At 39.8% G+C, this 287,780-nt stretch overlaps 11 protein-coding genes across 30 annotated transcripts; 5 read left to right on the forward strand and 6 right to left on the reverse strand.

Annotated features, from left to right (window-relative positions):
- Positions 1-220: 220 nt before the first annotated feature.
- Positions 221-8,870, reverse strand: NFKBIZ (NFKB inhibitor zeta). Of its 2 annotated transcripts, none has more exons than XM_067300899.1 (12): positions 8,609-8,870; positions 7,321-7,463; positions 6,399-6,435; positions 6,198-6,301; positions 5,331-6,094; positions 4,781-4,886; positions 4,312-4,458; positions 3,904-3,967; positions 3,107-3,276; positions 2,642-2,752; positions 2,361-2,528; positions 221-1,659 (listed from the first exon to the last, which is right to left on the reverse strand). In XM_067300899.1, exons 1-12 carry the CDS (start codon positions 8,841-8,843, stop codon positions 1,606-1,608), a joined length of 2,103 nt encoding a protein of 700 aa, XP_067157000.1. In that variant the 5' UTR covers positions 8,844-8,870; the 3' UTR covers positions 221-1,605. The 2 variants fall into 2 exon arrangements, with proteins under 2 accessions (XP_067157000.1, XP_067157007.1); XM_067300906.1 differs by having other exon boundaries at positions 6,198-6,304; positions 8,673-8,741.
- Positions 8,871-24,307: 15,437 nt separating this feature from the next.
- NXPE3 (neurexophilin and PC-esterase domain family member 3) lies at positions 24,308-42,847 on the reverse strand. The gene is made up of 5 exons (XM_013950195.2): positions 42,561-42,847; positions 35,056-35,816; positions 32,931-33,004; positions 29,757-29,963; positions 24,308-28,801 (listed from the first exon to the last, which is right to left on the reverse strand). The coding sequence occupies exons 1-5, from the start codon at positions 42,651-42,653 to the stop codon at positions 28,251-28,253; spliced, it is 1,686 nt and encodes a 561-aa protein (XP_013805649.1). The 5' UTR covers positions 42,654-42,847; the 3' UTR covers positions 24,308-28,250.
- A 15,311-nt stretch (positions 42,848-58,158) lies between these two features.
- CEP97 (centrosomal protein 97) lies at positions 58,159-74,340 on the reverse strand. 5 transcript variants are annotated; one of them, XR_010884885.1, is made up of 13 exons: positions 74,123-74,340; positions 71,300-71,442; positions 68,966-69,124; positions 68,414-68,515; positions 67,756-67,869; positions 66,728-66,894; positions 65,246-65,410; positions 63,398-63,531; positions 62,118-62,877; positions 61,340-61,415; positions 60,010-60,592; positions 58,937-59,163; positions 58,288-58,314 (listed from the first exon to the last, which is right to left on the reverse strand). XR_010884885.1 is itself a non-coding variant. In XM_067300943.1 (12 exons), exons 1-12 carry the CDS (start codon positions 74,178-74,180, stop codon positions 59,122-59,124), a joined length of 2,064 nt encoding a protein of 687 aa, XP_067157044.1. In that variant the 5' UTR covers positions 74,181-74,340; the 3' UTR covers positions 58,159-59,121. The 5 variants fall into 5 exon arrangements, 4 of the variants coding, with proteins under 4 accessions (XP_067157044.1, XP_067157029.1, XP_013805615.2 ...); XM_067300943.1 differs by having other exon boundaries at positions 58,159-59,163; positions 60,449-60,592; XM_067300928.1 differs by having other exon boundaries at positions 58,159-59,163.
- A 105-nt stretch (positions 74,341-74,445) lies between these two features.
- RPL24 (ribosomal protein L24) lies at positions 74,446-78,322 on the forward strand. The gene is made up of 6 exons (XM_013950160.2): positions 74,446-74,529; positions 74,663-74,738; positions 75,917-76,027; positions 77,077-77,213; positions 77,600-77,663; positions 78,192-78,322. Exons 1-6 carry the CDS (start codon positions 74,525-74,527, stop codon positions 78,270-78,272), a joined length of 474 nt encoding a protein of 157 aa, XP_013805614.1. The 5' UTR covers positions 74,446-74,524; the 3' UTR covers positions 78,273-78,322.
- Positions 78,323-81,441: 3,119 nt separating this feature from the next.
- Positions 81,442-105,194, forward strand: ZBTB11 (zinc finger and BTB domain containing 11). 6 transcript variants are annotated; one of them, XR_010884888.1, is made up of 12 exons: positions 81,568-81,928; positions 84,403-84,638; positions 85,304-85,535; positions 86,683-87,509; positions 89,531-89,710; positions 90,197-90,433; positions 90,850-90,994; positions 92,406-92,523; positions 94,954-95,112; positions 95,634-95,809; positions 97,120-98,744; positions 102,714-105,194. XR_010884888.1 is itself a non-coding variant. In XM_067300978.1 (11 exons), the coding sequence occupies exons 1-11, from the start codon at positions 81,619-81,621 to the stop codon at positions 97,644-97,646; spliced, it is 3,147 nt and encodes a 1,048-aa protein (XP_067157079.1). In that variant the 5' UTR covers positions 81,442-81,618; the 3' UTR covers positions 97,647-100,453. The 6 variants fall into 6 exon arrangements, 3 of the variants coding, with proteins under 3 accessions (XP_067157079.1, XP_067157088.1, XP_067157071.1); XR_010884896.1 differs by having other exon boundaries at positions 97,120-97,922; positions 102,714-102,752; XR_010884890.1 differs by lacking the exon at positions 102,714-105,194 and adding an exon at positions 99,422-100,453 and having other exon boundaries at positions 97,120-97,922.
- Positions 105,195-105,276: 82 nt separating this feature from the next.
- On the reverse strand, positions 105,277-114,851 carry PCNP (PEST proteolytic signal containing nuclear protein). The gene is made up of 5 exons (XM_067300999.1): positions 114,772-114,851; positions 110,905-111,125; positions 108,753-108,827; positions 108,046-108,101; positions 105,277-107,228 (listed from the first exon to the last, which is right to left on the reverse strand). The coding sequence occupies exons 1-5, from the start codon at positions 114,824-114,826 to the stop codon at positions 107,099-107,101; spliced, it is 537 nt and encodes a 178-aa protein (XP_067157100.1). The 5' UTR covers positions 114,827-114,851; the 3' UTR covers positions 105,277-107,098.
- A 2,121-nt stretch (positions 114,852-116,972) lies between these two features.
- On the reverse strand, positions 116,973-120,525 carry TRMT10C (tRNA methyltransferase 10C, mitochondrial RNase P subunit). Of its 2 annotated transcripts, none has more exons than XM_067301004.1 (2): positions 120,473-120,525; positions 116,973-118,535 (listed from the first exon to the last, which is right to left on the reverse strand). In XM_067301004.1, the coding sequence occupies exon 2, from the start codon at positions 118,502-118,504 to the stop codon at positions 117,260-117,262; it is 1,245 nt and encodes a 414-aa protein (XP_067157105.1). In that variant the 5' UTR covers positions 118,505-118,535; positions 120,473-120,525; the 3' UTR covers positions 116,973-117,259. The 2 variants fall into 2 exon arrangements, with proteins under 2 accessions (XP_067157105.1, XP_013805495.1); XM_013950041.2 differs by lacking the exon at positions 120,473-120,525 and adding an exon at positions 120,083-120,434.
- Positions 120,526-120,595: 70 nt separating this feature from the next.
- TXNL4B (thioredoxin like 4B) lies at positions 120,596-122,933 on the forward strand. Of its 3 annotated transcripts, none has more exons than XM_067301069.1 (4): positions 120,596-120,732; positions 121,086-121,251; positions 121,598-121,749; positions 122,235-122,933. In XM_067301069.1, exons 2-4 carry the CDS (start codon positions 121,120-121,122, stop codon positions 122,398-122,400), a joined length of 450 nt encoding a protein of 149 aa, XP_067157170.1. In that variant the 5' UTR covers positions 120,596-120,732; positions 121,086-121,119; the 3' UTR covers positions 122,401-122,933. The 3 variants fall into 3 exon arrangements, with proteins under 3 accessions (XP_067157170.1, XP_067157180.1, XP_067157189.1); XM_067301079.1 differs by having other exon boundaries at positions 121,102-121,251; XM_067301088.1 differs by lacking the exon at positions 120,596-120,732 and adding an exon at positions 120,759-120,778 and having other exon boundaries at positions 121,102-121,251.
- An 804-nt stretch (positions 122,934-123,737) lies between these two features.
- On the reverse strand, positions 123,738-127,312 carry LOC106490560 (ARB2 cotranscriptional regulator A). Its single transcript, XM_067291038.1, has 3 exons — positions 127,274-127,312; positions 126,660-126,740; positions 123,738-125,006 (listed from the first exon to the last, which is right to left on the reverse strand). The coding sequence occupies exons 1-3, from the start codon at positions 127,310-127,312 to the stop codon at positions 123,945-123,947; spliced, it is 1,182 nt and encodes a 393-aa protein (XP_067147139.1). The 3' UTR covers positions 123,738-123,944.
- SENP7 (SUMO specific peptidase 7) lies at positions 126,430-170,251 on the forward strand. 7 transcript variants are annotated; one of them, XM_067301013.1, is made up of 24 exons: positions 126,430-126,476; positions 127,919-127,968; positions 130,637-130,744; positions 133,191-133,282; positions 141,280-141,477; positions 143,146-143,343; positions 147,506-147,624; positions 148,433-148,590; positions 149,541-149,895; positions 150,472-150,629; positions 151,607-151,753; positions 152,527-152,560; positions 153,399-153,572; positions 154,704-154,966; positions 156,119-156,252; positions 157,502-157,618; positions 159,364-159,483; positions 161,703-161,795; positions 162,630-162,844; positions 163,202-163,245; positions 163,585-163,622; positions 163,872-163,940; positions 166,129-166,279; positions 167,899-170,250. In XM_067301013.1, exons 2-24 carry the CDS (start codon positions 127,930-127,932, stop codon positions 168,034-168,036), a joined length of 3,162 nt encoding a protein of 1,053 aa, XP_067157114.1. In that variant the 5' UTR covers positions 126,430-126,476; positions 127,919-127,929; the 3' UTR covers positions 168,037-170,250. The 7 variants fall into 7 exon arrangements, with proteins under 7 accessions (XP_067157114.1, XP_067157121.1, XP_067157144.1 ...); XM_067301020.1 differs by having other exon boundaries at positions 149,541-149,865; XM_067301026.1 differs by lacking the exon at positions 126,430-126,476 and adding an exon at positions 130,238-130,344 and having other exon boundaries at positions 127,943-127,968.
- A 3,541-nt stretch (positions 170,252-173,792) lies between these two features.
- IMPG2 (interphotoreceptor matrix proteoglycan 2) lies at positions 173,793-235,131 on the forward strand. The gene is made up of 20 exons (XM_013949995.2): positions 173,793-173,870; positions 175,160-175,417; positions 185,982-186,148; positions 198,307-198,338; positions 198,452-198,475; positions 208,101-208,150; positions 208,625-208,716; positions 211,602-211,763; positions 214,695-214,753; positions 216,671-216,688; positions 218,749-218,993; positions 219,629-219,711; positions 223,457-223,781; positions 224,356-226,112; positions 227,001-227,220; positions 228,440-228,650; positions 230,415-230,603; positions 230,787-230,988; positions 231,791-231,870; positions 234,546-235,131. Exons 1-20 carry the CDS (start codon positions 173,795-173,797, stop codon positions 234,700-234,702), a joined length of 4,407 nt encoding a protein of 1,468 aa, XP_013805449.2. The 5' UTR covers positions 173,793-173,794; the 3' UTR covers positions 234,703-235,131.
- Positions 235,132-287,780: the final 52,649 nt, after the last annotated feature.

Raw genomic sequence — 287,780 nt, forward strand, 5'->3', positions numbered from 1 at the left:
AAAGGAGGCATCAGACAGGAATAAGCACCAACACTGGGAAGGAAAGATCACCTCATTTCATCCTTCGCAAATGAACCTTCAGCCTCAAAACAACTGCTTTCCACACAATTCTTCAGTGCTGGTAGTAACTGGTTGTTATAGGACAAAGCAACAGGCTAAAGCAGTTTATTTCAAACCTGATTTCATCAATATTTATAACACAGACAGTAACCACAAAAAATTTTAATTAACATGTTTATTCAAACAAGTTACATGAGACCTTCCAAGAAATACATCATAACTAGGCCTTGGCATATCAAATTTTTCCACTTAGCTTGTCTACAAGACATACTTCTTCAAAACAGCACAGACTAATTAAATGGTTACAGAAGAAAACTGCATGGGATGCACAAATAGTTTAAGAGCAAAGATACCATACCGAGAACATCACTGGATTACAGCTCACCATGGAAGTCTTCCTGACAGAACAGAACACAACTGTACAGCATCACTAGTAAACATCTTGCATTAACAGCCATAGTTAATAAAAAATAGAAAAAAGTTAACTTCAAATATTACTTGGCTATCCACTATACCTATAAGGTAAAACCATAAATGGACTAACTGCTTAGGAGGTGAAGAAACACTAAGCCTCTAGAATTAACTAGAGCCCAATTCAGCAAATTACTTATGCATGTGCTGAAGTCCTACTGACACTAGTGGGCTTACACATTTAAGTATTATAATGAACAAGAGATTTCAGCATGCATCTAAAGTTAAGTACATGCTAAATACTTTCACTGAATCAGGACCATACTCTTCAAAGCATGACAGTTTACACTATTTAAGTCATATTTCTCCCTCAATCTATTGCCCTGTCAACAGAAAAACCCTGTACTGCATACAATAAAAACTGATATTGTCCCCTGAAGAAACAAGGCTTTGTTATATTAACTCCAAAAGCAGATGCAAATCACCGCCAGGGAAAAATTGACCTTGACTGTATTTTTGGTCTTCAGTCTTTCAAAATCAAAATTCACACGATTTGCACCAGTATAAAGTTCCATACACAACAAGTTCAAGATCAACACTTGTTTTTTTCAGTTCATTCTCCAAGCTCTCAGTAAATTCTATACAGCTGTACAATAATGCCAATGACTATAATCCTGCACAAGATATTGGAAGAAAGCTACAAAGTATATAAATAAATTTTCAGCTTCAAAAATATTTGATTTCTCCTACACTTACTATTTAAGTGTGATTAAAAACAAAAAGCTACACAATGTTGTCATCTAATAGCTCTCCAAAAAGGTTTCCTGTAGCATTGTCTTTGTCCAGAAGTCATTCATCTTGCTGTTTAAATAAATCAGTCCTGCCGTAGCTACGAAATCCAGGTATCCAGGCAAAGGTTCCACATACTTGGGAATGAAACATTCCCATTTGCTCGGAGGAATTAGGGTTTTTTTTTTCTTATATAACCCACTATATGATAGTGAACAAAATACTTTTGTTTCACAGAAACAACTAACATTTGCCCACACCAGGCAAATGGTCTATTTACAGATATATTAGGACTGCCTAACTGACAGTGAGTGTAAGTTAGCTGAACTCCAAGAAACACGGAGTTTAAAACGGCGACACTCTCTGCTGAATCGCCTTCCCTTTTAGGATACGTCTTATCTAGAGAAGAGAAAGAGACAAAAGATTAATTATTCATCACCCTAAAGTGTGTCATATCTGAAAAGACATGAAATACCTAGAGGCCCAATTCTGCATTCCTCATTTATCTAAGGCCAGATTCTGAGTTCAGCTGCACCAGAATTGATCTAATTTTTCATGATTAGAATCAATTAAAGGAATCAGAATTACTCAGTTACTTAGCTTATTAGCTTCTTCGGTCAAGAGCCATCTTTGTTATATATTTATATAGCTTCTAGGAAACAGGGATTTTAGGCTGTGATTCAGGCCTAAGAACTGCTGTTAATTATCACAAAAACAGCAAGAACATGATCATAGGCCGTACTGAGACAAACTAGAGAAGGTCGGTCAGCTCCTACATGCTGCAAGGTTACATACTAGTTTGACATTAAAAAGCTTCCGGGATTGAAAAAATAAGAGCTGTAAATGAATTCTGTAATTTCAGGTCTTTATTTTTAATGCCAAGATCAGATCAGACAAGATGCAAAAAATCCTGAAGAAAATAGCATTTTCCAAATCTTCTCTCTAAAAGCTATGACTCAAAACCTAGAAGAACTCTGAGGGCAGTAAGACTTGTTTATTATTTGGAGGATAGAAGTGGAGGATTTGTTTTGCTGCTTTGGGGTTTGGGGTTTTTTTTGGGGGGGGGGGGGGAGAGAAGGGGGGTTGCTTTTGGTTTTTACCTGTTCTCCCACAGGGCCATCAGGAACCAGATGAACTGGCTGCTCATTCTCCAAGTTTCTGGCACTCGGATCAGCTCCCTTTCGCATTAGCAGGCGAACAGCATCCAACTGACTCATCCGATATTGCAGGCTGGCAGCCACATGTAGTGCTGTGTTGCCATTGTAAGCCTAGAGAAGACAAATACCATGAAGGAGAGGTAGAGGCATGAGTCTCAGGACACTTGCAGTGCCATACATATACACATCCTGGATTATTTCTGCAGCCCAGAGAATCACCATACCTTTGCATTAACAAAGGAGAGACAGTTGGGCAGCTCCACAAAGAGACGAATGAGCTCCAGGTTCGCTTCTTCTGCTGCCAGATGTAAAGCTGTACGACCACTTTTACGATCCTATCAAAAAAGAAATTTGGTGTTTTCTGCAGGTGCTTCACCTACCCAGGGTGAACATGCAGACAAATAAAACAGAAGGCAAAGTAACCATAAAGAGCTCTTGTGTGTAATACATCTATTGAACACATCTGCACTGTAGTTCACTGAAAGTCAATCTGACTATATATTTTAATACTCAGAGCTAATGAACAATGGACATGAATAATTAAGCTATAAGGCACTTAGAAAGCTTTCAAATCAGTCCGTTTCCTTCGTAATAAATAGGTTGAGACATGGGGCAGGAGAAAGGGACACGGTCAGCTTCCATATTCTCTCAGGAGCTGGCTCTTTACACAAAGCTGTGTTCTTACTTACTTTTGCTTCAACAGAGGCTCCCATTTGTATTAGAGTCTTGATGGTTTCTACCAGGCTTTTGTTTCTCAGCAGAAGATCCTGAACCTCTGGAGAGTGAGGTGGTTGACTGTTTTGCAGTTCATGAAGCACAGCATTATGTGCCAGAACAGCACAATGTAATGCTGTCAAACCTAAACATTAAAAGCAATCATTAATGAACAGTGCAGAACTAATTGACTGGCTGCTTGTTTTAAAAGGACTGTTAAAGGAGCTTCTCCCACTGCCAAGACCAGAGATGGTTCCACATTTCTAAGTGATAGTGACTGCTCCTGAATGCCTCAGTATTTGGGTTGTCAGTCACTGGAGAAGTTTAGTAAAGTACCATGAGATCTCAGCCAGCAGATAATGAAATAACAAAGTTTGATTCTAAGATGTACTTTAGAAAGAGCCATTACATGGAAAAGAGGTTCAATTCAAACAGCTCTGTTGCCAGAGATTCTGTATCCACTGATATCTCTTTGGTACTCAGACTTTTTAAACAGGGGCCCATTATGACCTATACTCCCCATTACAAACATGACAATTACTCTCTAACAGAAGCAGGGAGGAGGAAAAAGGCCCTGACAGGCAGAGACTACCTTTTTTTTTTTTTAATCTGATATGCCATTTGTAATGTAATTTCAATTGTAACTGCAAATTGCAACTTGGCAAAGATATATTCCATTTTATTGCTTCTCACCAAGGATAACATTCATGAGCAGCTATAAAATATTATAACATCCAGTAATTCTGTAAGTTATAAACTCATAGCTACTCACCATCATAGTTTGTTGCCTCAAGGTCCACATACTGATTGCTTCCCACAGCTCCCTTTTGGATTGCCTGCAAAAGTGGAAACAGATATGCATTTAGATCTATGCAAAACACATTTCCTCAAGCCTGTATAGAGTCTTGCTGCAATGAAGTTGCAATAGGTAATAGCATTAAGAGACTTATTGTTTTAGTATACTGCAGGATTCCACCAAATTAATCCAAAATGTTAGCAAGAATCTTCAGAAATTCAGCATCACTTTAAGCCGTTACTGTGGAGCCCTGGAACATATTTACAAGGCCACACAGAGTGAGAGATAGGGGGAGGTGTTGCATTTTCAGAATTTTCCAAGACAACTAATATAAGTTTAAGCATCACGGGTAGGGAACAGCTACATCATCCGTCTGATCCTTACCTGAAGGACCTGGGCATGCCCCTTCTCAGCACAAACATGCAATGGTGTTCTACCCCAGCAGTCTGTGGTGTTGACTTGAGCCCCCAAGCTAACCAAGTCCTGCACAATGAGATGCTGATTAGCAGCCACAGCCACCTGGAAGGCACTCTGCAAACATTGAGAAGAAAACAAGCTATTAGTCATCTGATCTCTAACAGGAAACAGCAACTAAAACAAAAATCCTAGCCGCCTGGTCTTATTTAAGCAGTGATTACAAATACCAGGAAGCCAGGACAAATAAAAGTCGAGCATATAGTTTTACCAGCTTAAAGTGATTTCAAAAAAGTATTAATAGCTCAAGGATAATACTAGTATGTAGGCTAAATCTCAGGGTTGACATTAAATAATCATTTGGCCACACCTTCCTCAAAGTCCAGACATGCAGAACTCGGGTGCACAAAGCAGGTGCAAAAAACTTTGAGAACCTCACCTGGCCATTGTGCTCTTTAATATCCAGCATGTGCAGGGCAGCCATCTTCCTTGCAAGAACATAGGAGAGAGCTCGTCGGCCCTGGGCAACAGCAATGTGAAGGAAGCTGCAGGGAAAAAGGGAAGCAGTTACACATCCATATAAGCAGGGGCTCAAGTCAGTAGAGATCCAAGTGTGCATTATGCAAGGGGTGTTATACTGCCAGCTTCAGATACCTCATTTAGGTGACTAAGATGGGAAAACAGGCAAATTCTTCCCAGGGCAATTCAAAGCATCTAAATTAGAATCTTTTTCTCTCCTTTCACTAGATAAAAATCTAACAGTAAGCGCCTGAAATTAAATGGTACAAATACCTTACCTAAGTGTGCTGCAACTCTATGCTTCGCAGCTTGTCAGCAGCGCTGTGCGTTTCATTTGATTACAGAAACTATTGCACTCAAGACAAGTAATGTTAATGAACAGCTTCCAGTACAACCCAATGGTCCACCAAAAGCTGTACAGAAATACTCCGACCTTCTACTTCAGAAACACTGAGATAAACAGTACTCACGTGTCTCCATCCGCATCTTTTGTGAGGAACTGATCTTGAGAGATATTAGCCAGTTTGTTTTCCTCCTGCTCCACTTGCCATTGAAAAAATGACTTGCCCAGCTGTGCTGTGCTTCTGGCAGTGTTTTGGTGTGATAAAGAGACATTCAAAGTAGCCAAAGAGACACTGCGTTCAAGGCTACCACAGATGTTATTGGGAATCAAGCTGAAGTTCACAGTATGGGTGCTGGCATCAGCCTGCAGGTGAGCACTGGTCAGGGGCTGCAAGGGAGTGGATATATTCTCTGAGCCTTCAGAATCATTCAAGAGAGAGGAGAAACTTTGTGATGGACAATATTGCAGTTCATGGCTCTCAAAGGTATTCTGCTGGTAGCTGGGAGACTGGTCATTGGCAGAAAAGGGCCTGCACTCCAGGGATGGATCCAAAGTGTAATTCTGTGATAAATCCTGGTTCTGCGATGCAGGAAACTGGTAATGCTGAGGAGGATCAAGCATATGCTGGGAGGTGTGTTCTTGGAATGCTTGGTACTTCTGGGATGGGGAGAAAGCCTGCGTTCCCGGGCTGTCTTGGTATTGCTCCCTGGGTGAGTTATGGTTAGAGACAGGGTGCAACCAGCTAACCTGCACTGTATTCAGAGAGACAGGGCTTGACTCGTTCTTAATGTTTATGATGTTCTGAAGCAGATCAGAACTGCTATCGTGCTTTGGTTCATTTTTATGAGTCTCCTCCATGTTGTCCATAGAAGTTGGTGTCTGGGGTGGTGTCTGCCAGAAAAAAAAAAAAACAAAATTTAGGTATTATTTAGTTGGCAATTTCTGGTTATACAAAGCCAACAAAAATAAAGCACAGTAAAATTAGTAAGTTTACCAGGAGGTGTGGGTGAACAGTAGCTTGGCGTTTGTAAGAAGGTCCATCAGAAAGGTGCTCAGGAGCCTTTCTTTTGCCACTGTGGCCGAGTATGCTCTTGAGCTCTGCTGAAAAGAAAATGAATTTAGTATCCATTTTGAGGTTACTCTTACAATCTACTTTTAAAATATTATTGTGGGGTGTTTAAAAAAGGTTTTATACCTGTGTACTGTTCGTAGTTCACCAGTCCTCCTTGTGTCTATTGAAAAAAATAGAAATTATTCCATTATTATAATGTTACTTCAGGGATAAGAAAACAAAAGCAGAGCTTTACTTCTATAAACATAGCATATACCTTAGAATAATTCTAATACATGATTTTTTTAGCCTTAATTAAAAGCAATTACATTAAAGTTGGAAAAGAGGAAGTTTTATGAAACTTGAATGAAAACCAGCCTTTTTCTTAAGGCTTTGAGCTATTTCTTACAACACCACAGAACTAAAAATCTAGAGAAAAGACACTGCTCCTTAGTAAGGTCTAAGGATTTGATGTAAATAAGCCTGCAAATTTTTTCCTGCTTCAGTACCATGAACTTTTCTGTATGGAAAATCCCCCCCCCCCCCAACAACACATGTCTAGGAAATCCAAACTCACTCAAAACAACTACTCTAAAGAATCTCCCTCCTGGATCTTCCCAGCTTTTCCTCATATCTTCTGCTTTTATCTTTCCAAACTAGGCTCTGCCATCACACTACATGCCCTGTACAGCATGGAAGAGTGCAATAGCATGACAAGCTAGTAAGTGGTTCTCTTCTGAGAAAGTTCCCTACTCTTGTAATGAATGACCTCACAGGAGTTAACAGGGAGTTTTCATTGTTTCACAATACCAACACATCTATCTGAACTCCCTTTGGAAAATAAAGCTTAGCAAGTGCATTGCTAAGTATCTCCTTCTCCCATAGCAAACCCTCTTACTAATTTCTTCCTGGCTCTTTTTCCATTATGCATTGGAAAGGAAAAATACTGACTCCATCCACATCAGATAAAGCCAGTAAACTTGTTTTTAGTCTTATCACATGCCTTTTTTGCCAACTTCAGGAACCATTAAACCCAATTATGTCAGTGCTGAAAAATGTTCATTACCTTGCATTCATCAGTAGCAGAGCCTGAGGACATCTGTTTGCTGCTTCTGAAGTGCAACAGCAGTTCTTTCACCGAGTTCTTCACACGGACCCCCTGGAAAGGTCCTCTGTGTTGCTTTCCTCCCCCCATGTGTTGATCAACTGCTGAAACATGAAACAAAACCAACACTTAAGCCATCAACTCAATTTTCATTAGAAGAAAAAAACACGCTTACAAAAAATAACCTAGAACTTTGCTTTCAAATGAGAGAGAACCCCTTCAAAACAAGATGTTTCAAAGAACTCTCATCCATTTTAGAAGTGTGCAACTTCCTCCAGTTTAAGGAGTCTGGAATCTCCCCCACCCTGGCTTTTGTTGGTAAAGAGGTGGAAATAGCTAAACACAGGCACTACATTCACATTAATGCTTAAAGAATATTGAATTAGTGAAGTGCTTTTGCCTAACATGGAACTAATTTTTAATTACTCGTGGTTTTGATGTCCATACTGGATGGTCCTGTCCTTTCAGATCCCGTTTGTTTCAAAGCTCAAGCATAACACTCCCCCAAGTCACCTCTCCTGTTTCATAACTTCTCTAAAATTAGATCCGTTTTGAGGCTTTAAAAACAGAAGTGAAAGACCGGAAATCATGATTTCATGGACTCAACTTGAGTCAGGAAATAATATGACTCAAGAAGGAAAGCACAAGGTTTAGCAGATAAGTATTATACACACAACCACACACAACATATGTACTATATGCATATCTAAATATATGTATATACACACACATTCAAACCTGAAAAGAAAAAAAACAGACTAACAAACCTCAGAAAATTTCAAAACATGCAAGGTTAGAGATCAAGTTCCAAATTACAGAAGCTTCTGATAAAAAAAGGAAGTAAATAATCTCTCTAGGGGTTTCCTTGCACCTCACCATAACTACCTCACCACAGGGCCTACGAAGACGCTAAATGTGAAAATAAAGATCACCCGTTCATAGAAAGCCTTTTCTGGCTTTTTTTTTTAAGATGGGGGGGGGGGGGGGGGTTGGCAAACAAAAATCTCACAGCAAACCGAGCCACTAAAAGCAGCCCGAAAGTCAGGCGAGGGGGGAGAAGCCCCTCCCGGGAAGGAGCGCGGGGTCAGCAGCAAGACCAACGGCCGAACCAATGGCCGCCCACCCCAGCGCGCCGCCCCCGCGCAACGGCCACGACGCCGCCGCCACAGGCGGGAGCCCCCGGCGCGGGGGGCGGGCGGCTGTCAGCGCAGAGCGGGCGGCCCCAGCGGGGCGGCCGGGCACGCCGTACCTTGCAGCGCGGGGCGGGCGCCGCCCCGGGGGTCCCTCCGGCCGCCGCCGCCGCGGCTGCTCACCGAGAGGTCCGAGTCGGAGCCCGGCGAGCCCGGGGCCGAGTGAGCGGGCGAGCAGCTGCCCTCGCTGGAGCGGGGCGAGGCCCCGTAGAAGTAGGCGAGGTTGATGGGGCTGCTCAGGGCGCCGCCGTCGCCGCCGTCGGGCGCCGCGTCCCGGCTGCTGTCCACGATCATGGCGCCGCGGGGCGGCGGGCGGCGGCGGAGGAGGGTGGCGGGCGGCGCGGGCAGGGGCGCGGGCACAGCCAGGGCTGAGCGGCGGACTAGCGGCAGCGGCAACGAGTGGGGGCGGTGGTGGCCGCCGCGGCCCCTTATAGCGGCTCCGCCCCGCCAGCAAGGGGCGGGGCCGCGGCCGCGGGGGGCGGGGCCGGATGGGCGGCGGGGCGGGGTCGCGCTTCCCGTAAAGGCGGTGGTTGGGGGCGGGCGACGCCCGTTGGGCTGCGGCGGGCGGGGGGGAGGGGGGAACCGGGGCGCATTTATACGCACACTTATATACGCGCACACATACACGCCCTGCACCTCTTCCCTGGTTTGGGGGGAGCCCCTCGAGCCCGTGTGGCCCCTGCAGCCTTTGGGGGTGGCCGGCCTGGCCCGGGGCCCTCAGGCGGTGCGTGCAGGCCCCGTGGCACTTCAGGCTAGGCCCCATGGGCCCCCTTCCTCCGGGGCACAGCCAGGGCCCGGGGTCTGCGGATGCGGGCCGGTGCCCGCCGCCGGCCTGGGGGAGGCGTCGAGGTGCTGCTGCGCCCCGAGCACCAAGCGGCCCCGCTGCAGCCTTGCAGGGAAGGGGAACGGGACGGGGACGGGAGGAAATCCTGCCGCCTCCCCTGCGGGGCTGCACGTGGAGGTCTCCCCCGCTCCTGTGGCCGCGTTTGAAGTGAACAAAAACCTCCATCTTCCCCCGCCTTGGCCATGGCAGCTGCGGAGATGGAAAGAACGGGCTTCGCTGTCCCCGTCGCGCACGAGGCGCACCAACGCCCCTGTCCCCGCGCGCAGGCGCAGCACTCTCCGCAGAGGAGGCTGCACCGAGTCCTCGCTCCTGCTCCTTTGGGGCCTCGGTTAAGGCAGCGCTGACTTGCCGGGCTGGGGTTTTCCTGGTCGTGTGCGTGAGGTGACAAGTGGGCAGCATCCAGAGAGAAGGGAAACGTGAGCGGTTACTCATGACACATATGAGTCACCTCTCTTCATGTCTTATCTGAGTGTGTAGTAGGCAGGGGGCAGATACGAAAGCTACTGTGTTTTTAGGTTGCACCCTGCTCTGGTGGTAGCGTCCCTCCTCAGAGACTAGCAGAGAAAAGTGAGTAAGTAATACCATGCCAAAACTGAAAGCGGGAGAAACTATATGCCTGTGATTACTATTAACAACATTACTGATTTATTAGCAATATTCACAGGGGAGATTCCTCAGATTTCTGCTTTTTAAAAAATGTTTTTGCTTTCTTGGTTTCCGCTGACATCTCCATCTTCTAAAATACAAACATTAAAAGTATGGGTTGGTCCACATAACGATGTGATTAGGATGTTTTCAGCACTCTGGCTGCCTCAAAAAGTATGTAGTTAAACACCACAGTATTTCCAAAGTATATTATGTAAATTGGAGGTCTATAATTTAGGTTATTATACATGTTTTAATGGTATTAAAAAACAACTGAGAGGTGCAACATAAAATTATATTAATCAATTGCGAGGATGCAGGAGGGAATTACTTTGTATTTTTCAAATATTTTTTTTCCTGACAGGTGAAGGAAGAGTTTCATTTGGAATTATACACACAGTTTTCTTTTCCAAAGACTGTTGTTTTAAGCTTTAGGTTGAATTTATGCAAGCACAGTAAAATTTGCAATGTAATCTATAAAAATGAAAGCAGACACTAAGTAGTGCCAGAAATAGCACAGTCTAATAAATTTAAAAATTCATTTGCTCCCTAATCAGGAGCTGCCTCCCAGGTGAGCATTCTCACTGATTTCAGTGAACCTCTTTATGCAAGGAAGAATCTGTGAAATCAGGCCATGTGTTTTAAACATGCAAAAAGATCCTTCTCTGTTGTTCTCAAAACCCTAGATCTCAATTAAGATATCTTAGCCTTAGGTAGCTATTTTAATCATTTCTTTGTTAAAAAGCATTTGCTGATCAGAGATCCTTTAGCTCTGGAATGCTCTTTGCACACTTGGTAACTGATGGAGGGATCCATAACAGCTTTTGGGGAAACAGATCTGACTGATCAAACTTTACATTTACATCATTGCCACATAACCAAGAAAGCAAGCAGTTTTAAATATAATGGCAGCTTAATCTAGTTGTTAGGGTCTCCCACTACTACGGCAAATGGATCTTGTCTTTTAACAAGCAAACAATAATGTGAATCTCAGAAATATATCATTCAAAGAATTAGATTCAGCATTATAGTGGTCTGTAATTATCTTTAACATTTCATGATTAAAAGTGGATTTCAAACCAAAAGTGGATTTCACTTATAAAACACATGCAGGGAGAGGCAGACAGTGTCCTGATCATTGCCATTCAGTAATGATCTTGGAATTTACTTAATTAAAGATTAGTCTCCACAGATGAATGAAAATTATTCTATAAAATATGATTTTAATGAGGTTTTTATTTTAGTTTAAAGAAGAGGGTTTGGGATTTTTTTTCTATTCTGTTCTGACATTCCTACTCTACTGGGGGCTGAATTGCTGACTTGCTCTCATTTTACCAAGTAAAATCTACTTCAGGCAACACTGATACCTTAATTCATAATTCTTTCAACAGTGACATCTTATTTATCAGGTCTTTTGACACAAAACTACTCCCAGTCAAAGCAGATTAGGACAAGTCTAATTCCAGTGAGCTCTGTAACAAAAGGCTCTTTCAAAAATACACACACCCATCTGTTGCACAAGATGAGTTGGCTCTTGACAGCCCTGTACTCTCAAAGTGCTTCAATGTAAGTTACTGGCAAATTATTGCTACATTTATACATTGAAATTACTAATGCTGCAGACCTTGAGTATTTGGGGGGGTCCAAATGCTACGTAACATCTGTGGCGACCAAAACCCTAGCAGACAACTTCAGCGTAAGAAAGTTCCTCCTGGGCAGGGTAGCAACAAAAAGTGGCTGTCACCTCCTCTCCTCACAGGAAGCCTGACAGAGGCTGTATTGGCAACAAGAAACCAAAAAAAATGGGGGTTGGCTGGGAAGGAGCTGCAGGGGCACAGCGACTAGGCAGCTCCAGCTTCCTTTGGCTGTGCTGTAATGCAACATAATCCATCGGCGTCCAGAGCCGGAGAAGGTGAGCGTGGAGGAGACTGCCTCAGGTCTCTGACTGCTGGCATCACAAGTTTTTATTGCACCACCTTCATCTACAACAATGTATCAATAATGCCAACTAGCGGCCAGTATTAGCAACATTTTCCCAGATACCTTTCTTAAACACATCTACAAATAGTGAGATGTGCTTATATTGGTACCTCAGGTCACTGCAAAAATAAGAAACAAAATGCATTTGTTGCCAAATCAAAAATCCTTCTTCCTTCTCTTCAAAATATAGCCTGGATAAGTTTCGTAGAATTAAAGCTTATCAGTCTTGTTCTAGGTTATACCTACCTATATACTTGATCACTGAAACAGCTTTGATCACTGGTTTTGAGTGGGCAGCCTGTGCACACCCATGAGCTACTTGTAAGGGATGTGAAAATTCAGATAAGAAAAAAAAATGCAACTGTCTCAAAGTTTACACTCAGTGGTTAAGGGTCTCTGCCTCCATTGGAAAAATCGGAAAGGTTGAAAGATGAGATCTTTGACTTCCACTACCAACTCAACAGCTAGGTTAGTCACAGTTATAGGTCTCCATTTTGCTCTCCTATTTAGAGCCAGCACTGAGGAAGGATGCACTGAATATGCTGTACCGGGCTTTCTCATCATGAGGCCTCAAATAATTGTTTTCTTGTTATGAGGAAACAGCTGCCCTAATTTGAAGCAAAATCATGAAGCCTATTCAATTTGTTGTTAAAATACATTTCCATTGTTTTCAACACCCTTTTTAATTATAAGATTTTTTTCTCATATTGAGAACAGTATTTTAATAATAATAGCAAAAATTCAGATCGAGGGAGAAATTTTGTTTTGAACCGACTCTGGTTTATCCTTTCTGATGTAAGCTTTGTGGTCTGAGCTACGCCACCACAGGAGAAGGGGAGATCTAGTCCATACTGCAAAATGGCAGTGAGGAAGCTTAATGGAAATGTCCAGGAAAACTACATTAACACAGAATTGATGCACAAGTGGTGTAATTAGTCTTGCAAAGCCCATAACATAAGGTGATAGAGGAAGTGCTAGATGGAGACCGCCTGAGCACTCCCTGCTGTGAAGAGTAGAGAGCTGTTTCGCTCACTGTGACTGCAGAGCACAGGCAGAGATTTGTGCATGGCTGGAAGCACATCCTCCCAATACCCAATACCATCTTCTATAGTTTAGTATGGAAGTGATCACTGCCAATCTAATCCTACATGTAATTAGTTTCTCCCTCTGTTTTGTCAAATAACTTGGCCCCACGGTTTACCCTCATGTTCTGGTCCCCGACTGGTAACAGGGCGCTTACATGAGCTTAATTCTGGATCTCTTTTGAAGAAAGCAAACTAGTCGCTTTGGAAGAAACCTGGGCACAGTTTACTCCAGGACCACTCCCCAGAGGCAGGATGGGCAAAACTGTGCCAGAGTTGTCTTCCTCTATGTAATATTACCCTCCAAAAGGGTATCCTACCTGGTCTCCCCCCTCAAAAAGTCCCCTTACAGCTTCAAGTCACTCTCCAACATATGCAACATCTTCTTGTTTTAAAAGCAGCACAGTGTGAGCTGTGACACACTATTTTAGGCATGTGAAGTTGAAAAAAAACATAAAAAATGTGTCCTAGGGAGACCACATGGGGTTCAGAGGAGACCAAGTTAAGCTGTACAGACATGGCCAGTCTGCTGTAGGGAGCAGGCTAGCCTTTACAGGGCCAGAGTGCCTGCACTGCTTGGTCCCTGAGTCACATAGTGGGGTGAATGCTCTAAGGGCTGTAGACTTTAAAAAAAAAGAAAAAAAACTAGAAAGTGGGACTTTCCTTTTTCTGTAAAGCAGCGTGTGGATGTCTCTGGAGGGCACGTGGTCTCCCCTGAAAGTGAGAAGTGTGCTGGCTCTCAGAGCACCAGCAGGTCAGAAGGCATCAGAGTGGAATAAACATCTCTCTTTGGCCTCTCCTGAGCCATGAGCCTCAGTGCACCCCACTTCAGCTAAAGTGGCAGAGCACAAACTACTAGTAACGAGGATTTGGTTTTGCAGTGCATTTCTTCTTGTATAACCTTTCTGGTATTTCTTAAACTGGAAATAAAAATGTTACAGCTAACAAACCAGTTGCTTCATGTAGGTGAATATTTGCTGTAAGGATGTCAGATGTTCCTTATTCTCAAATAGGTGTAATTAGCCTCCTGCTGCAGACTTTGAGTCAAGGTGCGTGAATACATCTGCCACACCTCTGTATGCTAGAAGCATTTCCACACAGCACACAAATTCCACACAATCCAACATAACATTGAATTTGCTTTTAAAATAGCATCAAGACAACTGGAGATAAGAGCGTAGTAACTATTTCACTTTTAGAGCCCGTTTAGTATCAATAGGTGGATTTGCTTTACCAATTTAGGAGACCACATGTCAGCATACTGGAAGCAGTCAGTGACATATTTTTGCTCTAAAAGGTAGTGCAGAGGAGTCTTCCCCCTTTGCTATACTTGTATTGCTACATTATTCCTAGTTGTTGGTCTCCAAGACTGTCATTCTAGGATTAACCTAAACTTCAAAAGCGAGCATGTACAATTCTTCATATTAAAGGAAAACTCAGACTATTTATTTCTGTATATCTTTTGGGGCTTGCTCCTTTGATCTGAAAAGAGCCATCGGTTCTGTTTTTTTTTTTTCCCCCCCCTCAGGGTGTTTGATATTTAAAAAACAAAAAAAAAAGAAAGAAAGCTGGTTGCTCCTAAGTAGATTCTTTCATACTGTGGCTATATAGCAGCTAAAATCAGTACGGAGAAAAAGAAACACCAAACCCAGCAAGTGTTACAAAGCTGCCTATGTTGATCTGAGTTCTTTGTAAGTAAACAGTTTCCCCACACACCTTATATTTGTGGACATTCCTCTCAGCATACTCAATGCCGTGGTTAGTCATGATTTCTCATAAGCTTCTCTATCTCATTAGTTCAGAAGCACTTTGCAGTAGGCACTCATCACTAAGGAAATGCACGCACCACTGATGTCACGGCATATAAATAAGGAGCAGAACTCTCTTTCCCCATACCAAAGGGCAACGTCAGATGTCAACTATGTACCTAGATGAGGTAAATACTGCATGTTCTTGCCTAGAAATATTTTGCTTACTATTTTTACTATTTTTTTATTCTGGTTTAGAAAGGGAGTTAGGATTCCCAATAGCAATGCCCTACTAGCAAGCATTAACTTGTCACATTTGTGCAGTTCCTCAGTGCTGTTAGAGAGTCTCATTGTAGGTCTAAAGGTTTAAGCGTGAACTTTGCTCACGTCTCATGCTGAAGGACTTTTTCCCCCAACTCGGGCAACCCAGCTGGGCCATAACCCGTTATTCTGAGCCCACAGTAATTTTTCTTGTGTGCTGTCAGCTGCAGGAACCTGTGCTGTAACCACAGCAGGTGAGTTAGGCTCAAGCAGACTTTGATTTCAGTCTTCTTACGTTCCACAAACAAGAACCATTTTAACCACCTGTAAAACAAAATCTGGTAGGGAATGCAGAGCTGTCCTCTGCAATGCAGCATCACTGTTCAACTGTTTAGTACAGGAAGAGGAAAAAGCGCTTTATCTCACTGAGAATTTAACCAAGAAAAATATAATTTTTCAAACTGTAATCTGCCCAGGACCCCGCTTTTCCACTCTCTCAGCTCATATGTACAGTACTGGGTAGACTGTCTAAGGTTAAGGTTGCCATATATTCAGGCTTCTCAGACATGTCTCTTCTTCCACTCAAAAATGTTGTCCAGGCAGATTTTGACATGTCCCCCAATTCTTGGACATGGCAAACCAGTCACATCTACTGCACAATACTTCGAACTGGGTTGACATCTTTCCAGAAATCCTAGACGTACTGGCAGCATGTGCGCAGATCAACTGTACGGTACTTGTATGGCAGGCTCAACACCTGCAGGAAGCCTCAGCACTGATTTGCACAAGCCTACACAGATTATGAGCATATACTCGACCCAAGTGTGCATATCTGTGTGCAGGAAACCCCAGAGAGAAATAAGACAACCACAGTAAAAGAAGGACACTTGTACCATGTAAACTTGATGCAAAGCTTATTGAAGTGAATGCGCTGGCTGTTCACGTCTTATGTCTTGACCTTATTTCAGTATGATTTTCATTTTATTGATTTTAAATGCCCTTAGTTCAGACTTCCATTTACTAGAGAAATCCCAGTTTTCAAATCACACGGCTATCTGACCTCGGGAAAGTCCTGAAACTCAGCTGTAGAGTTGTCCTCCATTAGTCAGACCAGAATTCAAGAAACAGGAAATTTTCTCATTTAAAAAGCACCTAAACCAGGGCCACCAAATAAAATTTTACTATGATAAGGAAAATGTTTGGTGCTTCCAAGCAGTGGTGTAAAAAGTTTTCTGGTGCTTGTCATGAACTGTGCATACCAGGGCAGGTTTTGCCTTCAGTTGAATGTGTGCAATCATCTTCAACTGGGACAACGTCACCCATCTGTGCATCAGAATTTGCTGCCACAAATGTCTCAACAATAAGTATCATATTTCAGCATAAAGGACATTATATGACGTTTGTTCTTGCTTCTACAACCTTAACAAGCAATTGCTACACATTTAAAAAGGAATCCATGACAATGGACAGTAATGGCAAATTACAGCAATATATAAATTGCTTATCAGTTAGCATAAAGTATCAAGAAACATGGAAACAAAGCCTTTGATTTAGTGGGACATCATGCAAAACTCAGTTCCCACACATTGGCTTTCTCCTTCAGCTCTCAGCTGGGAAAACACACCGACTACAGCCAGACACATCCTGTCTTACAGACTTTTGCTTTTCACAGACACTAGGCCGTGGATTTTTAATTTCCTGGCAATCGCTTAAAAAGAGATCAGGACTAAAGGCAGCTCTAGTCCCTGCCTCATCCATTCAGTCTCAGGAGACTGTGAGCAGGAACACAAAAAGCACACACAGGGTTTTGCAGCGGCAGAAGCAGAGTTGAGCTGTGCTGCCCCCAAAAGCACAGGGCCAAGCCGGGCTGGCTGTGCCAGCGGCAGAGCAGGGAGGAGGGCTGGAGCCGGGCTTGCTGCCCGCTGCTCTGGGATTCCCGGGGATGGGGAGGACACGCCAAGTAAAACTGCTGGAAGCCAGTTCACCCTACCAGCCCTAGTCACAGCAGGGCTCTGGCATAGGCAAAAGAGGTTGCCGGGCCAGGGCTGCTCTGCCACCCCAGGTGCCCCGAGCTTTGCCCGTGCTCAGCCCCAGCCCCAGGCTCCCACGGCAGAGGGCATTCCCCTCACCTCCTGTCAGCTCCACTAAACGCAAAGGGAAAAACATGGCTTTCCATGCCAATGAAAGGTTTAACTAACCAGAAAGAAGTCACTTGCCTCAAGAACATAACTGGTAGAGGAGTTTCAGCAGGAGCAGAAATATGGCTTCGTTCCCCATGCCCTAGGGGCCATCTGTCCCTCAGCAGCTGGTCACCTGGACCAGCGGATGGAGAGCCCAGGGCATCACGCGTCCTCAACTTGGTTCATGCCTCCAGTCAAGGCAAGATGTCCAAGCTGAAAATACAGTGCTGCAATCTAAGGTATTTGTAAGCTACCCTGCCCATGCGGTATGCAAGTCTCAAACAACTGTTCTGTGGTGGTACAGCCATGCCCCCAAAATACAGTAGTCTAAAATCCAGACCACATTTTGTCCTCTGCAAGAAGCTTAGTGCTGAGCTCCCTTCCCTCCCTGTCACATATGGGAGGCTGGTAATGAACTGGAATGCTGCACAGCCAACCTCACGTGGTAAGCCAGAGAAACCCTCAGCAGATGAGGAAAAGAAGTTTATTCCTTGGTTTATTAAGTTTCATAGTGTAGTTTAAGTTTGTTAAACTTACGTCTTTCCATTCCTCCAAAATTTCTCTAAATTGCAAGAAAGTAGGCATAGATCCCTATTTTTACATGTGTTTTGCCACGCTGAATGCACCATGACCTCATACTCCTGACCTGTAGAAGCTGCCAGGCTTGCATGTTACTGATGCTCTGCTATTCCCAAATTGCTGATGAGCTGCCCAAAAAGAAACTGTAATCAAGATTATACAAAACACACACTCCCACTAACCATATTTCTTCTGCTCAGCGCTCTAAGAGCTTAGCTTCCCATCCATCCCAAATCTTGAGGGCTATATATATAGTATGATATATATATCACACTATATCCTTCCCTGAAAAAAAAGATTATTTGAGACAGAATTGCCTGAAACAGCTAGGTGATGTAGGGGTAAAAACTCCAGCGATTTCCACTGGTACTTTGCCCCTAAATCACCTGGGGCCTTTCAAAAATCCCGCTGTTCAATGTGTTTTTTTTCACACTTGATCGTTGTCCATTATCCTTCCCAAAAGCCAACTGCTACTCTGTATCCAACCCCAAGACACATCTCACTGGATAATTAGAGCACAAGCCACTTCCAAGGCTATTAGAAGCAAAAAGTAATAATAATAACAAACTTAACAAATTAATATTGTTCCAATCAATCACAGTTTTTAAACAATAGAGCAAATAAAATAATAGTGTACCTTCATGTCGGAAGAGTGAAGCGAGAATTAGCTCTGCGGAGAGCAAGCCGCTACTTTGCGCCCCACTGGCACCCAACCGTCCCTTATGGCCACATCTGTGTGAATGAGTGAAAAGTTCCTCTGAGGTTTAACGGTATGAAACAGAGAAGCAGCAGCAGGGAAACTTTTTTTTTTTTTCTCCCTCCCAAACGTCCTGCTTACTCTGGCTTTCTGGTTAAAAAAAAAAAGAAAGAAAGAAAAAACAGAAAAAAAAAAACTAACCCCCCCCCCCCCCCCAGTTTCTTACACCTCCAGCCTGCGTACTCACATGGCTCTTTTTATTGGGGTGGTTCGGCTGCAACCTATCTCCGAGCCCCACGGGGAGGGCTGGGGAGGGGGAGGAAGGCTGCGACAGGCGTGCGGAAGCTGTCAGAGGGGCTCCTTGGACTTTTTCAGCGCGGAGGAATTTCCCAGGCAGGGTGAGCCCTTTTGGGGACATTCCCCTGCCACTGAGGCTGGTAGGAAACCCCGGGCTGGTGTAACGCTGCCAGAAAGGAGCTCGAACATGCTGAGTTGTCGCCGTTAGAGTTTCACAGGAAGAACAGCGAGAAGGAGCTTCGCAGCCCCGGGGTAGGCAGAAACATGCAGCATAACTCAGCAGGATTTTTGTCCTGATGCCAAGCTCGTCTCTCTTCCTCGACCACCCTGTACTTTTAGTATGGCGGGTATATCCACAAGTCACCAGGAAGCGTTTCATAGCCCTTTCCTGCCTTGCCACGAGCATGTAGTCCACACAAGCGGGTGCCTGTGTAGCACTTACGTAGGATGTAAGGGAGATGCTGATGCACCTTGCTGATGGAAGGTGGCAAGCAAGGAGAGGACACCTTCAAACACCCTCAAACATCTCCTGGCTTTGGTGCCTTCCATCAACCCAAGCACAGTTATAACACGGCTCCTGGTGGCTGCCGCACCAGGTAAAAGCACAGAGCAGCTTATCCCACTGTCCATCGCATCCCTGGTGCCTCCTGCACTGGGACGTGGATGTAAAGCCAGGCAAACCGTCAGCCCTGGTCCCCCCCACCCTGCCTCAGCAAGCTCAGAGATGTAGGAGAGCGCTTCTCCTTCCCAAAGGTGATCATTTTGAAACCATCCCCCTGCAGGCAGGAAACGCTGTGTGGGGTCCCTCTTCCTGCTCTCAGCTGCATTATAGCGCTGGAACATATTCAACCGATAATCTTGATGGGCTGGATGCTTTTCTTCGAAATAAGGGCATTTTGTTCCAGCTGGATTTGATATCTGATGGTTTGCTAGGCTGAACGGCCACGGTGCCCTCAGCCCTGCCCAAGGTGCCCAAAGGGCAGTGCCACGGACAACCTCCCAGCCTTGCTCTCTCTTGTGGCAACTCCTGAGCAGGGCATGACACAGTCGGGGACCCCAGCGGCCACCCAGCACCTTCAGGAGGCACCGAGGGCTCCCCAAAGCCCAAGAGGGGCACAGGTGGGCCTGGCATCAGGGACAGCAGCAGTCGGAGTGCTGCTCAGCTCGCCCAGCCCCTTCCTGCAGGTGCCCACCTCTCCTCCCCCTCTTCTAGTAGCTCCCTCCATAATTAGGATAGCTCAAATGCTCAGTCTCCTCAAGCCATCGAGGAAACTCACTATCAGCCACAGTCGGCACCCTCCCAGGAGCCGCTTGCCTGTACAGGCAGAGGTGGTTCCCTTGCAAAAGGCTCAGTGGACAGGAGAAACCCAAACAGGACGAGAAAGAGAAACTGAGGCACAGAAGGGCAAAGCAACAGAACCAAGGTCAAACAGCAGACACATGGCAGGGCAGGAAAGAAAAGGCATCGCTTCAGTCAGAAAGCACAAATGTCTACGTCATGTTTGTCAGGCAGGAGAGGGATGGGGACAACAGGACAGGGAGGGTGTAAATCTGTTGACACGGACAACTCTACTACCTCTCCAATGGTTGATAAAGAAATTGTTGGGAGTGGGAGAGAGTCATGTATTGGACTCATTTTATGACAATGTAAAGTAATTGCAATATTTGCTTGTTTCTGGAACTCTTGAATTTTTTCATTAGATTTTTGAGCCAGTATCTTCTTTTTTTAAAGTAACTTTTTATTTCTATTTTTACAAAACAAGTAAAAGAATGAGGCACGGCAGAAGCAAAAATAATAATAATGCAAGCACAAAGGACACAAATGATTAAGGTGAAGAAGAAACAGAAGAAAAGATTAGAAGGAAAGAAACAGCCGGGCTCAAAATAGCTGCCTTGCCAGTGTCAAGGGACAATTCCCTTCAAGAAGCTGATTCAGGCAGAGAGAAAGGTCAGGTGGCACTGGAAAGTGTGACTCACCCGACCCCGGGAAAATGAGAGGGCGGGAAGGAGCGAAAAGAGCTGAATGTAGGATGGCAAGGAAAAAAAAAAAAGGTGAATTCTGTGGGGTTCTTCTACTCTTTAGTTCGGGTACTTTTGTCCTGCCTCTCACACATTGAGCTCCAAAGGGCATGTCCCATTTTGAAGCTCTTTTGCGAGAGCCGTGCTGGGGGAGAGCACTCGTGCTGGTCATGTAACTAGTCCCGGTTGTTGCAAACAACCTGCAGTGGAAATTCAGACAAAATGAAAAGGACAGCCTGGTACTGAGCTGAAGCAAAAATAGCAGGTTCATACAGAAGTGCAGAGGGCCCAAGCCTGAGGGCAGCGGATGAAAAGCGCTTGTGTATTTTCAGGGCCGGAAAGGGAAGAGAGAGGATAACAAGTGGAGGGGAGGGGCAAGACAAAATTCTTAATGGGTGGCTGAACCAGGGGATACCGACTCCCATACCGTGGATTTGCTGTCAGATCACACAGCCTGCTACATTTTCCCCATTCCAAGGAGAAATGACTTGAGGTGGGTTTTTCTGTCCTGATAAAGTCTAGCCCTCTGGAGCCTTTGTGATTTCGGAAAAAAATAATCAGGTGTAACAGAACACGTATGGCAAAGTAATCATCCTTAGGAGGACAGTACTAAGCCTACTTGAAGTTATAACATCTATTTTATCAACTAAATTTCATTCTAAAAAGAGTTCCCAATAAGAGATGTTCACCCAGTGGTGTTCATGCCATTCATTTCTAAAACACACCACCCAGGAGTGAGAAAACAAACCATCAGTGGCAGCTATGAGAATATTATACATCGTGGCATATATTTTCCGTTTGAGAGTCATCCCAGACTCTTTTTTCAGTGCCTCCAAACTCTCTTCTGGCCACATTCATTAACTTTTCCCTGAGGTTAACTAGTCTGTTAAGCCTATGCCAGCTGGCACAGTTGGGATGTGGGGCGAGGGGATCCAGCTTCTACCTTCACTTGGGTTTAGTTATGTGCTTACTCTACAACAGGGGCTCATGCAAAATAACTCAAATACTCATAATTCTTTAGCACCTTCCAACAATACCCCTCTGTTCTGTCCCAAGCAGAGAAGTTCCTATACAATTGATGGCAAGAAAATCACAAAACAGATCAACTTATTTCACCCCCAAGGACTATGGAATATTTCCACAAGAAATTAGTGACACCAACAGTGGAAGAGGATAGAGTAATTTGAACAGGATTTTGGACAGTCGCTGCCCAGGTATCAGCTAGGTTAACATCAGAGTTCAGATCTGTGTGACAAGCACCTGAACTAACATTTCAGGAAAGACTCAAAGATCCAGACTCAGGAAGATTAAAAAAAAAAAAAAAAGTTGCCTTAAGTTTAAATACATTGGTCCTGTATTGTTAATAGGACAGCAAATACGTTAGAAGCTATATAATACCTTGGGAACTGGGGATGCAGTGCTAAACCCTGGGATTAACGCAAGAAGACCCATTTCAACTGGATCAGAAACCCTGCAGTCTCGGCTCTTTGCCAGCTCAGGTGAGCCCCCTATCTACCTGGCCTTACTAGCCTTGCTTTCAGGAATGCAGGTTCAAGTTCCTTCTCTGCTAAATACCTTTGTCAGTTAGGTGAGATACACACCACAAGCTTCAAACAGCACATGGCACACACTGAAAGGCTGCCGGTACGCAGCTCCTTATTCTCATTGTAAGCATGTTGGGTTGGTTTTAAAAAGTTCCCCACCTGTTTTATCCGTCACGTCTACATGAATGAAGTTCAAGCATGCAGAACACACCTGAAATCCCAATACACAAGGATTCAAACAGACTGCAAGCGCTATGTTTTGCTGCGGTACCTAACCAAATCTTTGCTATGGCATTACTGGCAGGGAGGGAGTAGAGAATGAGGTGCATGAGCAGCCAGGGGGGTGGGGGGAAGAACTGTTCCTTTTGGACACATTTGGAGAAATGTATGTGGGCATATATATACATACATATATATATATATATTTTGGGGGGAGTGCTATATCCCAGAAGTGACTCTGTCCCACACAGCCATTGCCACCTTTGGAAACCTGCATATGACTGAATACCCAACCCTATGCCCAAAGGGCCCAAGACCTTTGCACCCACTCCATCCTTCCTTGCATCTCCATCCCGTCCTCCTTCCTTCCCTTCCCACACTCCCATTTCCCCCTCTAAGCATGCCTGGGGCCTCATCTCACACCACACAGCAAAGGATCTCTTGCTCAGTAGCCCTTCTCCCCCCTTTTTTTTTTTGCTAGAGTGAATGCTGACACAGCTGTGACACAATGGTACTACTACTGCACTTTCAGCTTCCAGGGCAAAAGACAGGGAAAAATAGGAGAGAGGCTGTACATCCCCTTGGCCCTGTTTCCTCGCAGCTACCAGGTGGCATCGCTGAGAGCAGGCTGAGGGTTGAACAGGACCCTTTTGTGCTAGCAGAAGGGGTAAAAACAGCCTCCTGAGTCACACAGCTGCCCAAGCCCCATACTCTCTCTCCTTCAGCAGTCAGCATCAAATAAGAGGGGGGAACTGAGTAAGAGAAAACCCTTCGTGTTACTTGCTCAGTACCCTCTCCGCTAGTCTCCAGAAACTTGTGGTTCAGGAATTTTCTGAGTCAAACAGGGTATTACTGGGTGCTTCCGTCTGAGGAAACCAGTGCACTTGGCAATGCAGCCTGCTTACCTGTTTCCCAGCTGTGAATCCCGGCTGTAGCGCAACTCTGGGACAGCCCTGTAGCGGCCACCTCCCTCCTCCATCCCAGTCCTCAAACCACCCAAGAGGCTCCCTGGCTGTGCTGCGCAGCTGCTCCCTCCCTCCCTCCCCACAACCCCACAAATGCAGCTCGGGGCCTCATGCAGCAGTGGGGACGAGGAACACAGGACACCCCACAGCCCTTCAACACAGCAACTTACTTACAGAACGGAGATCTCACGTTTAATAGCCCACCCGTGATTTTTCTTCTATTACTTGAAGTAAAAACCGTTTGGTTATAAGCTAGAGAAGCAATGCCTGCACTGCCTCAGCTCCATGTTCTTCACACTGCTTTTTTAAAATGAAGTGGCTTAAGGATTTTCCATTGGCCAGCTGGGTTTCTAAAGCCCTTAACAAAGGCGGCTGTATTATGTACAGGGTTTTCTTATGCGTCAGGCCTGATACATGGACAACAGGAAACATAGTGCCTTTCAGCGCTAGGTCTCCTGCCAAGCTTGTGCTGCTTGCAAGGATTGCTCCCCTCCAAACATACATCATCGGGAGGGGGGGAAGGAAGGATTTCAGAGTGATTTTAATCTATGAGCCATTGTGTAAAACTTCTACCCAACAGACAGCACAAGATCTAACAGTTAGGTAAAACTAAGGGAAATATGACACACTTCTAAGCAACTGTAAAAAAAGAAAGGAAAGTAGGTGGGGTTAGATAAACAAGATACACAGAGACTAAATCAGAGGAAACAGTTTTAATAAGAGAGCACAAACTTGCCCAATTCATTAGGAACTTTTTATTTTTTGAGCATTTTGGTGATTTAAATTTTTTTTGATCACGCATCAGGAAAGAAAATACATTAGAGCCCTCTTTGTATTGTAAGCACTTCCATAACATATAGATATATACTAGGAAAAAAAAAACCCTTTGAAAATAAGTTATTTTTCTAATATACAGATATAGAGTGTTTCACTGCTACTAACAGATGACAGAGTCTTCCAAACAGTTTAAATATACATAAGAGTGCAAAACTAAGCATGAAGTGATCTGGACTTAGCAAGTAAGGGCTTTATAAATTAAATATGCATTTGTGATTTAACTTTTTTGCTGTTACTTAAACTATCATGAGTGAAAAGACATTTTAAGAAACCCTTCTGCAACAAAAAGCAAAAACCCCAATACCTTCACCCTTCCCAGGAGACAAGTTCAAATCTTCAGTTTTGTCACACATACAGATAAGTGTGTCATCTGTAGTACATAAGAAGGCATACAGACCCTTCTAGTAAGTTAAAGTTCCCATTTTTGAAACACTTACCTTTAACAAATAAAAACATTGAAAAATGGTAATTTGAATCTCATAAAGCAAAGGTGCAATAGTGCCTAATGGATGAAATTAGAAACAGTTGAAAACTTGGAAAAAAAATAATGGCAACTTCTGATTTTTAGCCTCTCTTTTTACCAACAATTAAACAAACGTTTTCACTAATAAACCTGCCCAACACAATACAAAGATTCTCAAAATGATCAGGAGCAGAAAAATCACTCTGCAGTCTCATCTGTAAAACAGAGATTACGCTTCATATCAACCATTTTATAAATTGCTCTGAAATCTTCTGATGAACACCATAAAAACACAAAGTCTTTTCACTGGGATTTAAATGAGCTGGGTATTGAATAATAATAAAAAAAGGCAGGGAGGATTTCGCTCCTGAAAGGTTAATAATCAAAAGGCTCAGGGTGGGAATGCAAGTACCTAATACAATTTCTTCCCTTCAACTGAAGAAAATGGAAAGAAATAGAAAACAAGGCATTAAAAGTCTCATGACAGAGATGAATTTTTACATGTGAAGGAAGACACCTGACAACCCAGAAATTCCCTTTCAGTCCTGTTTCATATTAATAAACTTGAAAAACAACCAACAGCTTAACCTAAGTCCCCATTAAAATCCATTTAGAAGCTTAAAACCTTAAAGACAGAAAATGATTTTAAAATATATTATTGCTTGTAATTATATTTCTACACATGGTACAACTGGTACAACTTGTAACATGAGAAGAACAGAAACAAAAACATGTTTATAGTTCAACTGACTGACATATAAAAGCATAGTGTCTCCAGTCTTCATCTTGTTTTAACATTAATAACTCTTCAGTTTCCCCCCTTCTCCTTCCTATTTCTAGGCCCAAAAGAAATTAAATATTGGTCCTCATTCCAAATTAACTGGCAATTTCCTTCAAGTTCATGACCTAAAAGTTAATCTGTTATTAAAAAGAATTAACCTAGTTAATCTAAAAGAGAGATTCTACCAGAAGGTGATTAGACATTGTTGCGAATAACAATCCTATTCTTTCTCCCACAATTATCAAAACGTTCAGAGATTTGTTCCTACCTATTTACTCTTGATAGCTAATAGCTATAAAAAGTTGCTGTTGAGGAACAGTAGTGAACACTACAACATTCAGCCCACAGCACATTCACACATGATATGGCTTTATGAGGAAAACCAAAGGGCTAGTCCACAAATTAAGTAGTTTCCTTCAAAGTCTAAGCTTGAAGTGTCTTCTGTTTATTAACATTATTTGGATAGATTTGTTATTCAGGATGAAAGCCTTATACTCCACCTATTATAAAAAACACACTTGGAAAACATGAAAGGTCATTTTGCATTGTGGTGGTTTACCTTCCCAGACCTGAATTGGTGTGGTCTCTTTTTAGCAGAGGATAAGTTTCCATTAACATATTAAAGTAAGAAAAACTTACCTACAGCTAATATATGGACAGACACTTTGTGAGGCAGTTGTCAGTGACAACTGGCAAATTCAACTTCCTTAATTGTGATCTGGAAAGGTAAGAGTCAATGCTATCTGCATGTACGCACCTCCTCTTGTCATTTTTAAACTTTTTAAACTTAGTAAGTTTATAAGCAGATGCTACTGACTTTGAGATGCTAAAAGCATTTACGTTTTTAGAACAGTTCTCAGTTGTCCTTTAAAATGAACAGCATAAGACACTGTCCCTGTAGCTGGTAGCATTAGTTCTCTTCAGGTTCCAGCAATAAGAGCACAACCTTCCTAAACATAGCACAAAATCTGTCAGAGTAAAACATTTCTAACATGATGAAATTTCAATTACTCCACTCTGTGCAGCCTACTAATTTATCTTATTAATTTTCATCTTCTTAGTTTGCTCCCAAAAGAATCAATTTTCATATTCTCTTTAAGCATGATGAGCTGCTTCAGAAGCACTCCATTACTGTCTTGACACATTTCTTAGTAAAACCACTGGCAAAGACTACCTTTGGCTTGAGCAGGATCAGAAACAAGACAACACTGAATGCTTCTCTGTTGGTTTTTTTGGTGGGCTAAATTTAATCAAATCACTAAAACAAAGTGCAATGAGTTAAAACTATAGACACCTTCAATCAAATTAGCAGCAGAAAACACCACTCCAAGAGTCCCAAAAGCCTCCAACTTTAACACTAGTAAAATAGCAGTTACCAAGCATCCAAATGGGGGATGACACTGGACGTGTCTGGTTTTTGGGTGTGGTTTTTTTTTTTCCACCCTCTATATTGGCAGCAGTGAAGCTGATGAATAAATGATAAAAAAATTGCCAAACACAGTGGGAGGGAGGGAGAAAGCTGTCATATGACCTTGACGCTAGTGTGTGACAGACTCATACTGTTACTCATTCACCAAACATTGTCAAGTGCATTCAAGTCAGTTGGCTCCTCCACACCAAACGTTAAAGCCCGGCTTTGCCAGAACATAACGGAGTAGGTTCATCTAACAGAGAAAGTAAACATTTTCATTAGGAAGTACCTTAAGCTTTGAGGAGGCATACCTGCCATTTTAATTTTAACTTCCGGAAACTACCTGAGATGGTGTCTTCACTAAAATAATCATATACACATTTCTCCATTACAGATAAAGCAAGAAGTAGACAGTGTACCAAAGCTCAGATGAGACACAGTAATACAGGAACCCAAACTAAAGTGCTGGCTATTTGCATTATTTAGCAGCTATCTGAAAACACCAAGGGTGCCCAATTAGTGTGCTCTATTAAATTCCAACAAACACTCTTGATGACTTGATAAACATTATAGATATTTTAATTGTGCTTCCTTGATTGATATTAGTAGTTTTAGGACACCCCTTTCAGATTTCTAATCAGGGCTTTGAAACAAGAACAGGCATTGCACACTGTGCTCCTCTGACTGACGTATGACTGGAGGGGATGTTCCTCCAACCCCAGAATGTTGAGAGGAAAACTGCTCCCAAAAATCTCTTTCCCAGGTTCCACACAGCTCTGGGCAGTGAGCCTCTGGCAACAGAATCAGTGTTGTACGGATTAAGCATGCAGCGCAGGCAACCAGTGAAGCTAATAACCCACATACTTTCCTATCAAATCTTGTTCATTTAATTTAAGGAGCTGTCTAATAATCTGAGTTATGAATGATAAGGTTGAAAGGAACCAACCTTGCAGGAAGATATGGCCTGAACAGTCAACTCCTCTTCACTGTCCTTCAGATCTACCCAAAGCTAAGGCCAGCCAACTGACACTGCACACAACTGCAATAACCAGAGTTCCTCCACACCATCCAGCATAGTTCCCTAGCTCTAACAAGGAGCAACTTTACCTCGGCTACAGTAAAATGTGATAATAGGGATACCTAATTGTGCTAAGTTTGTAGAGGGCATACATAAGATAGAAATGTGTTTATCTGATTCTTAACAATAACTTCTTTTGGGTGCAAGTTATGTGGCAAGTAATGAGCCAGAGACATCTCCCAGGCATCCACAAAGTGCACAGCAATTCCTGAGAACATTTTCCTCATGACAGAGTCAAGCTGAAAGGAATACCAGTCACTGTTGAAGAGACTCACTTCTGGCCCAAGCTCCTGAACATTGGCAGTTCTGATGACAATTACAGTCTTGGGGCTGCGATCCAGCAGTTGAATAACTGATCTGCGAATGTTCCTCAGCCGCCGGATATACACTTCCACAGGAAAAGTGCTGAAGTGGGACCATACAGTTATGGCTATCACAGTGTTTCTGCCACCCACAATGCCATTCAGCTCATTAGCAATATAGCGCAGCTCGCTACTGAAGACTGTTGTAAAGCGAATGGGCGGCCCATGACAGCGGAACTTCAGTAGGATATTGTGCTTCAGGTCCACAGACATAAACGGGCCCACGTTCTTAGGACTCCCCAGGTTAAATTCCACTAGATCTGAAAAACCAAGAACAAGCATTAGTTTTCTCTCTTATGCCACCCTGCACTATGCTACGGCTACAGCCATAGGGCAACAGTAACAACAGACAAGGGAATCTGAACATAACACTCAGCACCCTAAAATGAAAAAGGTGAGCATCATACATGTGCTAGCTACATATTTCAGAGTGGAGCAGATGGGTGTTGAAGTTTGCAAGACAGCACACTTCAGCTTCACCAGGATGCCAGTGCCTTTTTCTAGCTTCCTAGACTGCTTTTTTTTCTTCTCTCTTGTAAAAAAAGAACTTTCAAAATAAGCACCTTCAGTCGGAGGTGCCCTCTGAATCCAGTGTTAATGGGAAGCCTTCTGGCAACTTTGGAACTTCATTAAATTTGAAGTATACTTAACCTGTAGGCATTAATGATTCTCAAAGTCTGAATTTCAACAAAACTTAATTGCTGGGGGGGGGGGGGGGGAGTGCAGGGAACGACAGAGTAATGTCTAATTGGCTACTGAAGCTCTGTTATTTAAGGAAAAGCTGAAAATAAGGGAAATGGAAGAAAGAGTCCAAAACCAGCCAACTGTGACAGAAGTCAATTACTACTTTGTTTCAAAGTTACTGTGTTTTGGGGCTCCTGCAAGGCCTTTCACAGGTACCATGTGCCACCTGGTGGCCATATGCTAACTCACAGTGCTAACAGCAGGGTCCTTCACTGACGGAACTTATTATAATTACAACTTTGCAGGTATGTTGTGGCCCTCTTTCCAATGCAGTTGAGCAGACATTTATAAATGTCAGCTCAAAAATATGACTGACTGTCTTTCTGCCAGTACCCGTGATGATGTTTTGCCTTTCCTCTCCTTTTATTTTGCCATTAGCATTCAAAAAGACCAACTCTGTATCTGAGATGTGAGAAATAAAGCTTTGCAAAGGCCTTACAAGGACAAAACCAAATAAATAAAAAAAATAACCTGGAACAAATGCTGTCAGATATTCAAACCACTGCCTTACTGTAGAGTCTCCAAACAAGTGGATTACTTTTCCTTGTAAGCACTTGGTAATATCATCTGACTCATTAAAATGATGGATCCTGTGTGTTCTGGGCCTCCACTGGTCTTGATAATAATAACCAGAAGGGGAAACATTGGGATCTTCAGCTTTGCCCATACCACTTGAATCTGGAGGAGAAAAATTCTTTTAAATTAACATATAACAACAAAAACAGCCTCCATAACCTTCATGGGCACATAGCCAGTGATGTATGAACATCTTCCCTAACTTAAAGCAAATCAATATAGTATACCATACCTATTAAAAAGCTCAAAGTATCACATTTCTATACAGCCCAAGTACTTTTTCCCCCCTATTTCTGCAACAAAATTCAATTACTGACAGAGTCGGTTGACCACTTACAGTTTAAGTTAACTGCTATCTCTGATGACAGAAAGGTAAAAATAAACACCTGCCATTTTTTTCACTTTAGAGAGAAGCGCTCAGTCTTGGGTGCAAAAGGTACAGGGGAACACAGGCTGGAAGATCAGCAGAGAACATAACACTCTCAGTCTGGACAGGGCCCCAGAATCCCCAAGCCTCACTATTCCTCTGTTGTCAACAAGTACCTGCAGTCCTCTCTGCCAAAGTGCACTTCTTCCCTCTAGCGGCCGAAAAAAAGAAAAACAAAATCCACCTGTGGAATAACACACATACTGACACTCCTCTTCCACCCACACATGTGGAAAGAATGAAGTCTGAATCGTGAGGACTCCAAAACTAGGAAATGCCAGAGCTAAAGCTATCACCAAGAATTGTATATGTGCCCCCTGCATGTATGAATTATGGTAGTCTCTAATTCCATAGATTTCAGACTTTCTCTCTGCTACAGACCCCTTTCCCCCTTCACTGCCTGGGATGGGCAATCTGAACATAAGAGTTCTCAATGGCGACATCTATAGCAGCAAATGGAACAAGTGTGGAGCTGTTCCCCAGCCCCAAATCCAGCTGCACAGTACAGCCATGTCCATCCATTTAAACTTTTAGCTACCTTAGCGTGGCAACTACCTATTAAGAACAGCCCCTGGCACGTCCTACCTTGCAACTGTTTGGAAAGGTATGGATTGCCATAGCCAAAAAATCAAGCCAGGGACCATTTTAACTATGTAAGCATACAGGCAGCAGAGTTCCAGTGCTTAGAAGCATCCTCTAGTAGATGCTTAAATTATAGCATAGATGTAGCCAAAAATCTCTAACCACTCAAAAAATAAAAATAAAAAAAAAAAATCAGACCTTAAGCATCTTTAAACACTCATCAGTAAATGGCATTTTTGGACTTAATGTTTCTGTGCAATCTTCCGTTGTGTCCTACATCAGTAGATCTTAGCCTTCTTACATCTCACGGGGACACTGTAAAAGCATACTAATGCTGTGTGTGCATTGCTCAAAGAGAATAGTCATGAGTGCCACAGAAAAAGCCTTTAGAAAATGAGTAATTTTATTTCCAGATAGTTATTTAAATAGTATGAAGTAAATAAGGCACCAGGCCAAATGAAGGAAAATTAAAAAAAAAAAAAAACAATTAGTGAAGTTCAGTCATCCAATCTGAGTGAAACAGGAATCCTATAAGGGAAAGGAAAAACCCCAGGATATAATTAAAGACTAATTCATAATGTGAATTCACAGCTTCAGTTCTTTTGTTTTTTAAGTTGTGACGTAAAAAGTGTGCATTTTTAAAAAAAAAATTATTTGATTCTTAGATTAGATGTATATGCATATAAAATTAGAACAGTTTGTTGGTGCCTTACAGTAAACCTAACACCAACATCTCAGTTCTGTTTTCAGTATCTTATCAGTTCTGCTCCAGAAGTTAGAGAGTCGTTACTTTCAGATTTTAGGTAAAAGCTCCAATCTGAATAATTGCAATCCAAAAATAAAAGCAGAAGCTTGTATTTCAGAAAAGGTACTGGTTAAAAAGCAGGCTATGATATAGCAGGAGGGAGGAAGAAAAGATAATTTTGACTCTCTTTTAAAAATAAGCTTTATTACATTTCCCCCGAAACAGAAATGTATTTGCAACAAATCAAATGGCAAAGCAATTAATTTAACTGCGCATCAATCCTAAGAAATCCAGACATTCGTGATCATTATTCCATGGTATTACGTTTATTGTATGTAGGCTGTTCTGTTGGAAGGAATTTCTCTGAGGAATACTGTGCCTCCCTTATCAAGGCTTTCTAATCCATCATTAATCCTCAGGAAATGCAGGCAGGCATCACCCTTGGTAACTGTGCACCAGAACAGAAGGGTGATACCATTAAATCTCAAATTTGCATTAGTTTCTGAGAGGAAATAAAGAAAAACTAAGCAATTTTGCAAAAACAAAAAAATCTCATCTAAAGGGCCTGGAGAAAGAAGAGGGAAAAATGCTGCTGGCCTAATAACAGCACTCTATCTTTTAGCGTCTGCAATAGCAGAACTAAAAGCAAGAGACGCTGTAGGCTGTTTTCTGTTAAGACTTCACTGCTCAGGTCAGGAACTATACCTTTAACATTTCCTGCAGCCTTACAGAAAAACAGTTTGAAAAGCTTTCAATTAAGTAGGAATTCTCTGTGTATCACATTTTTTGCAGTCTTTTAGGGGTATAAAACAACTAGATTCTGGTCCACAACTGTAGGTTCCTAGACCCTGTGGTAACACCAATGATAATAATACTTATAAGGAAATTATCAAAATCTATTACACAGAATTCTTAGCAAGAGAAAATGATGAAACAAAACCTCAAAGCTGGTTTTCGTAGATTAACTTGAGAGTATGGTTAGCAGTTATTATAAGCCATTTTACATCTCTGAGTAAATGCTAGAAAAAAAAAAAAAGACACCTCTGGCAAGAAAATAGCAAATTCAGTTTTGTTTTGTTTTTTTGCCAAAAATCCTGTTTAGCTACATAATTTTAGATGCACTCTGTTAATAGTCCTGAGCTTACATTACAGTAACACTGAAATACCTCTGTTTTCTCAATATGAATTTAAACATTTATTTCTATTCTATCCTATGAAAAACAAACAAATCAACTGATTATTAACTCATGCCTGTTGGTTGTTTTATGATTTCAAATATGAATTACAAACAAGAATCTTATAAAGTTTACTTTACCTGTAAATGCCTTGGGCTTTACAATCACTGAATCAGGTCCACTGGGGAATATTGGCCTTTTGATATTCACATCACTTGAACAAAAATTGAAATAATAATAATGTAGTAAGGCTGTAAAATTTCAAGGTAGTACTAACCTCATTTTTTCTTAACTGACTTCAAATAGGCACACAGGACTCACAATAAGGTTTTTTTTTTTTTTAAGTTTACTCTACTTCCTATAACTGAATTCACTATGTATTAATTTCCTTCTGACCACTATCACTGTTCTCAGACAGAATTCAACATTTAGTAGCACTAGGTCATGAGTCTCACGCACATTTTTACTAACACAAACCTAGATAAAGCAGTATATCAAGCTATCAGAAGTCTGCTCTATGCTTTGGGGGACTTACCACGAAGACGGGAAATTCCCAGCTTGTGGTACGCGTACCACTGCCAGGAGGCAAACCACTTGAAAAGGCTACACTGCAGCAGCAGCTCCCAGCTCTGCCAGATCTCTGAAGGTGCTTACCACAGTAAACACCTTTTTTCGAGGCAGTTACCGCTTTCAGCCTCCGTAACCCCACAGCTCACTCAGCAGCACAACACAGAGCTTGCAGCAGTCCAGCACCAACATGATCTGCAATTCTAGCTCTAGGCTATGCTACTGGTGGTGCGACCTGCCTCTGTGGGCAACCGTAGCACCAGTCAGTGTCCAGCCAACTTCAGAGATCTCCAGCAGGAAGATCATCCAGAAATACAGCAATTTAATGCATACAAAAACAAAGTTCAGCCCCCTAACACTAAGTGGCCCAGGAAGTGTTTAAGAACATCCGACGATTTTGTGTTGGATACATGTCAGTTCTGTGAAGCTGTGACAGACAGAGGTTTAATACTAAATTCTCTCTTTTTTTTTTTTCTTTTTTCCTAAAGATAACCCCCTTCTGACTTTTTTTCCTTTTAAGAAATAAACAGTTTGGAATATCTATAAACCACTTCATTCGAGGATCTTAAAGTTGAACAAACAAAAAAAACTTCCCACTCCCATTTGGGAACACCACCAATATCAGCCATATTTTACAGGTGAAATCACCTGAGGCACAGGAAGTTGAAACACCTGCTTACAAAATTTGTAGTAAGAGCCAAAAAAACCAATTCCATTGAGCTTTATTTTTGATTTCTGGTTTTCAGCTACAAACATGCACACACACTTTTCTAATTAAATTATTTGGAGCAGCTACTCTAAAATCTTTCCTAGTCAAATGTACACACTGCTGAAAGTCAAAACTCTCCTACGGTCCCTTTTTTGGAGGGCAAGGCAGTAGCCCATGGCTACATTTCTGACACTACATGGTAGCTAACTCAGTTTAATTTCAGCTGAGGGTATTGACAAAAAGCAGTCCTGTCATATCTACCTACACACTTAAGATTAAAAAGAAAAAAAGAAAAAAGCAGAATCCAGAAGAAAAGACTGTGAAACTACTTTAGTTCGATACTTTGTATAGCATTCACATACCATTTCCTCTTATGCATCTACTGCTCAGTAGTTTGTTCTACTAAGTATTTTTTTCATGACTGACGCAAAGTGATGCCTAAGATTTGAAGGTCGTACTGAGCAGCAAGGAACACACTGCATTACGTTTAAAATAGCCTTTGCCGAGGACAAGAGTCATTAACAGTTTGCATAAAAATAAGCTTAAGAACTAAATTTTTTTTAAATAGGTAGTTCAGACTGTTAAAAAAAAAAAATCTCAAAGTATAGTTGTTGGTAAGCATAGATATAGAAACAAAACAAAACAAAAACAAACAAGCAAAAAAAAGGAAACGGTCCCCACCAAAACCACCACCAGATTTAGACAGCATGCTCCTGTAAAATTTAGCAGGTGCACCCAGGGCTGAATTCAAAGCCTAGGGATAGAACTACACTCAAGTTTCTTTAATTTAAGATTACTGTGTTCTTGCACAGCTGTATGGAGGGGAAGGGGATATTTGACAACTGGCATCAAACAACTAGACAGAATTCAATTACGCCTCCTCTAAGGCTGACAATTTATCATGTTTCACCAACAACCTTAAGTTTGTTTGTTTTTTAGAAAGGATAGATTACTTGACTGAGCGCGTATAAATTCAAGAACAGACATACCTTTGGAAAAAGAGACTTTCCTCTTGCGTCAGAAGACCTTTTTGATATCCACCCTTGGCATGGCTGATTCGACTGGCACATGACAGTTTCCGCGGCTTGTAACAGAACCACGGCTCACCCGTGTAGAGATCTGTGAAGTTACAGACTGGGAGATCTCCAGGCAAACACACATTGCACTCAGTGGTTTCCGAAAACCTCCCAGACTTGAACGAGCTTTTAAAATAGACTCTGTCTGGCCTTTCTTCTCGTAAGCGCAGGAGGACTTGGATTGCTTCACTCGGGTGGACAAGCGACACAGATACTTTGACCTCTCCCGGCCAAAGTAAAGTAAAAAAGACCTTGTAAAAGCCATTATGGCAATCTACAACCCTTCCCACTGCTCCAGCTTTCAGCAGAGGAGAGTGAATTCGTGCCTGTAGATAGTCTCCACCATACCGCTTGGGTTTTCCTTGGAAATCCTTCATCCGAACCAGCACCTCTAACTGATCGCCCACCTTGAAGAGCGCACTGGGTTTCACAATCACAAAATCACTATGTGCAGGATCAGTGCTTTGTGCAAAAGTGATTTTGTCATCAGGAGGTTTAGGCCACTGTATAGCAGCAAGCAACGATTCCTCTTCTGCTTGTTCTCTCTTGGACAAAGTCTGCTGCTCATAACCACAGTAAAGCTTCCTGGCAATTTTAGTTGTCTGTGACAGAGTATGCCGGTCATTGTTTTCTGTTATCCAATTTGACCCTGAAACCGTGACATCATCTAGGTGCTGGGAAGGAAAAAAATTACCTGAAACAGTGCTATTATATGAAACATTATGAATAAAAGGAAACGATCTTAAGAACTGTGTTTTGCTTTACATAGATTTGAAGCTGACCAAATGCAGCAACCACACTAAAACACACAAATTCATTACCTTGTCCATGGGTTTTCTAAGAAAACAGGTATGCAACTGGTGGTTACCCAAAGGCCATTTTACCCTGCTGTGGCAAAGAGGCTTTTATATGAAGAAGGCCCAATATTTTCTGTGGTAATATTTCGGACACCAGTGTATTCTGTAACTGCCAGTAATGTGAAAATGGCAGCAAGATCCTACGATTAAATAGTGAAGGGTAATTAACATTTAACTTCCTTACTATAGTAACACTTTAGTCTTAAAGCACAGTAAGGCCAAATATCTCCCCAATACCATACAAGGAAATAGGGTTCCTTTGAGACATGAGACTGCAGATAAATCTGATGCAGCCTTCACACGTCCTGCTAGAAGAGCCTGCTGCACGTAGCAGCTGTGGTCACTTATCCAGTCACTCTCACATTGCTTCTTATTAACTAGGTGGAGCATGGGCTTCCTTGTCAAGCACAGATTGAAAGAAAGGGATGAAAAAAAGGAACATTTCAGGGGCAATGAATTCATGATCTGGAGGGTGAGTAAAATAATCTAGGACAAACTAGGACTATAAAGGCCAAAAAAAGGAGGGGGAAAAAAATTAAATCTGTATACATCCACTTCTAGAGCTAAATGAAACACAGGCAAAGCAGCATCCCACAGCGCACAGAAGCGTTTAAAAATTAAAAAAGTTAAATACTACATTAGGCTAAGAGAAGGGTACTTTTGCTGTGACTTCAGAAAACAGTGTCCAAAGCCATTTTTATGCAAAAAATAGATACCATCCTCTTCATGACCTCGCACAATTTTGTGGGTTTGCCTTAGGAAAAAAGTATAACAGTGCAGTCACTAAGACGCCAGAGTTACCTGTGAGATTTCTAATCAGCACATCCAACCTTACACCCAAATATGCACAAAATCATCAGATAACGAGCACTTAATTATCAGCTGTATATAACAACTTATCTATACTCACATTTCATACGGAAGCAAACTACGTCAACTCTTTTTTCAAGCAAAGATTAAGTTACACAACATAGCATTTATAGGGCAGAGATTATACTACAATAGATTTGAAAAACTGCTAAAAAATACAGTATTTAGGGCTTTTTAAAGTTTAATTTATGTATAACCTAGTGTTTTCTGTTCACTGTCTCCATAATTTACTGTTCAGTAATGTACTAAAATTCCCAGTTCTAACATTAAAACTTCATTTATTGTTTTAAACTTTACTTAGTCCATATTTAATGCCACATAGCATACATGTATGTATTAAGTAGCTTTCCCCCTTCTGATATATTTTATTTGAATTTGCCAGTATATTAAAGTCATTTGAACAACAAGAGATTCAAAATATTTTCTAGAAAAAAAAAAGGTAAATCTAACAAAGTATTAATAACTTGCAGGCTTTTGAAGCCTGTTACATACGAAGTCGGTTCTGATCAGCTTAAGAGAAGATTCTGTAAATCCATCCAACATCCCAATGTGGCGATTATCCTCTTACTTTTTATAGTTAACACGGATATCAAACAATGTAAATTGTAACTTGTTACATTTTAACTATAAAATGCAAATTGATAGGTATTCACAGATACACAAAATTTTATTATTATAATAGAACCTTCTGCCTCTATTTTACACTTCCGCCTAGGATTTAACAAATTTTCCCTGAAGTCTATTGAGGTTAATCATAAGTATTTCCATTTTCCATCACAGCAGGCAAAAATGCAGTCGTATGACTGTACATTACCTCCATTAATCCAGTAAATTTCAGGCAAAGCTGAGAATGAAACACTGGTATGGTTCAACCCTAAATTTTGCCTCCATGTGTTCTCAAATTAAGCCATGTGTCTATTTTTGGATACAAAGTTTTCAACACAATCTTCACAACCTCTTCCTTTCACTAGCGCATGCATATAAAAAGCACAGATAATATTTGTTTATCAGATGGGCAAGAAGACCTTACAACAGACCTATCACTATTTAAACCTTCTCTACATTTCCTTAGGGTTTTTAAGTTAGTCTTTCCATCAAAGATTTACAAGATGTTGTTCATGAGCTAGCTAGCCTTTGTGAAGTCTCTCCAAGGTCATATCTGTATCTTCCAGTGGAAAAGGGTGCAGACAACAATGAGCCAATAAACCATTGTTCACAAAACAGCAGAGAATATAGTTCAGAGTCTCTAAAGCAGTCCCCCTACACAGCGTAGGCCCAGTGCCATGCTAAAAAGGCTATGCAGCTGAAGTCCCAGACCAGCACTGTCACTTCAGCTCCAACATCTCCAGGTTATGCTCCATTATGCAGAATAGACCATACCACAAGTATTACCTAAGCCAATCTTCAAGGGAAAAAAAAAAAAATCTCTATGAAGGTAAGACCAAAGTTTCTTCAGCAACCTGAAGGACAATTCTTCTTATAACATGCTTGTTCATCTTCACATCCCTCTTCCAAGCCCAAACAAGACTAATTTTTACTGCAGCATTATAAGCTAACCTGTAAAAGTAAACTACATTATGCATACCATTCACAGGAGAAAACATTACAGAGATTCTCTTTTCCAGTTAAGGCAGGGAAAGCTTCAGAGTAAATTACAACACCAAAGATCCACGACTGGGGCAGGAAAGCTTTCCCAACTGTCTTCCTTTCTGAGGTGCTTCCCAGGGTCATCTCCAAACAAGTGCTCGAGCTCTCCTATCCCTAAGATATACATGGCTTGCTCCGGGGCAGATTAGTACCCCACTCCATTCCCTGTCCCCTCTTTAACTGGCACCTCCAAATCTCTCTTGCTTCTTTATGTTAAGAAGTCACATGAAATGCATTCAGAAGCCCGCCATGCAGAAATGTGGACTCTCTACTCTGGACAGCAGCAAAAACAAAGCCAAAGTTCTTACAGTAGGGCAGATAAATAGCATTTCTCATGATTAGAGCCCTCTATCTTATGATAAATGTTCTTTTAGTTTTTAATACAAGCTCTATGCTGGCTAACATATGCTCTACTTTATTTCCAGATATATTCCATTCAAGATGTCTTGATTTTGAGTGTAATTCCTAATATTTATTTGCTGCATTCAGCAGCTAACCAGAACCCAAATGTGACCACAAAGTAATGTAATAGATGTTTGCTGAGCAGAGTAGGCTGAACAGAATGGATTACAGGTCAATAAAGCATAAACAAGTCAGCAAGTTGTTACCCGTTCATGAGAGACAGGGAATGAGCAGGAGAAAAGGAAGATGTATTTTCAGGAGGGCTAATGAAAACTTCAGCTCAGTTATTCTGGTTTTAGCTGCATACTCACTGCCAACTACACAAAAATAAGATATAACATGTAATCCCACATAAACAATCATACTGTCAAAGATTTTCTAGGACCACAGGGGACTTGGATTAGACATGCAATGAAGACCCATCCTCAGTTAAATACAAGAAAGTAGGTGGCTGATAAACAGAAAATGCTGAATATTTCAATTACATCTGCAAAGGTAGAATTCCATCTATATCACAAAGTACAACATCATCCATCAGCTATAACTCTTACCTTGGCCTAGTACATTCAGAACAATTGCTGTAAACTTGTATATGTCACTGGAACATTACAGCACAGGAGATATCCAGATGACAGATGCAGAAAAGAACAAATACTCAGGTTCCTCCAATAGCAATTCTTAATTTATGTAGCAGATAATATATGAAACTGGGTAAACACCAATTACTGAAAGATCAGTCATCTTATTTTCAGTAATTTTACACTCTAGGTACTTTATCCCAATTTGTTGCCTAAGACAGATATGAAATCAATTCACTGTCTTTACTGTCTCACAGCACTAAGAGGGTCCTAAGTTATTCTAAAAGTCAAAGACAGCCTAACAAACCATCACCTGACAGACTAATGTTCCATCAATGAACTGAATAGATGATGCCATTATCCTTGGCGGGCACCTGCAATTTAGCAGGAACAATGAAAAAACAGAACTTTGTTATCTTGTTCTTTTGTTCAGTTTCAGCTGTTTGATTTCACGTATATCATTCTTCTTTCATCCTTGCAATAGCCTTTCCCTCTCCCCACAAACTCTCTCTTTTCAAAGTGCTTTTAAATCAAAGGATGCTCACAACCAATCCTGAAGTGGTTCTGCTGCTCCAAAGACACATACAAACTCTTGTATCCTAAAATCATGACATTACTCCTTAGCAACAACCTGGCACTTTGTAGAAAGTGATTAAACATTTTTATCTGTGCTGTTCTATTTGCAAAAAACAATGACAAAAAACAATGGTACTGTAAGGCATTGGCCAGCCTTGGACCTCAAGGGTGAAGTGACTCCATACTAAAAAGCAAATTACACAATAAGCAGCCTATCAAACGTTTTGTGGTTAGCTTGATTTTTTTTTTGTTTTTAAACAAGATAGCCAGCTAAAGAGAACTTGGACTAGATGGTTTGGTGACCAGAGAAGCGTCTGATGTGTTTACAAATACATTTTCAACAATAAGACTTCTTCCAGAGCCTCAATGGATTTGATTACAGTTATTCTGTGAAAGCTTTCTAAACCTTTTTCTGGCTGTGATCTCTGTCTGAAAATTAGCCAAGAATCTATACTAGACTGCCTGGAAAGCTACGCCTAAGACAGAGACCCATACCAGAGCAGACCCATTCAGAAAAATCAACACAACAAGAGGGGTTAGAGTTGCATGCTACAGCACATGACAACATGAAGTTTTACAAAATTTTTAGGATTTTGTCCCTTTTCATGCTGGCATTTTCCCTCTTGAATGCTTGAGCTACTGACAATCCCCTCTCAACAGTCCAACATCAGTCTGTAATTCTACTTTTCTTATCTTTTTACAGACTTTTTCCACAGCTCTTCCTCACAACTTAGCAATTTTTTTAGAAGTCCAAACCAAGATTACACAGCTGGGCCATATCAGAGCTGGGCTTTGGATCTTTGGTACACACCTGCTCTAGCTGACTGCTCTGAGCACAAGGGTTGGACTTAGATGATCTCCAAAGGTCCCTTACAACCTCAAGCATTCTATGTGAGTCTGTGTGAGCCCTTCCAATATTTGATGCCATAGGACAGTGGCTTCTAAACTGTGATCTGTGAGAGTGCAGCAAGTATTCCACAGATAGTCTGCAAAAACACCACCATGGAGTTAGAAGTTTGATAATAAGAGTACGTGTTAAGTGACAATTTAACATACCAGCTAGTCCTGCCACACATGTACTCATATCATACAGTTCATCTTACTGATGAGTATGGAATATTGGAGGCTGAACTGAACTTACTGGATGCAACTTGTGAGCTGCAAAAAACAGTGATGTGAAGATACAGTATGTTAACAGAAAAGTATGCCAAACCACTATTTTACTTGTCTTTCTCCACTGACTTTAAGAGTAAAGTCTTAAAACAAGAAGAAGAAAAAAAAAAAAGGAAATGTTGGTAAAATCATCTTAATATAATTTGCATAGGACCTTTTTGGAAAAGACAGATGATAGCTAATTAGAAAACAAAAAACAAAACAAAAACAGAAAACATGTACATACAAACCCCAAATGAGATTTACAAAAAAATAAGCAGTGTACCTTTTAGATACCACCTAAAAAGGAAGGCAAACAGCTCTGCATTAAAAATACAGAAAGTTTCTATTAAATTGGTCAAATCCAGGAGAGCTGGCACAACACCATAGCAAGGTTTGACAACACATAAGATTATTTCAGTTTGGCCTGGTAAGTTAAATAAAAGAAACAGTTATTTAAGGGTATATTGACTAATACAGTTTGAAACCACGTCTAAATTAAAGTGACAAGCAAAATGCATAAATATGCAAGTCAGACACAGTAGAGGAAAAAAGGAAAAGGCAAAAAAAGTTTGCATCAGTTCAGGCTGTAGACCAACTAGCTAGCTAACAGCTCTGCAGAACAGGACCTAGGGATTCTGGTGGCAGCAAATCGAATACGTGTCAGGAGCTTATGGCAATGAATTAAAACCAGAATAACCAGTAAATCAAGTGAAGTGGTAATTCCCCTCTAGTCAGCACTGGTAAGGCCATATCTAGAAGGCTGTGTCCATATTTGGGCCAACTACTACCAGAGAGAGTCAAACCAGAGAGACTAGCTGAGGACCACTACAGTGATTTGGGGGCTGGATTACATCACATAACAGGAGATGCTAAGGCAACCAGACTCCTTTAGCCTGGAGAGGGCTGAGAGGGGATCTAATTTCAGTTTTTCATGATAGAGAAATTGGAACCAGACTTTTCACAGAAGCATGCAGCAAAAGGACAAGAGGCAATGACCACAAGTCTCATCAAGGGAAATTTCCAGCTGCACATAAGAAAAATACTGTTCCCTATGAGAGTGGTGCAGCCAGTTGCCCAGACAGGTTGTGGAATCTCCCATCCTCGGAGACTGTCAAAACTCAACTGTGCAAGACCCTGAGCAACCCTAGCCAACTCTGAAGTTTGCTCTTTGAAGAGGGTGTTGGACTAGAGACCACCAGACATCCCTTCCAGCCTGAATTTTTCCTGTGATTCCAAGCTGTAGATAAAAACTGTTAACCACAATCCTATCCTTACAGTCAAACAGGAATAACATTGCTCAAGCCCATTTGCAGAAGAAAGAGGCTTCACCTACCTCTAACTGAAGAAAGTTATGGACCAGCACCACAATAGCCAGTACTGCCAGAAGCAGGCAGAAAATTTGCAATCTGATTGAGTCCCGCCACATTGTCCACTCATGTCTTTCCCTCCCATGTTAGACATTGCCATTTCCATTCACCACAAACATGAATGTCATTGTGTCTCTGTAGCACACCACAGAGTTCAGTTGACTTCCGCTTCATGCCTGCAAATGCATTTTCAAAGATTATATGAAGTCCTCAAAACACATTAGAAAGAAAGTTGAGTTTGACACTAAAAGTATGTAAGCTGCTGAACTTTGCAGTGCAGCAAAAATGATACAATAGACTTGTTAAGTCAAAATAAAATTTTATGGCATTAAGCACTAAGTACTATCAGTTATGTTACTTAATTTTCTTGGGTAGATCATGGCAAAAGCTTATCATAAAGCCAGTGACGCCCATATTTTATATAAAAAAAGCCAAAGAAACGTACAAGATTTCTTTCTGACAACTATGAAAAAACATCCCATTTATCCTTTAGTTGGGCCACACTATCACCACCTAGCCATCACAAACCCAAGAGTTTTAACAAGAACTAATAGTGCTGGGCATCTCTATATTTATCTGATTGGAGATTCCAAGAAGTTGCTAGTAAGGAATAAGGTGTGAAGCAAGTCTGGATAACTGAGATAAAAGGTGCTTTCTCCAGCTTTCTGCTGGGGAGAGGGAAGGAAATATCTATAATACCTACCAGTTAACCAGGAGATGTATACCAGAGTTGGATGCACTGTAAGAACAAAAACCTCAGAAATCTTCTCTAATATTAAACTATATCCTCTCTGATTTTCTATCACTCTTTTCACATCACTTATTCTTACACAGCTCTAATGGTTAGAAAAAACTGCTGGGAAAGATGCAAGGTTGCCTAATAAAAAAAGAATAGTCACATTTTATAAAACTTAACTTTCATGAAATATAGTGTCTCCTTGATGTTGTTTGATAGATGATCTGCTACAGAACCATGGATTCGAAAACTGTTGAAAAACTGTTCTCACTGCTTGATGTTTCTTCAGTTTGACTCTTATATCTTCCCTCTTCTTTAAGGGACTATTTCGAGGCAGTCATTTTTGCAAGCAATAGGGGTACCATTCTTGCAGAAGGAGACGTTCTAAACTTGGAAATAGACAACAGACAGAGAGTCAGAAGACAGCAGTCTCTTCAAACTTCATATGCTCAATGAAGCATTACTCATACAAACATCTACCAAGTACATCAACATAATCAAATTTAGAGATCAACTTTGACTGAGAAGTTATACAATTTATTAAGACTGTATGAGGAATACTGTGTAAATTTAAACTAGACATGATATGTTAAATATCAACAGTAAAATTATCTAGTAAGAGTCAGGCATTAGATGTGCATAGAATAGAAAACTGAAAATTACTACAGATATAACCAGAACAGTCTCAAAATAGACCGCACATGGAATTGCTTTATAAGGATTACATGGATTAGAACTTCAACTGCTTTGCAGAGAATTGCAGAAATTGTATTTCTGACTGATGAACACGCGTTGTAAGAGCAAGACACCCATTAAAATTAGTATTAAAATGACAGAATGCAACAAAAATGTGACTGTTGGAACAGTTCTGCATTAATTAAAAATATTAAATTCATAAAAAATACCAACTAGAGTTTGAAACAATAACTGATGGTGAGTATACCTAAATATATTAAAATGCTAACTTAGGGCAATATATGACTATTTGAGTAACAGAAAAAACAACACATTCTAGAAAAAGCAAATTTCTTTTTTTTAATCCTCTCTGAGCTGAGAATTCCCTTCAAAGCACTGAAAAGCCCAAGACGTTGAAAATTAATATAAAGCCACTCTGTACACCTAGAAAAGCCATTTACACTATTTCCACATATTTTCATTACTTCCTCCAAATGCTGTCCAGATCAATTATAACCACCAAACCTCATAAGCAGAGTTTCATGTATGGGAGAACACAGCTCTGTTACTGAAAAATAGTTTCTGTTCAATATTCTCTGTATTTCTGTAAACATCTCATGTATTTTAGAACACACAATTGCTTTTTCTTTTCTTTTTTTTTTTTTTAAACACTAAAGGCCTTAACACACTTCAGTTTCATCATCCATGAATAATAGGTCTAGTTCATTTTTCATATGATGGTAGCACATAAGTATATCAAAAAGCCTTAAATTCTTATCCCATCCTTGGAGCATTCTCTGAAGCCATCCACATAAAAGGCAGAAAACAACCTTGGTAACAATACAGCAAAAGAATTTATTACACCGCATATGTTGGTGGTTTGTTTGCAGTGCCACAAAATAATATGGCAGTTAAAATTTCTTAACTGTAAAGTTAGTTTTATGGTTCTATAATAATACAGGGTTGGAGGGGGGGAAGGAACCACATAACAACTTTTCACCTCAATCGTAAACAGTACATAGCAGAAAATTCAGAAGTGAAGTAATACTCCTCTCAGCTTTGTTTCACTTCAAGTTATTATCCATCTTGTCCAAGGTTAAAGCTAAAAAAACAGCTCAGTGGCATTTTTATGAGCAGTCTTCAAGTTCTCTGATGTCCAGTTACAGGATTGCTATTTTTAAACCATTAAATATGGTCAGCTTTCTATCCTAACACTTCTCTAAGCCAGTAATATTACAAAAGCACGTATTAGTGTAACTGCTTCAGAGAGCTGTCGTGAATTCCCTAAGGCAGACGGGCCACTAACTCTTGTGATTTACTGGGGCAAAACCACTTCGCAGAGGCACAACGCGCCCATGCTAGACGTCTGCGTGGCTCTAGTTACACAACAGCATATTTGCTACGGTTTCTTCTAACCCAGCGTCGCCTCCCGCATAGCGGAGATAACAACTCCCCCCCGCCCCCAGTATGCTGGGACCCAGAGGTCACCGCAGAGCCTTTGCTGCAGCTTCTTGCACCAGTTTTAGTCTGGGCAAACGCGCCTGCTTTCGCCACATGATGTGAAAGCGGTCCAAGCCCGCGTTTAAAGAGCCTACGCCCGCAAGTTAGGCACGGGGAGAAAAGCAAGCAGGAAGCACAGCTGCTGGTAATTTACTCTGCGATGCAAACGTACTTGTTACGCCCCTCTTCCCACCTGGCGCATAGCTCCGCTGGCGGCCGGGAAGCCCCACGGGGCTGGCGGCGCGCGCGCCGCGGGGAAACGGCTGCACCGCCAGGAAGCGCCTTCAGCCGACGCTGAGATAAAAACTGAGCGACGCACAAAACGCGCCGGCGACGCCCGCCATCCCCGGCCCACACGCCCGAGGCCGTCGGGCCTCCCCGCAGCGGCCCCGGCCCCGCTGCCGTCTCCTCCCCAGCGCGGCTCCGGCTCCACCCGCGGCCGGAGCCCGCGCCCCCGCCGGCTCCCGTCGCACAAGCCCCGCCGCCGCCCCCTCACCGCGGCCCCGGCCCCGGCCGCTCCCCGGGGCCAGGCGGAGGCGGGCTCGCCCCCGGCCCGCCGGCGGCTCGCCGTTTATCCCTCGGCCCGCCTTCCCCCCCGCCCTCGGCACCAACCGCCGCTGCCATTGCACCACCTCCCGGCCTCGCCCCGCCCCAACGGCCGCCCCCGCGGCCGCGCCGCCTCGCGCGGGGCGCCACAGCGCTCGGAAGGCGAGCCTTGCCCGCCGCTGAGGGCTCCGGACACGATCGTAAAACCATACACACGTATCTGGGCATCTCTTTCGCCAAGAAAGGCCTGAGAACGAGTTGTTTTTTGTTTGTTTTTTTTTTTTTTTAAAGAAAGTAATCTTTGAGGCACGCTAGGCGAAGCCAAGCAAACCAGTGGACCGCCCGCACGGTCCATGGCGCCGAGGTTTATAGCCCACGCTGCATGACCGGGCTGGCATCCAGCCTCCCGGGGCCACGCCGCAGCCAGGCGCAAGGCTCCAAGGCGAAGATGAGGCTTGAGCACAACGCAGGCTGCAGCCATAGCCAGCCTGGGCCTGAAGGCGGATCTGGGAGGCAGCTGGAAAAGCCACATCTCAAACATAAACAATATGAAGGAAAGAGGAAGAATACAAAGCAATATGATGCAAAAAGCCGAGCAGGCCAGCTGCAGGGGTTGAATTAGACACACAGATACAGAACAGCATAATGGGCAAAAATCAATCGGATTAGAGGCAGGACTCCAAAATGCCTGAGGAGAGGCAAGCAGTTAGTGTGAACTTAGTATTGTGCATCAGAGCTACATGGCATTTTTTGATCTGCTAACAGGCCACCGGCAATTAGATTTGCCATCTCTTGTAATCATTGCATAACTTTGGGAATAACCCTTTCCAAAATATTAAAATACTAGCAATTATTTATGTGAGTACATGTTAAAAACCCGTGCTTCTTAATCTTTTATTCTTACTAAGGAATACTCAGCTCACTTAGCTTCTTCACAGGTTAAAAACAGGCACGCACAGGGCTGCTAAGCATTCCTCTAAATATAACATTTTATCTTTTATAAGTATTAAATGCTTATTTTTGTCTCCTTTTTTTTCCCAATCAGCCACAGCTATTTAGAATGAGTTAAATGATTCCACTTCTACTTTTCTTTTCCCCACGTTACAATGGTGATTATGTGGTAGAGAGATGGAAAGCAATAGTTTCAACAGGCACAGGCTTTTATTATTCTATTAATTCTATTTTTATTTTTACTATATATATTATATATATTATATATGTGTGTGCAAATATATATAATATATATTATATAATTATTATTCTATTAATATTCTATTAGTCAAGAAATTAAAAGCATCTGGCTGTATAAGCAAAACACTAAAAAAAAGTGCTGTATATTGAAAGATACTCTGTATTGATTTTTGTCTCTCTCTAGATTATCAATTTTAGAGCAGACCCACTTCTTGTCCACCCTTCCTTCCTTCGCGAGTGTGTCAAATTCTCCTACAGACTCTTTGGTTCAAATTCAGACCCAAGGCAAAACTAACAATCTGATGTGTTAAATGCTAGGCAGAAATCCATTTCTGTAACAGAACTGGATTTATGTTGGGAGGAGTGGGTGAGGAAAGATAACATTAATGACAAAACTAGTGCTTTTTTCAGAGGAAATGGGTACTGCTGTGCTATTCTCTGCCACGTTTTACATTCCACCATCCTTCAGTGATGAGAAGGGAATCATATTCCCCACACTCACTTCCTCCATAAATTCTCAGGAAATTATCATAGTCTTGATGAAGACCTACTAACACATCAAACACATTTTTGTAATCTCTAAAGTGGCAAGTTCCTGTGTATAAAGAATCCATAAATTGAGCATTGAACATCTGTCCCCCACATTCTGTGAAGGGACCTTGGGAAAGGCTGTTTTTAAGTTATTTGAACATCAATGGCTCTGGTGAGGTCCACATGACATGCCACTCCTAGACGACACTCCAATTCAAAAAATGGCAACTTCAGCAACTGTCACTGTGCTTTGCTTCAGCATACATCTCTTCTGGTTTATCACACCAGAAATACCTGGTAGCAATTTTTAGATGAATGCAGAAAGACAGATACTGACCAAGAATCAATCTTTCCTTATTTCTGTTTCCAGAACTACATGTAGTAAAGTGAAATTATTCTGGGCCACTGGCCATATTGTCCTTCTGTCCTCCACTTGCAAATGAACATCAATAATACATAGTACCTTAGAAAATGCATCAGGAATTATTGAACTGATCCTTAATTATGGGCAAGGAAGTAAAATCACTCCCTTGGCAGTTCCTAGAATAGCAGTTTCACACTGACGTTGCACACAAAATTCAGTGCATCTCCAGGTTTTAGGCACAGCAACAACTAGGGTATATTTGACTCAGAGGCATTTGGCTCAGATGGAGAAGTTCTTTTGCTGATCCAGTGCTGCCTGGATCCTTTTCACATCATCCAATACCTGTAAAGGGATGGAGCTCTTACCAGGAGAATCAGCTTCCAGCTTCCTCAAGTCCTTCCACAAAAGACTACAGAGAAGCTACCTATTGGCACCAAGCAACCTTTGCACTTCCCTTCTGCACCAGCAAATCTACTGCAGACCCTCCCTCAGTCAACCACTCCCTATTTCCTATTCCAGAGACATGCGGAAACACAGCTTCCCATTGCCCCAGGCAGTTTTGCTCCCCCTTGGGACTAACATAAGCCCTTCTCAGCCCTACTCCACCAGCCAAGGGTTTGGCCAAAGCCATTTCAGCCAAAGGCTGCCCAAAGCACATACACTGAACTTAGCATCAACACTACTAAACCAAAGAAGGGAGACCATCAGGCAACTATGAATCTTAAACAGCAAGCGAGAAAGATATCTTATGTCCTGCTAGCAAAAGAATAGCTACTTCAGGTGCTTAAGACTGTCAGTGCCTGTGAGTAAAGCCAGAGAATCAAGGACCAAAGGGACAGCCAATGTGCCATAAAAAGTGTGGAAATCAGGAACAAGCAGGCTGCAATGATGAGAAGACAAGTGAATAAACTCTTACCCTGCAGCACTCAGCACTACAAGACAGCTGTGAAGTGGATCTTGAAAATACTGTGTGCTTTGATAGCACACAACATTTGCATTAACTTCAAACTAAAGAGGTTGTAGGAACTAGTGATGGAAGAAGAGACAGTTCAGGCTGTAGAAGGTTCTCAGTATCTCCTGTTTTCCTTAGGTCTCTCAGTCTCTTCACACTCCAGAAGCAGTTAACATCCTCAGCTCTTTTTCCACACCAGAAAATACAGTGTATTTTCTCAAGGGACTGGGGAACTTCAGCTAGTATAACAAAACTGGACAGGAGGAAACATCAGAAGGACCACTACTTGAATGCAGTTAGCACAATACTAATAAAACATCCCTCACAGACTGCCATTCCCCACAACCCTACATTGTATCAGAATTGTTCATCTGTAAATAGCTTTAAGTTCTTGTAATGGTTTATTGATTTCAATCCAATTTGAGAAGAATTTCAACACAACACACAGAGATTTTAGTTTTTCCAGGGCATCTTTCATCATTTGGACTTCCCAACTTTCACAGACAAATTAAGGAGTTGTGAAAGTCTAAGGCTGTGACCCTGGTTTCACTTGGGCATCCTGTACACAGTTTTTTGCCATTTCTTTCTTTGGTCATTGTCATCTTGCATGTTAAAAAAAGAGCTGGCAAACAGGATCTTGGCAAGGCAAAAGGGGATAGACTTGAGCAGTGCCAAAGCCCTCATACTCACACATTCTGCCAGCAGTGACTCAGGCTGTACCTGAAAAGGTCCTAGCAACATTCGAGGAGTGCCCAGCTGGAACACTAAGCACAGTCACACAGGGTGGCATGTTAACTCTGTTGGTCTTGATGCTACTAGACCAAGGAACATGCGAGATATTGCTTGCGAGAGTTACAGGAGTCATCCACCTTGCCAGACCAGCAGGAAGTGATGACAAAGTATCACCAGGGTCATGACTGAAAATACCTTGCATATAGGCAAAAACCGTGCCTAGCTAAGGATAGAGGATAGAGAATGAGAATAAGACTTCCATCACTGACACTGATAAAGTTGAGGAAGCCCATATAGCACAGTCTGTTAAGATCTTTATGTGCTGTCCTACACAGGCCAAAGTAATACTTCTTTCTACTCATTCACCCAAAGTGAATGCATTGTATCACTGCAGATCCTTCATAAATGCAGTACTACGGCTTGAAATGTACTGAAGCAAGATAATAGTTAGACATAGTGTTTTTCACTTTTAGAGCCATATCAATAGAGAAATTAGTTCTCACACCATAAGACCTGAGTTAAGGGGGGAAAAAAATACCTACTATCTGGTCATAAGTTTATACAGAATTAATAGGAATTTTTCAAACCACACTGTCATAAACAATGAAGAAAATTCAGCCCCTAGCAAGCATAAGGAATTTAGCCCATAAAGTTCAGAGTAACTATATCCATTTGATCATAATTGGGTCTGCTCACTAGAGATATTTAACCTTATATTTTCCAACTCTAGCTGAAGATTTAAATGTCAGATCTTATTCCAAACATGAATCTAAAAGCAAGGACAAGAGTGACCTTTAGCTTGAGCACTTTAAGCATTAAGGATACTCTCTCCCTGCTACACACGGCATTTAAATTCAATAGTGCAGCTTTAAGGTGTTAACTCTACTCCCAGAGAAAGCAGCAATGCTCTTAAATCTTGAAGTGAAGTGACTGTCCATTGCCATCTTTCAAAATATTTTAGTAGAAGAGCTTTTGGCATAATCTTTCTTGAAACTCCCAGCTAATTTCTTTGTTGCCATGAAGTGGAAAAACAAAGTAAAGGATTAAAATGTCTACTAATCTCTATGTGTGAAGTAAGAGTTGAGTGAAAAAGATTATTTTTGGTTCTTACCTTTGGGATGACTGTCTTGCAGTAAAACATGACTTTGATACCTGACTGAGCTCCTGGACTGTGAGCTGTGGACTGTGTCTATCTGGTAAAACCTGAAAGATCAGGTAGTCTTTATTTATTTAAGCACACAGCAGGTATCTGACCACACCTAAATACTAGAAAAGGGAAAAACATAGTTTGCAATTTTATTTCTCCTGATAATCCCATAGCCTTAATTATCTTTCTACAAGGCTTTGTATGGAGTCAGGAGAGCATTCGGGAGGAAAGGAGGGGAGTCACCAAGGAGAAAGGGTACCTGGCAGACAAAGCACACCACCCTGTTACAACATGAGTAACAAGCTAGCTGGTGAAGGTCAGAAAGTTTCATCCAGCTGCACGGCAGAGAAGGGAGTGATATGAAGGTATTGTGGTCTGCCCAGATGGCCAAGGGTTGCATACCAAAAATGTGCTGATCACAGACTAAGTGTTGACCTATAGTGCCCCTAACCTTGTTATCCCCGATTACCATATAAAAAACACACCGTTCACTGCATAACAATACGTAAATAAGGGGGGCATATCCCACCACAACTGCGCAAATGGCAACCTAGCCAATGAAGTATGACTGCCGCTCTTCCACATCCCACCTTCAGCAACTATAAAGGAGAGGACAGCCCACTAAAGTTTTTGGAAGGGAAGAAAACTGAACCTCCAGCTGTTCACCGGAGACTGCTGACGAGTGAGCCTCCTTCTCCCTTCCTCCTTTTGCAAAGAAAGGAAATTTGCAGCAGCAAGGGCATTTATCAATGGCAATTCTGAACCTGTTGTATCTGTCGCTTTAATAAATTGCTTATTCTTTTCTACTTTGTGAAACTGTCTCAGGGAAGATCCTTGAACAAGGAGCTCTGGCAGGCAAACCTAAATTACCAAGATAAGGAAGGGCCTTTCTTCCCTCCCTTCAGGCGACAGTAAATTGGCGTAGTCGGCTGGATTGCCATGGATAAACTGCTGCATAAATATAAGTGTGCACCATCCCTAGCAGGGAAAGAATGGGCCCAGAAATTTTGGAAAGATGAAGATAAAGTGATAGAGCAAATAGAGCAATGTAGAAGCCAGCAAAAGATCAGGAAGGGTAAAGGAAAAGGAATTGTTTGTGCGGTATTGGCTTGCTTATCTTGTGCGTGGAAAGAATATAGAGTCCCCTCCCCCTGAAAAGGTTGCAGACGTTGAATATGCTGCTTTAAGATCAGCTAATGAGGTGCTGGAAACCTCACTAGCCTTCGAAAAGGAGAATCGAGAAAAGTTGGGGACACAAGTAAAGAGTCTCACGATTGAAAACCAGAACTTAAAGGCAGAAAATAGGGAGCTGAAAATGCTGCTAGCTGCAGCGGAAAGGTGAGAGAAGCAGCTGCAGGCAAAATTAGACTTACTCCTAAACCAAATGCCATCCACAGTCTCGGCCCAGCAAATTCGTAAACTAGTATGCTTCACTGACCCTGAGACCTGGGATGGAGATATCTGGTATGACAATGATGATAATGACGATTTGCTGGAAAGCTCTGATTGCTGTACTCCTCGAGAACCTGCACCAGTACGACCACTGATTAAAACTGAAACTGAGGATGAGGGAGAGGATAACGTTTGTACTACTGTACGATAAATCCCTTGGTCCCTGGCAGAATTGGCCAAACTGCAAGAAGAGTACTCCAGATGGCCAGAAGAATCTGAGACCGAATATGTATGGCGAGTCTCCCTCACGGGGGGAGATCGTATCTTGCTGAGTGAAGGAGAGGCAGAGGGCTACTGGGGCCCCGGAGTATTTCTAACCACCCCTCTGGGCAACCACAACTATTTATTAACCGCCCAAGACTCCTATTGGGCCAGTGGCATAGACCCACAGGAGCGAGGAGACCCCCTCGTTATTAAAACTACAGGCTTCTCAGACCTTGCTGCGTCTGTGCAGAAGGCGGCCTGCGTACAAGCAATGTCTGAGAGGGAGGCGTTAAGGAGATCCCCCATGCTAGCTCCAATCGATCCAGCAAGGTTAACCCCCCCTTATTTGTGGTCTCCCTGACAGTCTGAAAACTTATGTGGCCAATGCTCAGGATCGCATACAAACCGCTCATGCCATGAATGCCAGCACAGCTGCCATACAGCCCCCACGAGATCAGGCTCATGTGACCACCTGGAATGAATTTGTGCAAAAAATAATAAATTATTGACACCGTATGGGCTGGATTGGAACTAGGCCCAGAGAACCGACTGAACCTCCCTGGCAGGTCCGCCAGGTATGGGCTCAGCCCGAACCTAACCCAAAATTCGACAAGGACCTTTGGCGCAGAGCACTGGACTCAGCCCCTGGTAGGTCCAAGCCCTCAGCCCCATCACAGGACTTGATTGACTTAACAGACGCCTCATAAAAACAACAAAAAACCCCCACACACCTTGCTTCCCTGGGGAGGGCAGTGAGCCACCCTGCCCGGCGAGTGCTAGCTCTGCAACAGGTCCTTGATGCTTTCTGCAGCCGCACAGGTGGGAATTGACGGGGTGGTACACGCACTCCCCCTACAATTCTCCTGCTTGTGGCTGGTGAGGACATTCCTGTTCTCTCAGGAATCACAATATATCAATATATTGATGACATACTGGTAGGTGGGGAAAAAAACCATCGGATTAGCACTAGATGGATAGTACCCACCTTCTAAGGTAAGTTTTGCCAGTTGGGCGACCACTGAGTATTTTTTTTCCCTTTATGCCTCCACAGGTATTTCACATGAAAATTGCACCTGGGATCAAGGACTCCCTTACACGGAGTTGGAGTGCCCCCAAGGATTACTTATTTTTTGTTGCTGGATAATTGTATTTTTAACGCTTATGATTGTCTTTAGGCCAAAATTGTGATCAAAGCCTCACTTGCACTGTCGCTTGTAAAATACTGCCAACATGAACCTGATGTTATACATAGGCCATGTCGGGAAAATATGCTTGGGCTTAACGTGTGTATGCTTATCAATATCGCCACATGCAATATTACCTGTAATGGCTCCAACGCATCCCCTCCCAGAAATAAATGTTCAGCTTTGCGAAACTGACTCAGAGAAAGTTCTTGAACAAGGGGCTCTGGCAGGCAAACGTAAACTACCAAGATAAGGAAGGGCCTTTCTTCCTTCCCTTCACCGCAACATACTGCCACATCTATTTTAAACGTAGTAGGGAAGTAACAATGTGAAAGAGAGGGCCGGTGCCTGAAACAAAGGGCTATGAGTCAAGAATCCCAATTCCAAGGGGCTCTACTAATAAGTTGGTGCATAAATTTAGAGTATCCTACTCTTAACTGTCTCCAGCACTGAAAGAATGGGCCACCAGGTGCCTCAGCTCTACCAAGTCACAAATGTTAATCCTCACCTTTCGTCACCGTTTTGTATTTATAAACTGCACGTCTCCAAAAGAGCCTTCCAATTGTAAGACAATGACTATTAGCTAAGAGTTGGGATCAAGTACAAATTAACATTTGCAATAAATGTACAAATAATTTATTTAAAATTCAAAACTCAGAGGTACAAACAAAATATTTAAGAAACAATAAATTCAGAAGTGTAAACAATCATAATACATATATGAACTGTACCAGTTTAACCACTTACTGTTCTTCAAATAAAACAGAAGTAGAAAGACAAGTCAAGGCCTAATTGTTCTTTTTTCAGATTTTAGTTTAGAGGTAGAATACTATTGTGAAAGACTCAACAAAATTTAGTTCAGCAGAATTACACAAGTGAATTTGGCCCATGTATTTATAAACGCAATGAAGCTGTGAAAGAAGTTTCTTATCTAGAGCTCTTAGTTTATACAATAAAACCTGACATGGCACTTTCCAAGAACTAAAGCACCTTTCCTGATAAATACTGTTTTATGGTTTTCCAAGTAAAGGATCCTGTGCTTTTCTATTATCAGAACAAAGAGAGCATTTAAAAATAGACACAAGAAGTCCTGACTATCAAGGCAGGTTCTAGAAAACAAGTGCTTTTTTTACAATAACTTGTCCTGGAAAGCCACACTGGGAAAGTAAACTGTAGCTACAAAAGAAGACTTTTTGAAAGATTTCACCAGAACTTGATGTTCATTTATTTGGGTGGCACAGTCCTCAAGAAAAAAAAAGAAAAAAAAAAGGAACGTTAATATAACAAGAAAAAGGAGTCTCTTTTCCACTAGTTAAAAGCAGGAAAACTGACCAACTTTATATTTTATTATCATTCAGCGAGTCTCCACTAAATGCTACAATTCTGTCCTCTCAGGAAAAAGGGTCATCTGTGTGAGACACACTATAACTTCAAGTCCAGTAAAATATACCCAAGTAGTGTCAGAGGAATGTATCTTCCATTTTTGCTCCTCATACAACCTGCTATAATTAGAAATAAAACTTGGAGTCCTTCAGACAGTATATACAAATGCATAAAAATCAGGAACAACTTGCAAGCTCAATGACATACAACATTATTCAGAAAAAAGAAACAACAAAAAACACAAACTGATTTTTTACATACAGACAGACTGGTTCCTAAGTGCATTAAGTTGTTGCATGCATGCAGTAGGGTTTGGGGTTGTTTATTGAAGGAACTTAACTATAAATAAAACTGTTAGACTTCTACAATTTAGTTTAGCAAGGACTTTCACAAGTATTTGCTGAAAGCTATTTGATTTTAGAAGTAACAAAATCAAATTTGCAGTCTTAATGCCTTCTTGCTCTGTGATAAGAACACTTTTGAAGATGTAAATATGATAAAATTCCAATTTAGATAGTCAGTTCATAAGCACTCAACCAGGGCTCTACTTCCTTTAAGGAAATGAAAGCAGACTTAGGCCAATGTTCTATACCTTTTATAAATCCCATCCTTGCAACACGTGCTTACTTTGTTCATAGAACAGCACCACACAGCATGGTCACCATGGTAATATGTTAAGATTGCTGCATTCATTGAGCAGCTAAATCTCCCAATCATTTAAATGACAGTTTTAGGTATGAAGAACAGAGAGTTGTGACCATTAAACACATTTCACGGAAGAAGGCAGAAAAAGAAATTTACCTATTCTCATTAATGAGGCATTTTCTTGTGTTTTTTTTCTTTTGAAAGGAAGAAGTTATCTAACATATGGAGGACTCATTACCCTCCTACTACCTTAAAAAAAACAACAACTTTGAAATATAAAATGCTAACAGGCTTTCTTTCATGATATTCTTCTATTTTTTTCAAACTATTATCTGAACAGTGTCTATCAAATATTACATACAGTAGAAAAACTGCATGCTTGAATACATGGAAGAGTGAGACATCTGTAAACCATAACACAACTGTGGAAAAAAAAACAAAATAGCAATCATAACAGAGTTGCTACTATCATTAATAAAGACTAAACCTACCCCCCCCCCCCAAAAAAAAATCATAAATGCATTTCTCCCTTCCCCTTTGTCCCCAACTTCAGACCAGGTCAAGGAGTCATTTCTGCCACAAACTAGCTCACAAAGCTGCGTGTGTGCCAACTACTCCACTCTGGACAGAAAACAGTTGTGCTGGCATATCAGCTTAGATAGTCTGAGCTATCTGTGTAAATTTGGCTAGTTTTACTGAAGCAAATAAGGAAGCACTTAAACTGTGCTAGTGGCAGAGCTGCCAACATTGCCTGACAAATAACCGTTAACAGTAAGCACGTTCTTCTGTTGAATATAAAGCTTTACAAAAGGGAAGTACTGAAGACATAACAGGAAAATTACAGACATAGATTTTCATACGTTAGGCCTTCTGATTTCTTTATGAAATTTCCATGAACTCCGAAAGAAGTTGTGTATGCATATCCAAGGAAAAATATTACCTACCTAAAGAAAAGCCTTATTCAGACAAACAAGAATAAATATTAAACCACAAATTTAACTATGATACTTCCTTAAAAGTGATTCTTTGAGAGCTCAGTGTGGACAGAAAGAAGCCATATTTTAAGTACACATCAAATTTAATTCCTTGTTTTTCTAATACATAACTTCATTATCTCTTTCCCTGTATATATTTCTAATGGTTGAGACAAAAATATTTTGTGTATGTACAAGCTAATTACTTTAATCCTGTAAAAACTAATCCAAAACTTTACCTTTCTATATGATTTCTATATGCTATATTTAGACAACTGATCTTCTACACATGCAAAATACATTTTACAACATTAGAAAAATGATCTTTCATATTTCAAAGCTTCCCAAAAAAGTGATAAGATAAAGCTGAGTATATGTTGGCACACTTTTTTCCGTATCTTCACAAAATCAATTTTGGATATACCAGGTTACAAGTTAGAAAAGCCAACAGCTGATCCATGCATTATTTAAAATAAGTCTTCATGCGTTTGTGTTTGTAAGCCCTATGAACAGAGAAAATGTCAAGAAACTTCTCGGGCCTCCATAAAAAGTTATTTTTATCAAATTATCACCCTTTGACATCTCCAGAATTGAAATTGTTTCTCCTCTATCTAATTTTGCAGCAAAAGAGGCACTAATGTAAAATAACAAAATATTTGTAGTGCCTCAGTGTCTTCAGTGATATTTTTATCCAGACAGCAGTCTAATTTTTCCTGGTCTTACACATGCTAATCCAGCACTCTGCCACTGGAGTGGAAGCACTCTGCCATTGACCCTTCTACCCAACCACTGCCTCCAGAGTCTGATCCAACAACTGTTTCACAGACAGGAATAATTTCTCTCTCAATTAACCAAAGAAAGGCTCTTTAAGGAGTTACATGAGATTATTGTAACAGATCGACAGTCAAAGAGCCAAATCCTGTAAATTGCAGAGATCTCCAAGAGTGGCAAATTTAAATGAAAGTTGAGAACTTTAATCTCCTTCAGAGGACAAGGGCACATCCATGAAGCCTACACACGTCTCTGCACAGCTAATTACATGGTGTGATACCTTAATGCAACCATACCACTTCCAATACCCAGGCTTATTTGGGTATCTACAGAGCACTTCACAACCATGCCCTAAGATCTAATTAGGAATACTATTACGCCACAAATATGCTGTAAACTAGGCTGGGTTGAAAAGACAGCACATTAAAAAATCTACCACCTCAGTTTTTTTAAATGCTCTCATCTGCACTAACCACAGTCAAATGCCAGCTTGACTGTGGTAACAACTCTCCTGAGAAGCTAATCTCCTTGAACTTTCAGAAAAAAAAAAAAAAAAAAAAAAAAAAAGGATGGCAAATGTATCTACAAAGGTAAGCTTTGTTCTTTCAAGGTGAACTTCACCGCTGGGCAGACAGCTGGTAAAACTTATGTTCTCAATGAAGGCTATTTCTGAGGACTCATTACGCTGGCCTCATGCCAAACTCTTGAGTAGGGGTGAATTTCAGCTCACAACCTAAAACAGACATGTAACCAAGGCTTTTACAAAAATTAAACAATTTTATATGGTAACATGGTCAGAAGAGTTGCTTTAAAAAAGCACTAGTTGACTTCAATGACACAGTAGCACCGAAAGTTAAAATCTGTGGATTCAGAGAGTTATGATATGATCCTTCATATCTGCATTTCTATGATTGACACTATTGACCTCAGAGGAATTAACACAAGAAAACTGTTGAGGTACTGGTCTTTCACATTGCAAAATGCAGTATTAGCAGACTTGAGGTTGTGACTTCTGTGGGTCAGTTAATTTTTATTTTGCTAATGTCCATTACCAATTACATGGCAAAACAGATTTCCCTTGCCACTTTTGTGGTATACTAATATAACTGATCATTTTTAATTAAAAGAATATAGCAATGACTAAGCAAAATACAAACCCTATTACTTGCCTAGAGTTTAAGTGGAAAGCATAGCCTGGTTAACTTAGCACATTCACCAACGGACAAGAAACACAGCTTTTTATCTACATCTAATGAGAATGTCAAATAGTGAACATAAGGAGAAAAACAAAAAAAAACCAACAGAGGTGGCAAGGAATAGTTTTAACTCATGACATTTTCTTTTAATGTTTATACCTGAAGATAGAAGGAGTTGTGACCCATCAAACACACTGATGTCTTAGAAGTCATGTAGATCCCAGTCCCAAGATGACAGTGGCATCCTCCTTGAGGCCAAACACATGTCACCAAGTCTGCTACTACAACCCAGCAGTGCAGTCTTGAAAACTATGTTCCCAGCTCACATGCCCTTTTGAAACCGTTTATTTAATAAAGTCTGCTACTGGTTCCACTTTGAGTCTTACCTGAGAAAGAACAGGAAAATTAAATCCCAGGGAAACAAAGGCCAAAATTTGTTTGAAGTTCTTTAGAGTTTGACTCCCTTAAGTCCCTGTTTCAGTGCCTCTGTAACTAACCTAATTCCTTACCAGCAACTTCAGCTAAAGAACAAAAGAGTCACTTATTTGGAACACTGCCTTGAGGAAACCCATCTTTGAAACACTGACAAAATTACTCTTGTTAAAGTCAACAAAAAGTCTAAAAGGCAACTGCTTTCATCCTTCTCCTCAGGTTGTATCCATATATGCACAGACTGTCTATATTGGCTCAGTTTCTTCACATATTGTTTCCTTCTTTTCGCAGAGTAAGAACTCAAGTCTGCTTTTTAGAAAAAAAAATATCAAAGATTTACTAAAACTGTTACTGAACTTAGTTTACAGCAAATATCCCCACGATCTTCAGAATTTATTTCATGGAACCCAGTTATTAATATATCATTTAGATATGCAAAAATAAAGTGCATCATGACCACCACTAAGAACTTTGCTGATTCGAGGTTAGCATAGTTAGTGCCAGTCTTCAGCAAGATTAGTAAAATGCTAATTAAAACATAAATTGGTAACAAAAGTCTAAAATCCACAACAGCACACACGAGAAATGCAAGTTTTGTATAAAGGGGGAAACGAAAAAGAAAGTAAAATGAAATGGAATCCCCTGTCCTTTATGGAACTGAGTTTACTATGCAACTATGCCAACATGCAGCATCTGAAACGAAGAATCACAGTCTGCTTGCTTCCCTTCTACCATTCCCGAATTCAGTTTGCAGCTTTCTGGTGTCTGACTGATTTCACCTCGTGCAGGGGAAGATGTACCTTGAGGGACATCTACAGAGATAGCATCAGATGAAAAATCTTGTTTTTCTGCTGAAATAGCAATCTGTGGGTCACTACCCTCTGTTCCATCATCACAATTTGTCCCGTCATCAGCCTCTTCCAGCTGCTGAACAGATTTCAAATATTGTTGTAGAAGACTGTTGTCCTGTTCACTATTAGAGCTCTCCTTACTTTCCCCATGTTTCCCCTGGCCATCCTCTGCATCGGAAGGATACTCTGAAACAGAATTGCCACACTGTTTGACTGTTTCCATAGAAAGAGGGCTTTCAGCTCCTTCTGTAAAACTCTTTTCAGAGCTACACAAGTCACTAGCATGAGTCTGATCAGCCATGGATGAATGAAAACCAGAATCTGGGAACTGCAGTAAAGATTTTTCCTGAGGAGCATCACTAACTGGAATTAACCAAGCAGAACTAACCTCTGGTGAGGTTTCTTGCTGAAGTGTGGATGATCGAATAGATGGTTCAGAGGAACAAAAAGTATTGGCTGAAGGGAACCCAGGTTGCCAAGTAGTACCTAAATTTTGGGTCACTGAAAGCTGCCATTGTTGAAGGGATTTAACCTGTAAAGGATAGAGAGGATATCATTATGAAACACAATATGAGAAGTGCTTTGATTTCTGGAGGATTTCTTTTAATCAGCAACAAAGCTCTAGTATAAAATTTAAGATTAACTGAACTAACAAAAAGTTCATAATACCTTAAAGAAAGGAAAATATACTCTTCCCACTGTTAAATAATGGGTTTTAAAACAATTTAGGTGCCCAACAATGACAGAGCACACAAATCTCCCAGTTCAAGTACTGGAAAAAAAAGGAATCTGCTCTAAAAAAAGAAAAGATGCAGCATGTTTATGGAATAATCCATGTTTAAGAAACCAATCTGCCTAGGGTTTTGGAAGAACAGCTCATTAAAAGATGTATTAATAACTTTTCTGCTTTAGAACTGAGTTGTCCACAGGCAACGTAGCTTGGCACTTTGTTTCATTCATCCTGGGCATCTAGCAGTCACATTATTCCTCACACTTCTACTAAGCTTATTTAGATTTCCTTGCATTTTGTCCTTCTCATTCCAAGCTATATTTTAGCATTTAGCAACACAAACAAGTTTATTGTGTTAACACTTCTAAATGCTCTTTTCCCCCAGAATACTAGTAAAGCAAACAATATGGCTGTTACATCCTAATAAGCTACCCAGGTCATCACTGAAAGGACAAACCATATTCATTATCACCTCAATATCTGCAGTATGAAATAATGTTTTCTGAATTCATCTGTAAGTACAAAAATAAGAGGACTAAAGCCACTTACCTGGTTCCAAAGAAATCTGACTGCCTCCTCCTGTACAAGTCTTTGAATCTTATCTTCCTCTCTTTCTTTTCTTAGTCTACAAGAACACACATCCAAAGATAGGCAGCTTAAGTGAGCAACATTTGGGAAACAAGATCAACAAGTCTACATTAAAAAATACCTGCTCACATAACAGCTCTCTTGAAAGATAGTGCAGAGCCAAACATTTAGCCACTATTGCAATTTTCTCGTCATCAACATCCAATATTAACCAACTCCTCAATTTATATCTTATAAATTGAAAAACTTTGATAATGACCTCCAAATATGGATACATACGATCAAAAAAAAGAACCAAGAACAGAATCACATTTTAAAATTGTATCATGCAAGACGGAGAGAATGCCTCTCATCAGTGACAGTGGAATGACTCTCAAGACTGAAATTTAATTTAGAAGCTTTCTAATTTCCAGAAGACAAGTCAAAAAAATAAATTAAAAAGTCACACTTTACAATTGTTATTTTGATTATGCACTGAAATATCCAAGTCCTGGTCCTAGAAGGATAGAAATATTTCTTCTAACTCAACCCATTCATAGCGGGCACTCTGAGAAGATGAGAAGTTATGTGCATATCCGTGCTTATCTTATAGGAAGTGACCCTCTACTGTAATCACACTTTTATATTCCTGGTACTAGGAGCTACTGCGTGCAGTTATATCAAGATCAGTTTATATCTATTCTGAAACACTGGTTGTACTCATTCAGATTTGAAAATGCACAGCAAGACCTCAACTTACTTTTGTATTTCATCAGTTAAGGAAATGATGTGCTCCTGCATTCTGCTTAGTCGAATTTCATACCGCACTTCCTTGGCTCGGGGATGGTAGTTTCTTGTGTAGCATCCTCTCCAGCAGGCTTGAAGCTTTGTAGCTGCTTTAGTCATTCGTTGCAGTTCAGCTGCACCTTGATTAACAGCAGCTAACAAATCAGAATTTTCTCCTGCCATCTGGTCAGGACAAAGAGTTGTATCTACTGATTCAGCAGGTAGTGATGTGCTGGGGTGGCTATGCAGAATGTGATCTTCAGAGGATGCCGAATTGTTGCTGCTATTAGCAGTCGGGTTAGCTGTTACCGGATCAGGAGATGGCAACAACTTACTCTCTTTAATAGTCTCTTGAGTTTCCACACTTTCCGCTGCTTTGTTGGAGTGCTCTTGTGTAACCCAAGAAGTTTCTTCTTGCTTGTTAGCTTGTTCTTCCCTATTAACATCTTTCACAGATTCAATCACTGTATCACCTTCTTCTTCTAGGTCCAAACTGATTCCATGTAGCCTCAGGTCTGTAGTAGGAGACACTGGAGGCAGTCCTGAAGCAACCGGCATAAAAGTAGACTCTGAGGAAAGAAGGCTGCTGTTTAGTTTGTCCTCATCAGTCTGTATATCTTCAAGGTATAGCTCCTTGCGACAACTTCTTTCGAGAGAAAAAGTGTTCTTTACTGCATAGGAATGATCATCATTTGCACTTGGTCCAACCCAAGAATTCTTCTGGATGACAGGTTCTAGACAGGCAGAAAGCCATATTCAAAAATCGCATGGTATTTCAATAACGTATCCTATTTTAATCCATAGAGATTCATACTTTGTTTTAAATAAGCACTCAGGTTCTTACTAAGTAGTAGGATTTAAAATGCTAATAATTATAGTCATTACTATGTAGCAATAGGGGTAATTATTACTTATCACAGTAATATCCAGAAACCTTACAAATACTGGGTACAGTAAACTGCACAAATTGCCTTCCCCATAGAAATTACACTTTAATCAGATGCAACAAAGTAGCAACATTTTAGCTTACTGGCTTTCGTTTATTGCCTAATGAATAATCTTGTTAGCATTTCAAGATATGAATAAGCGCAGAATATATTGTTAGAAAACAAAGTATTCCTTCAGTTCAAAATCTCCCCAAATTAATAAATAACAGGGCCTTGTTTTGCAATTCTCTCCACAAGGTTAACTATGTTCAAAAAATATTTAGTTTATTTCCACAAGTTAGAAAACAGGTGAATATTTGCATCTTACCACTTTCAAGAACTGCCTGTGGTGGCTGGGCTGGACTGCTGTGTTCATACATAACTGGCAGTGCTTTGTTGGGAGTGGAAGATGTAGGCTCTCCTTCGTTTTGGCTTTGATGCATCAGCTGCCTCTGGTGGAGCCTAAGCACAGAGTTCCAACAGATTTTGTATTTCTTTTAAACTTTTTTGGCACAGAAGGCATCTAAAAGATACTGCTTTAGAGGAAAACATTTGATCAAACTATTCTAAGAGGCTAGTTATAGAGATCCCTACACCTATGACATACTAACAGGACCACTCACAAAGTAGGGACTTGCACAACCTGGCTTCTTGCCACAGTTCTCAGGCATTTTAGGTTGTTCCTGTTCCCCTTCTTCCTGCTCCTTTCTGCTTCTTACAAGTACATGCATCAGAAAAGAAAAAAAAAAATCCAGCATGCAATTCTGACTATAGACTGATAACCATAAAGTAGCTGTATGCATGAGCAAGGTATGCAGATATTTTAAGTGCCTGCTGCAGGATACACTATGCTTGTATGTATAGAGGAGTCTGAGTAATGGAGGGAGAGTCTTCTATATTTGAAAATAACTGAATCAAGAAAAGGGTGTCCCTGTTACTAGGGGGACAAAATCCTAATACTGATTGACAAACAGAATATTACTGCAAGCATGCAATCATCCTCTACAATCTGACAAAACACAGAGGCTGTTTCAACCCAGCTAAATTGAAAAGTCATGAGGTAGATGTCAGAAAATCCAACTGCCTTAAAAATGGTAATTTTTTTAAGAAGTCGCATCTTGCAAGCCAACTTTCTGAATTCTTTCCAGGAGCATGATGTGATGGTCAGAGCACTTAGTACAATAAGAACATAATCACACAATGGAATTCCCAGCTTTGTCCTTGAAATCCTTCCAACAGTTTCTCTAACTTCCCCCCAGATATCCACCCACACTGACAATGCACACAGCAACTTCCTCTTTTAGACACTCCCAAGGCCAGTCCTCCTGGATGAGATGCCACTCTGCCCCTAACCCCAACACTTCTGTTGCCCAGCTTTCTACCCAAACTATGCCACCTATCTAGCCTGCTCCCTTGAGCCGAGTCTCCTGCCCTGATTTTTCTGCAGAAAAGGTTGTCAGTAGTGCTCCTGGAGAATAGGGGTGCCTGTATGCTTAAGTACCTGTTTTTTAATCCTAGTTAGTTCACCTTTTCATGGGAAGAAAGTGCAGCACTATAACTCTCCTAATTTACTTGTGCAGATCTTAGCCAAACAGCCACTGCTGCCAGAACCAGTAGGCTCCATAATGGCCTCTGCTGACAGAAGCCAGACCTTTGGTGCTTGCATAGAGCCTGCCAAGCGCATCATCAGGAACAGTGTCCCTCAAAGGACAATCTTAACCTTAAAACAAACAAAAGAACTCACTAACAACAAAAAAGTGGCTATTCATGCAGCATACCACAATGGTCTTAATTTACAGTAAGAACATAAGTTAATCCAAGCTATTTTTTTCAAGTTTTCCTCACTTTTTTGTGTGGTATAAATCTCAGGATGTTATGTATTTTATTTTAATCACAGCCCTACCACAAATCCCTTTCCAATGTCTTACAGAGCACAGATTGAAAAATAAAGAATTTGCCTCTAGATGGCCCAGCAAGCAGCAAAATGCTTCCTGCTGCTGTCTTGCTTCTCAGTCCCCCCTAGGATACATCTTGTGACCCTGTTGTTCTTCCCATCTCCAGCCCTCACTGTTGCTTTAAATACATAACAGGAAATGCTATTTTATCCAACACAAAATGAGACATAATTATGCTCCCAAGTAAGCTTTCTAACAGTTGAGAAACAAAAAGTTCTCACCTTTGCTTACTCAGTATTTTTTCCAGTTTGGCATCCTCTTCAGTCTGAAGACCATATGTAGATATAAGAGGACAAACAGTAGCCAAGTACTGGACTAACTGAACATGCTGTCCAGGTCGATATGATCTTCCTTTACCTTGACTGTAGAGCCATTCTGCCTTCAAACTGGCAAGGGGAAAAATGATCATCATTAATGCGTGTCACAAAAATCCTGACCTTCCTTTGATGACTCTTCTTCTTGTTGGCACCTAAGAGCTAATCTACAAATCTAACCTAAACTTGGAACATGAACAGTACCAAAAGGTCTGTGATTTTCATCACCAGCACAGTGAGTAAAGGATTCTTCACACAAAGACGCTCCATACAAAAAAAGACCTCTGAGAAACACTGAGCAGTCTCTGCTTTATCTACATGTGTCGTCTCTGAGCACTGAACACACGTTTCTGTGAATGAATGTATCAGCAAAAACGTTCACAGAAATGGAAAAGTTCATATATAAATGCAGAATAGCCACAGAGAGCAAATCTTATACTGAGAGTATTCAATAATTAAAACCTGATTCTAAGTGAAATGTTCTTCAGTCTGGGAACATTTAATATAATCTATCCATAGCCTAAGTGTTCAAAATGTGACCTAATACAGAAAATCCCAGAAAGATAGCTATTTTTATATCTTCTTATTGAATTAATCAGAGAACATTGGTCATAAAAGTTTTTTGTAGAATTCTTACAGGCAGGTGGCTGGGAACTTTGTTAGATGGTGAAATAGAAACAGGAATGGTTTGTTTTTAACCAAGAAGTTAAGTCTTTAATTAAACTTCTATTAATTGGGAAAATAGGGCAGTATGTCTTGGACTCTGTTCATGTATCGGACTAGAATGTGTTTATGCCGGATAATGAGGATATTTTCTGGGAAAATTTATACAGTTGGACTGTTTTGATGTCAAGAATTTTAAGAAGACATCTGTACTGCCATACATATACTGTAGTGACATAATGATATAGTAAAGAGTGATGTAAGCCAAATGAAATTTAACTAACTGATAAAAGATACCCCAGATCTAAAAATAGGCATGAAAGTTGTAAAAGAGCATGTTTGAGCTTTCCCCAAGTACTTTTAATATCTGCTGATTTTCCTCAATCTGCAAAGTCAAAGAGGTTGTAAGCTTGGAAGGGAAAACAGACTGCTGATAATTTGATACCAATTTGTTAAAGTGTTACTTTGAGCCTAGTAATAAAATATACTTTAACTTTATATTTCTGCTTAAATAAACTTGTGGTTTTACAGAATAATTCCAGTGTAACAGATGAACATTGTTGCTTTTATGAGATTTTTAATTGGGCTGTATCTCATACGGGCATTAGCAAGACAAATACTACTTCTTATCATTTGCACTTTTCTGTTTTTTATTATATAAAAATGGAACTTCAGCTTAGCCAAACTCTATTCGATACTTTTAAGGATTTAAAAACATAATGTTACCTTTCCTTCTGAGAAATCACATATCCATCAAGAACTTTAAGGTTCAGACACCAGCTGACAATATATGGCCTATAGTCAAAGCCAGGGATAGAAGGTGTGGCCATCACACAAGGATTGTTCATAATCGACAACTGTTCCAATTGAGGAAGAGAAGCCAGGAAAGAAATCTGCAGAAAATAAGATATCTTTGTTAACTGAAGAGAATGACTGAATGCTTACAGAACATACAACATTTCTGCGGGTTATGGCTAGACATCTCACACAAAATAATATAATTACAAATACACTGAAAATCACATTTGCCTGTTGAACATGAACATTTTCAAAGGAGCGTCTCTCAGCTACTACCATTTTCCTATTAATTCTCCTGTAACTACTATAGCCCTTGGAAAGTATTTGCTTCTCTTAAAATGTAGGTGTTGGCTTGATGTGTAGAAAACTATAACATTTCTACTACTCCAGTTCACTACAGCAGGCATGGAGATGTTGACAAAACAAAGGCATACCAAAAAGCTGAGAAACACTGCCCTATTTTAAAGGGGAAAATCTATCATATAAATAAGGTGTTCTTCCAACATGAAAGTCTGACAATTTTGGCTACTAATTTAAAACACCACCACCTCCCAAAACCAGAGACAGAATATTTGTTTCTCTTACATGGTGCTTGATAAAGAGATAAAATAAGACATGAGCCCCAAAAGTTCAGCTGCAACAAGTGCATTTTAAACCTCCGTTCTAAGCAGATAATCAGCAGACAGCCCCTGCAGCAGCTAATCAGCTCAGTTTTCAGTCTCTAGGCAATCATGAAAAGTATTCTATGAATTTAGTTTTCAGAGTATACTTCTGACATCCCTGAATAATAATAATCATAATAATAAAACCAGGTTTATTTTAAGGACAAGCATGGGTTGTTTCAAAGAAGAAAGCCCATTTTACTTACACCCTTGATACTTTTACCTTAAAAGAATTATCCAACTATCTCCCTTCAGTCTACCTAAAGACAAGATAATACATCTTCTATGCCTTACCTCATTTAAGTCTCTGATTTCATTTTCTGCCAAAGAAAAAACAGTCAGATTCTGAGGTAGGCAAACAGGGGCAGTACGAAGTGAGGTTATAGTATTTCCATGTAGCAATAGAGTCTATAAAATAAAAAGTGGTGATGAAATGTATGCTTGTTTGATTAATATGCAGAATACACATCAAACAGAAGAATCATGGTGTCATCAGAACGATTTTTTGCTTATTCCAGTGAGGAAAAACTGATTTTTACATTTTGAAGCAAAAGTTTATCATCATAACGTGCAGAATTAAAGTATATTCACTGTTACAAAACGTATATTTGGAAAAAAATTTTCTATATGGAGTTCACAGTGAAAGAGTTATCATTATATGTTTTCTCTTGTCCTAAGTCATGGATCAGGACAACTGAGAGCTATGAATAAGATCTCACCATCTATATTGGTCAAAATCATAGTGATCGCATAAGAATCACTTTCTCAGTTTCTGCATCTTGAAAACACAGGAAAGAATTCTTACATTCTTCTGTGCAGAAGTTACGGTGATTAACTAAAAATGCTTTAAGAGCTAGCATTTGAATAATGAATGCTTTACCAGGCAGCGATTTTCTAAGCAAATTTCTTTTTGCAAAGAATGCCACAAAAACAGATATAAAACAGCATCTACCTTTAGAGACATAAGCTTGGAGAGATCTCCTAACTGAGATATGTTGTTGTCTGACAAATCAAGATGCTGAAGGGATAGACAGGAATTGATTTGTTCAATGGCCTATTGAAAAAAAAAAAAGAGTCAATTACAGTAACTCTTGTTTAGTCATTAAACAGAAACAGATATCAACAATTAGAAATCATCCTGGAAGCTAAAAATACTGGATAAGTAACCCAAAAAACTGATGAATTTAACTATGTTTCTACATAGTGTGCTTTTAAAGAGAAGATTCCTTTCCTATTTTGGGATAATTTTCCAATTCTCATTACATTTTGACGTTAAATCACTTTTCTTTCCCCTAGATCATTCTTGTCCAAAATTTGTCCTCCTCGATTTCATATACTAGTAGGCACAAAGCTTTAACTTTTGTTCCCATTAAAACCAGAAACAAAAACTCAGATTTCTTTGAAGTGGAACAGAATAAAACCTTGGAAACTGCTGGGAAGAACATTTTTTACAGATTTCCGCTACAATAGATTCTGGAAAATGTATAAAAACTAAATACTTTACCTTCAGGTTATTTCCTGCCAAGTTCAGCCATTCCAGGTGCATCAGATCCTTCAGCCCTTCCACATACCCAATACTGTTATGAGGCAAATTTAGCACCCGGAGCTTAGTCAGTTTTGATACACCCATCATTCGTACCAAACGATTGTTGGCTACAGACAGCTGCAGATTGACACACAAACAAAAGAAACAGTTTCAAATATTAAGCTCTACAGACACAATGGTCCAGCTTTTATTTTTAGTGGCTAAAAATCCACTCCAAGAGAAATTATTTCAATCTGTATTTTCCATTTTCAAGCAAATAATAACTCAGGCACAAGAAACGGCAAGAGCAAGGAAATGAGTTACTGATCACAGAAAGCTGTCTTCACAATTCACACTGCAAACTTAGAGAAATCCTCCTCTTAGCACTATCTGACAAAAGGAAGAAAATTAACGAGGAATTGTTTCATATTAAAATAAGTTTTTAATCAGAATTGCCAAGCCATTTCGCAAATTGTTGCACCATTTGCGGTGTGAAGTCATACTTACTGTCAACCTATCAGCATGGCAGAAGACAAAACATATTTTACATGAATCTCAGAAAACCAGTTACTAGAACTAATTTTTTGCTCAGTGCTAAAAGAATTGTAAAACACAAACTAGTTAAGGATAAACCTGGAAGTCCTGACTTAGCAAACATTTGCACTAGCAATCAAAAATTCAGAAGGGGAAGTCTACAACAGAAATATACTTCTAGACATTAAACATGTAAACACTACGCAATAAAATAATACGATTATAACTGCTTTGTTTCAATCAATTTGTTTCAGCTATGCAAGTTTAACTTTTCCATTTATTTAATGTTATTTAAGAACAATTTCAAATTCATTCTATTGAACTTACCGTGCATCTGCAGTTCCAAGCAAGTCTAATAAAATTGACAGTGTATTTCAAATGCAGAATATAGAACCTCAGAATTACTGTTCTGATGGATAATGAAAGTATAAGCTAAAACTTAACAAGCTCCTATGTTAAGGGAATGACTAGGTTGCCTGAAGGGAGAGGAAGAGGGGCTGGGCGGAAATCACAACAAAACTCACTTTTCCTACCTCAGTTTAGCTTGTCTCTAGAAACTATTTAGGTGACTTCTTCATGTCTATCTGGAGGCACTTTCAGTGATAACTACTTGGATTTGTACAGCTTTGTCTCTGAGGGACTATACTCTGATTTTTGCAAGCATCGTGCATATGCTTAACATTGCTACCACTAACAGCCTCATGAATTTAAATGGACTGTTGCTAGTATTATAATTAAGTATAAGCACTAGCAACATCAGGGCTTATATGATTTGACAGGTTAACAAGAAAACATAGAACCCTCCCATTTCACATTTTGGTATTTGCTATTTGCATTTCATCCTGTTCCACACAGCTTCTTTCCACCACTTTGTGTCAATTAAAATTAACGTGCACAACATTCCAAGAGTTAGAGGTACATTCTAGTAAGCATGTATTTTTAAGTCTTTATGTTTATATACACACACATACATATATAGAGATACATACATACAGCAAATCACTTACTTGATCGTTGCCCAGATCTATCCTAAATCTAAGATTTTAGAAATAACCTAAAAGTGGTATGAGAAAGCTTTCACAACTGATGGTATTTATTTCTTTTTTAATAAACAGACAATAAAAATTTATTTGGAAAAACAGTACAACAAAATCAAATTACATGGGGAAAAAAAGAGGAAATTGAAGAGGATTAATTGGCAAAGCATGCAAAACACCGGAGGAAGCCACACCCTGGTGAGAGGATGCAGCACCGCAGGTGGGAGTTCTCTTTCTAGAGCGACACTTTATGAAACACTTTAAGTCACCTAAACACCTGCATTTTGTCTTTCTGCAAATTACAGCTGCTAATCCTCCTCCTCTGTGAAGATTCAGGAACCCAAAGGGGAAGAGCGTGTATCCATGTCTGCATATTTAGACTTACACAAAGAAAGATTAAATTATGTCTAACCTTATAAAAATCAAGAACTCAAAAGCAAACAAGTGTTTAAATTAGGGTTGTCAGTGGCATTTTTAAGTGTTCCTCTTCTCCCCCTCCATAAGGATTTACTGAGTGTACTTTTAGTTACTTGGGTAAACAGGGAAGCACCTTACATCACTGTCAACCATAGGGCTACACAGAAAACAAAGCTTTCTATTTTAGTTAGCATCATTTACTTTTCTGTGAAGACAGTAACTGCTAACTAATTTCAATTACAAAATGCGGCCTTAAAGCAGAAAGATTTTAATTAGCATCACAGTTCCATTATTTCATAACAAATTCAAGTCAAGTAACACTGACCTGCATCAGGTTCCTGCATTTTTCCAGGTGTTCCAATTTAATTATCTGGTTTTTGTCCAGAATCAGAGTGTGAGTATCAGCATCACAGGGTAAGGTTGGACCCAGTTTTTGCAGTCCTTGACCTGACCAGTTAACTACCAAGCCTTAGAAGGAAAGAAAAAAAAGAAAAAAAACCCTCAGCACTTGATAAATGAGAACATGCACTGAAAATGCAAAGCAAGATAAACAGATTTGTTTTAGAATGCATACAGATAATTTATGTAGAAAAAGTTCATTTGTATCAGTAAAACTGAAGCAAATTCATTATTTCAGACCAAATATATTAGAATAACTGATGGAATTACTGGAAGATGTGGATTCCAGTCCCTGTTCCACTAAAGAAACCCAGTACAACCTGGGCACGTCAATAACAGCCAGAGTCTCTGCAGTGGGAAGAAGAGTGAAATTTAAGCACCTAAGTTAAAAGTTTCACAGGCACCTAACTTTTTTTTAATTCCTCAAAGGTTTCAGGTTTTGAGCAGTCTGACCTCTACCTATCTGTGTATAGGCACTCTCTACCTTAATTCCTGCCTACAGGCAAACTCAGAGCATGCCTAGTACACATCTGTAAGATCACACTCCATGCACAATAGCAACCACATCTGTTACAAAAAAAAAAAAAAGAGAGAAAGAGAGAGAGAGAGAGAGAGAGAGAGAGAGAAAGAGGTCTGGAAGAGGAGCAAGTAGCATCCGCCCTTTGGTCAATCAGAACATGGGAAACCTGATGAGGATGTACACCCACAAATTTCACCTTCCTAGAGAGTTCTATTAAGTGCTCTGCTAAAATATTTGAAGATTAGGGCACTTAACTTGGAAATGTGAAATATCCATGTGACAGCCTTCAGCCTGAAGAAAAACCTGAACATCAGCTTTCCATACCATGAATGATAAAGAATATCATTCTGAATAAAAGCCTACAGTTTCCTCTCTCCTTTTTCTCTGTCTCAGCAAAAAAAAAAATGACCTTGCTCCATTTTTGACAGCGCCATCTAGGCAAACTCAAATAGAAGGTTTCCGCCTGAGACTGACACCTCTCTGTTATCACAATTTAGATGCTTAAATTCAACAGAAGAATTTAACTTAAGGTTAAACACCCTCTCTTTAAAATTTTCTACCAACTATTTTAAAGCATCCCTCCTGTTAGCAGTTTGGCTGCTGCAAATCGTAATCTGATGTATGTCACTATTTTATTGGATAGAGAATGCATCTAATCCAGGGCCAATGATTTCACTCCAAGACTTCAATCTCCAAATCCTTCAGTGCATCTAGCCTCAGGATTTTGGTGCTTCTGTCTCCAAATTCCACTGGTAGGCTAAACGCTACATTCTCCAGCAACATATCTAGTGAGAAGTCAGAACAGAGAATCCATTCATATAGCCGTGCTACAGCACAGGTAATGTTTGGGTGGGAGCAAATTATAAATATGCTAGCATATCATTTAATTAGTGGAACAGGTAAGTAAAAAGTTCCAGCCAAAAACTGTCAATACATAGAGTTAAAAGGAAAAAAGTTGCCATCTATAGGAAACTTGAACCACCGGGTACATGTGATAATGGTATCTGCAAATAAATCATTTCCACATGTTTATCCTCTGCCATGTATTTTGCATACCATCCCTGTAAACCATTCTAATGCTTGCTTATCCTTTACTATCTGCTCAGTAGAGTCCTACCCCCTTTTTTCAGTAGCGTATTTTAGAATAGTGTTCTTGTACCCAACACAGGTACTATATATGAAAATTCTTACAGTTTGCATGCATGTAGAGTTTAGTTTTGCTAAGGATGGAGAGATGCACTTTTGCTGTACCAATTTGTCAACCAGAGAATAAGCTTTTTTAAAAAAAGTATCTCTGATGACCTATTACATTTCATTGCTTCTCAAATTCACAGCAACCCACAGAGCTTTGAAGGGCAGCAATGCCTAGTGAGCAGTATCAGAAGCAGACACACTCTTTGTCTTTGCACATCCAGGGAAAAAGTACTGCATGTTTCTTATGTAAACAGCCACCTCTGCAAACACTGGGCCTCTTTAATTAAAGAATTTCTGCATAAGCCCATTTTCCAAGGGGTTCTTCATATCCAGGAAAAAAAAAAACAAAATTGCTTATTACCACTTCGGCAGATATGTACATAAATAGACACAATGAGGGCCCCAGCTCAGGAAGCTCACAACTTACGCTTAGGCCTTTGCTTACTCACTGAGCCCTGAAGCCTTCACAGCAAGCCCCACATTATTACTACCCACACTGAGAGCAGGGACTGTCTTCCAGGACCCCTCTGCCCTCCCCCGTAGGGCAAAGGGGCCCACAAGGGACGCCCTCGTCCAGCTCCTGGCTGCCTCTACAAAGGCGCGGGCGAGCTCCCTCGCTAAGGGCCCGGCCGGTCCTCCATGTCCAGCGAGGGCCCCTACGGCACCGGGAAGGCGTACCGACACCCCGCTGCCTCACCCCTCGCCGCGCTGATCGCCTCCGCCGCCAGCGGCCGGCGGCGGGGAGCGCGGCGGGGACGGCGCCAGCCCGCTCAGCCCCCGCCGCCCCCCACACCGAGCGCCGCGGGGGCTCTCGGGACTCGTAGTTCGAACCCCGCGTCCCCCCACGACCCGGCACGAGCCACCGGCCTCCCCCCATACTACAACTCCCAGAGTGCGCTGCGCGCCCCGGTGGCTTAACGGTGCACAACTGCCACCCAAACAAAGCCCCTCCGCGCACCGCCCAGCCTTCCCCGCGCCAGCGGCGATGCGGCTGGCCAGCCCCGGTAAAGCCGCTGCCTCCAGCGCTTCCCTTACCCCCCGCAACTAGCGAGAGAGCCTCAGTCCTCGCCGCTGCTGCTCCTGTCGCCGCCATACTTCCCGCTTGCCAACCACACCAGGCAACCGAGCGCTGGACGCCGATTGGCTGCCTCGACCCACGGGTGAAAATTTATTTTTCCTTTAGGATGAACGACCCGGCACACAGGACTGCCCAGCACCGTCCAGGTTAATTTTAAGCGAATATTACAAAAAAAGGAGAGACGACTAAGCGTTCCCAGAGGGCTGCCCCTCCCCGCGGGACGGAGACGGCCACCCGTGACGCCCCGCACGGCGGAAGCCTCCCGGCATGCAGCGCGCGGCCTCTAGAAGGCGTTTTCCCATGATCCTCTTTTCCTCTTCGCCTCGGCGGCCGCCGCCCGCTTCGGAGCTGCTGCCATCATGAAGTAAGCGCTATGGCGGCTCCCTACCGCCACCGCCGCTCCATCCGCCGCCATCGGCCGCGGGGGAGGGGCCCGAAGTGCCGCGCTTTCGTCGGGACTAACCAGCGGTCTCCGCTAACTCTTCTCTCTCGCGCAGGGTCGAACTGTGCAGCTTCAGCGGGTACAAGATCTACCCGGGCCATGGGCGCCGCTACGCCCGCACCGACGGCAAGGTGAGGAGGCTTGGGAAGGGGAGGGGAAAGGCCTCTCGCCTGGGGCCGGTGCCCGCCGGGCTCTGGCGGCGCCGAGGCGGTGTCGGCTCGGGCTTCTGCGCTGAGCGACAGTCACGTCGCTCCGCTTCCCTCGGTGTGCGGGCGTCGTGGCTGCCCTCAGAGCCGGCTCGCCGGGGGCCGCGCCTCTGCTCCAGCCTGAGGCTTTGACGCAGGTTTTAGACTGCAGGGTGTCTGAAAGCATCCGGTCTGGTACATCCGAGCTCAGTAGAAAATGCTGTTTAGAGATAGTGCATCTAGTGCTTAGAGTTGTCAGAGTAAACCATAAACTGCCTGTAGTTTACTGGATGTGGATCATTGGGATAAAACAGTGAGGAGAGCCCTTCCTGGCTCCTATGCAGGTAGGGCTATTATAAACAGATATGATATTGATAGCTATAAAAAGAGGATTTGATATTTCGATATCCAATAGAGTCGTCTTAATGCAGAGAATATCCTGCAAACTGAGGGCTAAGTAAATGGACTAACTGAATCTTCAAGTGCTTTCCTGGGAACTTGTTTAAACTTTAAGTTGGACTGCATAACTAATAATAGATTGGTCTGGTTAGTGTTATTCTTAAACTATAACAGTAAATAACAAGTTGTATTCCAAGAAGAACTTGGATGCAGTATTGGTCTCTGAGTGTTCCTTATTCAGCTACACATATAAGAAGTGCAGTTTGAGAACAGACACTTGATAAGCATGATATTGGATATGACTATTCACAGCACCAAGACTACTGTGCAGAAATGGATGCAAGTAGTAATTTGAGCTTTTCTCAAAAAAAAAAATTGTTTTATTGTGCTATGAATAAATAATACCTGATGTGCCAATTTTTCTTTTCATAACAAAATGAAGCAGCTTAATATTTCTGCACATTCCATTAAAAGGAATTCTTTAGGCCTGATTTAATGGAATGCCTTTTAAGAGATCATTTTAATTGATAAAATTTCATACACTAAAGTTTTCAAGTCATATTTTAAAAGACAGAGTTGTCTGGGAAGGGTGCTGTTTTCTATAAAGAAATAAAAAAGTCAAGTGATGAAAAACAATGAGTTAGAGAGTTACTTGATATGTTAATATAAACTTTATAAATGCTTTTCATAAAAACAAAGCTTACATAAAATGCTTCCTTTCCCAGGTTTTTCAGTTCTTGAATGCAAAATGTGAATCTGCATTCCTTTCCAAGAGAAACCCCCGTCAAATCAATTGGACTGTTCTGTATAGGCGTAAACACAAGAAAGGACAGTCAGTAAGTATACAGCAACCAACACTGCTCTGAAGTTTCCCACTGAAAAATATGGTCACTGGTCTGATTGGAATAGAGGTAACTTCAAAGTTAGCAGAAGCATGACCCATATAACCAGAATGAACACTGGTCAGTAATGCTGCAAATGTGAGTGTCTTTATATGAGTTTATATGTTGCTTTATATTTGAAAGGTAACCAGTTCAGCAAAAGCACTGCATCTGTATTACAGCAGTTTTTTGAGGGCCCATTCAGAACCATAGTAGGTTCAGTAGCTTTGAACACTTGTATTAGTGGCATATGATTAAAAAAAAAAAAAAATCTGCAAAAGATGAGTTATGCTGTTTAACCTGTGGAGTTCTTAATTGTTTGGACTTGTAAACTTCCAGAGTGGTGGTAGCATAGAGTGCTGATTATCTGGTAGATCATACTTGCAAGCAGATGATCTGGGAAGTAAAGAGTGGGGGAAATGCTCACATACCTTCTTGAAAACTTTGGGCTATAACTTAGTAGGAGATCTTTCCTATGCATCTGTCACTGTATGCAAAAGATAAATTTATCATGGGCTATAGCACGAGGTGTTTTCAGTGCTCTTACTTGAATTTGCATAACAAAAACACATCTAGAAAGGCTTGTATATGTGTATAAGTCAAAGGTTCATGCTTGATAGTTTATACTACTGCCCAGCACCATGATACCACTTAAAACAGGTGGGAAGTGTTGTGTTCCCTTTGGAAGATTCCATCAAACCTGGCTTTTTCTCTTCCCTTTCTCTTCCTTCCCCTTTTTCTGGGGTTTACACAAGGCCAAATTTTGGCATTTCTTCCTAAAGTTTTTTTTGTTTTGTTTTGTTTTTTTCCATTGGTAGCTAGTAGTCTGCTTTGGCAAATCGGGAAATTAGAGTTACCTCCAAAGTGAGCTATAACATACCATACTACTTCTGTATAGTTTTATAATGGCTTCAATTTTAATGGTGATTTGTTCCTGTATTTGTCTCTAGCCTTTTGGTTGTCTTGTGATACTAATTGCCTGTCTTCATCTTCTGCCATTTTAGGAAGAGATACAGAAGAAGCGCACGCGCCGTGCTGTTAAGTTTCAAAGGGCTATTACTGGTGCATCTTTAGCTGAGATTATGGCTAAAAGAAATCAGAAGCCTGAAGTACGAAAGGCGCAGAGGGAGCAAGCTATTAGGTAAGAAATCAGGTAACTGGAGCCATGCCAGGCATTTCAAAGATTATAAATGCTTTTTCTAGGAGAGCTTTAAACTCTAGATGAGCCCCATGTTTTAAAAGCTTTTGGTGGGTGGTTTTCTTTAGATCAGTATATTTGGGATGATCTTAGCAACAAATGGTATCAGCAGAGGGGTTTCTTCTTGCCCTCTCCCTTTGTGGAAATGCTGCTTTTGTTGCACCTAGTTCTGTTGTCTCTGTAGCAGTCTTTCCAGAGGTACTGAATGCAGAGGATAGACCTGAAATGATGCATTCCTTACATGATTTTCTGGAGCTTTCACAGTTAAGGGACAAAAAAACAATGAATGCGGGCATGAATAACTTACTCTTTTTGCCCTGAATTAACAGGGCTGCAAAAGAAGCCAAGAAGGCTAAACAGGCAACTAAGAAAACAGCTGTTTCCACTGCAAAGGTAAGATACAGTAGTTGAATAGAAATCATAAAGCGTTTGGAATATGCCATGTTGTAACAACAACCACCTGTTGCAGTGCTTAATTGGAAATTCTCATTTGCTTTTGGAAGAAGCATTTTTGTATCCATTTTTATCTGGAAGCATGTTGAAAATTTTAAGAGAATAAGCGTTACTATAAAAACACTGTCTTACTAGAGGCCATTTAAGAGAGAGTTGATGGCTAAAAGCTTGTCTAAGCAGATGTGACATCTCCAGCTAGCTAAGAACTTTGTAATGATACATTGATGAGAGCTAGCGTATACTTTATTATTACTTCTAACTTAGTACAGTATGTTACTTGCCTTGTAGGTGTTGCAGGTTTACAGTGATATGTGTGGTAACAATCTGCTAACATGATTCTGATACGATATGAATACCTTAAGATTCTTGACAGAAATTAGGTGATATAATTAAAGAGTGAAGTAGAGACACTTCTAGGAATGCCAGTAAATTGCTTCCCTTTACTCATATTTTAATGCTTCTTTACAGGCTCCCACAAAGGCAGCACCTAAGCAGAAGATTGTGAAACCAGTGAAGGTTTCTGCTCCCCGTGTTGGTGGAAAGCGCTAATTTGCCAAACTGTTAGCTGTGCTGAATAAACACCCGATTAACTTTCATAACTTGTGCCATGTTCTGTTCAGCTATGTGTGCGATCCTGAAGAGAGTTAATCTAAGAAATAACCATGTCTGCTTTCACAAACTGAAAAAGAAAACAGCTTCTTGCCATAAAACACGGGGTTTCTCAGAGGATCTGCTGTACCAGAAGACATTTCATAAGTCTTTAAATGGATCCTGTCTCGCACTTTTTCCTTAGGCATTTACTAAGCTAAGTGAGTTATTCAGCCCAGTCGGGCCATTTTTTTCTGGAAGTATGGTCTAATTAGCAGCACTTACTACAGCACTGATAATAGCATGAGTGACCTTCATATGGAGTTGACAGCATGCATTTACTTCAAGCCTGTTTAGGTTCATATAGAATGGGTTCCAGAATGGGTTCCTTTAGTAACCTCCCTGATCTGGGAGGGAACAGCCATTTGTTAAATTCTTATGTAAAGTACATCTCTTTCTAATTTAGTTTTACTATGTAAGCAATGTGCCCAAACTTTCCCTTAGTTTCGACAGGCAATAATAGTCTTGGCAAAGCAATGCCCTTTGACTTGCTGGCAGAATAGGAGGAAATGAACTTCTCTATTTTCTGGATCAGATTCCTCACAATGTATTGATGTCACCTTTTAATCTCTCACAATCCAAAATAGTATTTCACATGGCAAATACCCCCTTCAGGGCTTTCACTACACTGAGTTCAGCTGTTGCAGCTTTTGAAAAGCAAAATGGATTACTGGTTTGGCTTTTAACACATCTGCCATCTTACAACTGCTTTGAAGAGCTTTGGATGCTTTCTTTGTTGTGAAGGAGCCAGGAACTCAAAGGGGGGGGGGAAGAGGGGAAGGAAAATGGCTTTGTGGTATAGGGAGGGGAACTCTTAATCAACTAAAACTATAAAGGCTAATAGCCTGTTGAAAGTCATCTATGTTGATAAAACAACTGATATAGGAGGAATGTGTCAAATACTGATTGTTTCAGTCTTTATTGGTATTGAGCAGCTGGTACACTGCATGCATGTTTGTGTGCTTTTAGTTTTAATTGTTGCATACGAGTTTCCTCAGCTAAAAAGTGAAGATCAGCTTTTACAGTGTTCGAAATACCATTAGCATGCTATTTAGCAATTGATTGTCAAATATGAGTGATCAGTAAGTCCATGTGCTTTTAAGTTTGCAGGCTTTGGCTACCTGGTTTTACTGCAGATGCAGAATGCTCTAAGATAACTTTTCCCTGGTGTTTATTGATGAGTTCCAACCAAGATAGTGAGACTGAGCGAAAACCTAACAGCCCCTCAGATTACTTCTTTCACAAGCTGTGCTGTTAAAAGAGTGAGGCAGACTGTTCAGAGCAGGGTGTTAACTTGGTATAATTCACTGTGTTATTCAGCTTGAACACAGATTTACCCTAATGCAATGAATATAACAAATTCATAAATTAAAGTCCTTGTGGTTGCCCAATGCAGTTTAACTGATTATTAAATATTTATCTTTTAAAATGGAATACTTTTTCATAGAATCACAAAAGAACTCAAGGTGAAAAGGACCTCCAAAGGTGATCTAGTCCAACCCCCCCCCCCCCCCCAAGCAGCTCTAACTAGATGATGTTGCTTATGTCTGTCCAGTCAAGTATTGAACAAGGACAGAGATTTCACAACCTCTCTGGGCAATCTGTTCCAGTATTTGACCACCATCATGGTTTAAAAAAAAAAAAAATTCCTACAGCTAACTGGAATTTCCTGTATTCTAACTTGGGTCTGTTGCCTCTTGACCCATTACTGTGCTTCTCTGCGAAGAGTCTTTCTCTGTCTTTTCTTTATGCTCCAATGAGGTAGCTGTGGACAGCAACAAGATCCCCATAAAGCCTTCTCTTTTTAAAGCTGAACAAACCCAGCTCTGACTCTTGACATGTGCTCATGATCCTTGATAATGTGCACCCCCTCTTGATCATCTTCATGGCACTCTGCTGGGCTTGGTCCATCCAGGATGTCAATATCCTTCTTGGTTTGGGGGCGGAGGGGGCAAACTGGACACAGTAGTTCAGATGCAGTCTCCAAGTGCTAAATAGAGGGGAAGGATCACTGTTGGCTATGCTCAAACCAATCCCCATAGCTGACAATGGCCTTCTGTTGTTCCATTGTACAGCTGTATGTTTTGCGTTTGTATTAAATGTGTAAAATTTAATCAAGTCAGAAGACAGATAAAGGAAAACCAGAAATCATTATTCAAAAAAGTTTTTTTCCCCTTTTACAAAAAAAAAATGCACACTTGGACTCTTAATGTATTAACAATCCCTCTTGAGCTCAAGTTGCTGTGCCACCACGCCTGGATCACGCTGGTACAAATACATCACCAATTTTGCTTTTCCTGATATGTACATTAATATTACAACATGAAACGCTATTTCAAATTTTCTCTTATTTCTTACCTCCACCTTTATATCTCCTGAGCCTGTTTCGAAGGGAGGACGCTCGTTTCAAAGTTACTTTTATAGACATATGTATTTAGAAGCCCCCCTTCCTTCTGGCGCCCCGTCCCTCACACGCTTTGCCCGGCTCTAAGATGTCCGCCGCCCGGCCTTCCGCCTTGCCTTTCCCTTGCCCGGTTCCAAGATGGCCGACGCCACTCCCTTTCGCCGCGCACACGCGGCTCCCGCTGCCCACGCCCTTCCCCCTCCCCTCCCATGCGCGCGGGCTTCTGACCTCATTTCCTCTTGTGCAGCAGCCATTTTGTCTTTCCGTTGCTGCTGCTGCCCGAGCTTCTTCCTCCCTCCTGCCGCCGCTGGCTGCGAAACTCCAGTTCCCCCCCGGGCCTGGCTCCCGCCGGACCCGCCGCCTGCGGGCCGCGGTCTCCGCCCCCCCCCCCCCCCCCCGCGCCGGGGTGAGGGGCTGGCGGGGACTCGGGAGGCCGGGATCCTTCTGCTCTTGGCAGCGCATGCTCTCCCCGCTCCCTGCCCTGGCAGGCACCTCCGTAGACCCCCCAGCCCGGGAAGCGCCGGGGCGCCTCTCTCCCGGGCGCACCGCATGTGACCGGCCCCGGCGGGCCCCGGCGCTCGTAGAGACGCTCCCTGGCAGCGCCCGCACGCACCTCTGCCCCGGGGGCGAGGGCTGATCTTCCTCCCCACCCGCCTGGCCTGAGAGAGCAGCGTGCCCAGCACCTTCCTCTTGCCCGGCGCGGGGAGAGTCCGGCTTGACGCGAAGGCGCGGGGGAGGGGGGCGCGGCGGAGGCAGCCCCTTCCCCAGAGCACCCCCGTCCTCCCCCGCCACCGGCTCCCCTATCCCCCCTTCCCCTCCTCCCTGCCTGCCCCTCGCCCCGCCATGTCCAGCGAGGAGAGCTACCTGGCTATCCTGCGCTACCTGACCAACGAGCGGGAGCCCTACGCGCCGGGCACGGAGGGCAACGCCAAGCGGAAGATCCGCAAGGCGGCCGCCTGCTACGTGGTGCGCGACGGCACCCTCTACTACCAGCGGCGGCAGCGGGACCAGCAGCGCTTCGCCGAGCTCGAGGTGGTGCTGCAGGCCGAGCGCCGCGCCCGCCTCATCCACGCCGCCCACCTGGCGCCCGACGGCGCCCACCGCACCCGCCTGCAGACCTGGCAGGGGCTCTCGCAGAAGTACTGGTGGCGAGGTGAGGGGCGCGCGGCCGTTGGGCGCCGCGTGCGCGGCGGGGGGGGCGGGGGCGGCGCGCGGGGGAGCCGAGCCGAGCCCCCCCGAGGTGTGGCCCCGGACGGGGGGTCCCTGGGGAAGGCGGCGGGGTGCGCGCTGTGCCCGCCAAACCTGTGCCTTTTGGCCCTGCCAAAAGAGACTGCAGCCCGAGGGGACTGCTGCTCGCTGACCGAAGGGCTGCGTGCCTTTAAACCTCCGCAAAACTCATGGTCTGGGTGCTGCATCTGCGGGTCATTTATTCAGAGGTAGGCCCTGCTGTGTTCATCGCGTATTTGTCAGCAGGGTTTCTTGGGGCTTCTTAAATCAGTAGCAGGGCTTTGAATATATAGAAACACAGAGCCTAACTGTCCTAATAATCCAACATAGACCACTTAAGGTAGAGATTTCTCAACTTTTGCATTTTGTATGGAGCAGTAATCTTTTCCACGTGATCTGTTTCAGCCCTTAACCTGGTAATACTTCTTTCAGCTAACTCATGGATTTTGCTCCCCTTGCAAATAGCAGATCTGTCACCAATTGTTCATGTTCTTTGCCCTCATCCTTACATTTTTCCCTTTCCTCCAGTAAGAAGCTGAAAACACAGAACTAATCCTCTGTTGGGGCCCGAGTGATGTCGCAGCAGTTAGAAACAGTGAACACTTCTAACAGCACTTAGAAGTAGTGAATTAGGTATTGATACTCCCCAGTCGTGGCCTTCCTTAGGCTGAGCCAATAACTTGAAACCTGTGTTCCCTTTGGATTTGGTGTTCTACTTTTAGTATTATGTATCCATTAAACAAATTTCTGGCTCTTCAGTTGCCTGGGGACCAGTTTCTGTTGATACTGCTTCTCGTTCCGCTTTTTTCAGCCACCAGTCAGCAAATTTGCCATTTCAGCTTTAGTTTTCCCTATCTTAAAATTTAGTGGTTTTGCTCTAGCTGCAGCCCATTCTTCCAGGCCAGATCTCATTGATTTGAAGAACTTTGGTGTGGAAAAGGGTTTGGTAGCTCAAGATTGATACATGTATTTTGGATTATGTTCTCCCTGCCTCCACCTGGGCTCTCATTGTCTGCTCAATATTAGACTGTTCTAGCATCTACTGTCATCCTTTACTTGAAACTTCCTTACCCAGTAGTGGACTTCAGTTTGCCTTCTGTTTGTCAGACTAAGACATTCTCTATTCTGTATCTTTTAAGCTTATTGGTTGTCTTTATTTGCATGACCTATCTTCTCTTCTGCTTATGTCTTGTTTTTCCCTTATATTTCTCCAGCACTGAGAATAATAGAATTTATTCTCTGCTTTTAGTTCAACTGTTTCATTTCTTTGCTATGTCTCCTGGAGAACTCTGGTTTCCCCTGCCATGACAATCCCCTTCTGCTGCTAGTGGACAGCAGCTCTGGCCTAGTCACCCTCCCTAGATGGGTGCCAAGCTGTTGTATCTGGCTGCTCTGTAACTGGAAACCAGTGGGCTGGACTGTAGCCCAGTGGTCAAGAAGGGTATTAGATCTGCAGACAGGAGTCCATACCTTATGGCCTCAGAACTAGTCCTGGTTGCAACTGAAATCAAGGAAATGTAAAAGTGTTTCCAAGGGGCATGAATGTCTTGGGTTGGAACATGTCTGAAGTCTGTGGTTTCCTGGTCCTTACAGAGGTATGTATACAGTGATAGAGCATGTCATGTTCTAGAAAGGTGCAAGCAGTGCAACCCTAACTCCATGTCAACTGAGTTTTTGAGCTGTGGTAGGTTTTTGAACTATCGAGGCAAAGCTGTCAGTATGTATACTTTTATGGTGTCCTAGTGAAATGAATGAATTTGAGTCGTACACTGAAAATGCCTTCATATCTATAAGAGGACCCTAGACTTAGGAACCGTTGAGTGCCTGAAATTATTTAGGTACACCTGTTAAAGTACTGGGGGGAAAGGAAGTTTCTTTAATTTTCCAAATCACAAGCAATTGACTTAAATCAGTGTTAGTGACGGGTATGAGTGTCACTGCATATAACACAGTCACAATTTTGCAACTGCCTTTATGTGAGCCTTCCAATTCCTTTCCTCTTCAGTGAGGATGAGCTCTGAGATCCACTTCCATGGAGCTAAATGCAAGATCAGTGTTACAGTTTGTGATGTATTGGGATTCTTAAGGCAAACGTGTAAATAAGAATTTTTTTTAATATCCTTAAAATCTTTCTAGGATGGTTTGCTTGGTCTAATGATCTTAAATGTTTGTATCCCAAATTAACTGTGGATTACAGTAATGGCATTCACATACGATAGAATGATAGAGAGGCAGGATTAATAAAAAGAAATCAAAGAATGAAAGTGTAGATGACTGACTTTATTTTTCTTAATAAGTTTGTAATATGTTTTTGCTAATCAATTACATACTTAATTACATCTTTAAAGTAAATTGAATGAAAACTAGAGGCCTAATCAAGCTCCATTCATTTTTTCTTAGGTATTCTTAAGCAAGTTAAAGATTACATTAAAGAATGCAGTAAGTGCCAGGAAAAGCTAGATCGCTCTAGATCTCTGTCAGATCCTTCTGAAATGCTAGAGGAACTAGGATTGGATGCAAAATCTCATGAAGACAGTAATGAAACAGATGAGGAATTGAGTAATACGACATCAATCCCAGCTGCATTCCCAAAGTCTGTGAAGAAGAAGCCAATAGCGAAGCACGAGCTTGTATTTGTAAGTTACATTGTTTATATCTGAATGTATTTAAGACATTTGTTAACACAGTCTTAGTGACATACTTATTTTCCATTCTTGTGATAATCTTGCAATAAGAAGATGGCATAAATTTTGCCAAATATACTGGGTATGTAGAAACAGGCAATTGGTATATATGATGTGAAATTAATTATAGCATGTCAAAAATTACACCTCCCTTTATTTATGCATATAGTACCTAAGGGAAAATGAATTCCTAAAATGTTTGTAGTAATACATCATATACAAGATTCTCATGGAATCTGTATCTGATCTTTAATAAATAATGCCTATATTTGTATAATCAATTCTTGATGGTAGTAATGGGGAGTCCATATGCATGTATAGACTTCTGAATCTAGAAATTTTTTCAGACTGTAGCTCTGAAAAATACAATCAAAGAATTGTTTGAATATCTGTGTCTTCCCATTTTTCCAGTTGTCTGCTTTAACTGTGTGTTAGAAGGGTGGGGGAGACTTGAAACATTTAAAGAAAGAGAACAATAGTAAAATTAACCATTTTATTAAATTGACTTGAACTGATTTTATGTTTGCAGAAAATAATCCTTTTCTGTGTTTCAGTGTAAATGCTTAAAAAGGCACAGTCTAAATGTAATGAAGTTTTCATAATGTTGTTTATGACAGGTTGACAGTAAGGGCCTTGTGAAGCAGTCATCTTCCAAACATTGTCTGTCAGTCTTAAACCAACTGAATCAGCAGAGGCTTTCCAATCAGTTCTGTGATGTGACTCTGCTGATTGAAGGAGAGGAGTACAAAGCTCACAAATCTGTCTTGGCAGCCAACAGCGAGTACTTCCGAGAGCTCTTCATTGAAAAGGGAGCTGTCTCTAGTCATGAAGCTGTGGTGGATCTGTCAGGTGAATTGTTCTGGGTTCCAAAGATAGAAATTGTAATATCCTAAGTAAGGTTTACAGCATTTGATGCGGTTTCTTTTGCATGTTCAAGAAAATCAAACACTTCAATCTTGCTTTTTTTTTTTTTTTCTTTTAATCTAGAAGTATTTTGTGTTGATTTTAATGCTAAAATGATCACTCTGGTTTTGCATAATCTGATCTCCCATATTGAACAGATTATGGGATTTCATCTCATAATTCCTGGGAAGCTTTGGATTGATTTTTAGCTTGTTTAGGTGTTTTCCTTGTATTAGTCACAGACATTAAAGAGCAGGGAACATAATCAAATGCTGAAATAAATCAAGAAGATTCTCCAAGAGCTGTTTTGCTGAGCAAATACCTAATTGTTTCCTATGTTTGTAAAACATTACTACAGATATTTCTGCTTATTTCTCAACCCTTCTGGTACCTTAAAGATAGGAAACACTCTTAAAATAAATGTTCCAAAAATAGCTTCTTAGTGATGGAGAATATTGTAGATATGTCTTTTTCTTTGCTTCCTCACTAGTTCTCTACCTGTGTCTGTCTTTGCTTGAATAATAGACATTCACAAACAATGGATTTCTGGCATGATGCTCCAGAAGTTCCCCAAAATTAAATATTAATGATTGGTGGACTTCTCAAAATTACACCACGGGTTGATTTTTAAGCAATTATATCTATTTGTCTTTTTTTCATTAACCACTTTATTGTGTTAGCTCTCTGCCACATCAGTTATTACTTAAGTCATCACTACTTTTTGCAATGTAGCAAGTCCAAAAGGATATTGGTTAAATTAGGGTTAACCCACTTCAAGAATATTGTGGCCCTCCTAGCATCTTGAAACAATCTTCCAGAGAATTCTAGTGTGAAAATACTTCAGTTGTACTTACTTACTGAAAAAGTTGTCAGAGTTCGACTCAATGTAAAAAATACAGCAGGACGTTGCTTTTGTATAAATGATAATCAATTGAGGCCAGTGCAGGGGCTTCGATGATATTTGCAAGTGTATTTCACTCTAAATTTCAGACTTAACCATATCAAAGGTGAACTGTTGTACCCAGCATGGAATATTTTGGTATTGTTTGGGGTCGTCTGTATTTGCTCTAATCTCTTGTTTTATTCCTGGCAGGCTTTTGCAAGTCAAGTTTTCTCCCTCTATTGGAATTTGCTTATACTTCAGAATTAACTTTTGACTTTTGTAGTATGGCAGAAGTGGCCATGCTTGCCCGACATCTTTTCATGTCAGAGGTCCTAGAAATCTGTGAAAATGTGCACAAACAGATGGAAGAGAAACAAATTACAGTGTACCAAAAGGGAGATATTCATACAGTGGAGTCAACACAAAATTTAGCAGAGCAGACTGAAGTTGAAATGCAGCCTGTGGAGGGTTCTGAGCAGCCTGTGCCAGCGGAGGTGTCAGCCAGTGAAGTGGCAGCAGCTGTGAATGGCGCTCCTTCCTCTGCTGAGCCAGAGGAGGAGGCAGCAGCACCCCAGGCTGACCTCCTGCCCCCAGAGCCTGCGGAGGCCACCGCTGATGATCTTTTAAAGCCTGTGGAACAGTGTGACGCAACTGGAAATCATGTCAAAATGCAGCTGGTGGAGTGCGTGTCAAATAGCACCGTGTCTGTTGCACAGGCTGAGCTGTCAGTTGTGGAAGGCGTGGACACGCAAAGTGAGACAAAAACTGAGACAGATCAGAGTGAAAGCAATACAGCAAATGCAGAGACTGCTTCTGAAGACTCCTCAGAAATAGTCAAGCAAAATCATGGCAGGCAAAGCAAAGAACAGAGCATTTCTGTTTCACAGCTGGAAAATGTAGCTTCCAGCCAAGATGATACTTACAAAAGCAAGCTTCGCCAGCGTTCTGTTAGTGAAGGTGGATATATCAGGTTGCATAAAGGAATTGAAAAAAAACTGCAAAGTAGAAAGACGAATGCCAAATCTGCAATACAGCAGGTATCCTATCTCTGTTTAGGCCTGTTGTCAGTTAAATTGTCCCATGTTCTCAGACCAATCTGAAAAGATGGTTTTCTTTTGTGAGAAACTAGCATTACAGAAAACCAAAGTAAATTCTAAGATATGGCAGTTGCGTAAAATAAATTGACAACAAAATTCCTTTCAGCTTGGAGGTCTTTAGAATGCTCAGTATTGTTAGCTTAGTTGTTTGAGTATTTTCTTCGTAGCTTTTTATGGCAGGACAGAAGGTGTATCTGCTCCCTAAAATTCTTACGATTTGGGAGTTTAATTCTTAGCTAGTATGTGACTATATCGGTAATAGGCAAATATATTTATATATTTGTCCATTACAAAAATGAGGCCCTACATTTGTTGAGACTGTTCCTCTCTTGAGATGTAGTCATAAACCACAATAATCCAGTCCTGCTGCACCCAGGTTGGGGTCAGTTTGTTTAAACAAAAACAAAAAAATGTTCAAAGAGCACTGATATTTAAAAGTCAAGCACTCAGAAATGGCAAATGTGTAATAATTGAACAAGTTTTAATACATGTATTATGAAACTGTCTTCTTATTCTTTCCCCTTCAGGAGTCTTGCCCCTATTGTTGCTTAGGGATAGGTGGTATTCACTGCATCGAGCAGGGGGATATCTTACCTTCAGGAACAGCTCCTGTTAACTTATTTTGCAGTTTGTAAATCTGACTCCTTGATAAGGGAGGAATACAGACAGTGGCCACCCATGGAAAAAATGTTGGTTTAGATAATTGCTCAGAACTGGAATTAGGAATAGGTTTCTGCTTCCCCCAGCTTGTCTTCACTCACTTCATAGCTTTTTGCATTTTTGCCTCATGCTTTCCTACACACCCACCCACCATGGCACTGGATCTAATATAAGCATTGGGAGCAGGGAGATGCTCCTCCCTGGATTCCCAGTTTTGATACCGGAAGAATAACAAGAAGGAAAAATAACATGAAAAAATTTTCTGGCTTTTGAATTACAGTAATTGCAGTTGGCATAGAGATGTTGGGGGATGAAGCATGCTTTGTATGAATGGAATATTTTCCAAGCTTGTATTTATCATCTACTGAACAAAATGATTTTTGTGCCTTTACAATTTGGCCAAGTTTGCATGAACATTCAGAGCAACAGCGAAATTAAAAAACTTGAAAATGTCAGCCCTGTGTCAAATTTCAGTTTGGTCATATGAGACGTGGAAGGGCTAGCATGTTTTCAAAAGTTGTTAAATGCTTTGCTTGTTGTGGGAATGGGGAGGAGAAATGGGGTGCAATGTACTCTTTCCCTTGCCTTATTCTCAGAAACATGGAGGAGAAACACCTGATACAGGAAATTTCAGCATGATCACTTAAAATTTGGCCTTTAAAGAACTTGACAGCAAATTTCTGCATAGGAAAATGAGATTACCAGCCGCAGGTATCACTGCCAATATTGCCTAACAAAAAAACATTCGTAAAGCTGGAATGATCTTAACCGAGAACAACTTTGTTTAAATATTGTAATTTTTTTTACACATTGTTAATAACTGAGTTTGTCCTTGATGACTGATAAGAATGAATTAGGCTACTTGTTTTATCTGATGACTTTTGAAGTGAAGCAAATATAAATCCTGAAAAGGGAAGTTGGAATGAAGGAAACGGTTGGAAGCATTTGATAGAAATGGTGATTGGAAGAACTTGGGTTTTCTCTGTAACTATCTCTTAGCTCTCTCTTAACCAGTTACTCTGGCCTGAGGAGTTAGCTGTCTCTGAACTGATACATTGTTGTGTCCTATAATTATATCCAGTTTATGGTTTTAAAACAAGACCAGTTTTTCGCTGCCATGAGATCTGTAGTTTTGCAATGAACTGAAGGGGCATAACTTTCTAGCAACTGAGTAAACTAAGCAAAATTAGGTAGTTAGTCAAAAACATCGACTTTTAGTACTAATTTTCAGAGAAGGTAGGAAATACAGCATAATAAAGTTCATTATAAAATTGATTCAAGTGTTACTTTTTCCAACTTAGGTTGCCATGAAACTGGTACAAAGAGGGAAAAAAATGAAACAGCCCAAAAGAGAGACCACAGAAAATAATGAAGTAGAAGCTCAGCACAAATGCTCTGAGTGTGGAATGGTATTCCAGCGGCGCTATGCACTTATAATGCACACACTGAAACATGAAAGAACTAAAGATTATAAATGCCCAGTAAGTTTTTGTCTGTCAGCCTCTCTCTTTCTGAAAATTGATTCATTAATTGCATTAGTAATTATTTTCTTGCTTCTGTTAGTATGTGCATTAATTTTTCTTATGGCTTTCAGAGACAGATGCAGCGCTGATCTGAATGGGGTGGGGTAAAAGGTGGTGTGGCCGTGTGGCCTGACAGCATCACGTGACATGGCAGCGCACATGCTGCTCAAGACAGTGCTAGCAGTGGGCTTTGCTCTTAACCTCACTGGTAAATTTGCAACTGCATTTAGATTAGTCTGGAAGTTAGCCTTATTGGGAACTGATCGGTGGTTCTGTCAGTAGCTGTACAATTCAACACTTAATAATTAACATGAGATAATGCCTATTGGAGTCAGATTATAGACTTAGCTAATTATATTACTATACTTAAAACCTTTAATTACCTTTCTTGAAATAATTTCAAAACATTAGATACTAAGTAAAGTTCTATGTTTTCTTTCCTAGTTGTGTAAAAAAGAATTCCAGTATGGGGCCTCTCTACGAGCCCATCTTGTCCGACACACACGGAAGACTGAGGTGAATGCTACAACTGCTAGTGTAGAAGAGACAGGCGTGTCTTCAGTGAAAGGGCGAATTAAACGGGAATTTATATGTGATATATGTGGGAGAACTCTACCTAAGCTCTATTCCCTCAGAATACATATGCTCAAACATACAGGTGTAAAACCACATGCATGCAAGGTAAAGAGAAAAAGTCCTTTTACTCTAATCAAAATTATTAATGTTTTCCTGATATTCTGATATTCTAGTAGTTGCTCTCTATCCAAAACTTTAGGTTAGTTTAGGTCACTTCAGAATGGGAAAAATTACTGTGGTATTTCTGATCAAAATTCTTATAGTCCAAGACTGAGAAAGAACTAGAGTGAAGTTGGATTATGAAATTAATATTCCTACATCCATAAAATGTCTTGCCTTGAGTGTTATTTTTTAACAAACCAGTTTCACCACTAGTGAGAAATCACAGGCTTGATCATCCAGGTTCCCAGGAAATACAAGGGGTTTTCTTTGTGTTTCAAGTTAAACTAACACTTTTGCTTTGAAAACCTATTACATATTGGGTTTTGTTTGTCTTATTCCACTGGATTTGGAATTTTTAGGTTTGTGGAAAAACTTTTACGTATAAGCACGGATTAAAAATGCACTTAGCTCTCCATGAAGTACAGAAACAGTTCAAGTGTGACTTGTGTGAAAAGTCCTTTGTCACAAAAAGAAGTCTTCAGGAACATATGAGCATTCATACAGGTATGTGATGAGAAAGAAGAACCTTTTACCTTGGACTGCTTTTGTACACTAGTGATCTTCAACAGTGTTCTTTAGTTTCAAAGGAACTGAACAGTTTCTCCTTTCTCTCCTCTTGGCCAAACATTTGAAAAAGGTGTAAGCAGTCATTTTGCATTTCTTTTGGGGCTTATTTTACCATAGCTTAAAGTTAGTATTTAAATATTCTGTGCAAGAACAGGGAGGGAATGTGGTTAGTCTGTTCTTGTGTTTTTATTTACTTATTTATGCCTATATCTTGTCAACCTACCAAAGATAGGCAACAGGTTGGAATGGTTTGGAGCACCTAGAGTTAGAGCTTATCCTTTCAGAAGAAAACTTGCGAAGTTAAATCTCTTTAAGAATCTCCTCATGTTTTGTAAGACTTGCTGTATTAATAAAGCTTTTGTAAAACAGGAAAACTAGTATATAACTACATAGCTGTTCTAGATTACTTGAATTAAAGTGTTTTTTTTAATGACAAGAGATATACTTTATTTTTTATTCCTATTTCTAAGTATCATTGTAAGATATCCTCTTAAAGTTCTGAGTGTGTTCCATTCTCATTGGACTCTGTATGATCTGGAAACTGTAAGAGTTTTCGATGACAGCTCTCTTCATTTCAAAGGAGTAGTAAATCTTTTTCTTTGAAACTCTCATGGTAAGACACCACTTTGAAGGCTGTCCTTTTAACTGAGAAATACAAAATTTGTATAAAAATTGTTTTGTGAAAATAGAATACTGAAATTCTGAAAAGTTGATATCTTGAAACATCTTAGAAAGATGACAATATAGTAATTTAATATGAACAGCATTTTAAAATATATTGTAATATGCAGGAGTTGTTTGTGTTTCTTGTTTCCTGAGTTGGGCAGAATCAAAAATAAGAGACACTTTTTCTTAATATAATTTGTTCCAGAAATGGTGGAATTTATATTAGTACTCAGCACTCCTAAATTGATGGATTGGAGCTGAAAGCTTTTCTTTTAACATACTGTTCCACGGATTCAAGGCCTAAATCGTCCACAAATAATGCTGCATTGCTGGAGGAGCTCCATATTATATGAATGCAGGCAATCTTTTTCTTTTATGCAAGAAGGCAGTTTTTTAGCCTATTGACTTTTTTCATGACTAATTAGTAGCTATGATGTTGTGCCCTGTGTTTAGAAACATTCAATAAAGTCATTTAGAATTGTTACTTCACCCTCCATGTATTATTACATTGGTATATACAAAATACACTTCAAAATTCCATCTGTGTGTAATTAAACTTACTTTTCTTTGTAGCACTGCTCTGACTACTTCAGATAAATTATGTGAGAAGAAAATACTCTTACAGAGCATTCCAGAGAGATGGTGGCCTGGCTTTGTAATACATTTTGTTTTGTTTTGCCAGGAGAATCCAAGTATCTCTGCTCCATCTGTGGAAAATCTTTCCACAGGGCATCAGGACTCAGTAAACACATAAAGAAACATCAGCCAAAGCCTGAAGTTCGTGGATATCAATGTACTCAGTAAGTTTGTTGTTGGTGTTTTGCTTTTGGTTTTAACATTAATGATCTTTTAAAAATAGCTTGTTGCTGTAGTACAAGACTGTTCACTTGTCCAGAATAAAACTTTAAAAGCATTAAAGTCAAAAATGCATTTTTTAATTCATGCATTACAGCGGAAAAGCTTAAATTTTAATTGTTATCTAGTTCTGCTTTTCATATAGTTATTTTCTAATGAGTGTGTTTGCACTTGTAGCTGTAATCAATAGCTACATACAGCTTTAAAGCTCCTTTGTAGGACAGATAGAGAGTGGTAAGCTGGTCAGAGGGGAAGGGCTTTCAGCCTGTTCTTGCCCTCATTTACTGTGATAGCTAATTTCAGTTGCATATGAGAATTTCCTGTACAATGTAATGTACTTGTATGCACTGCAGCATACACTGTGTTTAGCAAATGGCTCTGCAGGAACATCATAAAGACTTGTTGACTGTTGCAGTTGCTAGATTATAGAACTTATGATCACCTAAATATCTTTGCATTACTGAATGTGGTTTAACAGAAACTCTGTAATTGGAAGACTGCATCTCTTAAGGTGTTAGCAAATCACTGATAATTTTCCCAAAACCAAGCAGATTATAAGGAGAACCTTTCAATTAACTTGCAAAAGCAAAAATTTCCAAACTGCCAATGATGTCTCTGGAAAAACTCTTTCTGGTATTAAATGGGGTTGTACAATTTATATGATGGCCTGTATACAACTTATGGTATTAATGAAAAACTACATCTGAAATATTTTTTAAAGCATCTGTAGTAGTGCTACTGTGTGTTAGGATAAACAGTATTTTCTAACTGTAGAAAGCTCATTTCAATTTTATCTGCAGTTTTTATTTAGTGCCTTGTAATGATAAAAAATACAGATCTCAAATACAAAATGGAGCTAATAGAGTCTGATAGGGCCAGAACTGGTTAATGAAACATTAGGAAAGGCAATTTTGGTTTTGAAGGAGAAATATATATAAAAAAAACAATTTTTATTCAAGGCAATACAGTCATGGATGCAACAGATCACCTTGACTGAGGAGATATTTTGATTCCCCAACTCCTTCAGAGCAGACACAATGCTTGTTTCTTCTACGGTGAAGATGTCTACTAAGAATATAATTCATATTGTCACAAATGGTTTAGAAAGCTTCACTAAGGTATCAGCAGACTTCAGTTTTCTAGTTCATTGGCTTGGTTTGTCAAGTTCCCAGCCAGACTTAATTTTGAGCTTCTGACTCAGTTAAGCAAGGCTTAACATGAGTTCTTTTCCTAAAATGTAACTGGAAAATTTTCCAGAGAAGTAGGTATTAGATTAAATCGCAGTAGTACGTAAGAATCTCAGAGGGTGGTGGGGTTTGTTTGGGGAGTTTTTTACTTCAGAAATAGATACTTCTTTAGAGGTTTCCAAATATGCAGTCCTTGAGAGCACCAAGTACCAACTCTATTCAAGGCCCTTGGGGGTCTTTGTGATGCTTTGTGATGTGGTTCTGGAGACCTGGGATCCCTGGGAGCCCCATGTGAGCTGGAGCTGTCATTTTTTTCAGCTCTAGAGGAAGAAGGTTGAGTGTTTGGGTGGCTCAGGGACCATCACCTGTTTTCTTTCTCAAAAGTGAAGATGACGCTTTTTTCCTACCTTTCCAGAATCCCCATTTATTGGGAAATGTAATGTTAAAGCTTTGTGGAAGCTTTTCTTTCTTTTCAGATTTCACTGTGGATTAGGAATTCTGATATTGCCCTATTCCGAGATGTTGGTCAGCTGGAGAAGGTGACCCATCCACAGTGGTATATGGTGTTACATGAGGAAGAGAAGCAAATGATCAGGCAAAGCTGTCTCAAAAGCAGAATGTCTTGCCCTCAAAGAGAGAAAGCATGTTCTTGAGCAGACTGACCTCTGTAGTTTTCATATGAAGAGTTAGCGATCTGTAATTTTATATAATCATACTATGGCAAGGTATAAATAAAGGAAAACTTTAGGAATTTGCCTAAGCTAAAGAATGAGCGTTACCTTACTTTCAGGTGCTTTCTTTTAGGATCCTTAATTTGTTTTTTAATTTCTAGGAAACACACTTAAACGTTACAAACTACAAATCACTGTTATCTTTGTATTAGTATTTAATCCTCTATGGTTATGGGAAAAAAAACAGCTGTTAGTGCTTTCGTAAGTTCATATAAGTTATCTATAGAAGACAAAACAAAAAATGTTTGGAGGTCCTCAAGTTATATTCCAGGCCTTGAGATAAGCTGCTGTTTTAGAGAGAGTTTGTGCTTTATATTAATATTGATGACACTGTAGTTCTTACCTTCTTGAAGTCTTCTAGTTACCAATAAGGAAGAGGGTTTCTGTGCCTTTGAAATAGGGACCACAAAGATCTTTGCTTTTCTTATGTGGAATGCTGCAACCTTTACTCTTATAGGTGCGAAAAGAGTTTCTATGAAGCTCGAGATCTTCGGCAGCATATGAATAAACATTTAGGTGTGAAGCCATTTCAGTGCCAGTTCTGTGGGAAATGTTACAGTTGGAAGAAAGACTGGTATTCTCATGTAAAGTCTCATTCTGTCACGGACCCTTACAGGTAAGAGGAAATTCACTTAGCAGCTGAAATGTATTGTATGGTGATACAGATCCACAGCCCTAAACTAGCCAACAAGGAACTGCCTAGAGCAATGTACGGTTAAAGTAGCAATTGAGTGACCTTGACTGAGGTCTTGACTACTTGATGATGGATGGATGACTTCAAACAGTGTGGTCAAACTGGTAGCCTGCTGGCACATTTCTGGCAGTAATGCATATGAAGACATTAAGAGGATAAATATAACTGGTAAAATTAGAAATACTTTGTGAGCTCACTTCTCTAGAATGGTAAGTGGAAGCTTTGTAGCTGTGAATAAGAGAATGTGGCTTTTACAGCCCAACAATATTATTTCTAATTATGGAACTACTTGTCACATGAGTCAGTACTAAACATCTTTACTTAAAGAAACAGCATTTCCATTAAACTTTATCTCCTTTACTTAAAATGTATTTTGGTTAAAAAATGGCAAAGTAAGCATAGTGTAATGGTTTCAAATAGGTTTCTCATTTAACACATTCTAGGTGTAATATATGTGGCAAAGAATTTTATGAGAAAGCTTTGTACAGAAGACATGTAAAGAAAGCCACACACGGTAAAAAAGGAAGAGCAAAGCAAAATCTGGAACGAGTTTGTGAGCACTGTGGAAGAAAATTCACACAGCTCCGGGAATACAGGAGACACATGAACAATCATGAAGGTATGTAGAAAGCAAGCAGTCATGACATCCTCATAATCCTTTAAAAGCGCTAGGGAGAGAAGGGGATTTGTGGGTTTTCTTTGAGTCTATGTATATCTTGTCATGCAAGCCACAGGGAAGTTCTTGCAGATTCTCCAGTTACAGTTTTATGCTGGTCCTGATGTGTTAATGTGCTTCCAGTGATTTCCAGAAATGGCTGTTGGGATCTTTCTAAAACTGCAGGCACCCACAGGGACAGTGACAATCTGTCCTTTCTGGTACTTCAGTGGAAGAATCACTTTTTTAAGGAGCTTCCACAGAAGTGATAAAAAGATATGTATCTACCAAAGCATTGCATGTAGTAAAACATTCACCAGTTTAGAAGGCTAACAAAATATTCCTCAAACAAAAGAATGATTGGCTCAAACTAAGAAAAAGGATCACTGCCTGGAAATTTGTCAGCTTTTTGCTTTATAACAAGCAGTAAACTATATGATGTTTGGGGAAGATAGGAAAATGTTTTAGAAATTCTATCTTGGGGCAAAAAACACTTTTCCCAAGCATGTCTCATTTTAAAGACCTGTTAGGAGTAAATCGAATTGCTTTCTAACTACTGAAAGAGAGATTTTGTGTTTGTTTTCTTAAACAAAAAGTTCCTCTAATGGGTACCTAGCCTACATCTATAGCAACTGTTACAGAGCAAAAGCCAGTATTGAAATAGTGCTTGTTGCCACTGCTACCTCCCATTAAATATTAGAAACCGCAGAACTCCTCAAACGTTATAAGGGAGAATAAGATTATACAAACACGTAGTATTTAAACACATGTGGTATGGAGGAGGAAGAAAAAAAGCTGTGGATGGCATCGTAAGCTATAAGAATAGAGTAAGTGTTGATTTGATGGGAGGTGGATACAAAGATTTACAGAAACAAACTGTGACTAGGAATGTAAATGACAAATACTATTAAGCAAAACATGGTTTCAGAAAGGCATAACAAGCAAAAAGTTGTATGAATTTTGTTAACTTGTATGTACTTAAAGTGGGTGAGAGACTGCATGAAATGAAAAGGAATTTTGGAAAGAAAAATCTTTGAAAGGAAAGAAGTTAGCCTGGGCAGAGCACTTGTGGAAAATCTTTCCATTTAATGTACTGCACTTGCATTATACTGTAGTACAAAAATGGTAAACAAGATCCTTCTCTTATATGGAAAAAGCTGTAATATTTCTTTTGTTCTTTTATACTGCTGTCTTTCCTGACATTTTGGATCATTGTTCATGCAGATCTAGAAACACTGATGGTTGTCTTTTGCTTGTTTTCCCTTTGGGAACAGGTGTGAAGCCATTTGAATGTCTAACTTGTGGGGTAGCCTGGGCCGACGCACGTTCATTGAAGCGTCACGTGAGGACGCATACTGGAGAACGGCCATATGTCTGTCCAGTGTGCAATGAAGCTTACATAGATGCCCGGACACTACGGAAGCATATGACCAAGTTTCATAGGGACTATGTACCCTGCAAAATTATGCTGGAAAAGGACACTCTCCAGTTTCATAACCAGGGGACACAGGTGGAGCATGCCATCAGTATCTTAACAGCAGATGTGCAGGAACAAGGAACTGAGATTAGCGTTGGTGGTGAGGAGATTGAGACTGTGGTAGTGACAGGAGAGACACTTGAAGCAATCGAAGCAGTTGCAACTACTGAGGAATGCACATCAGTGTCCACTCTTTCTGACCAAAGCATCATGCAGGTGGTGAATTATGTATTGGCACAACAGCAAGGACAGAAGATGGCTGAAGTTACACAAGCCATTGAAACTGTAGAAGTAGAAGTGGCCCATGTTACAGAGACAGAGTGAATATAGTATATGAGAGAGCAAGATGAGTGGAAGTCTTATGACAAGTAATGAGCTAAGTATTAACTGGATATCTCAGGCTTACAGTGATACCAATTTTCAAACAGTTAATCCCCTGTACTGGATTTCTTGGTTACAAAATATTGCACCATGAATTACAGGGAAAAAATTAAGATGCTTCAGTGTGGACCAAGGCTTTGAAAACTAGGATTTCTGCACTGGCCATAACTGACTAGTGAAAAAAAAATGTCTGAAGAATAGTGTTTCCTGTGTCATGCAGTAAGTATCATGCTGTAAATTAAAAAAAAAAAACTGTATAAAGAGACTGCACTAAAAACTAGAAATGCACAGCTATTGGTAGCATTTTTTACTTTTGTTTTTATGTGCATTTCATCAAATTTGTGAGCAAATTATCAGTGTTGGATTCTGTCCTTTTGTTCCCCAAGTCAACATAACGGTAGAATGCTTCATGCAGTGTGTACTTCGTGTGATATACAGAAAATCTGAGGCTTTTGTCTTTGGGTAGATGCACCACACAGTTGGTGAATCCAGGTTTTGCAGAACTCATTTGAATTCCAGGTCAGTAGGTGGCAAATTCAGCAAAACCCTGTAAGATGTTATGGGCGAGGGTCTGCTGAAGTCTGAGGAAGTGGTACTCTGAGCTAGACTGTGAACTTCAGTTCACTGAAGGACAGCCCATTATAAGGAAACTACTTACATAAGTAAACTACTCGTTATTTGTAAGGAGCTTATACTTCATCCTCTACGCACAATTACATTTAATTCAATGATGTTCAGTTGTGTAAATGAAGCTATAGCCTGCTTTGTTGTACATATCCAAAGCAGGCAACATAATGATGGATGTAGATGCCATGTAATTTTGCATTAAATTTAATGTAGAAGCTTTCAAATTAAAAAGGTAATTGTGCATTTGTATATATATATATATATTTCAATATAAATATATTGAAGACATCCAACTAGTTGTGATCAAATCCTAATTTATTATATCGTATCTTGCTGAAAGGGAGCGGAGGAGCTTTAGTAAATCCCAAATAGGACAAGCATCAGGATTGAGAACTATGAAAATCTTAATATCAGGTAAAAATTATATTTGTCTCAAAATTAGCAAAATCTCCAAAAGACCTTGTTACTGCAGCTGTAGCAATACTTTCAAGGCAAGGTAGTTACCTGGTACATCATTCCACACTCACTGATGGAAAAACTCTTACAGGTTTTCCTCCTGGTCAGCGTTAATCAATGCCATGTTTGGCTCAAGTTTAAATACCTATGCTTTAATACTATGAAAAGTGCACGTTTTAGTCTGTAAGAGGTGTGGGGGTTGGTTTATTTTAAGCAAGAAACATGCATGCCAGGAGATAATTTAATGCACTAGCCACATGAACAATCACAACTGTGTTCCTTAAGTTATTCTTAGTCTCTATAGTATTATCAAATGCTTTCCAACTTTGACTGCAGTAAGATAGCCGAGGAGCCAGAGGCCTGTAATCTATCTTCAGGGCAAACTTTGTAAATAAAGTTACATGCATATAGCTGTGCACTACCTGTGAAACAAATCCATCCAACAAAATATTAAGCGAAATCCGTGACAAAAGTAACCAGCTCATTTGCATTAGTATTTCTACCTTTCACCTTATTTAACTAGTTGATTATCTGCCTACTAAGCTACCAAATGGACAATTCTCTTTATATTTTGTAAGTATGTAGATAAGCAGTTGCTGAATTTTTTTTTTTTTTTTTTTTTTTTTTTTTTTAAGCAATAGATAGTCTGAGTTCCTGCCTTGGGTCTGATTTAATGTGTGGACAACTATTTCAAAGGTCTTTTCACAGAGAAGCAGTGTCATTATTTATACATTCTGCAGCTCTTTACAATTGTATTCTTTTCTAACTACCAAATGGAGTAAAAATAAAATGAATACTTGAAAAAGAGAAATACTGCTAGCTGTAATTCTTGAGAATTTTTTTATAGACACATACTGGAGATAGCCATCCTGCTTAAGATTAAAAACCATAGGTATATTAACAGGTCTCACTGCCATTATGATGGGAAAAGATTTAATAGACTGCTAGGTAAACCTTAAATTTTACTCCAATGTTTGTATCTTACTAATAATTGTGTATTACTAAAGTGAGGAAATGTTTAATAAAAATAGCTGTAAATAGTGTTAGAACATTATTTGTAATATTTAATGTGTTACCTTGCAAAACAATATTATCAGCACCTTAATTTAATCTTTGGTGCATTTATTTATTTGCCCAACATATGGAAGAAAAAGGAGAGAATCTGAATTTGAGAGCCTTGTTACCTACTGTAAAAAAGCTGTACCTCACTTTATGGCCTGCTGCTCAAAAAAACCCACAAAAGGTGGTTTCATAAACAAAACTCTGGCAGGAATATCAAAGCTGAAGGCTTTGACGCTCCTTTTCTAACATACTGTGCCTTACTTTTACGGAATGGCATGAGGTAAGTAGGGAGTGTCATTCTTAGCTTTGCTGTTCCTGTATTTATGAAGTTGCCTTAAGTTTTTCTTCATGTTTCTTAAACTATTAATTTAAGATGCTTACTACCCTTCTGCAATCTATTTGAAGTCAGACTGCAAATATGCAGCTGTTATTTAATTAGATTTTTTTTAAAATAAAGCTCATGAAAAGTGTCCATTTATAAAGTATTCCTAGTGAACTTCTGTACATAATGAATTTGATCTGTACATTCTGCTGTTTTTATTTAGTGTTAGTTGTATAAAGTTACGGTCATTTCTGTCACTAAATAAACTGAGCTTTGCCATGAATTACTCTTGAGCAGCTTTTTTTTCAGGAAGAAAAAATGTTACAGAACTATTTATTCCTTGTCAGCATTCCACCTTTTATATATCTAGATGGTTGGTTTGAATAGTACTAAGAACACATATTTCTTATAAATTTTTGCTTAAGTCACAAGGAATTAACTTGTATGAGGAAAGGAAAACCACCATGGTCTTAAATTAGTTGTCAGAATACTGATACACTAGAGCACACTGTTAACAAAATACATTATATACAGCTATACTGAAATTCCTTTGGCTGTAAGACCGAGGGGTAGAGGAGCCTCTCATAATCCACTCTGAAACTCCTGCCACCCAGCTGTAACCATTTTAGCCTGCCTTGGATCATGTTTGTCAAGACCTAAGTGAAGTTTACGTACAACACTACAGCCCAGGAGCAAGCATGGTACAGCACTTCAGTCTTGGCATCTGCTCTGGGACAAATATTTGTTGCTGCTTGGAAGCTGTCCTCCAGCCTCACGTCTCCTGCCCTGGGAACCCACTCCTGCACCTTTCCCTTTAGTGTTTGAGCAACTTTAAGGCAAACCAACATTGCAGAAAAGGCCAATTACTTTTTGCAGTTCATCTCAAGCATTTTAGCATATTAACTCTTCTGTGAACCCATACAAGTAACTAAGCTAGCTGCTAAGGGGAAAGTATATAAATACACACCGTGGTTTGGAAAGGCTGTGTACTGAAGGAGTAATGTGGCCTACCACTGAACAAATGCAACTATAGCTGAAAAACAGCACAAAGTGATGTGTGGGTAATTTTGTCCACCCTCTGTTCTCACTTGAGCTAGCACCATGTTCTTCCTGGCTGTTAAATGAAGAACCACAAATACCTAAAGCATTAAAAACATGTACATTTAATATGTTGATACCCATTAGGGAGCCAGTTTTACAGCTGCTGGATACAATGCTGTGGTACCTAGCACCTATCGCACAATTCTTTACTGAGACTTGCCCGCATGCAGAAAAGTTACAGCCACTTCCTGCTACCTTTCTTAGTACACAAGAAGGTAAGAAAGAGGCTCCAGGTCACTTTGTTGCCACCCTCACACCCAGGGCAGTTGTGCAATATGCTTACAGGTTTAGTTTGATTTTAAAGATAAAGTTTATTCTTCAGCTAAGAGACTTTTCAGAAGCTTCAGTAATACCATTAGTCTTCTGCCAGTAACAAAGTTGGTTTGTTCTGAGGGTAATATTTTGTCTGGCTTAGCTGAAGTGCCCTGCCTTACACATGGTAACATCAGTATTAACTTATTCAGTGCCATTAGACGTGCAGTAGCCCAAGCTTCTGTCATCCACAGACTTAAATTTTAAACATTAACAAGACAGTTTTAAACAAGCATCTGAGTAATAACAACAAAAAAAAACATATCCTAAGCTACATGCTAGTTTCACAATTACTCTTAACACTACAGACTGCTGTAGCCTGCTGCAATTGGTCTGCAATTCTACATAATAGAGTTGGGGGGTTGTATGGATATAGACTGTTACCATGGCTGCACTTCTTTCACAAAACCAAGGGCAGAGTTACCATTTTATGACAACCTACTGAGCATCAACTGACACTTCAAATGTGACTACTATGTTTACAAAGTATGGAAAGCTGAGGAGAACAGAGATAACTAACTATGTTTTTATTATGACTTGCATTACCTTAGACTAATTTGCTTGTACTTCAAGGAAAGTATGAACATACAATACAAAGATATCCCTGCAGCTCATCAGTCAACATACTTATAAATGTTGAGAGGAAGAAGGGCAAAACTCTCAAGCCCAAAGCTTCTACATGTTGTCAGGAGAGAAAAAAAAAAGAAAAATACTGAATTATTACATCTAAGAAATATCCAATTGCTTTTGGTAACAGCTGTCTCCGTGGATGTCTAACTGATAGGGGGAAAAAAAAAATCTCACTTTACACTTCATGTGAGAGGCTTAGGGAAAGCTTTTGACAGAGTTTGTGAACATTAGTATTGTCTGTGTTTCAGTGTACTATTACCCTCCAGTTTAACTGAGGCTCACTCCCAGTGACTAAGTACCTCTGCCTAGACTGTGTCATGCAATATTTGTTAGGGTGTTTTTTTCCTCAGTAACATAGCATTTTTTTTTCTTTTTAAACTACAACCTTCCTATGCTTTCTGGTTTGAAACCTAAAAACTAATGAGTGGGAGCTAATGTGGCTTGTAGATGGACCAGCTTTTCTTTATACAGTCTTTAAATTTTTTTTTTGTATTTTTCAGGGTTCTTATTGCTGCTATGAAAAAATAAGCTTCAGGCTCATGACTTCAAGTTTCAGTAGAGCTCTTACTACAGACCCAAACACAGAATCTCTGCATCTGTCTCATCAGGAAATCCAAGCCTAAGAACCAAATTCAAGAACTAAATCACAGGATTAGCAAACGTTTTGTTTTTTAAGACCTCATTATACGCAACTGTATCCTATTCAAAAAGTTCATATGCTGTTTGCTAGCTGCGACAATCACTGCCACTGTTACCTACCTTACCTACACTAAAGGAGTAGGTCACATATATGTATCTATACAGCAATAAGCATGCACTGTAGAGATTAAAGGTTTACTTTGGTAACTAAATCTCTTGCTTGGATTTCCACCACTCCAGACTTTTAAATAGAAGTTGATGAACAGAAAATTAACAAGTTTAAAAGTTATGTATAATTTCATGTTTTTAATTATATGGATGATAGCTATGCATCATCCCTGAGGCAATTGCTCAGAATTATTAAACACATGCAGCTTCCCCAGTAAGCACTATGTAGTTTTCAGGTGCTGATCTGTATTTCAGTATCAAAATTAGAAAACAGCGACACCAGGAGATCCATTTGTTAACAAAAACAGGAGAAACTGGGAAGGTGCTGATAGGATAAAGTAAAAAGCAAATTATGAACTGTCCAATATTTGTGGTGTTCAAGTGTCTCTTGGCACAGGAATAAAAACTAGACAAATTATGGTCATTTTGGAATTTAACCTTCTCTTCTGGAGCTGAAGGGCAAAACTTTTCATCATTTCCCAATTTCTAGGGTATGGAGGAAAAAAAAAGAAAAAAACCCCACTCTTTTTGCAGAAAACCTTCTAAGGCTACTGAACTAAGCAAATACAAAGCCTTCTTGAAATTCTGTGGCTCCTCCAAACAGATTTGAATTATGTTCTTGCCTTACAGCAGCCTAGACAGAGTTCTAGTTATGCCACCTCTAGTGATTTCCAATAGTTTAGTCTTACATTGCTGTTTCGGGAAGAAGTAGTTACTATTTTCTCAGAAGGTGACAGTCTCCCCACAATGAAAACTTTGATAAAATAGCATATGGAGTTCAATACAGTCATGTGAGTGATGCCTGGAGTTGCTCTGCAAATCACAGACCTGGCAGCTGCAGAGATTAAGCGCAACAGACCTGAGTGCCCCTGCTGGCTGCTGTCAAGGTAGTCACATCACAACATGATGGTTGTTTTTGTCAAAGTTTACCAAGTACCATAATGAGATAATCTACCACATGGGAGTAAACCCATGAAGTTAAAATAGCACCATCAGCTACCTTACAGACAGGCTTGTCAGGTACTTCCTTCTGCCAATAAAATATAGACTCACAGCATCTGGCCAGTGCACCTCCTATGCTTTTAAAGGGATGAAGTTAGATTATGGCTGTGTGGTCAGATGTGTAAAGGGCTACACCAACACTGTTTGAAACACTGCCACCGTAGTTAACTTCCACTGCTATATTTTTTAATGTAGTTAGCAGGCTCAGCAACAGTCCAGCTGCAGGGTGGCACAGAGAACACACTGGGTAACTTCTTCTATCTTCACCTAATGTCTTAAATGTTTTTCAGGCTGCTCAAGTGCAAAGTAAAGCTCTACTGCTAAACAAGCATAAGCCTACCTCAGATAAAACTACACAACATACATGAATACACATTTCAATCACTGGTAGGTATGTATAGCTCTTATGTTAGGCAGTAAAGAGGTCTTGGCAAATTTCCTAGAGGTCCTTAAGACAGCTAAAACAGGTAGTTTAGCATGAGTTTTGGAATCCCTGAATATTCAAAGGAAAAAAATAATAAAAAAAACTGCCTCCCCTGCAAAAGCTACAAATCTTCATGGAAAGACCATGACCACTGTAACAAGAGCCCACAACTTTAAGTGAAGTTCTAGCTAGTACTTGCCCTGACAATACTTTTCAGATCAGTTCTTTTCTACAAGTGTCATTAAAACAACTCTAGACACCTTTGTAGCTACAAGGTCAAGCCTCTTAGGCACTCATTCCCCTGAGTGAGTTTAGGTAATCCTATTTAATTTTCTTCCAAGCAGCACTGACACAGAAATTACAAATTCATACTCTGAGAGATGTGGGATCCCTGCTTACTTTCAACTGAGATCTAGAAGCTACTGGAGTCTCTCACAAGGTCTAGGATTACACTTATTAACCATGCGAGTAAGATAAAGGGATGCAACTTTTGCTATCTGACTTGCATGGAAGGCATTTCCTAGCGTGTCTGCTGCTGTGCATAGCAATTTCTTAAACGATTTTGAAGTACAAGAAATTTTGGTTGAAATGAATGCCTATTTCAGCCAGAGATACGGAAGACAGGATTAGCAGTAGGTGAACTGAAAGAGACTAAATCTCAAAAGTCATCCTATCATTCTTTCTCTGAAGTCTTTTTGCTTTTTCCTAATACAAGCAACAGACAAGATATCAGGTAACTACTAACAAACAATATAAAATGGTTACACAGTGTGAATTACCACTACCTGAAAGGGATTACTTTGAACAAATATAACCACACATGATAAAAATAAGTGAAAAGCAGATGCTTCATTTTGCCTTGCCTGGCTCCAGTAACACCAAAATCAGTTTTGGAAGTCCTGAAGTTCAGTTTTGAAAGTGTTTATATAAATCAAAGATTTCTGCTATGCAAAAAAAAAATATATGTTTTTATGTTACGTTTATAACAAGGCTTTTAAAGAAAATAGTTACAGGTATTCAACTGCATCAGACTTCAAAAGAAAAAAGATTACACATACAATACAAAAATACAAAAAATACTTTTCAGAACTTACAAACTCAAAAGTCTAAGTAGTAAGAGCTTTCTTAAAATAAAAAAAATACACTTGAAGATGCACTTTCCTTTCTGCACTCACAGGTTCAGCTTTAGCATGAAGAAAGGTTTTAAAGGCAGGATGAAAGCAATTAACATAATAAATTCTACAACCAATTCCAGGCTGAAATGAACTCATCTGTAGACACTATCAGGTACTTGAATGTAAAGAGAACCTTCGTTTCTTTTTTCCCTCCCCCATCTTTTTTGTTAACTATTTTTGCCAGATCTGCTAGTGAAATGTTTTACAAATATGAAATCTAAGTTAGACTGAAATTCAGACAGCCCTTACTAGGTTTGAAATCTTACAGCACTCTTCTGCAGTACAAAAGTTAGGAAGTTCAACTGACCAGACTAAAGTCATTGTTCAAAATTATTGCAAAAGACAGAATGGGAGGAAAAGGTCAAGTTTTATTTCTGAAGTTGACACTTATTAGAATTATTAGCACTACAAATACTTTTTTTTTTCTTTTTAACCTGATAGTGTCCATTGAAGCCACAGGTATCAAGGCATTTTGTTTTAAATGGCAAGACAGGGAAAGCGCATCTTGGAGTTTTTATACTTAAGCAGTGAGTTGCTGATTTTTTTGGTGTGGCGTTTATTTCTTGTGGCATAGTAAAGGAAAATATTTCAATCAAATGGGAAGCTTAACGTACATCATCTTGTCTTTTTGGTGGTGGCTTTTATATATCAATAATTACTGCTTTTAGTATTAGTCTCTATTTAACTCACAAGGAAATGCTAACAAGCACTACTCAATGCTAATGACTTAAGAGAAACACACTGAAAATACTTTGTTTAGGTTTACCTTTGTAGTGAAATATTCCTTACAGGCTGTATCTAATATACAGACAAGACCCATTTCTTTACAGTGAAACAGGCCACAGAATGTTACACACGCTACATGAAGTTTTAAACAAAACTAGAGCTAAGTTACCAGAGCCACTCAGAGCAACATAATTCCTAGTTTGCAGAGACTTAACAAAAGATGACTTTAGGGAAAAAAATTCCAGGTTTTTAATATTTCTGTTGTTTAAGTTTATATTCAAATTAATAGTCCAGTAACACTTCTAGCACAAGACAATGCTCACTTGCTTTAACAGTATTCTCAGGAGCCAACTGTTTCTCCTGTTACAAAGAGGGAGTCAGAAGGGAGAATGCAAAAGCACTCAACATTAACCTGATTAAAGAGACAGTAACCTTTTTCATCCACTTTAATAATCACTGACAAAAAAAATATATATTAAAAAAAAATCTTGGAAAGGTACCAATCCAATTTCTTTATTATCTGTAACCTTTTGAAACTAATCACATGGAACTACAAAATTAGCAAATGCCTTGAAATCTGTATACAAAACATAAATTACCTCTAATTTCAAACTCAGTTATTAGTGTACCACTCAAATCTTAAAAAAAGCGGCTCCAAAGATAGTCTTATACCATTCTTAAAAAAGGAAACTGTTCCTTTAATGTTACACCCTCCCCTCCCCCCAAACACCCAAATCTCAATCCACATCATTTAGTTATTTTCGTGGTCATGGACATTTCCAAGATGAGATTTTATATTCCGTTCCCATAGCTTCTGGTTGTCAGAAAACCCATGCTTTCCTTTATTGAAGGAATTTGGTCCTGCTGAGGTTGGTGTATCCCTGTGAAGAGTAAAACAAGATCTTGTTTTGAGAAAGTCAATTTAACTGTAGTGCTTCATTCAAGTGGACAATTTCAAATCCAACCTGCCATCAGGAACAAGCAACTACCACACCTTCCTTTCTTTCAGTAAGAAAGTACATACATCAGGAGTCTTCGCTACTGGTAACTATCAGTTGGCCACCGAACTGACCCCTCTGCAGTACATCAAGACAGAGTAACAAAATGGGGCAGCAGAAGAGGTGGAAGTGGCAGGAACTGCTGCTACCTATAAAGGACCTGTTGTACAGCCTAAAAAATTGGGGATCTAAATCAGTTATTGGGAAAAACGAAACAAAAAGCTGAACAGCAGTGAGCCTTCAGGGGACTGACTTTAATAGCAGTCTGTCATGATAAACATCTTTAAAAAAGTAAATGCTCAAAATTCAACCCTCGCTTAAGTGAGGCCTCTTTTAAAAATGTCCCTATTTATTTTATTTTTTAGGCCTACATTGTCTCAAGTTTATATCAATAAGAAGAGTAACATATATTTGTTTCAAAAGTAAACAAGCTATTTATGTCTCTCTGAAAGAGGTAATTCCAATCTTCATCATGCATAGAAGTTTAAAAATCTGAGCACACTATCTTATTTCAGGGCAATTTATAAAATGGGTACTAGAAAAATATAAAATTTAGAAACAAGCAGGAAGACTTGCAATTTTCTTCTTGGAAAGATAATCAATCAGCTATTTTCTCTTCCTCTGCAAGATATGACCTGAGCTGGAGAAGATATTCTCATGTGCTTACCCCACTCCAAACCATAGTTACAATCTGACCCACCTTCCAATGTTCTTCATACGCATCTTAGCTTCTGGAGGCATTTCTTCTGGTTCACTCTACAGAGAGAAAAAGAGTTTACAGCACAGCTAACCACTACTCCTATGAATATTTCAAAGGACTGACAAGATAAAAATACAGAGTACTGCCCTACAGAAAAGCAAAGTGATTTAGGAGAAAGATTCTAAAAGGTTACAAAAAGAAACAAATATAAGTTCCTTTGTTCATCTCTGTATAAGAAGGAGCTGACAAAGTCTGGCTCAAGTGTAAACACTTTGAAAGAGAGAAGCAGAGTACTTCATAACCTTCAAGAAATATACTCGGCATATGGCAGGAATCTAGCAGTTTTTCTTGTTGGCCTAAATTGTTATGCAGTACTTGCAGTAACACAACCATAACATATTTAGCAAACGAGGAGGAGCACAACTTCTCTTCACCTCACCTTTATTAACCCCAGAGAAAGCAACCATTAATTCAAATGAGATTGCCTATCTCATTTTCAGGGAAAAGCTATCAGCCTACTTAATGATTTCTCAAACCATCACAGACCTACAAAATTGTACGTTTTTTAAACAGACCACAAGAAAGGTTTCTAACATGAAAGTCACTGCCATTTATGTAAAGAAGCTTAAATGGCCCATTCTCTCTGCCTAACTCTAACCTGCACCAATGATACCTAAAGTTGTGTCAACCACCAGCTTATTACTCACATCTTCATCTTCATTGAAAGCTGCTGCTACAGAAAGGGTTTTTGGAGCAAGGGTTGGAACAGGCTCTTTAGGCTTCTGAAAAAAAGACAAAATGCACAAGTGAAGTAAGCCTGCTAACTTAAAAACAAAAAGAAAAAATTACACTTAGTATTTTAAATAACTTGGTAAAGTGAAGTCAAGCATCTTCATTGAAACTGAGGGGGTAACAACAGGGAAAAGTGTTTTTGTCTGAACCACGCAGAAAGAGGTTTCTCTCTAATGAAACAGAAAAACATCCGCCCATTTGTGCAAGATACTCTCTGAAAAGCTAGTCAAACCTTCTCATGTTGCAATTCCCCATGGGCAAGTCTTAATTTCTAGCACACTGCAGGGATACAGAGCTGCTAGTGAATGATACAAACAAATAAATCAGAACCCAAATAAGTTGTGGTATTCAAATTTTACCGCCTCACTGTTCCCATTAGTCTATTCTTACCTATCAACTCCAGGAAGCTGAATATGTTTATTTTCTCGTCTTTTAAGAACTTAACAGCTTTCTGGCTTAAAACAATCCAATACTTTTCACCTAGCATCAGCATACACCATACTACTGAGGCCTGATTAAGATAAAGCTCCTTTAACAAGTATTATTTTGATTCCCAGTAAATACCTTCCTCTAAATAGAGTGTATCAAGCTATCAAACTCATAGCTGTTACATTATATGTAATACAGCAAAGACATTGAACGTAACTTTCAGTCCACTAAGAAAGAAAGCGTTCAATAACAGTTTGCTTCTACAGTACCAACAATCATCTCATGTAATTATAGACTGCACTTCCTCCCTTTTAACTTAATTGGCAATTACTTTGCCTACATCCGTAGTTTGGATGCTGATACCGCAGCAGAGTCCTTGTATGACTGTCTACAGCTATTGCTGACCCATAGCATATAATGCCTCAGTATTGTGCCATTTTTAAAGTATCAACCCCACAGGAAAGGATAATATACTAAGGGGGTAAAAATGACCAAAAGGAAACAGGATGAGTTGTATCACTGTAAGATCTGGTGCTCTGTCAGTCACTCACCAAATTCAGCGAGCCAGGAATCCTGAGCCAAATTTATTGCCACTGGAAATAGCTTTCTACATGAGAAATGTGAGCTTGCCAGTGGCTCAGAAGGCAGCTTTGTCAATTTTTCCAAAGTGTGAGCTGACCTGATTGCATTTATACCCTAAAATGCTGCCAGCCCACACCTCCCTCCCATCTGAAAATAACAGAGCACTCTTTTCATCTTCTGCAGATCTGTAAACCGCTGGCATTGCAGGTGCAAGTCTTTCAGGATTACAGTTTGAAATGAATCCAGACAAGAATTTATAACGTATCCATCACAGTGGTATGTGGCAGGTATAAATGAACTGTATTAAACGAAGAGGCAGCACCTTGCTTGTCCTTGCCTAAGTTATTAGAGGTCTATTTTGGTAAAGAAGTATCAGATTCACACAGAACAAGCACAAGGATAACTTGCACTGGACAATACAGGAGATCAGGATCCTTAGAAATCTATGGTAAAGTCCCATCTCCTGCATATTGTTTAAATATTGTCCAAAAAAAATCGTTAATCAAGGCTCAAACAGCAATAGCTTAAATGACTCTCACTGGTCCTATTAAAGAACAGGCAAAGTCACGGGAAAAAACAACAACAACAACAAAAAAACAACAACACATTTCTCCATGCAAAAATAAGATCTTTGGAGTGGTAGATGACCTGTTAGACCATCTAGGGGAGTACTTTCTTTCATGTAGCTTTAAGTATCCTAAGCCACAAAGCTCCCAGCACTCATTTCAAAGTAATCAAACAGTTTAAGAGGTCTTCTAATTCCCTCAGGAAATCATTCCAGTCTATCAAATCTCATTACAAAATTATCCTGTATGTTCAAAGACTATTTACAGTTAATTTCAATCAACAGTCTTATACATCCTGAGGCAATTCATCTGGTATTAATCACCTTCAAATTCTTACACATGCATGACTAGGTGGCCCTGCAATCCCTTCTTAAACTTGATCCAAGTTACCCATATTTAATTCAAGGCTTTCCTTTTGCAAGGAAGCGTCCCCGAAGTACTTCCCCTTTGGCTCACTTTCCTTAAAATTTAGAGCCCTCAGATAACTTACATTTGCTCCTAGTTTGATGGATATTGCAGATGCCTTCTTTGTTGTCTGACTGCCTATGGAAAATCCAAACTTGGACATTTTGGCAGGAGCAGGCTTTGTGGTGAAGTCTTCGGCTTCTTCATTAGCCGTTCGTTTCTCTGCGCTGCGACTCGAACTTTCCCCTCCATTACTGGAAGAAACAGTCTTAGTTTTCACAGGTTTTTCTGCCTCTTCTTCAGGTCCTGGTGAAGTCGAAACAACTTACCAAGATGAGCTATTTTTACTGAGCAGATTGATGGGAGCAGCAACCTCATAAAGCATTATACTTTGGGTGCAATAGGTAAGGTGCTTTTAGTGACAGCAGTTTCCATCAGTGTACATTTAGTGGACAGCAAAACACAAAGAGCAGAAGAAACTGCAAGTATTCCATTACTTGCAAAGAACTTCTTGTATATGAGCCAGGAAAAGCATCTTGAAGCACCATCTCTTTACTTAGCACAGAAGTCAAAGTTCATGTAGTAAATTAAATGTAGATGACTACATCTTTTTAGGGTTTAAGTTGTAATAAATAAACTTTCATACTTGGAATCCCAATTCCAAACCTAGAGTAGATAAACCTAATTTAAAATTAATTCTACTAAATTTCTACAAAAAACAAAACCAAACATGTCCATGCCAGTCTCTAGGCTTGTCTGGCACAATTCTAAAACCATAGAAGTGACTACAGTGAGGCCGGCTGTCACAATGATGTTTCAAGTCACTGCTTGTCCACATCTCATCTTTAATAAAACTGCCAAGCTCTGCTTGAGGAAGGAATCAGCAATAGAAAAACATATATAGAGATAGATAGATTTCATCTTTTCTGGTTTTGTATATAATCATGGAAAACAACAATGATTCACACAGTAGAATACTGAAATTACATTTTTGTTTCCTGTACACACGGCTTCTTCAGCTACACCAAGGGACAAAGGTGTCCTTGGAAAACTTATTCTGAACATAGTAATATATTTCAGCAAAAATACATTTCTCTGCTGCTGCAATAAGCAAACTACTGCAGTAGCAAAAAAAAAAAGAAAAAGAAAAAGAAAGCACACACTGGGGAACGGACAGGAAAAAGTCCATACTATAAGTCTAAGAAGAACTATAGCTAGCACTAGTATCTCATTATATGAGGTGGAGAACAGGACCCCACCCACAGCAAATTCAGACCACCAGGGAAGGACATTCTTCACACTGCTCTCTAACAGCAAAAAGCACTTAAGTAAGGGAGAGCAGTGAGGGAGAAGCCAGTCTGAACTTGCAGTTGCCACAATGGTAGCTTTGGGGAAGCAAACAACATCAGGAGAAAGAAAAACTAGGCAAATGGGGAAATCTGCAAAAGAAAAATAGAAAGGTTTGTTCCAATTTAGCTGTTTTTCCTCAATTGCCTTAATTTTCAATTTAAGTATAACTACTCCATATTGCTTTTCTTCAAGCATCCATTCACAGGGCACTCACTACCTGTCCACCATTTAGATATATTTTACTGCCAATTCCAAATCAGAAGCATTGTCTCTGCAAGAAAATATAATCTTTTTTATCTCACTCTTCTAGTTATCAAGATAACAACAAGCAATCTCAGCAAAAATCGATGTGTTATTCACCTTTGGGAACAGAGCAGACCATGACGATGATGATAATAAAAACTCTAATACTAGTCTGCACCCCTAGAAATTTGACCCAGAAAGTATAGACACAAAAGTGACAAAAGATTAAAAAGAAACAGACAAAGTGACCTTGGGTACTGCTTCTTATCTTAGCATAGTTTTCTAAACAGCAGGCTGCAAGGCTATGAGAAGCAGTTTACAGCTAGTCCATGAAACCACATTATACAGAATATTCAATCAGAATTTTAATCTAGGTACACTGTAACCTGGAAGGTGATTTGAGGGTAGGTAGTGGTTACCTAGTCCAAAAAGTTTTGGAACCATGGGTCTAAAAACCTGCTTCTCAGTAAGATGGCAGCCCAGATCTCAGGGCACACTAGTCTGATGCAGATTCCAAAGCTAATGTTAGTTGAAACTAACTCTAATTACTCTATACTACAGTTTACATCTGTGACTATAAATTTTAGAATAGTGCTAAGCAAAAGATGAAGTCTATCACAATCCAGAAGTGGCTGTGTCAACCCCACATCTACCTGTTTTCTCACCCTTCTCAACAAAACACAAAATAGTCTCTCTCTCAAAATTAGCTCCTATCACCAGTGAGCTACAAGTGTTACTTATACTAGGCTCCAGTTAGGACAAGATGTGGGCTGTTAGAAGAAATACCTTCCTTACAGAAACTCTACATGCTGAAGGAGCTAAAAAGGCTTAGGACAATTGGGGGGGGGGGGGGAAGAAACACAAACACTCCCCAACTCTTGTGTTATTCTATTTCTACAGAACACCGTAAGAAATAGAGACATATATCATCCATTTGAGGGGGAAAAAAAAAATTGAACAGGTCTCTCCAACCTCGCAGCCCAACACGTATGTATTTTTTTTTTTTAAGCATTAAGCTTCTTTATTACATCTTAGAGATCTCAAGGAAGGTTTGATAACTCATCCATCCAATGTTCTTTTCATGAATCACAGTAATAAGAAGCTGTGTCGCTTCACAGAAGAATTATTTATGTGGATATCAACAAGCTATGCAAGTGGACAATGCCCACTACCTAGGTGGTGTAAGTGACAAGCAAGACTTGCTAGCTAGCTAGGATGTCTTGCCTCTGGAACATAAGACTGTGACCGCTGAGAAAACAATATCTCTAAGTTAACTTTACTAAAAAAAAAAAAAATTGATCTTAGCAAAAGCTAATGACTCTAAACTGTTTTCAAAAATCATCAAGGAAAAACACTCCTTTATGAATGCCAATGTAGCATAATTCACTAAGATAATGTTCCAGCACACCAGACTGTATGCAGGACATTATGGATGACTGGCATACTGATATGATCCAATTACTGTATTATCAAAAGAGGGGGCAAAAAAACAAACAAACAAAAAACAGAGCACTAAGAGCTGAGGAACTACTTCAAATCAGGTATTTCTATACATATTTTAATAATTATCAGAATAAACATAAACACTCACTGTTAAGATCTACTCTAACTGGTTTAGAGGCTTAATTTAATCTTCCAACAGATCAAAGGAACATCCTCTATTTCTAGATATACTTAAATAAAAAAAGGGAATGGGAAGTTTTAGCTATGCAAGGACACTATTTTCCTCAAATTTAAACCTAGAGAGAAGGGTCAGAGAGAAATACATCGTCAGAAATTTCAGAAGAATTAATGATAAATAGCACACAAGAATACTAGACCAATTAGGACTAAACCATAATATAAACAATGTAAAACTAGTTTTAAACTAAACAGAAAACTTCCAAATTGCTGGCAAGCACGTTGAACACGATACTTAAAATGGCACATGCGCAATATTCACTGTATCAGTACTGGAAAAGGTACTGTAATTGTTAACAGCTAATCTTTAAGATGCTTTTATTACGCTGCTGCCAGCGGCAGCATTCAAATTCCTCTCGATATACCACAGAAGTACTCATTTCATATATATTTTAGAGCAGGAGAAATAACGCGTTTCCTTAGACAAGAAACTCCTAGGTTAAGAAGGCCCGTGCAAGGCCGAGGCTAATCTGAGGGCCCTGGGCCCAGGCCTCGGCCCCGGCCTCTCCTCGAGCGCAACCCCCGCCGCCCCCTCAGGCCCGGCCGCTCCTCTCCCCTCAGGGGCGGCCACCGCGCGGCACAGCCCAGCCGGGGGCGGCCGCCCTGGGGCTCCCCCACCCCCGGGGGGCCAGGTCCCAGCCCCCCCGCGGCTACGCGGCGAGAGGCGCTGCAAGTTCACCTCCTCCGGGCTGCGGCCGCTTCGCCTTCGGCCCCTCCGCTCTGCCATCCGCCATCTTCCCCCGCCTCCGCCTCCCGCGCCGCGCATGCGCGCGGCCCTGCCGCGGCTCTAACACCCCCGCCCCTCCCCCAACCATAGAGAACGTCCGGTGGAGACCAGAGCGGCCAGGCCTGGCCGGACTTCTACGGCGCAGCGGGAATGACGAAGACGGAAGTCTCGCGTCGGGACCGGGGAGGGGATAGGGCACCAGCGCTTCGAGCTTCGACAGACTTCCGGCGGTTAGGCCCGAAGAGCCCCGCCTTCGGCTCCTGCCTGGCCAATCGGAGCGCGAATGGCGCGCGAGGCGGCGGCCGTTGGCCTTACCGCGCGGAGCCGTTGCTCCCTCAGGGAGGGCAGGGGCGCAAAGTCACTCTGAGGCCGATATTCCCCCCCCAACCCGGAACCTCACGTTTTCATTAATGAAAAAAAATCCGAGAGGTGCATTGCATAAGTCGCATGTATTAAGAGGAGGATGGCTCCTCTTAGTGGCTTAAATGGCTTAAAACTGTTTATATATAGGTACCAGTATTCACATCGGACCCAGTGAAGACAAAAGAAAAATGGGTGTTGTCTCTTCTATTACACTACGGATAGCAATTCTAAATTTCACTTCCACTTCGAGCATCTCTTAAACAGTGGTTCATGCTGCTGCAGTGCGTTCTGTAAGCCATATGCATCCTACTAAGCAGCATTTAGTGAACAGCAATGTGCATTTCTCAAGCACTAATGATTCAAAAATTAACTTTTATATTCCACTACCAGCAACTCGTGCAAAAGATGACTTGTTAGAGGGTTCTTTTAATGAAAACTAGTTCATGTATCAGGAGATGCTGTTTATCTGACAAAATAACTGGAGGCACATCCCAACAGTGCATAGCACCATATCTTCTACCCATCGTATAAGGAAAAATAAAAGTTGCTGCTTAAAATTAAACTTCTGTAGCTGTATATTTACAGATACAGACAACAGTGGTTCACAGATGTTTCCTAGATATTGAAAAAAATCTTAAAAGAACATTTGAAATGCCACCCTAGAATGAAGCTTTTAGTACTACTCAGCAACATGTATCTCACATGAAGCAAACCTTATTCCAAATCAGGGGTTCTCCATAGCCAAATGTCACAACAAGTGATTTGCAGAAGGTAAATTTTTAATATTAAAGTTGTGCAAATATTGTCTTTATAACCTTTTCAAGTAAGTGCTTGTAATACGAGATGTGATAGCCTACGGAAAATGGATCACTGTCAACCCCCAGTATATTTGGGGTCCACTCTTCTAAATTATATTGCGGCTCCTAGTTTTTTGACATTTCAAGATGATACTGCTGGCTGCCTAGCAATCACAGAGAACAGATTCTAGATGCTTCAAAGATGCAGGAGGCACTATACATGTTCCGTGCTTTTGCTCAGCACTGTATTTCTTTCCCATTTAAGAAAATACACTGACCTGAAGCAGCATGTTAATCAACTAGATTAAATCAAAAGACTCAACTGCCCATAAAGGCACTGAGAAAACTGCTGTGTAGGCCAGAAAGGAATTTTCTCCTAGCCCTACTGAGAGCAGAAAGAATCATATTTAAGAAAATGCCCTTTGTAACTGTACAGTCTAAACACAGGCTTTTACAGAGAGACTGATCACTAAATTTTCAACTGTGAGAAATACTAAGAGGCCTTCTGCTCCTGTAAGTGTTTACTAAGACGACTGTTTATCATCTCAAAAGTTCAGGTATTTTGGGATATCTACACTATAAAGGAACTAAAACCACAGGCATTCAGGGATAAAAGTTTTTGACAAAAGCACATAAGATTTTTTGGCAGGATCTAGAAAATTTGGAAAACTCCTTCCTAAGGACCAGGAACTTGATTTGTGCCAGATGGGACAACACCCAGAAACAAACCATACAACTCCCACACCTCCCTAAAGTCATGCTTAGCAGTTTTAATGGATTTGTTTTTAGCCAATATATCAAAAGTCAGTTCATCTACACTCCGAAAGAAGACTCAAGAACTAACAGGCAAAGGTCTTCTATTTGGTTTTAGCTAACCTTTTAGAATAAGAATATGGATTGCCTCAGTTTGCAAACTCAAAGCACAAAGATATTCCCTGAAAAAAAGCTAGATTTGTTACAGTTCAATTACAATCAGTCTTGTCCCAGCATGAATCAATGGAACATATTTATATTCTTTAATGGTGCAATTTGTAGATCAGATTATCTCATTTTTTCTTACATAGTTTCAATAAATCTGAGAATAAGATCATATGCAAACAGCTGTAATACTAAGGTTATTTAAAAAAAATCCCTAACAATAGACAGCAGTCCTTTCAAACTTGACTAACAAAAGCATTTTTGAAAGAGTAAAGCAGGTGAACACAACTCCAGAAGTCTAGAGAAACTCGAGTATTCAAGAGCATAGTTTATCTCCAAAATTCATTCTCTTCCCAACCACTCTACTTCTGTGTTAGCTTCTTAGAGTAGTTCTTTGCAAATTGCTTTCGTACTTCTTCCTGTCTCTTTGCAAGTTTAAGTGTGTTCATCAGATTTAAGCTTTTTTTCAGTTCATACACAGACCTGCCTACAAAGCCACAATATTTCCTTTTTGGAACAAATTCCAGAGCCTTCCTCCAGTCTCCAGTATCTTTCAGTGTTAATAAAATATGCATCATTTGGTCCAATGTGAGATTTTTGGCACCTACATTCCAAAGCAAGTACTTTTCCAATGGAAGGCTGGCAGTTTCCAGCCCCAATCGTTTTGCTTGTGCTAAAGAAACTCCTGTCTTTATGCTTCTGTCAACCATTGACCCAATGATATAGATTTTATCATGATCGAATGTCTTCATGACTTTGGGAGAATCAGCTGTCAGATAGATAATCTTGTCCTTTGGAAAGACATTTGTGTAGCACTGGTCTGTCACGGTGATAAGTAATTTGTCCCATGCCTCTCTGTAATGCTTGATAAATTCCCTATGATACTGGCTGTTGTCTTTGAAGTTACAGAAGTGAATGTGGAACGGATCCACAGATTTTCGATTACAACCTTCACTGAGTACTATCTGTCTAACTGTATTTGCTACTTCTCTGGGTGACATATCATTTTCAAAAGACATGTCAAATACTAGAGGTTGGCCAAAGACCATAGACTGAGCGGCCCTCCAATTGTGTGTTTTATCTATAGCATTGGCCCACAAACAGGCGAATGAATTCCTTTTGATCTCATCAGTTTTTGAAGCTTTCTCCTGGGTTTCCAGCCTTCTTTCCCTTTTCTCATCCATCTTTCTTTTGTCATTTTTCTTGTAAAGTTCTTTTAGATGCAAGTACTTTAAATACTTCTTTTTAGATGACTTGGAAGGACATTCCATGAAAGTTTTTAGCTGTTCTTCACTGATATTTTCAGGAACCGATCTGCCAGCCAGTCTCCACATCTGCACAGTCTCACGTGCAGCAGCCAAAGTGGAAAGCTCCTTATGCTCAGAGACTGTCTCATTGACTTCTTGCAACCCAGATTTCATTACCTTCTTCCACTCATCTAAATCTAGCTTTTCAGAGGGATTGTGTGAAGTGCCCTCCTTCAAGCAAGGTGATAAAATCAGAGTTCTACAGAGTGGAAAAAAATCCTTTTTCATCCCATGTTGCACAGCAAAGGGAAAGGCAGAACACCTGACGAAGTTTTTCAGAAGCATATTTGCAGACTGCATACTTAGACATCTGCTGTGTCCCAACACTTATCTGCAAAACAGCAGTAAGATAAGAGGGGGAAAAAAAAACTGTCAGTGGTCATAGAGAAAATACAGATTTTCACCCATAGTAACACTGGCAAACAGTAAGTTACTTCTTCAGGAATATGAGAAGTTTGTGTTTCCACTGTTATTTTCCTACTGTTTATAAATAAAAACAATATAGGTGGCACTGCTGTGAATAGACAAAGTTAGCTCTGCTGCTTAAAACAGCTGTACTTACTGCAATTCAAAGTAAGGTCACCCAACCATTAACTGAAATAGATCTCAGACAATATTTATCTGTGTCATATGACCAATAAGAACCTTTGCATCAGAAGCAAGCAGAACACCACATGGAGACCAAAAATATTTTCATATACATCCAGAGATGCCTACCTGATTTACCTATGCTGTGAAAACACACAAGATGCTTCATCTTGTAATATGTTTTCTGGAGTATCTTTACATCATAGAAGACCACATTTTTGCTTTTATCATTATATTCTGGAAAAGCTTCCTTGGCACTTACACACCGCAGATCACTGGAACTAATGGCACTAGCAATGCCACAGTTTGCTAAGCCAACACTACAGCCCCAGGAGGCACTCATGTCCCTTCAGCCCAGCTCCCCCAGCAGCACAAGCGTTCACATGGTCACAGGATGAACCAAATCAGAGAACTGATCTTTGGGATAGGGGAACTTTGGGACTCAGGAAAAAAACTTAGTTATCATCCAACCCAAATTAGTTTCCATTTTGATTCACTAGACACCTCTAAGAAAGAAAAGGAAATGAGAAATAAACAACTAGCATAGGAAGAGACCATCTTTTTTTGCTAACTGTTCATGAAACTGATGCTAGCACAAAAAACTAAGCACATGAACTGTATAGTCCAATTAATTGCACTGTGATGCATTTGTATTTAAATGTAAGTGGTTTATAGAAAAAAAAATACTAAAGAAGGTTTAACATTTTCTTTGTCCCACAGAAATCTACTTAAGTAAAATCAAGTAAGTTTCAGTGCTGAAGAAAACATTTGATCAAACATAAACATTAGTTCTGAATTTTAAAAAATAAACTCATTATCTCCCCAATAATTTACCACCTGAAAATAATGTGATTTACAGAAGGCCAAGTTAAATCCATTTTTGCCGTTTATATATACCTGCCCAGATAGGGAGCCATAAAAAGAGAAGCAGCATATTATTGGCATAACTGGCATGCTTTTTAAGATGTTGTAATTGGTCAAATGGGTGATCAGCATTTAATTTGCTACTGTTATTAAAATAGCTGAACCAAAGTACATAATAGCATGAATTTAAGACAAAACTCAAAATAAAAACTTTGCAACAGAGGCATTCATAATTTTGCATTTAAGTGTTAAAGGTACTGGCAAAAGTTATAACCAAAAAATGTATATATTTTCCAGCTCGGGAAAATCAAGGGATCACTTCCTCAGTTAGCTTATATTAGTGTAGCTCCAATTAGGACAATATTTAACAGGTAGATTTATGCAGTCAGAATACCTGATGGCAGCTTTCTAACAAAACCAGTTTACCTTTCAATTTGTCCAACGTGCAGCACGCACGCTACCATGTCATCACTGCAAGAATTACTTTAAAAACCTCCTCGCAGCGCCCGGGCCTGTAGAACTGAAGATACCTCTCCGACACTTGCTTTTAGCCGGAGGCTCCCGAACAACGTTCCAGCCGCCCAACGGCCGAACCGGACCGTCACAACCCCCCCAGCTCCGCGCCCCGCCCCCACAGCGCTCCCGCCAGCACCGGCCGGGCCCGCGGCGAGAGGGCGCTCCCAAGGTCAGCGGGCGCCGCCGGCGGGAAGGCAGCTGGGCGCCCCGAGCTCCCCGCGCCCCCGGGGAGGCCCCCCGGCGGCAGGAGACGCGCAGCAGCGAGCAGCTCCCCCACCCCCGCCGCGGCGCAGCCCCCACCTGCCCGCGCTCCGGCCCGGGCGTTCCGCTCCGCCCTGCCCCGCTCCCCGCCTCCTTCCGCTGGGGAACGGAAGCGCGGCGGGCGGACGCCTTTCGGCGAAGCACGCGGCTGACGGCCACCCCGCTGCAGAGGGAGGCCCTCCGCTGTCGCCATCCCAACGAGGCGGGGCGCGCATGCGCGGAGGGGCCTGGTCCGCCGCGCCTTCCGGCCCGGGCCAGGTGCCTTGCTCTCTTCGAGGCTCCGCGGCTGCTGAGCGAAGGTTCCGGCCCTCCCCGCGTCCCTCCCCTCACCCAGGGCCTCGCGGGGTGCGGAGCTCCCGGGGGCAGGGCCAAGCGGGGGGCAGCGGCCTCACCGGGGCCCCCGGGCGGGCAAGGGGCCGGGGCGCCTCGGGCACCTCCCAGCGGGGAGCCCGCGGGCCCGGCGGGGGCTTGCGGCGAGGCCCGGCGGCTGCCCGGTGCGGGGCGCGGCCCTGTGGGGGGCGGCCGTTAGCGGGGCCGTTGGCGGGGGCAGCCCCGAGCACGGCGTCCTGCTAGCGGGGTCTTTTTTTTTGGGGGGGGGGGTCCTGTTGGGAGAAGCGATGCTAATTTTGATGTGGGTCTGCCTAACCGTTAGGTACGGTTGGTCGTAGGAGCCGTGCCCTGTCAGGATGAGTTTTCTGCTGCCCCAGCTGACCTGTAAGAAGGAGGTGGATCAGGCAATAAAAAGCGTGGCGGAGAAGGTTTTGGTTCTTCGGTTTGGAAGGGATAATGATCCCGTTTGTCTGCAGCTGGATGATATTGTAAGAGCTTTTTTTTTTTTTCTTAAATAAAACTTTTTTTTTTTCCTAAATAAACTCTATTATGCCTGTTGCATACAAGAGAATGTCTTATGTTGCTTTTGGATAACATGGAATCTCATGATAAATATATGGTGTTTGCATGGTGACAGTTAAGTGTAAAATGAAATAACAGACTTCTACATTATTGTAGGCGTACAGAGCGGTTGATGTAGTTCTCAACATGGTGTGGTAATTTGGGCCTGCTTAAAATGATAAGACTTAAGGGAAACTGAGTTTTTAAGGCTTGCCACATTTTCTCCTCTCGTTTCTCAATCCATTTGTCATCTGTCTTTCTCACTCTCTTCAGCTTGCAAAGACATCTCATGACCTAAGTAAAATGGCAGTCATTTACCTGGTGGATGTGAACAAGGTGCCAGTGTACACCCAGTATTTTGACATCAGTTATATTCCATCTACTGTCTTTTTCTTCAATGGACAACACATGAAGGTTGATTATGGGTATGTCATCCTACCTGGCATGATCCATGATGTCTGTAGAAATTATCATCTATTTTGCCCGCAGTAATTAATACAGTCTTTCTCTATGGTACCTTGTCTGGGGGAGGTAATGTTGTTGCCAGCATCTGCACTCGTTCTGAGAACTGCACGGAGGGATAGATGGCCATAAAATTAACAGGTGTTTTGAAATACTCTTTGAGTTTCCTACAATAAGTAGGAGTCAGCTGCAAAATATGCTTGACTCTGCAAAAAAATACTGTAGTTATTAGACATTAGTCTTAGACATGACACTGCATCTTTCGGGGTTTGGGAGGTCAGGTCAAAGTATATCCCTGACTTAAGTATGCCATACCAGTGTGGTTCATGCCTTCAGAATGACCTAATCTGAATCCTCCGATTTATTTTGCATCTTTTATTGTCTTAAGTATTTTTGTTTTGAACATTTTAAAATTATAGTTCTACCTTTATTTTATGCTTATATTTAGGTCTCCAGATCATACTAAATTTGTTGGAAGCTTCAAAACAAAGCAAGACTTTATAGATCTGATTGAAGTGATTTACCGTGGTGCAATGCGTGGAAAACTCATTGTGAGAAGTCCTATTGATCCCAATAATATTCCTAAATATGACCTTCTCTACCAAGGAATTTAATGGGTTGGACTGAGGTAAAGGATTGCTGAAATGGTGGATGTTCTAGATCCTGTTTTTCTTCAAGCATTTTTGCCACCTTTGCCACCGTGGGACAGTTTGAGCATTTATATTGAAGGATCATATTGGTCTCCTTCTGAAGACAGACATTCTGTCACTTTAATACATCTCTAATAAATAAAGCAACATGTTCATGTGTAGAATTGATGCAAGTGAGTATTTTTTGAGCAGCACACTGACCAGCCATCACAAAACGGACAGGTTGCATATATCCACAATGACAGCGTCTCCAATGCAACCTTCTTAAGTGAAATCATTGTATAGTCTGTTAATTGTCTATTTAGTACCCTTTTTATTCAAGTGTAGTAACAGTCAACCAATCTTTATTTTAAAATTTCTGTTCAGAACATTTAAGTGACTCTTCCTTTCTAACGGAATTTCATACTTCTACCCATTACTGAATAAACAGATGGAAGCTTTTTTGAACAATATCAGAGATGACTAAAATCTGACATGGAATTAAACGCAAAAGAGAAGCTGTTGTTCTCTATCCTCTGGTACCCAACATTACTGTTCAACAAATTTTTTTGACTGAGATGGGAACTGAAGCTGTAGTTAAATGCAAGGTTCTGTCATCTTTCGAAGCTGTTTTCCAGACAGTGACTGATTTTAATTCTCACAGGATTAAATTAGAAATTCAGAAGAGCTATTCTGTTTATCTTTGCTATAAAAGTTATTTGAGCTTCTGCTTGCATAAATTGCAGGACTTGTATATGGACACATAAAAACTATCTCTGTTTCCCACTTCTATGTAAAAACAGTTGAGAGAAGACAGCAATGTCATTCTTGTGTATCAGTGTAGTAATCCCAGGTTGCTACGGTATAGTATTTCCAACTCACTCTGAAAAAATATGCATGGTAATGGCAATGGCTTAGTTGGTTTTAAAATGGAATTATGTTGGCTCACTGTATCATGTTTGCAACATTCCATCTCTGACTGGAGGGAGGTATTGGTATGTAATTCCCTGAAGTATCTTTCAACTTAGGGGTAGGTAGACATTCCAGCTTTTGAACGATTTCAAATATTACACAGTATATAGTGAGGAGTAACCTTGCTGTAGGAAAAAGGATAATTCAAAACACTAGATCCTTTGCATGCTCTCTGTATTCCAGATTTGTCCTTTTAATGAAAGCTATGCGTTTAAGAAATTTGAGTTTTTGACCACAGTTTAATCTGATTGTAGAGGCGTGATTGCAGAATACATATTTAAAAAATAATGCAGATAAGAGTTGATATACCTTAACATCTTTATTTTGTACAACATTAAATTTCACAGATAGCTAAGAGTTGTGTTTTAAAGCTTACAACTATGCTGCTTTTTGCTAATATTTACTTCTATTTGTTTCTCAAAAGCAAACCATCTTTAAACTTAAAACCATAAATCACTCTGCAGCAAGGGGAAGGTTCTTAGATGACTGAAAGCTTGAAAGATACAGGAGTGGTTATGAAAGGAAGAGACCACCATGAAAAACACATCAGTGTGCTTTTACTTATTATCTTTCTTCTTATTTGTGCTACTTCGGGTTGCAATAGGTGAACGTGTAAAGGCTGTTACGGTCTTGGCTTTCAGTGTGCTCTTCAGGTATTTAAAGATGGCATGTAAGCAACAGGAAGGTGCTAAGCCATACTTTTCAGTTCCAGCAGAGACAGTAGGACAATTCACTTTCACAAGGGAACCCACAGGTTTATCTAGAGGCTTATTATTTGATACCCATTCACGGCAATATTTTTGTATCCATTCTTGTATTTGTGGATCATTTCTAGTCTGGTGCTGTGTATTGTGCATGGAGTCGATGAATGCCACAGAGTACACTTTATTCATTACCTCCCATTTTCTCTGCATGAGCAGATCAATGAACACCAAGCCACCATAGCCATGGGCAATGAAGGCCACATTCTTGGCTGCGCTCTTTGAAATAAAATGATCCCATATATACAGGGTATGCTCCTCAGGGCTACTGCTGCACCTTTTGGGGATCGACCAGGGGGACTGCATAGAAGACGATGATCCTTCCCTGGTAGAAATGCTTAACCTCTCCTTTTCTGTCTTCAGATCCATGAAGTTGTCATTGGGATTCAGTACAATCACTCCCCTGTGGCTTTGAAGGGCCATTTTGATGAATGGTATTTGTGTTCCGTGGTCCAAGCCCTCACTGATAATGGTCTTTTGCCCCCACTGTCCAGCACGAAAGACTCCACGGTCTTGAAGAAGGACAGTTAGGCTAGAGGTATTTGTTAGTGCTTTCTCACTCATGAAAAAGAAACTTCTCGGTTCATCCTCTGTAGCATCAGTAGGAATATAGACTTTCTGCAGCATGCAAACTCTTTCCAGGAGCTCATAAACATATTGGGTAAGCAGATGTCCCAATACTTGATAGCGTTTATGATTCCTCTCATGTGCATTCTTGTAATAATTGAAAACAAAGGACTCATTGGTGTCCAGATGCCTCAATTCCCCTTTTATATTGAAGTCGTAGTTCAGTTGTTCTTGATACTCTGAACCCTCTACTAGTTTCCTCAAGCTTAGTTCGTGCTCTATTTGTAACCACTACAAATTAAGAGGATTTATGTCAATAAAGTGATAGAGCTTTATACAACTGCATAAAGAAAATATATTAGAAGTCAGATTTTAAAATGGTGACACACAAAGTATTCATAAACAAAAACTGTCTTTTGGTGGTCTGTAGTAAACCAGCTGTTTGTAAAGTCTCTCACACATTCCAGTCGCTAAATTACAATACCAATACATTAATACAAATCCTTCCAGTTATTACTTCATCCCTCTCAGCACTTGCCACATGGACATTATAGAATGAATCATGGAATAAACTAGCCACTGTTTGAAACAGTACTGCAATGTAAGTATTATTCTCTATGAGATTTGCCTTGTAAGAATATTTTCTCTGTTCCAGCAAGGCCCAACTAACCGTATGCTCTCCTGTAAAATTTGTCATCATCATAGATGCAAATCTTTGCCTCTGGGACTGTAGAAAATTTCTCTCTATAAAAGAAAATAAACCTGAGTTAATGCAGGCTTTATTATGTACTTTATTTTGGGGTGTATCTGTAAAATGTATCAGTTGCTGACATGGAAGGCCATCTAAAATGCTTCAGATAGTTCCAAGTTATGAGCTAAAATCTCATGTTTGTATTTTACATCTGACCATAAGTTAAGTTAAAGCTAAATCTTCTCGTCAGTGTGAACCCAAACAGCTGTCAAAAACAGTTTTTCACAGCTTCCCATTACCTAATATAAAGGCATTACCAAGAGGAGAAAATAGCTGTTAGTATTTCAGAAAGTTATGCCTAAAACTAAAAATTCTGAAGCTGCACTGAAAAAAAAAAATCTCATTTCCATGCTCAAAGGATTTCTACAGAGGACATCAGCTGAAGACTACTGTGACAGCTGCAGGTATTATGCTGCTGCATGCTGATTTAGATCAGGGCTTAAGTCGAATTAGCAAAATGTGATTGGCAAGATGATTTAAGCATCCTCCTGTTTGGTTATGTATTAATTCTTTAAAATAGTTTTTTTGATTCCTTCCACAAGTCTTCTTTTTTTTTTTTCCTGTCCCCTTGCTGTTTCTTAGCCTCTGCTTCGACTATGCTTTACAAAATTTACAAATTTGCTGATCTTGTTACTACTCGTTGTTAGATTCAGGGAAACTTGTGTGACAGCTGCCGTGCTATTACTTGCTCCCCTCCATGTACATTTCCCCCCCAGCGGCTTTCCAATACCGAACTAAAACCAGGGGAGCAGAAAAACACTCGGGAGAGCGGGCAGCCGCGGCGGCCTGAGGGAGCCGAAGGCAGCGGCCTCCCACCGGTGGACGGTTGGGCAGGCGCGAGCGCTCAGAGCGCGGCTACGAGGTGTGCGCGGCGCCCGGCCGTTACGCCGGCGGGGCGGGGGGGGGCGGGGCGAGGCAGCCAGGAGGCGGTGCCCAGCCCGGAAGTAGCCGGGGAAGCTGCGCAGGCGGCGGTGGGGCCCGGATAAACAACGGTGACAAGCGCAGCGGCGGTGAGTGCCGCGGGGCGGCTGTGGGGGTGCTGCTGCTGCCCGCTTCCCCCCCGCCCACAAGCTGAGGGCGTCTCAGCCGCTTCCCCCGGGCTGGGGGACGTGTCGGCGGCAGGGAAGTGCCGGTGGGGCTGCGCCTGAGGCAGCCGCCTCGGTGTCCCCCGCCGGGACGGCGGCTTGCCTTACCGCTCTGCCTTGCCGTGCCGGGCATCCTCCGTCTCGTGGGCCCCCGGCGGCAGTGCCGGGTCGCTGCCCTCCGCCTGTGCCCTAGGGGGCTCACGGAGCGGCGCTGCGCCTTTTAACTTGTCAGGAGAGGCTGAAGTGTGTTGGGGGGGGGGGGGAAAGGAAGGAATAAAAGTGAAATAAAGGTAGCCCGCGGCACGCAGTGCCACGGTGCCCTGGCGGGGTCCTGCGTGGCCGGTGACCCCGGCCAGGGCTGGGCCGCGCTGAGCTGTCCATACGACCGGGGGTATCGCAGAGGAGCAAAGCCGGTAGGGGAGGGCGGGTGAACACGGCCGGACGGGGAAGTGGGCGTCCTTTGGGGGGAGGCCAAGGAAAGAGCGTAGAAATGCCGGGTTGCCCCCGCTGACCCTCGAGGGTTGCTCTTTTGTGAGCGAGGAGCCCTTTCCTCCCCGAGCGGGGCGGTGGGAGGCCCGGCGCCGCCCCGCTCGGCCCCGCGGTCGTCACCGGGGCGGCGCGGCGGGGGCGCGCTGCCGGGGCCGCCCCTGGGTGGGGCCGCCGCTCTCTCGGGAGAGCTGTCAGGAGGCCGCCGTTTGTCAGCTCTCCCCCTCTGCAGGCACATTCATCAGTAATAGGTTGGCCTTTCCGTAATAGTCCATAGATGTTGTTCCTCTCCGAACCAGGGAACTGAGGCTGTGAGCTGAAAAAACCCGCTGAAACAAATGAAACTCCCCACACTTTAAATGTGCTATCATCAGTGCGGTCTTCTGAGAGTTTGTGTTAGGTGTAAATTTTGAAGGCCTTACACGGAAGGCATACAGAGCTTTTATAAAAGGAATAAGCCCCCGTGAATGCAGAAAGCTCTGAAGCTGTGTTCTTCCAGTGAGAAAGAAGTTTGTCTGTTAACAGGAACTCATGAATTTTAATTTTGTTTTTCCTTCTTGGTACCTTTTTTTTTTTCTTGTCAGAGCCTGAGTAACTTATTAGTCGCCTGCTTGCCAGAAGGTCAAATTAAGCAGTAGGTGCCTTCACTAAGACACCTTTTAGTGAAAATTATTTATTTTTTAACAGTTCTGTCCAAACTGACAGTTCAGAGCCTGCCCATACATGTGTTTCTCTTGTATTGTGGCTGTCAATGAGCTTTCTTTGTGCTGGCTTGCTCAGAAAGGATCTTCTTGTTCTTGCTTAGTACCTAATACTGCGGTCCTAATTCCCTCTAGACAAATAAAACACATTGCTAAGATTATTTCATATCTTTTTTTCAGTAGTGGAAATCATGGAAGGAAGAACTTCAGCATCTTCAGGTCACATCAGTGTAAGTTTTGTTAAAATTTGCAACAACGTTGCTCTAAGAGTATGGATATCCTAGGGTGTTCTAGTGTTTTTGTGTAACTGAATTTATTCTCCAGTGGTCCAAATTAAACTTTATTGGCGCACACTTTCCTGAGAACCAGTTTATTCTAGTAGCAGTGCAGTGAGTAGTAATGTCTGCTGCTGAATATATTAATACACGATAGGCTTAACATTTGATTTCATACAAGCAGCTCATAGTTAAGGGTACATTAAGCCATAAGCTAGAATCTGAAATATTATGAGTAATGCTCAAGTAAATATGTATGTGTTTTATGTGTAGTTAGTGCACAGTTCTGTAATAAAGTCTTCAAGCTGTTGACATAGTTTAAGGTCTTGTAACTGTAGCTATTGCTTCAGTAGGACAGCTGCATAACTGGAATATTTGGCTGTCTGCAAAAATGTGTTCAGAGACTCTTTATGCTAATGTTTATTCTTCCTAAAATATCCCTATTAGTTGTAGTTTCTAGCAATGGAAGCACTGGTGAAAACAAAGATTGTAGGCACAGCAGCTGGTTTGATTGGGTAAGATCTGAACCATCTGGTATTTTAGAAGTAAGCTGTTACCAGAACCTTGTTTACACACTCCCTCTGACCCTTGCACCTACAGGTGGGAACCTTTAGGAAGATACTGCTGGTTTAGAAAAGGAATCTGCTAAGTATGTGTGCATATGTATATGTTAATTCAGTTGCTTTCTATTAGTGAAAAGCTGAGGAAACTGTGTACATTGCACTTACTGCAAATAGGGACCTCAACTGGTCATCTCTTGACTTTGTGCTTTCTCCGTAAGTTAATTGTAGGCATTGCAAATCAACACTTTGTTAATGTATGCGAGCAATGGGAAGGTATCATAAGGTGAGGTAGAAATTTTGCTGATGAATATATCTTTTGTCTTTTATTCCCTTCTGACTGACTGTCGTCTTTATTTTGAGTCTGACCGTAGCTGCTGTCAGTGTTACTGGAGGATATCTGAACCGCTGTAACGTGAAATGCATATTAAAATTTTAGGGAATTGATTGCCTGTTTTCAGAAAGCTCATAACAGAAATCACCAGTCAGGCAGCAGGTTGAGTTCCTAAGTAAGGAGCTGGTATCTGGCCATTAATGTGCAGATTGGAAGAATACATTCTGACTGATAAAACAGATTTATAGGCTGCTTCTCAAAAAAATCACAGACATTCTTCATTAAGAAAATGTTTATTTCAATCCTTAAATATTGGTTGAGGTACTTGTAAGTAGTTGCCTGTGGATAATGTTTACATCCTTTATAATTTGAAGAAATTGTGATTAAAGTTTTATTTATTATTAGGGAAAGTGACTGACTGTCAAAAGCAGTTTGATGTACTATACAGAAATTTTGGCCTAAAAATGTACTACCCCCCCCCCAAAAAAATTTTTGTTTAAAAGAAATGTAAATAAGGAATGAGGGCACTAGCAATGCAAACTGCAGAATTGAAGGGGTATCTCCTTATGATATAGTATGCTTCTGTTACAATTTGAAGCACTACTTACAGAGCTATGAATGCCCTTTCTGTGTTTATTAAGTCCTTAGCCTCTCTGTTCTAGAGTTCTTATTTTTAATTTCATGTAACAAGGTAGGGTTGCATCTGGTAACTTGCAAATTAACTTCAATAATACGCTTTACATCAGCCATCACATGTAGTAGCTTCAGCTTGTTCCTGGCTGAGATGGACTTGATTGTCCAAAAAATGTTATATCCATTACATCTCATCACAGGTAACTTCAGTCTAACCTAGTCATATTTGCAGCATAAGGTTTTGCTTCTTGAGATGTCTGAACAAATGGCAAAGCTTGCATTATTTGTTTAGTTGAGATTATTTAACCGGTTTAATTAACTTGATACAAAATGTCACCCTCTTTGCTCATCTTGATGGACCTGTGGGAATTTAGTTTGACTGTTTTTAGTTTTGAAATTCTATAAATGAACATTATTTCCTACATATTTTTTTTCTGATTTGGAAAATTACTATGGATTACTAATTGTTTTGTCTTTCAGTAATTACTTTTGAAATCCTGGTTGCATTTTGCCAAAGGTTGTCAGTGACAGTAGTTGATACCATTCTGAGTACATCAGTCTTTTGATGCTAATTATCATATACCAAAATCCTGATGCTATTGTAAGATTTAATTGCTATTCATCTTCAAAATTCTTTCTTGAGAGAGAGAAGAAACACAGTGATTTTTCAGCTGTTTTTGCTTTATCATTCTCTAAGCTGAGATGTGGAGATTAAACTAGAGTGTAAGCAAATCAAAGGGAACTGAGAAAAGTGTAAATGCCAGTTCACATCGGTGCCAGGACACATCTGAAGCTGTTATGAAGGTAATGAAATAGGAAGGTTTTCTTTTCTTGTTGTTTTGTTTTTTTATTTGTTTGTTTCTTTTTAAGACAGCTGATCTGTTAAAACTAGCTCCGCAGTGCCTCAAGTGGTATTAGGTGTTTTTTTAGGCCCAAGCTTCAGTGAGAATACATTTAAAATCACGGGTCAGTGCTTCCCTTGCCAGTTCCTTATTTTGCATGATGACTGAGGCAATTTTGTTCATGACAGTATGTCAACTCATGGCATCAGTGCATAATTTAGTTTTATCATGTGTGTAACATCCTCTATTTTCAGTTTCGTATACCAAAGAAGAAGCCAAACATCAGGTCAGAGGATGTCCAAGTTCAGTCCCCTTTGACAAGGCTCCCAGGCTCCCACCATTGGGTCTACCCTTTAAAAGAGGTAAAGAGAAGTTCTTCAGAGTGTAAAGTGCTTAGGAGCATGTTACATGTCTTGTTCTGTTTTGGAGACTGGACTTTTTAATACTGAATGCTGCCTTGTAACTGTATGACCAATAGCTGACCCAGACTGATTTGGAAAGAGTCAGTGCGTAGGTTTGAGATCTACCTGCAAGCATACAGTTACAGAAATAAAAGTCTTAGTGCCATATTGCCAAACTAAATAATGAAAAAGCAGAATTGGACTTCAAAAGTAGTTTCACAGAAAGTTTCCATTTTGCTAAAGTTAATCTCAAATCCTGAAATTATCTTGAAAATCATAAATTTAAAGGCAAATATATATATAAGTTTGTAGTTCACTGTTTTTTCAGTTCCTGAAACTTTATATTCAGATCATTTATCCAAACTGTTTCTGTTATGAGATGGAAGTCTTTTTTAAATTAAGTTTTCAGTTAGTCATTATTTGTATCTGAGAGCTGAAGATTTAAGAGAATTTATAAAATACTGTATGACTTTTGATTAAAATTTTAGATGCTAATACAGAAATGTCAGTATTAAGACCGAAAGCCTGTAAGTGTACTTAGATGGCATCATAAATGTCTGTCTTGATCATCTCAGTCACATATAAAAGCAAATTTGTTGAGTAAACATGCTCGAAATTCAGTAAATACATTTTTAAAATGCCAGGTTTTGGAAACATTGTGCTACTGTTGATTCCTTCAACTCAGCATTGAGAATTTGTTGCCGGTTTTCGTGCTTTTGGAATCAAGGAACTAGACAAACAGGCTTCCCCACAGAAAAGTTGTAAAAGCCTAGTGAGGCAAGTTAGGAATGCTTTTGAGTTAGAGTAGTGCTGGTAATGGGACTCGGTTCTCTTGGTAGGTCCAATCATTTGACCCTGCTGCAATGCAAGGTCACTGTGTCATTATGTCCTAAACTGTTAGTACTTAAGTGAGCAGAGGATGCAATTACTGTAAAGTCAGGTTTTTGAAATCAGAAGTAATGCCTGCTGTGCTTGCCAGCAGCAGCCTGTTAGGCACAGCCAGAAAGCACCAAAATAGAATTCTCTCCTCTCCTCTTCCCTCCCTATATTTGTATGTGTGTACATGTATACATATGTATTTATGCATATATATGTAAATAGTGATTGGACTGGGTGAATTAAAAAATGTGTTTTTCTGATTATTTCCAATTTTTTTTTGCATTTTCCATCTCTTACTATTTTTCTTACCTATGTCTATATATTTCAGATTCTTCCCATGTGGTAGAGGGTTTCTTATGCTTTAATATAGGCTAGCCTTTTCGTATTCTGTTTCATCTTGAAAAGAAAAGGTCATGAAGCGTCATAATTAAAAGGCATATTATTGTTTTGTCCATACATAGGAGCAAGGATCTGTTCATGTTGGCAGTGTATGTAGTGTTGTCAGACTTTGCTCCGTAATATATGAGAAATTTTGTGCAGCTTTCAGTGGTTGGGTGTATAGGTCTCTTGCATGCTTGGAGATTAGTGCTGTGAGGAGAGCTAGATGATGTTTGGGTGCAGGAGGAGGGAAGAGGACCTTCAAAGCAATTTCCTGCTGCCAGTTGTTTTAATAATGAGGGCATTTCCCATCATAGAATCAGTCCTTGTAATAGGAGAAACAATGATTTGGGACACACCTCTCAGACTTCTTCACTGAAGTAGCCATAATGCATGAGCCTGAATTTTTCAGATCGCCTTTCACCCCACATTCAAGCAGAAATGAAGATAAGTTGGTTTGTCTGCTTTCAGCCTGACCAGCAAAATGTTCAAACCTGTGTACGGTTTATTAGCTTTGCTATAAAAAAAAGTGGGGAGAGAATAGGAGGAAGAAATGGCAGGGGGAGATAGATTCCTGGAATTACAGAAATAACTGTATGTTTTGGTGGAATTTCATTAAATTTAATTTGGAAAGATCTGTACATTTTGACAAGGTAAGAAAATTTTGGGGAAAAAAAAGCATTTTGATGTTGTGGGTTTTGTCATGCCACCCAAGCATCAAGCTTTCACATTCGTATTCCTGCTACGAATTGTTTGTCTTCGAGTGGAGTTATATAGTTTTAGTTATATACACAGGGAGTTGTTAAAGAGAGTAGGCGATATCTTGCATGTTTGTGATTATTGTAAAACAAGCCCAATATTTAAGTCCCTGTTTGGAATGGTCCCCCTTTAAGTAGGGGAGAAGTTGAATTGCCTTTATTGTCAACTATGTTAGAAAGAAAGAGCAAATTCCCTTCAAGGGAAAGGCAGCATATGGATGCTGTAAACAAAGCATATTTTGCAAAATTATTGTGTATACTCTTTGCTGCTCTGCTTTATTTGAGCAATTGCATTGTTCCAGGGTCTATCATTGTTCCATCTTTCTAGTATAATGTCTAGTATGACATATTTTTGTCTGTTGGAACCTTCCTCTTTTATTTATTTATTTCAGTGGAGATTAAGTGCCAGGAACAGAGTGTCTTCTACAAAAAGAAGGCAAAGGGACTGTGACAGATGCAGCTGTAATGATGAAGAATCATTTGGGTAAGAAGCATCTCAAAATTAGTTCTTTGTGTTTGTATTGTCTGAGTTTCATAGTCTTTCTTGAAGACATGTATCCATGATCTCCAGTTAATTATTTGGGTCATGCAGAGATGATTTTCAAGCTGTCAGATAGGTCCCCGCCCCTTCGGTGAGGTGCAATTCAGTAATCTGATGGCATTGTGAGTTATGAAGCAACCATAATTTTTGCTTTGTTGTAACTCTTAATGCAAGACTGCAACACCAGAATGGGAATGCAACACTGCCTGGAGGAATTACGGCTTGTTGAACTGTTTGGAATCTTGAAAGGAAGTCGTTATTCCATAAGTGCAAATTATCATTCTAGCCTTCGGTACTTTATATTTTTTAGGAAGATTTCCAGATCGTCTTTGTTATGCATGACATTTTTTGCTCTGTAGCACATAGGCCTTATCAAATCTTAAAAAACAATATGATGATTAATAGAGGAAGGTAGTGACAAATTAGGTTTTTCACCTGTATGTTAAACTCAAAACACCTAAGTGAGTAAATACTGTCTGATATGCTGTCTGATATGCTGCTGCTTTATGCTGTCTTTCCAAGAGCAAATATCATGGTTCCTTTGAGATAAATGGCAAGTTGTTTAAAATCGTCTTATGTAAAACTGTCAGCTAGATAATTGTTTATCCAAGAACATTCTGAAGTCGTAAGTACTGTAGTTGACAAATAGAAATGAAAATGTAGAATCAGATTCATTGACAGTAGCTAGGAAGCATGATGAAAGCATGATAGAATTAATTACATTTATATTAATGAAGCAACCATTATTACTTAATTGCTTATATTTGCATGAATTAGAGTAAGAGTAAACATTCTCTGCCCCACTCTGACTGAGATTTAACTCAATGGTGAAGTGATTTGTTGTCAGGTGAGGCTTTCAGAAACACAGTGCACAGGTAAAGAAACTGCTTACTGACAGCGGGTAATTTGGACACTGGTGAATTCAGTGTTTTTATGACATATGAAGACTGATCATTTAGCCCTGTCTTTATATACAGGATGCTCCAAACTGTTGCAGGGAAGATGTAAGCTTTTCATAAATTATGACTTTACCTTTGATATGTCCTCAGAGACATAATGGTCAGCCTACATTGTGTTACCTCAAAATGCATCTCTTTTTAACTTTAGCTGAGGGAGTAGTTTGCAGGCTTTACCTACTAGAACTTAGAAGCTACAGTAATTGCAATTTCCTGAGTGTTGATTGCACCGTGGGATGATTGATATCTGATATCATTCTCCTGGGCTCTTTCAGTAGACTGAACAGAGCTTATCATGTTGGGGAGCTTTTTTTTTTTTCTTAAACAGCTGCCTCTGGATCTGTCACAGATGTTACTGTTGCTATGTGAGTAACTTGCAATAGTAAGTGTTAAAACATTTTTACCAAAATTCTTGCCAGCACACTGGTGAGGAATGATTTAGCATGTAATGAAACAGCAAATATTCAGGTATTAAATCTGTGCTTTTTTAATTTCTTTAAAAAAAAAAAAAAAGATGTCTGTAGAGACAAGCTGGAGGGTTCACTGTAAAATAAACTTTACTTACTGTCTCCAGAAAAGCTCATTCTAGGTATAGCATTTAGGTACCGCAGCATTTCTCAGTCAGTTGAAATTAACACATCGACTTCATTGCATAATGAGTAGAAAGAGCATATGGATTCTAAAGGAGATGGTATTTGTTCACGGAATGGTTCCGGTTGGAAGGGACCTTTAGAGATCATCTAGTCCAACCCCCTCAAGCAGGGTTAGCTAGAGCAGGTTGCCCAGGACCCTTTCCAGATGGCTTTTGAATATCTCCAAGGATGGAGAATCCACAGCCTCTCTGGGGAACCAGTTCCAGTGAAGAGTGTTTTTCTCATATTCAGACAGAACTTCCTGTGTTTCAGTTTGTGCCCATTGCCTCTTGTCCTGTCACTGGGCACCACTGAAAAGAGTCTGGCTCCATCTTCTTTACACCTTCCCTTGAGATATATATTGATAAGATCCCTGCCCCGAGCCTTCTCTTCTCCAGGCTGAACAATTCCACCTCTCTCAGCCTCTCCTTATATGAGAGATGTTCTAGTCCCTTTATCATCTCCGTGGCCCTTTGCTGGACCCTCTCCAGTAGCTCCATGTCTCTCGTACTGGGGAGCCCAGAACTGGACCCAGCACTCCAGGTGTGGCCTCACCAGGGCTGAGTAGAGGGGAAGATTACCTCCCTTGACCTGCTGGCAACACTCTTCCTAATCCAGCCCAGGATACCATTGGCCTTCTTGGCCACAAGGGCACATTGCTGGCTTATGGTCAACTGGTTTTCACTAGGATCCCCGGGTCCTTCTCTGCAAAGCTGCTTTTCAGCAGGTCAGCCTCCAGCATGTGCTGGTGCCTGAAGTTATTCCTCCCCAGGTGCAGGACTTTGTACTTCCCATTGTTGAACTTCATGAGGTTCCTCTGCCCATTTTTCCAGCTTTTGTTAAGCAAAAGTCTGAGAATTGGCAAAAGTCAGAAGGGAAAATGTGAAGTGACATGCTGAGAATCTTTAGAAGGCAAAAGTTTCTGTTCCTTCTTCACAGTGGGGAATCTCTCATTTGTACTGATAAAAAGGAAATAATGATCTTAATGACAAACCCCTGGTTTTCTTAGCTGTTGTTTTAAAAGTGTAGCCTTCATTATTGATAGGACCTAACTTTGATGTTACCCAAGATACATTTCCTGTCAAATATTTAGGGAGACACATTTCACCTTAAGTGTTGTCTCGACCATTGTTACTGCCACTTAATTTTAGTCAGAAAGGACAAACTGGATGTATTAGCACAAACCCAAACTTCACGTGTGGTTTTAACAAAGGTTCTGGATTACAAAATGTGATAGCTGATCACTTCCATCAGTCCTGCTGTGAGGTGACACCATGGGAATTGGAAGCTGTGTTGTAAACCAAGACTGCTTTCACTTGAACACCTGTGCTCAGGGCCCAGTGAATGGCCACTCTTGGGAGATTTGTTTATGATCCCAGACAGGGCTCTCAGAGCAGGTTGTTTCCCAAGTCCTGGTCAAGTGCTGCTCTTGCATGTTCTTCTATTTGTGTCATAAAACAGATTATGACTCTCATTAAGTGTGAATAGTTCAACTTACTAATGTCTTTGCAGAAAGTTTGGCATAGTATTTATGTAATTGGTCAGTTAGTGTTTTGTATGCCATCTATGAAACTTCTATTGTTGAGGAAGGGTATAACACTATTTCAAAGGTAGCTATTGCCACCTGGAAACAGCTTAGATGCATTCTCTTACCTCAGCTGTGTTACTCCTGGGTCATCCAAGAAGGATAGCACTGCTTTGAAAATCAGACTTCTGGTTTTGGTCTGTCGAGTTTTCTTTGGGTTGGGAGGAGTACTTAAATAAGATGTGTGTAATTTTGCCAACTCAACGTTGTAAACTTTAATTGAAATACATGTCATGGCTGAATGAAGTACTGACCATGTGGTTGTCAGGTTTTTGTGGCAATCACTTACACGCAGGTTTCCTTTGCCCTGATGCACACACCTTGGCAATAATAACTTCCTGGTCCAGCAAAGCAAGGAGGTTAGTAGGGATTTTCAGATCTGCTGTTTCAACAGAGTTCTGCTGAACTGATGAAAGGGCATGGCCTTGAGAAGAAAGCCTCTGTCTGCCCTCTTCCTACTTCAAGGTAGTGCAGCCAATGAATGTGACTGAGAATTTCCCATTAACTATAGTGCATCACTTCATTCCTTTGGACTCCAAAAGGCCAAGGACTGCTTGGGCTCTGCATGTGCTGTAGAAGCTCAAATAGATGAATACACAATAAGTCTGTCAGTGGCTTTATTCTGTAGACCCAGGACACGTAATCAGTTCTCATGGGGCCTGGTGGGCCACCCTCATATGGTGTATGTTATCCCACCATTAAAATACTGATTTTAAAATATTTGGATTTGCAAGTAGGAGAATGTAGGCAGGAAGATGGTGTAGGCAGTTATTATCAGTGCACCCAAAAGGAGTCAGTAGCTTCCAGGTCTGAATTTGATCATGCTCTCTAACACAAATTGGAGCCAGTGGTTATACACTGGTGTGTACGTAAATATAGTCATTGAAAACAGAACTGGATCTAGCAGTTCTGATTATTGACTGAAGTAGAGGTCAAGGGATCAGACATTTTCTCCAAAGTCATGCAAGCAACTAATACCCTTCAGTCCTGCACTTTGTAAGGAAGGGTAATACATTTTTGCCTGTGAAAAGTGGTTTGAGATTAGCCAGGAATAGTAGCTGACAGCATTTTTCTTATTACTGTTTTTTTTCCTGTTTCACCCTTACATATGTAAGTATATTTCCATTACCTTTGTTTACATTTTTTTTTTTCTTTTGGAAGAAGGATGGAGGAGTAGGGTGGAGTAGGGGAGTTGCTTTAGAAACAAAAGTACTCTGCTTTGGTTTTCCTTTACCAAGATGCCTCCAGACTTGCTGTTGTGTGAGCTGTTTGCTGTGTCTGTCTGTTGCTTTTTTCCCTTGCTTGACATCAATTTTATCTTTTGAAATTTCTTTTGTATGACTTGCTTACTTGATTCTGTGGACAATTTAACGGGTAATTTAGGGATCTGTGCCCCAGTCCTGAAACTGACACACAGAGGTACAGGCTAGCATAAGGGTAGCAGTTTGTGCTCAGTCTTCATGACATGATTTTTCAAGAAATACCACCACTTGCCATTCCTCCTTTAGAAAGGGAAGCCACTGAAAGCTGCAAGCACTATACAACTCTGAAAATCAGGTCATAACCAGTTGTTCATGCTAATGTCTTCAGTCAAAAAACAGTGCCATGTAGAAGTGATGCCTCAGCCTGGCACTGACAGCTTTATGGATAGCCAGACATACACCGTTTTCTCCCATGTTGCTTGTTGAAGGTTCCTCTCCCTATAGCCAGGTTTCCAGTGCAAAACCAGTTGCATGGATGCATGTGTACTCTGACTTGTAAGATCATTTTCACAAAGATACTTACTTAACGTGTTTAAAGCCCATTTAAGTCAAGGGAGGGACAAAGATTACCAGTTCTGGGGATGATATTAGAGGGAAAGTATCTGTTCTAGTCTTCTGTTGCTTGAGCTCTTCTGGGACCTCAGAAGATGAAATGTCTTTCCACTATAACCCTTTAGTAACTGGGCCTCTGAAGTAGGTTAGGTAAGTTAAGGAGGAAATTCAAGCGTAAGAGTAAATCTCTAATTTTCTAAGATGAATTTACACAAATTATTTGATAACTGTTACCTTGAAATTGCCTTTAACTGCCTTAGTAATTGTAAATTTTCTCAACAGTTTAATGGGTCTTTGTGTAGCTGAATTTTGAAATCTTCTTCTCAGCATTTTAAAATGTATATATTCCTTATTTTAATATATTTAGTATTTTTGTATATGACATAGCTTGCTAACGTACTTTCATAGTGACTTTGAAGAAGCAGGCATATACAAAGACTGTAGTATACTTTACAGTTGGACAAGTAATTTACATTTAGATCTGGTTTCTGTAAGTTCTTCTGACACGTTAAACCAGGGTTAGCGTATCACTCCAGGAGTCTGAGAAGCCCAGAGAATAGCTAGAACTTCTGGCTTGGGGAAGAAGTCTGTAGAAAATAAATTGAGAATACTTTGTTTTCTCAGTATGTTCTCATAAAGCTGCTACAGTTGGGCTCTACCATGTTAGACACTAATGTTATTAAACTTCCCTTGTTCTGAGGAAACTGCCAATGTTTAACCATTCCAGAGAGATATCCAAATACCATTTGTGTTGTTTCTCTCCTTGGAAATAGGACCATAGAACCATGTGGCCTGGTTACTTTGTGTCTCATGACCAATACTGACTTTCTAAGCTTTTCAGTAGTTTAAGCATATCCTTTCCTAAAACTCCAATCTTCGGATCCTCAAAGTGTAGAATAGACCTTTTTAGGTCTGTGATATTTAAAGCAGGTGCACAGACTTTGTAATGAGTTCCTGAAAGCAGCCGTTCTCTACTTGAGCAGTCATAGAATATATACAGGTGTAGATAAAATAACAAGTGTGTATCTGCTTTTTTCTGTCTCTGCCTACACCATTCTGGAGCTATCCTTTTGTTTAGATCAGTCTTCTGATGTGGCTGACAGAGACTGTCCTTGTACATATGACCTCACATTGCCATCGTAGAGTTGGTCTCTTGCTTCAGAAACCCTAGACTGTATTTCCTATAGCTAATCAGGAACCTTCCCTTACAAGACTAAACACTTTTTCTTCCTCTGTCCAGATTTTGTGTCAGAGTGCTGTGATTTATTTATTTTTTCCTTTGGAGTTTAAGGCTCTCTTTTTGAGACTCAGCATTAGCTCTTTATCACTTACTTTTTCTCTGGGAAACTTCTAAGACAAGCCCAGAGAGTGGAGAAAAGTGGCTTAACTCGAGCTTAAGTTACTTGGTTTTGAATGGGAACCATTTAAGTTTATTGACCATGATCTAGGAAACAGATGGAAGAGCCCTCAGAGACAGCAGCTCATTGCGCTCATGTTGTGGCATCCAGTGATGATCTGATAAGACTGACCAGCATTTGTGACTTTACAGATAGGTTCTCTAAGCTGTGCATAGGAACCTTACTGTCTTTTCAGTTTCCTGGGAGGGGCGGGGGGCAGTCTTGTTAACATGGTAAGTAACTAGGGAAAAGAAATCTCAACATTGATTCAACAGCAAAATATCAGGATTTCTTGAAATATCTTCCCCGAGTCCAACAGATTTCATTAGAAAAGCAGTTTCCAATCTTTTCTTTTGTTTCAAGCATAGCTTTTCTTCAGTGGTTTTCTTGGCATACTTAAATCTGTTTACCACTAGGTGTTATGTAACCATGCTGTTGGGCTGAATGCAGCATGTCAGTGGGACAGCTATAATTTCGTAGAAGTTTTTTGCACAGTTGTCAACCCACTGAACAGTAGCAGCCTTTTGCTTAAGAAATTTGGCTGTAGCACGTAATATCTATGTGAGTAGAAGTTTTTTTCTAACTATAAAAGAAAGATTCTTGCTGTACAATGTGAACAACTTGGTTTGTCATTTTAGACATGCCACAGAGAAAGCAATTTTTACCTTATTAATCTTCTAAAACCAATGTCTGAGCCTGAGCTTCAGTGTCCTCTTAGGACCAGTCCTTCTAGGAAAAGAAGTCCAAATCTCACCCATTTTGAAAATGAAATGAATCATCTAAGATAAATTCTGACAAATCATCTATGATATATACTGGTTAGCAGCTTAAAAGAAACTGTCCAAGTTACTGGCCATATTACAGAATTAATTGTTTATGTTGAAGACTTCAGTATCTATCTAGCAGACTCAGTGCAGTATAGACATTTGTTTAAAGAGTCTCGATGGGGAGCTTTTAGTAACCTTCTAATTCATAATTGTATGTCTTTTTTTCTTTTTTTTTTTTTTTTAGCAGAATTGAGTAGAAATAATCATGTGGGGCTTCAAAACTGTAAGATTGTACTAGCTTGATTTTTCCAACAAGATCATATTTTAAATTGTGATATGGGAACCACTGAATATTTCTGGTTCTAAAGTAAGATGCCACAATATGAGCACTTTTTTCATACCCTGAAAATGCTCTGGTGTACACTTTCAGAATAGTTTGTCAGGCAATAGTAATGCCACTTCCAATATTTTCAATAAAAAAGATGCAGCAAAATTTCCATGCCTCTGCACTGAAGTTTGCCACTTCAGAATCATGTGTGGATGTGATAGCTATTGGCGGCAGAAACCCTGAAAGGCTATCCTGATTGAGAGAGATGCAGTTCTGATTCATCTTCTCTAAAGAGAACTGCTTTGTAGATTGTCAGGGAAGTGAACTTAATTCTCTTGAAGCTATTAAGTATGAGGCAGGAACAATAAACCCTTAAAGAAGGGTTTCAATAAGTTTTGTTGAATTCATGTGATTTAACAAGATCTCAGCACCCTATTATTAATTTATTATATGTATGGCAGGCAACCCAAAGTTATCTTGACGAATGTCCTGAGGACGAAAATAGGACGAAAATACGCACAGGTGCAACCTAAAACTGATGCTAATTTTTCTGATGCTGACAAGCTGCAGTCAGATCAACTACCTTCATCATCTGTTGCCAGCCTAAAGATATGGCAAATTTTAAATCCTACTCTCCAAAGCCTTTTTCTATCCAAAAGGTATGTTGTTCAATGCTCTTTGCTTCGTGTCACTAAAAGAAATCGTTTTCCTTGCAGTTATTTTTCATGAGAAACTGTTCTTTGTTGTACCACAGTTATCTTTTCTCATTCATGAACATTATTCTCATGTCTTCTGACTTTGCTGGATTCCCTTGCACATGGTTCCTTTTGCTAATAATTGAAAGAGCTGGTGGCAGGCACGGGATTTCTGATCAGCTGGTGTCTAGATGGTCCTGTGTTGACAAGACCAATTTGATCTCGTTCAGCCGTTGGACTCTCAGAATGCATTTTTTTTTTCCTATTCTTGTGAAAAGAAGAGTATGTTTGCAGTTAACTGCCCACTTTTCTCTGACAAGGTATCAAAGTATATATTCACTGTTATGGTCTCTGACTACTCACGAAAAGATGAGAGGAGGCATAAAGGGTCAGAAGAAAGGTCAGGCCTATCAAGCCCAGTATCTTCCCCTCTCCTATTCCCCATCAGGCAATGGTCGGTTGGAGATACCTAGGGAACAGTATAAGAAACAGGGCATGGTTAGAGTGAATGATTTTTTTCGCTAATGTTTCCTCCCAGCTTCTGACAATAAAAAGCTTAGGGGCTTCCGTTACTGGAGTTTGTATCCAGAGTACTGTGTTCTTCTGTATCAGGCATGTCTCCTAAGTCATAGCCTCATTGCTGATCACCTGCCTACCTCTGCAACTGCTTGTCCCTAAAGTAGTCTCTTGATAAAAAGCAAACTGACGTCTCAGTGCAGCAGGAGATCCAGGTTCTCCCAGACATCACACAGTCTGTTCTGGAGTGTGCTTCATGGATGAATACAGGCAACAGGAGAGGTATACAGCAGATATCCAGAAGACAGCATTGTTCCAAACAGATTCAAGAAAGGCCATGGCATACATCATAATCCAAAATGAACTGCAAAGGAAATGGTAGAATTTAGATCCCCGTTTGAGAAAGAGGGAAGTAAGTCAAGGGCTACACAGCAAGCTGGCTGCAGTTGCATTGTATCAATGCTGCTCTTATACATCACTGTTCAAGTAGTCACATCTTCATATTTTGTTTAGTTTATTTTTAACGCTTGTCCTTTCTAACGCTTGCAGGTGTTCTTCTGGGCCTTGCAATTGCTGTATTGCAGAATGCCAGCTGGAAATGGAGGGGGGAAGAAACAAAATCTATTGCTAAATTTTTGTGTATGCTACTTTCTACCTGTTGACTAAGTGCTTGAGGAAATTCAATATGTTTTACTGGAGGCTTCCTGTTCACAGGAAAATCAAGATTTCCTTGCTCCATAATTCTGAGAAATGTATACAGATATTGCATGAAAATTATTTAAAGATAAGGATTTACTAGTTGCTAAACAGTATTAAGATGGTGTGTTAGTGGCAATACAGTGTGAATAGTATCTGGTTATGGTGAAATGATGCATCTAGCTTTATACAAATTTTTTCCCCAGTTTCTTGCTACTTTTTGTATTTATCTGCTTGCCTTGGATTTTAAGTTCCTTTGTGGAGAATTTTGTTCTATGTCTCTAAAAGAGGGGGAAAAAATTAATACTATTTAATGATGTTGGGGATTATCAAGCCACTAAGATACACGATTTTAATTAGAAGTTTTTTTTCTCTAGATTTGAGTGCAGTATTTATGATTTATCATTATATGTACGGCAGGCAACCCAAAGTTATCTTGACGAATGTCCTGAGGATGAAAATTGGAAGAAAATACATAAACAGCCACGTAATAATTGATGCTAATTTATCTGATGCTGACAAGTTACAATCAGGTCAACCACCCTCATCATCTGTTGCCAGCCTACAGACATGTCAAATATTAAATCCTCCTCATGAAAGTTCTTTTCTGTCCAAAAGGTATGTTATTCACTCCTGATTTTGCCAGTCTTCCTGAAATAACGTGACTTCACAAGGGAAAACAGTTTTGCTGGAACAGTTTTTATGAGACGCTGTCTTGAAGCAGAAGTTGAATTTCCTGAGTGCAAACTAACATGCTGCTGCAACTAGCTGTTTTAACATTGCGTTTATTCTGATTTTTGCTGTACCTGATGCTACTACACTACTATCCTTTCCTAGAAGGAATGTCCATTTCCAATAAAACAATGTTTTTGGTCTATGTAAGTGGCTGTGTTTCAAGAATATTTCAGTTGGTTTTGTGTCTAGAACCAAAATCTTGCTTTCCTGTTGCTATTATGTTTTCTAGCATGGTTTCAAGTATTTTCTTTAAAAAAATTCTCCAAATTGCATATATGTGATAGCTCATTTCTTTTTCATTAATCCATTGCTGGTTGCAAGTGCATCAACAGAGTGCTGTTGTTTGAGAGATCGCTTTCTCACTGCTTAGAATCTACTTTTCCTCTTTTCTTCCTGTATTTACCTTGACTGAGCATCATAGCAATACTTGACATGCAAAACTAGTCAAAATGAGTGATTAGAATTATATAATACTTGTCTCAGTCTAAGATGGCAGTTGAATTCAGAGTAAGCTCTTTTTTTCCTTGTCTTCTGTGACCTTCTCTTTGCCTAAAAGCCAAGTATCCACAGGGACAAATAGCATGAAATTTTGGGGGAGGAAATAGAATGAGAAAGGAAAAGAAGAATGATTTGTGAGGGCAGGAATGATAGCAGTTCCCAGGTTAAAAAAATCATAAATCTTTAGAAGAGTGGGTCATATTGCTCATTCTGATACATGAGCATCTTAGAGATCCTGAATTATTGAAGATTGATTGCTGTCATTTTTCTGTTGGGGTCTCTGTTATTGGTTAAATTAATCTGACAAAGCTGCATTTTAAAATGAGGGATTTAGAACCATTTATTAGGTTGTCTCTTAAGTCACTTATTAAAATACATGCAGTAGTTTTAAAGTAGTAGACTAAGTCTTTTTTGACTACAAAATCTTTAAGATATGTAATATTTAGTATCCCAGTTTTCCACTCAGTATTGTTTTGAATGATGGCAATGCCTGTATTCATAAAGAAGACAACATGGAGTTTTGTACGTAGCTCTCTAAATCTCAGGAAACGTCTTGCATATATTTTCAGTCTAGTATTTGAAGGGCAGCTGTTGAGTTTTATGCTAAGCAACAGCGGTTTAGACTCTTCAGTACTGAAATAGCTAATGCTACATAGAGATTTGTTCTGTGTAACCCTCCTGAAGAGAATAATGCCTAATGACAAAAAGTATTAAGGACACAGAGGGAAATCCACACCTTTAAATGAGTATGGAACTAGCTCTATATTAACTGAGGTTAAATAAAGTCTGTATTTTCTCTAGTTCCGTTTGTCTTTCTGGGTAAAAAAGGTCTGAGTTGGTGTTTCAGTAGCTGGTGTACTCAGCTTGCTTTAGATTTGGGATTGTTCATTGCATGAAGGATTAGTTTTCTATTTCCGTGATGTGCTTTTCTAATGTGTTAAGTAAAAGTGTTAGACTATTTTGATAAGGCTAGTTATTAGCAGAAACCAGCATAAGGAGGTTCTCCCCCCTGCCCCCATAGTGACCAGCATATTAATGCAAGCTCTGACAGATGTCACATAGGAAATGAAGAACTTAAGTATTCTAAAAAAAAGACTTGTTTTGATCCTGATCATCTCCCTATAGTTAATGTCTGTGCATAGGATATTCTTGGCACTGAATCTTTTGGGGCCTCTTCTTTTGGAGCAAAGTAAAAGCTTCCCCCCCTTGTGATATGTGCGTGTGTGTGTGTGTGTGTGTACACATATATACGTGTACACACACAAACACACACGGCCATACTGTTTCACTGAAAATCATACCTGTTTTGTACTATGGAAATCTCCGGTTAGTCAAAGAACTGTGAGTGATAAGAACAGGGTGGTATCAAGTTAACCTTTTACTATCAGCTAAAACTTCCTGCGAGTTCCCTGTCTCCTTTCTTCCTGTGGATGTTACAGAATTGATGGGTTTTGCATTCCTTGTTCACTGTAACCCAGTATAAAATGCATTTACTTAAATCGCCACTGACCTATCAATATGACGAATATTAGGTTCATCTTAAACATAAAGAAACTTAGGGTTGTTTAAGTGTGCTTCATATTTGTTCATCATGTTTTTTGAGAACACTTCAGTATATACTTGTGTAGTTTCTTAGGTTATCCATGTGCCTGTAAAGTGGTGCATTTTAAACTGAGTTAGCACTGATGAAGATTAGAAATAAAAATATGTAGAATTTGTGTATAGACTATGTTCAGAGTAGACCTGAAACATTCCTATTGAAATGTTTCCTGTTTCCTGTTGAAATGTCTGGATTGTGGTGTTGATGTTAAATGCTAAGAAGCACTTAATGGTTGTATGTGTTTTGTTTTTTTTTAATCAGATCAATATGGTTGTTATGCATGCAGATATATTTAAATTAAGAGATGTATATAACTTCCAAAACCCTGGAGTGAGGTTATTCCAGAACTAGAGCTTCCTAATCTCTAGAAGGCCCAATCTTGTTCAGTGTACAGAGTAAATAATACCGCTTATTGAACAGTTTTTCTTTATATGGCTTCATGCATGATTCATTGTGAACTGCAAGAGAATTATTAATTTCTTCATGGTGTTTATGTAGTGTTCATTACTGTAGTATCTGAGCACTTTGGAAATCTTTATTCTATTTATATCTTCACAGTATTCCCAAAGAGCAATGATGCTCCAATTTACAGATATGGCACTGAAGAACAGGCACCTGTTTAGAAAGTGTCCAATAGTTTTGGACATTCAATTAGAGATGTCAAGAATCTTCTTTCCCCCGGTTGGTGGCGTTCTTTACAGGTCTAAGCTCAGCCATCAGTGATTTAAGTCATTGCGGTCGTTACCTAGAGCTTTGCAAATTGGACTGCAAGATTGTAAGTTAGGCCTCATATAAAATGATGAAACCAAAATCACTTTGGCCTAAGTGAGGTGACAAAAAGAGGAATGGAAAAGATTTTTCCAGAGCATTGTTAAACTATTTTATCTGTGAAATCTTCCTTTATTTTCTTGCCTTCTTCGAACTCCTGCAGTGAATGAAGTTGACATCACGCAGGTTAGGTTTTTTGTCAATATAACCCTGATAAATTCTCAGAAGTCTTGTGTACTGAATGTAATTAAGTTCCTGTGAGAAAATATCATGTGACCATGTAATTAAATATGTTATCGTAATGCATACACTTGAAACCAAAGTACAGTTATGTAGACTTTTGTCAGCTGTAACTAACCTTCAGAGAAACTGAAAGAGGATATGTGTACAAGGTCAGACCTCAAATGTGATATCATACTGTTCAGTCTGTCAGTACATCTTGGAATATTGTTTTTTTTTCTCTGTTACATAAAAAATAGGAATAAATAGAAATAATAGGAAAAAAAAAAGATTTTCTAGCATGTTTTTCTTTTTAGAATGAACCTAGCAGCTCAGCTGAGAACCTGTAGTTTTCCCAGTTTTGCTTACTGTAATCCTTATTTTCCTCTTTCTCTTCTGTCTCTTCTATCCCCATTTACATGGTTGTTATTTGTTTGGGGTTTTTTGTTTTGTTTCCCCCCACTCCTCCCCAAGTTACTTTTTCAGGCTCCTTTGAACAGGGAATCTCATTTCAAATCTTTTCTTGTTGCAGAAACTTACACAGTGGACTGTATTAGCAGTTTAAATCTAAATTTAAAGTACACTACATTGCCTCATTCCCACCACATTCATGACAAAGGCAAGGATAGAATCAACTAACTGTTGTTCTCTCTTTTTCTTCTTGTTACATGTTCTTGTCGCGTTTATGCTTTACAGCATAATAATATTTCAGTGTCTGATATCAAGCATGCCAGATTTTCATCCTGTGCCTCTTTTAGAAGCATCTATTTCGTTAATAATGTCAGAGTATCTAGCTGAGTATTTCCATAATATGAACTGAAGTAGTCTGCATTTCATTTGCCAAGCTTCACATGCCTATGAGAGCGGCAGAAGTTTGTGGTCTGACTCTTGTTTCTGTTGGGGTTTTCATTCAATATTCTTTCAAAATAAAAGATAAGTCATAGTTAATATTCTTTACAGGAGTGAGCATTGCCTGAGAAAGAGAGACGATGGCCCATGTAAATTGACCGAACCTTCTAAGGAATCAGAAAGCAATAATTTTGTCTTCGCTTTTAGAAAACGTGAGCTGCAGAAGAAAGGTTTGTAGTGAGCAATAATCTAGCATTTCGCTATAAATATTTGGAGCATTCTGGAAATATTTAACTCTAGTATTATAAGAAGAGCAAGGAAATAGGGTAATAGAAGGTGTTGCAGATAGGATATATGTTTCCGCAAAATGCAGTATTTACAGATATGGTAAAATATATCAAATAACTAAAGCTGTGTTTTTAAATAGTAATAAAGCCATGATGATTCGGATATACAAACAAAAGGAGATTGAAAGAAGCCTCACTGTGCCATTATTATAATGCTGACTTTATAAAAAGTCTTTTATGCTCAAGAATGGAATCTATTAGAATGCTCAAATGGTTTGGGAACCCTACTAAAATGTTCATGCTATACCACAACATTTTTACTCACTTCTGAAAAATAATGAGCTCTGTGCTGACTCTCTAGAGGTGAATGTACCATCTTTCTAACGCTGTTTAGCAATATTTGCAGATTAAAACAGGACGTGGAGAATTTTGCATCCAGCAGAAGCTACAAGGAGGATTGTGGAATATAGAATGCTAGTTATTACTTGAAAGGGAGCTATGAATTTGGTTATACCCTTATATTAATTATTTTTGCAATAGTTATCTTTACCTAATTATTTTAGAGACTATATTCTGACAAACACACACAATTTAAAAAAGGAAAGAACTCTCTCTTGTGGAAGCTGTCTGCTTGAATGCATTTTATTTAAGACATAACATACGAAGAAATACAAAGGTTTTTAAGGATAATCCATTAAATCACTTTGTTCATTTTCTTTGTTTTTCTTTCTTTTTTTACATGTTGACAAAGAAAACAAGAACTATGTTGAAGTGGATAAGAGGAACAAAAACATGAACAGTACCTCTCTTAGTTGGAAGGGATCAGACTCCTTTGATTCTGAGAAAAAAAAAAGACGACTTAGCGATGATGATAATGCACACATTCCAGAAAAATCACTTCTGCCATCTGTAAGTTATCCTTAATTTTAATGTATGTGTACACAGAGACACACACACACACTCTTACTTCAGCAGTAGCAACATCCAAAATACAAGAATTGTAATAGTAACTAGATTGTCTAGGGATACCTTTATACCTGTGGAGGCAAAGGAGTACAGTGATGAATCGGGAAGTGCGAGTGCGCGTGCTTCTTTCCACTACATCAGAATATGCTTGTTGTAGCTGAAAGGCAGAGAGAGATGAATGACAGTGTTTCCTTCAGTCAGGATCATGGAACAAAACTATTTGGGAAATACGTCATCAGGCCACTGAAGCCAGGTTTCTTTCAGAGATGGTTTAAAACTGATCTGGGACGTTCAAACAAAATTTATAAAATATAGGTGGGGTTATTGAAATCTTGAAGATGGTATCTTCCTCCCTCCTCTTCAGTCTGTCATACTGTCTCAAAGTTTTATTCTGATCTGTCACTAAGATTTTTGGGGGGAAGAAAAAAATTTGAGAGAATTAGTCAAGTACAGGTTGTGATTTATGTTCAGGCTGTTCAAGCATTTGAATATGATAAAGGTATGTCTGTTAGCTTGTTTTTAAAAACCCACTGATGTAAGTGGGTACAGAGTCCTGTTCCTGGTGGACAAAGCCATACATTTGCAAAGTAATGAACATTGCTGGTTCTTGGTCTTTCAGTGTCAGACTGTGAAGGAGCTGCTAAAAGATCAGATACAGTTTCATGTTCAGTTTGAACAGGAAACATAGGCTTTTAAAAGGTTCTTCCTCTTACCTTTATGTAATAACCTTTGAGATAAAGGGGGAGGAATTACCCTGACTTGAGCTCTAAAGTACAGCTGCATTAAACAGTAATTATCTAGCACGTTACAAAGTCCCAATGATCACTGATCTGAACTATCATAGGAAGGTCAAGAAATAAACATATACTCAGTCTCTGATTTCTCTTTTCTAGAAAGAGCAAAGATTGAGCTCAACTCAGTCTCCCGGCTGCAGAAACCTCTGTGAGGATGAACAAGGTCACAGGTCTAGCCTGGTGGAGGACTGTGTTCCCCAGCTATTAGAGACAGGCCATAAAGATGCTTCCACCCACAGCCATTTAAGGTCTGCTCACAGCTGCACAGAGGTAATTGGCTCAGAGTCTCCTCCCAGAAACTTGTTGGAGAAGCAGCTTCCTGCCAGCAGGGAGGACACGATTGCACCAAGAGTCAGTACCATCAGGAAATTAAAGGTGGACACGTCGCAGTATCTGAGCAAGTTGCGGAACAGAATCTGCAGGGGTAATCGGCCACTTGTTTCAGTTGAGCCAAGTATGTACTGTACCTGCGTTGCTGACAATTACCACTGATATGCTTAGATCTTGGGAGAACTCGTGTATGACTGACTAGTTGAAATATATGGAACAAAAGGTTGAGGACAGAGAATGTATTGTTTGTAATGCATTGTGTAAGTTAGAGACCAGTGCTCACTATAACGTACTGGAGTGTAGAGGGTCCTGTACTTGAGAAACAGCATGGACAGAAGGATTTTCCGATTCCAGTCCGTATTCTACAGCTGACTTTGTGGCTGTGGAAAAGTAAGTTTGTATTTTTAATGATGATGAGGGAAATATAAACTCTCTTTGTTGAAGCAGGTGTGTTGTGGCTTAACTCTCATCTGAATAAAATTTTGAGAACCTTGGGTGAGAAGTGCTAATAAAGTTACAAAGCATGCTGCTTGTTATATGCACTTGCGTGCATGCAGGCTCTGGCTGGGTGGGGCAGTGTGCTTTGATATTGCATACTAAAGGAGAGAGCACTCTTTGCTCATCTGAAATCTACAATGTACAAAGTATTCTTAAACCTGCATCTTGTAGTATATGTATACTTTTTTTTCCCCCTCTTTAGTTGTCCTTTCCAGTGATGATGAGGATGGCTCTTCTGAACCAATATGCACAGAGCCGCTGCAGGATAATATTACTGATAATAAAGAAACAGACCAAGAGTCTGATTTACCTTTCTCAAAAATGCTATTGGAAGACAGGATGGAAAGTCACACAGAGCAGGTAGTCTAATTTTGGCCTCTGTGTTGTTATGCCAGTCCTTTAATTTATTTGTTCAATGCATATTAGGACATGAGAGAAATGCTTAGAGCAGATATGATTAGTCCTAGCTACAAGCAGTAGCTGTAGTAATTTATTTCACAGATAGAATTCTGGACAGTCTTCAGAGAAAATTTCTGGTTGTGATGTTTGAGTGGTTCTGTAACATACTGTATGTTTCATATTTCAAAAAAAGCCATTTTGGAAATGTTTAATATTACAAAACAGGAAGGATTAAATAGTAGCCAATAGAGGTGGACATGATGGAGATGGAGATACTTCGCTGAAAAGTTTTTTTTCACACAATTTTTGGCTATTTATTGTAGTTCAAGTCAGTAGTTTCTTCTTGTCATCCAGTCTTCTGTTGTAATTCAGTGCATGCAGAAGTTGAAGGATCTTTGTGGATAGCAGAAAGGGACAGGGTAAAGTTGTTCCCTTTCCTTTATGACTAGCAGTGGAATTTGAATCTAAAACTAACTGTAGAGGTCATTGCCCCATTTTGGACTTTGTGAGTCTTGTGCTGCTATATTTGACCTGGATTTCAGGTATCTCTAATTCTGAAACAAGTCAGAAGAGCCACTGCTGCCTCTTCTCCCAGATGCATCACGCTGAACGTAGGCATTGAATTGGATCCTGTACCTTTGATATCAACAGGGAGGATTTTTTTCTGTTGCTCTGTTTGAGTTTTTGCATGGGCTTAGACTGGTCAAGAGCACAGGTTATGTCTTGGCAATGTGAAGTTCAAACTTGGAGCAAGTTACTATTCAACCCTTGAGAAGGTTGTCAGTAATAATAACCTACAGCTTTTAATACAGAAATTTTACATGGAAGTTAGATATGGGAGTAAATTCTTACAAGCATAAAGAGAAAATTCCTAAGGTTACAGGGCTTTGAATGAAATATTTCCCTCCTGTAATAAATACACCTTTTTTATTTTACAGCTTTTAATGGAGTCAGTTGAAGATAAATGTCCTGTCACCTTACCTTCTGGTAGCACACCTAGTGAACAGATGAACCCAGCATTGGAGATTGCATTTGCTAGTCTATACATCGGGAGATTTAAATGGTCATCAACAGGTCATGCTAGGGTAAGTTGCATTATTATGGTGACATGTTGAGAATATTTAAAAATGAGTTTTTAGAGCAGTTCTCATGCAGTAATGAAAACATTTCATAGAAATCTCCTAAATGTGCCAAAACCATTTGAAGAGTGAGTTAAAATATTTTTAAAATCAGTGTTTTTATGTGGAACACAAGAATTTTACCTTGGAAAAAATGACGTCATTTTTCGTACTTAGTATGATAAGGTAAGAGAAAACTGTCTTAATAAAGATGGCAATCTTCAGCCAAAGTGACAATAAAACATTCTCTATTTAGCTAAGCCTTTTTTTTTAATATAGTGGCAATGTAAGTAGCAACTTTTAAGGTTTTTAATTCAAAGATTAATGTAAGTAGTAAGGTAACATTCCAATGTAGGACTGTTTAACTAGTATCCTTAATTAATTCAAGTAATGCAACTGACAGTCTTTATCCTGGGACGCCCACGAACAGGCTCCTTTTGTCCTGTTAGCCATCTGAGAATTTATCTTTTTCCTTCTTAAGGAGTCTGTAGGCAGCTCTATACAATCTTCTGCTTCTTTCTGAGTGCTGAGCCCCTGTGCAAGTCAGCTTGCTGTCGTTTAGGTTCTTCAGTGTGGATTTAGGAGTACTGTGGTAGGTGAAATAGACAATGCTGATTACGTTCTTAAATTAGGCATTTTATTTTGCAATTTATTTAGCTATAAAGCTGATAATTAAGAATTCTTACTTTGTTTTAATCAGTTTGTAAAAAGCAAACTAATTGTTTTTGATTTTATTTCAGTTTACAACCAAGTATATTATGATCCCATTTCAGGGTAAGATAATTTTGTTTCTTTATCTTCCTCTTAACTCTTAATCTTGCAAATACCATATGGAAATGTTCTGTATATGTTTCTATTTTGAATATTTTATATCCTTATTTTATTTGCTTTTACAAAGACATTGAAGCCTCTTTAAAATATAAATTTATCAATAAATAAAACTTGGTGTCTAGTATGTAAGTGTTAATAACTTAGCAGCTTCTTACACTTTTAAGGTGAACTTGTTTTAAGGGCCTTGCTCTTGCGATTCTGCATATTTAAGTGATGAATTGTGGTAAATATGACTATTCATGTTTTTGAGGTGAAACATCAGTCTTTTGAGATCAGAGGTTTAGGCTCTCTGGTATGTTAAACAAAATGTGTGAGTTGCCTAAGCCAAGAAGAACGTAACTCTGTAGATTTGCATTCAGTCAGTTTTCCAAAGGTGATGTTTGATAAGTCATAGGAAAAGATTTGGGAGTAGTTCTGAATTGACAGATGGATTGATGGGAAGAAAATGGGAGTTCGTGACTTGGAATTAATTCTTTGTGTATTTGTAGGTATTAACTGAGATTATTCTGAGCAAAAATATGATTTTTTTTCATGAAGAATTATGCATTTAGATGTCTAGCTTTTGGTGTTACAGTTTGGTAACTTTGTTTTATATAGTTTGGAAAGAGTGATTTAAGTACTGAACTCTAAACACATTCGATATAGTGGCAGGAATAAAATCTGCAAGAATAGTTTTAATACACTTTGATTATACTTGCACACTGTAGTGATTACGTAGTATGCTGTTATAATTATCTATGGCTGTGTAAGGTGTGGTTATTTTAAATCCTATTTTCTACAGTGGCTCTTAATAAGAATATTAAGCTGACAGTGGATACTCTGGATCTCAGAAGGTTTGGTTTGTGGAGAAGTGATGGTGGCTGTTCTTCGAAGACAATCATTTTCCTTTGGTTGTCTACAGATTATGTAGAAAAGATTGAGACCCAATTAGGAAAGTCTGTTTTCAGCAAGCCATGTAAGTAATCACTCTTCTTAAGCATGATGAAAAAGTGTAGTATACGGGGTTATTTTAAAGGGGTTATTTTACACTCGCATCTCTGAATATTGAGGAAAGCCTGTACCTTTTTAAAGATAAAAGTTGATCGGTTTTGCTTTTCCAGAATGCCTCTCTATACGTCTTTGGAAGAAAAACATAGCATAATGTGATTCAAAACCACTGCTACTTAGTAAAAAAGACCTTTTGAACTGTGTTACATTGTGATCTGTATGTGGCGGCCTTTTTAAACTAGGGTTATGCGTAAATAGCGCTCTTTTAAAAATAAACAGGATGTTTCAAGTTTCCTTCCTTCTGAGTAGTGTGTGTGCTAGAAGAACGGCTTGGAAGATAATTGCTGATTTTTAATCTTTGACAAGACTGTATTGGACCATTGCATTATTATTAGAGAAAATTTCCACCAGAGGCTAAATGGGCTATTTAGTCTGTAGGGTCTTGTGGACTGGGTTTACTTGTTTTTCTGCAGTGAAGCTCTGTAAGAACTGAGTATAACTTTTGCTCAAGTATTCAAAGACTGGCACAATCCCACAATATTTTTACATTAGCAAAATGATTACAAAATGACCTCTAGTGCAGTTACGATGTCAAAGTTGCCTTTGTGAAATTTAACAGTTCTTTTACCCTGTACAGTCACCACCTCTACGGGGGAAAAAAAATACAGTTAACATTAACTTTGCCGAAGGAGCAGGAGTTGTTTAAAGTAAGAGACTGAATTAAGTGTAGGCAGCGAGTTACCTTTATGTTTCTAGATCTAAGTTTATCAAAGTTACCAGTGGCATTTATAGACAAAACTCCCAGTGAAAAGAGTGGAAACTGAGTCTGAGGCTGCAGGACACTCTTTAATCTTAGGTTTATTTACCTTGATAACATTCTTGTTCTAATAGAAACCTTCAGGAGTTACTATTAAATTTCTATGCTTGAATGTTTTATGCCTTTTGAATATGCATAGTAATATAAATCTTTTGAACTGTATGTAGAGACTTGCTGAAACAAATCAGAGTGGTAGTTTTACAGTTTGGTGTGGAAACTGTTGCCACAGTTCTGCTCTGCCTTCTTAGTGTGTTAATATTCTCCTTTCTTTCCTTTTTCCAGCCAAACCTAGTGAATTTGTTTTTCTTGAACTGTCCCAACCACTCACAGAGTGGGAAGAAGTTAGACTGACTGAATTAATTACAGATGTGAGCAAGAAGAACAGAGCACCAGATCTCTCTGAGTTTTTGTCTTTGAAGCAAGCTTTACCTTTTTTTAAGGATCTTTCTGCTGAAGAGAGTTCTTTTATGAGTTACAGTAAGGATCTACTAAAGCAATGTATGCTGAAAGAGAATACCTCAAATGTGCATGAGCCTGAATTTCAGGTTAGTGAGTAGCTGTTGCTTGACTTATCACCATCTGTTGGCTTTCACAAATTCCAGTAAATTTTAGATCAGCCAATTGCCAGGAATAAATTCTTTCTTTATCCATAGCTTAAAAAAAAAAAAAACAAAACAATGACATTTGTGGTTTATTCCTCACAATGGGGCAAGACTTACCAGTAAAGTGCTAGATTATACCCACAGAAAGATAGTACAGAGGTGTCATCAGCGCTGGTAAGTGGCAAATAATGAAGCTTTTGGTTGACTCAGTTGTGTATGCCTAAAGCCACAGGAATTCACCTCCCTTGTGGTGTCTTCAGGATGGCAAGGTCAGAGTTAATGAATGTAGGAGTGATGGCGGTGATAGACCCACTTCTCACCTGAGCTATAAGTGAACTGGGTGCAGCAGAGTGGAGGCAGTAGTGTGTGTAGGAGGAGCAGTGCACCTTACCCATTCCACATGTTTCTAGATTTTTCTAGTGAGGGCTCTGCAGCTTGAAATACCTAGATGATTCCCAAGGATGCTAAGGAGATGGGACTGTGCATGTTAATGTGTTAGTACACCACCATTTGAGGAGTAAATGTCTGAACGCAACCCCATGCTATTGTCATTTCAAAGCATATATGTTTGTTCTAGTCAGTAACAAGCACAGAGACAACAGATCAATCTGGGTATGAAACTGGGAACTTAAAAGTTGAGTTGCTCTGCTTCCAAATCAAATCTGTATTATTTTTAGAGAAATTCTTGAGAGCTAGATTTTCAAACCTACCAAGCTTACCCAGCTCCTAGTAAGACAGTCTCATACCTGTCTCCATCCTTTCAGGTCCTGTTTCTCATCCAAAAGAAATTCTGCCTCAGTTCACTGAATAATGCTTCTAAACTGTTTTAGAGAGAGGCTATAAACAAATGAAGACCTACCAATATTTTAAAAGGGACATAACTTTTTTTTTTTTAATCTGGGCAGTGGCACGTAAGTCTAAATGCTGCTGTTTGAATGTTTACACTTCTGCTCTCCAGCAAGATTCTTCAGTGATGCAGTGTAGTCATGCAGGCTTCAGGCTTGTGGGTTTTTTTGTTTGTTTGTTTGTTTTTTGTGGTCTGTTTTATATATCTAGTTGTGTGATTCTTTTTTATTATTTGTTTTTTATTGGTAGGAATCAAAACCAAAAGTGGCCAGGCCTAGTTATGCCCTTGCAAATAAGCAGAACAGTGGTTGCTATTCCATTTCTCTGTCCTCTGCACTGAATGAAGAATGGAAAGAAGTAAGAGAAGCTGGAGCAGTTAAGAAGTATGTATCTTTCACTTAAATGAGAAGGTGAAAATAAAGCAAACTGAATAAACAAATTGCTGGAATAAAAGTCCTGTCTTAATTACCATTTTCTAGTTGATTTGAAAGTGTTGGGTGAAAGATGCTATATAAATATAAAATATCACTGAATATGAATGTGGTCATTCCTGTTTCAGTCCTAATAGTTGAGAGAGGATGGATGTGTCACAGGATGACAAAGAATCTCACAGAAATTGGTGAATACCTGAATTTTGACTACAGTTGTGCTCATATCATGGACACATCAATGGGAGGGCAGAGATCTTGTAGCCTCAGTGAATGTCCACCTAAGTGCATATCAAAGCAAAACTATTGCTAACTTAAGCTGAGCCATTGTTTTTCTCTAAACAATATTTTCTTTCACTGTTCTGTCACATTTGATCTATTTATAGCTGCAGTTTGTAATACAGTTTATTAGTTAGCACAAGACTGTGGTTAACAAACCTTTTAGAAAATGAAAATGCATGAATGTGTAGCGCAGCAAGAAACTAGGAGAAAGCTAGCATTGTGCCTTGGTTCTGTCTGTACTAGTCTGTTGTTCTTCATACTTTTAGTATGGCAAACAGTAGTGAAATACCTTGCTCTTAAGAACTCCTGCAGTATGCTGCCACTGTTTTTGCTGGCAGTGTAACAGTTGGTTTTGGTTTTGCTGTTGTAGAAAATTTCTTAAGCAGAAGTGCTCAGTTCATGGTTCCAGTTAGGTAATATGGATGTTAGTCTAGGCTTTTTTTAATACGTTGTAAGTGTTAGCTTTAGATTTAAGTTGGGCAGTTTCAAACCACTTACAGTGCATGTGCTGTCTGGTGCATAAACCCAAATTTCCTGCTTGGAAATGTGACAGCCGTCATTGGAGTCCTAACTGATAGGAAATCACTGCTCATTCATACCCACTGAGAATCTGTCCTGTAGTATTTCTTCCTGTTTTATATGGCCATTTATCATTTATTTTTATCAAAAAAAGCTGAAGGTAAAAATTTCCTTTCCAAAAGTTTTCGCAAAGTTTTGGGGGCAAGAGAGAACAATATTTCTTATGTAAGCGCTCTTACTATTGGAGGAAGAAATGGTAACAGACTTCTGAGTTACTCAACAGTTTTGAGAACTACCACTTCAACAGGTGTTCTGGAAAATCTTTTAGATGTGGAACGGATATACTGAGAAAAATATATAAAACACAGTTTGCCATTGTTATAACATGATCTGTGTTTTCTAGTTTGATTGTTTATCCACCTCCACCTGCAAAAGGAGGCCTGGGAGTCACAAGAGAAGATCTAGAGTGCTTAGAGTATGGAGAATTTCTCAATGATGTCATCATTGATTTCTATCTTAAGTAAGTGTTTGGAGATTTAATTGTCCTCTTTCAGAGGCTTGATGTGATCTTGAATGTAACTGTAGATGTTGGTCATTAAATGTGATACAACAGTTTTAAAAATAACAATATGATGAAGTTGTAAGTTTGAATTTTTTTAAGCTTTTGAGTATTCTCAGTCATTTTATTTATTTCAGTTCCATTTTTTTATTGCCCCTCTAATAGGCTTTGATGTACTCCAGGCAAAGTAGAATAATTGCTGTTCCTGCTCAAGAAGTAAATGTATTTTAATTGTGTCCGCTACAGCCTTTGCACTAAATGTGAAATCCTTGGTGTTGTACAAATAATGTAGCTAGGACAGTGAGAGTTTTTTTTTTTTTTTTCCAAGGCATAAGGCAATAAGAGTCCAAATTATATGGATTTTTAGTAGTTGTTAGGTGCCTAATTCCTGTTTGAGGATCACTACAGCTTAGGGAGGAAAAAAAGCTCTTGGGGACCTCACAGAATGGAAAGTGCAAAGTAGTTTTAAGCAGACAGCTGAACAAAGTTAGAGGGTCTGTACTGAGTAGTTCACTACTAAGTTTGCATGAAACAGAGCATCCTCAGCTATTCTGTGCAAGAGTTCGGGGATCCTTCTGCTGCTACAGCTGCTACAGAAAAGAACACAGCTAACACTTTTTGAGGAAGTTGTGCTTGCCTTACCTACTTTACGCCATCCTACTAGAATTGCTTGTAAAAATAAGTTTTGCAAAACTGGCATTGTGGGCCACTATTCTCTAAAGTCAAGACTTATTTTCTGTGTGCAGACTGAAACAGGATTCTGGCTCTAGGGAAGGTTGGCTGTGAGAATTCCATTTCATTTGATATCAAGCATGCAGTAACTGTGAGCAATAACAAGCCGGTTAAAACAGCTTATCTAGAGGAGTGGAAAACAGAACATGTACCTGAATGTTTGGTGTGGCTTTACAGCAAAGCCCTTTTTATTCTGCTGTAAACTAGAAAGAAATTACACAGTGTGGTTCCCACTCTAGCTACAGCTTCATCTTAACAGGAAGGTTTGAATAAAGGAATTTAATGTAATCATTACAGAAACCCCTCTGCTTTTTAAATGTTAGACTTCTTCCCACATTCTCAGTGTTTGTTGTGTTGCAAGCTGTGTGATGTATGACTTGCACAAGTTATCAGGTGAACCTGGAGGCACCTTGTGTAGGGTGATTACAATTTTGAGAGCTTTGGCAGCCTGGGATTGTTGAATAAACACATAAGCTGATGTTTAGGGTAAAATGATCAACAGTAAAATCATAAACCTCCAGAGTGTCTCTTTTAGCTTTCACATACATAACCTGTAGAAGTAAAAGGGGCAATTTATACTACTGACCTGTTCTGTGCTTTTTGCATACTCAGTAATATGACACTGCATGAGCTTGTACTTGGCCTGATTTTCAAACTTATCTTAATTGCAAGGGCTAGAAACGTAACTCTAAAGATAAATGAAAGCATTAATACTGAAGCAAAAAATCTGAGATAAAGGGTAATGTGACTGTTCTTAGTAACTGTTTGGCATTTACATACTATGGTGATGTCCATCCACACATGCACATTTAAAATGCAGTAGATAGAAAAGCTTGACATGATTAGCATCTGTGAAGGTAGCTGATGGTAAGCATAACCTGCGGATGATGAATCAGGAAATAATTATGCTTCTTTTATATTAGGAATGGTAGTTTCTAGAATGGGAATTTAATTTTGTTTTTTTTCTTTGGTAGATACCTCTTGTTGGAGAAAGCTCCAAAACATCTTGCTGACCGTACACATATTTTTAGCAGTTTCTTCTATAAGTGCCTGACCAGGACAGAAAAAAACTCTGAGGGGGATCCCAAAGTTACGTAAGTTCACTTCAGATGCCATAATGACCAGAACTAGAGAATCTGTTGCTGCTATTCAGAAGTTCTGTAGATTGTATCCTAATTGGTACATAAAATAATAAATTGGTATTCTCCAAAGGAGTGGTTCAATGTTGTAACTCACAATTTAAGCATAATGGTATTTTTTCATTAAAGCTTACATGTAATTGATCCTGGCTGTGAATAAAAGTGTCATTACCTTTCTCCGGCTTTATATGAATTTGCACTTCAAACAATTATTCATGTATTTTGATATCTCTCTCTCTCTTTTTTTTCCCCCCAAACTCAAGAGTCGTCTAAGGCATGTTTTATTTTAAGTCTTTTTAAAAGTTATTTTTAGATTTACCACATCTTTCATGTTATATGTTAATAATAAATTATTGTCCAGGTTTTTAGTAAGAAAATTTGTGTACACCAAGCTCACACATATGAGTTTTTTACACTCTATTACACAGAAATTGAAAAGTTTCACAGACAGTGTCATTAGGAGCTTATGATCCCTCTATTACTTCATGCTTGCAGCCAAGACTGTATAAAGGGTAGGACCATCCCTATCTCACACTCAGTTCCTTCTCAACACTGATGTTTGAGTGGAACTTTCTTACCACTTCACTTAGAGTTATCTGCCAGCTGCTTTCAACCTGTTATCATCACTCAGCTTATTGAAGTTTTTTCTGTTTGTCAGAAGTGATTTTTCTTTTGTTATTCATGAAGTCCCCAGGTTTTGTATTCTTTGGACCAACTGGGCCACCTGCACGTACAGGTGTGCCATCTTGTTTCTGTGTTACAGTCAAACATTTCTGGGCAAAAGTTAGAGAAAAATGCAACTTCTGTGATATTTTTAAAAGATCCTCAAAAATCAAGGAGCTATGCTTGAGCAAATGTGTCTCCTGTCAGTTTTTGTGCCTGTCTCCTGACCATGAATGTTCTGAGGTGGAGGCACCATTATCCTTAAGAATGCTGTTGTGCCTTGATCTGATTCCTTTTGCAAGGCTGGACTGTCCTTAACCTTTTCATGGAAGAAGAATGGCACTCTTAATGCATCATATTTCAAGGACTGTAGCAGCTGCAATTCTAGTTTTGTTTAACGTTAGATACTTACCTGGTGAATACAGTTTTTTGAAGTGTGGATAGTGGAAAAATAGGCTCCTTATTGTCATAAATGAAATTAATCTCTACTGATGTAGGCTACTTAACTTGAAGTCCCTTTACTTCCTTTTCTCCATACAGCTCAGCTAGTGAGTTAAGTTTTGTTGTGCTCCTTTCATAGGCACTTTTCTAGGTTTTAACAGTGCCTTCCCCTGTTACGTTCTCTGTGCTTCTAGAATCATGTAATAGAGGAAATTTGCAGCAAGTCTTCTCTTCACACTGCCCCTGAAGAGCCCTGCAGCAGCTTGCTTTTCCATTCCCTACCCCTTTTCTCCCATTCCCCCCATATTCAAGTTACATGTCTTGATCTCAGATCAGGATTTAATTAGAATGGCAACAGAGGGTGTCTCCTGATTAGAGTGAATTTTGCTTTTGGTTGACATTGGAGCAAACTTTATAAACCATTGGTTTCCATTTAATCTTCTGTAAAATAAGAAAGCTGGATAATCTAAATTTCTCCTCAGATTTTTTTAGTCTCCTATAATCCTGTCCTCATGCTTTATGTCTGCAGGACTGGAAAGGGAATGTGATCTAGCAGTTAAAGCCCAGGACTGGAGGAAATCTGTGGTTTAGTTCTGGCTTTGCAGTAGGTGTGCTGCATGACCCTATGCAAGGCATTTGGCTTTTCCTTCCAAAAAATAAGGTTGCTTAGGCAGGCGTTCAAAAGTGGTACTGTGACATGGATGTTTGGAAGTTGGTATAGATTGATGTTTACACTGACAGATATTTCGGTGGGCTTTTCTGCCTTTAGTGTAGTCTGATACCCTGGCTAAATAATTGTAACAAATCCTTCCTGACTTTGAAATCTGTGGATAATTCATCCAAAAGAGTTCAAGGTGATTCAGATAATGCAAACATTCATATCAGTCCACTTGGCTTGTAAGTCACTTGGGCTTAATGTTCTGCTGGTTTGTTTTCTCTCTGTTGGGAAATTTCATGAATAAATGAAAAATCCATTGAGGGACTGGGAAAATATAGGATTACTAATCCCTATCCCTTACTTTAACCAAAAAGAACAAATCCAAACAGTAAATGTCATTTGATTTCCACAGAGCAGCACAGAGAAGACACAAAAGAGTAAGAACATGGACTCGTCATATAAACATCTTCAGTAAAGATTATATCTTTGTGCCTGTGAATGAGGAGTAAGTCTATGCAATTTTAGACACATTTTCTGGTATTTAAAATTTAAATATTTGAATGTTCTAGTAATTTGAAGATTTATAGCTGTACACCTTAATAAATAAATATATTAGAAATGAACATACTAGATTTTGAAGAAGTGATAGTGAGGAGTGGAATGAGTAATTTTTAAGCCTCTTCAAAAATTGCATTTTGTAAGTGTAGTTGTCTTCAGCAGGCTTTGCATTTCTTTTCCTTAGTTGTACTGAAAATTGTTTTTATGTATTTCAAAAGAATTTACATGTATCATTGTGATGGTTCCTGTGCACTTAAGTAATGTTTCTGTGAAGAAATCCCAGCAATGCATAGTGTTATTGGTAAAAAGAGCAGGAGTAGTACTTTCACTCTCTGTGCCTGGTCCTAGGTGAATAGCTGCCCTGCACATGGAAGCTCCAGCAAAGCTGAATAGTCATTGAGAGTTATGTATGCAAAGAGATTGGGCTTGAGACATGATATACCCTCAGCTATATTCAAAATTGGGATCATTGTCACAGATTATTTTATTACTTTATTATTTTTTCAGTGTGGGGTAGGTGGTGAGACAGTGATAAATTGCTGTGGTGGGCTTGTTTTGTTTCTTAAAGGAATTGATACTTACTTTTGCAGTTACACCAAGTAAAATGCAAAGTACAAATGAGTGGGAGGATTTGTATAAGATGCCATGAAGGAGCATGGTAATGGCAACAGTGGTTACATACCACAAAACAGTTGTCCATGAGCTCTCAGTGCTATAAAAACTTTTCATATGCTTTTCAGAACCAAATGTTACAGTTTTGATGTTTCCCCCTGCTGGGCAGGTCTCATTGGTACATTGCAGTTATCTGTTTTCCGTGGCTAGAAGAAGCTGTATATGAGGAATGTCCCAATCAGACTTCATTATATCACCAGCTTCAACAATCTCCACTCCAGTCAGAGAAGGAGAGTCAGAGCACTAGAACCAGTTCAGTGTTGGCCTTTCCTAATAACTGCAAAGATGAAGAAATGGATGCAAACAGAAGTTTGTTCTCAAAAGGTAGATAACTTAGAAGAAACTACATCAAGCCATATACAGTTCTGATAGTGTCTTAATCCTTGAAGGAGAGATGTGATGTCTTAAAAAATATCCTGAAATGAAAGATTAGTGTAACATGTTTTTGTCTTACCATGCATAGTAAAGACTGCACTGCATTCTTGCTTTCTGCAACTCTTTGGAAATTAATGGAAGGGACATGTAAAATCAGTGGCCCAGATCCTATTGCAATGTGTGGACTATCTTATTTTGAGTACTAATAATCATGAATCATGAAAATAGTTAGAAAATTCTTAAATTCTTAACACTTTCTATATTTTTTTCTTAAGACTTTCTATATTTTTTTTTCTTTTGTTCTAGGTGGCAACCATGTTGCTGCAGTTCTTCACTTGGATATTTCTAAAGTAAGTACTTTTCTGTACTGACAGAGGAGACCTGTATTAACTTACTTCCTACGGCTCCAAGTCTTGAACAAATTACTTTGCATTATCTTTTCTGCAGCTTTTCTGTTGATGTTTGTGCAACTTGCAGCATGTGCAAGGCAGTTTGAGTTACCTGAAGTCTTTCTTTGCTTACCTAAGTTGCCTATGCTATAGTTTCACAGTTTTTAAAAAATTTCCTATCAGTTTCTCCCTTTCTGGAATAGGAGCCTGACTTGCTTTGCCTTTAAATCTGTAAAGACATTTGGGTTTTTACTTGTTGTAGGTTTTTTTTAAGGTTATTTTTTCTTTCTCTCTTCCCAGAACTCTCCAAGTAATTCAAGAAGGCAAATTTGTAAAAGGTAAGTTTCTGTTTTCGTACTAACATTGTATTATTAAAGGGTTTATACTAAGAAATTCTGCAGTAATTGAGTCGGTTATTTGTCACATCCAGCTTGTTATAAAGCCACAACTGTAGGGGCTTGTCCATTTTTTTTCACATTTATTCAGCTATTGATGCTCTTGTTAAGCTGGATTCAAACAAAATCTTTGCTCAGGTAGTACTGGCAATGAAAGCTTAAACTGCTCTTTGTTGTTTTTGTTGTTTACAGGCCTTGTATACTCATCTTAGATTCTTTGAAAGCTGGCTCCTTGCAGAACACAGTTCAGGTTTTGAGAGAGTAAGTAACTGCAGTTCTCCTTTACCAGAAAGGGTTGCTCTTGGTCAGATTTTAATGTTCAAAATACTTTTCCTTGTAAAGGTGTGCATTTCTGTTCCTAAAGGAGAACTTACAAACAGCCACAGAAAAAAATGGCAGTATGGAGGTTTGGATGACAATACTGTTTTCGTTCTGCAACCTAACTGTAATGTAAAAATTGAAAAGTAGATATCTTTTTAAAATTGAAAAAACATTGAAAAGTAGATTGAGGGTTTTCTAGAGTTTTTTGTTTTGTTTTTTATCCCCTCCAGTTCAGTAATGAAGGTATTTTTAAGAGCAGAAAAACTGATTCTTTAAAAAGAATACTTTGAAATTTAAATGACTGGTTTTCCAAAGTGCTGACTTCAGTATCCTGATGTAGCTGACAGAATTTCTGCGTTGAATCTGCTCCTACATATGTGCAAAAGTGTAGTAGCTAAACTGAAGCAACCTAAAAGTTTGATGTATCGGTATAGTTATATGGGAATGTTACTACGTGTTTTCAAAAGTGGGAATAAGAATATATTTACAGTCTTTATGTGATAAGTATTTAAGTATTAGAAGAATGTCTTCAAACTTTCAGTACTTGAACACACTGCTAATGAATTTGTAAAAAGTTTTTGATAGAAGTTAAAGTTGATAATATTAAATAGTTGAAGCTAAAATTAATGGTTCTTTTTGTCCCTTGTTGTATTCACTTCACTGAAAGTAACAAAAATCTAGATCATGTAAAAGTAAATTCATTATCATCCACTCCTAATATAGTATTATAATTGGTAAATTTTGTGACACTATCTTTTCCCTAGAGAGAGAGGCCTCCTAGCATGTCTGTCTTGGGAGAAAGAATGAAGTAGCAAAAAAAAAAATTTTTTTTTTCATGTCTCTATGGGATATATTAGCATAGTGCTCTACACTTTGAGCTGCTCCAGAGGATGAAATTCCAGAGAGGGTGGTTTCCTGGAGCTCATCAGAGAGATGCCATGAAAAGTCAGAAAACAAAGAGGTGACTTGTGGAAGCCTGAGACCTGTGAACTTTGGGAAGCAGACCTGTTATTCCTTCGATTTGGGGGAGGGAAACATCACCGTGCAGTTGCACCCTGAAAGTAGAAGTCTAAGGAAACTATGATACAGGGTTTCCATTATCTCTTTTTTCCTTAAACCAATTTGCTTTGTCTTTGGGCAGAGGTCAGGCCCAAATAAATTAATTTTCAAGTTTAAGAGCATTAATATAGGAAATGTGCTTCACTGATCTCTCTTCATCTTGAATTCAATTTCATGTTTGTCTTCTATTCAGAAGTGCCCCTTTTCTCAAAAGCTGTTTTGGGTGTTATGTATGTATCTTTATTCTCAGAATTGCAAGGACTTGGGGCCTGTGGAAGTCAAACACAAGGTCTGACTTGTGTATTTTTATTCTCTAAAGTCAGGCATTGTGTGTGTGTGTGTGTGTGTGTGTTTCTTTTCCCCCAAGCCCTGAGGTTTTGCTTTTGAAAATCAGACCCTTACGCCTTCAGTCATATGTTCAAAATCAGTGGCCACTTTAGAAAGCTGGATCGGTGAGGTTCCACTGAAGCAAGAAAACAGTAGAAAAGCCTGACGCCAGATAAGTCATAATCATATCATAGAAGTGATCCCTAAGGTTGTAAGTCTTTACCTACCCTATACACTGGTAGACTGCAAGGGCTATACTGTGTGATTGTAACTGAAGTTGTTCATAAGATGAATTCTAATAATTGTTTTACAGTTTGCTTAAGGTAAAAAGCAGTGCTGGCTTTCTCAGGATGAACCCAGGAAAAAATCTGTGTGATAGTCATGAAGGATTACTTCAGTTCCTCCTTTAGCTCAAGTTTTAAAAAAGTGACCTAACAGCTTGAAGAAACTCAGTGCAATGACTTTTTAATTTTTTTAGTGAAGTCATGTATCTTTCCTATTTTGTGTACAGTGTGCATTATATAGTAGAGATGCATCTCGATGTAATAACATTTTGAAATTTTGGATATTGGAAACTGCGTTATTTCCTTATATGAATTTCTTTGACAGATTCTGTGAAGGAAGTTGGTTAAGGCTGTTACAGCATTGTGACCAGTTCCAGAACAATATTGAGTAATATCCCAAAATGCACTGAGCTGGGGAGTTATTTCTTAAGTATTTATTCTGTTTGCTTTCTTTATAGGTACCTGGAAGCAGAATGGGAAGCTAAACGAAAAACACACCGGGAATTCAGTAAATCAACAATGATTGACTTCTGTCCCAGAGTGCCTAAACAGGATAACAGCAGTGATTGTGGTGTATATTTGCTGCAATATGTGGAAAGCTTCTTCCAGGTACAAATGGAAACTATCTCCCCCCCTCCCCAAAACAACCCCAAACCTTATTTCTGAGTGAAATATCCAGACAGAAAAGCCTGTGGTGCTCAGCCTCTGTAAGTATCAAAGCCATTTGAGAAAGAGGAGATAAAATCCATTCTTCATGTAGTGGCAGGGGTCTTTGTGCCTGGAGCACAGGCAGTTTCTGCTCTGCATTTCCTGGGCAGACGTTTCTGGCCTTGTGGTTTAATGATGCTTTTACATTGACATATTGAAGGCCCTTAACTATATGGGTGTATTTGAAGCCCATGTAGTTTACACATTTCTGGCCTACAAGTGGTACAGAGGGACTTTTTCCATGCAGGTCATCTCTTCTTGTGGTCGCTAAAAGTTAGCTCAGCTTGTCCATTGGCCTTTTTGTGGTTTTGTCTGTGCAGGCAGCATCCTCTGCAAAGAGAAGGAGGGGGAGATCCTTTAAAGGGAATGTGCAGGGCTGGGGGAATCTCTGTTTCCTTCCTGTCCAGCACATTGCCTTAAACATCTGCAGCTGCTGGGTTTCAGACATTTAGCGTCTCCCCAATTCTCCCTCACCCTGATGAGTGCTCTTGCACTGCCCTTGGCTTTGTTTGCCTGATGCTCATACATGTCCACACTCTGAATCCTTTGCATGGGAAGGGTTGTGTGGGACCTTGACCAGTCGACAGATTTTTCTTCTATAGTAGAAAAGAAGGGTTGAGCTCTTGTGTAGGTGGAAGATGAAATTATTTACCAATGCTTCTGAAATGACCATTTTCTGACATGGTCATGTTTCGCTTGCAGAAGCGAGGCCTGAACGAGGTAGATGTAGTTTGTTCTAAACATACCCAGTGCTCATAGACCACAGATCATGGTGTGGTTTCTCACTTTGCTTTTTCCACTTACCATATACTTCTTCATTCATGGCAAGGCGAAGGTGAAGTGTAAGCATTGCAAAAGAATGAAGAGGGAAAGAGGAGAAAAAAAAAAAAAAAAAAGGACTTAGGCAAGTGAGATGTGGTGTGGTCTTATTGACAGAGTTGGCAGAGTGTCTTGGCCATTTCATTTGCTGTCCTGTATTGTCCTGAACTGTCCCCCTCTCATTTCCTGCTGAACTTTGTGGGAATGTTCTTGCTTCTTTGCTCTCTTCTATTGGACACACCAGCCCGTAACATTAAAAACAAACAAACAAAAAAACCACAGTGCCTGAGGCCACAGAACCTCTTACGCTTAGTTGCTGTATGCCTGATCCTTCCTTACAGTGTGAGCGTACTTACGTGTTTTGTGAGCAAAGTGTACCTGTCCATTACGTAGCAGGATTGTGTCTAATTGTGTCAAAGAGTACGTGGACTGTGCTTTGAATGTATGCTTATACTGATGTATCTCTCAGGGAAATGATGATAACTTGTCTTGTGTTTACCATGAGTAGCTCATGGTAAGTGTATGTGTAAATGTGATTACCATGGAGGAAGTGGATTTGACTTTGCAGTCTGTCACTGTGTCTCTTGGTGACTTGTTTGTACATCTGTGGTTTCAGCAATAATGGGGGGGGAGGGGTTGAAATTTTTTTGAAGGTTGCTTTAGGAAATTCATGCTATAAATATTCCTTTTTCTGTTACCAGAATCCCATAGATAACTTTGAACAGCCAATGCATCTGGAGAAGTGGTTTCCTCGTCAGGTGATCAGAAGCAAACGAGAAGAAATTCGAGACCTGATCTTGCAATTGCACTTTCAACAGCATAGTGGTGGCAGCAGCTAATAAATCTGCTCAGCCAGACCTGGCAAAGACATTGCTGTATAAAGTAACTGGAACTCTGCTTAGCAGCATTTGGGCTTTTTCAGCCTAACAAGGCTGAAAAAAAAATTACCACAAGAAGTATTTTGTTTGTTTATTGAATCTTTTATTTAAAGATTTTTTTCATTTGGATTGTGTGGTCCTAGAATGCAGTGGTGGGGGGAAAGGAAAAGACTGTAGATAAAAGTGTAAATATGTAAGTTAAAGCTAGTTCATATTTGTTGAACTTTTACTTGGAATATGGAAGCTACATTCAGATATGTGCCACAAAGATGTAAAAATATTTTGATCTTATGGAGCCTGTTCTCTACAATTCTGTATAAACATAACTTAGAGTTGAATGAGCATGTGGGAGTCAGGCCCGAAGACAGGATTTTGACCCTATGCTGTGACTCTTTCTACTTTGCAGTTCACATAGAATGAATACTATGTATTGTTTTAATTTAAGGATATAATATTGACTCTCTTCAGAGATTTTTTGTTTGTTTGTTTCTGATTATATACAGAAATAGTCTGCATTTGTCAGAATATTCTGCTGAGATTTGAGGCTGCTAGATTTTGTGGGTTTTTTTTTTCCTCCCTAGCATTTTCATCATAAAAATTTATTTTCATGGGAGTTGAAGCCATTTGCTTAAGAGTGAATTTTGAAACCTTTTAAGCTCAAAAGTGGTCTCTTTCCTATATTTTAAATGATTTTTTTTTTCTTAACCAGATTTTAGAAAAAACCATGCTCTCCAAGTATGTGCCAATACAATACATGTAGGCAGTAGATTTTTAATCCTACACACATTATTTTGGGAAGTTATGCCTCTGAATCTTATGGCATCATTTACATTAAAAAAGCAAGCAGGCTGTGCTTTAGCAAGTTTATTCGAGATGTTTTACTGAAAAGTAAGCCCTTATTTTCCTTCATAAAGGTCATTGTTATATGTAATATGTCTTTAGAATATGTAATTTACATGCAAGCCAAACAGATTTTATACTTTGCTCAGAAGAATTGAGTAAAGATGCCCGCATGTGTGAGTATTTGAACTTGGGACTTGATTTGATAAACTAGCACAAGTTGGCTAAGTGTGTATCGACACAGTCTTTCTCAGATATTGATCACAGAAAACTTTAATAGCCTTTTCGTATGTGCTCATTTTTTGCTATGGTCACTGCATAATGTGAGGTGGCTGTGTTTAGAAGGAGGCGCTCTCCTGTTCCTGGGGTAAGTAAAGTCATGCGTCCTAGCAGCTTTCAGAAGGACCATGTGTCAGCTAACCACCAAAACCACGTGTCATAAATCTGTCTACAAAACCAGAACTCTTAAAGCTGCAAGTAGTCTAGAGAGTTAAAATGGAAATAGAGGGCAACCCAAAGACATGGTCAGTTTTCTGGTGTCTTGGAATGCTCAGGGCCCCTTCCCTCAAGGCAACTCTGAAACTTGGCGTTGCAGAATCCGGTTGTTTCTTAAGGTTCTGTGCAGTCATCCAAAAACCATTGTTTCTCAAAGCAGGAAGCATTCTTTCCGGAGAAGAGAGATAATTTTAAAACAAAATTATTTGCTGGTCACAGTTACCTTCTGTATAACTGTGGGCAGCCTGGTGCAAATAATGCATGTGTTTGACTTCATTTCCACTTCAGTTCTGTAGTTTGTCACTACCCCCATCACCCTCCTCCCCAGCTTCTGTCCCCATCATCCCAGAGTGTTTTGTGGCTTTCATCACATAAACCACATCATCAGCACTACTACAGGGATAATCTGTGTATTTATTATAAAATAGACAAAAGAATGAATTCAGAAATGTGTGCCCTTTCTCTATACCTTTTCCATTGATGAATATTTTTGATGTTCCCTCAAATTTGTATTGTAAGTTGTTTGGGGTTTTGTTACTGTAAAAAATGGCTTCCATTATAGAGTAATATTTGTTCTCTTTTAGATTGGCTGGTTTGTAGATATTTAAAAGCAAAAGTCATGTGTAAACTTCTCTAAATTGGTTTTATAACATTATTTTAAAGGATTACCTTTGTAGATTAATGCTAGATGTGTGCTATGAGAATGCCAATACATTTGATATTAAAAAAAAAATCTCCCAACATTGCTGAACTTGATTGTTACCATTCCTTTCCCTGCTGCCACAAATTACCGGAGAGTAAGCATAAGATAGACTGTCCTACTGCTGTTAGTCACGTACACAAGTATGTGTCTGTTAACCTAATTTTGTATCAAAGTAATTATTTATTAAAAAAGCATTCAGCTAGCTTATAGCTTCTTGTGGCAAGCAAGGCTGCTTTTGGGTGTAACACAGTGTTACAGTTGCTTTCTGTAGTTAGGCTAACAGTCTGACAGCCTGAATGACTGGCTTGGAAGAGTCTACCAGATGCCGTCCACCCCATTCCAGCCATTTGCATTTAGCATTTGCATCAGTTGCTCTTTGGGGGCTATTGCTACAGGTGTAAATTAGAGCTCCCCTATGGTAACTCTTAGCATATATCAGGCACCTTTTTGCATTTGTCCTGCATCTCCATTTCCTGTATCAGTCCCCGTTTAACTGAAATGAGGGAGTGACATGATCCTTCAAAGCATTCTTTGTAAGCTATGTACTCCAAGTATGTGCAATTTTGTTTTCAAGGTATTTTATTGTAATTATAAATGTGTTGAGCCATGCTGGGCTGAATTTGCTCGGTTTCCTTCTGTTTTGGAAGGCTAAACAGCCTCAGGTCTTGCTTATTCTTGGGAGACAGATCCCCAGAGAACTCCCACTGCCGGGAGCACAAGCGAAAAACAGCCATGGCAATATGTTTGGCATCAGCAACCACAAAAACCAAACAAGTGAAAAGATTTCATCTAACCTAATTGTCTCAGCTAAACTGATCTGGAATTTTTTTGGTGAATCATGGCATATACCATAAAGTCAGTTGATGTAGTCCGTTCACAGGAGACAGTTTATAATCTCAATATTAAGTCATGTGAGTTTGAAAATAAGGAGCGCCTGCCGTCATGTGACTGTTCATTAGAGGCACTTTCATTAAGGCATACCTTTATTTTGCACTGCTTATCTACAGATGTGAGTGGATTTAGCTTTTTGAATAAATTGTGGTTGAAAGGCAAAGTTATTTAAAAACAGTATTTGCACTACAGCAGAATTCCAGTGGCGATTATCTTACAGAAAACTAATTCAGTTATTTACATTTGCTGTATGAAAGAGCATATGCTTTCTCTTCAGAAATATAAAATACCAGAAAACTGGCTTTTTATTATGAAAGGTGCTTATATGACCTTGGCCTGTCCCTTCACTAGGATTATGTTTGCCTTTTTCACCAGCAAAAATCATTTTTCCTAAACACTTTTGAACAGAAATCGTATCTGTCCATATCTTGGAAATCAGGAATCATACATTTTCTGGTGCAAAACATTACTGTAAAGGCCTTAGTGAAATCAAGGGAGAAATTAGTTTTCAAAGGTTATTTTGAAAATTTATTACAAGACTTGCTCTGCTTGTTTTAAAACACTTCAAATGATGCTTGTGCTTTTTCAGTTGGGTGTTTTGCTATCATAAATGCTTAGAGACTTTCAGCTGTTGCAAGTCTAAATTTCAGTGCTGAAATCATTGTTGAATTTAAAATTTATAGGTTGAACTAATATTATTAATGTTGTATTTAAATGTTTAGAATAATTTATTACCCAGAAGCTGATATAGCCATAGAAAACGATTAAATTTTGACAGAGATAAAAAACAGGTATTTTTTGTACTAGCCAAATTCTCAGTTCCACTGAGGACTACTTTGTTGGGTTTTTTTTAATCACCACTCTAAATTTGAGAACTGTCCAGGAAAACATTTAATTGGATTTCAAGCTCTTATTCAAGTTTGTGCATTCTGAGAATTTTCTCTAAATGGATTTGTTGTTGTACGTTCTTGAGATAAGTGAGCCGTGGTCTTTCTTAGTGTGGATGGTAATTCTAGTCTTGCTTTAGTTGCATTCTTGGTGGGTAATGGAAGCAAAGTTGCTCATGAGATTGAAGGCATCCATCTCTGCAGAGGATTGGGTGAAAAAAAAAAAAAAGGGCTAGTCTGTGTTGCTGAATGCGGCGTTGTGGTAAAGATACCCAAGCTAGCCTCAGAAGCTTGTCGACCTAGATGTGCTCAGTGGGACTGGGAAGCAGTACATGGATATGAGTGCAGCATCATTCCTGTGCCTTGCTGCATCAGGACCATTCAGTTTACAGCTTCACTGTGGGGTACTACACCTTGTGCTGCTGCCAGCTGTGTAATAGAGCTAGGCTAGGTGTGCCTGAACTGCGCACCTCAGAGAGATTGAAAATGTCTGATTCTAAGAAACCTGTTTAGGTTAGTTGTCAAAACAACTCAGTGGCTTAAATTGTGATTTAGTAATTTTATGGAAAAAAGGGAGGAAAATTTGTCATTGTTTTGAAAATACTAGCCAGCGTCTGTTAGACGGCAGAAGACAGAGCCTAAAAGTAAGGGTGATTTTCTTTGGTTCCTGTGAATGTCCTGTTTGTGATACCAGGAAGTTCTTTGTTACTATCTGTATGGCTAGAGGTCAGCAGAGCAGCTGTAACAGAGCAGTCAGCACCGCATACCCAGCGAGCCCTGTGCAAGTCCCCCAGCAAATGCTCTGCAGACCTTCATCTGGAAAGCCTTGAAATACTTATGCAAAACCACTACACCAAAGCTAGTCACCTTGGACGAGCCGGCAGTTTGCTCAGATCCATCTGGACACAGTCACCAGCAAGTCCTGAATAGTGCTGGCCAGGAGGCAGCCCTGACAGGCTTGCTCTAGCAGGTTGAATGCGGGTCTGCTGTTGCAGGAGGGCTTCCACACACGTTTCCACCGTGAGCCAGCCCCAGGCAGGAGGAGAACTGAGACTGCTGCTGCTTTTCTGCACTCAGGCCTTACTGCAGTTCTTGTTACCAGATCACTTGTTCAGGTATCGGGACAAATCTGTTCCTAATGCTCGTGTCAAATGATACCTGAACAGAGATGAAAAAATAGATTTGCCCTGGTTTATCTTGGGGGAAGCAGCTGTTCTGGGATGTGAAGCACAGTGGTGTAATGACGCAAGATTTTCTGCTTTAGCGCGGGCTCAGGCAGCAGGACTTCATTAACTCTGACACGAGAAGAAACAGGACACCAAAGAAAGACTGCTTCCATGCTACCTACATCAGTGTTTAAGCCAGTTGGTGCATTTTTAGATACATATATTTGTACAAGCAGAAGAAGACAAAGCAGACTGAGACCTTCTACTGGGGATTAGCATGCTCCCTCTGATGTTTAATGGGCAGCATGGTTTTTAAAAAGGGTAGAAATTGAAGGGTCAATGAAAAAACATGGTTAATTAAGTGTGAAAGGTGCTGTCCTTGCTTGGACTGTTAATGGTATGACAAGCACTGGTAAAGAGCTTAGCTGGCCAGATTAAAATTAAAAAATTGTCTCAGTCCATCTGCTAACTCCAAGAGCTTTCTTTCATCACCTTGTTTTTTTTCACTGAAGCGGAATACTCTCTTTGAAGGGAAGATCATTCTAGGATATCTTGGCTGACTTTTTAAAAAACTACTGAAGTTTTTTTTTCTTTTTTCAAAGATAATATGTGATGTTAAGACATTTTCAAAAAGGACGATGCTCTTGGTTGGTTCAAGGATGCGTTAAAGCTCTCTTGCTAAAAGGGATTTTCTCTTCCTTTTTTTCTTTGCATATTGGATTTTAGACGCAGTAAGTATGTTCAACTTCCCTTGGAAAATCTATTTCTGCATCTTGGTTTTGAGAATGATTGAAGATCTTCAGATTGTTGCAGGTAATGCAGAACTCTTCTTTCTTCTTTATATTCTCATTTTGAAGGTTTTACCCATGATAGTGTGTAGAAGTATAAATATGTCTTTGTATTAGTTAGAACAAAGGGAAGTAGAATAATACAGAAAAACATTGCGTTGAATCTGTGCTGTGGTATCAGTGTTAACATGGAGAACTTGCAGTGATTTCCAGGCGGTGTTACTGTAAGTTTGTATCGTTTTAACAGAGTAGAATGAAGCTAAGGGATGCTAGTTTTTCCAGCTTCTGCATATGGGCACTGAAGATGTGTCAGTTTTGGTAAAGATTGGCATTTTGACGTAGTGACCTTGTTTGATGTTCCCTTCTCTCTCTGATGTACCATCTGGCAGTGGTCTTCTGTTCTAGAGCTGACTATTAGCATACCATCAAAATAACCATGTTCCTCATGTTTCAGTCATTAAAGTCAAAGGTGCTATTGATTTTGACGATGCAGAATGAGGTCGTAACCTATGAGATGAAAAATGCTATAGATGTGTTACTGTTATTTCTGTAATGAATGACTTCATTGTGATTTTCTTTAGTCATGTTTTTGGGAGGAGGGGGAGAAAGGGAGAAAAAAGTGGAATTAGCTAACTTCAAATCACCTGCCTGTGGAGGACAGAGAATTAGACTGTCAGGCTAAACCTGAATAGACGCATTCTTCCCTCAGCTGTGAGGTTTCATTTGCAGTGATGTGGACAAACTAACATAAGAGGAAATAAAAAAGCTAAAAGCTAAAGCTGGTAAGCTTTTTCTTTTTTCCCCTTCCCCCGCTCCCATCAAGGGGGGACCCATCTGGTGGTGATAGAAGGTGTACTTGCTAGGTGTTGATTCAGGCAGCTTGCTTAAAGCAAGGGATATGAAAATTAAATGTTTTTTGCTGAAAGACTGTATGGACTAAGGGGAATTGTTAATTGATTAGTTTAGTGGTCCTGCAAGCTGTCAAGCACATCTGTTTATTCACATGTGTAGTCCCATTGGCTTAAAGAAGCTAAATCACAGAAGTGAAGTTCAGCACAAAACATTAGCATTTACAGGTTTAGGGCTTTGGGTTGTGTTATCATTTGATAGGATGCTGTAAAGAGCTTATGGTTGTTTAAAATAGTACTGTTATCATACAGACAGGTTTTGGGGAAGAGGTAAGTGGCTTGTTAACAGAAGAAAGCACAGTTGTGTCCTTCAGAGATCAGAACAAAGGCATTAAGATGCATTAAGATACGTATGAATGTCTCATTATCTCATCTGAGAAATTTTTGTGTGGTTTTAATTTTACAGCAGAAGCTTATTCAACTGCGGAAGAAACACAGGCTAAAGATGCTTTACCAGCCCCTCAACTCGGTGGCTGGCAATTAGCAAACCCTTCTCTCTCTCCTGATTTGAAAAAACCTAACGGCATCTCAGAGCCTGAAAAGGCCAACAGCCGTTTGTTGCTCCGAAGGAAGCGATCCATTCTGTTTCCCGGAGTTAAGATCTGCCCTGATGAATCTGTTGAGCAGGCGATTGCCAACCATCTGAAATACTTCAGACTCAGAGGTAAGTGAGCATGAACAATGTAGTCAGTGTGCTGTTCATGGGTAATTGATGAATAGCTATTTAAAAAGAAATTAATAGATGAAGCTTTTAAAGGTAGGAATAGGAACCATGCAATAGGAAATGTGTTGTTACGCAAGAAACTTCTGTGATAACCTTCCTCATGACAAGTTATTCTGAGCTAAAAAGTTGGTATTAACTGAGCTAAGCACATTCATCCTTTCTCATAGAACAATTTGGTCAGAATAATAGACGTTATGCACAGGTTCGCTAAGCGGCAGATCTAGTTTTTGTTTAGTGTTCTTAAAGTTCTAGCAGAATTCACAGAGGGATCTTCAGGAAAAGAGCCGATCTCTTCATATTAGACTGTGACACTATAGAAAGAGTTGAAGCCTTTCTTTTAAGAGGCATAAGTCAGTATAAAAGAGTCTTCTCTGAAAATCTAAAATAGTCTCAGTAGTAACTTATTTTGTGTGATGAAATATTTTGGCAATGTGTTGTATTTTAATACTTCTGTCTGTGAAAAGGTTGGAATAGAAAACAGGTTGTCCAGCAGCTTTTCTTTCTGGTATTTGTGCCTCTCCTTACTGTACCATCCAAACACTTCATGGTGTCTTACTGTGTTTCCACATAATCTATCAGTGAAACAAGAAAGAGCTGCTATCACTCACAGCTGCTATCAAGTAGAAGGAAACATGTTCAGAGACATGTTTAATGGGACTTTTTGATTACCTATACAAGCAAGTCCCACTGGTAACTGCAGCGATACACTTAGGTACCTACTTTAAAATAATAATTAAGTCACTATAATTCCCTTTTCAGCATCTTTGTCCGGAATAAGAATGCCTTTTTGTATTTCTATTTAAAGTTTATTAGAATGTAATTAAATACTTTAAAAAATTACATTTTTATTTAAAATTTATTTATGTGGCTTAGGAAAGGACTTTAAGCTAAATTTAAAAAAAGAAGTAAGAAGGCCATACTGGCTTCTGTCCGCATGGTAGTTATGCTTGTATCGTGCACTAACAGAAGTGGTAAAACTGTCATGAATAAACTGAACAGCAGGCTCCTACATCACTGTGATGAATAATTCTACCTTAGATAACTTACATAAGGTCCTGCAAAGCTTGAGACAAGGTAGGGTATTGAGCCTGTAACCCCTCAAATCCCAGACATCCACCATGGATGCTGGATCAGCCTTTCTGTTTGCTCACTAGGTTAATACCTCTCTCTCAACAGTCACAAGATGAAGGCCCTTCTCTCACTTCTGGACTGTGGGAGCCCCTTTTTCAGTCTCATCTTTTCAGCAATAGCTGCGGTAATACTGCTGCCCTCTCAGCAGAAATTTCTCTTTCCTAATAAAGTTCCTGAGGACTTATTCTGTCGCAGAGTACCAACATACAGGGACTTAAAGAAATGGTTTTGAGGAAAGGGAGGCTGATTTCCACAGCTCAAATACATTTGCTCTCCAGTCATATTAATGATACTGCACTCCTCTGATCATGTAGGGGCCCCCTCTTGAAATTCTGCTTATAAAATGACAGTTGGGCTGACTGGTCACCTATCAGGATAAGGCGTCCATATGGAGGCCTCTTCTGGAAACGATTTCTTTTTGCACTGTACCATGAATACCTCCCTTCTATTGCCACCATCTAGTGATTTGTTTTACCTTGGTCTAGTTAACTCCCCCTCCAGCCACAACATATGCATCTAGGAAACTTGCTATGTACATATTACTTCAGAAACCATTTCAGTAGTCTCCCTTGCTTCTCAAAGCCCCGCAAGGGTATTTTAGTCAGGATTCTGCTTTTTCTCAGACAAGGGTCCACTTCCAAAGCCTGTTGGAGTTGGTGAGTTTGGCTTCGCGTGGGTCTAGATCATGTACTCTGTGTTCGTACTTCCTTCAGAGCAGTGAAAAACAGTTAGGACCTGGAGTTACTGAACGTATGTGTGAAAGTAAATTTAAAGAATGTATTTAGAGAAAAAAATGGAATTATGTAGGATCAGAGCCTCATTCAAATATTAAATTGTGCCCAGCTTCAGACAGACATTTTAAAGATCACACAGTTTGGCAGGCTTCGCGAACTTCTTGCTTACATCCAACCGGTAACGTTTGACTGCTCTTTGTTTTGCTCCAAATGAATCCATGTTATGTGCTTTTAACTGCAGTCACCCCTCTTATCTGTGATAAGGGTAATGTGGGCCAATACAGCATAAGCAAAAATGTGAATGATAAAAAAGAATAAAAATCTGTAAATTATCTTGTAAAATCATATTCAGAACTTAGCTATCCTAGGTTGGACTAGAGGTCCATCTGCCCGAATCCATCTACTTCCCTGCTGGACTGTTCTGGTCTCCACAGTCCACAAGGACTTCTTGAGCAGAGGTGGTATGTCCACCCTTAGCATGTTAAATTTTTGAAAAAGATTTCTGCAAGAAGCAGAAATGACTTTAAATAGCAGCAGCCAGAGCAAGGTCCGGTTCAAGCAGCCTGCCTTCTTCATTCGGTTGGCAGCCCTGTGCTGCATCAAGAGTATTTGCTGAGGTTTACTTAATCGCAGGCTGAGTAAATGCGCCTGGGGTAAGTGAGAGTTGATGATGCTGTTACTTTTCATTCACAGTAAAACTGTTCCTTGAGCTCTCTTATCTGTGCACTGTCAACAAAATATTCCTAAGAAAGAGTGTCATCACAGTCTGGTTCTCAGAGACCAGCTAGTATTAGAGATTAGAAAAATAACTGACCCCGCAAGGGAATAAATATGGTAGTACACAGAACTTTTGGATTCATAAAATAGCTTTCATTTTTAGTATGCATTTTAAGAATCTTCTTCTTATTCTATATCTGTTAAAGGAAGAAATGACTTTAATATCCTATACTTTCTCTTTAAAAGATGGTTTCAATAAAATCTATTCTCTCCTTATTTTTACTTTACTATCAATAAAAAACAGTGGCCACTACCATGGAAGGAAAGGTTGATTGCTGTTTTGTCAGAAGAGTTTGGTAGAAAAAAAGAAAAGACTTGCATGTGCTGGTTATCCAGGTGACATTTGTTCTATCTGTATCTACCTTAGAAGGAAACGGGTAGGACTGTAATTATCTATCTGTGGCTCCTAGCTTTATTTACTTTTGCTAGCTTGCTAAGGCCTCTGTTAGTGGTAGAGATTGACTGGTGTGCATTTCTAATGTAGGCTTTGAGTCAAGTGCTCACGTCCTAGAGTTGTACACTTAAGTGTACTGCTTCCCCCTGCCCCCCCCCCCCAAGTACAACTTCTGGATTTTTTTTTTAAGGCTAAATTCTCCTAAAAGCAATCACATTCATGACATGTACTGTTTGGCAGACCTGCAAATCCAGAGATCTGTTATTCAAATGGATAATCCTAAGAGAGAGAAAAAATTTACAGTGAATCATAAACAATTTAAAAGGGGCAGCAGAATACAGGGGTACAGAGAAACATCAGTATTCTCTAAAGTAGCAGTAGCAACATTCAGCATTTCAAAGTCTAGGTAATGGTATGATTGCTCATTGGTGATTATGATTATTGTAGTAGATAGAAGTACCAGTCAAGGGTAGGGATGTTTTTGCAGTTGTTTCTGTTTTATCTGTTGTCTAGAAGACAGGTTTCTTGAGTCCTGATTTATTCCTACAGTCGATCACTTTGCAGAGCAGATCAAGTTTTACATTAAGCAATAGGCATTATTTTCTGTCTCTTCTGAACCGAATTTGGGATTGTGATTATCTCTGCAGTCTTCAGTACTGCCTGCATCTTTTGTAACTATATATGGAAATTACTGCTGTTGGCTGACTTTGTATTTCATTACAGAGGGCGCGAGAGAGAGAGAGCACAAGAGAGAGGCAGAGAGGGAGCGAGCAAGAGAGCGAGGGAGAGACAGAGAACATAAAGATGAAAATCAGTCATAGATAGTTGTAGATTTGTGTACTCAAAGCCTGTGGACTGGGTCCTGTAGACTATTTTAACACGTCTTTTTAAAATGGTAACAACACTTTTGTTGGTGCTGGAGATTTTCATAAATCTAGTGCTAGTTTGTAGCTGGGCTTTTTTGATGAGCACAGAGTCGGTGTGTCTAGTGGACAGCTGTAGGTTTCACAAAACAGATTTAGTGAAATTTTAGTGAAAGTGTGAATTTCAGACAGTGAGTGCACTGTATAAGGTAATGTTAATTCTGAATGATGTTTTGTACTGCACACAGGGAATTGATAGCCCAAGCCCCTGTTAAATAAAAATTATTATTGGGATTGACCAGTCACCTTGTGTTGACAGTTCAGTGTATCTGTCCACTTCCCTTGGTATAAAATGCCGGTAGATGGCTGAGGATTTTAATAGTTTTGGAAGTTGAGTTAGCCAGTAAAATGGAAACAAGGTAAGGCTTACAAGGTAGCATGGAGAAGCTTGCAGTGTTGTCCCTATTCTGTATCTGTTAACCAGGTAAAACAAAGGATGCTGGGTTTTCACACTGTGGTCCAGGGTAAATAGTGCTTCTGTCTTTGGGATATCTGAGATGTAGTCACTCTGGCCACGTTTTTAAAATTCTGTTTGCATTTTTTCCTAATGCGATCCACTTTCTTAAACAACTCACCGTATGCATGTTGAGTGAGTGCATTTTATTTTCAGATGAGTAGAGCAGATAGTCTCCCTGCCAGAACTGTTTTTATCAGCCAGAGTTTCAGATAAAGCTGAAGACTAAAGATAGCATCTAAAGATACTGACCAAAGAAGGAACTAGACAGTATTGTAGGGTGTGATAGTTAATAAGGGACAAAGAAGACATCTGCATTTTGGTACTTTGAAAAGAATAAAGGTGTTTTGGGGAATGAGGGTCTATGCAGGGTAATAAGTAATTCCTATGCATGTGTGCGTATTAATTTGTTTGGCAGGTGCTAATGAAGTCTTTGGAGGAAGGATTTGTTAGCAGGTGCCTGTCAGTCTCCCTATTGCCCTAGTCTTTATTGAAACCCACTGCAGTTAAGCCATTCAGTTCTGCAGAAAGAGGAGGAGGAGTTGGCCTCATGTTACCTCAAAATAGAATATTGTGCCTGATTCAGTGCTGCTAGCCACTCTACATGATTCAGCTCTTAAGAAGCAGTAATGGGATTTAACGGGGATTAAACTCCAGCACTGCCCACTTACACAAATGGCCACCCTACCCCCTCCTAGGGGCACAGCACCGTCGTGTGGTGCCCCTCCTGTTCACCTCAGCAATCCCTGAGCAGGCTCTCAGACGTAATAGGCTAATTGTCGCTCATTCAAGGATGAATGCATCCTGAATGGTAAAGCTAGAGCCGGAGAGATGGCGTATCTGATCCAGATGCATGAGAGGTAGCCGTGTGGTCATGTTTCGGAGAGGGACGGATGATCTCATCACAAATCTTGGTTGGAGATTTTGAAAAGAACAGTAAAACCTTTAGGAAAGGAAACTTTAAACAAACTTTTTTTAGTCCCTTCCTAAAAATTGAGAGGGACTCAAAAGCACTTGTGCCTATGTGGGTATTTTTTTGGATGAAACATTATCTTAAATTTCTCAGGACATTCTCTATTATTTGTAAGTATTATTTGAGGGTAAACCTCAAACTTGAAGCAGTTAAGCTCCCAAAGGCTGGAGTTTTCAGCCTCCAGAGTAGATGTGCTTGGATTCGCATGGTTTTACTGCATGTAAGGCTTTCTGAGGCAGCCTTTAAAAATCAAAACCTTGGCTGTTTTAAAGGCCTGTGACACTTTGGTCAAGTGGAAGTTTACACAAGGGTATGGGCCAAATGTGCTGTTCTTCCCCTTTTTTTTCCTGTGCCTTGGATCTCTCTCGCACCTTGAAGGTGATTATATCTCTGTGATGAGTGAAGTGACTTCTGGTTTCTGAGGCTCTCTTTCAGGAGATGGAGCATGTGCAAAATGTAGTATGTGCATGCAGAATGATGTTGGGGAGAAATTGCAGAGCAAGCCGTTTGGTTTCCATTCTTGATTTGAATTCTGATTTGCCATGTCAATTAGTTACATAGCTTGTGTGTGCCTGCTCACTTACCTGTAAATAGCTGCAATGATCATATCTCTGTAGCAGGGAGCTTTTTTTTTTTTTGATCTCTCAATTTTTTATGTTTTACATCTTCAGAGGCAAGTTGCAAAGTAGCTGAGAGATTAGTTAACACTAAAATAAGAGTTATTTATTATCACAGCCATATGATGAAGGAAGTCGTTTTCTAGAGGAGCTTACCTTTCCACCCACACACAATTTCAAGGCTCTTAGCTCGTTGCCTTAAAAGACTGATCTCGATTTTATGATGCTTCTAATCAGTATTGTTTGCTAGGGATTAGAGGCCTGATCACAAATCCTGCCTCCTCCGGGGCCCGATGTTGCTGATAGTGTCCCGCATAGTCTGTGACTGTGGCTGCCCCCACTGCAGGCCGGTGAAAGTTTGGAGCGGGGACTGCAGGATCTAGCCATAAAGACAAGCTCTTCTCACATGCGCTGAGGGCTGACCTGGTGTGCAAGTGGCAGCAGTGCTGGGTCTGGTCAGCATTTCTTTTGTGGTACTGGCAGGACTGGCTGGCTGGTTGGTTTGTTTTTAAGGGTTTTACAGTTCATCATGCAAGGACTGTACTATGAGCAGCTTTCTCTTATTTTATTTAATAGTTCCAATACGTCAACACACTGTGGCATATTAAGCAGGCAGCTTCAGTCTTAATTCTGAATTGTTGGGCTCCTGTCAATTTATTCTAAGCTCTGATATATATATCTATATATCTATATCTATATAGATATAGATATAGATATTTTTTCCATTCTCTATTGCCTTTAAAAATTTCACACTTCAAATCTGAAGTTACATTTCTAGTCAAAAGACTTATTGGCAAATCTTTATTTTTTCCTAGACTCTAATTTTCTTTTGTTTTCTGTTTTGAAGGGGTTGCTATTTTAAATATTAGTTGAAAATTGCTCCAGTTATTGTCAGAGTATGTAGATAGTGTATGTGGCACAGATACTGTGAAGTTGCTGGAAGGTCAGAAAGGAAAGATAGGGAATTATTTTTATACTGTAAAATGCAGTTATTTACTGAAGCTTCTCTTCAAGTCCTGTTAAACTTTTGTATACAATTTTATGGTTCCAAGTTTTGTCTACATGGACTTAGCATGCCTGGAATCTATTTATGAAAAATACATTTTTCTTATATGGAAGTTTTCAAGAATCTGTTGGCAAGAACACTTTGAAAAACCTCCCTGGCCAGTAGGTGCTCCAACACCCATTATAGGGATGGGCTCCACCTTCAAGTTAAGAGAAGGTTAATCACATTTTTTTATGAAACTGAATGCGGTGTGAAGGTGGTGTCCATTCATTCCTCTGGGTGGCCACATGAATTATGCCGTGATCAGAACGGGTTCCCTCTTTGGCATGCCTGAAGGAGAGAGGGGAGACAGAAGCATGTTTCATTGGCGTGATTTGAGCCACACTGAAAACTGTGCTGTTTTCTTTTTGTGCTTGGAGTGGCAACTCTCATGTAGTTATAAAACATTGAAAAGGTGTATGGGGAAGACTGGAACAAAGTTGTTCGTTTTCTTAGCCAGCCTGTGGGTTTGCTCTTGGACACCATGTAGTTAAGCACACCTAGGGATAGGTCTTGGGTTGAGTCCCTACGGCCTGGATTTGCTGTCCTGCAAAGCAGTCCCCTGCTTTACAAACCGGCCAGTTGGCATAAAGAGGACAACAGCAGGGTGAGCTGTGTATGAAGAAGGTTGCAGGATGGCTGTGTGTCCCAAGCAGCTCACCAGGGCTGAGGATGCAGTTTCCTGGGCAAGGCTAACAGCAGCGTTTAAATGGCAGTCATGGCATATGTTTGTCTGGGGCTTTAACTCTCTCCCCGTATGTCAGAATTAACAAACTCTCAGACCATTCAGGAGGTAGAAATGCTTTCTTGTCAACTTTTTGGGACAACCTTTTGTTTCTGAATATGGGAGCAATTTGCATCATGTTTTCTAACTTGCATAGAAATGGCCAGGTATAACAGAGGGTGGGGAGGACAGAACATGACTACTTATCCACATCCCCTTTCCTCTTTCCACAGAACATATGACCCTGTCCTGACATCTTAGGTTTGATTAATGGGACTGGAGCCCACAGATGGCACAAAACCTTTGGGATTGGAGTTCAGGGTGGTGTCTAATCCCAAATGAAAAGGCACTCAACAAATCCTTAATCTGTCGGCAGGTGACTGGGGCAACTGTTCATAGAGCAGCAGCTTGTAATCAGGCAAGACACTGTCCCATCGAATTCATGTTAAAAAAGAGATTAAAATTAATTAAGAGCATTAAGGAAAACTGCCTTGATTATTACTGCTAATTACTACTCGCAACTGGAAGGCCAATCCTTTGTCTGTTGCCATTTGAAAACTGTAGGATTAGACAGTGCCGCTGCTATAAATTTGCACACCCTTGCCATAGCTCCATCTCTCACTTGTAGCCTGCTGAGGACTCATCCGAGCCCCAAACTCATTTCAAGATAACTGCTGTATAATGTTGCACCTGGAGTGAAGGGTCCATCAGTCATAATGCAGGATACAATTGCCACCTGAAGAAATCAGAGCAAGTTGTATTCTCTACTTATGCTTCTGGATTTGAAACTAGCCTTCAGTCTTTCCCCAGCCACATAGCTCTTACCAGTGGGATGGTAAAGGAGATGCTCCCAGAAGCAGAATGACATCTGTAGTTTGTTAAACTCCAGCAGGATCTGGAAACCCCAGGGCAAGATTATGGCTTCAGTGCCTGAGATCTGTGCAAACTCATAGGGAGATGTGGTGCCTGCCTCGGAGCTTGCTTCCTTGGTTGCTGAGGAAGGAACTACAGGTGTGTGTGGGGGAAGGTGAGAGGGTGCACGGGTACATGTAGATTTGCTGTTTATTTCTAATTATTCTTAATAATTTATTCTAATAATATATTTCTAATTTACTTCTAGTGAAGGTGGATAAGCAAAACTGATTAGAAGCATCTCCATACTCCTTACCAAATTATTGTGCTTTACAGATAAGTTTAGCCACCTGGAAGCTGAAGGGATGCTAGAACACAGAAATACATACAGTTAATTATACAGAGTTTGAGCACTGTATTCTGCTCCAGTCACACACAGCAAATGAACCACAAGGCTAATTTCCTTGCAGAAAAGCTGTCAGGAATGTGGTGTGGAAATAACAAATATCTGTAGTGAGATCTACAGTGGAGAAATGGTTTCAACTGCTCTGATAGACTGAAATGTGGGGTGGGGGAAAGAGCTTTTTCTTCAGGTTCCAATCAGCATACCAGAATCAGCTAAGTGTTAAAGGTGTACTTGAAATAGTTCCTTAAGGTTGTTACTTAGAAAGTAACGTTTAAGAAAAGCATTTAAGCATCTAAGAAAAATGTCCATCTCCTGGTTGAAGGAAGAGACAATTCCATGTGTGATCTGTGTGTTAAATTTTACACGAGTATACAAGATTTTGGAATTGACACAAAAAGAAACAGAACCAGTAAGAAACTGTTTTTGGCAGCCTGGAGCATATTTTTAAGCTAACTGAAGAAAATAACTTTCTTAAAGATTCAAAGTCAGTCCCTTGTAGGGTTTTGCTTACGATGTTAAGACTTTCCCTGAAAGCATAGCCTTCCTCTGCCGAGCTGTCTAGAGCTAGTGAAATCAGATTAAGGCCGAAAAGCAGGTTTGTCTGCAACTACTCTAGGCTAGCATCTGCTGCCAGTGATTTTTAAAGTTGTTCTCTTTATAAGGTTGGTATCTTCCAGGAGGCAAGGAAAATCCCATAAATCTTCCTCTCCTCCAGTTATCCTGGGTCACAGAGAGGTTGTTGCCTGGGCCTTGTGACCAACTGCTCTGATTGGCAAAGAGCACACACAGGAGAGGGAGATAATGTAACCCTCAATTCACAGGCCTTCTGTTCAGTCACACATGTCCAGTCCTTTAACAGTCCAAATATGCAGTAGGGTTGGAGACAGATTTGTTTCTTAGCACATTATGTTGTGTCATTATCCTACCTTGTTTTTTTAAATGATTAATAAAATTATAATTTCTGAAACTTATTTAAATTCCTTGTGAAGTTGAATCCCAAGAAATTGTGTTACTGATTGGGGTTCTAAAAGTTTGTTCAGTGCAACCATCATTCTTATAAATTGAATGCCAGCTCTCCTTTTCCCGAAGACATTTGCCATACCATTTTGGTTTTCTGAATTTTCTAAAAGTTGGACCCATTGATCAAGGACAGTTTCATTCAGTCAAAATACTGCTGTTCTTGGTTATTAGGAAGCAAGTGCTCCTCTCTTGCTCTCTTTTTTCTTTAATGAAGAAATTAATTACTTCAATAAAATTTTCAGGAAGGGAAGTTGTATGAGTGGGGAAGATCCATGAGATTTTCATTTTCAGTCCATTTAATATCCTACGCATTTGCATGTAGATATATATAGTCATTGTATTCTGTACATTAATGCACTGAAAAGCATACAGCGTTTGGACTATGCTCTCCTGGCTACCCCTGCCACAGCAGCCCTCTCGCTGTGTTAACACTGGGCCTTTCTTGTTCCTTCAGCGTGTCAGGAAACAGTCTGGGAGGTTTTCAAGACATTCTGGGATAGACTGCCAGAGCATGAAGAGTATCATACCTGGATGAGCCTGTGCGAGGAAGGAACGATGAGTATTCTTGAAATAGGCACCAACTTCAGTCAATCAGAAGAGCACCGGAGTCTGATCATGAAGGTAGGTGCAGTGCCAGGACAGTGTTTTCTCATGAACAAGGGCACAACCTCCCACAGCAATATATAGTTTGGCATGCGGCAGACGGTAATGCGTGAGGATTTTAAAGTGTACACACGTGATGTATTCCAGCTCATTTTGAGATGAAAGGCTCTGAAAGCAAAGTTGTAAGTAATCTCATGGAAGGAAACACAGTTATGATGAAGAGAGTGTTGTCTTTAATAGGTACATTCCTGACGAATAAAGGATGTCTAGACCCCTTGTCTGAAAAGGCAGCCTGACATGAGGCAGGCTGTGATGTGTTGCCCTCTGCGGTGCATGACAGACTCCCTGCGGCAAACTGCATACGGAGAGCCCTTCAGCTCGAATGACTCTTTGAAGCAGGAAGTTCTGAGCTGTACTTCTGCTTCTCTCGAGGATGTATGGCAGAAGTACCTACTCTGTGCTTTACACTGCCGTACGTTTGCCATGTCTGCACACTGTAGCCTTACTGAAATGAATGGAGCTATAAATATAAAAGGCTTTTATGACTTATCAGGACAGCTGGTGACTTTCTCATCACAAGGAGTTATAGGGCTTAAAACTAGAGTGGGAATGCGAGGGGAGAAAAAAAATTGCTGAAGACCTGGGTGTGATCTCTGTTATTTCAGTTGAAACAAACTTATTTTAACTTAAAGAAAACGTGCATTAAATTAAACTAAATAAGCCTATCTCAAATGAAATATGAAGATGTCTGTTCAGGAGTTTGTACCAATTTTAAAATTAAGTCTTTAATACAAAGTTAAGTACTTAACTTTGTACACATTTAAAGTATAACAGATCTTTCATCAGTACAAAACAATTTTCTCTTGTTAAAAGACTGTCTTAACATGTCTGGTGGCATATGCACCTTACTTATTAACGTCTGTATTTTTGCAAGCTGTGGATATAGTTTCATGAAACTTGTGAGAAATCTTAAATATTTGATGCCATAGAATCAGTAAAGTTCTGCTAGTATGGATGTGCTGCCTTTTTTCCTCTCTGCTTTTTTACGGACTCCTATGCTAGTAGTACGCGCTGAGAATGCAAGTATGAACTGTTGAAGATAATGGAGAGAGAGTTTTTTTCTGAGCTTGCATGTTAGTCTTCACAGGTGAATGCTAGCCAAAGTCTGCTTCTGTGATATCTCAGGGTACTGTTGTCCTTAGAAGATTTTGCAAAAAGATGGAGACAAACAAAATCAACATGGACTTTTTATGTACACAGTGAATGTATCATTGCCTTAAGTAAAATTTTGGTAGTGAGATGATGTATGGCGGGATTTCATGTTTTGCAATTTATTAAACAAAATCTGGAGGATTCTGAGATGTGGGATGGTGCATCTAACTTCCCACTCCTGCTTTACCTTTTGGGTATATCCCTTTACCATTACAGTGGAGTCAGATAAAATGCTATATATTTGATGATTTATTCAGATGGATTATGTGTAATTTAGGTTTTCTCCAGGAAGAGACTGTTAATCCTATTTGCTTTCAGCACAACTAGTAAAAGGTGACGGTTGTATGGGCTCATTTGATGGCGGACCAGTCTGTCTTCAGAGGGATTGACTGATGTCACCAATGTGTGAATGTCCTATGTCTGTCAGGTGCCTTTTTTTGAAACATAAGCTTGTACTTGATTTAAATTTGAACCAAAAAATGATGGTGAGAACACTCTATCCCTTCCCTGGTCAGCCAGCTTCAAAAGGTCTAGTGGTGTATTTTTTAATACATAGGTCAGAGCGTGGATTTAATTGCTCTTTCTCACATGTGCACATGCACAAGATGGTCTTCAGAGTGTGGAACCTCTTTAAGGCAGCTCTACAAGTTAAGTTCAACCAGATGCAGGTATTACGACTCTGCTTTTAGGCACATTGTGACTTGCTTGCTCATGTCTAATTTGATGGTATGAGTTGAGGACCAGCTTGGCCCGTGGGATTGAGCACACTTTCTAAAGCACAGTGTACTAATTTGTTGCTTTTGCCGCTTTCACCAGCTACTCTAAGTTGCATGGCTAAGCGTTTGGCTTACTTGGAATTTTTTTTTTCTCTCATTACAACATGTCCATTCATTTGCTCAGGGTCAGCCGTTGCCATTTATTTTTTGGTTCCTTAGGCTTGATTCTGCAAAGTGCTGAGCGTTTCTCACCTAACAGTGAAGGCTGCCATCATTTCACAGCATGCACGGCACCTTGTAGGATGACACATGTGAATAATCCACACTCCCAGTTGTCTGAAAGAAAGAATCACTTCCGTCTTGCACGGTAGAAAAGCAGCATACATGGTTGGTAGTTGTTCAGTTTGTAAATTCCTGGTCTGGCCATTCTGTGTCTCATTAAATAACACTTGTTTCTAATCTTGCTCTGCTCTCCAGACTCTGTGAATCATCTGTGGTTACTTTCAACAGTTGGGTTTAGAGCCTGCAGCTGATGAAAGTTTTTCTACTTATTTCTGTTATATGCTGGCTATTATTGCTGTAGCATTGATTTGCCACCTCTTCTGTATTGTGCATGTTGGCTGTTTCTGGCAGCCTTAATTTAGAGCATCTCTCTGTAATACTTTTCAGTGGATGACAACATGAAATTCAATTTTCAAAAGTGCTGCATGGCATGAATTTTCCCTCTCCCTCAAAATGAGTTCAGTGTATATGAAAAGTAGGTAAGATTATTCAATGGGGTTTGCACTCAATAAATAACAGTTCAGCAAAATGATTGCTGTTCATGCTGATTTTGTAGAAGTGCGGAGTTTGTTTTGAGCAATGTAACTAAATGACACTTTATTAGCCTTCCTTCCTGGTTTTCTTTCTTACCCTTTCCTCTAATCCCTGGTAATCCCTGTCACACACCCACGGATATTGTAATGCCTGCTCCAGTGTGGGTTAGTTTATATAAAGAACAACGCTATTTCTCTCATTGTTAATGAACTTCTGTATTGGATGTCAGCTGGAGGTCTGGTCCTTTTGTACCCAACTGTAACATTTTTTCTTCAGGAAGAACGTTGCTCAGGCTCTACAAGTCCGTCAAAGAGACCTGACTAATTTGGTGAAGGCATGCATAGCTAGACTGGCTCTTTAGCCATCAGATGGCTCCCACCTGTAAGGGAGGTGGGCCTCAGAAGGCAGTGCTTTTGTTATTCTTTAATTAAGCAAGGTATGTGCCATATATTGTCTTGGAGAGCTGAGGCCTGCCTCTGTATGGTTGCCTATAAGTGTATCTGTGTGTGTGTATGTATATATGCATGTTATATAATAATACTAAGTTTTCACCAGGTTTTTAAAGCAAACCACCTGCCAGATTTTCAGAAGGAGCAGATTAGCAGCTGTACAGATTTCTGTCAGCCATAAAAATGATTTTAAGTATTCTTTTTCCCCATTTTTCATTTCATGTTCTGTGTGATGATGCTAAATAAAAATACCTTACATGGGATGAATACTAGCCTAATTTTATTTTCTCTGGTGACTAAGTAGATTTATCAAGCGTGGGATTCTGTTATCCCTCCACCTTTTCAAATCTTGGCAGAAATGGAAAGGGAGAAGATACTTCTAGTCCATAGGGAATTTTTGCTTGCAGTATATTTCTTCTTCTAAACTTTGTTTCATATAAATTAACACATCTTGTTTGCCTTGCTATGTAGTTGTATTTCATCTGGAGTATAAGTTTCTCTAATGTAGAATTTTTCCTGTTCACACAGTCATTTTACACTTTTGGATACATGTCTAGAATTCTAGTATTGCCAGAACTTGCCCCTGCTCTGCCCTGTGACTATGGCTGTTTAAAACACTCTTGATAGATAATTTTTGAAAGGTGCAAAAGGGGAGAAACACAGAAGTGACTAAAGTTTTCCTCAGGAGCCTTGGACATTCTGCTACGAGACTGAAACACTGCTGCCAAACCAGCACAATCTGTGTGCTGTTCAAATGAACGTTTACAGCTGCCAGGTGACAGTTTTATGTAAGGTACCAACATAGCTGCTGGAGATATTTTTTGGCTTTATAAATTGCTGAAATAATGCAACGTTTCTGGAATAACCGGTTGGACTGTTTTGACACCTGCTCTCCTGCTTTGTTTTTCTCCTTTAGAGAAGACGCTTTTTTTCCTTTTCTTCTGTGTGTTCTGGAGATTCTTCAAAAAGTGGGCTTTTTAGTTACAAAAAAAAGACTTCCTTGCCTATTTTTTCTTACGAATTTTCTTTAATTCCATGCAACTTGTTAATCATAATGAAAAGAAACTGGAGGTTTGAATGTCCATATGCAATCTATTCCTGTAGTAATAAGAAGATTAAAGGAGAGCTAATTGCCAGTACGTCCCTTGTTTCTTCTTTTAACTGCTGGGACCTGCTTGCCGGGGTGCAGGCAGCAGGTGGCACGGGTGTGCAGCAAGCTCCCCAGCCAGGCTTTGCCTGCGCCCCCTCCTCTAACACAAGATGCTCAACAGGGCGATACGAACAGCTGGTTCCTGTGCAGGGTGTTAGGACTGAGCAAATCTGTTGGTGATCGAACTTGCGTTTTTCTTTTCTGTTTGCAATATGTATAGACATGGACCTGTTGCAAATTGAGAAACAAGTAACTAGAGTCAGAGGAACTTCTTTTGGTAGACCAGTTGTCTACCCTTTCTCCTTAACACACTGAGGATCTTTTAAGGCTGTGACTCCTGTCCATTTTTTGGAGCTTCATACAACATTCATTGAGGCCTCTGTGCTTACTGTGATTAGGAAGAAGACATTGAGCTAGGTGGAATAAAAGTCTCAGGTAACAGGGTTTTATTTTCCTTTTTATTAATCCCTTTAGTTTCAACCACACGAAACTCTGCTATTGTTTCAGGCAGGATGCACCTGGAGAAGGTGTACCACATCAACCAGGTGCTCTTCCAAAAGTACTCGCTTGAGATGTGAAAAGTTCAGAAGGTTGGTGGCAACCGGGGCTTTGTGGTGTTCTCAGCTGAAATTTGCACACCTTGGGGCTCACCCACCTCTAGCGTATACAGAGCAATTAATATAGGAAGTTGCTTGCAACACTTTGTACCAATTGTATGAGAAAATGCTGCACAGAATGTTTAAGTATGAAGGTAGAAAGTTAAAAGAACTGAAGATGAAAGCCCTGGAGGAGTGGTAGGAAAAAAGATATTTTCGAGAGGTTAAAAAAACAGATGTGAAATCAAGCATAGTTTGCAGTTCTTTAAAAGCAAACAGTGTGCAGAATACACTGTAAACACTCAGCATCTGTTGAAAGATGCTGGTGAGTACCTATTATTTTATAGCAAATACCTTGCAAATACCGTGATTACTTAGATTTTTGATGGAGCCGCAGATGGTTTCACATTAGGAATGTGGTGAGTGACTTGTAGCGTATGTGATCATAAACCAAGACACAAGGTCAGGTCTCGCTATGAATATAATCCATATATGTGCTGTGATTAGAAGTGGAGGGAAAAATAAGAAACAATGGGGATAAGAAACAGCCTTTATCAAGTAATGTTTATAAACTTATTTGGCTTCCCATTTGTTTCATTAGCCCAACATTGTATCACAACAAACAGGGGAACAGAACACGTGCATGCCTGGTATAAGACTTTTTACTGTTGTTGTAATAGAAGTCACATTATAACATCCAGCTGACGCTGACGTTTTGAAGGTTGCCTTTGGCTGTGTTTAAAAAAAAAAAAAAAAAAAAAAAGTTGGAGATTTTGTGGTGTGATTACTTTGAGCGGTTTTACGGCCTCTCATTTACTATCCTTTTGATTCCCAGTGTGCTCTGAGCCCAACCCACACTGATATGTCTATCAAATAAAATACATTTTTATCCAGAAAAACGAATAGATAGACTGCTGCATATACAGGCCGGGGGGGGGGGGGGAGGGGCGGGTGATGGTCAGGATGTTGAATACAGGGCAGACTGATTCTGCGTTAGTGACAGCATTGTTGTATAGCTGCCAAGCTACTGCTGGCATGTGAAGCAGCGAAGCCAAAGAAAAGAAATGCCTGTCTCATTAGCACATAGAGGATCTCGTAACCCCATGACTTTGCCCTTTGGGCATTTATTGTTTGTGGTGGTGTCAGAGTCCTTATTCTCAAAAGACAGAGAAAAGACTTGAGCCAAGGTGGGAAAAGTATGTAATCGCAAAGAGAGCTTTCCTGCTGGAGCAAGAGACATACATCCTTCCTCCATGTAGCACAAAGGGCCGTGCCTCAGGCTTAACCTTACTTTTGTCTGCATAGAGCTTTTTCCCCCATGGATGACGAGAGTTACAGGAAGTAGCCTGTATGACTTACCAGTACAATGGACAGCTTGAAATAGGTCTAAGAATATTTCCTGGGGGGTGGCTAGGACATCAAATACTGACAGTTGTAGATCATCTGTTCAACTCCTGCACATCCAGTTCAGTCATGGTGGGTTAAGGTAATTGTTGGGACCTTTCTGTTCAGCAGGGCACTTAAAGCAAGCAAAGAAGCCCCCTGACTTCCATGACTTTTGTCATTGTTTTGTTTCATCTGTTAATTTTGCAACATTTTAAAATTGATTGTAATTCTGAAACTTGATGTTTTACAAGTCCCGGAAAGTTTAGGAAATTTAGGTTTTACCAAGAGATTCTAATGGAAATTTGGGGTGGATCTTTGCCTTTCCAATAGAAGTAGAATCTCCTTCCCGAGTCCACAGTAAAATGCATCCAAAGCACGGTGCTGCAGTGGTCCCATCATAATGTCCTGTCTGCATCCTGTATTTTCAGCATGGGCGTGTAATAGAATGAATGAGGCCTTTATGGCAGATTGCATGTCCCAAATTCTATTTCTCCAAATTTCAGTCAAATTTCAGTTTTAATGAGTTGCTGTTCCCCTGTAGATTCAATGACAATCTACAACAAGGCACACAGAGAAAGGATGTTATAAGAAATGAAGAATTAAGGGAGCTCATGAAACTTAAATGACTGAGCAGATATTCAGCTATATCTGCTGAGGGCTCATATAAAGCCTCATATTTAGCAAGGCATATCTGAATGGGGCTGGGCATGAGACATGTGACAACATGGGTTAGGTTATGAATCCCTTCCAAAGGAAGCAGAGCTGTGTGATTTTTGGATGCTGGTAAGAGGGAGATCTGTGAGCTGTGCTTTTAGTGGGGTGTGAGCTAAGTTAGCCATTGAAAGGTGTTTGTAATACAGCTTTGTCTCAGAAATAAAACACAGACAAGAAAACAAGGAATCACCAGGACAGTAATAGGAGGTACTTACCTACCAAAGGACACCTTTAAAAGCAGCTGGACCAAGGAGCAAAAATTGCAATTGCATTAACTCAGCAGTACATTTGTTTGGTATTGACTTTTCAGTCCATCAGAAGCTCTGCTTGTTTCGGTGTGTTCAGAGCACAGCCTAGCTGCTCAGTGAGGGAGACTAAGATAAAAGGAGTAGTAGGCAGCTCTGCCTTAGGCTGCCTTGATGGATAGCATATCAAAATACCACCTTCGCATGCTGAAGTGGACACTCAGCAATGTAAAATAACATGATTTTGCCTGAATTCTGAGCTGTGTTCAAAGGGAGGATCTAGCACCCCAGTGAAGGGAGTTGTTTGTAACCATTAACTTCCAATGCAGTAGTTTCTGACCACCTCATGCTGTAGTTGATCTTGTCTTTGTAAGGTTTCTGTGAGGCAGAAAGCCACTGTCTTTCCTCCTCCTGTTCTGTGATCTTCCTTGCTAAGCATGTGTCTTTCTTTGGTTTAATCGAATGTCCTATTCACAGTCTCCAGTACTTTTTTGATTACTCTGACCTTAATTTTTTTTTTCTTTGCACAGGACATCTCCAGCTTCTACTAAATCTGAAGAAATGTCACCTTCTCTTCTGCTCTCTTTCAACTCTCTCTCTTTTTCTCTTTCCCTGCTTGCTTACAGGAACAAAAAATTTTCCTCAGCTGTCCGCCTTTGAACCATTCTTTCAGATTTCCCTCACCCATTTCTTATCCCTGCACTTACTGTTGTCCTGTTGACTTTGGCTCTTTCTTTTTGCATTGGAAGTGTGTTTTAGTCTCCACACCACACATACGCAAGTAAATTAACCAAACCCTGTTGCTTCTCCAAATCTTGCCTTATCTCCCTTTCATCCGTTAAGTTCTTTCTGTGTTAATTCTCTTTCTGCTCACTCTCCTCCAGTTCCAGCCTAAATCTTCCTTTTCAGTCTCTGACTCTTGGCACATCACAGAAACTTTCAGTAGTGAGCTCAGAAACAATGCTTCATCCTCATCATCCTTGTCTGATCAGCTCCTTTTCTTTGCAGATCTTGTTCTTTGCTTTCCCTGTTGTGTACCTCATTTCTACATAGCACTGCCTACGGACACAGACTGAGGAATCATTTCTGTGCTGCTGTGGAGCTGATTCCATCTGGACAGACTGGACCCTTGGCTTGTCTCTGACACTTTCCCATGGATCTCTAGCCTTCAGTTCAAATCAAATGTGGCTAAAACAATCTCTCTTCCTCTAAACCCTCCTCTTGCTCCCTGTAGACCACACTGTCACCTTACTTGCCAGTCTGTCCTTCAGAGCACCGTTCTTCATTCTGGCCTTTACCTTCAGCTTTGAGTCTGGATATTGTCCTGTTGCCTCCTCGAATCCCCCCACTCTGGGCCTCGGCCCTGCCTCTGTAAGAACTGTGCTGCTGCAGCACACTGAGGTGGGGGATCAGGGCAGGCAAAGAGGAAATTGTTTCTTGATATGATTTTCCTGTTGGAAATGATGTGTACAGCTGTGTTAAATCAAACATACCTGATACAGTCCTACACACATGGGATTAAACTAATATGAGATTATTTAAAATCTCCTTGACATTTCCTCCACCTTCTTCCCCTGTCTGGAATTATCTCCAAGAAAGATATTTTGTCTTCTGTGCATAAAGATCATCTCTGAGGATCAGACAAGTATCCTGATTGCTTTTCTGCAGGTTTGTGTGTTGGCAGAAGCTCATGCATCCAGTCAGAACTATTTGTGATTCAGTGATTGTTGTAGTTTCTTTTTAATGCTGTGGAGTTTTATTAATTTGCAATAATTTTGTATTATATAAAACTAAGTGCAGTCTGTTGAAAAGGGGAGACACTAGTGCCAAGTGCCAGCTTTTGAAAAGTTGGTATAATAATATTAGGAAAGTCTCACTTCAGTGGATTAAACTAATTTTATACAAAGCATCTGCAGAGGCAGCTTCACTGAGTGAAAGCCATGGCCTCTGGCTTTGGGGAGGTTACTATGCACAGCTATTTATAGATCACTTCAAGTATTCAAAGGGTAGAGATGTTAATTAATACTTGCAGATCCTTGTGCGGTAGGTAGGAACATGTTTATAACTACATCTTGCAAATGAAGGAACTGAGTCAGAGGGGTGAGATGATTTGGCAAAGGCTATTCTGTACTAAATGAGGAACAGAGCCAAAATTAGAGTTCTAGAGCCCCTGGCTTTTAATTAGGGCAAAAAGGTGTCTGTTTGCCTTGAAATTCAGTATGTCAGTACTTGTCCTCGCCCCAGAGTGGAATGCAAAGTAGACATTTAAGAGAAAGAAGAGCGATCACACTACAAAATATTGCAGACTGTATCAGCTTAGCAATAGGAGGATGCTTCATTTTCACATCCTCAGCTGAAACAAACATTCAGCATTATAATACAAACCTTATTTCTCAAACAAAACTTCCATTGAATCTAGTGGGATATTATTTGTCTGAGAAAGAACGGTGAAGTCAGGTCATTTAAACATTCATTTAAAGCACATATTCCTTTAAAATTACTTTCATTTGCAAAAGTCTTGATTTATAATGAGAAGATAATATTCTGTCTGGAATTAGGTGAATTAAGGAGTAATCCAGCTACCCCTTGCAGAGGCTGTCGTTCAAAGCCAATCATGCAGTATTAGGCTTTGTTAGTTTACTACAAAATTGGATGAGAGCTGAGTAATTTGATAGGCTTTTTTAAATGTAGACATGGAGACAGGGTGTGTCACGTTTGTATTTCTAGGCCTTGGCCATTGAAGTAATAATATGGCATCTCAGGTCTGGTCAGTTCTTAATCCTTACAATTTATAGGAATACAAGATTTGGCCATAGCAAGATGCAGTGGGTAGGTCCTGGGCCTCGGGCTCAGAAAACTGGGTGCCACCAGCTCTCCAGCGCTGCCATGCGGTGCAGCCTTGGCTGAGGCACCTCCATCTCCTCGCTCGGTGAAGTGGGTGTGATTATACTGGCCGCTGCAGCCAGTGGCCTTTGGGGCCTCGTGAGTAAAGGTGCTGGGTACTGACTAGCAGCCGTGTTAAAAAGATATATGGAGCTCCTGATAATCAGGTTTGTTTTTAATAGCACCTACAAACTGTTATGACTAAACACTGAAGAAGGCCTCTCTTCTCCTAAGCAAATACCGCTTACTAAAAGGGTTACTTATTGAATATAAATTTCTGAAAGCTCAGAGAGGGGGAATCAGCCTCTGAATTAATGCAGATCACAGTGCTTTGAAGCTGAGTACAGGCACTGTATAGAGCAATATAACAACCCCTTAATGAATATCTGAAGTTTCCAGTACAGTTTTATGGACCCTGAGTTAGACATGCCACTGTTAGACTACCTGGTCATGCTGGTTTCTTCATTTGTCACTTAAAACTGGTCTCGCTGTGTCTGGGTTCTTCATATGAAAGTATCTCCAAATACTTCATTTGATGGACTCATACATTTAAGATTGGCCAAAGAAGATACAGAAAAGTGAACTGACCAAAGTCAGCATTACAACAGACTGATGTCCAGGCTGCCCTTCTAGCCCTTCTTCTCCAATTGTGATCACCCCTACTGCCCCCTGATGTCCTGGAAAGAAGAGAAAGTTAAAGACATTGCCATGGTTCCTAATCAATAGAAGACTAAACCCCTGTGCCTCCTTAGAAATATGGGCTAAAAGAATAAGCAGGCTAGCCTGCTTGGAAAGTCTCTTTTACCTTTTTCACTCCTATTTCACAAAAAGAATTAGCAGGGGAGCTTAGAGTGTCAGTCCTTAGGTCATTAACCACATGTGGATATTTTGCAGACGAGTTTTCACAGAGGAAATACTGTGTGTTAAGTTCATTGTAATTTGACTTCAGAGTAGGCGTTTAAGTTGACCCACTTCGGGTTGTGTTTTTACTGAAAAATATATCCGCATTGATTGCGCAAAGAAAGCCAACCCAATAGATGAACCCCCAAGCCCCTTTCCAAAAAAAACAGAGGGAGAAAAACAAACTTTGTTTCTAGACAACACTTTTCCATAAATAATTAATGTTCTGCCTACATTGGTGTAGCACCAGGATATAGCGCTATTCCTCAACAGCTATCAGTATGCTACAAACTGCTCAAGATTTCCTCCACTTCTTCTGAAGTTCCCCTCAGAAACTCTTGCAACTGCTCTCTAGAACCAATTTCACTAATATTATGAGGATTTTGATTAAGAATCTGGAAAATACTGACCTGTGTAGCCCTGCCCTAGCCTTGATACACTAATAAATGAAAAAATATCTTTCCTGTCACTTTTATAACCCAAGCAAAGACATCAAATAAATCCTACTACATGATTTAAGCTGTAACTATATTTTTAAAAAAAATGCTTTAAGTCTACGGACATGTAGCAGAAGAAATGCTGTATTTCTTAAGACCTGTTACTGAAAAGGATCTTATTGTTAGCCTGCACTCAGATAAGAGAGGTTGAATCTGGCCACTATTTTCTGGCTCCATTTTTGACCTGTTTGGTATATTTCCTTCAGATCTGTACAAGAAGAAAGTTAAAAAGCTCTAAGCCTAAATTTTCAAAGGTATATAGTGATGTTGGGTGTTCAGCTGAAGACACTTAGAGGGACTTGATTTTCAGAAAATGCAGAGCATTTGCTGTCAATGCAGAAACGTAGAGCATCTTCTGACAAACCTACTGTTCTTTTTGGTGTCTGTGGCTGAGTTTCTAAAATCACCAGTTGTATTTGGGAAATGTAGGGTGTGTTCTGTTTTCACCAGGGGCTTTGCTAATAGATTTTGAACTTAGCAAATATATGAACAAAGAAAAAAGAATTATTTTGGCAAAGGGGAGGGAAGAAGGTGGTATAAACTGCATTTCAGTTCCTTCCATCTTATGTTTCTCAAATATATTTAGGATTTGTTTGTTTGTTTATTTTCCAGAAACTGTCCTATACAAAGGAAGCAATGGATGGGTAAGTATCTGCATTTGCCTTGTGTTTTATTCTGTCTGATGATAACAGCAAGGCTGAGTTGTGACATTTTGTAACACCTTCTCTCTCTTTATTTATTTTTTTTCTCTTGTCAGCTCTTGCACCGATTGGTCATGTGGGTAAGTCATTTTCACTTTTTAAAGCCTCTTGATCAGTCCTTTCTCTAGCTCTTGCTGCTGCTAGAGTTGATTTTTGCACTGAAGATTTTGTTTTTAATAACAGAAGTAAAAAACAAAATTCACCTTGGTGCAAAGGGGCCTACAGAAAGAGATTCAATGTGATGAAGAAATCTTGTGTATCTTGTTTGCAAAGCTCTGGCAGGTTGTCCCAGCAGCCTTGGCATGCTGAAAATATCTCGGCTGATTGGTAAAGGACTGCTTCTTTTGCTTAAGTCCATCATTTCCTTGTTTTCAGTTGAGCATAGATGCGGGCTATTTACCTGAAGAGGTTTAGTAGGGGAAAGCTACTTTGGGAAAGAGATGTGTCCACAGTGACTTGTGTTAGTATTCTGGCTATTCTGTGAACCTTTCCCAAAGGCTTTCAGGTCGTCATCAGGCTTGGTCATCATCACCAAAAGCAGAAAAGTGGAATGTTTATAAAAATGCTGTTTCAAAAACTTTTGAGAGATGTGCTCTAAAAACACTGTTACAAGGGGATCAGCTGCAGGGGCTCCTCACATTTTTAACAAGGGAATCAAACTGAAACTAGTCTGAATTGCAATTCCTTTTACCAAAGCAGACCTGAACTTGAATCAGTATTTTCATGTCTTTGTTGAACTAGAAGCAAAACCAGTTAACGTCATTATTACTCCATTCCCAAACAGAAATTAATCTAAACTGTTTTTAGAGCAATTCAAACCCAAACAACTTAGTCTTGAACTCATCTGAAAAATTGGCTGATTCAATTCCCTGCTTTACAGGCCATATAAAGCCATGATAAATATGAGTAGATCACTTACTGGAGGAGTCACTTAATAAACTTAGAAAAAAAAAAAAAGGCAAGCTCAAACCACAAATTAATTATTCTGATAATGATTTCATAACCACGATATTATATTTTAAAATTAATAGCATGAGAAGGTAATGGCAGACTTGATCCCTTGGAGATTGGTTTATATTTCAGCCATTGAGCTGAACTTTTCTCTGATGTGAGCACTCTCTAAGCCCACAGGTAAATTGGGGAGGGTGAATCTCTTCAGCTTCCTTCCTGTAACATCGGCCAAAGTTCTATATGCTCTTGCTTTTAAAGAGAAAATCACAGAAATAGAAATCTTGTCCTTGTAAACTTCATGGGCCTGATTTTTTTTCCTCATTAACATCAGTTGTTCTCTAGGCTGGCTCTTGACATGAATGGAACTACATCTTATTTATCAGCAAAGGTGAATTCAGAGATGCAGTTTGTTTCAGTTTGAATGTTGGAAGCTTTGAAAAAAATCATCTTTCTGAAGAAGTTTGAGTTTGAAAAATCTAAGGTATCTCTCGGTGTGATCGTTCAGGAAAACTGCTAGATGTAGAGATGCAGGATACAAATTATGTACTTATATAAAGAACACCTTACCTAGGGCTTTGTGACAGGCATTAAAGGGCCTTGCATCTACTAAAGCTAGTAGACAATTGGCAAGCTTAACCTAACTCAATTTGCTGCATGACTATATTGCATCTCTCTTAAAATGCTCTCTTAAACTGCTTTTATTCCAGTATATGTTACTTGAGGTTGTTCATAGCTTTAAAATAGGATCTTTGTTATCACAGCTTTACTGTTTACAGTTTAGCTTTACTACATCATTTCTTTTCTGCTATATGTTGTTTTTTGATTTGTGGTTGGAAATGATTGTGTTTTACAGCATAGAGCGAGTGATACAGGACTAAAGCAGTGAGATAGAAAGAGGCAGATTTGCTCTGGATAATGGAGCATCAGGAAGAAATACACATAATTTGCTCTGGCAATATTAAGAAAACCTCTATTCTAAGGGCAGTTCTGCACACCTGTGCACCACAAGGCGGACATGGTTTAAGACATGAAGTTTGTAAGCCAAGCTTATATAAAAATAAAGCCAAGATTGGCTGCCATGGGTAGAAACCATATATTCTGGCTTGCTTTTTAGTTGCGTGGGTTCTGACTTCAATCTGCAGTTTTGTATGAGGAGAGAGATACATATACTGTGTGGCACGAAGAATATCTCCAGAGCTAGATGGAATGTGGTTTTGCTGCAATAATGTATGAGACCTGCCAATACACATCAGAATAAAATGAAGACCTCTTTAAAATTTGCTGTAATAAATCAGAGTAGGTACCTGACCCAGGATTGCCCTGCGCTTAAGGCACAGCGTGCGAAATCCAGCTGCCTGCCCCAGTACAGGAGCAATGTGGCTCTGCTCTTTCCCGGGCAGTGCTCTGGTCGCCAGCCCACTGGCTTTCCTGCAGCAGCTCTTGCTGAGGCAGGGGCTGACCCACGTGTGCTGAGAGAGAGACTGGTCCTACAGAAGGGTATGTCGGGCAGGACAGGGCAGGGCAGTGATGTGAACAACGCTGTCTACCGCCGAGCTGCGCGTCTGACCTGCCCTTGTTTCTCAAGGGGCGGCAGCACTGTCCTTTCTCTCCCTCAGCCTGGAGCCCTGACGGCACCAGCTTCAGATGTCTGAATGATGCCCTGGAGAGGCTTCTGCACAGCCGGGGAAGGAGAGGCTTCTCCAGAGGATGCCTCGGAGCAGGGGTCTAACAGGGATGCTCTGGTGAACACCAGTTTCTCTGACCCCTGTGCAGAAGCAGTTACTTCAGTTCTGAGGCCTAACACTAGGGTTCTTTCCCAGGCTGTTTTCTCACTGCTAGGAGCATAGGAATTTTTGCAATTGGTTCCTCTTATCTTCTAGAGTGTAGCGCCAGTACAAGAAACTAAGAGTGTTTTCTTTTTACCATCTTTGACCAATCTTTTTTCCTATGAAACAATTGAGGTATCAGTTTTTTAATTCCGGGCTGATCTGGAAGTGAAGACAGACCTTTGATGTCTGTTGGTCATTTTAATGACAGTACCTTTCTAGGATAAAACAGAACTGTGCTGAAAGCTATAAACAGCTGTAGAACTGAAGCTGTGACCTAAATCATTTAAGACACATCAGATAATCCTACCTAGATGTCAATACTGTGTCTCCACCTAGCTGGAAAAAGCTGGTTTCAACTAGTTAAACACTAGGATGGTTTTAGCATAGCCTGTGAAGAGGTGGCTTGCGCTTGTGTAATTTACATCCCAGAATAACTCACGATCCAGCATTACTGACAATTACGTAACAGCAGGATGAAAGTTGTTCCAGTAAGACCAGTGCTTGCATTCACACAGGTTAAACGCTCAGCCTGGCCTTTTATGGACTTGAGGGATTAAACAAGTACCACTTAGGAGAGCAGCTCACCAAAAGGAAAAGTAATATATGGGACGTAATGCAGATGTCTATACAGCAGCCTCGTAGAAGTTGTGGTGTTTTGCCTGGGTCAGAAGTGTGTGAGTATTATATCAGCTAAAGGCTTTTATTCATTTCTTTATTCAATAGGCCCTTATGATTTTTCATAATGAAGTTTGCTCTATTAATACTGGAGTATGTCCCATGACAATGGGGCAGTGTCCTTTCTAATTTCTGGCAGGGTCAAATATCAGATCTTGAGAATCAATTGAAGGAAAAGGAGTAGCACAAAAATGCTGCAGGGGAAAACTGTAGCTTTTATGTCATAACCTTGCTTGAATGCTGTATGCATGATAGCATACTGAGGAAAACATAAGGAGTGAAGATATTTGGGAAGGGTGAGTATAATTATGCATTGCTTTTGCATTTCTTCTGAAGTGGCTCTTAATGTCAAATAAGATGAAGTAAGAAATGAAAGCAATTGTCCTTTCTGAGTGATAGTTTCTGATTCTGGACTCACTGAAATTAGTTGCAGTAAACCATGTCTGGAGCTCCTCTCTTCTCTACTCTCAGATGCGTTGGCAAATTTAGGATCTCTATTTCATCAGCATTGGGTGGTTAGTGTATCAACTCAAATTTGGTATCTCTTATCTAAATGTGCTGCATGAAAGACAAGTCTGTGTCCTCCATGCTGGGATCATCTCAACACTTCAGTCACTTCTGCCTGCAGTGGAGTAGAAACATACCTGAGCTCCTTTATTATTTGCCATTGGACTTGGCAACAGTATTGCTCTGGCTTCAGATATTTTTGAGTATCTGCACAGCTTTACCCCAAATGAAGAGTTTCACACTGTTTCTTTTTAGCTGTGCATTTATTTCTGTGTTGCCTACTGTCAAGTTTGTCCTGCCCTGCTTTAATTAAAAACAAAAGAGGTCAATATTCAAGAAGTGACTACATGAAAATTAAAATAAATGTAAGGACAATTTAAAAAGAAAAGAATCTGAATGCAAGGTTCAGTCTTGCATTTCTGTACTTGTATAAAAGTACTATTGATATTGCATATCACTTAGTTCAATAACTCATGATTAAGATGTTTAAAAAGAGTGAGTTCAGACCATAAAAATGACTTTCCCTTCTTTGAGCAAAGTTCTTCAATATGAGCATTGAAATAATAATATTTAAGAAAAAGAAATGCCTGACATGGCAAATTAGCCTTTAGGACATTCAAATTGATAAATGAACTGATGGACATCTGGAACCTGTACAGTCTGGAAAGGGTACCTTTTTCCACCATGGAGTTGAGGAGGTAGTTAAATCTTGCACAAAAATGCAGAGAAAAACATTTATAAAATTTCATGGAAGAAAAATAAGTGGTATCACTGAGGCATTGTTTGACAGGTCGAGTGGTGTTTTTTTCTCAATAACATGTCATGACTGCAGTTAAGCACTTATTTAGGCTCTTTAGTTGTGTGTCCTTAATGCGACTCTTTAAGTGCTTTGGTGGATTGGAACCTGTGAAGTCATTTTTCTTCTTCTGTCATTGGAGTCATCTCTTCATGATGTGACTGATGTCACACAAAAGTACATATGGGACTTGAAAGAGAGGAATATAGCAGGAGCTGTTTGTTGTACTAATATGTATAGGCTGTCCGTAAGCACTGTTTGCTTCAGATCAACTTCTGAGACCCTTATGGGTCTTGTTTACCACTGCCTAGGCTCAGGTGTCTAACAGACTCTGTGATCTGAAACCCATGCTTTCTGCCAAGGAAACACAGTGTAGCGTTGTTCATTCTGCTGCTTAGACATCTGCTTGTACCCATTGCTTCCTGCCTCTCCATACACGTGTATATTTTTGTATTTTGCTTACTGCTCAGCCAAGGTGGTCCAGGGCTCCACTTATGCAGGCAGGACAAGAGAAATTACATTTCCGTCATATGTACTTGTCTCAACGTCACAAAAAGCTCTTGCTGGAATATTGTCCTCCACCCTGGAGTGACTCAGCTGTGTGAGTATAACTGAAGGTAAAGCCTGGCCTGTGGATTAATGCTGGGGTTAAAAAATAAATAAATAAGCCCCCCTGTTTTCAACTCAGTAACTAAAGTGAAATTTGAATGTGTGTTTACCTTAAAAGCAATGTGTTCAGTCAGTCACTATGAGATGAAGTCAGCAATGCATTGTCACATGCATTTTGAATGGTTTCCTTAGAAATATCTGGTATTATTGCTCCTGTTCTAGGAATTAATAAAATGGGCGTTTGAAAAATTAAAATTATAAGGGGAAGGAGAAGGCTATGGATGCAAAAAGAAAGTAAACCTCACAGTTCTGAGCCCCAATTCTGGTGAAGCAATGAAGAAACAAAAATTGCTGCATAAAATGGTTATAACACAGTTTCTTAAACCAGTATTTTTGTCCTCCTGAGAAGAAAGTGATAATTCTTAACTTGACCAAGCTCAGTTCTTCACTGGTATTGCTTGAATAAATTGATTAAGGTTTTACTAGGCTTCGTTTAAATCCTTGGCTTTTAATTTTCAGCCAGATACGAGCCAGAATTTTGTAAGAAAAGTGGTTAGGTCTTGGGAGCTTGTGTTAAAAACGCTGTACCAGTAAGAGTCTATTACCTGACCTTGATAAAGAATTTGTCCAGGTAATGCTTAAGGTGATCAGTCTGGTATGCTTTAAATGTCAAAGGCCTTATTCTTACCCTGCTTTTCAGCACTGTGACAGTTGTCTAATACAAGACACTGGCCCAGTTTTGTTTGTGGTTTCCACCATGCAGGAACCCCTGTACACAGAAGTTAATGTCACTAACTGGAGAACGTCGGTAAGATCTACAGGCCTGCAAAGCGTTCTGCCAGAGACCAACTTTCCCAAACAGTGCAAAGATTCAAGAGCTGCTGCTGCTGTCACCTTCTCAACCTTTACTTTTTAATGCATATATAGGTACTATAAGTGGCCTGATTTTTCTGGAGGGCTGAGCAAATGTCATTTAAGTCAGTGAGAGAGCTCTGGGACCTTTAAAAGTTGGACATTTTTTCTTTGGTACCTGTACAAACAATAATTTAATCTGTAAGCAGTAATTTAACTTGGAAAATTTATTTTAGGCCTCTCCATTTAGAAACTGCTCCTCTTCTGAAAGTGTGGTTTATACCATAGCATTTCTTGCTTTTCTTGTTTACTTTGAGGATTATTTTCTTCAAAAACTCAAGCAGTTTAGTTAAAATTGATCTTGTGGTACACTGGTAAACAAAACACAAAATCTGATGTTCAATTCAGTTGCTCACAGATAGGGCACCTCAAAAAGATCTAAATGACTAAGTTACCAAACACATTGCAGAGAGCTGGCAAGTACAACACAGGATCTGTGGGAGATCTGTCCCTTCAGGGACAGCAGCTGGAAGCCCAGAGGAGTACCTGAAGGCCTCTTGAACTGTACTAGAGGCCATCTATGTGTGGGTAGCTGAATCAAGTCCTATGAGTCTTAGGTTGAGCTCAGAACCTAATTTATTTTGCCATAGTAAGTTATTTTTCACTCTGTCCCCTTCTAAATAAAAGGGTGTTGATACAAGGCTTAGTTAATGTTTATGTAAGGGCTTTGAGCACTTCAGATGAACAGAATATTACAAATCCTGTAACAAAGCTGTTCACTGCACATCATCTTGCTTTTGTTGGCTTTTTATTCTGTGACCTTGGTTACGTTAGCGGTTTGTGATAAGTGAATTCTCAGATTCTGTTTCACCTCTCCTGAAAAGTTAGTATCATATGTGCTTCCTGTGAACATACCATTATTAAATATAATACATGTAAATGCTTTAGTTACTGATGCCTTAAATTGGTAAGACTCTGGCACAGATGTAATCTAATGCCTATCAAAACTGGTAAGAGTAATGCATCTTTAGAGCTAAGTAAATTTAACTGGAAAATATGTCATCTGACCAATTAATAATTAAGAAAGAGCTTTGACTTCTGTTTTAAGGTGAGAAACAAACAGGGAAACTAAATCTCTATAAAATATAATCAGCATTCTTAAGAAAATCTAAATCCTTGTACTGATATTTTTAGCAGAAAGAAATGGATGGTTTTGAATGAGTTATTCGTGACTATCCTCTGCCATTGCCATCACAGGTATATCATGTCTGAATTCTACTTGCTTGCTAGTAACTTGTTTTCCAGTTCTTGGAAATCTGGCCAAGACTTACTGAGATTGCAAAAGATGCAGCAGAGAGACTTAGAAATTATTGACATTATGTTCTTTAAAACCCTTGGATTATGACAGATGGATTCAGGCCTCTGTCCACATTAGGAACAAGGGCATTTGATGTTTACTATAATCGTTACCTTTGCTACTAGCGAGCTGTTCCTAGTGACTCCTTTCCTTAAGGTCCAGGAAATGTCTCTAGTTTGTGTTTTCTCCTGACTCTTCCTCTCTAGAGATGAATTAAAATGACTGGCTTAACAAACGACTGTCTTGACTGTCATCGTCCCTGGTGGGTTTGGATTTCAGTGAATTTCATCTAATTGTCGGAGGACTGTTTTGGCTGATGCCTGAAAGCTGTGTGACACCACCCCCCCCCCCCAAATGATAATCTCTTTAAACAGTTCATGATATTTCAGTAGTCATTAATTATCATGATAATATTTGCTGTGCTTATAGTTAGTGACAGTGATTACCTTGCCTTGTGCTGGCTGAAAACAGGTAATAATGTCCACGAGATGGAAGCAGACACAAGTAACTGTATGTTTCAAGGCTTGCACAGAGCTCAGAGGTTTTAGTTGTACACAAACGTACTGTTTAAATTGTTGAATCAGTATTTTCTGCTTTGTTCATATGGATGTTATATATTTTATTTTTTATTAAAATTTTGTAATACTTACATAGCTCTCCCCTTGGCAATTTAACATTCCCTAAACTTACTCCAGTTTGGCCTAGTTAAACATTATGCACAGGACTAGCCTATGCCTCCTGGGAAAGATGGGTGAAATGATTCTTGGGTTGAACAGAAAATTCAGCAGACTCATCTTCAAGTCTGTGTTCATTGGTGAGTGCAAGCCTGTGAGAGGCACAGGGAAAAAGAGAGTCTGAGACACGTTAACTCACTGAAACTATCATATGTTTTATCTTAGCCTTGTGCCCAGGTATCTTAGTATATAAGTTTGGATGTGCTTGTCTGCCTGGCATTGGAGCCCTTTGCTTTAGGAGTGACACTGAGTCTGGTTATACATCCTGATGGAGACAGAGTATCCTTTGCCTTTGGTGGGAGCTTTGCTTGAGGGCAGACTGCAGGGTCAGTAATTGAGTATGACAATCAAAAGTCAGACCTGGCAAGACTAGCAAAGCATGGGCTAGGTGGTACGAGCTCTTGTTAATATTGTAGTGCAGCCTCCTTTCTGCCATGTTTATTTTATGGTACAAGTATGACAACCAATAAAAAAGGAGTTTCTTTAGGAATGAGAGAAATATCTTAATGCAATGAACTTTAATGATTTTCTGAGGTTCAAATTTAGTGTTCATTTTCTCTGCAGCACTTAAGTTTCCAGTCTTACAGATTGGGCTGTATGTATTAAAAATATGGCAAACCTGAAAAGTCAATTTTTCTCAGAAAGGAATTGGTTCTGTCAGAGCATGTCTCCCACTCTTGGTAACTTAAAGTTGCTCAGGACTCACAGAATTGGTCCTAAGGAGCTTGGGTTTACTGTTAAAGCCATGTCAAAGCTGCTGATTTCTCTTCAGATCGACTATTTTCATCTGATTTTGTCTGCAATGTTTTTCTTCTTCACATTTGGCCTAGAGGTGTTTTGTGTGTGTATGTGTCTGTGCGTGTGAATGCAATAATTGGGTTTTGAAACTGAGGCCTTTTAAAGATCTCCAAATAAGGAGGGTAAAAGGTGTGGTAAAAAGGACCCATCTTGTAGCAGTGATTTCAATACAGTTATGATTTTTAGTGCTCTGTAGAGTATTTTATAAATCTGAGCATTTTATAGAATATTACAGGTATCTTTGTGTTTTATCTCTATGGTCTTCACACTTGCTTCATTTGCAGAACCGCTGGCAGGCCAAACAGAATTACTTTTGTGACTCCATGTCCTTTGGGTATGAGGAGGTTAGCATCCCGAGAGAGGCACAGGACGCCTAGTGGAGATGCAAGTGACCTCACATCTAAATTGACATGGATAACTGAAATACTGTGAAGCCTAATTTTTATAAAGTTATCAGCAAAGTAGTACCATGACAAATTTATTCTGCAAATGTGTTTTTTGGTGTGGCAGTAGAACCACATGTAAACCCCAAACTAAAACATCTATATCACCATGTCCAATTTCTGATTTATTTATTTATTTATTTATATTTGACAGTACTGGGACTCCAACTCCAGCTTCAACTACTGATGTTACCACATTGAGAGGTCAGTTTCCATCCAGCTGCTGTGCAGGCTGATTCTGAATTAATAGCAAATTGAGAAATGTGATGGCTTGTGGTTTTGAGATTTTTTTTCCACCTCCAAGTAATCCCAGTTGTGATTTGGAGATCAGGTTTTGGGCTGATGTTATTAGGTTATCAAATGAATCAGGAAAATCCTACTAGAGAAATTAGTTCTACGCACATTTTTTACTGAACTTGCTTTATGTTCCCAAAAATACAACACCTGCTTAGACAGAACATTAGCATTTGGTTCTGATTAGCGTATTTGATACTTTTCCTCAGGCTCTTCATGTATTGTTTCTGTTTCAGTTGCTCTTCCTTTGTTGTTTCTGTCTTGATGGTGGGACCAGAAATCAAGTGTTATTGTTAGTTAGTTAGCTTACACTTGCTGAACTACTTATGTATCTAAATACATGTGTGCGGATTAAAAAAAAATACTGCTCTCTTTCAAACTCAGATGCAGCTGCCAACGTTCCTCCCCCTCATGGGATCTCCATTGAGAGTCCTTTGGGCAGTACCATCCATGAGATCCAATATACAGACACTTCTGTGAGTGGCTTTTTCCTTTGGTTCAGCATTCTGTTGCCTTTCCTAAATAATATCATTTATGGACATTTGCATTTCCTTGTACTTAAAGGTGTTGCTAGCATAGTGTATTAACACAGATTAGGATTTCTTAAAATCTGGGCATGACCTTTAGAAAGTTTTAAAATAATTGCCTGGATAGATACTCTTTCATTTGCAGTGGCTCTGCAGTACAGCCGCCCCCACAGAGAGAGAGAATGGATCAGTTGAGCTACCAAGTGGACATTTTGCTAGTGATTCAAGACAAGACAGTGAAAGCCTAGGGCTTTTTGAAAGCTCGGAGAAGAATGTGGAGCATTATTCCTGTGAAAACACAATACACTTTAAATTGCCGTAGTAATGTTGCAAGGGTCCACATGGTACAATTGCCGAGGATAGCAGAGAGGTGGCCTGGATAGCCCTGAAAGTTCCTTCCAGTTCTCTTCTCCTTTTCCCCTGCCAACATGTATGGATTTTTATTTATGGTCTTACAATCACCCTCACCATGGTATCTAAGCAAAACTCTCCGCACAGGGAGGCCTACCACAAGTACTTAAACGCCACTGTAAAAGTGAGCTGGCTTTCAGAAGTGCTGACCGGTACACAGGTTTCAGGGAAATATCTGGTTCCAGGACAGAGCTCCTTTGGATTAAAAATTAAGCCCAAACTCTAGATTCCAACTCCAGTATATGTTGGCCTACATGAGCACTGAAGAAAATTTTGCAAACCAGTAGTATGAATCAGCTGGCTTTTGTTTTCTTATAAACACAAACCTCTCACTGGATTTATTGAGACGCTTACAAAGTTGCCTGTGCTGCATATGAGTAGAAGCTGATTTATGGTGCTGGGTTTAACTCTGCAGAGTTCTGTAACCTAGTAGGGCCATGAAACAAAGCTGGGCCAAACTCTGTGCTTTCTTCTAGGGCTGACTGTGGAACTCTGGTGTTGCGCTTCCAAGAATAAACACTCAATATGAAACAGGCAGACAACTTCTGACTCAAGTCCAGGAGTTTGTCCTGTCTCTGATTTTATATTATGGACCAAGAACACTTGTGGTTTGGTCCCATGTACACCATTATTCTTTTTTGAAACAGAACTGCCTGGAGCATTTCTGCCTGAGCAGAGACCACTCAGTAAATCAGAAAGAAACTAGAATTAGATTGCTGCTGCTGCTGCAACAGTATTTTCACTCTTTATACAGTTACATCACACCTCATCATGGCTCTGTACAGCCAAAATGCGTTGGGAATTACAAGACCAAGAGCCAGCAAAGCTCATCTTTTGCACTTATGTGCTGACTGTGCCTTTATTTTGGGGGGGACTGATGTGTGATTCAAACTACACTGAGCTTCAAAGAGCTATGTAGTAACAGCATATATTTACCTGATAAGTATATAGCTCTCAAATGCCAACTAGCTTTAGGTGGTGTACCACTCATTCTAGACCTCAACAGAGTTATCCCCTCAAAAAGGGGTGGGGGAGGAAGAGAATTTAACTAAAAATACATAGAGGGGCCCTATACAGTATCTAAGTCACTCACTGATGGCAGCTAAGCTATTTGGAGAAAGGTTTTTCTGTTTCCCACGCCATGCATAGCACAGCTTGCAGTTTTGCCAGAAAGGTCTGGGGTTTTGGCTCTTTTTTTTAATAGGGAAAAACCAACAATCACAGGTAAATAACAAAAGACTTGTTATTTAACTTAAGCCAACCTGTCCTTCCCCAAATATCCCCAAATTTTGTTCAAGAACAAAGCCATGAAACTAGATCTTTTTTTCTCATGTCTTTCAGTATACCAGAAAAAATAGTGAATTGGTTGTAAATTAGTAGGGAGCTAAGCAGAAGGTGCTCTTCATGTCCTGCTCACTCAACTTAGGTTAAAATTGGACCGGAATTCACTGCTGCCCAAGGCTGCTGTGATACCTGCAAGCTCCTATGCTAAGTTGCACAGCCATTGCTGCAGGGTTGCTCAGATGACTGCAGACCTATCGATTGCAGTCCAGCAGTTTAGTTTTGCAGAGGTCCCAGCAAATCTCCTGATGACCACAGTGTATCCCTTGGGATCCTTAATTACTCAAGCTGAACTGCACAGCTTGTTGTTCTGAATGCATTCCAAGTGGAATAATAAATAGGAGCCTTGTGGTAAATGGGTACCTATATTGCCAATTGGGCTCGTGAGCTGTTGGTGGTGCACTTTAAACTTGCCTCATGAACACCCCACGCAGCTGAATTTCTGTTTGTAGCTGTGGTCAGCTAGATGTGCCTTGCACTAGATGGAAGATGTGCAAAAGGAAAACAGGATTTCCAGTAACAAAGCAATAGTCAGAAGTTTGCTGTCTTAATAAACTGCCTCATTAGTTGCCGTCTCTGTCCCTGAGGCTTCGTGAGCCCTCCGTTATAGTGCAAGGCAAACAGGTAGGCTGATGGCTCAGGTAACGTACTGTGCTTTGAACTGCAGTTTTCACATGTCATCAGATATATCCATGACCATCTTTGTGGCCCACCAGTAGTGCCCTGATGTGTTCATATCCATATGGCATTTATCAAGAGGGCTTAGGCTCTCTGGCACATCGTGGGCCAGAGAAACCTCCAGGTCTCCAGGGGCTGGAGAAATTTCTAGCCCACGTAAGAATGTGTTTGGACCCATGCTGACAAATGTAGCGTGCTGACAGATAGCAGGTCATATGTACATGTAGACATCTGGGATGCTTTTTATATGCCTTTCGCATGGAATAAACCCAGGATATATAGGATTATGGTCTGTAATGAGTAACAATTTATTTCCTGGAAAAAAAAGAAACAGTCAAAGCGCAAAACAAACCTAAAAGGCACTAAATCACCTCTTGTTTTCTCCCTTTTCCCTTCTTCTCCAGATCAATAATGAGATAAAGGAGGAGGATGAGCAGCTACTGAAACCTGTGACTGAGCAGATCATTGAGTTCAGCATCATGATCGTTGGACAGAAGTACAGTGAGGAGCTGAGGGACCCAGCCACCACAAAACATCAGCTGCTCTCAGAACGATTCATTGCGCAGGTGATTTACCTTCCCTGTCTTCCTTTTTCTTTCACAGCATCTGTGTTAGTACTGGCTTTTTTCTCAGGGGCTCTGCAGAACCAGCTTAGGGCTTTCGTTGCCTAAGGCAGGCTGGAAAATATTCATCCACTATGAGAATATCCTGTTTTGTCTGACAGGCTGCCTTTTTGAAGTAGTAGCGTTGTGTGTAGCACACCAGTTGCCAAACAGCCGTTACTCTAGTTTCCTCCTTTTGTTTATTATGAAATAGTATGCTATCATTTTTGCAGGCAAAAGAGGTAGAAGCGTGCTTTTGGGGAGATCAAAAAATTATGCTGAAGCCCTGCATGGGGACATACTCAGAATGGGGGACCTTTCTGAGGGACACTGATTCCTGTTCTGCTTTCATTCTTTTACTTTGCTTCATATTAGCAAAAGAAGCTAAGCCAGATGTTATTAGTAAATGAAAGACAACTGCACTTCTTTTAGTCCTTTTAAGCACTTATTTTTACCAGGGCTAACTTTGGCCTTACTGTCCTTTTTGAATTTTTCAGTAGTTCTCCCTGCCAGCATTACAGAGGCAGGGCTTAAAGATGTCACAGAGAAGTAAGTGACAGGAATCTTGTTTGCCTCTAGATGGAACTTCATTATCTCTTAAAGGTTTTGCATCTTGGAAATCTCATATTTAAAGGTATATTTAACATCTCTTTAGTGGCCAGCCTGCCTAAAGGTTTTTCAGAGCTTGCTAATCTTGTTTGTCCAGATTTGAATTCTTATAGACTGTAGTCAGTTTGAAACTGAGGAGTAAAAAAGACAATTTGAAGGTCTTGGCAGACCAGCCTGCCCACGCTCTCAAATGGCAGGATATGAGTCAGCTCCGGTTCAGAGCCACCAACCTGTGCTGGGGCAGTGATGGGAGGCTGCTCTAGTAGCTGAGGTATGGTACACCGCAGCACTAATATTGAGCACAGGCAGAAGGCATACAGGTCCACCTGGGTCTGCCCATGTGGGCATGCTCTGGATCTCCTACCAAAGCTGAGCACTGAAATGAAATTTGGGGAATTCTTAATGAATACAAGAAGTGTCCCAATTTTGGATTGTAGTAGAGACTCTATAGAGAGTAGGTGGTAAGCGGGGGAAGTAAAAAGAAGTTACGAACAACAGAATTTGTTCACTACTTCTCCTCAGGCATGGTAATTCTTTGAGTGAATCATTGCCCACTCAAGTGAGATACTCTCTGAAATCAAGACTGCCAAGACAACACTTGCTCCTCATTTATGCCAGAATCAGCAGTGCATATGAGCATGTTTTAAAACCCTCCAACCTCAGAAAAGTTCTTAAACACATGCCTGAATCCTACTGGAGTCAGTGGGAATGAAGCTTGGTTAGACTGTTAGGCACCAACGTAAAAAACAAAACAAATAAAACACACCAAACCGTATGTGCATATATAAATATGTATAAATATATATCATACATGATTTATTAGAATTTTATTGTAAAGTTAATTTAATTTTAATCAAAGTTTAATATGTTTTAATTTATACGCTACAAATAAAATTATTGCCCCAACAATATATAAATGCCTACTTAAAGTATGATCAAATCGCTGTCTCCTAACTTCTTTCTCCCTGTTGTTTCTCTGTATTTTACCATAATCTTCTTGGGGCAGAGAGCTTGTCTTCTTCTTGGGAGAGGCATCTGTTACATCTCTGGGGGGCCATAGAGCAACACATCATGGGAGTCATCTTTTCTTTAGCTTTCTTCCTTTCTTAGTCCCATTTACTTGGGGTTCTCCTTGGCAAACTCTGAATCTCTTTCACTGGGGCTAACCCAGTGCCAGATCCTGGGCCAGATGGGAAATAGATGTACTCTTCACTGTAGCCAAAAAGCATCACTACAACTGTCACAAGTGGCTAGCATAGGCTAGACATCTTAATTTTCCTAGCTGTGTGGCCAAGTAGCAATACCATAGTGTGTGTGTGTGTGTGTGTGTGTGTGTAAGAAATGTCAAATGGGACAGAGTCCACCTGGCACATGGATGTTCCACTCCTTTGATCCCTTGCCTGGTTCCCTCTGTGCTTGGATAAAGAAGCTCTTGGAGGAGAAGGAAAAAAAAGTTGGCATCACTCAGATTGTTTAAGTCTTACCAGAGGCAGTTTAAAAATAGGGAGATTGTGGAGAAAAAAGAGAATTTGAGGAGTAAAAAATAATCCTCAACTGGCAAGAATCTTTTGGGAGGGAAAAAAAAACAAAAGCAGTGTGAACCTGCAGGATTTATTTCTTATGTCTCGTGCAACACAGTTGATTACTGAATTAGGCCTGGATGTGCTACCATGTTGCTGCCCCTGGTTTCCTCTTTGAGCAGCACTGCCAACCACTCCTGAGTCTTTTCTACTTTGCCATTTAGGGCAGCCCAGATGAGCTGTTCTGCACGGCATAATGCATTGGTGCCTTTCTGGAGCCAAGGAGGTCTCTGTTCCTAAGGCAGCCTTTGCTGCTTCCTCTCGTTTAGGTTGCTAAATTCCAAATAATTTTTCCTGAATTTAATCCAAAGAGGTTTGGGGGGTAATGGAAACCTCTGGGTCAGAGAAGGGTTTGTGCTGCATGAGTAAGAGAGAGAAAGGTGGCTGGTATGGGCAGTGCAGATCTCTGCAGAGTCTGTCTGAATTCCCCCCTCACTGAATGTTTCTATAGAGTTCTTGGGGGATGTTGTACTTCATGCTTTTTCTTTTACCTTTATAGTAGTGAAAAGATGCCACCAAAACTTTCTCCACAAAGAGACTATCCAAGCATTTTTCCCTGTTAGAAATAACAGCTCAGATGCAGATTATTTATTTATTTATTTATTTATTTTAAAGAAAATGTTGAAAATACTTCCTGTTTTTTTCACTACAGGGAGTAAAGGAGGGGACATCTGTGTTAATTTTTTTTTTCTTTTTATCAAAATAGATCCAAAAGGCATTTGAAGGATTACCTAAGTACAAAAGCATCCATGTACTGGAATACAGGTAAAAAGAGATAATAAAATATGCATTAAAAATGTATCCATTCTAGCAATAATGTTCTCTGAATGGATGCATATGCAGTGATTGAAAATTATTTGTGATAGTGCATTGTGCTAGCCTCGTGCTTGATAGAATGTCAAATGTACACAGGAGTTTCTAGGATGTGCTAACCAAAGGACAAATACTTCCATACTGTTACATATATACATATACATATATAGACAGAGGTTAAAATAGAAATTCAGAACTGTGTTTCCTCTTTTCTGCTTCTGGCATCCATCAGAGTATCTTGCATGATATGCCTGCCTTGGTTTTAAGGCAAGGCACTCTTATTTAAGGCTCTGTCTTAAAATGAAAAGAGTTCTTTTGTAATGTAAGATCAGTATCTGTTAGTTCTTCAATACTGTTGACATGTCATAGTATTAAAGAGTGAAGAACACAAAAACTCTTTTGGAGAAATGTGTACTTAAATTGCTTTCCAACTTCTAATGTTAATTTGGGATGACTCAAAAGGTTATCATTTGAGATATGTAGAGGCCTTTCTCCCTTTGATCAAAGCAAATGTAGGTAGATAGCTTTTGAAAATTATTTACAATGTTTTAACTCTCTTTATTCTCATGAATATTGTTGAAAAAGGTTAGTTTTCTCAAATTACTTTGGGATTCAGAATGATGCCGTAAATTAATTTGGAAAAGTAATGGATCCTGAGTATTATGCATCAAATATCTGGTATCTGAGGTTTGGGATACATGGATCAAAAACTGTGATTCTTCTTCTTGAATGGATTGGACATAACTTTCAGAATCCAGTGAGGCTGCTTGTGAGTGAACCTGAACTGTGTTTTCCATGAGAATTAGTAATCTGTATTTCTTAGAATGTTCCAGGCAATAAGTGTACTTGCTAGGATACATGCAGATAACAAAGCAGCTATAGGGAGAAAGGTAGGTTTTATACTTGTAGCTCTAGACTAGGTTCAGTTTCTAGCTTAGCCATGAAATACCTCATTATTGCAGGCAAACTGTTTGTCCTCTTCGTGCTTCAGTTCCTTGCAGGTGACAAGGATGAAATATCATACCTGGAGGGGTGAGACTGTTCAAACGATGTTGTCAGAGGTACCAGAAAAGAATGGTATAGGAATGAAATTATGAAATGTTCAAAAGAACATGGCAGAAATGTTCCTGGTGCTGTTTGCCCAAACGTAGTGACAAACTCCACTTTGGGGCCTGCTAATACAGTATAATTATCTGATCTGGTAGTTTGGCTCATAGATACGTAATAGTTATACCTGCCTCAGCACGGGAAACTTCAGTCCTTGCAGAAGCACAGAGGCAGGTTTGACTTTTCAGTTCCCACTTTCACTTGTGGCTAAAACCACAGCAAACTGGTGTAGTGACATGGAAAAGCCTGCCGAAGCTCTGCCTGGGAGGTAGCAAACCCTTCCATCTCATTATTTGCAGTCTAGTATCTTTTGCAAGCTCTCAGCTTTGCTTCAACAGAGAAATAAAAGGTTGATACTCCTGACAAAATACCAGAGCTCCTTGCTGCGCTCTGTTCTGTCTGATGGAAGATGTGTTTATGAACTAATCTTTAGGTAGAATTAGTGAGCTTTGATTCTCTTGGCACTGACAGTAATTTAACTGCATTATTTGCAATAAGATGAGATGGCTCTATTCTGCTGATTTCTAGTGATCAATACTAAATATTTCACTTAGTTCAGTGAAACTAGAACATAGTTTGTTATTAACAGAATAACTATGCAATTTATAAGCATTTTTCTCTGTGCATCTTCAAATTTGTGTGTCCTGTAGAATACCATGGCCATTTTGGTTAAAACTAAGTTAGAAGACCTAATGGAAAAGCTAAAATTGTTTTAACAGGTTTTGTTGGTTTTTTTGTTTGTTTGTTTGTTTCTATATTTAGCTCTCCTGAGGAGGACAGGTAAAGACAACTTCCTTCTACATATTGCTGTAATACAGATGGAAAAATACACATTAGCTGTAGGACACTGTCTTGAGGTCTTGTGGTTTTTGCTCCGGGGTGAGATAGTTATCCAGCATAAATATGCTAGGTGGGGGTTGTACCAAAAACTGCAAGTAGATGATCTCTTTTGATTACAGATTTTGATTACAGATAACCTGATTTGCTTATTTAAATGCTAATCATAAAGAACTGCTTGGGGAAAATCTTTCTAAACACAAGTCAGCTACTAAACTAGGTATTGTATAGGAGTCTCTTGGTGAGGAAAACAAAATTACTTAATGATGACTCAAGGTCTCTATAATTTGCAGCAGTCTGGATGATGATTGTTATGGAAATTCAAATAGATAAGAAAACCATAGGTCTCCAGCAAAGACAGTTGGCATAGCTACTTCAAGGCCAGAGTTGCTACACACCTTAGCAGAAGTTTTACAAACATTCCTTTGCAGAAGATGGGATCAGCATGGGCCTGTCTTTGGGTAGACATATTTAGGCTCAGGATCATAAGTTTTCCTCCTTTGATATATTTTAAGAATATCACAGACAAAAAATAACTGCAGCCTCAGACTTGCTAGAAGTATTTTCTTTTGTCTGCTTCTCAGCAAGGGTATAAGTAATGTCCAGTTTCCAGTCTTACAGAGACTGAGCACTTTAATTTTAGATGAAAGGTTAGAAAACACAATTCTCTTTACAAACAACAGTGACTCAAAGCCATCCTCTATCACACTGCACTTCTGCATGGCAGGATGCATCCAACTGTTCAAAGAGGTTCTGTTCCAGATGTTTTAGCCCCTTCCAGACAGATGATGGTGTTGTAGTTATGAGTTAGCAATTATTAACTGCAACTGACAGCACAGTTTTATTAAATCTAAATGTTATTTTTGACTAGCCCGCTGTATTCCATCTTAGCGGTGCCTTTTCACTATTGCTCTCCTTTTTCATTTCCTCTACTGACACTCAATGCCCATGATGAACCTGTGGTGGGCTCACTTCCATGACAGAGCCAGCAGCAAAACTCCAGCAGGCTCATGGTTTTAGTGCAGTTCTGTTTGCTGATTATGTCTCTGTTGTATCTGGTGCTGGGGCTTTGGAGGCTTCTCTGAACTGAGCCATTACTTTAGTAATACAGTCCAGCTCTGTGGAATGAGGAAAACCTATCTTTGTAGCAGGTTTTCCTAACACTTCATAGATTACTTCATTTTCTTGCTGTGCTCTGTGTACAGCCAAAGTATGTTACATTTTCTAAAGCTCCCTTGTGCTTATGCCCAGTGTATGGTAAATCTGATTGCTACGCTGTCATGTGGGAAAGGACATTCAGAAATAATCAGGAGAGGAAAATAAAGAAAATAGAGGGGAGTTAATACAAAAAAGCTCAACTGTACACAGGTATAAAGCAAACACATTTTGTTAAAGAGTAAATGACCAAATGATACAGTAACTGGGAATATTTTTCCAGAATACAAGCTATATTAAGTACCATTTTAGTGCTGTCAAAAGCTTTATTTCAAGCAGATTGACACTGCACACTGACAGTGATCAGGGTTCCCACTTGCTACTATATATTTGTATCTGTTTTCCATGCTGTTTTCTTACCTCACAGCTATCCCCATCATTGCCATGATCCTAAAAGCATCATTCGTGCCATTGCATCTTGGTAGGCTCATTAGTAATGCTGGCAGAAAGCCAACGTTTTGCTCTCCATATGGTTTTTCTACTACTCACAAGTAGAAATACAATACTATGACCAGACCAGATGTCATGTTCTGGTAGCCTTTTCTTGGAGAACTTTGTTATATGGATCTTTGCGGTGGTGGAAAGCACAAGCAGATACAAGTGTAAAAAGAATTAAAGGGTCTTTGTCTTTGTTTTGATTTAAATTGTGTTTGATTCCTTTAAAGCATTGTATTTTTATTTCAAAAAAGGATACTGACCCAGGTTCTTAAATAAATAAGACAGTGTTTGCTATGCCTTGAAGACCTTGTACTCTAATCTCTGTTCTCTTTCTCTTTGTAAAACCGAAGTGGGGTGGAAGTCCACTATGCTGTTACATTTGATGGAAAAGCCATCAGCAATGCCACCTGGGACCTGATTAACCTTCATTCCAACAAGGTGGAGGACAACTCCTTTATGGGCATAGAGGATAATCCAACAGTTGTTTACACCATCAGTGATTTCCAAGATTATATTGCTGAAATCCTCCAGAAAAATGCCTTGCTTGAAAACACTTCCTTGACTTTGGACCCTAACTCTCTCCAACTTATTAATAGTGAGTATTACTTAAGACACATCAGTGGGCCATACATCTGAGGCCTTATAAGATAACTCTCAGGGACAGGTGAATTATTCAGCTGCCCTCTGAATAATTAAAAACAAATGATGAAAATGAATGGATTGTAGTTTGTTTTGCTCTGATGTTAACCAGGTCAGGTCATTAGCAGTAAGATCCCATTCCTAATCCATTAAATTAGCCTCTCCCTTTTTTCTTTCACACTGTGATCTGGGGTATGCAATTTCAGTAATACTTCAACAATTAAAAGGAATAGATGGTGAAATGTGGTTCGCATGATACATGTTGCCTCAGCACCCAAGATGAGCTTCAGTTTAGTAGCTCTGCATTGGTTGTGAGCAGCACAAAGGAACCCCCTGTTTTTTTTGTTGCCTACTCAGACATCCTTGCACAGTTGGTGGACGAGTGCTGTCCAGCCCCATTTCCAGCTTTCCTTTGCGCTTCCTGTGAGTGATCCGGGGGGACTTCCAGAAACAAAATCTCCCTGGCAAACCTTCTGAGAAGAACCTACTAGCAAATCTGAGATGAGGAAAGATTTTTTTTCAGTCAGTCTTCTACAACTTCTTCACACTGCTAGTGCAATCTTCAGATTCCTTGTATTTTTATTTTCGCAGTGAAAGAAATCGTACAGCCTGCAACAGAAGACCCATCCTGGGTTACTGAGCATCCCGTTGTGCTGGAGCGCCCGGAGTTTGATGTGAGTATGGTTCAGAGCAGCGGTCTTTTAATTTGCCACGTGTCCTTCAAACATATTTAAGCAGCTTAATTCAGCAAGATGGAATTACCCAGAGGTTCTCTATCATACAGAATGAGTAGTCATGAAGGCACATTGTAGAGTGGAGTAAAAGGTTTCCGGTGAAATCTTTTGATAATTTGTGTATCTGTTGCACAACAGTTTTCTATGGTCATTTTATATTACGTGGCAGTACTGTGTTTCTCATAATGTTTATGTCATAAATTGCTCTAAAGAGACATGATTGTCCCCACAATACCACCTTTCTTTGGAAACAGAGAAATAGATGTAGGCAGTAAAGTTGGCTGTTAGAAGAGATGAGACAAAAGGGTAAGCTTCCTATGCTCCTTTTGTTACTGTTTTCACTGACAGTTCTTAGTTCACTTCTTAAATGGTGTCCATCCCCTTAGTGTCAACAAAGGAAACGCAGAATAGTATTAGCCAGTGGTTTCTTTTTTTTTTCTTCTTTTAAAACATATAAATTATCTCATCTGATTTCTCTGTGTCCTGGATCGCTCCAAAGGTGAAGTTTCCCATTGGACAGGAGGCTTAGTACCTCTGAACATGCCTGTGCAATGCAGTGGAGCTGTAAGCAGAGATACCAAGGCAGGTGCTGCTGAGCCAGCGATGCTGAGATCAAGTTAATTAGTTCTGCTGACAGCCAGAGTTTCTGTACAGTGGAGCACTGTCTGCACTGCGCTCTGTTGTGTAACACAAGTGTGTGCCTTCCAAGAAGAAATGAGATCAGTTCATGCCACAAAATCCAGACCCACCTGTGTTTGATGGACGTACGTTGTGAACACAGACACTAAATTTCAGGCCAACTCCTAAAATCCTTATAGAAGCAAAATTCTCAGCGACTTCATAGAAGCAAAGATTCTTGCTATAACAGTCCCTTTATGTTCATGCCAGTGTCCCCTGAGTTTTTAAAACTAACCAATGGTGTCTAAAATGCAAATTCACATGGTTTTGTCATAAATGGGTTAAACATGGTGTGGAGAAACATGAGTTTGAGTTAGTTTTCAGGTAGGGCTTTCTATTTACTAGAGCTATATAACTAGATTCTAATGTTGCAAACAGTTATTTTAATAAGAGAAAGGATTCTGCCATCTTTACATTCTTTCTGTGGATGCTTTAACTGATATGCAGGCAAAAAGATTTTATAGGTGAGGTGATAGTTCATCTTAAGTCAGTTTTAGGGACTAGTTTGTAGAAGAAATATTACTGGAATTTACTTTTTTCTAATCATGGACTATGAATAATATGTCATTTACATCTTCAGTCAAAATATCTGATTATATAAAAATTAAAGATACTGAGTATATCCAAAAAGCCACTATGTACAATCTACAATACACAGATAATTTGGGGAAATAATTTTGGATACATTTAAGAAAATCATAAACTGCTTAGAGACAAACAATAAACAAGACTGAAATGATTAATCATGATTATTTGCACAGATGCACGGTCTATCTTTTATGGTTCAAGTAGATACTGTTAAGTAGAACTGTTGCCTATGAAAGAGTTTTGTTGTTATTTTTCTTAGCCTGATTTTAGAGGTTGGGTTTGTATTATCTTACAGGGTCATGGCATAATGTGGCACTATCATGACTTTCCGATGTAATCACTAGGAGATGGTATCAACTAATCATTAATTCTTCTCCTTGAGTTTTACGGTTCTCTTAAAAAAAAAAAAAAAAGAAAAGAAAAAATCAAGTTTAGTATTTGAAATCTGTATTTTTTTTCTGTTGAGTTGTAGCAGGTAGAATGCATTGGATTATTGAATACAATGTCTTTTTGGCAGCAGAAAATGGAAAATCAGGGAGTTTGTGGGGTTTTGTGTTTGCAGTCATCTGTCATATTTGTAAGTCTTTCAAAAGACATTAGCAAGAACTAAACTTGCCAATACAATATTAAACTTGTTAATATAATATATTGCACTGTAACAAGAATCTTTGAATAATGTTAGTTGTCATAGGAACATCTATCCACATTAAAATAAATGATGAAGTGCAATTCCTGGCAACTAAATGCTCACATAAAAAACTGTATTGAGAAGCTATTGCTGCTAGTCCTTATTCATTCTTTATGGAATTTATATGTGCAGTTTCTTTCTAATCTTGCACAATAGCTTTTTTCACAGGTTTACTTATAGTGGTCAATTTTGCCAAAAAGATAATTGCTGGAGCACATGTGTATATATGGTATATGTACTTTTCAACTAATCATTACCATATAAATGCTATAATGTGAGAAGACTGTGATGGAATGATGACTGGCTATAAAAACATGATCAATACAGGTGGAGAGATAATTGAAGAAAAATACCTTAATTGGCTTGTTTCAAAATTGTTCAAATGCAGCTTGAATGGAGTTGAAAATTTAACTCACCCATGTGTTTCAGGCAGAAGTAGAATTTAAAACTGAAAAATATTTAAACTTGTCCTGATTATTCATGCTAGTGAAATCAAACAGATAGTTTAGACAGGTATAGTGAGCCACAGGAGTGGTTAAATCAGTATTTAGTTTTGAGCTGTAATAAGTATTATTGGAACCTCTGCCCACTTAACTTTACTGGTCACCATCAACAGTTGGTTAATTTTTAGTAAAGTGGTTCTTTAGGTTATTTGGCAGTTTTTCACACCTCAAGTTTTTTTGTCCATACCAGGTTATTGCACAGCATAGACATCTGGGCAGGTGTCTGTGCAAAGCACTGGAACTCCTGAGCTTTAAGCAGTTAGCTTGCTTTTGCAGTCTTAGTCAAATAACTTAATCTCTTCACTGATTTTTACCAATATCCTTACCTCATGAGACACTGCAAATAGATTAACATTAAGACATATACAATGTGCTAAGTATTCTGATTGTATACCAAATAATGATTGGTGTATATAGTAGAAAGTAAATGGTGTGCAAATTGGAGAGGGATTTAAAAACAAATTCATTTTTCACAGTTCAAGCAATCCACAGATTCATTATGTACGCTCTTTGTTATTCATCAATACTGCTGATAGTTTTCTTTCTATACATGTGTCTCTTAGAATGACTTTAATCTCAGTTCTATGTTCTAAACTTTCTTGTTTATATTATGTTTTTTGTTTCCTTCTTGGGTTCTAATTCCCACATACCGGAAGATAGCAATAAATCACAAGAGGGCATGCATACATTCATGTTCAGTTTCTAAGCTTTTTTACTTATCATAGTAATTATAATAGTATCATAATTACTGCATTAATTATGTAGTTGATAAATAATGGCTGATATGACCTCTTCATGCCGTAGGAAGATACTACTGTGTGCATAAAACTTTTATTTAATTAGAAATGGATAGATTCATTTTTCAGTAAAGAAAAGGAAAGGTGATGTAGTATAGACGGTAAACCTCTTAATATCATAACTGAAGCTGCACTCCAAAGAATCTGTATAGCTTCTTTCCTTTTTTAATGGACATGGCCGGACTTGAAATGCAGGTCACCAGGACATACATTTTACATGTACATTGTACATTATGGTACATTATTAACAAAGAGTATGTTTGCTAATCCTCCCAGTTTGGCATGTCTTGCTACTATGCATTACGTCCTCACAAAGGCAATAAATAGTACCCAATTTTGCTGCTGGCCTATGGTTAACACTCTTATATGTTCACCCCAGTGCGGATGGCCAATGCTTCCCCTGTAATAGAAGTTATGGTTTTATCTTTCAGGATGACACCTTTGTGGCTGAATGGCCTTCAGCAGATGAATCAACTGCCAACAATACCTTGCCATTCGAGTTCACCAAACCAGACTTCACTTTAGGTAGTGAACAGTCCAATGACAATGAAATCTGGCCAACGCCTGAAAATCTGGACTCTGAGGTCAGTTTGACACCTGAAGCTCCACTCTCCCCAGAGGCTGATGTCACTTCTTTGCCTGATGGGCTGAATTTAGAGGAAGGGACTCAGACTCTCCATTTGGTCACTCCATCAGTATTAGGGCACGATTCTGTGGACTCTCTGGAATGGCTTTCAGTCCTGGATTCTTCAGATGGTAAGTTAATGCCATTGACTAATGCTTAATTCTGGATGCCAGTATTTCCTGATATTCACCAAAGGTATAATTCACCAAAATTACGACTTAGGTCTAAAAATTGGATATATTTCTGTAGGATTGTTTTTACCTTTCTTGTGTGCCATGCACCCAAGAACAAGATGTTACGATAAAATGTTTGTAACAGCTAATAATGCCTGTTTATCCCCCCAAGGAAATTGTATATATGTAACACTTGTTTAATTGCACAGAAATATTTTCACATGAGGCATGTCTGAGTGATGCCATGCAGAGATAACTGATCTCTGAAGCAGACTAATTAGCCTAAGGATGTGCCACACAGCTATCGCTGTATTGTTTGTTCTGCAGTCTTGACTTAGCCCAGAGAATATCAGAATCAAAAATAGAGAGATCACCATGGGTTCTTCTGACTGTGGTATGAAATGGCCAGTATATAGCATGGGAATCATGCTGATGAGCATGATACATGCTGAATATAGATCTATGGACAATAAAATGAAATTAATTTGGCAAACTTTTTTGCATTAAAAACTAATTGAAAACTGATTTTTAGGGTTTGAAGATACTGGACTATCTGAAGACTTTCTTCTGCCTTCAAGTGTCCCTTCTCACCTCGTGCCAAAGAAACCTTTATCCACAGATGATCATGTAGTTCCTCTGCTTTCTGCACCAATGGCCTCTTCATCAGTCACAGAGACTGATACTAAACGAACAGTATCTGCTGAGAAGGAAGAAGTAGCTGAGGGTAGTGCTTCAGACAGTAACAATGCAGACTCTGTGTTGCATGAGTCTGTGAAAGAAGTTCCTTTTCCCTTAGAAGTAGACCCTATGGAAGGTGAAATTGATATATACCTTGGAGATAGAATTATAAATGATGATGGGTCTGGTTCAGCTTTTGATGGTTTGGGAAAAGAAATGGAATCAAATACTTGGCCCTGGGGAGTAGCAACACTGAAACCAGTTTTCTACCCTGGTCCTGATAGCTGGCTTGATGATGACAACGAGTCTCTGTTAATCAGAACTGAGGATATTCCTGAAGGCCTGATCTTGGATTATGTTCTTAACTCTAGGAAGAAATTAGATGATGATCCTTCTGCAGATGAGAATGAAGGTATGACCAATACCAATATAAGAGAAGGCTTCCTGGATGAGTCTGAAATATTTGTCTTTTCAGAGACTACAACCTGGCCTGTACCTCTGTTACAAACAGAAGAGCCATCATTTGTGGAATCATCTACACAGATGGGAAGAGCGGCCATGTATAATTCTTCTTTTGTTAAACCATCCTTTGTTTTGGAGCCTTCAGTGGATTATTCCTCTGTAGACCTGCCAACTGTAGAGGCCCCTGTCTCACCCCAGGATACAGATATGACTGTTGAAGAAAATCTTCTTGTATCTACAGGGACCCTCAGTGTGGAACAACCTGAAGAGTTCAGTGTGGGTTGGAAGATCACTTCTGAAGCAGTTGAACACCAAAATGAGGACAGGCCAACGTTAGAAGAATTATCCACAGCAGGGCAGTTGGATGTAGCTGAAGCTGTTACAATAGGCCACCTGGACATAAACTCTTCAGAAACTATTCTGACTGTAGATCCTTTCACAGTAAATACTGATACTTCTACAAAAGAGCAGCAAATCCTAGACCCACCCTTGACAGATCAAGAAGCTACTGGATCAATGATGAAGAAACCAGCTGACATTTGGCCTACTGACAGAGCACTGGAGAAGACATTAGATCACAAAGTGCAATCAGTAATACTAACTGTACTTCAAGTTTCAACTGTAGTTCCTTCTGTAATAGATCAGACCACTGTTTTAGAGGACTTCACTGGACGGGGTGATACGGACCATGACACACATGTTTCCAGTAGCATTAGCACTGTTATGAACTCGTATGCAACAGTGAGAGTAACAACAGATACTGCTGAGCTTCCATCCCATTTTCCTCCGACGGAATCCACGGTATCACTGTCTATGGCTACCTCAACAAATCTGGAAGATGAAACGACAACAATCTTGGATATTTCAGTGGAGCTGGATCATGTGAGCAGTGTCCACTCTTCTTCTGAGCTGAGTGAGGAGGGAAGGAGCATGACGGAGAGTCACGTGGAGCTAACAACAAATGTCCAGTCCACAGAGATGGCCAGCGTGGCTTGGCCCACTCATGAAAATCACAATAGTACTCCTGTCCCATTGCGAGCTTTGGTGGTGTTCTTCAGTCTTCGGGTTACCAACATGATGTTTTCAGAGGACTTGTTTAATAAAAATTCTCCTGAATATAAAGCATTAGAGCAACGATTCTTGGAACTGGTAATTACTTCTATGCTAAATATCCATTACCAGATAGACAAAAACTGTTGGTAAATAAGTTAATTTGTTTGCTCTGTTCTGAAGAGTGTAACTCAGATTGGTGTTACAGTTATTATTATTATGGTTCCTCCATGGTAAAATTCTGTCAGGAAACAGTTTTAATTCAGTCAGTAGTCTCTCAAAATCTGAGGAAATCATTATCTTCACTTTTCAGCAATATGGGCCAGATGCTCAGTGGGTGTCAGTAGATGTAGCGTAGCTGAAGTCACTGGGACATTCCCTTCACTTGCTTCCTGAGTGCTCTTTGTTTATTCTGTGAGGAAAGAGAAGTGAGTGAACTGGAACTGTGGGGAGCCACCTTTCTGCACACATTCAGCCCATCCTAAGTAAGAGGCAATTTAGGAAATTAAACTGTCCTTAAACTGGCTGATCTCTTAAATAGCCAATGGCAAGGAAGGTCTCGTAAAAGTAATAAACACCAATTATCAAATTTTAACCTAGAAATGCCCTTTCCTGTTTGCAATGAGTATTTTACTTTGAAAGAGGGAGGAAGCAAAGGAGAGGGAGAGAAGGGGGACATGCTTGAAGGTAATACCCTGTGAGATGTTGAGTATGCCTGGTGCTTAGATCACCATATATATCCCGTAAATTATATTTCTGTATGATAGCTCAGGAAACTGGCTGCAAATTGATCTGCTCTAAGAATTGTGTGGAGTACTCTGGCTCGTGGCAAGCTGCCACTATGGGCCTCAGTTGCGTAAAGTTTTGATACTCTTGCTATGGGATTTGGATAAAATAATTCAGACTCCCTCGGTTTTTGATGCAATAACAGACTTGAGTAGAAGATTGAAAGATTCAGCCTTTCTGTCATTGTTTCCTGTGTTGCAGCTGGTCCCCTACCTTCAGTCAAATCTAACGGGCTTCCAGAATCTGGAAATCCTGAACTTCAGAAATGGCAGCATTGTGGTGAACAGCCGAATGAAATTTGCCAAAACCGTGCCTCGGAACGTCACCAACGCTGTGTACATGATCCTGGAAGACTTCTGCAACACTGCATATCACACCATGAACCTGGCCATTGATAAGTACTCCCTGGATGTGGAATCGGGTACAGAGGCATAGAAGTGCAGTTGCTGGAGCAAGGGTTTTAGGAGCAACTTCTGCTTTAAGAACTTAGAATCCCAGCATCTCAGAGATTGCCCACCACTTTTCAGAGGCTGGGGTTTAGAAAGACAGTCTTTCACAGAGTTTAAAAAAAAAAAAATCTGTTTAGGGAGTAAACAGATGAATCCAGACTGAGCAAACTATATGGGGTGCTTATAGAAATACAGGGACACAACTGGCTCATGTAATACTCTGTGTAATGCCACTGCACTTTTACTGTGGAGTAAGAGGGAAGGTTGGTCAGTGAGTAGAGTGGTGCCCATTTCTCTTTTGCATCTAAATACATACAAAACATACATAATATTCATGCATGTTTTCAACTTTTTCCATGTAATCATTCCCACAGGAGGCAGCCAGCTTAGCTGCAAGGTAACAAGGTATCTGCACAGGTAGCAGCTGTTGCCTCATTCTTGAGTTCAGGACTTGATAGCAGTAAAAAGTTATATGCCCACTTAATTTGCTCCTCTGAGATATAGGGGGAAAGCTTTTTCCCCTAAGTCAGCCAGCAGTTTACCATGCAGGCAACCCAAAAGTATTTTCTGTTATAGCGTTAGAGAAAAATAACAGTGCTGACCCATTGACAAGTGGGAGCTGTTCTTCTCAGATAGCTCTGTTACAAAGATGGTCTAAGTAGTGTAGAAAATCTTTTGATAGTAATCACTGAATTGTATGCTAGCCCTCTTAAGCTTGGTACAAGTAAGAAGTCTCAAACGCTACAAGCTTCTCATGTTCTTTGCAAAGACAAATCACCTCATTAAGTGTTGACTGCCTGAAGTCACCTTGCCCTTCCCTGTGTTGCTGCCTAGTTTTTCTGTCAGGAGGAATGCTGGAGGTCAGCTGTGTTTTACTCATTTACAAAATAACATCCCAGGTGACAGGAGAGGCACTGCCTGTTCCAGAAAGAAAAAGAATATTTTATACTTTTTTTTTTTTGGTCTTGCTGGGTGGTCTTGGCCATACCACTTACACCCATTTTACAGACACAGAGATGAGCGCTTCTTCAAATCCCTTTGCAACACAAGTGACACGTGCTGGATTTTTGCTGAATATTATAACTAAGAGATCATTAGAGATGCTACTTTCCAGGGCAAGAGAGTGACAGTGCTTTGCCTCTATTAAAGTTATTAGCTCTCATTAGTATTTTCTGTCTTGTCTGTTCTCAGGCGATCAAGCAGATCCTTGCAAATTCCAGGCCTGTAATGAGTTCTCCGAATGCTTAGTAAATCGCTGGAGTGGGGAAGCAGAGTGTGTCTGCTATCCTGGCTACCTAAGCATTGACGGGCTGCCATGCAACAGTGTTTGTGATCTGCAACCCAACTTCTGCCTGAATGATGGGAAGTGTGACATAAGCCCTGGACAAGGGGCTATATGTAGGTAGGTCATCCTTCTGTCTGAAGTATGTGCTTCCTGTATTAAAACTCCTTATAGTCTCCTTTACCGTATCCCCTAGCAAGTTCTGTAAGATAATGTGTAATAGGAGAGATGTTAATGACCAACATCCACCTAATGCTGCTGACTGGAGGTCCCAGTGTTAGTTTTCTTACGTAAAGCTCAGGAATGAGGTAGCGTAGCAAGTTTCTTCAATAGAATGGAAATGTTAGGAAGGAAAACTAACTAGGAAAAGTGGTAGCAATGGAACATACTCAGTTGTTCAAATCACTTCATTGATCTTTGGGGACAGAATTTATCTCCAGAAAATTTCTCAAGTACTAAAATTTTAGATAAACTCATAGATGTTTTATGACATTAATTCCATCACAAAAATTCAGATTTGAAAGGCATACTAATACAGCATGAAATATTAAAAATGGTGCTCTTGGTTAAGAAAAATTAGTAAAATAAATCATTGGCCACTTGAGAAGAATCATGTATGGTTCATAAAGATCAAGATGCAGGCACTCTGGCTTTTGCTTTTAAAAACCTACAGATGCATTTGAACAGGATGTCTGTTTTGCAAATAGTTGAAAAGACATACTAAAAGATATAGCTAAATATATGCTCTTTCTGGTACTGCACTTAATTCTTTTTTTTTCTCTTTTCCACGTAACAGTCTATGTTTAAAAAAAAGTATAACTATCAACAAAGTTAGGGAGAATTATTGCAAAAAAGCATGACACTACTAATAGTTATTTATGTTACTTCAAGTGATTTTTGTTAAAAGGCTTGCCTACTGTTTTTTTTCAGGTCAGTCTTAAGCATTCTAACAGCTAACATGAAAAACAAGAGAGTGTTTTTAAAGCTATGAAAAATCAATATCACAGGTGTAATACAGATTTTATCATATTTGTATAATAGTGTTTATGAGAAACAGGTAAGCATGCTCTAGGCAATATTTATAAAGAACTTTATGAAAAATTTTAAGCACTGGTTACTACTTTGAGAAACTATTGCAGATAGTTATGTTAAAAGACTGATGTTTCTTATTTAATGAGGTTCATTCCTGTGAATGGTCATAATACCTTACAGTTCAAGTTTTTATAGTAAAAAGCCCCAAACACACAAACAAAATGCAGATTAATTATTTTTATTGGCAAATTCAAAGTCAGCATTAACATTACAAAGTCTCATGCTCAAAACCACATCAAGGCAAAAATAATGAGTTCTGTTTTGGGGAACAGTTGCAATGATACAGTCTTGGACACCCTCTTTGTTTCTAGTCATCTATTCTATATATTTATTTAACTAAACATTATGGAGCTTGCTACACTCTAAAAACATTCTGCTCATTTAACACACCTTCATTTGCATTTATATCACAATACCATTAAAGGTAGAATGTAGTTTTGTTAGTGTTTGATACATCTTGTGCAAGGCTGAATCAAGGCATAACACCTTTTTACTTAGTCTAAACACCTTCCATCACAAGATTATTTGCTAAATAGCAAAAGTCACAAGCCTTTACCATCACAAATGTATTATTCATGTACCCTTCTACCAATATTCACTCAACTGAATAATATTAAAGAGGCTGTTCATAATAAAAAAAACAAGAAAGAAAAAGTTGGTCCTTGAAAATTCAGAGGTGTTTATTAAGGTAACTTAACTGAGGGCATGTCATAACAGGAAGTTAAATAAGCTCACGTTAACCAAAGTGACAGTTTTTGCTGGTGTTTTATTTCCCACTTTTTTTTGTTGCAGGTGTCGTGTAGGAGAGAACTGGTGGTACAGGGGGGAGCACTGTGAAGAGTATGTGTCTGAACCACTCGTTGTGGGTATTGCAATTGCTTTGGTGGCAGGATTCCTTCTTGTGGCGTCTGCTGTAATCTTCTTTCTGGCCAGGACCCTTCGAGACCAGTACACAAAGAGTGACACCGAGGACTCACTGGGGTAAAAGACACATGTAATGTTTTAAAGCACATCTGCTACAAGAAGTACAATTCTGTCCTAAGTCTTGCATCACGCAGCTGACGAGCAAAAGGATGTACACACCTCTAAATAGTGGGCTTCCTTATCCATCTGCTGCTGTTCCAGGCTGCAGAGAAACTCACTGTTTGTTTATTGCTCCTCCAGGCAGGGTGACAGCCTCTCGTCCATTGAGAATGCAGTTAAACACAACCCCATGTATGAAAGCGATACCACTGGCAGCTACAGCCACTATTATCGGAGATACCCCCAGCTGACATCCTACAGTTTGACCAGTGCAGAGACATCCACTGAGTACAGCAGTGAAGAGATAAGGCACATTTATGAAAACAGCGAGCTTACTAAGGAGGTAAGTGTCTTCTGGTTTTATAGTGGTGTGCAAAATATCAAACAACAATCAGCTTATTCAGGAATTATTATCCTAGAGGTGGGCTCAATCTTCCCCTGAGCCTATACTCTAGACAAGTTGCAACTCTGGCTGCAACTAGTTAGGAGGAGAGAGAAAGGATTTCTTCCCCTGCTTGCTCTTGGGCATATGAAAGTCATTATATGTCCTTTCTCTATGATAAAGGAGCTGACCACTTAAGTAACTCCCCCCCGCCCCAGTATTGCTAGACATAGCCTTTGGTTTTTAAGGCCAAGTGGCATCTGCAAGCATAGTTACAGAGTCTCCAGGCCTTTATACAGGTTTTTGAAAGTTCAGATCTTCTTATAACCTGCAAGTTAATCACATCATTGTTCTCCTTTCCTGTTGCAAACACAGTATCCAGGGTTTACTCTAGAAGGCTGAAGAGAAGGGATTTATATCCAGGAACTAATGATAAAGCCTTGAACAATTGCAAGAGGTGTGAATCCAGCCTGTAACTGGGGTTGTGGGCAAAGTATCTATTAGAGATAAATGGTTCTGTTAAGTCCTGTTGAAATGTCACACTCTCCCAACTCTGGTTTTGTTTTAGCAGTGAAGTATTACTGGACTCCAGAACTGAAATGCTTCACTTTAAAAACGAGTGTAAATACATATTTCTAGTATTGGAGTGCCCAAATCCAAGGTCTTCTCCTTGAAATATCGAAGTATAAAAGTTTTTTTCCAGTTATCATAGTAGTTTAATTTCTTTTCTTTTATGTACCTACAATTGTTTCTTGTGTTTTAGGAAATTCAAGACAGAATTCAAATTATAGAGCTGTATGCTAAAGACCGTCAGTTTGCAGAATTTGTTAGGCAGCATCAAATGTGAGTAAAATGTCTTGTCTGGATAATTCTTTTGATGTTTTCTCAGGTGACCTTTGCTACATTACTATACTCTTCACGTGATGTGTCTTGAAATGCTAGGGAGACCTAGAGGTTAAGATTTCAACATTATTTCTGAAGAGATTCAAGCCTTCTAAAGTAGTTAAAATAACTAGTGTCAAACTAGATGCTCACAAAAGATATGTTAAAAGCAGTGGAAAGGAATCCTAAAGTTAATGGGTGTCAGAGAAGCACTGAAACCAATTTAGGTCCTTAAAGCATAAATAGAACCTTCTCCTCTCCTTCAGGCTAGTTACTGTTGCATGTTGTTGTATTTAAAATAGAAGTTTTAAAAGCATGTTGGTCTAATTTGAGTTCTCAAGGCTTGCCAGCAAACTAAAAACGAGGAGGTCACTAGCACAATATTGTCTGGTATTGTGGGTGCATGTTATAATTGAAAGCTTACATTTCCAAATAATTTACCAAGTTGAGCTGTGTGCTTTGAAAGTTAGCCACAAAAAGGCTATAATAGAATTCTATATTTGCAGTACACATTCCTATGAACTGTACTCAGTGTAGCAATCAGAAAGTTAAGAGATAGCTGTGTTGGTTTGGAAGATACTGCAGTACAATTCCTTGGGAGCAGATTAAAAATAGCTACAGTAGCAAAAACCTCATGGTCCAAGATCATCAACTATACTTTTTTTTTTTTAATTGAAAATAACTGCAGCTTGCATTTTTCAGTGTCAGTTGTTCTTTTTTTTTTTTTTATCTTGAAAAGGATCAGCTTCTAAATTTTCTGCAGCTGGAAAGCAGTAAGGGCTGCCTAGTATAAGCCTTGAATCCAAAGTTTGAAAGAGACTAATTTAATCATTGCTTTTCTGTTTTTCATTTCAGGAAGCTGCTTTAAGGAAAAAAAAAAAAAAATCAGTAGAAAGCATGTGGGAGATAAAGACTACCTTGTTGCCATAGCAATGGGCTCAGATGTAACTGCAAAGTTACTTATAGTCTTAACATTGCATAGATGGATACAGATGTTTTCTAAATGAATGGCTAAAATGTATGAATGTCTGTTTATCTCTATTACCTCTGGCTTTTCTGCATAAAGAGACATTCCTAAGAGGTGATCAGAAGTGGCAGAGGTTATGAAAGTTCATTTTTCTTTGAAATGGACAGTGAAAGTTTGTATACCAAGGCAAAATATCTCCTCAGGAAAGGAGAAGACATATGCACAAACTAAAAATAAAATACACATTTAAAATCCCTGTCTGGCATTTTTCCCCTCACTGGAAGCTACTGTAATGGTTTCACAAGTATAAAGTTCTAGTGAAAAGAAATATTTGGTTTGCACATGAAAAATTTGTAGGATTTAACTATTCTGCTATAATGCTAGTATTATTTTAAAGAGTTCCTGTTATAAACACAAACATAACATCAGTGGAAAAATTATCTTGCACAGCTGCCTGATTTAACTTTTGTCACCTGACATTAGCAAAATAGAACATAATATTGAGCCTGCAGCTCTCCTAAATGCTCTCCCCCAAAATAAGCAACACCTCTGACTCTCAGTGACCTCATCTGTCACCTTAGCAAGGTGGGGCAGTACTTCTACAATACAGAGTTTTTAAAACCAGGATGGTTGGTTCTCCAACTGTTCCTGACAGACACATAACCTGGGGCACAAAAGGGCCTCTTCTAGCAGTGTTCTGGAAAAATTAAGTGACTAACATTGACTTTTTTGTATGTAGACAATGTGTTGGATTTTTATAAGTTAATATAAGTTAATTATTTCTTGTCCATTTCCCTCTTTTTCATAATGGGTTTAATTATTGAAATAAAAAGGTGCATAATTTAATGATGAAATACTACAGTGGCATTTGCCAACTTTTTAAAAACATATATATTGTTTACTCAATGTTCAATTCAGCCAATTGATATCTGAATTTTCTTTATTGAACTGGGCAATAGCCTGCCATCAGCTCTGTTTCAAAATCAGGTTGTGTTATTTAAGCGCATGCATATTTAGTAGATGGCAGCAGTTTTTAACAGGGAAGGGAAAAACCTTGAGGTTCCTCTTGGCTTAGTGGAAGCCAGTGTAGAATTCTTCAAACAGCAGAAGCCAGCCTGAAGCATTTTAAAATAGCTGAATTGATATGGAGACCTCCTGAGGTTCAAAAACTGAATTTTGTTTTGAAGTTATGAAGAAAGTGGGGGTTACATGTTAAGGCATGCTGGAGCTTTGGCCAGTCACCAAATCTCTCATTTAAGGCATTAACACTGCTGCTACAGTTAGAGTGCTAACAGTCTCACATTGCCTCTACTAGCAACCAAGACTTAGTTATTCATTTTTACAACGATAATTAGTAGTCAACAGTCCTTGGCCTGCATGTACCAACAGTCACCTGATACTTTTTAAAGTTAAGTGATAGTAAGAACTACTTACTGTCCACAGGCTGCTGATCTAAACAGGTTAAGGCTTCACTGAGTTCTTCTACATGTTCTGGAGGACCTCACTGGATCACTTGCATAGCATCCTCTTGCCTTGAGTGGCAGGGAATGGGGATCAGAGCCATCTGTCAAACAAATGCTTATATATGGACCATTGTAAATAAGCCTAAATAACACAAGACTGTGGAAAGTAATCATAATTAATATCTGCTTAATATCACTGTGACCAGATGTTGTGAGACAGAGGTCAGGGTGCTCCATGACGCAAGGACTGTTGCTGCAGCGCAAGTCCTCAGCACACCCCAGTCCCTCCCTGCTCTTGCAACAGCAAGAATGAGCTGTCCTGTTACACCAAGGCCTTGTGATCATCATAACTGTATGGTTTAGAAACGTATTTGAGAGTTGTTTCTGTGCAGCTTGGCTAGCTTGCTTCTGTGCTGCTTCTGCTAAGAACTGCTGCATTTTCAATGCGGTGTGTGGGGAGGAAGGCTATGCCCTTCCACCCATGTCTTCCCATTTGCTCCATTTACAGCATGAAAAAAAGCTTGGTTAAAACTGGAAATTTGCATACTTGTATGTTATTAAGGTTTAGGTTTGGTGGAGAATTTGGAACTGTATCAGCCCTTTGTATGATATAAATCAAAACAGTGTGTGTCAGCTGGGATCTTACATATCATAAATGTATTTAGTATTTGCTGTGTACAAGCCTTAGGAGAGTCTTGGTCTCACTGAGTATGAGGTATTTTAGTGTACATACAGTGAACTACTACTGTGTGTGTGGGGGGGAGTATACACATGAATATAATGGTATCTTATTTTCACTGCAATAAAAAAAATTCCAAAGTTTCTCTTTTTGATAAAATTGATGTAGAGACTATGAGTTTGAAATGGAGAGAGTAGGTATCAGCCATGAAGACTTGTGCATGTAGAATCAGAGTTTTCTTTTCTAAACAGAGCTGATTAAGCTGTTAAACTTATTTGTTAAAAGTGCCAAATGTATTTCATTATCAGTTGCAAGGTTATATTCTGAAAATCCATGCTGGAAAGCACATATTTGTTACAGTGCTAATCAAAGAACCGAAACATGTTATTACTTAGGTGAACCTGAAGTCTCAAAAATACAAGCAAACAAAACCCCCCTTCAAACTTCTCCATCTAAACTATTCAATGATGCATCTTACAATATATCAAGAAGGACTTAATGAGTTTGCTAGCTTTATTTGATACTTTCTCATTCAAAGGCAGAAGGAATGAACTCTAAGGATCCTAATTAAAAAAAGAAAAAAAGTAGCAGCTCTATATACAAATCTACCAGTACTTGGCTATTAATTAATAAAGTTTTTCACTTGCTAAAAGTTAAAAGCCCAGGTCTGAATGATGTGGTTAATTTAAGAAAAGGCACAAAAGCAGTTTTTGTTTACTTAACATTGACAGTTTCATTAATTCTGTTGCTCCCCCTCAGGGGCTTGAAGCACAGAGATGAAAATTAAGCCCTGAACAGGAAAGGAATATCAGCTGCCACTTTAACAGAGGATCTCAAACATCTGACAACACATTCTGGACCAGAGCACCATGTACTGCAAAAACCACAGGGTAGAGGTTTGGCCAATTCACAAAAAGGCAAATAGGTCTATTTTGGGGGCTCTGAAGAGCCTCCCTTCTACATCTCAAGGCACCTAGTCACCTTGTAAGACAGCCAGTGTTTCACAGCTATGTGCTTGCATTTCGTTTGACAGCCATTTAGCAAGTGGCTGAAGTCTTGCCTAGCAAAAAGATATTCTATTACTCCATATCTTTTAGGTATTCTCTTAAAAGGCTAAGCTATGCCAGACTTCAGGTATCACTGCATGACAAGTTGGTCCTAGTCTTAGTACCAGCAGATTTCTTCTGGTCCTCAGAAGCAGAAGAAACTGCTATTCTTCCCCATCCTCTCCAAAACTGGGAAACATAGATAAAAAGTTTAGATTTTAAGAACTTACTTATACATCAATGGCTAAAATGGAAAAACAAACAAACAAAAAACCTCACAAACCTGTAACGATACATGGAAGTTCAAGAATTCTGCTCACTTTTCTGGTCAGATCTGCTGCAATTGGTGCTTGTTATGAGTGGCAGCAAAAGGAGTGTTAAATGACTCTGAGTATTCCTCCACACTGAATTTGGGGGCAGGTGGCAGGTCAAGGTGCTAAAGCAGCAGAGCAGGGACAGACACAGTCATATCCTATTAACAATCAAAGCAAAAAGATTCACCAATACCAGCTTATCTAGCTGTAAGCACACTCAAGGACAGACACAGACTGACTTTATATAGTATATGAACTATTACCATTTAAGTATTAGTAGTGAGCATGCAGCAAGTTCATGGCACTTCCTGTTTACTTGAACTGTACTAAAACACCAGCAGCATTTCTGTCTTATCTTTCCACTACTTGATCCAGTTTGAGAACAGAAGCCTTACGTTCTACATCATATGAGAAAAGGCTGAAGGTCAGGATCTATTCATCCATTTGCTTTGGCTTCTCAATTAAAAAAATTTTTTTTCAGGGGAAAAAAAAAAAAATCACAAAGCTACTTTTTCATCTGTCAGTCCAAGCTGGGAAATTTTGTTTTGGCCACATTCAACACTGGTTGACTCCCTTGCTCCGAATGGTAGTTCTGTCCTGTCTATCCTTGTGGATGAGCTCTCCTGTGCTGCGTGTTGCCCTCCTTGCTGGTTCACACACTGCACTTCACAGTGGGAAACACACATGCACCAGGCAGTGCTACCTAGAGGGGGACAGTAGGTTGCAGGACACAAGTGACAGCTTGCCTGAGGTGCCACAGCTGTTCAGAAAGACCCAGCTGAACACCAATTCAAAACCTGTGCTTTTAGTTTGCCCATGTTTCCGATTCAACAAGAAAACTGATTTCAACTCTGATTCAGGATGAAAAATACCCCCAGTGCTGTAACTGCGCAGGACATGTGCCCACTGATTTTTTTGTTTGTTTACATTGTCAATTCTACTGTCAGCGCATCTAAGGACTCCATTTACATATCAAATATATAAGTTGGAATCAACTGCACTAAAGCTTGACCTCACTAGGCCTCATTTATACAACTGAAAAAACACCCCAAAACCCACAACCTCTCTTGAATCACAGGCAGCTGAAACTTTATGCAAAAGTCTCTCATTAAACACAAATCAAAGTTAGTGTTAACTGGAGTTGCTATTGCATCTACACAGCTGATTACCAGATGGGGAAACTATGTCTTTTTGGAAAGGTTGATGTACTTTGAACAGAAATGAAGGCAGTAACAATAATGGATACAGCCATATATCAAATCTTTTATGCAGTAATGTGGGCACGTGGCTGAATAAAAGGGGGAAGGGAAGAGGCAGATTCCCAGCAGTGAGCATACAAGCAATCCCAAGAGTGAAAGACCTCCATCCGCTCAGGGGAGACAACTGCAAGAAAACTCCCTCAAGCTCTGCCCAAAGAGGATTACGCAGAGATTAAATGACCTCTCATCCCAGAGAGGGAGGGGGGTGCAGAGCACTTTTAGCAGCGGCTCAGGGCTTGAGTTTGCTAGCATGACCTACAGGTCCTATGCTGGCTGCAGTGCACTGTTTGCATCTCCAATCATCTGCTCAGTAAGGGAGTGGCTGTTGTTCTCTTCCATATCTGCAGATGGGAAGAGGGGAGATTTCTGACTAACAGATATGCCTTATACAGTTCCTCTATAAACCAGAGACTGCTGCACAGCAGCTTTTCTCTCTTTCATTACTTTCTGTCTAAAGTTGTGGACAAAAGCTTCCCGCAACTACATGCTTAAGGTTTGCTTTCTATCTGCTCCCCTTAGGCATGGATCCAAATCCCCAGAGAGCCTTGGTGGGAATGCAACATGACTCTACATGGTCCCTGCAGGATGAGTTCTCACCTTGCCCTTTTCCCCACCACACTAGCATTGATGTAAACTCATACTTACCTGCTCTAAAAACATCAAATCAACCAATTCACCCACCCCACACTGAAGCATCCTCTCAGAGCTTGCAGTGACCAGGAGCCTCATATATGTAGTGACTGACCCTTCAAAAGGGTTGGATCTTTTGCATTACGCATACAGCTCCTGATGGGACATGACGTGTCTAGTGCAATACACACTAGACTTGGCACTGTCTGCCAGGCTAACAGAAAGCAGAATCAGCGGACAGATGGCTTAGAGTACGCTGACATTAAGTGTTTTGAGACCATCTTTCAGAACACCACATGACTCCATTGACTTTTTAAAATGGCAAACCACAGAAAATCTTTGCACTTACCTGCCAAGAAAAAAGGAAAATGAAGCTGGTAATAAGGCTGTCAGAGTACAGAACCAGTCCACAGTTTGCAGGCAGCGTAAACCCATCTCCAAAAAAGGGATTCTTTACCTTGGAAGGAAGAGGAAAAAGTAGGGTTAGGAGCTATGCAGTAAATTGACAATTCATTCCTTTTACCTTTTTCTATGCAAGAGGAGAAGCATCCCATAAGTGCTCTGGTTTGACATACATTAAAATCAATAAACTGGTCCTGGCTAAGCATCCTTAATGTCAATTTAAGGATGGGAGAGAAAAACAGTAACTATTTTGCCCAGTCAGGCCCTCTGCAACCTGTAACTCCTACATCCACAGATAAGCAGGAAGGAAGGACAAACTACAGAATATGTATCTAGCAAAGGAGTTTAATTGGACGAGGCCAAAATTTTCTTATGGAAATATTAGTGAGAGATGTGCATGTCCGAGTAGCAAAGGTTCTGCAGCTTCTCTGCTTAGCACCTACTTGAGAACTGTCTTCTAGCAAGCACCCTCAGAAGTCTGTGAACAAGCTTGTAAATCTTTAGCCATTCCTCTCCAGATGCAGCATTGCAAACAGTGTCCTACATCATGATATAAAAACCTGCCAAGCTTTGCTGACCAGTATGTTCCATAAACAAATAACGAAACTTCCTACCTGTTGAATTACTTGCGTGCAAAAAGATGATTTTATAACATGAAAAACTTCATCTGGCAGATCACTGGGGGGGGGGGGGGGGCAAGAAAACCCAACAAAAATACAAGAAACATCTAGCCCTGCAGTATGCAAAATCGAAGATGTGAATTCTTCCGCCCCACTCCCTCTTCACTTGAATTGCTTATGAACACTTTAACAACAGCTCCAGCTAACTCAGCCTCTTGCAGTACTTCTTTGTCAAAATGGTTGTGCACCTTCCCTGTTCTGCTGCGGGAAAAGGGAAAGTTCAAATCTAGTCAAGATCAGTCAGCAAATACAGCGCATATTCAGGGACTAGGCTGGAAAGTCAAAAGTATTTATTCAGTTTTAAATGTCAGACCATGCAAAAAACACATGCAATTCATTCTGAAAAGCAGACTTGGTATAGCAAAATACAAGTTATCTACTCTGACAGGATTTTCTAAGATCATCAGCTGTCTCTCATAGTTAGAATCACTTGAGGGCTTCTGCTGATCTACATGGTTCTTGTCTCAAAACCTTGCCACTTTTTGAGCTTTCCTCCCTCTAATTAGAGGAAACAGTATCGGAGGGTTTCAACTTTGAAGGGCCTAATTTAGAACTCAATTCAAATTAAAGAAGTGTTCAATCCACTGCCAACAGCAGTACTAACTGCTTAGCATCTGTGTCAGTCTGATTCCATCTCACTTCAGTATGATTTTGAGGGGTGGGAAGAAGGGGTAAAAGAAGCAGAGTAAAACTGATGAACAACAAAGCTTGGCTAGAGTCTGGGTCAGCAACAACAAATCAGAAAAAAATCTGTGTGAATCTACAGTCTTAGGCACACTGCAACAGAAAGCAAGCAGTCCTGTTCACTCCCTGTCCCAAAAGTCCACTTCTAGTTTTAAAGATTATTTCTCCGGGCAGGATACATAAAAGAGGTATTTCTACATCAGGAGTGATGGGACCAGAATTCCTGGAGCTTTGGAGGAAGTCTGAAGGGACATTTCCACTGGAGGATGTGAGGCGCTCTAGGGAATACTCATTTCAATTTTGTGTCCATTTGGTATGTGCACTGAGATGTCTGCTCTGTTTCCCCCTACACAGAGAATGGTAAAACAGCGGTTAAAAATCTAACTTCTGAAATGAGCTAGAGCCAAGCCAAATACCTTTGAATTGGGAAAAAAACAGTGAGGGGGAGAGCATTCCTGTTCAGTTTCTTACTGGTGCCAAAATTTACAATTTGAAATCTCCCTTTCCACAATTTTTCTACCAAGGTCTAAAGAAAAAGAAAACACTGTTTCAATTTTTTTTCCATAATATTTGCTGTACTTCTTTAAAAAACAATTCTGTGTTATACATTATCCATAGTTACTGCTACAGCATTCTGCACACTCAGAATCTGCCCCCCGAACTGCAACCCTGCACGCCACCATAGCAAAACCTTTATCAGTAGCAGCTTCCAGATACCACTCTAACTCTAAACTTCCTTTATTCAGAGGCTGAGATCAGAACATCCTCCTATCAATCCAGCCATGTCTTCATTTCCTATTTTTCTGTAATAAAGTATTATAAGAGCTTTTTCCAAAGCAGTATTTTTTTTAAAAAAAAATCAAGATACAGCAATGGATCTAAGGTACAGGATTGTTTTCTTGACATTTTTAATAGCAACCTATGATGCTGCGTGTGTAAAGCACTTCCCATATCGATTCCAACTCAAAGGCAAGGCTGACAGTCTGCACCTCTATACTGCTTGATGTGAGACAGAGAGATGATACTTTCTCCACTTTTTGTGGCTTTGAAGAGTGACCAGATAGCCATGTCTGGAGTCTCATTCTCCATCCCAAGAAACAAGAAGAGAGATTTCATCCCACTCTACTTACAAGGTTTTTGGTTGACTCCAAGTGACTAGATTTCATTTACAGCTGCCTTCAGAATACTATATGGACATACGTGGTTCTCCTGAGCATCAGCAAGCAAGCCAAAAGCAATCACAGCCTGCCAAGCAACTGTGAGTTCAGTAAAATTACTGTATTATACATTTACCACAAACAGTCAACATACTAATAACAGGGAAGACTATATCAGCTTAGTTTGGATTCAGGCCAATGGCCTACAGGTAAAGGTCCTGTACAGGGTAATACAGATTGAAGTTCAGTGTAGGCTAATTTGTCTTCTTGGTTAAGTTATTCTACACGGACTATGAGGCCAGAGCCAGGTTGCTTCCAGTATTGTGCTAGCCTGGTTTCAACCTAGTTCAGATATCTCTGCACTGTGGGGTGTACAGGTCCTGAATTAAACAAAATAGGGAGCTCTCACGCGCATAGTAAAGCTGGTGGTAGGCTTATAGCAGGGGAGCACATAGGTCAACATGAGTGATGGCTCTAGAGCCCTGGAAAACCAAGCTGACTGCAGCAACCGCTGGAGGGGCTGGCAATGTCCAGCCTGCAAGGGATCCTCCCCGCAGGAGTGGCCAGCAGCCCTCTTCTCCACATCCCCATTGACTGCAAGCCTCCTCCCCAGCAAGACCCCTGCCCACTGCCTGCCATGGCAAGGGAGGCCAAGGCCCGCTCCCCTGGTGACGACAGGATGGCACAGCTCAGTTTGGCGGAGGAGCCCTGAGCTAGCTCTGGTGGGTAGTACCCACTGGGGGGTGCTCACTCCTGGCGTGACAGCACTGGGCTGATTCTGCAAACCGTGGAGGCTGTGAGGGTGCTGGGCACTGCTCACTGCCAGTTCTGGTAGCAGTGAAACAGTAGTTTTAAAACTGACTTCTTCCAGTGTCCCTTGAGCAGACGGAGCCATAAACATGAACTCAGCACTGAAGATAGGCAAGTACCCTGTTAAGTTGTCCCCTTATGTCAGGAGTCTGAAGATAGCTCTCCTTATACACGTGCTATAGAAACTGGTTCCAAGACTCACCACTCTGCATAAGACATTAACTACTGGTACAGTCCTTGCTTCTAAAAGGAAGATTGAATAAATGCAATGTCCTATTCAAAGTGTCAGCTAAAGGCGCTTAAGTTTTCCTCATCTTTAAATTATTTGTTTAAATCATGCTAGAACATTCACACTTAAGCTGTCAGTTCCCATACTGACACATTTCCAAAACACCTGCTGCAAGGTGTTTCCAAAGATGAAAAGCTTCTGGTTTTCTTTTTTTCCAAAGAGACCGCATTTACTGATAGGCTCTTAAAACAGAAAACATTCTGTAAAAAATGAAGCTGTTCAACCAACCAACCTAAATTTAAGCTCTAGTATTTGCACCTACCAGTGCAATATCTGTACTGAAGCAGAAACTGCTTCAGTGATCCTGCAATCATACTAAGTATGCTTTCTTACTATGGTTATACTAAACACGCTTCACTCTTGTTCTAGAGGGATGGTGTTGCAGTCAGGGTGCTCTCCATCACCGACTGGCTGAACACTCCCTTTGCACACTTACCAACCTGAAGAAAATCCAGCCAGTGAACCCCTACTTACGTCCTACAGCTCTAGAGTTGACCATGGACCAGAAACAGTCTTAAGATCTTGGAAGGTCTAGGCAAATTCCTGCAATGCTGACCTCCTGCCTAGCATCTCCTTCCATAAACTGCCACCCATCCCAGCAGTCACCAAGATCCAGTCTTTAATCTCCTCCCTGTATTATAAGCAAACCCTGCTCCCACAACCTCAGAATAGTCTAATCCCAGTCTGGTAGATAGACTATGACCAACATTCACAATAAAGCAGTTTTTTGTAGTAATAATAAGATAGTATTCACCAGAATTCAAAACACATTATCACTCCCCAAATCATCACATTTACCCACAGTTTGCATCTTCGCTGACAGTGCCAATGGCAGTTCATATCCACTGGAGACTGCAATGAGATCACCAACTCATTTCACATAAACATTCAACCTACTATCCAAAGGCAATTAATTTTTTAGCTGGCATTAAATCTCAGGTACATTCACATAAAAAAGAACTCCAAACCAAATACTTTAAATTACACTTCATCTGAATGTTGTCCACATAAATAAGCACAGAAATTAATGAACGAGAGTCGTCAGCACTAAAAGGTGTTGACAATTATTTTAGGAATGATGAATGCTTCAGGGATTACCAGTACCATATGCTACCTTTCACCTCCAAGTTACTGGTACAAATCCAGCTAGAGCAGCATGGATAAAAGCCTTTACCATCTGGCGTCTTACCAGTTTGTGGAAAATAAGCAGGTGTTTGTGTCACACACAAGAAAATCCACCATCATGACTGGAAATCTTGTTGGCTCTCTCTCAGCAGAGAGATCAGGGACTGGCAGGGCCAGGATACTCTTCTCTCCCCCAGCAGAACTGATCCACCCGCATCAGAAGCGAAAACAGCTGAGCGCAGTATACTACTACCACCCACTATCAGAAGCTAAAATAAGATCTACCATGTTTCCAGCAATGGTCTTTTTCAGGGAACAGCAGGATTTATGGTTTGCAACCTGAAAGCTTGTCTGCCTTCCCCCCCTCTGCCACTGAAGCAACAGGTGTAATAACAATATTCTCTCCCTACAAGCTTTGTCTTCCTTGTATTCTTAGGCCACCACTACCATTAAGGTACTTCTGTAAAATATTTCAAAATCAGCAGCCTTCATATCATCCTTGACAAGGAAGCCTGAACTAATCAGCACCCATACCTCAGTGAGTTCGTTTGAACATGAACCTTGCTTTTTATTCAAGAGTACTGTTATGAGATTGAGTTACCTGGTCTGCTTATAAACTTGTTCTCCCATGCTCCAGTTCCTCCCTATTGCATAAAATTAAATTTTTTGTTTTATTACATGAAACCTGCAAGCAGCTATTACTACTTTTAAACTGAATAGCAACAGATACAGAACTATCCTCCGAGTTTCCTCTTTTCAATTTATATCAAATTCACTTTTTGTGAAGTAGAATTTACTGGCTGTTTAATGCACCTTATCACCTCTCTTTGTTGTTGGCACACGGGAGCTTTTCTGAATAACTTGAAGCTGTAACAGTCAGAAGGTCATTTGTTTGCTTTTTTTTTTTTTTTTTTTTTAAATCCTGGAGCAGGTAGTGCTTTTTGGTCAAGGCTGAATGCAGCCTCTCTCCCATCACATGACTGGGAGCACATATCACGTCAGATAAATCTCTTAAGTTTCATGGTAAATCTGCACCTGTTGTTCTGTAGCCCTCTTAATTGGAAAAACAAAACAAAACCAAACAAAACCCAGTAAGCATTCTTATTTCATTACCCCCACTCATGCTTTGAATACCACAGATCAAAGGCATGGCAATGCAGGTCAAAGATTTTCTGTTATACCTCCTTTGATTGTTTTATCAGTGTAATTAACATGCGTCAAATGAGACAAACCTAGAAATAACCATGAGAGATTTTTTTTTAAACCTAAGATCTGCCAGAAGCATCATTCTATAGATCATGTTTCTTCTTGTCATACACCAGTCACGTTAGCTCCCTGGACTAACAATTTAGTTTGCCAGGGTCTATGTGCACTGTCTGGTAGGGTTCCCCAGGGAAGTTTTTCATGTATTTTCACATACTAGATTTTTTGGGTAGCAAGGGTGCAATTTCACAGGCTGCTAAATCAATCTAAGTGCTACTGAAAGGGACACTTTCTCCCTGTGCCCACCTGGGCACTTCTGCTGCCCCTGGGGCATCGCTGTAGCTTACACAGTTATGTGCTCAGCTGAAGCAGGGCCCAACCAAGCAAAAAAAATGAGTCCTAACAGAAAACCAACAGCAAGCATTTTAGCTACATCATATTAATTGGCTGGACCGTACGGCTTCATTGGTGCCCATGCTGGCTTAAGTCACGTAGTGTGTTTGGTACCTGACTGGCAGACTTGCACTCAGAGTCAGCTTTCTGTATGAACACTACTACTATTTACAGATCTGTTTCTTCAGTATTTTATGATAGTCACTTAGAGCCGTTCAGTTGGGATTCCCACCAATACCTCCAACTATGAGAATATCTGTGGAAACCAGTCTCCCAAATCTGCTCATCTTTTCTGCTGAAAGAAGGGGAAGGGAAAAAAAAATATTTCCCCGCACATGTGTTCACACAGTTTGAGGCTGCAACATCCCCTTCCTTACCTATAGGAGACTAAGTCTGAAAGACTTCAGAATTCTTCTATTCATTAACTCAAGAATACTGATATAAGCATGCCTGGATTTTACATGTACAGTTAGCCTGTTTAAATCAGTCTTGGAAAGCAGTATAGAAGAAGAAAAAAAAAAAAAAGTACTTGAATGCAGATTTTTGTTCATGAGATAATTGAACTGCCAGCCAGCTAACTGAAGACTTTGGCACTAGCAGATGTACCAGAAAACCCTCACAGAAGTGCACCAATTACTTGTGTTAAAAGGTCTAGAAGACAAAAAAAGCCTGTAGTGCTGCACTCCAAATGACACTTACTGTGAGAAAATGGCTTCCAGGGCAATCGTTAAATAACACTCGCTGCCTCCAAAACAGGGACTACCCTGCATTGCATAAAGCTTCCCATGCTATGGGATATAGGCTGGCTTTATACTTCTCCAGTCACTTTGTTCCCCTCCCCTCAGGGAAAGACATCACTGAGTGACCCAGATAACTGTCAGACCAGATATTAAGCTGCTCCAAGACAGAATTGATGCAGGGAAAGGATAAGAAACAAGCAACTGGGGCTGTGTTTTTTGTAATTTGTTTCCCTCTCCCTTTCCTTTTTTTTTTCCCCTCCTTTTATTAGAACTAGTTTATGACTCATACACTGCCTGTGTGTTACTACTCTGAGTATCCAGGCACTAATATTCAAAAGCACCTGGAAACTACTTTAGCCAGAAGCATTTTTTGCAGCCTCAGGATATTAGTGCTTTGTTCTGGAATGGTCCTACTCAAAGCAAAACATTTCCAGCAGTCCTAGACAATCCCAGTTCATTTCTCTCTTCTTGTCACTAATTCCCTTGTAATTACTAACCCGCACTTAAATCAGCCATTGGCATAAATTAATAAGATAATTAACACTAACAAGCATCTTGGTCCTACTCAAAAGACGTAGGAATTGCACTCAAAAGCTGATTTCTAAGCAAGAAAGCAGATGCTTATCAAGAGTTGAGGATTTTTTTTTTAAAGCTTCTAACATTCTTTGTCTAGAATGCTGTTAAGCAAATCAAGGAATCTCTAATAACATTTTGAATTGTATTTAAATAACAGTCTGCTCAGCAGTAAAACTCAAGAGTTCATAGCCTTTCCTCCATCTAATTTTTCCAAAATATCATAAGCAGCTTCTGTTCCAACTACATTTAAGACATTCCATTTTCTGAGAGACAAACTGGCTGAAAACTCTGCTTCAAAGACAGCTTGATGGCTTTAAAGGTAAAAAGTACCGCACTAGGAACTGAATGATGGCATGAACAGTAATAAAAAATGCAATTCCTCAGACATTCGCCAGTGGATCCACTTGCCACTAGATTACTGGAGGAACTTCATGTTCTTCAATATATAAGATGTCATACCCTGTAACAGCTATGCTACAACCTTCCCAGCATTTTTTTGTCTCATTGATGCCTCAGTTAATTACAATTAATCACCTACAAAACCTAGCACTCCAAGTTCACTTTCTATTTAACTGATCTTTGTATTTAGTTACCTTACTTTGTTATCTGATCATGCTATCCTTGTCCAAATTCTAACTATATAAAATTGAGTACTTTATTAAAACTGATTACCAGCACAATAAACCGAGCATTTTATTATCCATGTAACAACTCTTAGCTTCAGTACACTTTACCTATTAACTGTTTAATTGTACTATTATTTGGCACAGACACTCTACAAGTTCCTGCTGCTGCTGTCCCCTCTTTTACCTGCATCTCTCTCTCCTCTGCTGTTCCCACTGCACATAACCCTACTCTCTGCTGTTCCCACAAATTCCTATCCCCTTCCCACACACACTTCCCTACATCTTTTTGCAGTATTTTTGCCTCATCTCCTTTGCCCTTCTTCAATTATTTTCCCATGCCAATTTCAACCCTCCATATATTCCCTCTTTCCACACATTATTTCCTCTCTTGCAAGCATTTCAGGACCTCCTTTCTCTTTACTCACAGAAGGGACCTTCTAGATTTAAGTGTTCCCACCTCCTGAGCCCTCTCCACTTAATTTCAGTGAACACAGTCACCTCTCTTCTGCCATTTCTTCTATTTTAATCTCACAGTTTACGTCGAGGCCAAAGACATCATTCCAGATTTGTTCTTAAATGAAATGTAGCAGAGCTGTTAAGGCTTTTCCTATTCAATCTATTTCTGATTTGTTTGTCTCCACCCTTTCCCACTCTATTCAAATGCCTCAGCCATCAACTTTCCAAATAGCAGCACTTTCGCCCTTTGATCTTTCAACCTTGCCTCATCACAATCCCTGAACCTCTTTTTTGGTGACTTTGATTTCCTAAACTAGCACGTAATGACTTTATTTGATTTGAAACCCTCAGATTGCACCTCTCGGAGCCACTATGATGCCCACTCATTCAACTTCATAATTACTGAACTCAGCTTTCTTATAAATAATTATGGAGCTCAGTCTCTCTGATCAGCCATCTTCTGGCTGTGATGAGAAAAGAAGTCATTAAAGATCACCAATTCATTAATATTCAATATTTTTTCCCCGTTGCCTCCTCCCAGCGCCCACATCTCTTTGGCCCAGCCAACTGGCAATTTTCCTCATCTTGTATATTCTAAAACCTTCACCCCATTGCACAGCAAGGTTGTCTTTGCTGATCCTAAATGAAATTTTATTTTCAATGTCTGCTTCCTGTTTGTGCCCTCACGCTGCTGAGGGCTTCAGAAGAAAGTTTGTGAGGATGAAGGCAGCCCTCCCTACAAGTTTTTTTTACTCCTCTTGATTTTTCCATTTTCAAAGCCAAGCTGAAATACTTCTACATTCAGATCAGATTCCATGCTCTTTCCGTTACTTGTTTTTGCAACTTCCTACCTCTTTTCTGACTAGACTGCAGAGGCTTTTGCAGAAGAACAAGAAAATGAAGAAACAAAAACCAAAAAAGGGGAGATAAGATGGACTAGCAGTATATTCTCTACTTCTTGGATCTCATTTTGCTTGCTCCAGTTTTCCTTTTAGCTTCTGATCCTTTGCTTTCTCCTTCAGTTTTCTGAACTTCTCCTGCCCTTTAGTTGCATTTCTTACAGCATGAACATAACCTTCCAGTTTCCCCTTCGTAAGATGGGACCTGGACAAGTCTTGCACACTTTATGGAGCCTGACATAGTTTTTTCATGTCCCACCTCAGCTGTCCCATCTTTAAATATTACTTTGTGTTCACTTACATGTAATGATTTTTTCTTGACCACATCGTTACAGCCTGAGTTCAACAGCCTGAGCTACTTATTGAAGAGGAGGACTGAAAGATGGCCTGCTCACTATATGTAGGTATACAAACACCTGGAAGTTGTCTAAAATTGGGGGCTTCTTCATCTTGCATACAAAGGGCATTTAACAAGATCCAGTGACTGGATGGTGAAGTGAGGAAAAACTGAACAACGAAAGAAGCAATTTCCCTGCGTTTAATCAGTCAGTCATTCTGGAGGGGTTGCTCAGATCCTGGACTCATTCTTACTTTACATCCTCAAACCCAGATACCCTCCCCTCCTTTCTAAAAAGGAAACACCTGAATTCAACTTCCAGGGAAAAACACGATGGCTGCTCATGAAGGCAGCTGACAGAAGTGACTTTTGGCATGAGCACACGTACTTCATTCTTGTCCTCCTTTGCACTTCTGATGCAGCTTACCACAGAAAACTAACATCTTCCTTTAGCCTTTGCCATCCACCAGCCATCTTCACCTGCTTTTGGCAAGTCTGCCTTACATTCTTTATACAACTACCATAATATAAATGAACCACAGGGTACAGAAGCGCTCATGAACTGGGTTTACCACACATGTAATCAGCACATCTGTGCATAATGTGTACAAAAGCATAGCTTCGTACACACACAGATCTATCCTGGCAGGCTTCTATCATTTTCTCTGAAGCAGAGAAGAAAACAAGGACCATCAAAGGGGACAAACTTATTGAAAGTTAGTATGTGCACATGTGTGTGCACGCACACTTTAGGCTGGAATTGTCCTCAGCAGCTTAAATTCTTATTTCCGTAAGGTCCAAAGGGTCTGTCTTCTCTCATAACCTGTATCTACTCACACAGTTCAAATACAAGTTACCTGAAATGTTCAAAAAAGAATTGATCTGGTTTTGTTTCATCTTTTATCCAGTCCTCTATCCTGACCTGATTTTAGCATCTTTTCCTGGAAATTCTGTAACGGTTTTAAACACAACATGGCCAAAATTAAGCTTAGATTCTCCTGTCTACTTCTGCAGTGACACCAATACTGTGACAGTAGTTTCCACAGCCTCTCTCTCTCCTCTCTAGACCATACACAGCATTTCTTTCTCTAGGGTATTTTCAGAACCTGATCTCTCTCATCAGCCTGGCCATTTTTTCTTCCAGCTCCATAACACTCGTTTTGACTGTGACAGCCTCCTAACCACTGGCCTTTCTATACTCACCTCACCTCCTCAGCGCTATTCAATGTAGCGCTACCAAGACAATTATTCAAGCTAGTAGCTTCAGTTATGCTTCTTTCACCGTCCTGACACCCTCACAAGCTTCTCAGTTCCATCAGCGTTCATCCTCTCCCTCCAGGAACACACTTATCTGCTCTCCCATTTTACTACCTCAGTGTACCTCTATCCTATCCCACCCTTCGTTGTCCCACTGTCTGGGCTACCCTCAACAGAAAGCTCATGCCCAAGACTGTCTGTAGAGATACCCCTATCCTCCTTTCCATCAGTTCTTTGAAGCACTTTTAATCACGATTCCCACCCCAAAATAGGCATGTTTCCCCTATCACTAATCGCTAATGATCTGTGCCTTAAAACTGCATGCTGAACCACCTATAAGGCAGTGCCAGAAGAAGAGCACATCTAGAAGAATAAAGGAGAAAATCTGGCCAAACTTCACTTTAGTTTTTGTTTATCCTTTAAGAGCAGTCAGGAAAGCAGATGGCATATCATTTCTGTAGAACTTCTAAGTAAAGAGAGCTGATCCATTAATTTAAGAATCTTATCTCCTGTCAGCCCTGTGTTTGGGAAGTGGCGTATTGTGAGACTCCCCCTTATTACAGGAACACTTCTCCTAAAGGCCTGGAAAAGTTTAAGCTTTCCTGGCAGTCAGATGAGCCTCTTTATCCCATCTGGCGACAAACCTTGGATAAATATAGACTGCCATCTGACTAAGCAACTGTGAGACTGAAAGACATGTATGTAACAAAGCAACTGATCTGGACATTAGTTAATCAGCTGATGCCTTCCCAGCAACACATTATGGCTGGTAGGAAAGCATGTGAGACTACTTTCAACAGTGTACTTCAAGAAAAAAAAAGCAATTATCTGCCTTAGTCTTCTTTTTTTTTGGAGTGGAGATACTATAGCTTGCCTATTTTAAAGAAAGTGTGTTAACTTCAGCCTTCTCTATATACCAGGAAAACTGGAAAGTCTCACACTATTTTCTTTCCACCATGTCTGCTTCTCTCCCTCTTTAACTTCTTGGGGCAGAAGGAGAAAGACAATAGACTTCAACATAAGTTTAGCTCAGTCTACAAAGATTTCTACATAAAAGTCTAAAAGATTTCAACATAAAGACTGTTTGATGTAAGGCATACCAGTCTGCCAGCTTGGCATATGGAAAGGACTGATGCTGGCTATTAGGAAGGTTATAAAATAAATACAGATCAGTCTTTGTGATAGTAAAATATTTGGAATTTGTGGGTTGGGTACTTAACTGAGAAATCAGTTTTCTTCTGCTCATGATTCTCCAAGTACTTTACTTTTATACTTCTAAAAGTAATGATAATAATAAAAAAGCCCTGCATTTTTCAGTGTTATCATGATACCCTAGAAGTGCACTAGATAGGGTGCCTGCACTTCAAACAATCAGCATATTATTTCAGTTAGGAATAATACAAATTTGGATGCATCAGGCAAGGTACAAAAATTCAAGGAAGCAGTGGATATTTTCTGCCAGACCACAGTCTGTCTAGACAGCTACCTCTAAATTAGTGTGAAAGACTCCACTTTAATGATAACTTTCAAAAAGAACTTAAACAAATGCCCTATCTGATATGAGGAAAAGCCAGTCTCCCAGATAAATTTTGAAACACAGTGTCCATTTAATTCATTTATATCATTTAATGACCCCCACTGAAGGGGAGAGGGAAAAAAGCTCCCAACTTCTACCACCACCCATCCAGTTATTACCATATTGTCTTGATGATGTGTCATGGTCCTCAACAAGAATATACGAGCAATTAATTCAAAACATCTACAAAAAAAGCACCATCTATTTATAGTAAGCTCAAAGCAAAGTGAATTATAAATCGAAGACATCTCTTTCAGGCCACTTACTGAAGTGTTTGAAGGGAGAGAGAGACCTCTCCAAGAAACAACTAGTTAGTTTGGGGAAAGCTGCCATTTCTTACTCAAACTCCAAGACAGAAAAGCTCCTGCTGGGAACAGTGCATCAGAGTGATACTTTCACTGTTAGCAGAGCACGAACAAAACTGTTTCCCATTTTGCAAAGGAAAAGGCCTAAATTACTTTGCATAACCCATTTTCTACCACGCAGGGAGTTTTGTTTGCTTGAGGGCTTTTTTGTTTGTTTGTTTTAAACTAACAAGAACATCCTTCCTTTTATAAACAAGAAACAACTAGGTTCCTCTAATGGTAGTGACTTGTTTGACATGAACTGTAAACTTTAAAGTTCCCCCTATTCTGCCTACTTGTCATCCAATTTTATGTGATGGCAACCATTTCAAATCTTGCAGAGGACATGTCCTTAGATTTCAGTAAGCAAGCAAAGTTGGAACTTACTTCCTTTTAAATACGGCAATTAGTTCTTGGTCCACACATGCATTTTGTTACCTGGGATACTAAAAGAGGAACCTCTTAATCATTTTCTCTCAAAAAATCATATATTGTTACCTAAAAGAGGAAAATCTGTATGGGCAAGTGGAGCTATTAAAAAGAGGAAGGGATGCTGATACTGACCAAAGCAAAAATGGAAGCTTCCTATTTCTCCAGGCGATGCTGTAATCTGTTAGAAGGTAGGACATTTTAGGATTACTGTAATATATACTTTCCATTATCTGGGGGCCTGCTACTCTCCCACATGCTGCTGCTCCTTCTTTTAAGTGCAGCAAGGCCTACTCATCCTATTTGCAGAGCTGCATGCATTCAAACTAAATTACTACATCTGTGCTGATGAGGATCAAGTGAACATGTAGGGCCAGAAAAACTGTAGCAGGTGAACTATTTGAAGTGGTGGGGAGAAGAAAGCTGGCATGCTGGACTTGTTCAAGCAACGTTGAGTAAACCCACGCAAGTTAAAGGGTTTATTGCAACTCAAATGTGGGCATAAGAGCTTGAGTCCTAACTTTCTCCTAGCCAGAGAAGATAGGATATTCAAGCTGATTGTACAGTGTTCTCAGCCTTCAGCAGCACAGGTAAAAGAACATGTCCTGTTATTAGTTTTTGTACCTTTTTTTGGCGTGCCTTCCACCAGCTTTCAGAGCCACACTCGTTAGTACGCTTTGAGAGCCAGCATGCACAAGGGGTGAGGGGACAGTGAGCGTCTGATGGCCATACAAGGAATAACAGTTCAGAGGGTTTTTATCTTCAAGCAAAGCTGGACTTCTAATCCAGACTGGCCACCAATCTTTTTCCATGTGTGTTTGAATTACCAATAACCAATGGCTGGAATAAAAGGTCTATTACAAAGAACACCTCCCATAGTAAAGCTGTGTAATTCTGTGATGCGCTACAGATTTCACGCAAGAAACTGAAGTTCAGTAACTTCCACTACAGGATTGACTAGGAAGCCTAAACAGCATCATGATAATGTACAAACTCAGGATTAAATGATACACAGCTTTAAAAGATATTCATAGATAAACTTGACATTATTTCATAAGGATGTCTTTGAAATAAGCAGCACACCTAGAGATGAGGAACAAGCTCAGATAAAACAAAAATGGGAAAATGGCTTACACTGAATGAGAATCTCTCCTGTGGAGAGATTTTAACAAGCATCCAACACATCAATGGAAAGCAGACAGCTTTCTGCCTCAGGGTGATCAATACACAGGCAATACATAAAAATAAAAGACCTGAGTCTGTGTTGGCTAACTGGCCATGCTTATTTTACAGACCATCTTCCTTAGTGTTCAATCAGTGTGCCAAGCTACCTTTGGAGGGAAAAGTTTCCTTGCTTGCTTCAACATAAAAATCAGATCAGTTACCATAACCTGTTTGTGAAATTACTTATGCTTCTGGTTTAAAAAGCCCCAAGGAGATAATGCCTTACTGATCCACTGATCTCCGGCTTACCATGATACTCCGAAGGATATTTGCTTACTTCACTTACCAAGAAACTCTAAGTGTCTATTGGTACTGCAGGGCCAATGCCACAACAGAAATATAATTTAGTTCATCATCATTACACAGCAATGAAATCAGTTCCACATTCTCCTTCTGGTTACATCTCTGCTGTTTTTCTAGAAGATTCTGGGAGCCAGATTGTTCTTGTAGCTGATACAAAAATCAAGAAACTTTGCAATTGTACCACAATGAAATGGACAAGAAATCACTAGTTTGACAAAGGATTTCATAATACCTTCTTTTTCCCCCAATTAAAAATGACTCCCACCTTTAAGTTTTACCCATTTTTATTACTCCAAGACATTTTTTTTGAGTTTCAAATGGTATTTTTACATATGGAAGAATAACGAAAGGTTTTTCATGCACCTATGCTTGCATTGCACAATAAAGCACAATGCAGAAATGCCTGGGCTGGCCCTTCTGGACAACGCAGGGTTGTACCAGGCCTAGACTGCAGCTCCCGCCCAAAAGCAGAAAAGCAGAGACAGCATAACACTACTTGCTGATGAGCTGGACCCTACTAGCACTGTGCTGACGCAGCGACAGTGCATCCAGCCTCTGGCTGGTCAGGTACATCGTGCCCCATGGCATGACAGCCTTGCTTACCTGGGTGCCTAGCAAACAGAATGCCTCAGCACCTGAAACCTCTGGCCCAACTCTCCAAGTTATTTAACGTACTCCCAGCTGAAAGTCTGAGGTAACAAAGTACTGGAAAGCCTTCTGCTTCACATCTTAAAATCAATCTCCAGGATTAGGTTTAAAAGCACAGATTTTTTCAGGGCAAGGACAAATGACTGGCATCTGTTTAGGTGAGTTAAAACTTCAGGAGAAAAAGCGAGAAACCAGTGCTGGTTCTTGCCAGCTGAAGTTGCTAGCATACTGGCAAATTTCTCCAAAGACAGTATCTACTTGCACACCGAGACTAAGACTTCAGAAATAGCTATGCTATGCCTTTGCTTTAAATTCTATCCCAGGCTTTGCTGACCCAGTTTCTGCTTTGCCCCATCTCCTGGACCAGTTATCACAAAGCTCTAACACCTCCCACAAGAAGTCCAAGAGCCTTTCCTTCATCCTCATTGATCTTGCTCTTCCCACAGTAGCATTTATAAATAGTGCTTAGCACACACTTCAGCAAGCAGCATCTTGTTCTTCCTACAGCTTTTTGAAGTGCACTAACCCCAGCCAGATGTAGCATTTTTGAGAGCCTATAAAACATTATACCATAAACACACATAAAAACATGCTTTCTCCATAAATCAATGCACCTACCTCACCCATCTCCTGTTTTTGCCCCTTAAAATTAACTGAATTACCTTCCACTCTCTCACTTTGCCTGTATTAATGAATACGCTGTCTATGTGTTCATACAGAGATTGAAAATATCAAGTTTTATTGCTTCTGGTATAAAAAAAAAAAGAAGAAGAATCAAACAGAGCTTCAGGGAATCCCTGGTCTGATAATTTTTTCAGTGAACAATGTTCACCTTATGCAAAGGACAATATTATGGTTGCCAACTTATAAGCACAGAGTCAAGAAACACTCTTCACATCTCTGTATGAAAGTCAGCTGTGCATCCTGTGCATTTCGCAAGAGGTATTCAGCTCACACGTACACAGCACAGGAATACAAGCTACTGTAACTTGCACATAAGTCATCGGGAGGACAGAGTCACTTTACCACAGTATTTTGTCAGACAGATGCACTGCCATTGCTAGATGCATAGTGGTTTTGACCTACAAAATCCTACAAAAACTGTGACAACTCAGAAGACTGTCTCACCCCAGCAGCAACACTACTGTGAGTGACATCACTAGAAAAAACTTGGGCAGTGAACTGCTTTACAGAGGTGACTCCTTCTAGCCTGATAGCTTGAAACAAGGACTTTTAAACTTTGATTTCATTTTCTAACTTAAAATTAAAAATACAAAAGGCTGGAGTTGCAAGCACTTTGGGATTTTGATACTAATATGTGTATTGTTGCCCAGTTACTGTATGATTTGCTACTTGTTATTTTGCACCTGGCACAATTTCTATTCCAGTAACTGCTTGCTTTCACATCATGATCTCCATGGAGCTAAATGCCACACACGCACAAGACTATCAGGCAAAAACTTGTCAGAACAAACATACACCTGACAGCCATGCAAAAGAACCCCCCCCCCCCCAAACAAACAAACAAACAACCGAAAAAAACTTCTTTGAGATGCTTGGACCTTTCTATACGTTCATTTGCACCCCATGTCTCTCTTTTACACACTGGCCACATCCACCACTGGAACCTTCTCTAAGTTAACCTCTGCTATGTTTGTGGTGATCTGCTTTCTGATTCTGCTGTGAGAAAGAAAGATCTTGATTTGAACTGGGACTAGATACACAGCACTGGAGACATTTAAGTGCATTCCTCATTACTATTGTTTCAGTCATCTTTAAAACAGAAAACCTCTTTAAAACACACGAAGCTGTGGCAACTGTGTGGCTCCGCGCCCAGGCGGCCCCTGCCCTGAGCAGCGGCGCCGCGCCGCGGCCGCCAGGGGGCGCCAAAGGCTCGCGGCGCGGCGGGCGGGCGGGCGCGGCGGCGGCCCCGGCCCCGGCCCCGGCCCCGGCCCCGGCCCCGGCCCCGGCCCCGGCCCCGGCCCCGGCCCCGGCCCCGGGCGGCGCGGCGGGACGCTGCTGCCGGGCTGCGGCTCCGCGGCCTCCCGCGCTCGCCGCCTCCTCCCAGCCCCACTCGGCTCATCACCCACTAATTCGGCATCGACGGGCTCTGTACGTCGAGCAAGGCAAGCTGGGGAGCTCAAAATCCTCCTTCGGCCACAGTGTCGAACCATCATTTTCTATAAAGTCGGAAATATTCTACATATTACATCATAACACTAGCAATAATTAGATATTAAATATGTGAATTTACAAATAATTATGTAATAGCTTTTGGACTTACATATTTAATAATTTCTTATGAAATCATACTTTCATAAGAGTCAACGCCTCAATCCATCAAACTCCCTATCTCACCTATCAACGGGCAATACCATCCGCTCCAGAGCAAAATTTTTCTTTAGGAACATCTTTAGCATCCAATAATTAATGGCAATGAACTCGAGGTTATTTGAACTTGGTAAAAAACAGTTAACCCATTTGAAGTCTGCTACTTGTTTTTAATTAAGAACATGCAACTGCATGCATCAGGGCATGCAAACTCATTACCCTCCTTTCACCAGTCACTGTTTTCACATTCTTCTGCATGTTGCCCAACTCTGCAAAGTTAGTATTTCCCTTACTTTGCAATATTTCCATTCTTCCAAGCCTCAGTGCATTTGTATCACTTATTTAATCATCTTTGTTTCTGCCAACACAGAATTCTGTAGAAAAGGTTACAGACAGGACTGAGGTGGGTTTTTTGTTGTTTTTGTGGGTTTTTTTTGCAAGGAGGCGAAGACATAATAACTAACGTATGCTGGAAAAAAAACAGTGGATGTGTACAGTGATGACTTTAAAATACATACACTGCAAAAGAACATCAGGCACTTCTCATCCCCCAAGAAAGGGACTTTTGCCACTTGACTTGAAGAAACATCTTCATTAGGATGGCTGGACACAACTCAGCAAGGCTAGATTTTCTAATGTTTCTTCACACCACATCTCTTCTGGAATCTGGTCACTTACAGGATGCGTCTTCTAAGGGCGATGTTCATTTTGTATGTTAAAGCTTGGATCCGAGCCTTAATCACGTCAGTTAAAAATCAACAACAATGTCACTTCACTGATAAAGAATTTATAACAGTGAAGGACAGGGGAGGATGCTCTAAAATTAACATCTCAAGGGCAGCTGAACTATTGAAATTGAATGAGGCAGAGCAGAAATTTGCCTTGCATTCTAGCCTTTTCCCAACCCTAGGAAAAAAGAGTGGTTTAATTCAGGCCTTGGATTTTATGTAGATGACACCATGCATTTGCAAGCTCATGCTGTAAGCTAGTATCATACTACATGCCTGTATGGCCCGAGAGACTATAACCTGCTTCTCAGAAGAGTTCGTTAGTGAAGGTTCATCTTTGCGTTGCATGGCTTCCACTCTGAGCTGGCCAGCCTCCATCTGGCTCAAGGCACAGGCAGAGCAAGCTTGCGTCTGCCTGCTAAATACCATGCAAATGACCCCTTACTTTACAATTCTGGTATGAAAGGGACTACACTGTCCAAGAACACATGATGAACAGAATATAGTTATTCAGTACAAATAAAAACCATACAGGTACAGGTTTCAAGACAGCCAGCCAATATATATCAGCTGAATGCATTCAGGCTGGTAGTCTGAAGGGAATACAGATTAGAGTAAATTTTATCCTAGTAATAGGTTTCCCCATGTTAAGTCAGATTCCTGTTGAATTTTTACAAAATGGCTATTAGAATGAGACCTAACCTCTACACAAACTGTAACTAATTGCCTGAGGCAGCTGCGGTTGACCAGACATTACAAGCTTGGATACTTAAATAGTGAGCAATGATGTTTGAGAGCTAACTAAAGCAATGCATTTGTGTAGCAAGCTGGCAGATTGCTAGAATTGGCTGACATCCTGTACTCCATGGAAAATATCAACTCCACTAGCATGCATACAGGTCAGCTTCAGATGTAAACACACTTACATTTCATTAGCTGCACACCAGCTAAGAGAGAAAGACAAATTGCTGTGGATTCCATTTAACATATTGTATTTCATTAATCTGTATTACTAAACCGTCGTACTTCCCACAGGTATGCAGAGTTTTAACTCAAATAGCAACTGCGTGGAAAACAGCATGCAGCGTCAACTTACAACGATTAGCTGAACAGATTTCACAAGACTAGTTCTTTTATAGTGGACATTTTCAGACTGGTCAGGGATAGAGCAGAAAGCCAAGCGAGCAATAAGGAGTTGAGAACAAAGGTGCAGTTTAATTTTTTTTTTTTCCCCCTTATTTATGGTTGAGGTACTTCATAGAGAGATACACTTTTCTCCTTACCTTACAATACAATTATCAACAAAGTCTCAGACACACAAATATCCTCACAGAAAAGTAACCTAATTGATGGTTTGAATTATTAGCCAGAGATTACTTCACGCGTTTGGCCAGTGAGGACAGTTTACTAAGTAATGTGCCACTCCTCTCCACAACAGTTATTCCCTTGCCCAATTTAGGCTGCAGCCTTCAGAGTCCTATTGCTTATTCCCTCTTCGGAGTCTGTGCTGGCCCTTTAGAAAGACACCAAGTGCCATTCAAGTTTGCTGTCCTCTTTGGAAGAACGACTAGAATTACTGCAGAGACTGTTCCCCTTTCCAGACTGAAGATATCAATCATCTTAGAACAAGAGCCTTATTACATAGTTTGTTCCTCTTCCTCTTTAAGGATAAGCTATAGGGCATATATTATTGCTGTATAACTACACCAATGCAGGGGTGAGGGAGGTCTATCCCACTTAAAATCATAATACAAAAGCAGAGAAGACTTGCGTCTAAGTCAGTCAAGTAGAAACAATTCATTCAATACAGAGAACTACCACCTTTTCTGCAAATATATCCATTATGTGAAAAAATAAAAACCTCAATAAATTATTCACTTTTGTATAAATTGCTGTTGAGTTAGCTGGCCAGAGGGTTATCACACACACCCTAACATGGCCCTAGTTGTCTCAAAGTTCTCGATGTTGTTGCCTGTATTGGAAAGCTGGAGGGTTAAACAATAGGGCTATTTGAATAATACTGTATTTTTCTTAGTTTCATGTCTAGTTATTGTCTGTTGGCCATGACAGCAGTTCTGCATTACTATATTTATCAGCTTTCAGAATACTGTAAGATTTATGGACAAAAAGTATTCTCCCGATTCCAAAACTGGAAAAAACAAGAATAGCAAAGCAACTCAGACGAGGTCAAACAACTATTTCTTGCTAATCTCAAGACACTAGCTTGTTAAAATGGCACGGCTAAGTTTGTTCAACTTGTGCTTGAGTTGACTATGCCAATATCAATCCAAGTCCATCTGTTGTGGATAAAGTGTTCCTTTATTAACCATTATAAACCTTTTCCAGTGCAACATATTTAGCCTGGCAAGATGCAAAGGGCATCAGTATAGTATGAATTGGAAATTCTCCACCCACTCTATAGCAGCAGCCAGGCTCCTCCTCTCAATTTAATTTTGTCCATGTCAATAGCTCAGGGGGAATGGGCCTTACTAAACATAAAACTATCCCTTTACATTAAAAATGGATAAAGCCAACAACTTTTCAAGTCTCTGTAGTCGGTCTTCCTTTTTGTTCTTCTTATGCAAAAACAGCATTTGGACAACTTTGGAAAGGGTAAGTCAGGACAGAGTCTATTTTGACTTAAGCTGTGAAAAGATGGTATCTGAATGCTAAGAAGTTTAGCAGACAGACTTTAAAGGCAAATAAGCAGAAAGGATGGTTTACATTCCTTTCTTAGGCAAGCCATTTGGATGTACTTCTCTTCTCTTTCCTCTCTCCTACAGATGTTAAGAAAGCAACTGAAAAGAAATTTCCTTCTTCTCGGGTCAGTTATTACAATACTATAGAAAAATAAGCTTTCTGCAAGGCTTATTCTGTTCAAATGCAATTCTCACTGATCACAGTGCTTGACATGCAATGAACTCCAGGTGATTTGCCCTACAACAGGAAGCAGGGCAAGGCTGCTATTTCTGAACTCAGTATTTAAACCTTCCTCTTCCTTGTAAACAGGAAGTAAAATGAGAACTATATAATTTGTGTTCGGCTCACATTAAAGTTCTTGAGGTGGTGGCTTTGAGAGAGAACTGCTATGGCTTAATGAGTGATGGGGGCAACCAAAACAAAAAGCTATATTTAAATCTTGGTGGGTGTTTTTAAAAAAGATTAAATTAGAAAAATCCTGTCTCTCTTAGAAGGATCAATTTCTTTTCTGGACTAGAACAGTACTCTCGAAGCCAAACTGCTTTCTGATCCACATACCACATTGAGTGTGGTCATATAAGTACAGAAATGGGCTATTTAATCTGGAATCTTGGCTGACAATGGCCACCACCAGAAAACTAGCAGAAGACAAAAAAAAAATCTCACATTTCATGGATCAGATCTGGGGAATAGTTCAACAGAAGTTGGGCCTGCCCATAGAAAACAACAAAAAGAAAAAAAAAAGGAGGAAAATCAGATCACTGGTTATTCTGACCTAATACACCATGTCAGAAATAAACAAAACAAAAAAAATCTACATTCAGAATATGCATTCAGAGCTGTGCAAGTGTAAGACAGCTGCTAGGTAGAATAAGAATATACTTTATTTATTCCTGATAAACAGGAATGACTAATGTGAAGAAATTCCTATTATGTCAGTCCATAAGTCTGCAAAACAAACATGATTATTGCCTCAAAGCAATCTACCGCTGTAATAACTTCCCATCCATTTCTATAAGCATGCTTGGAGAAAACCTTTTTCCCCTCTAAAGAGCTATGTTACACTCAAGTTTAAGATGGCTAATATCTTCGCATGACTGGTTTTGTTTTTATTATTTGAAAGTGTCAATGAGTGTGGCTGTCTTTGTAAATTGCACAAGGGATAACATCTGTTAGCACTGTTGTTCCAATAAAAGTCATGGCCAAGCCAGTTCAGACAAAAAGAGTAACCTGAGACCAAATTCATGCTTTGCATTAAAGCTTACTGGAATCCTCAAACCAATTCTCAATATTGTGAAAATGAAAGTGTAGCTACGAAATTTTTCTGTTGGAAATGCAATCACCTATGCAACAACTACTAAAGAAATAGTTGCATATCACAAAGGTACCTATAACCTTATCCAAGTTCCTACTTGGAATCTATACGATGAAGCCAAAACACTCAGCTCACAAATAGCAATAACAAAAGGATCCATTAGGTGTCCAGTACCTCAAGCCAGACAACTAATAAGCACAGATTACTGCCTATCATGCTGACCAGTGCTGTCTAATTGCTTCCTTGCGTTTTCCTCCACCTGCCCAAATCCATGTCGTGTCCTAAGCCTGGTCTACTTTGAGAAAGTTTTATTAGCCCAGCTATTAGGTATACAAGCAAAACCTCTAGCGGGCTTTCCACAAAAGGAACAGAATCATGTTCATATCACTATATTTTCATTCTAGTTCACCCCCCATAGGAGGGAACACTTCAAAAAGTAAATGAAACACAACAAGAATCAACTGGGAAGGGGCTTTGAAAATGAAGACAAGCAACTTGGACATGACTCAAGAAGGGGAGCAAAGAGAGAGACACCAATAAAAGGGTTCAAAACAATGGGCTCAGGGATTCTTTTTAAAGTTGCATTTTGCATAAATATAAGCATAAAAGACTCCATTTCTCAGAGCCAACAAAATGGAGGCTCTAATAACTACGACAAAACAAGGAGAGTCTAGAGAAGAGCATACCTGTGCAGTGGAATTAGAAAGTCTGTATCATAACAGAAAGAACTGACAATATTTAAATGTCAATTAGACAATGGTTAGACTCTGGCTTTCAATCTGATCTAGTGCTCCAGCAGTCACAACCAGTAGGGCTGGGTATATAAAAAGGCAGATGACAGATTCCTGCAGGCCTGCTAATTTAGTTCTAGATAGCCAACTGTGATGACCAATTGACAAACTGACAGTTTTTAGATGTCACCTAAGCATGAGGTTCCGAGGAAAGGTTTCTTACTAAAGAAAATAGTTGATAATGATTGTGAGTGACAGGCAGAATGACAGCACAGATTGTTCATAGTAATGAAAAAGACGGTGGGTGAAAGAACTCTGGTTTTCACTTATGTTTTTGCAGAACACCAGCCATTCATAAGAAACTAACAAAGCAACAGGGTAAGATTCCAATTTCAACAGAGACACAGATCACTGGTCCACAGATCACTGGGCTTTCCAATATAAATTTAGCTTCTCCCTCTGGCGAGTGAGACTTGTGAGAGGAGAAAACACCACCACCACAACAAAAAAAATTCAGAAGGGAAGAAAAACCCAAACTGTGCAGTCATAGAAGCCAAGAGAACAAATGCAACATTTCAGGAACACTATGTTGACAGTATTAAAGGCAAAAGATAGAACAAGATGACTGAAACACTACCTTTAAATTTTGACTGGGAATGCATTATGAGAAACTTTGGGAGAGTTGTTTCAGCAGCATTAAGGGAAGACATCAACTTGGAACAAGCTTAGTCTGAAAGAGAGAAAACAGAGAGTAACCGAAGCACTGAGAGCAACTGGAAGGAAATTTCAGGAGGTGCATGTGGTAATCTATAGGAGGCAAAGACTAAAACCTACACATATAAAGCTTGCACTTTAATCAACATATTTAAGACAACTGGGTGCAGGAGAGATACTTATTTAAAGAACTAGAAGCAATTAGAAATAGCGTACTTGAATAGATAAAACAGTTAAGTACCTCTTGAAACCCATGATAACTTCTTTCTCCAATCTACAGAGATTTTCCTGCCTCTTCCATTCTACTATTTAGTTGAAAACATAATTATTTAAAGTAGAAGGGGAAGTGTTCTAAGATCATAGTTGTATTGTCAAGTGATTCAAGGACAAACAAAACTACCCCACGACTGTGACAGCTATGGTGCTGGGACTCCAGCTTTCAATCTGGTCTGGTGCCGGAAGAAATGAATCCTTTCTTATGAGTAAAAGAGTCACAACCAGTAGAGCAAGATATATTAAAAAAAGACAGAAGACAAATTCCTGCAGGCCAGCTGATAAAATTCCATATAGCCAGCCATGAGGCCCCAAAATAGTTAATTTGTAAGAGGACTGTCCATGTTAAGTTTCCTATCCAAAGAGACTTCCTGCACATGAAATACAAACCGCAGTTTGTATTTCAGTAAAAAGATATTTGCTGTCTTAAAGAACATTCATCAACTCTGCACATTCTCTAGAATACAAACTCTTGATAACCAGATATTGGCAGACCTCAAAAGAACTCAAATTGTTTTTAAGAGAACACAAGAAAGGAAAACATACAGGACTGATTCTTGCTAAAGGAGTGAGGAAAGAGAAGCAGAAAATACTCTGTAGGAGCCTGAAGCAGAGAAAGCCAGAGAGTGACCACCAGCAGAATCTCAAAACACATACAGGTATCAAAGAGATAATGTCCAAGAAGATTCAAGGTGGAGTAAAAGAACAAAAATATCCATGTGTCACACCTGCTGATGAATACAGGTTTCAATCTTAGAAGAGATTCAGTAAGAGCCTTTACAGGGATCAGACATCAAGTCATTAGGAATTTAATATTATTAACAGCAAATAATCCTGGCATTCTGCTCACATTCTTTGACCAAAAAAACACAAACCAAACAAAAACTGTCCCCTCCCAACCCCAAACCCAACTCGCCACCCCCTTCCCCCAAAAGAGTCTGCCTCAAAATGAACACGAAAGCTGGCTGGAAATCCAGAAAGAAATATGGGCATGAGACACCTTGAATATAAACCTCATGAGGCACATGGCTACTTTAATGACACAGTTTATTATCAAAAGACTAATACTGCTGGATCAGACACTTTCAAAACAAGAGTTTTTTCCTGGCAAGATTTCAGTTTGACAAAACAAAGAACCACCACTCTGGCCAACACTTTTTCATCTGAAAAAACCATTTTTTCCAACAAAAATGGTTTAAGTATATATTTTTTTACTCAGTAGTAATAGAAACTCAAGACTATTTTTCTTCAGTAAAAACAGAAGATACATGCTCCAGTCTGAGTGTAATATTAACCTAATCCTTCAGGTTTTTCTTCATTCAACATCTCATGTTAACCTTACTGTTTCAAAACAAGTATTTAAAACAAAATATTGAAACACCAAGAAATACCTACAAGAAAACAGATGGTAGCAGGCAAAACTGTGCATAGACTATGAAAATTTTGTTTATTCCTATACAATAATACAGGACAGGAATGTGATAACTGAAAATGTATATGTCATGAAGAAAATACAGAAATGCCCCGAAGACAGTTATAACAGGCCTTAAATAAAGAAAATGTTGTCTTTATTATCATTACTTTAAATTGAAATTTGTGAGATTAAAACATTATCCAGTACAAACTGTTTAGCAAGGTGATAATCCTAAATTTGAGGCCAAAATAACCACAGTTAGATTTTACGAAAACATGGTAATGATTTTGGTCTAAGGAAACCCTGATACCCTTTAAGGAGATATAAATAATGTCCTCCTTGGGATGGAATACTAAAATATACCATATATTCCTAAGAAGAAACACTTAAGCAAACAAACAAAACATCTCTGAATAGGTTTGCAGATTTAACATGTTCATGTTCATACTACTTTGCTCTTCAAATTCAGAATATAGTACAGATATGTTTTACAGATGTTCACAGACTCACCTATATTAAGTTTTCATGGCTTTCCACATACTGTTTAAAGATCCATGTTACATTCCACAAATGCTATGCACTGTGTTTATACAGAGTGATTAACTGCAATTTGTATAGGACAGTATTACTCAAGACAGATGGGAGAAAGGGGGGAAGATATAATGTATACATCTCACACCAGAATGGCTTAACAGAAGCAAGTAGTGCCTGTTCTTCTGCTACTCACCAGGAAGCTAGCGGGAAGAACCACTGTTTGTGTTGTATTGCTCTATATTACTGCTGGCTTTACAAACTCAGTACAGATTTAGTAGCAAGTACCGTAAATGTACTGAAAAGTATATCCACATTGTTTTAATTTATTTTGCACTTTGAGATAATGAGCGAACACCCACTAGATTGGAAAGGAAAATTAAGTGGTGCAGGTTCCACAGATAGCAAGGCACCAATTAGAAAGGCAACTCCAAGTCGTTACCAGCCCATTGCACAACCAGCCAGCCTCAACCCACTTTGGGGAAACTGCCACTGGAACTAAACTCTTGAGTTCATTCATGCATGCAAAGATTCATAAGAAACCTTCAGAATCTTGTCTTTATCTCACACTTTTATACAGCACCAACTAAAGAATCCACCACTAAAGACTAAACCAAAAGGATAAGTGAGTAAAGGAAAACTCTGGTATTTTAATCCACCAGAAAGAGTTGCACACTTGCCTTTGTGTTGTACCATTCATAATATTCAGAACAAGCTTTGTTTCTATTTAGGATCTCCCTGCGTCAGAACGGAAACAGTAATCTAAAGCCACAATTAGTCTTCCATCTGTGAGTCTCTTCATAGCCCTGACAATTCTGGGAACATACTGCCTTCCTGCGACAGCCATAGCTTTTCTAGAGCGACAGATACAGGCTGCCTGCTGAGCTGCTTGCTTGCAAGACCACGGCCAACAGCAGTTGCCCCCTCCCTATTATTATCAGTCCTTAGATGCACGCTGCCTTTTAAACAGCTTGCCACCAGAGTGGTAACAAGAGTGTTAACTTGAGTACCCAGCTGGGAGGATGGTGACAGCACCCTCCAGAGGTGCCTTCCAATCTACCCTCTGACATGACTGACAGAGTTCATCCATTTCACCACACTACTGTCAGATTGGGGCTAATGGTGACCAGTATTTGATTGGTCATTAGTTGCTAAAATGAAGCTCCATAGCTTACTACACAATGTCTATGAAAAGACGTGATCTCCATACTGAAACACAGTGCATCTGTACAATCCTATTTCCATTTCTCAAAGTTTCCACTTGCCTATTTCATGATCTCCAAAGCTTATGAATACGCAATTAAATGGCCACAGTTACTTATGAAACAATTAATTTTTTGCGAGGACAATTGGGTGTTTTATGAAGATAAGAAGGACTGATATTAGTCAGAGCTGGCATCATCCGAGAGCGTTTGGCAACCCATCTGTAACTCATCTGCTATTTCTCGCTTCTCCCTCCCCAAGTAAAACATTGAGGGGGTTTTGCTAAGACAGTTGGAACAATGTGCTGGAATGCATTATGCTTCCCCTCTTAATGGCTTTTTTTTTTTTGCTAGATCAGTTTACAACTGGATATATATTTTTTAAACTGTCAGCCCTAAAATTATAGCAGAGGATCTTGAAAGTCAAGCTATGATCTTTCTTACTTATTTCTCAAAATCACAAGAAGAAATCTGCAACTGGAACTTATCTATTAGCAACAAAAGTGGGATCACAAGCTCAGAATCTCCAGTAACAAATTATTAAGATAAACATCTTTGCCAGTAAACCTATGACCCAGCCCAAGGGGCCAGATTTTTTTTAACACGCACACCTTTGTGTTTATCAAGTCTTTGCATGTACAATATGAATGCTAACTGTCATTCATGTGGCTGCGCATGCATGCAATTACCCAGCCAACGCACACAATTTGTAGCTTACTGGCTTTGAAATACATCTCTGCCTAATACGTAAGAATGGGAGTCTGTTACAGTCGCAATTACCATCTTTTAAATACAACTGCAGCAGGTCTCACGACTACTTTTAGAACACTGATATAATCTACAGGGCACCAAATGTTGTCTTTTAGAGTTACAAGCACTACATGCTCTCCCAAAAAAACCTTGTGATTAAAGGGTTACTCACGATTATTTTAAACACTGTGCACCTTCAGTTCAGTTCTGCTCTTAAAGAAATACCTCTAATTGTTATTGACATCAGACATGGTCCAAACAGAGCTTGTTAAAAGATTTTGGTCTGATGTGGAACTACACTGTTCCAAACCCCCTCTGTAATTCCTGAAGATGCCAATAATGCCTAATTCTAGTCATTTTAAAGCAACTTGAGGGGATATCACAGATTCACATAGGTAATACTGATTAAATAGCCAGTAGTACTGAGCTCCAAAGTTAATCAAGACACCTTTATGTCATTTCCATAGGAATATTCTTCACAATGGTTGTAGAAAGCTGTAAAAATTGGAGATATACATCAGTTCAAACAGTTAATACTAAGATTTCTTATAAAACATTAGCAACCGGGGTTATGTAATGCCTTTCGAACAGTCAGATACCAGGTTAACCCAATTTTCTTCCATGAGACAAGGAAGGAAATGACTTTGGCTTTTGATTTTGGATAAAGCCGTGCAGAACTCATCTCAAACTCCCCTAGTATCAGTAGATTCCAGCATTCTTTCTTTGGCCTGTTCAGCACCACTTCTGTGGGCAGCCGTATAGTTATCTGTTACCCCTTTGTGAAACTGGAACCAAAGGGTCCATGGGCTGCAGGCCATTCCTGGGCAACTCAAGATATATCAGATATTTAAGCACCCTCTTGAGGGCATTCTGGTTTGCAAACAGCTTTTCCATAGTTATACTTTCAGTAAAGAAAGTAAACACATGGTCTTTACAAAGGCTTCCAATAATGCAACCAAGTACCTAGATGCCATGGCAGCAAAGTAAATCCGCAAAGCACAACTGAGAAGCAGGATAAGTTATCGTATAAGCAGATCTGGGCTAACAAGTAAACGACCTAGTATGGGTACCAATGGTCATTTAAAGGTAATGTGTACATCACAGTACTGCAATTTCATACTGCAACTGCTCTATTTTATAAGAGGAGTAGGTAAGTCTTTGAAAGTGGCTCAAAAATAATGACATAGAACCTTTTAAACATCAGAAAACTCTCCCAAGATACAAAACAGCTGAAGATTTATTCAAATGCAGGCAGAAAAGCAATCCTCAACAATCAGACTAAGATGTTGAAACAAGATGGCAACAGAATCAGACATATTATATTGAGTTATCATAGGCATAGGTATTACCTTATTACTTTCACACTTAATGTTGTGTAAAGTGGAACCCAGCTAACCCAAATCGAAGTGCACCATATTACTAACTGAATTTGCAAAAAACTGCACAACTGCAACACATCATTCACACTTGTACCTGTTCTTCAGGCACACTACCAAGATTTTTCTTGTGCATTCTAGCTGCAAGCGAGTCCTCTGCATAAGACAAAACCAAAGCAACACAGAAGTGCATGTACTCAGCATAAATGTTCTTGCTTTGGCAGCAATGGCAGGAATATGCAAGACAGGTGAGCTCTTGACCAAGTCATTCAGATTAGCAGAAATGAGGTTGAATTTATCACTGACTATAGTTTCTGATTAGTTTCAGTCTTTCTCCCCTTCTGTCTTCTTCAAACTCTGCTCTTCTACTTTAACTTGAAGCACTGTGTCCCACTCTCTTTCCCTGAGTCTTCCAGCTACACTCAGAACTGGGCCTAGCAGAAGGAGGAAGTTAAAAAAAATATATATATATACATATATTTATTTACCAGAACACCAGACTGTCTTTACCTGACTTCAGGCTTGAAACAGTTCTAGAAGTAAGCCTGAAGAGAAATAAATCACACTCTTACTCATATACTTAAGTATGTCTCAAAGGAAATTTCAAATTAATTTCCTGCATGGCTGTTAGCTTGATTAGTAGAGACACTTTATTGAAACCATGTTGCTGAGACTACACTTGAAAACAATTTTTTCTGCTGTCAGAGATAAAAGTCTTAAAACTGCTAATATAAATGCTGAAACAGAAACTTGCTTTTGAGCGCATCAGCTGGCTTTCCAGATCAAATTCCAGGCAGCCAACACATTTACAAGAATAGCTTTTTCTGTCAATAAGGTTATTTTCATAAAATTGCTTTTTAAGTAAGAAAAAGACAAACAAAATCCCCTCTGATTTAGGCTGACACAGTTTACACATTTTGAATGGTTTGGTCTTTGTTCTGTTTAGGCAAAAATAACTTTTTCATTCAGGGTCAGCCCTACATATTTCATCTAACAACTTGCAACATCTGTATGCCAAAATCCTGTGGTCTTTCTGGAAAGACACTGATATTGAAAGAAAACTTTTTATGAACTTTTGGGGTTATGTACTGTCATAACAGAATACAGACCACAAACTGCCAGAAAGTTATTAAGCAGAACTTATAAGAGACAAAATAAATAACATATTATCAATTAATTTACATGCATCTATCTATTCTCTAATCTAATCTAGCAATTCTGTTTCAAATAGTTGTCCCAATTGCCAACAGACAAATCAGGCAGCCTCTGGTCATCCCAGTAAGAAAATGCATATTAAGGTCACAGTGAAGACATAAAAGATTAAAGGCAGATTGAAGATCATAGTCATTGTGAGACACAGAAGGAATTCAGGTTATTTGAAGAGCTGAACCGAACAGCTTCCTCAAAGTATCAGCAATGGCACTTGAATTTCCAGACCTCACCTCTTTCTTTGGCCCAAACTCTGGGTTCGGCAAGCTATTTAGGGCCTTCTTCAACACACTTAAGATGGAGAGGACTAGAGGTCTGACAATAACTGTACAAGACGTATGACGGAATCTATCTATCTGTCAAGTATGGTGATGCCCAGATAGCATTTATTTAACAAAATTTGGATCTGAATCAGCCTCAGTACTTGTTTTTTTGGCGCAGTCAGGGCATTAAGCTGGAAACAACCTGTTAGAAGTCTATCAGTTCTACTGCTAGAGTTAGCTAGTGCTAAGAGTAAAGTATCAGCAGCATCTAACGCTCTCCTGTAGGATTAAACTGCTGATATCAGACAAATTTCATACCCTTGCCCACAATTGCAAATCCACAAGTGGTAGCTCAGTACATCCATGAAACACAAGATTTACTGCATGTGTACTGTTAATGTCCAGATCTGACTGTCACAGGCACCATAAAATCACACTGGATTCACTACACAAGCTCTGTGAATAGATAGCAGCCACTTGATTATGACTTTTGGGCTTCTGGTAGGTGCTGGACATAACGAGAATCTTTTGGTTTCTGATGAAAAAGACCTGTCCTTTAAATCAGGTGTCAAGACAGTGATAATCAACAGTGAGAAACAGAGACATTCTCAGTATTAAAAGGCTTATTTTTTAAGGCAAGAGGGACCAGCTGCAAACAGTCTGCAGGGCTGCATTAGCTATCCAAAGAACTCCACTCAATTAGTTGCTACTTAAACATTCTGGCTTGTGCTTAAAGCTATATAAGATTTACCTTTTCAGACTGATCAGTAACTGTTCTTTCATCTTCAAAGACTTTCTTCTGAATACAGACTTCTAATGACAGATCTTAGATGAAGATTCAAAACTGAGATTGTTAAGATCACAATACAACTATCCTATTTGCCCAATACATACATCTGTGCATATGTAAAATACTGTTCAGATATCTCTGCTGACTATGTTGTGCCCTTGGATTTTTATATCTGCTGTTTAAATCCCTGGACATCCATGTCAAAGAAACAATGGGATCAAATCTCAGAGGATAAATCATATCTTAGCGAGAAACAGGTAGATGGTGTTACCTTACATCTGCAAAACAATTCTACTGCTAGGAGAGAAATCTGAAGTACATAAGGGAACAGGTCATGAAGACAAAATTATTTATCAGAATACTAAGTATTCCTGAGAAAGGACTAAATTATCCTTTGCGAGTTTCACACAGTGTGTGGGGTATAGGTTTTGTACAATATTTCACTGTATTTGAAATACACAGTTAGGAACTGCATATACAGCACTTGAATGTTAGCGTTACACCAAGAACTGCCAACAACTTCACCCAGGGTACCTATACCATGTACCTGCAGTTTCAAAGTTACACCAGGATTATCACCAATCAGAGGAGCAAAGCAAGATAGACCTATGTAGATTTATTCAGAGTTACTTTTGCAAAGCATTCATGGCGCAGTGACTGGGATTAGTCACTGGATAGCCCAAGTAATTGAAAAGAATACTTAGTTGTCATAATGGGTGACTAAGTCAGCTTTTACTCTTAGCTAGCAATATAAAATAAAATACATTTACTGGGTTATTAGATGTTTGAATAATATTTGACCAAATAATAGAAGGCAACACTAACGCTTCTACCTCTCACATATGTTGCATGCACATCTTTTTGTTGGCTGAGATGCAGCAAGAATTAAATTACTGTCCCCAGCTCCTCATCATTACACTCCCACTCAGTTTCACTATCCTCTCAAATCTGCTGGATGAACAGCTTGTCAGATGTCTCTAACTCATTTCAGACAAATTGAACTCTTCAGCCAATATAGAAGCAAATGGATTAGGATATCTGTCCACAGCCTGAAACTCCAAACAGACTCACAACAGCAGAATAAAATCAAATATGCCTGAAGCTGCCATTGCCCCTGGGCTTCAGCCTCACCTGCTAATGGAGAGTCCTGGATCTACTCCTGGATTGCCACAGTTTTCAGCCTAACACATGAAGATAAACTATTCACATTTGGCAATGTTTGTCATTTCAGAGCATCTTTTAACTGTCTGATTTTAGCCCATTGCTGCCAGTATATCAGATCACTAGTCATATAGCGATGGTACTATCATCGTATAAAGCCAACCTTCTTAAAATATTAGTCAAAACACAAGCAGCATAGGCTGTCACAGGAATTGGCTACTTGCCTTTGAAACTACACTTACATTTGATAATATCTTCAGTATGGACTCAAGAGTTTAACTGGCTTAAACCAAAGATTTAAATATCCAAATGACAATGGCTTTCTCAGAGAGTGGGGAATGCTTAAAGCACTACTGAAGTAAATACTTAGTCTTCCAAACTTATCTTCATTACTGGCTGTTCTATCACAGCTTTGACTGGTTTGATCATATACAGCCATCCTGTGAACAACTTGTCGTGGCACATGCATTTGTGAACACAAAGGGCTGGGGTAGAGGATAACGAAGGTGAAAGGACAACACAAGGACTATATACTAATTTCAGAGTTCTCAGTGGGTTCAATAAATCCTGCAGATGTTGGAACCTCTACTGCTTCTTCCAAAATCCTGCTAGTAGCGCATTTGTTTGCTTCCTTTCCTTTTGCGCCTGCCACTGAGCACTACAGAGTACAGCTGCTCAGAAGAGACAGGGCTTGCCTTTCTTTAAAACTATACCAGATGGGATGCTCATTTACTGACTTTGTCCAAAACAATAAGGTTTAGTGCAAGACAGCTTTCCAAATATGTACATGGCCAAACCTTCCCTTCCTTCCAGTATTCTTCTGTTGCAACTAAGCTCAATTTTGCATAAACTGTTGATTGTTAAACCATTTTGGAATAGATTTCTGCAATGTCGACTAATTGTGAGTTCTGCTTTTAGTTTCCTTGTAAACTAGTGAAGTATCACTATAGAGAAATACTCAGTATTTAAATACAGTTTTATTAACAATAAATATTTAACCATTATGTTTACAGTAAACATTTATTTAAAGAGCGCCTACTAGGGTCAGAAGACCAAAAAATATTGCTTAAAAGTTCTCCTCTGAAGTATTTGCAACATCTCTGATCTGTATATCCAGCAAGACCTTCAATTTATTCATTTGGGGGTTGAGTAGAGGGAATCAGATTAATCTCTAAATGATCTTTTCATAAACAAACATCAGCACTGTCAGCTGCATTTTACATGCTTGCTGTGGAAATTAGAACTAAAAATATTTTAGCTCCATAAGCAGACAAAATATTTATTAGTTATTAGCCCTAGAATTTATAGCCTCCTATGCAAGAATGAACCACAAACAGTTGAGCAGTCCTTACTGACTCTTGTAGGGGGCAGTACTGCGTATAAATGTGCTGATACAGGACGGGGTGAATTAGATATTGTTAAAAAAAGCTACTGTAATCATCTCCTGTAACAGCACGTTTTAATTATGGCAGATTAGACAGTTAAACAGAAGTTTTCTTGAACCAAATCACTGTATTAAATCAGCATTTCTTTACTGGCTGCAAGGCATACAGACTGAAAAGTAACTTACTGTAAATCCAAGCTTACAGACCTGTATTTCAAAAGACACTTAGTTAACAGTACCTAAACACTTCCTGAAAAATTTAGATATAGCTGGTTTGAAACCACAGAACCAGTCATGGAACTGAAATCTGCAGAATGACATTTCTAAGCTTTTCACAATATTCTATTCTCTGCCAGACTACGACAAGAAGATAACCAGGTACTCACTAAAAAGTGCTTTTCCAAGTTCCTATTACAAACTTACTGTATAGTACTGTTAATAATTCCACGGACAGCTTTCCCACATCTGGACCAGAGTGGGGAAGCCACCTGGAGTCTCACTTATTGGTGGAGGCAGGCATAGCTAGAACATATCAGAATGGAAAGTGCTACAGAAGTGCATGTGGCGAAAGTCAAAGGGATTCAAAAGCAGAGCGACATTCCCCATTGTGTCTCTTCTTCCCTCAGTATAAATTGACGTTTCTCAGCTTCATTGGAGAGACAGGTCTGGGGAAATTTTAGGGAGTTACAGATCTGTTTTCCTTTTACAAATTGGAAACCAAGGAATTTTAAGCCTCAAGACATTTTCTTCTTCGGCTTATCTATTACAACAGTCAAAATAAAGCTGAGTAGAATTTGCTAAAAGCTTTATGAAAAACAGCCCCATGCTGGGCACTTAACTTACCTGTCCAGACTCCCTTGGCTCTGTCTATAGTCAGTGGAGAAACAGGCAACCCAGAACAATAGCTTAAATTCCTCAAATCATCCTCTGGATTCACCTCCTCAAGAGGAGCCTTGCACATTGATGTAACTGCTGAATAGGTGCATAATTATCATGGTCACACTCATATCCTCCAGAAACTTTCCAGCAGCAGGTACCTGGGGCACACTGCCTCAGGTATCTAATGCCCTTGTGCACCTCTTATACAGCTAGATGCACTACGGCTATAGTTATTTTAACTGAGCCTGCAAGATCTCAATACTTCAGTAATCCTAAAGATCTCACTATTTGCACAAATGCTACATTAGGTAGCGTTCCAATACAACCTCTGTTAACTACAGTTCCTTACTCATAAAACCACAATCATTTTCTTTTGTATTTCCTCCCCTTGCATTTTCCTTCTGTCCCAATAGAGCAGATTCTCTGTCCATTACTTTGTGCAATAGATGGCAATATTTGATGGCCCATAGTTAGAAGAGATAACTTCAAGCAAACAACTGTCAAGTATACAAGAGTCAAGAAAAAAAATGGTTTGTGGACAGACTGAAACCATCCTTGCAGGTCTTCAGGAGAAAAAAAAAGAAAAAAAATATCACATGTTAAATGGATACTGAGGAGTAGTAACTACATTTAATATAAACAGTAGTATCGCTTTCATGCACATTTTTTTTAAAGTACATTAGCTCATATGCTGGAATTGACTATGAGTTGTTTTATAAGCGCTGTACTTTCAAGCAATAGGAGTGGGGCCTCATCGAGTTACCAAAGCTGTCTGGTGTCATTCTGACAAACAGGGCACATGTCTTTAATTCGTCTGCTTTGCTGTTCAGCTATGCTATAAGTACTTAGATTTTGGTGACACACAAAGCAGTTTAATAGTCTGAAAATCTGGGATGGATTTTTTTTAAGGTGTTGTTTTTCCTGTACTGCCTGCCTTTGTATTTTGCCTGAATATTCTTAAGGTCAATGTTGCCTAAATATGTGCATTATTAGTTCTCCTCCACTCCATTCTTCTTGCTCTTTCTCCCATCATGAGCTTCTTTCTCAACCCATTCTGTTCCAGGTTCAATGATTCCTTGTGCTTTGCATCCTCGTTTGTGTCTCATCTTTGTTCTCAGCACCATTTCCATTTCTTCACAACAGCTGTTCTTCTCCTAGAGGCAGACTCTGCTCTCAGAGCCCACATCACAACCGTGTGACACAAAAGCAACCTAGCTGCCTTTAGCCTAGTTGCCTTTTAGCACTCTAGGGGCTGAAATCTGATTTGGGAAAATATAGACTGGAACTGTAATTTGTTTTGGTACACTGAAGCAACTGAGGATAAGCTTGTTAGAGAGGAACATGAGTATGTGTGTTTTCAGATGCAACCTGCACATCAATTTTAAAGATCTACGGATTTTGAGAAGCATTTCAGATATAGATAGATAGATAGATAGATGATCTCTGCAATTCACAGGTGTCTTGACCAATGTTTAAGACAAATGGTACTATATTCTTGACATTTTCAGAGGGCCTTCAAAAGCAAGTATCCCTACCTGGTTCCTCAAATTTTAGCTCCTGATTATTACAATCACATTTCCAGTAGGAGAATCCACCACGGTGCTATTTGAAAGATGTACTTCGTAACAGTATTTTACTTTGACAACTTCTGGTAAATAAGTCTTTTCACTAGGGACTGATGCCTTCCATGGAAATTTTTGAAGGCACTATTTTGGCTGAAAGTATGAACAGTTTTACAGACATTGTCTTCTCTGTATTTCCACTGCTATAACAATCTAAATGTGCTTTGCGACATATTAGCTTGGAATTTTATGTGATATACTCAGTTACTTAAAACTGAAATTTGGCTTTGGTTTTGCATACTGCATATTTTAGCTTTTGGAAAGCCCTTACTTCCTCCTTATTCCCAAAAGAAGATAGCTGTTTTATAACCAGTACCAACTGAGAGTGTTATAAATTCTCTTCTAATTTCTTCTCTCAAACTAAATAGTGACCATGTGGAAAAGCCATTCAAGAAACAATTGCATGGCAACTAAAATCTGAAAGGAACTTATTGCAAGTTACTTTACTACACCGTATAAGAATTTAAAGTGTCTGTGTGCGTGTGTGTATATTTAGAAATACATTAACATTGTCCAGGTCAACATGGTTTAGTTAGTTTCCCTCTGACTACAGTTTCTTTGTAGTTACAATATTTTACTTTCATATTTACGTGGCCATTAAAATTTTGAGTTATTTTGTAAATCTTGGAATAAAGTTTACTACTAAATATTTCTGGAAACAAACATTGAAGATCTATGCCATATCAAACTGCATGCCTATATACTGAGGTATTTACTATTTTTCCGTCTTTAAATGAGAGTGTTAATAGGATACTAAGCCAGCACAAATAGAAGTGGGTCATACCCTATAGCATTTACCATTTTTGTGAGAAATCACAGGCATGTCTGACTGGCCCATTCCAAACTTGTCAGGGAATTAAAACATAGTTTCGTTTCATTGGCAAAAAAACACTTATTAAAACAAGTATGTAAAGTAAAAGTACAAAGTACTGGCAACACTGAAGCTGGGGGGGAAAAAAGTGATTTCACCTAGTACTTTCTGCATCTGAAAACTTCTGTCATAACCAGAGTATGATAATATCAAGTATGTGCTCATATCCCAGAGAATATGTAGCTTGATAGCATTTACATTTAGCTGAGATATCATGTAGCTTGAGCTCAAGAGATCTCCTGTATTCCCAGATAAACTTTGAAGTGTATGGTAAAGTAAGGATTCTACCACTTTCAGTGAGTTTGGCTTGGAAGCTCACAGGCAGACTGCAAATGAAGAAAATCAGGAAAGCTTCAAAACAGATTCTTGCCTGTTGTAGACAGCATCAATAGATTCAAAAAAGATTAAATGGATTCATGGACAACATGGACAAAAAGGATCAAGCAAGAAGGTATCCTCCAACATCCCAAATACAAAAATTGCGGATGCTGAGAAAGTAAAAGGGAAAGGATTGCAAAAAGCAGCCAGGCTTACATGCTCTCCCTAAATAGGAGGGAGACCATCTCTTACTTCTGTTGTTTCCTATGTTGGAAGTACTGCATTACCCCATTTAGCAGTGCTTTTAAAAAGGCAGATATTGCATGTAATATGTAGAGCAGCATACATAGCAACTGCAGGGTTTATTAATGCACAAAGTTGGGATTGCTTTATTGTATCCATTACATTCCACTAACTTATCTAGAAACTACTTGCTGTAGAGAAAAAGACATTAAGCCCATGATATAAATATAAATACATATAAAAATAAATTCTCTAGGTATAACATCCATGAAGTAAAGCAGAACTGGGTTTTGCCCAATAAGAAAAAAGTTATTTTTATGTAAAGCAAGGCAACACTGATCAGAGAAACAGGAGTGTAGGAAACTGATCAGAACAGCAAAAGAAAGCCACAGGCCTAGGTCTTTTGCTTATGAACTTACTAGCACAATGTAAGTTTCCAGAGAAAATTACTAACCATAACATATCCAAAAACATATTTGAGAGATTTTCCCTTATTTTTCTTTAATGACAGTTATCTCTAAGGATCCTAAATTAGTTTGTGTATTTTCTCATATTTAAACTGAGTTTTCAAGCATTTCCATTAACACAGCAAAGGAGCAAGTTGCTGAAGTAGTTTGAGATTGAACAGTACAACACTACTGTAGTTTTCCTTTGGGATATTTACCCCAGGTTTCAAGGGATGACAAAGCTTACCCCATTTCAAGTAGGAAAGAAAGGAACAAAGTGGAAGAAACCTGCGAAAAGGTCATGTTCTTATCTGTCCCACCAAATGACTATAAGCCTATTAGTAAAAGACCCCATTCATGAAGAATGCAAAACACTAATTCCCAGTTTTTTGCCTTTTATAGATTTCCATGCTGCTTTAAGGGTGTGTACGTGAGCATGTATCTGGAGTATAACGTCATGGCACTAAACTGCAGGAAGAAAGAGGGACATAATTTTCAGATTTCTATAGTCATACTTGCCAGCCCTGTGATTCATACCTTGGAAACCACAGGACTTTTCTTTTGTCACTCTGTGCTACTAATTGCTTTGCCACTGAGGCCCTCTCACTCACACTGAGTGACAGTTTGCCTTTCTCAGGGAAAGCCCCTCAGTAGCCTCTACTGGATAAAAGCTCATCGAACAAGGACTGTACTTCCTGACACTGAGGTAAACGTTATTAGATGACTTTCTGAAAATGACTTTGATTGCCTTTGAACTTATACAGCTTTCCATATAACACAATTTTCTTTACTAAGTCACAGTTGTAGTCTGTTTCCTTCACAGAAGGATTTAAATGGACACAACACATGGAGCAGCAATGGGAACTTCCCATTGTGCCCTTTTCAACCTGATGTTCAGCTACCACTGTAGGGCAAGAAGACTATCCAGACCAAACTACCATTTAATCATCCCCCTCATCATTCTCTTTTTGCCAGACATAATTGGGGTAGCTTCGGCCTGTGGATACCTAAAAATCCAAGGAGTTAATGTGATTCCTTGAGTCAATTTTTGGTCTATTTGAAATCAGAACATAACTTAGAATGATAAGATGTGCAATTAAAATGTTTGTCTCCTGACATAAATGCTAAGCACCATCTTCTAGATTATCAGAAAGGATCTAATAGGACACTTCAGAACATAAATTTGCCCTGTGTTTTTGGCTTTCTCAAAATACTTCAGGATTATAGTAAGACATTAAAATGTCTTAACATAAATTTGCAGCCCTCCTAAAACATTTTTAAGGGAATCCTTGTTGGTTTCATGACACAAAGGCAATGGAATATTAGAAATGGTTCATTGTCTTACCAAATCATTTTCAGTGCAATACAATTTAGTAGTAAAACTACAGTGAAAAACAAAACAGTGAAAACGTAAGCATTTCTGTCAACAAAAGAGGCCTCCTATAAACCTATATTGTGCTAGATGGGCTAAGATTTTTTCCTCTGCAAAATAAAATAATGCACGTAACAAAGTGTTTTGAAACTAGGGTGCAAATCAAAAGACTCCGTTGCCATATAAAATAAAAGAAACATCGAGCAGCAGGTTACATACAGATACCAGAGCACCTTTACAATGGTGATAGTATCCTCAGATTACAGAGAAGAGGCCTGCAGAACAGCAAGTTTAGTGATATGTTGAAAGTCATAGCAAGGTGAGACTAGACCTCCAAATCTACCTCTGTATCCTGCAGCTTTACCTTCAAGTTGGACAAGCAACGAGCAAACTCTGTTTCACACTCAAGCAGCTGAATAGCTGACATACCATGTAAAAATATTCAAGCTAGGCAGGCCGTCTGTCTAGTATTCAGCTGCATTAATATTTCTCTGAAACTGCTGAGATTCAAAGTTCTCTTAGAATTCCAAACAAGTGCATTTGCTATATTGCTGGAGTGGTCAAGCCACCCACCTTATTTTTCCCCAGTGGAATTTTTAATTGCTTGCACTTATTAAAAAATTCTTTTTAGTGTGTACAGAAACAAGTATAGAGAAATACAAAAGTGGTTATTTGAGCCCATACACAATGGATCAGGATTTGTAGACATCTGCAAGCTACCCATGTAGTTAGTTTGTGTATTTTTGATTCACAGCTGAAAAACTTTATGATCAGTCATTCAGAGAAAACTACTATAGCTCACTCATAACAAAGCAGCAATGTAAGTTTCATTAGCCGTAACATACTATAATGTATTATTTCATTCATGATAAATCATCTACAATTTGCAAATTGATATGTTACTTACTCCTGCCACATTTGGGCATTCTGGAGACACTTCTGAAGCCTCCAAAAAGGCTTGGTTTTTGGAATATTAATACTAAACCCAATTTAAAATTTGCAGTGATACCATGGTATCACAATGCAGCACTTCTCTAGAACATGCATGCGTGACCAGAAGTCTAACACTTGGCAGGCAAGGCACAATCGTGACGAATTCCTTCTATTCTGAAGATAACCAGTGACACCCAGTTCTTTTTCCAATGGACAACATTATACATATTAAGCACTCTGAGACTAATTGTAATTGCCACGCTGTAGCCAGAAACAGAGCTTGTTAAGCTTACATTGTAAGTTTTTGGGTTTTCAAAGAGCTGCATAATCAGAATTTCACCCAACACATAGAAGAGCAAAGTCTTCTGCTCTTACACTGGACCCAACACCATGCATTCATTGGTTTGCCAGTCAGGAATGTACATAATAGAAACAGAGATATATAAAAGAAAAGAAACATTCAAGAATCTAACTGATCCACAGCTCAAGTAAAACAGCAATATTAAAAAACAAAACAAAAAAAAGTGTTTTTAATTATTTATCTGGTTGGACTTTTTTCTGACTGTAGCGCTAATCTCAGCATAGCAACTTTCACGCTCATTTGTGGGTCAGAATGTAGTCTCTTGTTATTATATTATAAAGTAGAGATATAAAGCCAGGAAATTCATGACTTTGTACTGGATAGGGCAATAATTTTCAAATAAAATCCAGAAACACTAATCTGAGACCATGGAAATACCAAGCTAGTCATAGAAAATAATTATCGATTTGCGCCTGCAGTTCTTTTGGCAGAAACAATACCACATGGGATGTGGAACAGAATTTCCTTTAGTTTACAGCCTCATAGTGGTAATTAGATCAAACTATCTTTAGAGACTGCCAATGGAGCTTTCAAATGGACTAGGAAGCATTTCTATAGAACACCACAAGCCCTTTACTTTACCTCTACATTACCCAAATAAAATCTTGATTACTTCCATGTGACTTTAATCTTCATCACAAAAATCTATTTTAAGTGATTTTAGATTTTGTGAATTGTCATAAAAATTAGCTGAAAATAGAATTTTCCCTCTGTAGAAGCTGCTAGAATAAAACTGATATTAATATGTTTCATATATATATTATTTGAAAATATTCTGTCAGGATACTAGCACTTATCTTTTTTAGAGTACATATAATATTCTAAATAATTTGAATAGAAAAAAAAGACACTGTATTATTATTAAGATATCGAACAACCTGTTCTTTACTCATTGGATTTTGTAAAGGTTGTGATTATGAATGATGATTCATAAAACCCCATTTTCTCTTAAAACTTCATATGCCAAGAGTAAAGAAATATTTAAAAAACAGCTTAAGTATCATGCTGGTGACCTACACGAGGCTGAAGTCAGACTCTCCAAGCACTGAGTGCAGCAATATATTCAATCTTTTAGAATAGTATCTGGTTTAGGCAACTGGGGGAAACAACGGCCCTTCTGATTATGATCAGCAGTCCGTATCACACAGTAATAGCTTATTTTCAAAGAGTCTTCTAAAGGTTTCTAGTCTGCATTTTATGAAATGGATAAATACTTTACAGGCAGGGATTACAAACCCTAGCATCCAGGTGGAAAAGAAAAACACAGATTTAAAGAAAAACTGTGATTTTTTTTTTTATACATACAAGGGGAGAATTCCTTTAAATTTCAAGCCCAAAAGCACATGCGTGCATTCAAATTCAAAATATAACCTGAAACACCTTTAAAAAAATAGGCCTCTCAAGTAGGTAATCAGACAGCAACTCCTGTATCAGCTGGTATGTAGGGCACATCTTTCAGTTTCTTAGTTCCCTCCTTCCCATACTTATTCACCCCTCCTGGCCTCATTTTCCTTCCTCCCTTCTCAAAGCATGCCCTAACAATATGACAAGCCTCCTCCTTTCCCCTACCTCTGGTTTCATTCTTTTTTATTTCCTTTTCCCCTGCAGCTCTCATACAACATGAGTTGGTTTTCCAAATCCCCCAGGCTCTTCTCCAGCCCAAACAGCTACTAAGCAACAAGCTCAAATCTCAAGCACCGCCTGGTTTCCATCCACAAGGAGCATAATGGAAATTAGCTTCGTTTCTGCAAAGTATGCAGGGAGTAGCAACCACCTGGATGAAGAACAGTTTGGCTTCAGTAACATTCAAAGCAGAAAGAAAAACATCATTTCAAAGTAAGAAAAATTCAGAAAGTAAAGTATAAATATTACTAAGCTATGTGGAACAAAGCAAGCGGGTTCAGAATTTCTCAAGCAAACCTCAAGTACCCATTGCCACAATTCTTAAAAGTATTTTTCTGTCAGCACTATTACATAAATAAGAAAATAATATCTGTAGTTATATAACCTATGGCCCATAACTACAACCCCTTATGTGTTTTCCCATGCTACATGCTGAGTCTATCCTCACCTTATACCACAGACATAGAGAACACAAAACAGCTGAATAACCCTTAAACAAACCACATTGTGCCCAGAAAATAAAACTACTTACCCAGGTACTAGAAATCAGCATCTCCTTCCCCCAGGCAGCCATTAGCTCCCCACAGAAGACAACCATCTCCCCCACAGCAACCTCCTTCCCAGCATCCTCTTGTGCAGCTGCAGCCATTTTGTGGCCCTGCAGCAGTGCTGGCTTCCTTCCCTCTGGTGAGGGCTCTTCATTTTTAGTCTCTTTCCATCTCCTCAGTGCTTCTTAGTGCATAAACAATACATACCCATGCTGGGAGTTGCAACTTCACACAAAAAAATGCATCTCAAAACAAATGCAGGTTTTCAGATTAACTTCCACTAACAGCAAGCTGCAAGCAGGCTAATGCAAGGAATATTTAGTTACACTAGCGATTAAAAGAAGACCCTGCTATTTGAAGTTACTAATCCAACTGTGAGTGTGCTCAGCTTGTAGAGAGGAAGTTTGTCAAAAGAGGGAGAATCAAAAAGCCCAGAGCTGGATACTGGAAACTAGAATTGGGAACAGGCCTCAGGCAAAGGCAGTGCTGAATGGCTCTGTGAACCCCTGTGCCCCAGGCAGGAGGTAGGGTAGTCTCGAGGCTGCAGAAGATCCTGCTGATTTCATTTTTTGGAAGGCTAGCAGCTCTGCAGAGCACTCCTGCTTCCCTCAGGAGCATCTGCAAATGCCCAGCCCTGCCTGGAGCTGGGTGGCAGCCGTTGCCGCTTGCCTTTAAAATGGCCGCCCCTGCCCCTGGCAGAGGCTGAAGTGTGTGTTGCCGTGGCTGTTACTGCCCTGCCTCTGCCCCTTGTGGTGTGCCCAGCCTTTGGGGACAGCCATGATAGCCCTGTGTGGTTTGTATGTGGTGCGATAATATCTGAAGTTGGAAGGAGTTGTGAGTTTTATGTGATCTTCTGTCTCTAGTAGAGAGCTGCTTTAAAGAACAAAAAAGGCAAGCTGTAGATGTTGTTTTAAAAAAAAAAAAGTCAGTTGGAGTGAGCGAAGAAACTTATGGGTTCAAATAGTCTGAGAGAAGCAAAGTACCTGAAAGCCAGTGCAGAAATAGCTTTGCTTATGTATTCTGCATTAACTTCACTGAAAATAGCAAGGGAGAGTATCTTTTGTGTAGGACTGAATAATGCTTTGTAAGGGGTTGGCTCACGTACTGTGAGAGCATCCAGTTGTGTATTGTTGTAATAATAAAACCCAAACACATTTCTATGTTGTTATTCATTTTCTGCTAGAAGTTTTATTTAAAACAAGGATCACTGTCGTACCAGCATTCCCAATGTACTTATGGACCAGGGAAAAGTGGGGAAGAAGTAGTAGGAGCCTACATTTGAGTCTGTCTAAGGCTACCACCTCCCCCCACCCCGGATTCCTGAAAAATTTCAGTCTTTAGTCTTTTCTTAATTTCCGAAATGTTATATACTTCTGGGTGATATGAAACTAACCTCATGCTCAAAAGGGAATGCTGCTTGTGGTGAAATCATCCAGTCTCATCGCATAGTTGTGCTGGAGTCTGGAGATAAAGTAGGAGGAAAAATAACCCTGCTTTATTAATACACGAAGATAATTTTCACAAGTAATCTGAGAGCTGGAATGTGAGTAGAGCTGTGGCATAAATTAAAATACAGGTGTCTGAGCTGTATTTTAGTTGAAAAGAGCTTCTCCAGCTTGGAGATGAAAGTTATGTTACTGATTACAGTAACTCACTGTCCACTGTACAAAACCAGCCCTGCTGAAAATGGTAAGAACCAATTACTGAGCCACTTGCTAATATGGATAAAATATGTTGTGCAAGTTATCTAAAGCCTCTATACCTTAGGGACTAAGTTTAGGGGGAAAAAGGCAGAGGATCTGTGTTTTATAATGGCCTGGAATTTTGTAGATTTTTTAATTTGTCATCTTGGGATTGAAAGAGTCCCTAGTACTTTGCAGAGAGGGCGTGGATTTTGTGGAGAGAGATGATAAATTACAGAGCACAGTAAAAGCTTTTTCTTTAATGGAAATATCAGAAACTGGCAGAGGGCTTAACTCAGAAGTATGCTGACTTTCCATAGCTTATAATAAAGAGGAATTGTAGAGAGGAGAGATCTAAGAGTTCCATTGTGCTCAAAGCTTTTCCCTTTAAAAAGCTAGATAGGTATGCACATCTTATTATTAGCCAAATGTCATAGGCTGTTGTTAGGCAACAGCTGTAAAAAGATGCTAATAAATGTGTGTTTACCGCACAGCCATGATGGCTTTTTAATGCTACTGTATTGTGTTTGAGATAGAGGAGAAGACCCTCAAAACTAACATTACTGTTAGTGAAACTGATTTGAACCAACTTAGAATGAGAAATGTCAACTAATAGTAGTTTCAGGACCTGACTTAATCTGTGATACTCTTTTTGATAATACTAGACCTTGAAGTTGTCTTTTGTCCTGTATTACCAATCACCTCTTTGACAGAAAGCATATTTATATAACAATAAGGCTTCTTTTTATTCAGTGCAATTTTGAGAAAGCCTTGGTGAGAATTATTAAAAAAAACTTTTTTTTTCTTTTACCAGAATATTTTGTGCCACACCTTTGTGTCACATTTATCAGCAATGACAGAAGTGAAACATACTTACATGATGTCTCATTATTAAAAGCATTGTTACAAGTTATTTCAGCATATATTTTATGAAGGTAGTTTCTTAGATGCATTCTTTTGAGACTGCATCTTATTACTACAAATTATTATATCACTTAAGGGATGCAGATTCAGTGATTTCTGCAATAGTCATGGACAAAGCAATTATAAAATTGTGGGAAAGGCATGCATTACTTGTCTGACAAACTCCATTTTTGTGTCTATGTAAGATTTTACTGGACAGAGAAACTTCATTCAGAGAAACCGGAAGAAGACAAAGGGCAGTGGAGAACTGATTGGCCCATGATCTCTAGCTGCAGTGATCTGTAATTTGATAGCAATGTGATTTTAATATCAGCAGTATCACTAGTCATTCATATCACAATATGATAGTTATTTGAATATGCTAGATTTTGCTTCTTTAAGGTATAAAGATAATAACTGAGAGGCAGTGACCCAAAAAGCAGCAGTGCAGAGCTGCATACTCCTAATCTAAAGCAGCTGCTGCAAAAGAGATGAATCTGGTTAGAAAATTTATCAGCTGTCACTATATATGGTAAAACAATCCTATTAAATGAATTGAAAATTATTTAACTATTCAAGAAGATTTCCTAAAGCTGTTTAACACTGACTGGGAGCTTCACCAGTCTCTGAGTTTTTGTGTTGATTTTTAACAGAAACTTGCTTATAAAAGCCCATCTGATCTTGAAAGTTTCTTAGACCCAGTCTTCCTCATGCCAGTTCCTTCCATCTGGCTTACACTGCTCTGTTACAAACTACTTGCTTCAGAGCCAGTAACCACAGTTCAAAATGCTGGGATTTAAGTGTTTTTTACTTTTGGAGGTACCAATAAACCTGTAAGTGTGTGTGTGTGTGTGTGTGTGTGTGATTTCCCCCCCCCCCCCATGAGCAAACTAAATATAATATTATTAATATGTGGATCTTGAGGGGAGAAAAAAGACCAAAACAGTAACTTTTTTCATAATATTGATTTCCTGAATCCTTTCTTAGCAGACAAGAGATATGTGTTTGTGTTTTTTGGTAACCTAGCATAGATTGTAGTGTATCTTTGGATTTTGTTTTAAGGCGTCTGTGCCTCAGGTTACTATTTTATGTAATGAGAATGAAACAAAGTAATGATTGCATCTTGGGATGGCAGTATTTGTCAAGGGACTTTAAAATCCCTCTGTTATTGTATTATTGTTTTAGTGTATTATTTCAGGATAGAAGTCTGTACTTGTTTGGCCTCAAAGACACGCTGGTTGTCTGGGGAAAATTGGAAAACTAGACTGTAAAAGCAAATTTTGATCTTTTTATACTGTGAGGATCCTAGGCAGGTGTTTCCTGGAGTACAAGATCAAAAGATTATCTTAGAAAAGAAGAGGAAAAGAAGTATAAAATGAATGTGTGACAGAGCTTGAAAGAACTCCAAGGCTTTGGCTTGAAAGGTTAGAGAGATTCTGATTCTAGCAGAGTGCTTTTACTATTCTAGCTGGGGAAGAAAATAAAAGAGCAGATTACGCTGTTCTTCTATGTTTGTATACAGTTCTTGTAAGGGGTACCAAGAGTTTGTATGTGTGCTTACTGAGGTAGGAGAAACGCCAGGAAAACTTGATAAAACTGCTGAACTCAATGGTGTATGTTCTCTGACCGGCAGATTATGCCAAGAGTGTATTCAGCTAACCTTGATAATGGACGGTCTGCAATATGTAATATCCCTAAGCTGTTTTGCATCTCCTTTACTGGGTAATATTTGAGTTATGGTTGCTGAAGTTGAGCTTCTCATCAGTTTTGTTTATAGGGCTTTATTTCACTTTTCATGTACTCTTTACTTCAAATACATCTCTATCTGTCTTTTGTTTTTGCCATGTTTGTGTTGGTTTTTGATTCTATATCTTGAAATAATATCTTGCAAATTAGTTGTTCCGTTGAATCATTGTAAGATATCATTGAGGTTTATGTGTGTTTGGGGGGGGCGGGGACTGTTTTTTTTTTAGTTTCCAATGGTTTCTATTCTATTGCAGCATGGATAGCTGAAGGGGTCACAGCCTTGCCCTTTTTCTGGAAAATGCTATTTATGCAGAAGGGATGACTAAGTTGGGTATGTGTGCATGACCAAACTGCTCTAATTTAGAGGTAGGTGTATTAGAGTTTTAATTTACTGTAAAACAGCTGCTGTTTATTGGTTTAGACATTGTTGTGTATTCTACTCATCTGTTCCTCCATTCATTTAAAGTCTCTGCATTTGAATCAATGTCCTAAGGGATGCTGAGTTCTTCCAGTGTGTTATTGGTATTGTGCAATAGGATACTGAATGAACAGATTCACATTATTTTCACTTAGAATTATTTATTTATAAAGATGCACTTAGTGCTTTTGTTAATACCACCTCCCCCCCCCCCTTTTTTTTTCTCCTCTTGGTTTCTCTTTATCCTTTTTGTGATATCCTTGGGAAGTCATTTGTCAGGTGGAGAACGGAATTCTTGAGTCAGAGCTGAGCTCATTGTTTAATAGCTGCCTTCTATACATAATGAAGCTGACAACCCTGATGAAAAGCTGTGTAGTGCATACCATAATTCTGTAAAGCAACCCTGTTTAAATGAAATACATAAAAATATAATTAACATGCAAAGCTGGATTCATCTGATTAAATCTAGTTTTCTCTTTATTTCCTTTATTGCCATATTTATTGGTTTCTGGCCAATG

This window comes from Apteryx mantelli, chromosome 1 (assembly GCF_036417845.1).
Source record: "Apteryx mantelli isolate bAptMan1 chromosome 1, bAptMan1.hap1, whole genome shotgun sequence".
Taxonomy (NCBI): domain Eukaryota; kingdom Metazoa; phylum Chordata; class Aves; order Apterygiformes; family Apterygidae; genus Apteryx; species Apteryx mantelli.

Coding starts and splice junctions, on each gene's coding strand:
- TXNL4B (XM_067301069.1), top strand. CDS start 121,120: ATGAGTTTTCTGCTGCCCCAGCTGACCTGTAAGAAGGAGGTGGATCAG. Junction 121,252..121,597: donor GTCTGCAGCTGGATGATATT/GTAAGAGCTTTT, acceptor CACTCTCTTCAG/CTTGCAAAGACATCTCATGA. Junction 121,750..122,234: donor CACATGAAGGTTGATTATGG/GTATGTCATCCT, acceptor GCTTATATTTAG/GTCTCCAGATCATACTAAAT.
- IMPG2 (XM_013949995.2), top strand. CDS start 173,795: ATGTTCAACTTCCCTTGGAAAATCTATTTCTGCATCTTGGTTTTGAGA. Junction 198,476..208,100: donor TGCACCGATTGGTCATGTGG/GTAAGTCATTTT, acceptor TATATTTGACAG/TACTGGGACTCCAACTCCAG. Junction 223,782..224,355: donor AGTCCTGGATTCTTCAGATG/GTAAGTTAATGC, acceptor ACTGATTTTTAG/GGTTTGAAGATACTGGACTA.
- TRMT10C (XM_067301004.1), bottom strand. CDS start 118,504: ATGCAGTCTGCAAATATGCTTCTGAAAAACTTCGTCAGGTGTTCTGCC.
- NXPE3 (XM_013950195.2), bottom strand. CDS start 42,653: ATGTGGCGGGACTCAATCAGATTGCAAATTTTCTGCCTGCTTCTGGCA. Junction 33,005..35,055: donor GAAAGTCTCTTTTTCCAAAG/GTATGTCTGTTC, acceptor TTTTTGTTCAAG/TGATGTGAATATCAAAAGGC. Junction 28,802..29,756: donor TCTGACAGCATTTGTTCCAG/GTTATTTTTTTT, acceptor TTGGTTTTTCAG/ATCTAGTGGAATTTAACCTG.
- ZBTB11 (XM_067300978.1), top strand. CDS start 81,619: ATGTCCAGCGAGGAGAGCTACCTGGCTATCCTGCGCTACCTGACCAAC. Junction 89,711..90,196: donor CTAAAGATTATAAATGCCCA/GTAAGTTTTTGT, acceptor TTTCTTTCCTAG/TTGTGTAAAAAAGAATTCCA. Junction 90,434..90,849: donor TAAAACCACATGCATGCAAG/GTAAAGAGAAAA, acceptor TGGAATTTTTAG/GTTTGTGGAAAAACTTTTAC.
- LOC106490560 (XM_067291038.1), bottom strand. CDS start 127,312: ATGGACTATTACGGAAAGGCCAACCTATTACTGATGAAT. Junction 126,741..127,273: donor CCAACCTATTACTGATGAAT/GTGCCTGCAGAG, acceptor TGAGCCCCCTAG/GGCACAGGCGGAGGGCAGCG. Junction 125,007..126,659: donor CGGCACGGCAAGGCAGAGCG/GTAAGGCAAGCC, acceptor CTTAATTTGTAG/TGGTTACAAATAGAGCACGA.
- RPL24 (XM_013950160.2), top strand. Junction 77,214..77,599: donor CAGAGGGAGCAAGCTATTAG/GTAAGAAATCAG, acceptor CTGAATTAACAG/GGCTGCAAAAGAAGCCAAGA. Junction 77,664..78,191: donor CAGCTGTTTCCACTGCAAAG/GTAAGATACAGT, acceptor GCTTCTTTACAG/GCTCCCACAAAGGCAGCACC.
- CEP97 (XM_013950161.2), bottom strand. CDS start 74,180: ATGGCGGCGACAGGAGCAGCAGCGGCGAGGACTGAGGCTCTCTCGCTA. Junction 71,443..74,122: donor TCTCTCGCTAGTTGCGGGGG/GTAAGGGAAGCG, acceptor TTTCCTTCTAAG/GCTTGGTAGTTAACTGGTCA. Junction 67,870..68,413: donor CCAAGCTTATGTCTCTAAAG/GTAGATGCTGTT, acceptor TTTATTTTATAG/ACTCTATTGCTACATGGAAA.
- SENP7 (XM_067301013.1), top strand. CDS start 127,930: ATGGAAGGAAGAACTTCAGCATCTTCAGGTCACATCAGT. Junction 154,967..156,118: donor TGCATGAGCCTGAATTTCAG/GTTAGTGAGTAG, acceptor TTTTATTGGTAG/GAATCAAAACCAAAAGTGGC. Junction 163,246..163,584: donor TTCACTTGGATATTTCTAAA/GTAAGTACTTTT, acceptor CTCTCTTCCCAG/AACTCTCCAAGTAATTCAAG.
- PCNP (XM_067300999.1), bottom strand. CDS start 114,826: ATGGCGGATGGCAGAGCGGAGGGGCCGAAGGCGAAGCGGCCGCAGCCC. Junction 108,102..108,752: donor CTTTCAATGAAGATGAAGAT/GTGAGTAATAAG, acceptor TTCTCTCTGTAG/AGTGAACCAGAAGAAATGCC. Junction 107,229..108,045: donor CGTATGAAGAACATTGGAAG/GTGGGTCAGATT, acceptor TACTCTTCACAG/GGATACACCAACCTCAGCAG.
- NFKBIZ (XM_067300899.1), bottom strand. CDS start 8,843: ATGATCGTGGACAGCAGCCGGGACGCGGCGCCCGACGGCGGCGACGGC. Junction 6,095..6,197: donor CTGTTCACCCACACCTCCTG/GTAAACTTACTA, acceptor TTTTTCTGGCAG/ACACCACCCCAGACACCAAC. Junction 2,753..3,106: donor GAGCCTCTGTTGAAGCAAAA/GTAAGTAAGAAC, acceptor CTTTTTTGATAG/GATCGTAAAAGTGGTCGTAC.